At 41.3% G+C, this 284,952-nt stretch overlaps 17 protein-coding genes and 4 pseudogenes across 20 annotated transcripts; 12 read left to right on the top strand and 9 right to left on the bottom strand.

The window, feature by feature from the left end:
- Nucleotides 1-15,520: 15,520 nt before the first annotated feature.
- adnpb (activity-dependent neuroprotector homeobox b) lies at nt 15,521-23,272 on the bottom strand. Its single transcript, XM_030769720.1, has 4 exons — nt 22,951-23,272; nt 20,556-20,672; nt 19,305-19,397; nt 15,521-19,164 (listed from the first exon to the last, which is right to left on the bottom strand). Exons 2-4 carry the CDS (start codon nt 20,661-20,663, stop codon nt 16,231-16,233), a joined length of 3,135 nt encoding a protein of 1,044 aa, XP_030625580.1. The 5' UTR covers nt 20,664-20,672; nt 22,951-23,272; the 3' UTR covers nt 15,521-16,230.
- Nucleotides 23,273-24,555: 1,283 nt separating this feature from the next.
- dpm1 (dolichyl-phosphate mannosyltransferase subunit 1, catalytic) lies at nt 24,556-27,845 on the bottom strand. Of its 3 annotated transcripts, none has more exons than XM_030769057.1 (9): nt 27,709-27,845; nt 27,288-27,387; nt 27,160-27,193; nt 26,966-27,042; nt 26,776-26,801; nt 26,497-26,670; nt 26,287-26,379; nt 25,608-25,722; nt 24,556-25,393 (listed from the first exon to the last, which is right to left on the bottom strand). In XM_030769057.1, exons 1-9 carry the CDS (start codon nt 27,837-27,839, stop codon nt 25,289-25,291), a joined length of 855 nt encoding a protein of 284 aa, XP_030624917.1. In that variant the 5' UTR covers nt 27,840-27,845; the 3' UTR covers nt 24,556-25,288. The 3 variants fall into 3 exon arrangements, with proteins under 3 accessions (XP_030624917.1, XP_030624916.1, XP_030624918.1); XM_030769056.1 differs by having other exon boundaries at nt 26,287-26,413; nt 26,504-26,670; XM_030769058.1 differs by having other exon boundaries at nt 26,287-26,355; nt 26,575-26,670.
- Nucleotides 27,846-29,410: 1,565 nt separating this feature from the next.
- LOC115806907 (collagen alpha-1(XIV) chain) lies at nt 29,411-49,364 on the bottom strand. The gene is made up of 41 exons (XM_030767763.1): nt 49,271-49,364; nt 46,877-46,981; nt 45,100-45,243; nt 42,853-43,008; nt 42,050-42,229; nt 40,761-40,928; nt 40,436-40,555; nt 40,144-40,308; nt 39,792-39,950; nt 39,378-39,547; nt 38,999-39,128; nt 38,660-38,805; nt 38,439-38,568; nt 38,121-38,260; nt 37,871-37,997; nt 37,632-37,771; nt 37,390-37,522; nt 37,021-37,163; nt 36,530-36,659; nt 36,261-36,377; nt 35,934-36,080; nt 35,711-35,767; nt 35,372-35,410; nt 35,075-35,213; nt 34,681-34,823; nt 34,288-34,397; nt 33,954-34,112; nt 33,122-33,199; nt 32,909-32,995; nt 32,701-32,754; nt 32,387-32,482; nt 32,237-32,290; nt 32,045-32,098; nt 31,788-31,841; nt 31,573-31,644; nt 30,797-30,832; nt 30,580-30,646; nt 30,140-30,328; nt 29,879-29,956; nt 29,545-29,703; nt 29,411-29,439 (listed from the first exon to the last, which is right to left on the bottom strand). Exons 1-41 carry the CDS (start codon nt 49,362-49,364, stop codon nt 29,411-29,413), a joined length of 4,698 nt encoding a protein of 1,565 aa, XP_030623623.1.
- Nucleotides 49,365-51,011: 1,647 nt separating this feature from the next.
- On the bottom strand, nt 51,012-58,111 carry slc35h1 (solute carrier family 35 member H1). 2 transcript variants are annotated; one of them, XM_030768659.1, is made up of 10 exons: nt 57,916-58,111; nt 57,235-57,398; nt 56,978-57,128; nt 56,158-56,221; nt 55,895-55,967; nt 54,676-54,844; nt 54,328-54,411; nt 53,985-54,160; nt 53,105-53,234; nt 51,012-52,658 (listed from the first exon to the last, which is right to left on the bottom strand). In XM_030768659.1, the coding sequence occupies exons 2-10, from the start codon at nt 57,343-57,345 to the stop codon at nt 52,528-52,530; spliced, it is 1,089 nt and encodes a 362-aa protein (XP_030624519.1). In that variant the 5' UTR covers nt 57,346-57,398; nt 57,916-58,111; the 3' UTR covers nt 51,012-52,527. The 2 variants fall into 2 exon arrangements, with proteins under 2 accessions (XP_030624519.1, XP_030624518.1); XM_030768658.1 differs by having other exon boundaries at nt 57,937-58,111.
- A 324-nt stretch (nt 58,112-58,435) lies between these two features.
- Nucleotides 58,436-59,889, top strand: taf13 (TATA-box binding protein associated factor 13). Its single transcript, XM_030768549.1, has one exon. It carries the CDS (start codon nt 58,590-58,592, stop codon nt 58,962-58,964), a length of 375 nt encoding a protein of 124 aa, XP_030624409.1. The 5' UTR covers nt 58,436-58,589; the 3' UTR covers nt 58,965-59,889.
- Nucleotides 59,890-60,857: 968 nt separating this feature from the next.
- Nucleotides 60,858-62,347, bottom strand: LOC115806906 (troponin C, skeletal muscle-like). The gene is made up of 6 exons (XM_030767762.1): nt 62,267-62,347; nt 61,871-61,922; nt 61,617-61,760; nt 61,318-61,432; nt 61,085-61,221; nt 60,858-60,889 (listed from the first exon to the last, which is right to left on the bottom strand). The coding sequence occupies exons 1-6, from the start codon at nt 62,345-62,347 to the stop codon at nt 60,858-60,860; spliced, it is 561 nt and encodes a 186-aa protein (XP_030623622.1).
- A 2,822-nt stretch (nt 62,348-65,169) lies between these two features.
- Nucleotides 65,170-68,345, bottom strand: LOC115806905 (troponin C, skeletal muscle). The gene is made up of 6 exons (XM_030767761.1): nt 68,295-68,345; nt 67,910-67,964; nt 67,657-67,800; nt 67,326-67,440; nt 65,670-65,806; nt 65,170-65,201 (listed from the first exon to the last, which is right to left on the bottom strand). Exons 1-6 carry the CDS (start codon nt 68,343-68,345, stop codon nt 65,170-65,172), a joined length of 534 nt encoding a protein of 177 aa, XP_030623621.1.
- A 7,569-nt stretch (nt 68,346-75,914) lies between these two features.
- LOC115806904 (olfactory receptor 6C3) lies at nt 75,915-77,033 on the top strand. Its single transcript, XM_030767760.1, has one exon. It carries the CDS (start codon nt 75,915-75,917, stop codon nt 77,031-77,033), a length of 1,119 nt encoding a protein of 372 aa, XP_030623620.1.
- A 4,104-nt stretch (nt 77,034-81,137) lies between these two features.
- LOC115806903 (phosphatidylinositol 4,5-bisphosphate 3-kinase catalytic subunit gamma isoform) lies at nt 81,138-88,016 on the top strand. Its single transcript, XM_030767759.1, has 10 exons — nt 81,138-83,135; nt 83,501-83,566; nt 83,739-83,964; nt 84,498-84,592; nt 84,803-84,949; nt 85,218-85,308; nt 85,977-86,107; nt 86,521-86,632; nt 87,401-87,558; nt 87,742-88,016. Exons 1-10 carry the CDS (start codon nt 81,138-81,140, stop codon nt 87,997-87,999), a joined length of 3,282 nt encoding a protein of 1,093 aa, XP_030623619.1. The 3' UTR covers nt 88,000-88,016.
- A 19,264-nt stretch (nt 88,017-107,280) lies between these two features.
- Nucleotides 107,281-133,068, top strand: lamb2l (laminin, beta 2-like). The gene is made up of 34 exons (XM_030768453.1): nt 107,281-107,311; nt 115,277-115,446; nt 117,862-117,997; nt 118,123-118,196; nt 118,371-118,559; nt 118,700-118,763; nt 118,896-119,098; nt 119,338-119,458; nt 119,550-119,738; nt 119,970-120,149; nt 120,420-120,532; nt 120,667-120,746; nt 120,904-121,060; nt 123,230-123,370; nt 123,567-123,725; nt 123,969-124,090; nt 125,854-125,974; nt 126,380-126,572; nt 126,863-127,006; nt 127,154-127,385; nt 127,590-127,753; nt 128,038-128,262; nt 128,936-129,150; nt 129,379-129,475; nt 129,648-130,020; nt 130,307-130,491; nt 130,584-130,831; nt 131,004-131,219; nt 131,334-131,478; nt 131,598-131,805; nt 131,942-132,083; nt 132,265-132,441; nt 132,581-132,740; nt 132,932-133,068. The coding sequence occupies exons 1-34, from the start codon at nt 107,281-107,283 to the stop codon at nt 133,066-133,068; spliced, it is 5,511 nt and encodes a 1,836-aa protein (XP_030624313.1).
- A 2,035-nt stretch (nt 133,069-135,103) lies between these two features.
- Nucleotides 135,104-164,525, top strand: lamb2 (laminin, beta 2 (laminin S)). Its single transcript, XM_030768649.1, has 34 exons — nt 135,104-135,147; nt 135,378-135,445; nt 145,549-145,718; nt 145,881-146,016; nt 148,467-148,540; nt 148,689-148,877; nt 149,222-149,285; nt 151,886-152,088; nt 152,458-152,578; nt 152,688-152,876; nt 153,009-153,188; nt 153,432-153,541; nt 154,027-154,106; nt 154,228-154,363; nt 154,560-154,718; nt 154,884-155,011; nt 155,458-155,590; nt 155,931-156,123; nt 156,303-156,446; nt 156,578-156,809; nt 157,055-157,218; nt 159,484-159,708; nt 159,840-160,057; nt 160,297-160,393; nt 160,518-160,890; nt 161,002-161,186; nt 161,386-161,627; nt 161,835-162,038; nt 162,169-162,313; nt 162,474-162,681; nt 162,781-162,922; nt 163,014-163,190; nt 163,287-163,446; nt 163,954-164,525. The coding sequence occupies exons 2-34, from the start codon at nt 135,415-135,417 to the stop codon at nt 164,088-164,090; spliced, it is 5,349 nt and encodes a 1,782-aa protein (XP_030624509.1). The 5' UTR covers nt 135,104-135,147; nt 135,378-135,414; the 3' UTR covers nt 164,091-164,525.
- Nucleotides 164,526-165,543: 1,018 nt separating this feature from the next.
- Nucleotides 165,544-186,298, top strand: usp19 (ubiquitin specific peptidase 19). The gene is made up of 26 exons (XM_030768518.1): nt 165,544-165,878; nt 166,923-167,251; nt 170,856-170,984; nt 171,299-171,435; nt 171,705-172,232; nt 172,405-172,780; nt 173,001-173,157; nt 173,633-173,704; nt 173,909-174,024; nt 174,784-175,022; nt 175,311-175,503; nt 175,799-175,932; nt 176,179-176,337; nt 176,528-176,638; nt 176,811-176,921; nt 177,022-177,123; nt 177,452-177,592; nt 177,729-177,847; nt 178,058-178,201; nt 178,443-178,789; nt 178,886-178,996; nt 179,154-179,370; nt 179,609-179,761; nt 180,036-180,202; nt 180,300-180,475; nt 185,148-186,298. Exons 2-26 carry the CDS (start codon nt 167,086-167,088, stop codon nt 185,286-185,288), a joined length of 4,446 nt encoding a protein of 1,481 aa, XP_030624378.1. The 5' UTR covers nt 165,544-165,878; nt 166,923-167,085; the 3' UTR covers nt 185,289-186,298.
- Nucleotides 186,299-191,360: 5,062 nt separating this feature from the next.
- Nucleotides 191,361-199,701, top strand: emc1 (ER membrane protein complex subunit 1). Its single transcript, XM_030769103.1, has 22 exons — nt 191,361-191,452; nt 191,835-191,974; nt 192,102-192,167; nt 192,274-192,367; nt 192,483-192,611; nt 192,731-192,857; nt 192,982-193,137; nt 193,229-193,396; nt 193,494-193,565; nt 193,705-193,803; nt 193,915-194,011; nt 194,105-194,221; nt 195,464-195,666; nt 195,921-196,070; nt 196,192-196,353; nt 196,446-196,565; nt 196,708-196,845; nt 196,969-197,142; nt 197,254-197,464; nt 197,767-197,851; nt 198,073-198,202; nt 198,329-199,701. The coding sequence occupies exons 1-22, from the start codon at nt 191,361-191,363 to the stop codon at nt 198,506-198,508; spliced, it is 2,910 nt and encodes a 969-aa protein (XP_030624963.1). The 3' UTR covers nt 198,509-199,701.
- A 436-nt stretch (nt 199,702-200,137) lies between these two features.
- ubr4 (ubiquitin protein ligase E3 component n-recognin 4) lies at nt 200,138-239,284 on the top strand. The gene is made up of 106 exons (XM_030769639.1): nt 200,138-200,262; nt 202,145-202,242; nt 202,746-202,849; nt 202,966-203,095; nt 204,388-204,527; nt 204,757-204,859; nt 204,988-205,129; nt 205,308-205,432; nt 205,528-205,652; nt 205,761-205,820; nt 205,924-206,114; nt 206,271-206,370; nt 206,464-206,601; nt 206,730-206,847; nt 207,370-207,432; nt 207,612-207,799; nt 207,947-208,103; nt 208,719-208,819; nt 208,921-209,090; nt 209,318-209,597; nt 209,713-209,851; nt 209,987-210,066; nt 210,174-210,302; nt 210,414-210,596; nt 210,762-210,884; nt 210,981-211,210; nt 211,404-211,522; nt 211,739-211,836; nt 211,937-212,094; nt 212,388-212,594; nt 212,814-212,915; nt 213,007-213,107; nt 213,219-213,606; nt 213,741-213,804; nt 213,886-214,077; nt 214,319-214,389; nt 214,488-214,680; nt 215,188-215,421; nt 215,609-215,779; nt 215,870-216,052; nt 216,237-216,395; nt 216,769-216,921; nt 217,054-217,281; nt 217,487-217,644; nt 217,901-218,072; nt 218,308-218,509; nt 218,639-218,802; nt 218,914-219,130; nt 219,383-219,599; nt 220,044-220,076; nt 220,395-220,458; nt 220,605-220,739; nt 220,897-221,071; nt 221,207-221,347; nt 221,437-221,558; nt 221,697-221,808; nt 221,944-222,074; nt 222,193-222,370; nt 222,607-222,711; nt 222,913-223,068; nt 223,266-223,467; nt 223,769-223,973; nt 224,152-224,265; nt 224,515-224,724; nt 225,014-225,163; nt 225,294-225,521; nt 225,619-225,697; nt 225,863-226,075; nt 226,226-226,394; nt 226,539-226,683; nt 226,959-227,044; nt 227,145-227,232; nt 227,334-227,527; nt 227,662-227,901; nt 228,025-228,163; nt 228,277-228,402; nt 228,677-228,805; nt 228,924-229,267; nt 229,498-229,588; nt 229,802-229,886; nt 230,059-230,186; nt 230,276-230,409; nt 230,506-230,689; nt 230,852-230,961; nt 231,159-231,300; nt 231,513-231,594; nt 231,766-231,939; nt 232,033-232,154; nt 232,280-232,477; nt 232,594-232,674; nt 232,859-232,946; nt 233,059-233,186; nt 233,329-233,436; nt 233,576-233,695; nt 233,932-234,122; nt 234,360-234,533; nt 234,640-234,739; nt 235,204-235,422; nt 235,619-235,732; nt 235,858-236,000; nt 236,096-236,221; nt 236,414-236,608; nt 236,902-237,126; nt 237,620-237,710; nt 238,023-238,185; nt 238,391-239,284. The coding sequence occupies exons 1-106, from the start codon at nt 200,138-200,140 to the stop codon at nt 238,453-238,455; spliced, it is 15,687 nt and encodes a 5,228-aa protein (XP_030625499.1). The 3' UTR covers nt 238,456-239,284.
- Nucleotides 239,285-240,753: 1,469 nt separating this feature from the next.
- Nucleotides 240,754-259,167, top strand: iffo2a (intermediate filament family orphan 2a). Its single transcript, XM_030767758.1, has 10 exons — nt 240,754-241,316; nt 250,977-251,037; nt 252,943-253,038; nt 254,487-254,663; nt 255,388-255,545; nt 255,966-256,071; nt 256,415-256,513; nt 257,619-257,755; nt 258,065-258,151; nt 259,149-259,167. The coding sequence occupies exons 1-10, from the start codon at nt 240,754-240,756 to the stop codon at nt 259,165-259,167; spliced, it is 1,503 nt and encodes a 500-aa protein (XP_030623618.1).
- A 2,789-nt stretch (nt 259,168-261,956) lies between these two features.
- tas1r1 (taste receptor, type 1, member 1) lies at nt 261,957-265,724 on the top strand. Its single transcript, XM_030767756.1, has 6 exons — nt 261,957-262,132; nt 262,319-262,607; nt 262,811-263,569; nt 263,696-263,917; nt 264,042-264,162; nt 264,799-265,724. Exons 1-6 carry the CDS (start codon nt 261,957-261,959, stop codon nt 265,722-265,724), a joined length of 2,493 nt encoding a protein of 830 aa, XP_030623616.1.
- A 3,215-nt stretch (nt 265,725-268,939) lies between these two features.
- Nucleotides 268,940-269,541, bottom strand: her12 (hairy-related 12). The gene is made up of 2 exons (XM_030767755.1): nt 269,473-269,541; nt 268,940-269,347 (listed from the first exon to the last, which is right to left on the bottom strand). Exons 1-2 carry the CDS (start codon nt 269,539-269,541, stop codon nt 268,940-268,942), a joined length of 477 nt encoding a protein of 158 aa, XP_030623615.1.
- Nucleotides 269,542-273,802: 4,261 nt separating this feature from the next.
- LOC115808183 (transcription factor HES-5-like) lies at nt 273,803-274,573 on the top strand (annotated as a pseudogene).
- A 2,289-nt stretch (nt 274,574-276,862) lies between these two features.
- Nucleotides 276,863-277,508, bottom strand: LOC115806899 (transcription factor HES-5-like; annotated as a pseudogene).
- A 574-nt stretch (nt 277,509-278,082) lies between these two features.
- LOC115806897 (transcription factor HES-5-like) lies at nt 278,083-280,157 on the top strand (annotated as a pseudogene).
- A 2,326-nt stretch (nt 280,158-282,483) lies between these two features.
- LOC115806896 (transcription factor HES-5-like) lies at nt 282,484-283,129 on the bottom strand (annotated as a pseudogene).
- Between the last annotated feature and the right edge of the window lie 1,823 nt (nt 283,130-284,952).

The following is a 284,952-nucleotide window of genomic DNA, read 5'->3' as shown; positions in this document are numbered from 1 at the left end:
TGAGAGCCGACTGGAAACACTTTTTCTCACAGAATTTAATTCAGATTGGGAGATTAGCGCCATGGCACTGTACAGTGCTTTGGCTTTACGGTAGCCCACAGAGAGCAGCATACCAATTACAATACAGCCAAATATAGGGTTTTGCAGCGATGTCTCTCCATCTTAAGTAGGTGGATTATCTAAAACCAGGTCAGGAGAAGACATTGTGGGCTCAATTTTTCTCTTGACTTCACATTCTTTCTTTCGACTCTGCAATAATCTGTTGCGTAACACCACCCCTATTCGTCTTGGCAGTGTTTCATAGTGATTCCTGTGTGTCATCTCTACCTGGCTCCTGTCTACGGTATCACCTTGGACAAGAAATGTCTGGTTATTTACAGAGAGCTCAGAGAGGGACAATTTGTGAATGCTGGAGTTCGAGAGGCCTGTCATTCTCTCTCTCTTTCTCTTTCTTTCTTTCTTTCTTTCTTTCTTTCTTTCTTTCTTTCTTTCTTTCTTTCTTTTTCTCCCTCTTTCTCTCTCTCTCTCTCTCTCTCTCTATGAGTATGTGTGTGTGCATGTGTGTGTGTATGTATGTATGTCTGCCAAAACACATTACATGTCCCAATAACTGGCTGACTGGGTTAATGCTTATGTCCCACAGATACTATTGAGCAAAGGTTTTAGTTATTAAAACCAATAAAAGAGGGTGATGAGAAAGAAAAAAACAACTGAAAAAAGAAATATAAACAAGAGCCTGGGGGGTAGGGAGTGAAGGGCAATAGAGTGGAGAGGTAAAACATAAGTCCGATACAGAGAATACTTCTGCAATGAGAGACAGTTTAGTCCAAACACCACCATATTAAAACCATCAATCGTTTCCATCCTCAAACTTTAAGAAAGAAGGAGAAAAGAAGAGAAAACAACAAGAGCAACAAAAATCTGGTCTGTGCTGTCGGAGCACCGTGGTCATTTGCCTTGAAAATATTTTTTCTAGTCTTCATCACTCAATAAAGAGTTTTAAATAGTGTGGTGTAAGACAGAAAATCGATCAACAAAAATCATTGAGATAGCACCAGCAAACATCAGCGGGTTTTCTCCGTCACTATAACTCCTGACACCCTCAGCATGAATCCAGTCTCAGTCCAGGGAGTAACATGTCATATTTAACTGACAATGCCAAAACAAACAATGACATGTTTATACATGATGAATTTGAAATACCAAGACTTGTCATTTTTTCAGTTTCCCTTCCTCATATGGCTGAGGAGAAAAAAAATGCTAGATGGGTGAAAGCTGAGGATAAAACATGACTGTGGTATTGAATGCATGAATGATGGAGGCTTTTCACCCCAGCTTGTGTGTCACTGTTTAGGTGTGTGGAATCTAAAGTCAAATGACACACTTTCCTAGCATCGTGTCACTCTTCATTTTTAAATTTGCTCCTTTTATACCACCACCACCCTCTCCTTCTCTCTCTCTCTCTCTCTCTCTCTCTCTCCCTCGCCCGCTCTTCCCTCCCGCCTTGCTCTCTAACTCTTCTCAGCTCCTTACTCCCGTGCACACACACACACACACACACACACACACACACACACACGCACAAAGGCATGCCACAGGCAGAACAGTTCTCATTACTAATTCATGCTCTCTCCTCTTGCACATGTATTTACCATACATTGTATCAATAGCAAACTCAAACCAATCATTAAACACACTAAAGAGTGCCAACCTCTATTACGACATCAAAAAAGCTCTGATCTACACGTTGCGCTTACAAAGCATCTCTCTCTCTCTCTCTCTCTCTCTCTGTCTCCCTCTATCTATCTCTCCTTCTCTCCCTCTGTCCACTAGTTTCTATTTGGCAGTAAGACAAGATGTAGTGACAGGTCTTTGTTTTCTGTTTTCCAACACGATCAGAAATAAAATTTAAAAACACATCAGAGAGGATAAGAGAAGATAGTTGAATCCTGTGGTTCCCACAGAATGTTAATATTATTGCTATTATTTCATTTATTTTTGTAACTGCCTGCATGTGCAGTCTGTGCAAGTGTGCTTGAGTTTGTGTGCGTGTGCGTGTGCGTGTGCATGTGTGTGTGCGCATGTACATGTGTGTGTGTGTGTGAGTGTGTGTGTGTGCCCCCGCGTGCGCGTGCGTGTGTGTGGGTGGGTGGATAGGTGGGTGTGGGTGCGTGTGTGTGTTTGCCTGTGTGAAATGGTAGACTGAGGGTCCATGCTCTCTATAATGGCTGAAGTGTTCATGTGTTCTCAATTACAAAGTAATTGCTTCCCAGACCCTGTTAGTTTCTGCTGAAGTGCCAGTCTTCACAGTATCACTCTCACACTGTGTTCCTCTTTGGGGCTATATTTCTACCCCACAGAATCTAGGCTGTATATTTGTTTGTTTAATTGTAATATCTCTATCGTACCAATCATTGCTCAAGATTGGGACATCAAGCTTTATGTTTGTTCCTTTTTATGGGAATTTCAGCTGATATAATATTTTTGCAACAGTCTTATGACATCTCAGCAGTGCTGGATTGAGCAGTGCTGCTCAATGACTATGCACCAGATGTAAACTCTGTCTCCATCCCATCAAGGGGGTTGTTGAGCAATAAGGCACAGGGCTCAGCTGGCAGAGTTGGAGGACAGTTGAGAGGGGAGTGGGGTCTCTGGAAATACAGAGTAACATTACAGTCTCAGAAGATATCAGGACACACTCTACTTCCCACTAGTGTCTTGCTCTTGTTCTCTTTTTCTAACACTTCATCCCCCCCCTTCTCTATCTATCTCTCTCTCTCTATCTATCTATCTCTCTATCTGTCTATCTATCTATCTATCTATCTATCTATCTATCTATCTATCTATCTATCTATCTATCTATCTATCTATCTATCTATCTATCTATCTATCTATCTATCTATCTATCACTGAATCATTCACTGAACAAACCACATAGACATACACCTACACCTACACCTCACTACACATACACCTACATACACATACAAGAATTACAGCTTTTTAAGCAGTGATAATGCTTTATTTCACAGACACATAGATGCTGACACTGGCACATGCCTACACACAAACACACACACAAACACAAATGCACAAACACACACACACACACACACACACATTTTGAAGATATTAGGATAGCAGACATGTGACCATGGACACATCGTTACATAACTCAGGTAGGCAGGTGCAAGATGTGCGCTCTATCCCAGCTTCTTTTCCCTCTAATGGCTTCTATGGAAATGCCCGCAGGCAGATTTTAAAATTGTCATTAAGTTTTATTACAACACTCACAAGGTGTAGAACTCCAGTATATTGCCTTGGGACAGCAGTACACCTTTTATGAGCATTATCAACGCAATTTCATTTCTCATGATAAGGAACTACTATACTGAGATAAGACAGATCTAATAACGTTTACTGTTCATTTGGTGGAGGATCAGGAACTGAGGTCAGGAACTGAATATTGAACTGGAGGGCCAGAAATAATGCACTGGAATATCTACAATTTCCTACTGTGTGTGAATAGGTTGAGTGCTGTGCATGGCCAGGTTAAATTACTGGTTTATCAGGGTGAATGGTGATGCAAATCAACAGATATGCTTTGATTATACTAGGCCTGAGTGATCAAGTAAAGTATGTAATATCAGTGAATGTCCATATGTCAACGAGATCTGTACCCTCATTACTGGATACTCATCTCAGGTATGAAACATTTGAATGTCCTCATGAGCTCTTTGTGTAACTGTCATGCTAGAGTGCCGCCAAAAAAAAACCCCAAAAAAGAAAGAAAAGAAAGAAAAGAAAGCTGTTACTGACACTTCCACAAAGGTGAAAACAAAGTTCTCTGTGAAAGTGCTAATAGGAACCAATGTGTTTATAAATATACTGTCACATCGGAAAAGTGACTAATGCATTCTTATTCATTCCTCAAAAAAACCCCCAAAAAAACTACATCATAATAAAATTATTCCACAATTTTTAGTGGGAATAATAGGTCTATCAATAAAGTATTTCAAGTCTAAGTGCAAAAATTAGGCATGATGTGTTATTTTGCTTCGTTCGGTTTGGTTTTGCCTGACGTGGTTTAGATTGATTTGATTCGGTTGTATTCAGCCCTAAATCTGACTTTATGCAATTTCATTTGACAAGTCTATTATAGCTATAAAAGCATAGATCTATGAATTTAAATATGTATAACTTATCATCTGATCCCAAGTTTTGACATATGATTCATTCCACAAATAGCCTCATTTACAGAGATTAGCCACCCGCAACTCTGATCTCAACCACATTTTCATCAGCATGGGTACACATAGCGAATACATTTCCATTCCACATCAGTCCTTGTCCTCCTCTTCACTCCTTCATAAAAAAGACTTCTCGTAATATGATTGCACTGCAAGAGCCCTAATCCAACATCCTAAGCTCTTTGACTTTTTTTGTTGTTTGTTTTCCACTAATCCGGAGTATCCCACGTGCCTCTTTATACATTCTTGTGTTTGATATGTAGATTCTACGACGCATTGACTGCATGCATTGGTTCCTCTTAAGACTGAACGTCTGTGAATCCTGTCAGTGGAACTTGACTGGGAAATCCTGGCAATGCTGTGAAGTGCTGTTAGGGTGTGAGAGATTTCAGAAGACTTCACAGCTCACCTGTGAGAGAGTCTCTCACCCTCAGAGACACCTCTTTGCCTGCGAAAACTCAAGTCTGCAAGTGTGGGAAAGAGTCATATTTACACTGAGGTAAACCCCCCCTCTCAGAAAACTGGATTTGGCCCTGTCTGCTGTGCAGACAAAAAACTGTGGATACTGAGCTTGGAAGATTTAGTGAAACTTTTGATACATCACAGGGGAAGGCTCTGTACACAACTGCTGTAGGAGTAAATGTCCCTCACGGCCTGATAAAGAATCCCTTACACACTGCTATACAGAAATGCTGAATGTAGCTACCACTTCACTGTGGAAGTATTAAAGCAAAGCAGTGGTTTGCTATTCCAGATAAAGAGTAAAGATTTTACCCTCTGGATTACTCTGGGCATGTGTGTGTGTGTGTGTGTTTATACTGTTTATACTGTTTATACAATACAGTGCTTAAGATAAATGCATGTGATTCTTTTGTTCAGCAGTGTCAGATTGTTATCAGTATATTTTTATTATCCCAATGACTGGATAAATATAGATGCACTTATTGTGCTACTGAGGGCAAATGCCGCTCCCTGGAGCAGTATGTAATCACTACCATGTCCATTATGAGTGGAGAAACAAAATAGAGACTAAGAGTAAGAGCATAATTAGTCACTTTCAGTTAGCAAGATGCTTGCCGTTTCAGCCCAATAATGATGAAATAAGAACCAACCCATGCCAATGTTTTTCTGCCTTTAAAAAAATGCCTGAAGCAAATATCTCAAAAAGTCTACTCATCATACCATATGGCCCCAGGGGCAGGAAGGGGGTCAAATTAAAAACCCAAACGCCTTACAACATAAAAATGTCTAAAAACGTTAAATGTCTACAAATGTTCCAGCTTTAGACTGGACCCATCCTCTCCTGTTCAGCTAAGACAGGACAAAATACTCACAGCAGACCTGGCAAGGAGCAGATCTCAAATGGATAACTTTGCGTTATTAAGCACCCACGGCTCCATAGCTTCGCTGATCATGAGAATCACAGGACAGAGACCACCGGAGACGTATGACACATAATGGATTTCATGAATTTAATTATTTGCATTGATGTATGTGAACGCCTGTAAGAACTCTGACGATCACAGCAAACGTGATTAACTGACTGATTCAAGAAAGTAAAGGAATGACGTGAAGGGCAAGGAAAAAAATTAAAAGGTTTTTTTTTATGTCGTGTACCTTCGCCTTCCGGTATATCTGAGATGATTAAAGAATTTGGTGTAAGTGCTTATATTATCCACATTGGTATTGTGTGACGCAAGTCTAATTTATGAAAACTTTCTCCCAAGCAAATTATAACGTAAAATCATGCGAGGTATTGCTTAGGTGGATATAAAGTACGTGTCCTATTAGTATATTAAACAACGACGACACAAAAATGTTATCGATATGTTAAAGATCAAGGTGTATTGAACCAAAAGATTACTGCGGGCAAAAAACGAAGATGGGCGCACGCGAGTCATATGCAGTTGCCACGCCACACGCCTCACAGCAAGATACAGGTAACCGGTGCCAAGACGTAATGTACAAATTTGGTTTTGTGAGCGTAACCTACAGCAAACCAGAATTTTTTTCTTTTCCAGAAAACATCCTGAACTACTACTAGAACATTAGAAACAACTGAAACACGCGAAACAATTCGTATCCTAACATTAGTCCATAAATGCGACTTATTTTGTTCTACATATATTCACAGTTTAAGTACGCAAACGACAAACGAAGGGAGAGACAGAAACATCCATAACCTAAGACTTAAAGAGGGTCGTATTAAAAGATTTCAGTAAATGCAAATACATGGTTAAAACTTAATTTACCTGGTTTGATCACAGATACAGGTTGGTCACCTAGTGTGCTCTTTCTGTACAGGGAAATCCAAACTTTGATGATGAGCTTTATCTCCCCGAAAATTGGTATTTCGTTCAGTTTTAGATCTGGAGTGGCGTAACACTAAAGCTCTGGTTAATGCTTGCGCTTCGACACGACCGTATCAGCGCGCAATTCCACCGTCCCTCCCACTCGCCCCACGCGAAATAAATAATCTCTGCTTTCATCTGGATCACAGAATCTGCCTCTTTTCTCTCTCTTTCCTTTCTGTCATCCTCCTTTCCCCCATCTCTCTCTCTCTCTCTCTCTCTCTCTCTCCCTGTGTCACACTTTTAACTTTTATGACATTATTAATACACCATAACTGCAATATCAGGTGACCAGAACAGCATAATGTATTGAAATGGATTGCTCCTGGTGATAATCCGGTAGTTTGTGCAAACACCACTAATGTCATAGGGAATGAATGATATCTTAAGTAATATCTCACGGCAGACCTGTGTAAATGTACTGAAGCAATGGGTGGTATGCTCCAGCTGCCAAGTATTATAAAGCAGTGATGGTGCTGAATGGCTGTGACCAGCAGATTGTGAGAGGACGGGATTACTACGTTGGATTAAACTTCACCAAACATCATTTCATTATCTGTGCATCAGAAGAAAAACCCTGGTGCTGCCATTAACTTGACCCACTCACACTCTCACTCTGGTGGTATAGGACCCATAGAGTTTGCAGAATATTGAGCTGTAAGAAGATAAAAATCCGTTTATGCTGAAAAAGCTCATGCTTAGAACTATCCAAATAGTTAGATTTGTTCATTTGGTTGTACTCTTCCTGCAGACTAGAACTGAGCGAATGTGACTTACAAGTTATCGAGCACCATTGTATGCTGTGAATTTTTTTTTAACCCCAAATGGTTAAATTCAGTGTTTTTGGTAAATGCTTGTGATACCCAGTCTTTCTTTGTGAGCGGATGGACCACTGCACTACACTGTGATCAGGATGTCAGAACTAGAACCAGTGCCAGTGGGCTACAAACAGATGGCTGTATAATTATGCAGGAACTAACCCTCTGTGTGTGTGTGTGTGTGTGTGTGTGTGTGTGTGTGTGTGTGTGTGTGTGAATGCCTCCTCAATTATTCCTCTCAAATCAAAGAGCCAAACATTAAAATGCCCACCCCAGTGAAGTTGAAAGAAGCGAACCTCCTCTGGGTTCGTGACATATAACCCAGTCTTAAATAAGAACTGAGCATAAAGTAATTTATTATGAGTTAAATGAAAATGAACTTATTAAAGAGTTTATTTTAGCAAAATTAAAACTTAACACAGCCAGGATCTCAGATAGGATGGAAACACTCATAATTGATATAAACTGACAAAAACAAAGGACAAAAGGATGACTGTGAGAACACTCATATGAAGAGACTGACTCTCCTTTCACTCATTCTGTACGATATGCTTCCCCTGTAAAACTTGAGCACATTAATTTCAGTCATATTGCCCTTGAACAATCTTAAAAAATGAGAGATTTTGTTGAATTAGTCGTGCGCTGTACAAGCAGAGGCTGAGAATGGTAGTAGCAGCAAAATATGCAAAAATCTGTAATTGGTGCTGTTGCCCTCCATTTCAGCATGCTATGCAATGTCCATACATTATTGTCTCATTGCTATAATTGCTCATACAAAGCTCTGCATTTATTTGTATTCACACGCCCAAAGCATGGTGTTATTTAACTCCATTAACAGGATAGACTATGAAAAGACATGTATTGTATATTGTATTCATTTCATTTTTTTGCAGGTAAATTATTTGCTAGAAATTTACTTCAAATACTCACAGACAAGAGTGTAATCTTACATATTTCTAATGATTTTAAAATAATATTTCTAGTAACTTTCTTACTGTCTAATTACTTTATTGTGTTTTGTTTTTCTTCTCCCTGTGTTTTTCACACAGAAACACACACACACACACACACACACACACATACATACACACACACACACACACACACACACACACACACACACACACACACACACACAAGTTTTCATATTGTCATTTGGTCCCAAAGCCAACTGCAGTATTTGCCCACACACATTCATGCCGCGGCCTTGAATCTGGAAGTGCTATTCTCCTTGCATGAAATACCATCCAACCATCCATTTAAAGGGATCTACAGTAACTCAAGGGTTTGTCTGTCTGAGAGAGAGAGAGAGAGAGAGAGAGAGAGAGAGAATTCAAAGAACTAGTGTAGATGGATAGATGGATTGGGAGGGGGGGCAGATGGCAGCTGATACTAAATTCCATGCTATTAGCTGTTTTTGTTGTTGTCTTTCAATCAAATGCCTAAAGACAGGGTGTTGAAAATCAGACCAGAGAGCCAACAGACTTTCTCTTACCAAGAGCTTGCAAGAGACACAACAGAGGACAAACATCACTTGTGAGCATGACTTTTGAGCCCTGATCCATAGGGCTAGATAAAATGTCAGTGTCTTTCTACATGCTGGTGAGTATAGCTACACAATATTTAAAAGGAGTAATTCCCCTCACTAACGCTTCACAAGTCACGTGTGCAGTGGCCTTAATTATAAAGCTATATTTATATGAGGATGTAGGACAGGGATTATGCTGACACTAACTGAGTTTAGAGGTAAAGGACTACAGACATGGGGAAACTATAACATGTATGTTCTCACCTGTCCTTTGACTAGATACTACAAATACACTAGATATATATCTGTGAATGAGGTGTGTGACTCAAACTTGAAACTTATAATAGGTTGGCTTCTTTAAGTCATTTTGATGCTAGGAAGGAAGTGATCAGAAGTCAAAGAAAAGGTAGACTCAGTGAAATTAGGAATCACATTGGCTTGGGGTTCATGGAAATGCGAATTATGGTTTGATGGCTGATATTTAGGAAAAGGTGAAATGCTTATACAGAAGGCCGTGCGTTTACACATTTATTGCTTTTCTTATCTATTTCTGTAACCATTCAACCTTTTTTTCCTCTCAACTGTCTTAGTCTTCAGACAGAGGTCTCCAATTAGTCTGCTCTTTTGTCTCATGGTCTTTAGTTAGCGACAGTGTCAGACCGTTGCTTTCTGGCAGGTAGGCCTGAATATATGCACTCACAGAGATACACAAACACACACACACACACACACACACACACACACACGCACACACTCATGTGTGACTGGGTCCTTTCATTCTTCAGGCACATTCTTGTTGGTAAAGTCTAACTGTGGTGACAAGAAAAGGACATTAGTCACTAATTATGTTCTTGTCTGAGTTAAAACACATGTATGCGTTTGTGTGTGTGTCTGTGAGTGATGGAAAGTGGGATGTAAGGTGCCAATCAAACATTAATCTGATCTGGGATGATAATTTTAATATCCACCAGTCTAAATTTCTACTAGCTCATGATGAATGGGGCCAACTCATAGATTCTCTCAGAGAGATTTTATATTTAAATGTAGGCTTGAACTGTATCTTACCATGTTCATCAGCACATATGACATATATCTGTGGATTGGTTAATTTATTAAGGTCTGTGGTTTGTCTGTACCGAGTGTGTGTGTGCTGACACAGAGAACTGAAGGAGACTGGTGGCCCAGAGCTGTGTCTCCCCCAGATTTCAGAGGTTATTAATAAAAAGGAAAGTTACTATATGGAGAAAAAGCTTGAACTGGGTCAGGGCAGAGAATCCTCCTGTTTTCAGGTACATTTGAAAATGTTCTTTACACATTATGTGCTTAATCCATACAACATTGAACAATTCAGCAGTGCAGATCAAAAGTCTTAGGGGAAGTTTAATATAGATTAATTGAATGGACACCTATTAAAAACACATAAAAAGACCCAGGCAGTATTATCATGCACTTCGTATTACCATGATGTTTTTGTCATGTGTCAGTAACCGACAGGCACTGGAGCACCGTTGTTACCTCACTTTGCACTCTGTTCATTACAATTCAATGTGCTAATCCTTATCCCTTTTTCTCCCACTCACACACACACACTCACACACACATCCATGCACACATATTTGTACACATGCAGCTGCATACACACACATTAAAGCCAAAGATTTCAGCGTCTCCCAGCAGTTTGCACTGAGGCTTATTTTTTCTTTTGTATGACTTCTGTCTCCTACCAATCCTCCGACCTTGGGTTCTTATTATGTGTGGAATAAAGTGTTAGCGCCACTACAAAACCCATAAGACTTGGTTAGGCTTTACGTGTGTGTGTGTGTGTGTGTGTGTTTGTGTGTGTGTGTGTTGGCATGCCTGTAGAAAAGAAAGACAGACAGAAAGACAGGAAGAGGGAGACAGGGAGAGAGAGAGAGAGAGAGAGAGACAAGAGAAACAGAGAGACTTAATTAAAAGGTGTTGTGGAGATGTAATCTCTACAGTGAAGTCAAGCATGTGCTGTTTTGAAAGGAAAATTGACAAAAGCATCAACCTTACTGTTGTATTATTGAGGAGATTGGCTGGAGTAACAAGGCCTAACAGTTAAGATTGAGATTATCTGTGAAGTAAAAAGCAGGCAATCATGGATGATTTACAATAATGATTTCCCCATTGAAAATCGAAAAGATTCTCTTCAGTACGAACCACTCTCTGAATAAATATTGTAAAATGGCAAAGCAAGTCCTTGAACATCAGACACACAGACTGACTTATCATGGAGTACATCACCAAAAGAATTTCTCTCTCTCTCTCTCTCTCTCTCTCTCCCCCTCTCTCTATCTCTCTCTATCTCTCTCTTGCTCTCTCTCTATCTCTCTCTCGCTCTCTCTCTCTCTCTCTCTCTCTCTCTCTCTCATTATTCTTCTTTGTGAATATGATTGTGAGTAGATTTAAGATGCTAGCTGAGCACTTATAATCAACCAAGACTTATAATCAAGTTCCATCTATAAACAGAATAAGTATAAAAGATTGAAAATGATGAGAAATTATATTTTTAAGTGCTCTTCATAAATATTTTAATTTGATTGATAAGATGTGTATTTCTAAAAGAAAACAAAAAAGAAAAAGAAAACAAAGAAAGACAAAATGTATAAAATGTATCTGCAAAGAATCTAAACAAATATGCCATGTTTACAAATCTGATCTATTTAGACATAGAGAACCAAAGTAGCTGAACATGCCCACGATTCAAGCAGAAAGAGGAGGGCACAGATTGCTCTTGTGGCCAAGTACCAGAACCGGAACTGAATGAACTGACGTCCAGCAGTGCTTTTGACTGTTCCACTGAGATTTCCCTTACATAATCACACCATTCTAAAGCCAGTGCCAACTGGACATGTGGTACATTACTGTCCATATAATCACAGCCATTTTACCTCTGTTATTCAGTTCAGTTTGATTTACAGTATTAGAGACTGTATAAATGGTGTATCCACCAAAAGGAGCACTCTGGTTGTCAAAACCTGTGACATTCTGTCGCATATGGGAAGCAGTCGTTTTTAAGTTCGTTTGTTCGATCTTGATGCAACACTGCCGCCTAGTGTATAAAATGGGAACTTTGTAATCATAAATCAAATGGTCCATTCCTCAGTCAGAAGCAGGTTAATTTTTAAATGACAAGAATAGTCCGTTTATGAAGGTGTGAAAAGCTCTGTACCCTGCTATGTCTGCGATAAAACAATTTGTCTGCCATACGGTCAACTCTTCCTAACCTGCTAAGCCTGGTCTTTTTAACCGAGTGAATAAGAAAACATCAGTTTGATCTGGTCAATTACAGGTTCAGCCCAGTGGAAATTGAGTGCATTTGGCCAATTCTCTGAAACTATTCTGTACTGGAGATTTGTTGGCTTTGTTCATTGGAGATAACAGGTAACAGTGACTGATATATCCATGTGTTTTATGGGTACAGACCTAACAGCAAACTGTTAAGCTTTTGTTAAAGTAAATCAAGTATGATCTGCATGCACAAAATAAAATAATACGTGCATTTCAGAGTAAATGGAACAAAGAAAGATAAATAATCAATCAGTAAATCAATTTCTGAAGGAACACTTGGGATAACTTGTCTCTGAAAACCATGTACTTCCATGATTTAGCATTGTCAAGGAAATGCTGGCTTCATCAAAATAAGTGTTTCACAGAAATCAAGTGATTTGTCTGTGCATTACCTTCACTGATACATCAGTGCATCTAGCCTATTCCTGTAAAAGCAATATCAGCTTCTCAGTTCTGTGGCTCTGGACCCTGTAAAACTGCTTTGTGAAAATAATTGAAATGAATTGAATTGAATAGAATTACCACTGTCACCAAATGAGTTTTTCTTTGTCACTAAACAACATATGAGAGGAATGTCAGGCAATATCCTTGAAAATAAGTCTACCATTATTACACACAGACCTCTGCTACAAATCTATAAAATTTCCTTAATGTCAGTCTCTTTGTTCTCCCATGCAATTAAACAAACAAACAAACATAAAAAAACATTTCTGCCACTAAAATGTTTGGCATATTTCACTACAAATAAATTGAGAGACTAAATGAAAACATATGATTTAGTCAACATAAATAACAAGATGTCTGTATTTCAAAATACTGAAGTTATATATTGTGAATTTGACTTGGGGAAAAATGTTTGAACTACTCTGAATATTGTTCATGTTCAAGTATTCAAATATTTGAATGCATTGTTTGAATACCTAGAGTGTCCCATCCAGCATGACTGAAGCTGTCCAAAGGTGGGAATAGGGTCCTGAAGCCACAATATGGTTGAGGAGCTTCTGACTGTCCCTTGGATTCTGTGGCTTGATCGGCTTTTCTTTGCAATAGAGCCATGATACAACACAGTTGTCCCATTTTGCTCATATTGATCCCAAATGCTCAACAATGGCATTACCCTCACTCCATGAAATAGTGTTAACTCAAATTTGGCAGAGCAGTAAAAGACACTGACTGTCAGAAGCTGAATATCATTGTATTTTGCTCTTTGGTTCACAGTTCATCCACAGTTCCTCAACTCCATAACTGGCAAGAATACGGCTTCAAGTGGCATTTATTGTACCTCCAGGGGGCACTATGGAGCAGCAAGTGCAACCCTCTCTCTCTCTCTCTCTCCTCCCCCTCCCCCACTCAACTTCAGTCTCCCACTCCCCTCCCCCCTCTCCATGTTAGCAGCTCTGTGGACAAGGCTTCTAAGGCCCCCCTCAGCCAGCCAGCTAGGCCTCCTCTAAGCTTCCCTCCTACCACTCCCTTTCTCTCTCTTTTAACCCCCCCACCTACTTTCTCTCTCCCTCTCCCTCTCTCTCCTCACACTAGCACAACGAGGCAGAACCATCAGTGAGGGGGAGGGTGTTCTCATGAAGAGGGCCAGTTTCCCTCCATTTTGAAAATGAGAGACGAGGGACCTCGTATCTTCTCAGATCACACACTCAGTGTAACACGTTACATGCATTGTACATTTAACACACATGCCAGCGCTAATGAGCAAGCAAACACACACACACACACACCACCTAAGATCAGTGAGGGAGCTTGAACACACACTCTGCTTGGCTTCATCACTATACATATGTTCCAGTAGAAGGACATTTATGATACAGGCTCTGGAAGCACAAGAACTGATATCAATGTATTCACTGTCTTTTCTATATTAACTACTTTTTTCTGTCAAATCTATTTTAGGTCTTTATTTGTTGTAACCATTATCAAAACCAATTCTTGTAATATTCAAGGTCAGATTATGTAATTTGCCTATTTGTGAACTGTGTTTATTGTATCACTTTCAAAACACCATTACAATATGAAGTAGAAGCTTTGTTTGGTTAGAAAAGCAAAACTGCTTTTGCATTGCAGAATGGAAGATAACATTCCACATAACTGTTAAATCAGCGAATGTGTCCTGCAGAGAAGAATGTAAGCAGAAGCATTGTATATTTGGCGCACTTTCTTGAGGCACCTAGAATGCAATGAATAAAACAGAATAGAACAGAAAACGTTAAAGCAATTGTAACAACCCTGTCTAGACTTACCCTTCACATAGGACTGATGTTATGAACAAACATCACTGATAAAATGGGTATAACTCTTCTGCTATGATCTATTAAGGTTAATGAAAATGTGGTTACCATAGCAGCAGGACAGCCTGCATTCCAGAGAGGTGTCTCCATGCAGGGATACAAAAAAATATCAAACCTTCTGTTTTATGATGGATTCCATGATGCGTTAAGACCACCATAGCCAACACAGAATATATGCCCATTTTTTAGACTAAGCATAAAAAGTATCAAACCTTTAAGCAGGCATTTTCTGAAATATTTTCTGCAAAAATGTAAAAACGACACAACAACATATTTCAGGTATTTTTACTTAACAAACCCAACTCAAGAGCAATGAACAACAGGTTTCCTCCCAAACTGTGTAATCATGTGATATTACATTTTTTCATAAAATAATGCAAAAAAAATTGCCCTCTTAAAGATTTGGCAAGTATTTTCAATGCTAGGTATAAATTATGGACAGTAAAGGTCATCAAACCACTTCTGAAAAGATCCAAAGGAAGTCAAAGAGGGATCAGTGAAGAGCAATAAACTCAAAGACACAAAGCACAGTACAGCACTTTATTGTTCAGAAAAGCTTGTAGTGACAAAAAGAAAAAAAGAAGATACAAACAAAAATTTGCAGGTCACAAAATTAAACATGTACACACAGCAAAGTCAGGTAATAGCCAATGATCTCTCTGCACCACAGGTAACAGCAAGAGTCCATTCTTGGAAAGAAATAAGGTCAATTATTGAAAGTAAAGACAGTAAGCGAGTACTGCTCAGCAGAAGCTGAACTGGACACATTCTAGACTACAGAGCACAACGCTACAGCAATCAACATACCCGTCCCTAATCTGAAAACAGGGGCAGATATGGGCATAAGGGAAGTGGAAAACACTCTTACAGTAGAACCAAAGTTATCATTCTGGCAAATACAAAAAGAATATTTGAATTACAAACATCAAAAACAAAAGCTGAAGATTATGTTTATTTTAATTTGCATCTCATATATAGATATATTAATTAGCAAAAAATGCTATAGTTTTGTTAAAAAAATAAAGAAAAATAAAGGTGAGAACAGCCACCAAAGCCACATCCATTGTCTAAGTGAACCAATGAAGAACATAAGACAGTCTAGCATGTGCACAAAAAGAATAGCATTTTTTTCCATGAATACAACTTCACCATCTCCTCAGACATATCTAAAAGACTGTACAAATGTACACTAGCCAATGAGTTTAACATGAAATTCAATACCTGTTATTAAAGTTTAATAACCACTCACTTTTGCAAAAGCACAGTGGCACAACAAGCGTTTATAAGTACTTATCTGAATATTTTAAAGAAACTTAAATTGAAGGCAAAACATATTCTATTGTTTGGTGCATTTTCAGTGTGTTCTTTCCCTGTCCTGAGGAAAAGATGCTTCTTAGCCCCTATCAGTTTTTGAATGAGTTCCCATTCAACGTAAATATAAAAATTGTTAATTTCACTTTAACGTTTTTTTTTTCTCGTCTCAATGAATGGCTTCTGGAAGTGTAAGAAAAGCTTGTCATTACTGCTCCTCTTCTTTTTTTTTTTTGACGTTCCTTCTGCCACCATTGACTGCAAAATGTCTATCAGTTCAGGTGAGGCAGGTTCGTTGGCATGTGTCAAATGTAACAAATATAATGTTAACATGTCTTTTTGTGTAACCGTGTCAATATGTCAGACCTGTTGTTTGCCAAGCTGGGCTCCTGACCCTGATTGTCCACGCTTGGCCACAACGTCTGGCGTGCTGCCCAAGCTCCTCCCACCTCTTCTCTTTAATTTGTCCGTGGGCCCGTAACCATTCTCCCCGCGTGAAGCCTCCTCAGACCAGGATTCTACCTGTGCGTCAGAATCGCTTTCTCCTTTATCATCTCCCTTCTTCTCTCCTCCTTTGCTGCCTCCCACCTGGTCATTGACCCTTGAATTCTCTTTTTGTTGCACATCCCTGACGTTTTCCTCTCCTTCACTGTCTGTATCCAAGGAAATGGGCTCTGCATTGACAAGTCCTGGCTTTAAGACGCCTTTGATTGTCTGTTTTTGTTCTTTTCCCAGAACTGCCTTTGCTCCATTTGGCTGAGGCAAAGCTTTAGAGGCTGATCTTCTCGATGGCCCATGCTTTACCGTGGTACCATTAGAAGCAGCAGTATCTCCCTTACCGCTGCTAACCGAACCTACAGATCTCCCTAGTAAGTCACTAGATGTCCGTCTCTCTCTGTTCTGCTCATGAGCTTGAAAATACCATTCGGGACTAAAGTCCATTGGGTGCTGTAGCCGCGTAACGTCTCGCATTTTAAACCCTAGGAGAACTCGCATTTTACGGGTCTCACAATTACGTACACACGCCCTCCTTTGGTTGGCGAAGTGGCTTGCAATGTCTGACTTCCACAACCAGAGGCTGGCAGCCAGTTTCTCTACCTCTCGCTGGGTTGGGTAAGGTTGTTTATTGAAGTACTGTGTGAGGAAGGCTTTGCGTGCCTCATATGACTCATCCTCGTGGCCTTTTGGGTCCAAAGCAAAGACCACATTCTCGTCTTTCTTTTCAGCTGATGCCAAGGGACTTGGCCCAGCCTGGTCCCCTGACCCCAATTTCCGTCTCTTTGGATCAGCCGGGTCAAACTTGTCAAATCCAGCCCGTTTGAGAGAGGCTCCCTGTGCCTGGACTACTTTGGGAGATGGAGCGGGTTTGCTGTCCTGGCCATTCTGAGTTTTCCCAACACCACGGCAGTGCACCAAGTGTAATGTGATTGTAGAGGCTGTCATGTTGCTGGTATAGACACCGAGGCAGTGAATGCACTTATAGGTGAGCTTCTTCTCCACAGGATGAACCGTCTGGATCACCTGATGCCTCTCCCGCAAATGGTGTGCCAGGGCATCCGAAATGGGACCCTTTAGGATGGAGAAGCACAGTGGGCAAAGAGTCTTACCCACATCCTGCTTGTATGGCACCGCTGCCTCTGGAGCATTCTTGACAGGTGTTGGATCGGGGGCCTCTGCAGGTATTTTTGGAGGGTGTGTGGTCCCCTGGTTTTTAGTCTGCGCAGATGTTAACGCGTGGAATGCGTTAATGTTCTGGGCACTGAATGCTACAGATTCCTCAGGAGCATCTCGCATGTTGTAGGTAGTGACTATCAGCTGCACGTTCTTAGGATTTCCTTGTTGAAGGGTGAGATCGAAAGTCAGAGGCGAATCAGTGCGCGGTCCAACCGACTCTCCTGGATGCGCCATCCGCATATGCGCAACCATCTTCTCCACATCGTTGAAAGTGGACCGACAGTGCGGACAAGAGAGACCGTGAATCAGCATGTGGTTGAGCAGCGTATCGCTGGGCAGGTAGCGGTTGCAATACAAGCACTTACTGGTGAAGTTATGAATCTTCATGATGTAAATGGCCACAGCAGGAACCTTCTCAGCTTTGTGCTCCTTTTCAAAGTGGGAGCTATATACATTTTCAGGGAAGAGCTCGTTGCAGATGGTACAGATCTTCCATTTCTGTGTGTAAGATGTGCCCAGCAGAGAGGAATTTGATTTCTTTGCAGTAACAGATGTCACAGAGGCTGCAGCTGCCTGAACGCGTGTGGTCAGGGGTGGGATCTTAATCATAGAGGAAGAGGAGGAAGTTGCCGGGCTTCGCAGGCTGCTGGCAGAAAGCTGAGGTTTGGCTGTGTGAGACTGCTGGGCAACAGAAACATGTGCACTGCCCGGTAAAGTGATACGCACCTGCTGTCCCCCAGTGGCCAAGGCCTGCGTCGTGGCGGCCTTCAGCCCAGAAGCACCCTGTTTTACCTGAACACCTGATAAGAGACTGGCGGAGTTCAGACTCCCCTTCGGAATGACCATCCTACTAACCTGCTGCGTGCTTAATGGTCGAACCCCAGCAGTTACCAGAGTGCCCTTGGGCGTGACCCCAATGATGCTCCTGTCTCCTGCAGATTTTGGGGAGACCATGATTAGGGGCTTTGCACGAGGTACCACCACGTTGGTATGTCCAATCATGGCGGTAACTTGGTAACCGATGCGTTCATGGTCCTCAATAACGTGCTGCACAAGTGCCTCGTAGGTACGTGGCACAAAGAGGCAACGTTTGCAATGAATGGCTGATATATTACAATTGCTTCCAGCAGTGCTTGAATCTGCTGCGTTTCCAGCTCCTGTTCCAGCACTAGCTGTTGCTCCATTAGGGGTCGTCTTCTCATTGGGCTTGGCCATGTAGGGTGCAGCTACATGTTGAAAATGTTCTCGATAGATGTGCTTGCGCACCACGTTGTACAGTGGGTCCCTGTAGGTACATTTCTTACAGTAATACACTGCCTGTTCCACACTGTCACGTCCACTTTTGTCCAATCGAATACCTTCTTTCAAGGCTAAACCTGGCCCAGGCCCTGCTCCCTTTAAGCCTGCGGGACTCTGGCGTGCCATGCTGGGCATGTGGAACAGCTTAATGTGTGTCTCCAGGGTTTTTTTGTTCCCATTGTAAGTGCAGTAAGGACAGTTTAGGAGGATGCGGTTTTCAAAGTCCTCGCTGTGGACGTTGCGGAAGTGGCTCTTGTAGGCAGAAAAGTACTTAGAGGAAAAAGGACAGCCGGAGCAACAGAATGGCTTTGACCTGTAGTCCTACAAAATCAAGTGGAAACAAAGGAAGATTAAGAGACAGAAAAGAAACGTATGGCTTTAGCTACAGTTGAACTCATTGGAAAAAGTTAACAAAACTGACACTGTCACTCAAGGAAAGGGAATATCAGAGTGCTACCAACTTGTGATTTGGTCATTGATGGATCCCATGTGCACACATCATCCCACGAGGTGTTCTTGATGTAAAAGTCATTCGGCACAAAATCTTTAAAGTCCTGAGAGGAGACATTAGAGAAGTACAAGATTAAAGAATAAAATGTCAACAATACTTTTAGCAGTAATAATACTGTCCTGTTCTGATATGTATGTTACAGTCAGGTTTGGGAAATTTTAACACTGTGCGCTTAAATTAATCTCTAATTTTTCATTTCATGTGGGTACACAGGCTTTCCACAAATTCACTATTACAAAATTTCAGCCCTTTTCAGACTTCTCTCTGAATTCTATAGTCTATGAGGCTGCCCCCCCCATGCCAACATTCCTAATTACAGCAGTAGGTGTACTCCCTGAAGCATGGGAAACACAACTGACTATTCCAACACAATCAAAAATGTAGTACTGCTTCACAGTCACCAAACTAGTATTGCAAATTCTTGGAAAAACAACCCTTAATAATGCAGTACATTAGAGGCAATAAGCTGGAAACAAAGTCTGTCTTGCTTTGTTTTCCTCATGCTAATCTATAGAAATAACCAAAATCAGATTTCAAATTTTGTCAGCAAGCCATTAATTATCAACAGATCAAGAATCATTATTTCACTGTGAAATATCTGTACAGTTATTTTGACACACAGTTAGGCTGCGAAATAAATTTAAGTATAGGAATGCTGTAAGCAAAGATTAAATAACAAACGTCTTCAAAAAAAAAGAACACAACATGGTGGAAGACCATATAACAAAACACTGCACTTGCAGTCACTAATTCACAAATAAGATTTCCAAGACAAGCTCGTGATAGTAAACTGAGAGATCATAATCCGTATATCTGGTGAATTACACTATTGGTAAACTACATAATGTCTGAAGAAATCAAGAACTGCACAAGCCTGACATGGTGTCCTTCCATTACATTTATTCTGACACATGGTAAGCTTAAAGTGAAAGTAAATTTGTTCTTTTGTTAAATGGCTAATATCCAAACTTTTGTAAAGTTTAAGTGGCAAACAGCAGGTGGCCATTATGACGTGGTGACAATGGAGACTCCAAATGTAGCTCAGTTGATTTCAAAAAGCTGAACTATTCTGGTAAACACTGTTCTTATTCCAAGTTGTTATGGCAACTTAACATCGACATCTTTGAGGTCAGACGAGGATCTCGTAAACTGATGCCATGTTTAAACCCATGGACAAAAAGAACAGCAGTTGAGCACTCACATCAATATGGTCCTTGCAATACTCCAAGCCAATGTCACCTAGCACCTTCTTAACATTTTTCCTGGCTTTCCTTAGACTGCCAAGGTTGTTCACCGGAAGCTGGAACATGCTGTCCTCCTGAGCATGGGGAAAAAACATCAAAGACAAATTCATCACTGAGCATCTCAATCTGAAACAATTAAGACAATTAACGAAAGTTACACCTCAAAAGATTTCCATTTGCAATTCCCACTACGTTGCCTATCTAATAACTAATAATGTAAACAACAGCCATCAGTTACACCTGAGAAGAAAGTGAGCTGCAATTCCCTGAAAACGAAGACTAGAACAGAGACTTCATTCAACTGAACGATTATCAGGACATGTTTGGTGGCACTCTCTAGAGTACTTATCTCCACATTGACCCACCACTACTACTGTAAAGCTTTCAGATACCTGGACGTGTGCTAAGAGAACGTCTTTCAAAAATGGGGTCAAATGTCTCGAGGGAGGTGAAAGGTCATGTCATGCGCCTTATTCACTCTTATACTCTACTGACAATCACCCCCCTCAGCTGACTGCAGTGGGAGCAGCATTTATGTTTCAGTGCTGTGCTGACACTTCACTGACTCCCTCACAGGCTGGTGCAGCTTCCTTTTCTCAGAAGCTTTCTCCCATCCTTCATGGATGGCGCTAGAGAACACCTCCGTCTCCCGGTTATATAAGCTTTTCTGTGCACTGCCTGCCCCTTTTTCCTTTCCTCCTCTCGCAACCGTGTTCAATAAACGCGGAATGGCGCCTCCTATTGAGCCAGCAGCAAAGCCCAGCATACAACATGTCTGCTTTTTTTTTTTTTTTTTTTTTGGGTGGGGGCTGAATTTGGCCTGCCTGGCTTAGAATAGCCAGGGGTAAATACATGCGCTCACAGAAAATAAGAAGGAAGTATGAAATTAAAAAAAAAAAAAGTTTCCTTAAGCTTTGTAAAGTTTTCTTTAACAATCAGTTCATAATCTTATAGTCCTTGTAGAATTGGAAATATAATTTTTGGACAAAGTCAACATTCTGCTTTGACTCTGGACCCCAAAACCTTAAGCCTTTCCTAGAAATTACATTAATAAACACACACACACACACACCATATTCACGTCTGTAGATAAATATTTCTATATGCTTTTCATGCAGCCAAAACAAGAGACGGTTACAAATGCGCTGTTATAAGCTTGTGTCTACATATTAACAACAAACGATTTCACACAGGTTACCTTGAAAAGTGTATCACGACTAGCAGAGAGAAAAGAAAGTCGAATGAAACTCAACAAATCGTGTCAACTGTCTTAGATCGTGACACTGTGTTTGATGAACGAGTGAAATTTAACAAGTCGAGTAAAAGATCTGGGTACACGCGTCCATTATAAGTTAAGGATGCTGCAATCTGGTCCTACTGGCTAACGATAACAGCGAAAAGGGTCCTCACACTGGCTGCTGAGAATGTACCATTGTTTGACGTTTACTATGCAGAAACTCAATCAATTTCCTTTCAGTGGTGATGAACAGCCTCCTAAATAAAAGAACAGAACGGTGGAGACCAGAGTGAAAGACACCAGTTCACCATTTGTTTGTGTTGTCGGTTGAAGTATTCCCGAAGACAACGGTATCACTACACGTTAGACTCGTCTGACACCTGGCCTGGTACCATGCCCATGCTGAACGGGGCAAAACGCACAATAAACAGCAAGCTAATCAACACTGACCATTTTAATCTGACATATGATAATGACAGTCGATCACCGTTAGCTAACCGTAACTTACTTCTGACACGCTGTTTAGTTACTCGTTGAACCTTGGTGTTAGTTAATGTAACGAGGAATTTGTTGTTGACATGAGGTCATTACGCTAGGTCTTCATAGCAAGCTCATTCCTAATAGCGAGTCAAGTTGGTACGTCCAAGTTAACTGGAACGAGTTTTCCAAGCACCACATCCTGAGCGGCACCACACGACATGTTAAAGGGTGACAACCATGCCAGGTTTGGAGGCTAGCTGGGGGGACTAGTTAGCGTGCCAAAATCTATCCTTAATGTATTTAACGTTTAACGCTAGTAGTTGTACTATAGCCAACAAGCAAACACACTAATTGTTCATGAACACATAGCAAGCAACTTGTGATGGCAGAATGATCCTGAACCGTAAACGTTTCATCGATTCGCGTCTGACTGGCAAACATTTTTCTCTGACCTCGCAAGGAGGAGGAATGGGGCAGTTAGCGATAGCTCTGTGGCTGGCTTGAGCTAGCTAAATTTCCTGTTGTTACTTGCTAGCATAAGCTAAGCTGGCTCAGTTTCATTACTGATTCTTATACAGCTAGCTCGCTTAGCTGTTTGGCACTGGTTTCCAATAGATATAAACGATAGACTTTACCTGGCTTGAAATTTGGTATTCCGGTTGAGGTAGAAAACCTTATCACTGCACACCTGCAAAGAAAAAGCACAGCCGGTACTCTCACTTTCCCTCCTCTTCCTCAGACCGGGCAGCCTGGACTAACCGCCTCGCTGTGGACTCTCGGGGCGGACACACCACACCGAAAGAGGGAGCTCGACTCCTATCTCCAACCGACCCAGAACTATCTGTCTCCCTCTGTTCGGCTACCGGGGATGAGGTGCTGTTGCAACTCATCTAGCTAGATAATCGTATGAAATTGCAATAAAGGAGAATGACAGAGAGTTGAACACTAACAGTGGGACGCTCCTTTCACTAAATGGAATCCTTCCAAATATTCATTAACATAATAATAGTAAGCAATTAAAGGATTCTCCCTTCCTCACTCAGACAATACACTCCAATGTAGACAAGTCTTGTGCAAAATGGCGTGTGTCGAGGGGCGGAAGTGACATATGTGTTTGATTAGCATAACGAAAAAACTCATTGTGCCGACAGAGAGAGCCGTTGAGTCTGGAAATCCACAGAGAGAGGAGCCAGATGGTCATCAGTCATATGCTTACCTGTTCTCCTCATTTACCTGAAAGATCCTCGATTTCTGTATTGCTCGGAGTCTTGCGTCTCGTCCGTATTAATGCCTCGGGAACTAGGGTAAACAACCCCCTTATGCAGTGGCCAGCAATGAACCTGTAGGGGGCGCCCTTCGAGGAAAGTTGATTGGATGAAAACGCATGCGTCAATTTTACATCTGGCGACAACCCCCGCAGAGAGTCGGATGTATACACTGCCTCACTACTTACCCTGCGTCGGAGTACTATCAGTTCAGGTGGTGGCGCTGTGCTGCTTTTGTGCGCAACTAACCGGGACTACTTCTAAATCTGAAGTGCTGGGGCAGCAGCTCCCCAGGAGGCATATAGCACTTTCTCCTGCCCCTATCCCTGGCTGGACCAAGTGTTCATCCAGCCAACAGCAACAGATACTTTTTCCCCCATAACACTGGACTTTGTGTAACAAAAAAAAAATCCCATAACCAAAAGATTCTTCTTCCATCCATTATTTGTACATAGTGAACAGGTACAGCCTATAAGTTATGATGTATTCATCAGCTAATTTACTGGAGGTCAACTGCACAGCTGAAGCTTGAACTGTGGTTGTACATATATCCCATATTGTCACTGAATACAACCAGCCAGTGTGTGTATTTTAGTGGGCACTTCTGCGGCTGGAGCTTTTTGCAGACTGCATACTTCATGCAGCCCAGGGCCACGTGGATATCAGACCAATAAAACCAATATTTTATGTTGGAAATAAGATTTAATAGAACACATTGGGTAAGCTGTCATTCTTGATGTGCAATAAAGTTTTTATTACACTTTATTACATTGGGGTAAAGTTCAATATGAGACAGATGAAAATCAGAGCCAGTTCAGGATAATGCTTTTTTTGTGTTGGTATTCATGTTAATCTTGAACATGCGGCCTGCTTGCTCAAACTAAAGCAAAAGCAAAAACTGGGGTACTGAGTTAGAGTGAACTGAAACATAAATCGCAGCAACAAATGGAAAAAAAACTGTTGAAAACCACTGAGGCAATGGTCACAATAAAACTTTAATAACAATGAAAGTAAATTATTGATTCAAACGTTAATAACTATTACCCAAAAATAATCAAGTTTGAGATAGGATGGTAAATGTCTTGGAAAAAAAAACAATCAGTGTGGTTTAATCACATGTAATTTCAAATTTCTGAAAATAGAATTGAATTAGTTCCATTGATAGGTCAATGGATAGCACATTTGTTACATTCCAGACCTTTTCCCCAAAAAGAGATGTTATAATCAGCTCTTAAGTCATTGATCACTTTGCATTAACTTGCGAGTTAAACTATTTAATCATGGTAATTAAGCGTTCATATATTATTCATTGAGATTTGGTCCCGATAATTAATATTTCAAAAACTAATTTTAGGTTCAAACCCATACTAAGTCAATGCATAGATAAGAGAGGGAAGAATACACTAATGTACATATGCAATGAGATTATGAAGAAAGTTTTTCACAAAATGTTCAGCGCCAATCTGTGGTGCATAGTGGGCCCTAAGGTAATGGTTAAGGTAAGGTAACTGTTCAATTCCAGTCTGAGATCCAAAATTAATCTTGCCAAAGGACAGATAATTTGAAACCATTCATTCTTTCCTTAGATAAGATCTGCAATTCAGCAAGATTCCAAATACACTTGTCTACTGCACAGAACCACTGAGGACTACAGCAGTATACCTTTAGGTCATTTAATCGACTAGTATGTGAAACCAATGTACAAAAATTATGTAGTCGCAAAAAGAGTAAGCAGTCCTTTCAGGAATGAGACAATTTCATTTCCTCCGAGTTTGGACTCTCCATAAACACGGTCCACAAAAGAGATAGGAACCTGCAGGAACACAGAAAGTGAATGTGAAATTCATCAAATCTTGCTTATCTTGAAAAAAGTAGCAATCAGAATACAAACAGATGAGGACACAGCCAATGTAACTGTACTGTAAATATTGCATGCAAAGCTGACATTCAATTTTACACTGGAAATCACTAAAACAGAAAGACAGGGAGACAGAAATGGACCTCGGTACAATCAAGGTGTGTCTCACCTCTCCAATTGTATAGCCCAGCTGCCTTGCACGCACAATCATCTCCATCTGAAAGACGTAGCCTTTAGACACACATTTCTCCACCAAACGTTCAAGGACCTCCTTCTTGTACAGCCTGCCAATGCACACAAAATATAGTGAGAAGTATACCATAAAAATAATTACACTATTATAATATAATTAGGCCAACTAAACTGAGTACTGGTACCGGGTGCTCTCTGAACCATTGATCAGTATAGCGAACCAATCTGAAGATTTACTGTTTGGAGACAGACTAAAATGCTCCTTTGAAAAAAATCAAATCCTCAAAGCAAACAGCCTTTTGACAAGACAATAACTGTCTCCACATTGAACCAAATGAGAGCTGATGACACACTCTTACATACTATTTGACAAGGTGCAGACCGGCCGCTGTCATTCTTTACAAATGAAGTTGAAAACAGGACAAACAGTATTCCCCTGAGAAGACTACTTCATGTCCAGCAGAGAAACACTGGTGTAGTGTAAATAACTGTTTGTGAGACAATATTTACTGTGTAACACAACTTATCAGAGTGAAAAACAAAAATGAAATAATCATGTCTGAGGTTTTTTTCCCCCAAGCAGAGGACAAACAGCCATGGACAATTTTTGTTCCACGAGAGGTGTTCAAACTCTTAGATCAGGCATATACACATACCTGAAGCTGCCGGTCAGATCAGACGCCCCAGGTCTCAGTAGAACCTGTGTGATGAAATTCGCTCCTCGGCTGTGAGAAAAAGGCAGGGTCAGACTGTCAGAAATGATGTGTAATAATGTGTCATTAACTCAAAGAGGCATGAATACAGCTTAGTTGATTAAAACTGGCTATGAACTAGCATTTCAATTGTGCACAGAAAATGGTGCAAACTGAACACCTGAGTTCCACAGTGAAGATAGGCCACAGAGGGAGAATAATAAAGGGAAATAAACATCTTCTCTCAGGTACCTAATAAGCTTCCGTCGCAGATCCCACCCATAGACACCTCCATCTCCTTTGTATCTTGTGCCAGACACTAGGTCATACCCACCTTCCTTTTGTTTCCTAGAAATACAGATACCAAGTTTAGATCAGAACTGTCTTTCTCATCTCATTTTATTTTCCAGATTTGATGAATACCCAGAGATGCCATAAGGATAAATTACTTACTTAATAAATTCAGGAATAAACTTAGGCTGCGAGTAGAGAAACAAAAGTCATTCTGCTGTAGTGAACATGATCAGAGCTCAACATTCTGAAATCTTATACTATTAACTAGGGATATGTGGTGCAAATCAGCCATGTATGAGGGATAAAAGCAGTACAATTAGGTGGACAATCTGGGCATTCTTTTACTTACATGGTGTGAGAGATCTGCATCCATTATGATGATAAAGTTCCCTTTTGCATGCTTAATGCCGTGGATGTAGGCCGTTCCTAGTTGTGAAATGAGAAGAAAAACAGTCCTCAATAAACTCTTTTCCAAACAAATCCACCAGAAAACTGTGTACCACACGAATGAGGAAATGTTACGAGGGGTTGAAAATGCTTTACCTAAACCTAATTTCTGTGCCCTTGGCCTCAGGACCTGAAAAAGACGTAGTGTAGAACAAATATGAGGAGTGCTCTCGGAATGTTTCGTAAATGTGCATTCTTTAACATGCTGATGAATATTCACTCACGATCTTATCCTCTCCATAGATCTTTTGCAACTGCTCGGCAACCTGCAACGTTCCATCAGGACTTCCGTCGTCTATAACAATTATCTCATAGTCGTAACCACTGCATGGAATGATATGGTCGTGTTAAGATATTTCAGACATACTGAGGACAGTATGATTGCTATATTGCCATACTGACAGATTAATTGCTAGTGCTCTGACTTCTTGGATGACAAACATAACCCGTGCTTAAAATGCTTTGTATAAATGGTCATTATAATATCAAGTCTCATCAGGCTTCGTCTACATCATTTTATCGAGAAAAGTAGAGAAAATGTGTTAAACTGATTCTCTCAGCAACTCATCACTGTCACAATACTGCCAGTAATACTAAATCTGCTATGGCTGACAGCCGATCAAACAGAGGGATCTGACAGTTCACCTTTCTCCAAAGTATTTCACCAACAGCCACACGATCAACGGCAGATTCTCTCGCTCGTTGTATGTCGGCAGCAACACTGAATATTTATCACCATCGCCTCGGCGTTTTGTATCGCTTCTACGACTTGCCATGTTGGAACGCCGATATTGTTGTACGGTGATGTCCTTTGAAATCCATGACCGTCAATATCCTTACCGCCAACTTTGGTTCCGGCCGTATTCTAAGCAGAAGTTCATCGTCGTCACCTACCGAGTGAGACATACACGCATGTCTTTGCATAAAACTGTTCTTAACGTTAGTCTCCCGACGTTAAGCTTTAGCACACAAATCGGGACTGCTTAAATACTCTTAACATCATGTGAACGACCCCGGCGAGCAAATGTAGTATTTCAAGGTAGAGGACGTGCTTCACACACCTCTCGGGATTCTCGCACCTCCAGATTGGAAACGGGGCAACACCCTAAATCCTGTGGCCGGACTATGTGCACATTTGCGAATGCTATAGAATTTATATTACACTTCAGGCCATAGAGGCTTATTTATTAAGGTCATGTAATTTATCCGCTAGTTTTCTAGTTTAATGCAAAAGTACGATAAGTTATTCATGTTAATTAACATTTTCTTTGGGAATCAGTTGATTTTAATTAGTAATTGCTGTGATATGTCATGTGATGTCAAGGACAATTTCTTGTAGTTCAGGTCACTAACACTCATTCGCTACTCGCTCACTCACTCACTCACACATGCATCGATACCCACCATATATGGATTGAAAGCAGTCACACATACAATAGTGGGACTAAAAAAAATTCTTAAACAAAATACAAATATACTTATCAATGAATATCAGTAAAGTATTTCATTAAAAAGGCAGCCCACAATGTGGATGTATTGACACAAAATGTACAGCGTTATTCATGACAGGAAAGCTGATAATGTAGGATAAAATGCATTACCAGTAGATGTCCACATATGTCTCTGTATAGTGATAATAAAATACAGCTATGATATCACAGTATAGCTTGTTTTAAAACAAACACAATGCCATTTTATATGACAGTCTCCCAAATTGTAATTCAACATGAGGCAGTCAAAGTCAAAAGACATACAATGGGAACTATACAGTATTGGTAACAGAATGCCTTCAATAACATATTTAAAACAAATACATTTTAGGTCATAAATACACAAATATATACTAAAGAATGAGTAATATATGAAAAACATTCTCAGTGCAAAACTTGTAATATTAAAAGTTTTCTTATTTCTTATATAGCTCTGGATATTCCCACTTCTTGTGGAACTCTCATTTAAATGCGCTTAAGGTGAAAATGTTAATATATTTTCAGCTGCTAAGAGACATGAAAGGACAAATAATTCCTCAGCTGATATTATGCTATTTTAAAACAGAACTGTGCAGACGCTGGCCAAAACACAACAGGTGTAAAGGAGCAAAACAGTAAAATGCCTAGTTTTAGGCTCTCTTATGAAGAGGAAGTACATGAACCTCGGAACAGGGAGATTTTGAACTTCTGGACCCCTAGCAGATTTTGTGTCATGTAAAACTGGTTCAGAATGGACATTGGCTAATAAACATGCTAATAACTGGCACTGTTGAGGTCCATCTCTTTGGCAGCTTCATTTGATCTGTTAGGTCCAGTGTCTTTCCACAAAGGCCTGGAAAAAAACAGCTTCTCCCAATTCAAGGTCCATATCCAAAGTATGGATCTTCTGAAGGATTTAAAAAACAAATAGGTAATTGTATGTTAACTGTTCCAAAGAAAGAGGACAACTGTTATGGACAGAACGCATGTAGATCACACAACGTGAGTGTACCTGGTGGTAAGGCTCCTCGTCGGCAGCCACTGCTATCACACAGCCCCGGAGGCCCTATCTCACCTGGCTGACCCACAGCTCCAGGAATACCTGGTGGACCTGGTTTACCATCCTCCCCTCTGGGACCTGGATCCCCTAACTTAGCTTCCCCCTGAGGTCCTGTGTCATAAAAAGCAACTCAATAATGGCCACTGTCACAGACAATGAAAAAGTATGACACAAGGAAGGCGCACGGGGCAGTAATCAAGAAAATCAGTTGGATTTGGTTAATGATATTATGCATGTCATTTTGTATGGATACTCGGTGTTCAGTAGACATTGCTGCCTTGGATACCTGCAAATCCTTTAATCCCTTGTGGCCCCTGGACGTTGACACCTGGGGAGCCCTTCTCACCAGGCATGCCCCTGCGGCCTGAAAGATAGTGGCAGAATTGAAAAAAAGAAGGATAAACACAAGCAGTGAACTGCCTCTGTAATAAATATTTATTTACATATAATGTCTGGATGCACTGTAATGTACTATTGACTATCTATATTTACATCATATTTCTCCACAGCACAAAGGCAAATAATGAATGAGAGCCCAGAGTCTCACCCTGTTCCCCTGGGTACCCTGGTTTCCCAGGCTCTCCTCTAACACCCTGTCGTCCCTGTGGGCCTCTTGGCCCAGGTGGACCTTTACCACCTGGAATACCAGGTTCGCCTGGTTGTCCAACTGGTTCCTGGATAGGTACAGGCTTCCGACTAATCTCGTTCAGGAATGAGTCCAGTTTAAGCACTTCATCTGGGACACAAGAGCTTTATATTCACATACTAGCATACAATGAATGAAGTAAAATAAACAGAGGCCAAAGCAACTAAAACCAACCAAAAAAAAAAAGGTGTCCATGATTCAGTAAAAGAATTCAGAAAAGAAGGTCAGACAACTTGGCAGATTTCTAAAAAAAAAACCCAAAAAACTCTTATTTGTGAAACTGGAGTGCTTCTTAAGAAAGACTGACTGAGAAAGCGAGAGAGAGAGAGAATAGTACATACTGTGCACAAGTTTCTCACAGGCCTGAGTAACAAGCTGGTAGATCATGGCAAGAGACTGTGGTTCCCCCTATTAAACAATGTGTTAAACATAGATTTTTACAAAATTGGTGGTTCAGAAATATGCAAGTGTTGGTGGACATTTCTAGATAAGCCAATAAGATATATTCAAGATCAGTTAGCAACTTGAAAATTAAGTCCTGGAAACAAATAAACTGACCTTCTCTCCTCTCTCACCCTTACTCCCAGGAAGGCCCTGTTGATGGCAGCAGAGACAGTAGTCAAAAAGAGGCATGTTTACCAAGGATTTTATGGTAACGTCATAGTACTGTGCATTATGAGCCAAAGGATCTATTTTAGTTTGTACCAACTGAGTACACATCATTGAGTAAAATCTAATGAAGACATCTGTACTGTGTAGCTACCAAAGGTTTATTTCTGTACATGGCATTTCACTTACAATGATGAAATGGTTTTGTATGGGTTCCTGGAGATCTAAATACTGTATTTTTTTTTTTGCTCTGGTATCTTACTTAGAGGTATTTTTTAACCTGGGAAACAGGTGTGTCTGTTCCTTTTAGAATGCTGCATTCTTCAGCGAATCAAATACACCGTTGTCTGGCAGATATAAAAATCAGTAGGAATACAGATCTCCTGGACTGGATATGGGAACTTTTGCTATTATAGAATTTATGCCTGTAGGTTTTATGTCTTTGAGAAAATGTGCCCTCTCTAGCTGATATCTGTGATTACTTCCTCATAATCACGTGATTTCCATTGTCAACTGGGAAACTGGCACCACTGCCAAGGTAGTTTGGTTTAGTTGTTTAGTTTAAGTTAGAGTTAGAAGTCAGAAGAACTGCCATTTCATCCTACATATATCCTTATTTCAGAGACTGTGTATTCCTGCTACGCAGTCAGCACCACATACAGTGTGGAGGAAACTATTCTCCATCAGTAGTTTGGGTTAATATATTGAGGAACATGTTCATGTACCGTAGGCCCAACTGGTCCAAGGGGCCCTCTTTCTCCTACCGGCCCTGGGTGACCTGGCATACCTTGGAAACCCTAGGAAAAACAAGTGTGTAAGCATGTGACAGGGAATCAGGTACACTAAGAAGTACACGTACCAAAAGAAGATGGAGACCCATTCAAATTGAACAGTTTTACATTCAGATGAAGTGAGCCTGAAAGAACTGACTGAATCTTACCCTTGGTCCAGTAATCCCTGGACTACCCATGTTTCCCTCCACACCTCTAACTCCCTGTGGAAGAGTTATAACAAGACTGACTTGATTTGAGACAGGGAAGGGATGACAAGAAGATTAATACAGGTGGCAGACACTATTAGTGAATGAAAGGGTTCTCTCCACAAAAAATTCAGTCAAGTGATCCTTCATAAGGCCACTCAACATGTATACGAAAAATTTACAGGACTGACTGACCGGGTCAGACGAAGTGAGCTTACCTTTGGCCCTGGACTGCCTTCTTCACCTTTTGGACCTGGAGGACCCGGTAAACCCTTGGAGCACAAAGGAAGGTAAAGTTGGGAGGGTCATAGGATATGAGATTGTACTGTACTCCATTCATTTGTGGGGGATCTGACTGTTTGATGAGGAAGACTAAGAGTAATAATGTTTATTGGACTATTCTGACTCACTTGGCTGCCAGGCCTTCCACTATCTCCTTTCTCCCCTCTTGCCCCTGGTGGCCCCTTTGCAAACGAATGACACAACACACAAGTCAGCTTTGTTTTTGTGGTAGATGATGACTGTTCTCATAGAACTAAGTATGAATTGACAGAGCTTACAATTTTTCCCTGTACAGTCATGCCTCGAGGACCAACAGAACCTGAAGGTCCGAATGCACCCTCTGGGCCAGTCTTTCCTGGTGGGCCCATTTCACCCTGAAGGCAGATGAGGAGAGTAAAAAGAAGAGATGAAAAGAGTTACAAATAATCAGTCAAGCTGGTCTCGTTCATTTGCCCTCTGTGTAAGAGCTGAATACCTATGGACTGTGTAAAGTGTGTAGAAAGGCTGTGGGTTCACAAATGAGCTCTTGCTCTTTGCTGTAAAAGGCAAGGCAAACATACATAAATAAAGCATGTAGCACAAGAGGTGGTACCTTCTGGCCTTCTTCTCCTTTTTCACCCTTCTCCCCACGAGGTCCAGGTTTTCCCTGAGAAAGACACAGAAATGGTAGTTAATAACTGTGGAAGTCCATACTTTATCCTTTCAGTTAATGACTTATGTACGTTGGAATTTAAACCTAATTTGTTTTTTTACAAGTTATCAAGTCATTCCAGTGACAGTGGCTGATCAGGTGAACTCACAGGTGGGCCAGTGTCTCCAGGGGCACCTGGGATATTGGAGGTGCACGTGCAGGCGTATCCTGGGGCAGGGCAACTCTCCTCATCCCTCTACAGAGTGTAAAAGAGTCAATAGCAGTAAATTTCTTTCCTTTCATGTTTGACCAGAATAAGAGCTAGGCCATAATTATTATCTGTTTAATTACTGAGTATCTCTCTGTGTGTCATTTTCCTCACCTGTGCAGGTAGGTCACAGCAAGTGTCCTCTGAAGCCCAGGTGGTGTTACATACAATCTCAAAAGACTGTAGCTGAAACTGAACAACCCCACAACATACAGTTACAGAATGTTAATTGAAACCAGCAAAGACCAGTACAGTACTAATATAGTACAGGGCTACATTAGTATTGGGAAAAAGTTGCTTTCATTTGCCACTAAAATGGCTGGGTATTTCTTAAGGAACTTCCTTTTCACTTTCATCTTCACTTACAATATTTAAAACTTGTTTTAAGATTGCTTAACCAGGGAATAATAACCTGTTCTTTAATGTGTTCAGAATTCATTTTTAGCCATGAAATTTCCAAATTGCTCATTGGTTTGATATGGCTAGTGACATGACCAGATCAGATAAGAAAATCTGTGATTTGTGAGAGACTTAAAAGATATGAGATTTTGGTAAAAAGAGAGAAGAAATGAACTGTTAAAGAAGAGCTTGTGCTGCAAGTTGAATAAATCCTTGCTTAAACTATCATTGTGTTTTAAATTTCTAAGGAGTATAAGCCAGTTCTTCTACTGCCTCAGCTGTGTTATTCTGAATAATGAAAGTCAAGGGTTTTTATCTACTGTCTGTAAGAACCTGAATCCTGCTGGTTTTCCCTCTTGCCTTGATAGATTCCGATCTGAGAAACAGCCATGTGCTCTCTTCAGTCAGTGATAAAACAGTGATATATAGTAGTTGGTGCAAACAGAGAGCCTCTGGACTCAAGGCCAGATCACTCCATTTATTGATCACTCAATTTATACCTGAGCAGTTTTTTAATGTATGTTTATAAGAGCATGAGGAGACGTACTGGAGCAGAACCACTGTTGGGCCCACGGGTCTTCACTAGTTTGCCCAACATCTCAAAGCCATCAGTGGGCAAGGCTCCCAGTGGACGGGCAGGTCTCTCTCCAATGTGCTGACAGTCCACTGAGAGAGACACGCTCACTTGACTGACCGACAAGTGGACCTGCCAGTTATACACAAGAGCTCTTACAAAAGGTAAAGCTCTACATTGTCAAAGTGTTAGTCATCGTGAACATTTGTGTCTATACCATCATCGTGATCAATATCATCATCATCCTTTTCTCAAAGATTTTTTATTTTCTATTACTCTCTCTTTTTTCTATATAATTCTCACTCACCTTATGGAAACTACCATAGAACAGAGTGTGGACCTGGGACTGGTCAAATGTCAGCTCTTGTACTTCTCCTCTGTAGTCCAAACTGAAGTAGATAAGCACTTTTTGCTCAGCTGAGAAACGAAGAGAATTTAAGTTTACTCCCGAGCTGAACTAGCACCGAATGGACCTGCCCACACCAGAATCCAACCTACATTTACATCTGCCTAAGCAGGAATAAAATGTACACTGCTTTTCCAGACAAAATCTAAACAAAATATGAAAAACTGGGGAGTCATATCATGTCAGGTATGTAAGAAACTGTAACCCTAGAATCCCTCTACAACATCATCACTGGCTCCCTTTCCCCCGTATCCTTTCTACTGCCCACTCCTCTTCCCCTCTGCCTTAACTTACGGTCTAGCACAACACCCATCTTGGGCTGAAAGTCATCGTCTGTGAGTTGCCAGAGGGCAAAGGGTTCCCGTGGTGTGTCCTGGAGCAGCCTGAAGGTTATACTTATAGTGTGCTCTGGAGCAAATCCAACCGGATGGATGAATCTGTGAGGCAAACAGATGGGACAGAAAATTATACTCGGCATAAAATACATACTTACTTTGTAAGTTACCTTCAGCGCTTTCAGTGCTCAAGTTACTTTGAGACGTGTGCACATTAGGTATGAAGACCGGGGATCTAGTGTGTTTATACGGATGTCTATGTGCGTGCACGTGTGTGTGTGTGTGTGTGTCTGTGTGTCCTCTTTATAAGATATAAATCTTTGTAGAGGGTGTGGCTGGAGTGGGTCTCTCACCGTGTACTCTGGGTCAGTTGTACGTTTCTGTAGACTGTGTAAATGGGCTGCATGCTGAAGATGAAAGGCTCTGCTGCCACTCCCTCAACAGTAGAATGAGCTCTTGGAGTCAGACCAAACGCCTCCATCATGTTAAAGCCTAATGCGTGCACACACACACACACATACACACACACACACACACACAACAACAACAAACATTTAACTTAATATGTAGAGCATGGGGTGTAAAATGGGCATTAAACACATTGTGCTCTGTAAACTTAAAAATTTGTCTGGTAGGTGTGTTGGGCTTACCTTTGACCAGACTGTTTCTGATGTTCACCTCAGGACAAACTAAGACAAATACAAAATGAATGCGCGTTAGGGTGAAAAAGCAACCACACACACACACACACACACACACACACACACACACAATTTATCCACCAGGGTTTACTCCAAAAGTATGATCAGTTATTTATGTTTTAACATTTTGTGAGAATCAATGGATTTTAATTAGTAACTGCTGTAATATATCATGTGATATCAAAGTCAATTTCTTGTAGTTCAGGTCACTAATACTCACTCACACACAAAGACATAGAGACACATTAACTGCAGTTTGTCAATTTGTACGAGTTTTAAGCAGCTTACCTTCATTGTGTGTGGGATGCATTCTGGGAGGAATTGGGATTCTAGCTGGGGCTGCAGCTTTGATGTAATCACAACATATCATATTCATAATTAGAATAAATACATATTAATTTCTGCTACATAAATGTGAACATTTTTAGCACCTAGCAGAGCCATCTCCTCATGATACAGCTGTAAGAACACTAAACCAGTGGAGCAATTCAGAAGTACTCTGCAATCTAACCTGTAGAGTGCAAAATGGTGACAGCAGTGCCCTCTACTGCTTGTAGGCGGGAGTGCACACTGATGCGGTACACTGTCTCAGGCTGCAACTCAGTGAAGCAGTGGCTGGTGCTGGAGGAATCTACAATCTCCTCCTTCATCTGCTTATCTGAGCCCAGACAAACACACACAACAGAGCGCTGTCAGACACAGGAAATACAATACAAAAAAGGAATACTGCTGGAGGTTGGAAGGCAGAGAATGGTCTTTTACGGGATTTAGGAAATAAAATGGAAGTCCGTTGAGACACATCAGGGTGCCTGATAGGAGAGATGACCTGCCTACGTACCTCTGAGGGCCTGGACGATGAGACGGTACCCAGTGACCGCTGCCACAGGCCTCCAGGACACACAGATACTGGAGTGATCAGAACGCACCACACTCACACTGCTCACACGCAAACTAGCTGGAGAAAGAAGGAAAGAAGGAAGGAAGGAAAGAGAGAGGAAAAGTAGAGAGACAGATAAAGAAAGAGAAAGAGGAGTTAGGTGTAAACTTATGTCGCTGTTGTATAATTGTGCTCATTTGAATATATGTGTTTATGGGTGTGAGACTCACTGGTCTTGCCCTGGGCAGAGGCACTGCCTCCCTCTCGGCTGCGGTACTCGGCAGTGACCAGGACACTGTAGCGAGTGTCAGGCAGCAGGGGCTGCAGCAGGACTCTCGCCTCATTGCCTGGCAACCACACCTATGACACCGAACAAAGTACCAGAAAACATTACCCACAATTCAACTCGGACTCCTCACTCACTCACGCAGTAGAGCAAACAATGTTTTATTAATGACATCACACATCACTTGAATCCTGAATCAGACTATGCTGGACCCAGATTTTGTTGTTGCTGGGTTTTTTTTTATTTCCGACCATGTCAGGTGCTGTCAAGTGCACTGTTTGTTTGTAAAAGCATTGTTCTCCTGATCAGGGTTCTTCTGCATATAAATAGTAAGCAGACTCTACTGCGGTTTTTCTTCACAGTAGAGTGCAGGGGCTTGTTTCACAGATACAGTGTTTTGCTGTAAACAAGTCTGCTGCTCAATGAAGGTCTAACCGTGTTCTCGCGAGTATCTCCCGTCAGCGCAGTATAAGACACACGATACTGCTGCACATGGGCATTAGGAGGAACCCAGCTGACCAGCATACTGACGGGCGTCTCCTCAGATATGGTCACACTGCTAGGACCACCGCCAGATACTGAAACATTAACAGAGCATAAACACAAACAGTCACACTACACAGTATGAGCCCAACGTGGTTATTTATATGCAAATGTTTAAATAAGTGGGCATGCGTGCGCGTGTGTGTGTGTGTGTGCCTGTGTGTGTATATGTGCATGTACTCACATGTGCTATATCTGATGGCCACAGCATGTGTGTGTGTGTGTGTGTGTGTGTGTGTGTGCGCGCGTGCCTGCACTCACATGTGCTATATCTAATGGCCACAGCCTCACTCTGTGCTCCGTCTGCGTAGAGGGCGGATAAGGATATCTGATACTCCTTATCATCCTCAACTTCCTCAAGTATGGCTCCCTCACTGTCCCCATCCACATTCAGCTGAGACCCAAACAAGGAGAGTGAAGCACGGATGACACAATGATTAGTCATGTGCACATTAAGATGATTCAAAATAATGGCTAAGAGAGGTGAAACCTGACCCACTGACCTGTCTAAGATCCCCTCCACTGAGAGAGATCCATTTGATTAGGTAGGAAACAACATCATCTGCAGCTGCCTTCCACCGAACTGTGATGTCACTTCCTGAGAAGTTGGTAACTCTGAGTTCAGATGGAGCAGGTACCTTCACTAAGAAATAGATGGATGGATGAAAGGGCGGAGGTAGTCACAAAAGTACAGTCAAGCTATTGTAAATGCGTGTGAATGCAAACACAATGCATGACTTACACGTAGTGATATTGGCTGTGAGTGGAGTAGACAATCCCTGATCATAACGTGATTGCACAGACACAAGATACCTAGACAAAGATGACAGGTTCTGCAGCAATACTGAGCTCACCCCCTTTACCTCCACCTGAGAGAAAGAGAATGAAATAGCCTTCATCGAATGTATATACATGCATATATAATCTAAAAAAACAACTGCAACCAAAAACTCCGACGAATAAGCTCATGAGTTTTTTTTCAGCTTTGCCACCTGTTTGACGTCACTCCCGTGATTGGTGCTGTAGATAATGCGGTGGGCGGGGACATCCACAGCACCTGGCACCCATGTGACTTTCAAACTGCTGTGACTAACCATGGGAAACTGCAGACTGACAGGGGATGGCAATGGGACTACAGAGACAGACAGACAGACACAGACAGCGAGAGAGAGAGAGAGAGAGAGAGAGAGAGTGTCAGGGAAAAACAAGAGTGAAACCACAGAGTAAATCAAGGTTTAAACTGAAATTGATTTCTTTTGCATGTGACCCAGTTGTGTATTGGCTGTGTTAATGAATGAGGGACTGTTTACATGTAGTGGCAATGGCAGTGATAGGGTCACTGGGGTCATCGTCATACAGAGCATACAGTGTCACTGAATAATCAGTAGAGGGCAGAAGATCCTTCAGCTGCACATCAGTTTGATCAGCTGCAAACTTCACCTGTGGGAAACACCACACAGAGAACATTAAACTATTTATGCCAAAAAAAGCAGGGTAAAAAAAAAAAAGCCATACTTTGACTTTCTCTCACCTCTTTTGCATCATCAGGCTCTCCATCAGTGAGAGCAGAGTAAAGGGCCATGTACTGTGTGGCCCCTAGAGCTGGCCCCCAGCGTACCCTAAGGCTGGTGGGGGACGAGGGAGTGACCTCCAGGTCCTCTGGCATGGCTAGTGGTACTATGATCCAAAGGAGGAGAACAGAACAGAACAGAACAGAACAGAACAGAACAGAAAAGAAAAGAACAGAATAGAACATCAAGTACTGGGTGTGGGTGGGGATGTTAACTGTACAGATTATTACATGGACTTGAATTTCCAAAGACCCACACACACACAAAAAAAATATGACACCGTAACAAAGGATTCTCACGTGTAGTGAAGGTTCCTCTTAGTGCAGGGCCCACATTTTCCTCATAAACAGGAAAAATCGACAAGTGATACTGTGTCTGCGATGACAGTCCAGTCAATAGCACAGTTGAGTCTGACCCATTTACAACCACCTGCACATGCAAAGGTTACACATCATTATTAGAGTCAAATACAACTTAACCCTGTTAATACATCACAGATGGAGTAACATGACATCAAACACGAGTCACATCTCCTCCACAGCACATTTCACATTAAAATAGATTGCAATTTATTATGGATGGGATTTGAGTCAAGACTATGGGATGACAGAACATGTCATTTCCTTATGGTCATCGCTGGGTCTCCAAACGGACAGACTGAACTCTGTCAGGACTCACCTCTTGTGGGGTCTGGCTCTCCGTGCCGTGGAACACTACTCTGTACTGCATGGCCGCACGGCTGGGGGCCGACCACCTGAGCCGTACCTCTCTGGGACCCAGCTCAGAAAACCGCAGGTCAGTGGGGCTGGGGTAAGACACAGCAGGCTGCTCTGTCGGCTGCTCCATTCCTACTCAAACACATAGCAGAAACACAGCTCTCAGCACAACACAGGGAGCACATATCGAACCTTCAGTCTTGGTTTTTTAATGACAATAGAATGTGTCAGTGATACTGTATTCACAGAGTGTGTTTATGTGTGTGTGTGTGTGTGTGTGTGTGTGGTCAGTGACCAAATTAATCAATTCCATGATTTTGATATGTGTCGTATACTTATAAAAGGTGTTGATACCTGTCGTATGAGTTAAACTCACTCTTTGCTTTACTGCGATCCTCTATTTTTCCACACAGGATGCGAGCCAGCCGAGCCACGAGTTTACTGAGCAGTGGGAAATCATTAACGTGATAAACATTCAGCTCCAGCGGTTCTGACGCCACCTGCCTCAGCTCAGCCTCATCTGCGTTCTTCACACCTGTCGGCATAAGGAGAGGAAGAGAGAGAGTGAAGCCTGTACATGTGATTGGACATTACATTTGTGGTCAAGAAATTTAGCGGTGCTTATGTGAATGTGTGTACGTATTGCTGTTTCTGCACAAATGTTGTCATGTATGGATCTCTTTTGGCCATTGGAGAAATTTACCAGCATCTTGCTGCAAGTGTCTCACCTACTGCAATGATCTCAACTCCAATGCTTTTTAGCTTGTTGGCGGCTGCAATAGCGTCATCTTGAGACTTCCCATCAGTCAACAACACCACAAAATGTGGCACATGTAATCGTGCCCCAACCTCCTCCTTCAGATTCTCTTCCAGGACATGAATCAGAGCCTGGCCTGAGACACACACACACACACACACACAAACTACTTACAAGTGTTTTGTTGTTTGGTGCGGGTTATTTAGAAACTATTCCAGTTACAGTTCTAGTTATATTTTGCATTTTATCACAGCAGCACACACCTGTAAAAGTGTTTCCTCCCTTATATCTGAAGTTGCGGACAGCCTCAAGTAACTGGTCTTTGGAGGTGAAATTGTTCAGCTGCCATTCTGTACGAGGATCTCCACTGTACTGGGACAGGGCTGTAAAAGACCAGTGAAGCATGGTGTGACCTCATAAGTCAATTGTGTAATTGTCATTTACCACTATTCATGCACAGTTGCAGACATTAAACATGCAGAAAAAAATCCAAAAGAATTTCTAAATAACAATTAAATTCTTCAAATAATTGCTTAAGTTGAATAACTGTCAATGAAAATGTCCTTTGTAAAGCAATAGAAGAGTTACCTATCTGCACCCCATTTGGGCCAATGTGGAAGGGGACGACTAGGCCTTCCAGGAAGTCCCGGACCTTTCTGAAGTTCGTCCGGCCGATGCTCCAGGAACCATCCACCAGCAGGACCAGGTCAGCCTGGGCCCCGGCTCCACACTCAAAGGCCTTCCGAGTGGACACAGCTGGAGAGTCAGCACAGAGAGCGACTGAGAATGACTATTCAAGGGTTTTGGATTGAGGAAGGGCATTACAGCTTCCCTTAGGAATGAGTACAGATATTACTGTTGTGAGAGAAAAGTGAATATTGCAATTCGTATAAGAAATGAAAGGAAATGAACCGAGTTTAAACCTGCATATGAACTAGTTGTGGTGCAGCTAAAAGTAACCAAAAATATGTGCAAAACAGTCAACCTCTCAATGAACCAATTACTTATCAAACACTAAAAAGAACTACAACAACTGTACAAACAAACCGAGAAGAAATTCACAAAGGCTTACAGAATATTCTGTGTCTATTAGTGTAATCAAACAAATGTGGACTTCAGATTAAACATCATCAAAACTGAACCATATCATTTACAAGTAATCTAGGGTACACTAAAACTGTGCGAATGTGAATACTTCTGAGAAAACGGACACGTGTATATAACCGCAAATATTAAAGATGTACAATAAACTATTGTATAAACAGAGAGCTAATGAAACTATTCTATATTCCTGTGAAAGTATGAGTAAAATTCAGTATTACATAAGTGCAAATGTGAATGCGTTGGCTGATTTCACCCTCTGGCAACATGCTAGTGTGTGAGTTCATATGTAAGAGTGTGATTGTGTGATGCTATACTGGAAGTTCCTGTGTTATTGTGTGTTTTGGGGAAATAGAAGCCAGAGAACAAGCACATTTCTGCCCCCAGGCCATTAGGAGGCGAGGCCTCTGAAAGCCCCTCACTCACTCTGTCATTAATCCCCCCCCCCACATAAACCCCCCCTGCATTCCCACCCATCAACCCCCCTATCTGTTCTCTCCTTCTCAACAAACCAAGTCCACAGATCTATGATTATAGTCAAGTCAAGACACACACACACACACACACACATCAAGCAGGTGGAAATGTAGACTACTAGCAAATGTTTAAAAAGACAAGAGATTAAAAAAAAAAAACACACATGGCACTGAACTATTTTATTAATTTTATTTTTTATTAATGTTAACATTTAGTTGATATTTTCAAAAGAGTGGAGCTGAGGCAAGACATCAGAGGTATTGCCAACTCTGATCAGTACGGTCTCTGAGAAGTCTTACCTGTTACTGGCTGTGTGGGAACAGCCTTCCTCACTTTCTCTTCCTCTGCAAGCACCTTGCTGGTAGTGTCCTGATCAGCTTTGTCCTCTGCCTTCGAGCGGTTCTTGTCTTTCTTTTTCTTCTTCTTCTCTCTTGGGATTTTCTCAGTCGTTAGTTCATTTTCAGTTACTGCAGAAGGCTCTGTGAAAGCATGTGAGAAGAGAGAGTGAGAGAGAGAGAGAGAGAGAGAGAGAGAGAGAGAGCGTTTTAACATGCCAAGCACATTCTACATTAGCACCAAGGTCTCTGCAAGTAAATCTCTGCATCAGGAGACTGAATCACAATTGTACTATGTGCATTCAGCTTTCCGAGGCATTTTCTTCGCTGACAATGAAAGGAGAGTTAGGGGTTTGTTCAGAAAAGGGAGTGGAGAGGACAGCATTCCCTGATGCATCCATGCACTGTCCCCTTCCCCAGCAGGCCTGATTACAGGTGCAGCAGGGTGGAGCAGGGCTCTTATTAGTGGGTTAGAGACAGACCTGGCGCCGCTCTAGCCAGCTGCACCCGCCCCATTAAAACTCACATAATGACAGTGCAAACAGGGGCCTGAGATCACTGTTAAAAGCACTGAGCTCTGTTAAAAAGTGATAGCCAGGCAGTTACAAGAGAAAGATCTTTAAATTTCTATGCAAGTGTACTCAGGCGAGATGTTTAAGCATTTGAAATACTCCAGATCATCTGTAAAAAAAAAGCCCTAATGAGAGGTTTAGTCATGTGTGTTACACGAGTCAGTCCTCAGTGTGCAGCGTTTGAGCACCCTCTACCCGTGGTGGTAGGCTCCTGGTATAGCACAGTGGGCAGGGACAACAGGGTCTCTGACACGTCGTCCATTTCACCAGAGCCGGAGCCGCCAGCCAGTGCTTTTCTCCGCTGCTCTCTGTTCCCAGAACGGATCAGCTCTTCTTCACGTAGGCCATTAACTGAGAAAGGAGGATGAGAGAGGAGAATAAGAGAGGGAGAAGAAAAAGGGAGAAACATGCACAAAATTTTATACATACATATATATACATAGATAGATAGATAGTTAGATAGATAGATGCAACTTCATACTTTTTATGGTTTTTACACACACACACACACACACACACGTATGTATGTATATGTACGCGCGTGTGTGTGTGTGTGTGTGTGTATATATATATTATATATATATATATATATATATATATATATATATATATTTTATATACACCATAAAATCTTAAGTTCTCTTTTTGTGTTCTTGTAGCCAGAAGCCAATTTAAAGACTTCCTTTTCAGTCACAAACTCTTACATGTTACAGATAAACCAAAAATAAGATTCACTTGGGAAAACAGAATGATCCCATACAGCTATGTAAGAAATGAGACAGATACTTTTTTTTCCTCACTGGCACAATAGAATAATCCTTCTGAGACTGTCAGGGGTGGCAACACCAAACTTGCCCAGACACGTAGCCCTCGACACAGTAACCTACTCTCTCCACAACTCCCACAAAACATCACAACCCTATGTGTCAGTACAGTCTCACTGATAGCTGGAATCTGCTACAACTGTCAACAGTGTTCTGACTACACTCAGATTACACTAAGAGTCAGAAGAATGAACATGTCTCTTTGTAGGCGACTTATTCTGTCTGGTTTGCTAATTGAGGGCTGATAATAACTCTGAGATTAAAAAAAGAAACTTGTTGTTGAGTGCAAGAAGGCCCTGCCATCCAAAAGAAATCTGAATACACACCACAGCATGTGGTCAAAACACTCCTTCAGCCTCTTTTTGGTAATTGCACAGACTTATCATGTGTGTGTTTTTGAATTGCACAAGCTTGTCATGTATGTTTTTTGGGTAACTTGGTTTTTGCAATTTCACATCCAAGAGTAGTTGTTTGGGCGAGAGTTTACAATGTTCCCAAAAAAAATTCCTTTGGGATTGCTGAGCTTGTGAGGACACAAGCATAGTTCCCAAATGCCTCTTTCCTGAAAGAATTCCAGCCTGTAATCCAAGAGGAAGCCATGGTTTTAACACTGTCAATTAGAGCCTGCTCCTCAAGTGGGAAAGTGGATCTGAGCGTCTTATCATGTATACAAGTGTTTTGGGTTATCAACATGTATGTAGTATTTTAAAAAGTGAGTGAGATGACTGACAGCAATTTTGGTCGTGTGTGTGTGTGTATGGGTGTGTGTGCTGACATTATGAGGATAATTGTTATGTTTCTCTATAAAAGCATCAGTGCTCCTTTGATGATCAAAAAGCTAAATAGGTTGACAGAAATTCCCTGGCTTTAGAAAACAAATAAAAGCAACACTTAATGCTAACAAGGCGTACAACACATACACATACACATACACACACACACACACACACACACACACACACACATATAGTATTCAAAAAGCTGCAGTTTGTTTGCTGTCAGATTAATCGTCATTCAAAGCTGCTGTGCATACTAAATTATCTATACTCTACAACAATGGCAGGACTTAACTATAGGGTGTTTTACACTTCTAATAGGGACACAATATAGTTTAATATAACTGACCTGAGGACACTGATTCAAGTGTCAGAGTATAAGCTGTCAGGGTGCTAAGATGAGGACAACACAAAATAAATATCAGATGAAGAATCTTTAAAGCAGGGTATTTCAAAGAACTGCCAGATTATGAGAAGATTCTAGATAAGAATTCTGGTACTGGCTTCTCAGCTCACACATACAGAAGTGAAAACATGAGGGTGTCAGCTGATGTCAGTCCTTCCTGTCCTGACTGTATCTTATCAGAATCCTCATTTCGATCCCTCTGTCATCCACAGGCATTTCTTACTGCTTCTTTCCTCCCACTTCATTCCTTCAACTCTCCGCCTCTGCTGCATTCATCATTTTACTTCCAAGCGGCTCCTTCCTCTCTCTCTCTTCTCTCTCTCTAGTAATTATGCCCAAAGTCTTCCGTTCCTACTCTATTTCTCCTTTCTTAACCATGTAAGCTAAATCTCCTCCCTTGTCCCTTTAGCTTCTCTCTCATTCACAAGTCTCTTACTGGTGAATCGTCTCTTGGCGACGAGTTTCTCCAGGGTTCCGTTGAGCACTAGGACCTGTAGGAGGTACTCCTGTTTGGAGTCCAGGCCTGCCACTGTGGCTCGGCCTCGCGTGGTAGTCAGCATCAGCTCTGGCTGGGGCACCTCTGGAGGACAAGTATAAACATAAACAAACTATCACTACATGGAAGTTGAGCAGTTCACCAAATACATCAACAAATATTACACAAAAGAGCATTGGTACTGCATATGATTATTCAGGTAGTGAGACTGTTCCTAAAGTCTCAAAGCTGTGAACTGAGAGTGTCGAACAATCCTTATGACCTCATGCCCCATTAATTTTCCTTCCTTTTTCATCTGTTTAATCCTCTTCACCTCTACTCGCTTCAGTTTAAAACTCAGTTCTCAGTTGCCTCTCTCTAATCCCTCACACCTCCCCTCTTCTCCCCATCCCCCGTTCCTGTCTCTCAGACTAAGGCTGAGAGGAAGGCATGCTCTATGCTTGTTTTCTTGTCATTTCTCAAGACTCCAAAAGACCTGTCTGGACTTAGCTCAGTGAGGGACATGAAAAGCAAAAAAGAGCTAGATATACTGAAAAGCGGGAGATAAGATAGAGACAAGGGCTATAGAAAAATCCAGTCATTCACAGCGGAAAGACTGAGGCTCCAAAGTAAAACAAACTGCATAAAGAGATGACAGAGAGATAAGAGATCGCTGAAATATATGACAGGGAGAAGCGGCAGCAGGTTACATACCTATGTTCATTCCATTACTGTGAGAATGTAACACTACCAATACCCTTCACCCGTACAGTGAACACTGACTCAACAATACTACAATCCTTATGGCTCCATTATATATAGATCTCTCTCTCTCTCTCTCTCTCTCTCTCTCTCTCTCTCTCTCTCTCTCTCTCTCTCTCTCTCTCTCTCTCTCTCTCTCTCTCTCTCTCTATATATATATATATATATATATATATATATATATATATAGAGGACTGAAAACATTGTCTGTGAGCAAAACAGAAAGAGAGAGAGAGACTAGATAGACAGTGAGAAGGAAAGAACGAAAGAAAGAAAGACAAGAGATGGGACTAAATACATGCAATGACGTTTGATCTGTGATCGACAGGTTAATTTCATTTTACACTTGTCTGTTGTCCAGCATCTGTTTAAAAAAAAAAATAGCATATTTCTTTCCACTAAGCTCTCTATACAAGTGGAGGGGGTGGAGAGGGTGGAGCAAGAAGAAAATCCTAACCAAAAGCAAATCAAATGCATGGAGTTGCAGATTTCTGTAAAAGTTGGAAAACCTCAGGCATAATGGAAAAAGATACAACAACATCACTTAATTAAATACTTTGGTGGTCTCCACCAAATGCAGGTGCCAGTTGTGCCTTGTTCTGACAGACATTTATGAATGACTCATTAACCCTCAGGACCTGACCGTGCAAAACTCATCTTACAAAAATGACTCACTCACTCAGTTCATTTGGTTAAACCATAAAAATTCCATGATGATGGATAGTGACCTAGAAGGCCCCATGAACCCTGAACTCACAATTCCTGAGTATGTGCAGACTGCTCTATACCTAAAGGTAAAGCATTTCAACTGGACAATGTTCTGATTTCTCTTACTCAGATCATAACTACTGTCTAAGAGATTAAGAAATTTGAGACAGATGTGAGAAGTCCTTGCTATTTAAATGAATCAGTCAGAGGCTGAGATTGCTAGAGGCTGTGTTGCTGCGAAGCTCCAAAGTAGGTAACGCGGTCTCACCTGATATAGGTCGCACCCGCACCTTATAGCCTTGAACTGGTCCCTCTGCTTCCTTCCATTTCATCTGCAGCCTATCCTCAGATAGAACGGTCAGTTTTAACCGGCCTACAGAGAGAGAGAGAGAGAGAGAGAGGGAGAGAGAGAGAGGCACTTAAGTTTATGCCAAATCTGTGTTAGTCTGTTTTTGTTTTGATAGGCCTTGTTTCAACAAAGATCATTATTTACAAAGATCACTAAAACATTTCAAAGAATGTTTATCAAACTGTTGTCACCAGCTGACGTGAAAAGCAGTTAAACAAAGTTGAACAGCCATTTAAACATATTAGCAGGTGTTAATAGAAATTAACAGTAGGACAGATGCACATTGTGCTCAGTGAACAATCCACCTTCTTGCCCAGATGGGGGACAATGTGTGTGTATGTGCGTATGAATGAGCTTTGTGTCAAAAAACATAGGCTTCTGGGAGATGACAACAAATCTGCACCAAATAAAGAGATGCGAGTGACATGAGGTCAGGTGGTAGAGTCTGGGGGGTGAGAGAGAGGGCAAAAGCCTCTCAAGATCAAAGCCAGCCAGCAAAAAACATCTGAATGTCTTCTTTTCCTCTTTACAGCAGTTGCAGAATATTTCTAGCTTCTGATTGGGCAGTTGCACCTAACCCTCCCCTCCATTTTCAAATTCAGCTCTGCTCTTGTATTCAGTCAATCTACATAATTTCCACATGGCAATAGGCAACAATCATTCTCTTTCATTCTCCTCTCTCTGTCTCTCTCTCTCTTGTCTCCAGCTGTCTCAAGACACTCAAAGCAGGCCTTTTACTGTCCTGAGGGGTTAAGGAGGGATGAGGGACAGGAAATCCGTTGAAGGTTGAAGGTTAGTTTGAAGGCACTGAGCTCTGATCTCTTGGTCCAAACACAGTGGACTGATGGGCTGGCAGAGAGCTCACGCTGAACACGCTAAAGCCATCTTTGTCTCATCAATTTTGCTCTGTCTGTCTTTATATAGTAGGGGTGCAAAGGAAGAGGGTAGTGTTGAAGAGCTGTGTTTCCCTAGCAACCCAGAATTGTCCCAGCTTCTCAACTGCTGGCAGAGGATCAGAGACAAATCTAAGGTTTTCTGGCAAAACTTCCCACATTCCCAACAACATAACCACTGACCAGCAGACCAGCCAGAAAACTTCTATGAAATACACACAGCATGAAGCTCATACATAGGATATAGCTCAAAGAGAAATTTAAGTCAAAACTCTGCTACTATTTTTACCTCTCACAAACCCTGCCATTACAGTAAAAAAAAAAAAATGGGATAAATCTGGCCGTGCCCATTTTTCCAAATTCATTTTGTCTAAAATTGCTTAAATATTTCCGTCTTTGCTCAAAACATTTTGAGTAGATGATAGAGCAGAAAGTATGGGTTTGAATGTTGTGAAATAACTCTGTTTTGCTGCTACTTCCATTCATCCTTAGGGCATCTGTCTCTCTGCTCATGCAGTCTGTTGACAACTTGGATTGCTCTGTTTGTTCAAATCAGTGGTTTCTATCCCTCGAGTAATAAAATTACAAGAATGCAGATAACATTGTTTTAGGGAAGTCAGTGTTTGTGTTTCTCCAGGCAATATCCTAGATGTTCTATCACTCCAACACACACAGAACATTTAAAATTCAGGGAGGTATTTCAGAGAGCAGGTTTTGTGAAAACTCAGAGTTAGTTAACTGAGAGATAGTAGCAAACCTCCTAACAAAAGAGCCCTATGGCTTTGTTTTGCTAGGAGAGTGAAGCCACAGGGCTCCTCTATTAGGAGGTTTACTACTTTCTCTCAGTTAACTAACTCTGAGTTTTCACGAAACCTGCTTTCTGAAATACCCCCTGAACATATTTAAAGCTGCAAATAGCGAGTTATTATGTATGCATGCAAAAGTACATGAGAGAGATAAATTAAGTTGAGAAAAAGATCCCTAATGTATAGGAGAAAAAGTAAAGTTACTTTGTGTATTATATGAGACTACTCTAAGACACTTAGAGTCGGTGTACATGTGTGTTTTTGCGCATGCACATGATAATTGACGTGAGTCTACATGTCAGACTGACTGTCTAGATACTGTCAATAGTGTCTAGCGCTGGCGGCTACATGAAAGAAGGGAAACCAAAAGGAAGCCAATTACATGGCGCATTCTGACTTGTCAAAAGGGAAAAAAGAAATCTGTGACAAGGTCAATTATACAAGGAGACTAAATGGTTACCTGCAACACCATCATGAATCTTCAGTTGCACAGTGTTGTAGATGTAGATTACATCATTTAGCATTTCAGTGCAATGAGACCATATTTTCTTATTGAGGGGAAACAGCATGTGTATCTTATGGTGAAATAAACGGTAGCAACATCAGCAGTGTACCTTGAGTGTGAACTTCAGAGGCCAGCATCAATAAAATGCCCAGGATTGGTATGATAGACCTCGGGCAGAGATGGAATAAGCTGTGAGGATGCATGAAGAGGACTGGAGCTCCTGAAGACCTGCAGTAACAACAGAGGTCAATGATTAGTGAATTAGTTCAATTTAACATGACAGTCAATAACAGCAAATATGATTAATGTTTATTGGGGAAAAAAAAGAAAGAAAAAGCACCCTGTCGTGTAACATGTACATCGCTGTGATTCTCAACCATCTGATTTTTTTGTGCACCTGAGCTGTAACAACACCTAACGTTTACTACTGTGATTTAAATACCGTCTTTTTCCAAGTTGGTAACCTGGTGACATAATTGCTAAATGAGAACTATTTAAGTGAAGTTCGGTTCAGAGAAGGTGGAACAAAGTTATATTCATAGTGTTCACCAATAAAACAGCAGACAAGACACCCAAAAGCAACAACAGTAGTCATTAGCGCAGTCATTGAAGTTAATAACAAGGCAAGGCGTGGGAAATCTTTGAACAGGTGTTATATGTAACTAAACTATCGTATGTGAGCAGTCTCACATGGCAAACCTCAGTGTTCATGGTCATCGCAGGATAAAACAAACCAAAGTTGTTTTATCAAAATGAAGGGAGGGCAAGGAGCAAGCCACTCACATGGTGGATTGCCCCAAAGGGTAACATCAGGTAACGTTAGGTAACAAATTAACAAAAAGAGAGAAAATGTCAGCGGACACACATAAAATCTTAAACCTTACAGACCTCTAATGCCCTAAATCCCAGCCTAAAAACTCGGATATGACTCTTACTTGTAGCTGCGTGTAGTACAAAGCGCCCTAGGCTCGGAGATTCTGGTTTTACATGTCGGTCATTCCCTCAAAGCGATACCGTATACCCGTTATGATTCTCCTAACTTAATAGATTTACCTTCGCTACCGCAAGGAGGTAACGGCGTTGGATGAAAGGGCAAAAACAAAACGTTGCTGAGCACAAATTTATCGATCATGACCCTAACTTTTTTTTTAATTGTCCATCCCTCTCGCTTTATTGGAGTTTTTCGATGAGTACTAGCGTTAACGAGCCAACGAAACTGGTGAACGCTTATAGTATCAGCAGTGTCTTCCCATAGCTGGTTAAAATCAATCAAACAAACAAACGAAAATCGTAATAAGGATCTTGCGCCTCGGATTACTGCTTTAGCCTGAAGCAACATGCATAGCTCTGTGATGATTTAAGAAACTATGTACTTTGGAGGAAAATGGTTTACCTGAAGAGCCGAGCCGTAGTCCAATACTCTGAGGTGAAGCGCACATTCCACAGGTAAAGATGTCAACACGCACAAGCTCCTTCACTTCTTCGATCTGATCCCTTATCAAGTGCCTAGATTGGTGGAGCAAGGTGTGAAATTTGATACTAGTCCTCTGCCTTCCTACTCACCAACATGGGCGGGGGAATATCTTGGAAACATATAAATCCTCCTGGGACGGGCACAGATGTCACAACATGCCTTCGGAGGGCAAGGTGAACCATGCCCAGTAACTATAACAATGGCTTTAAATGTGATGATAAAGAATCTGGTGTCATCTCCAGTGTGACGCTTCGTTTAGGGATATAGTCTAATGAGGCTATTTCTCAGAAACATACCTTTAAAACGACTGTTTGGAACAAAATTTTTTATTTGCTTGTTTGTTTACCATAATGACAGTATTTTCAGCATTTCACATCTGTTTTGTATGATTCAGTCCTAAATTCTTAAACAGTAGACAAAACCGCACCTCTTAATCCAAAAAGTAGTTAGAGTGCACCTCAGTTAAATCTGCTCAGTTAACATTTTTTAGCAATGGTCAGTTAAAAGCTCAAAAAATTAAAACTGGTTCCATGTACACAAGAGGATCTAAATTAAATAGAGAGTTTTTTCAGTGTAATTATCACAATAAGTGTAAAATATCAGATCTGTCATCAATAAGCTGTTTGTCCTGTCCATTAAGATCCACAAGATGGAGCCATTTCTACAACCTTTACAACACCGACTTCATATCTGGCCATCTCTCAGTTTTTAAATCTCGACGTGTCATCCTGCCAAGTGGCGACTGTGTATCCATCTAGAAAATGATAATGTAGTAAAAAGATCCTTCCATCCCAATTCATTAAAAATGACTTTGCATTTGCTCGTCCACGGTTTTCCTCACTTTTGAATTCGTGTTTGATTCCCCGAGGGCGGGCTAATATCTTGAACAAACTCAAATAAACCCAATCAGGTTCACGAACTCATAAATTATCCCATGTCTTCCGTCCAAACTCATCCACTCTATGCGCGTAACAACCTTAATGAGAAAATTCAATTTTATATGGTGCTCTGCAGAGGTAGTTTTCAAAAACATGAAATTTGATTTAAAGGAGACCAGCAGGTCAAGCACTTGAACACACACAGAAAGGGTTATGTGGATTGCTAACAAAGGCTGTGTGTGTTTGAAGCATGTATGGTTTTTCACTGTGGGCCTTAGCCTTTCGCCACACTCACATCAGCAAAACTTGTCGCAAACAGGATGTTTTGGTGCAATAACACACTAGTAAAGGGGATCTGAACATTAAAAATACACCTACTGCGGCAATAATCAGTTTCTGCCCTACACAACTTTAAAATTCTCTCTGAAGGAATCATTTTTTCCCATTACTCTTTTATGAAACATAAGTCAAAGACAAGACAAAAATAAAATCACCTCCTTAAATTTACTTCAAATTTAATGCTGTCATTTAGTTGAGCAGTTCAGTACAACTGAGCAAACCATGTTAAAGTCACGTTAAGAAAAAAAAAAGAAGCATTCATTACTAAAATCAGTTGATGTCTTTGTTTAAATTAACATGAAATACTAAATTAAGGCCACTTGGAGCTTGGTCCTGAGTCCTGAAAGAGGAATGGGATCCTAAGACATGATCAGCTTTTAAAATGTTTTTCCTCACACAAGTCAAGGGAGAGGAAACTTCTGTACCTCAAGAAGGTCACAAAAATTACTAAAGAACATGTGATGCCCCATCACCACATGTCATGTGGTTTAATAAGTCATTGTCAGATGCTTCTTCCTCGAAAAGATCCTAAAACTGACTGTTCCTCAGTGTCAGCAGCAGCCAGTGGGAACAAGCCATGAGATTGTGAAAGAGGGTAAGCAATGACATTCCCAGATCTGCCTCTGCTGTCCAGTTACTGGGAATCTTCTATGGGACCATCATCCGCTTTCTAATTCAGTGACAGATCTCATGTTCCTCGTCTTTATCGCCATCTTCTTCTTCCTCATCGTACTCGTGTTGAGCGATAAGTGGAAGTTCAAGGTCTGAACTGTCTTTGCCAGGTTGTTGTCTCAAAGAGGTGTTACCTGGAGACAAATGTTGTAATAAAGGTTTCAAACATGATACAGAAACATGAGAATGTTGTTTAAATGTTCTCAGTTAAAGCGATGTCTTTGACTTTTCTCTGAGGATGACAGCAACATCTCTTCAGAACACTGTCAAGTACTCTTTTAGCTAATTTATCCTTCAGTGACAGTAGGGAAAGACCATATTAGGACGTTAATACACTGTCAAGATTAAGTATTTAATTCAATATACAAAATAAAACATCCAAATTACACCAGTAATATTCTGAAAATGTCCTTAATAATTAGCCCTAGCCCTACAGTAATTCATCTACAACACGTATGTGTTGTCTGGTGAGTACCCAAATCATGAATTCAGAAACAATGCCAGTCAATCTGATGTGTTGATTCAGTGCAGGCAATAGGGTTTAATATTAAGAAAAGTCTGCAGTGAATGAGGCACATACCTTTGTTGTAGTACGTCTTTAAACCCACGTGCAGTGAGATACCGGACAGGCAGACAACAAAGCCAAGCCAGTTTACTGCACTCATTTTGTCTTTCATAAACTCTACCGCTAGCAACAGAGTACACACCTCCTACAGAGAACAGGAGAATGTTAGGGACAATTTAAAGAAAAACATACATTTCTTAAATAAAAGTTTAAGAAAGGGAACTGTGTAGGCCAACACAGAGCATCAATGAGCTGAAATGTCATATTATAAAGAAAAAAGAAAAAAAAACAGAGCTAGTACCAAAGGAGGAAAGAGCTGAATGTTAAACAGAGAGATAGATGGTGTTTGGAACTGGAGAGGTGAAAAAAGACCCAAAAAACAAAGAAGAACAAAGAATTTCATAAAGGCTATGAAAAAGAATACACAGGTGGAAAAAAAAGAGAGAAATAGGGAATGAGATGTTTACCAAAATACTCGCATCAGTAGAGACAAATTTAGAGAGTGAGGCACAATTTCTCAGCTCTAGTGTTCCGGATCCACAGAGCGACATGTTTTTGCCCTTGCTTTGGCTCGGAGTGAGCACACTAGAATCAGCAAATCCAGGTGTGCCCCAGTCCTGGGGGGCTGAAATCCTATGAGCTTTCATATTAACCTACCACTTGTCATCTTCAGTTGGCTGAAGAGTGTGCACACCTGTTTCCCAGGTAAAAATCAGCCTCTAATTAAGATCTAAGATGAAGAGTAAGTATTAGGACACCGGCCCCCTTGGACTGGACTTAGTCATTCCTTGAACTGATCAAAAGCTTGTTGAGTAGTGAACAATTTTAAAGCATGCTGTACAAAAGGCCAGTTGAACTGTTGTCCTTAGGAAAGGAAGTGAGAAACAATTCTCACCTTAAAGATCCCTGCGATAGAGAGCGTAAGGCTGGATGTACGGGAGACCAGAAGGAACTCCGAAAAACCCAGGCCAAAGGCCAGTAAGCCACCCCCAGCAAGACTCAATAGGATGGGCACCAGAGTGGAATACTCCTTCGGATGGAACAGCTCATCTGATTTAGTCAAATTTAGTCCTGTGAAAAAAAGTGGGGATGTGCAAATGAAAAACAAAAAAGGATATGTAAGTAAAATGTGAGGAAATTAGATACTTGTCTTTGGTATGAGTGTTTGATTCAGAGGGTTTAGATTTTTCTCTTAGCTTGTTTTTACTTTTTACAGATATTTTCCTTATTTAACTCACCCTCATTGTAAATGAACAAAGGAAGAAGGCCCAGGAACATGATGGGCTGAAGATGATACATAGTGTCAACTGGGTTTTGGAGACCTGAATGGAGAGCAGAAATGAGTGAACAAGGCAGATGAACATGAGGACTAAAAAAAAAAGAGGGGTTTGTCAGCAATATTGCTTTGCCAATCTGAAGCCTGCATAGATGCATAATTGATGGGAGCATTCCTGACTACCATGGGTAAATATGCTGAGGGAATTTGTGGCTGCTGCCACAGTCCAATTAAAAGATGTAAAGAATTCCTCAACCTTTGGCTCTAGTATCTTAGTAACAGTTTCTTTTGGAAGGTTTCATAGACTGACCAAGCTCTGCTTTCTGCATGAGGAGCTGTGTGAGGGTCCAGCGGATCCCACCGATGAAAGACGCCAGTAGAACCATGATGAAGCCCTCCAGGTTGAACTGGGTCGATTTCAGAGTGAACATGAATAACCCAACCGATATGAGTAGCACCACTAGAATAAGGAACGGGTTCTGTAAGAGAGACAGCCTCAGCATGTTACTGATGTGCAACTGACACGCAACACTGCAAAACACAGTGAACTCACAGCAACACAGAGACACTCCAACATGCAGTTCTGACTATTTTGTTGTTCTTACACACACACATACACAAAGCCAATGCAACACCGACCAATTGCTTCAAGGAAAAATCTGTGGCATATCACAGAAAGAGAAAAAAAAGAATTTAAAATAAGAAAAGCACCTGGTTAGCCATTCATCCATCATGAGATCTTAATGATTTTCATCTACTTTTAAAAGGTAAAGTGCAATTATACCAATTAGCACTAAAATGTTCTTTTACATAATTTGCATTAAAAGCCGTAATGATTCCTTTTATAGTGAGTGGCAAAAGAACACTAAGCTCAAGGGGCACATTCATTATTACCTTCCTTTGTAACTTTCAGACCTGCTGACTTGCATTGCTATATGTGACTTTCTGAATTCTATAATGACACCCTGAGAATTCAAATGACCTCAGCTGGAAATTTGGATGTAATACTGGAGGGAGATTAAGGCAGGGACACAATGTTCAGAATACAAAATCACACACAAGACCAGTTGCCCATTCTATAATATTATATGTTTCTGTCTTGAGACTTCTCAGGCATATTTCCATATCATTTCTGCAGAACAAGCCTGACACGCTACATTATAACAATTTTAAAATTCTACATTTTGAAAATGCCATTTTATTGGATCTACATGAGAGTATTTTCTGTTTTTTTTTTTTTAAATCCTTTCTATTTTACCCAATCCTTTTTTCCCATGTATTATATTACTTGCATTACACTTTTTGATTCATTTATTTGTCTACCATTTGAATATTTAATACACACAACATTACAGGGTTAACATCTTTGTTAGTGTGATACTATCTCATAATGAAGATATAAGAGCGCCACTGAACAATGAGTCCTTCCTCTGACTACGACATTGGTGACTGATTCCCTTCTGATATGATCTGATTTGATTTGATTTGACAAACCTTAAAAACACAATGCCACAAGTTGCGTAACTCACCGGCTCCTCCAGTTTGAAGATCAGAGAGAAGAAAAGGATGAAGAGCACTGCTGAGGACTTGGTCATAGTGTATCTGAAACAGGAACGACGCCGGGATAATGAACTAGCTCGAATGTTCTTTTTATCTTTTTAAACAATGGCAGTTTCTTCCAGATTTTAACATCATTCATCAGCAACTCAGCAACACCATAATGATGCCTTGAGTGTTTACGCAGTGATTTGCTTTCTCCCTCTGTTTTATCTGATGCATTACACATACTTACAGGCTGATAGTGATGAAAAGGAAGCTCCAGTTGGATAGTCCAATGTCCAGTGCGGATGCCAAAGCTGAAAAACAGACAGATTCAGTGAAACGTAAATACATCAACTCATGTCCTTACAAAAAAGGCAAATTAGCCTTGATTTTCTGGCTGAAAGGTTTGCTAGGGCCTTTAGTGTTGAGCATGTTTCTTATACAACTTTTGCCTAAAGTGTCAAATTTGTTAACATTTTTCAGTCTGTCTCCTACCTCAAAACATCTTACTGGAATTAACTAAACAATAAGCTATAATGTACTACAATCGTGGAGTGCCACTTAAAACTCACTCTACACGTTATACCTATCCTAGAGTGAAGTTTTGTTTCAAGATCATCTACCTACATTAAACTGAGCCTGAAGCTAATATAGTCCTGCTCTGAAGGTGGGCTAAACACAGCCTTGAAGGGCCAGGCTTAATGTTCTATGTAAAATTTTGATGTCAGGACAGGCGCATCGGTGCCTGGGAGCCTATATAAATTTCAGGCTGGAGATAGCATTGAGTAAAGGCTAACAAATTCCACTGTAAAATAGTTTCCATACATAATACAGTCAATTAGACCTTTCAAAGGAATGGCTTTATTATCATGTGAATTGTCCCTCAAGCAGCACAACAAGCAGAAGCCACAATTTCCACAATCTATGTGGACTTCAGTCTGACACATGTCTCAGTTCCTCTATGTGATAACAAACAGCTCTACCGGCTTTTAACCTTCCTATACTTACGTTAGATGTTTCGTTTTTTGAATGCATGTTGTGAAACCAAAATCATAGATGTGCACAGTTACCTGTTGGGGCCACTTTGTAGAAGTAGTCTTTCCAGCCAATAGTGACCCGTGGCTTTCCTGTCCATAGTTGCATGGCACAGCGCGTGATGGTGGATAGACAGAATATTACAACAAGGTGGACCAGTGTCATGAACAAGGGAAAGTGGAAGTCCTTGAACAAAGAGATAAAAAAGCAAAAATCTGTTATAAGAGAGAGAGAGGGAGAGAGAAAGAGAGAGAACGACAGAGTAGATTACAGGGATGTCAGTGAGCCAAACCTGCGTTAGCCACTTGTTGTAGAAGGTTATGCCTATGGAAAACACGTAGTAAAAAAGCACCAAGCCCACGGTTCGGAGTGCTCGCCAAATAAACTGGACCGGGCATGCCATCCTGACGCTCCAGATCGCTCTCCGTACTCCCCAGTTACTAGTTAAATCATATCCTGCCACACAAAACAACGGTCACTTTAAGCCATGTGGAACAACAGTGTGGTAACAGCTGGACATTTAAAGTGGCACAGATCGGTAATGTATCCTGAACGTGTTTGTTTAGTGTGATAAGAACACAAGTATCCCATGGTTCGATGCGCGTTGGCCCAACTGTGTGATTGGCCCGATTTAACTATACATATGATCAGTTCTTGTATTGTACATTAATGTTGAGTTAATTCGTTGGATTAGAATGAATTTCCAAGTACGAAGCGCCAGTTAATTGTTGCTGAACTAACTAATTTACTAGTATCTAACTTAAAAGACTGAAGTTAAGAGCAATTCAGCAAGCGAACTTTCTTGCGTTAAGTCGAGGGAGTCTAATTACTAGTGACAGGCGAGACAGGTTGACAGCACGGTCACTGGTTCCGAATGTTGTTTTCTTTGGCTAATTATGTTGTTTCCTGTGCTGTATCAATCAGCACAAGACTGTTCAGAATACAGCTGGCTAGCAACACGCAGTTTACTCACAGGACTATAGGCGTGCCTCACCTCTTGGTTGTTCACGAATTAGACATTGTTAACCGTGAAGTGAATTAAGGCTATGTTATCATTTTGACCAATCTACAAATGCTACGAGTCACAAGAAAGCGTTCCCATAACAAGTCTGGTTCATACGCGCCACAACTTCACTTCTCAGCAACAAGCCAGGTTTGAGGTCTGTCTGTTGCTGGCAGACACACTTCCCTGACGTGTAACACATACACACATGCAATGCATCCCGGGAAAACTTCAGAGAATAAATTTGGAAAAGAGGCAGTTATGAGGCAAGAGGGACATTTTATTGGCTTTTACAGCAACATTACTTAGTGTCTTTATTTGCCCATAAACAATAACGTGTATTTTGTGAAATAACGTAGCCCAGGCTGTCCATTAATGCTGAGAAAATCATACATCGAGGCGTACTCCAAAACTCTAGAGGGCAACACATATGATTCATGCACCCCGCTAAAGCTTAAAACGTCACAGGCGGAAGCGTGATTTGATCGGACCCTCGAGAAAATACTCGCTGTTAAAAGTCAGTCGCCTGTAATTTTTCACAGAACTCTGAAAGGTTTTGACGGGTTCAAGAAACTAAATTTAAAACTACAGGCGGTGAAAGAAGCTCTGTATCTAAAAGCCCTCTATATTTACTGGAGCCGAGAATGGCAGATGACGAAGAGGATCAAGGATTTGATGATGACTTGGATGAGAGCGGTAACGGAGCTGATGTTGGCCATGGCAAAAGAAAGAGGCTGTTCTCCAAAGAACTCCGCTGCATGATGTACGGATTTGGAGATGATCAAAACCCGTACACTGAATCAGTGGACATACTGGAGGACCTAGTGATCGAATTCATCACCGAAATGACACACAAGGCGATGTCCATTGGACGTCAAGGCCGTGTTCAGGTGGAGGACATCGTGTTTCTCATCCGTAAAGATCCAAGGAAGTTTGCAAGAGTCAAAGACCTTCTGACCATGAACGAAGAATTGAAGAGAGCACGCAAAGCCTTCGATGAAGCGAATTATGGATCCTAGTCTGCGCAATGACTGTCCACAGAGTTTCCTGTCACCTACTTTTAATTGGAGTGCATTAACATTTACGGGTTTAATGTTTCTGTCCTTGGGGGAGGGCTAATCAGCTGTTGAATTGTCCTTTTTATTTAGTTTTGACCTGATATTGCATTCTAAGATGTGTCTTCTACGAGTAGCTTCGACTGATACCTCTGATATGACAATGACAATAAAATTGTATGCTAAGTTTTTTGAGAACACAGCAGGAGCATTTTCTTGTTATTCATAAGTAACGATCATTCAAGCACTGTTTACAAGACTAGACATCAATGAAAGCAGTTACGTGAAGCAATTTCAGCAAGATGCTACAGATGTTACACATAAATCACGACTGGCAGCAGTTTAAAAAGTGTCAATTTAATGTGATTTTTTTGGGGGCGGGGGGGTCATTTTCAAGTAGCAGAGTGATTTCAGTCAAATTGAGGGTGAAATTGGACGAACTGAGAGAAGGTACAATTTACTGATAGCAGCCTCTTCTAAAAGTTATTACAGCCTCATAAAAGAATTCCAGAAAAGGCGGACCTAGTGTGTTCTTTGCAAAGAACATGCTCAGGTCAATTCATCACAAAGTCATCCTCTTTGACCCTTGGTGAAACTGTAAAATCCTGTTTTTGTGAAAATGATACGAAACAAACTTTACTCAGGCTAGTATGAAGAGGACTGTCAAACATGCTTGAAAACTCATGATTCTGCTTAATTATAACTACAAATATTGGCCAATTATTACTGAGTACATAATGCAGCTCTTACTAAATGTTTCAATGCTGTGATATCTTTTTATTTTATTTCTATTTTTTTGGTAAGGCCCTGAAAACACTGCTTTTTCACTTATGGAACTGAAGTGATTGTTCACAACTTGTGGAATAAAGTCCAGAGTGAAATGGCAGCAGATATGACTCGTACATGTCCCTTGCCACATTTAGACCCAGCCTCAACTGCTTAATAATCAAATTCAGTTGTATCATAAAAAGACATTCATTCTGGTTGGAGCAATGCGTCGAATCTTTGAAGTAATCTACAGAAACATTTTTTATCAAGTGATGGAAGAGCAAAAGCAGTATTTGTATACTGGCTCCACAAATTGATACACTTAAACAGAATGCAAAATCCAGTAAAGACAGAGGACAACATCCATTGAGGTCCTTAAAATAATGGTTACAAAATAAATTTGTCTTTAATTGGGGCATTTACAATAATTTGAGAGTTTGAAAACTTCTTTCTTGAAACTCACAATTAGGAGAAGACAGAATATGGCCATCAAAAGTTGGGCAGGAAAAAAAGAAAAAAAGGTATTTTATTGCAATATACCTCAAAATAAAACCTTACAGACCATCAAAGCTTCAGACAAATTAAGCAGAAGTGTGTGTTTTATTAATTTATTCTGTTGTTTCAAGCATTTGATCTTAAATACAATGAGATGGTAGTGATTCTGGCATTGGTCTAAGCAGCGATAACAAGCTGCTGATCTAGACTATATCTAGAGACTACTGTACTGTGTGGGGATCCACAAATGTATGTGTCTTTAGGTGCAGTGAGTACTTTCACATGGCAGTGCGCAGAACCACACACACCCCACAGTTGGGCTCCTCTGGTCTTACAGGAACCTTTGGGTAATTGCCAAAGCTTGGGCACAATGTGACCCCAGCGTCAAGGGCAACATTTCTTGAGGATCCTTGGCAACCGCCAACCCAGGTGTGTATACATCTGTCTGTCTGAAGAGGCAAAGCTGTGTCAGGATGAACAGTTAGAGGCAATGGATCAGGGGGTGGGTAAACAGGGAGAGAGAGCATAATTGGAGAGGATGGAGTTCAGTCGGCAGGTGGGTCAAAGGGAGAGGAATGTCCATGAGTCTCTGTTTTACTGCACGTTCTCCATCATCTTGAGGAACTCTATAAAGATAAACAAAAGTACAAAAAAAAGAAAAAAGAAAAATCAAATTGTGCTCAAAAACATAACATTGTGATTTCTTTGGTCTGTCTGTACATTTGAAACACCTCATACCAAAAATACAGAGGAAATATTACTGATTTATAGATAAGTTTATAATAAGGGTGCTCAAGCAGTATTGATAAAGACCCTCATACCGTCAAAGTCCAGCATGCCATCAGCGTTCTTGTCTCCGTCTTTCAGCAGTTCATCGATCTCATCCTCTGTGATGCTCTCGCCGGTGCTACGGATGATCTCGGCAAACTCTTCTCTGTCGATGTATCCGTCAGCATTCCTACAGAGCACACGGTGGTTAGGCTACCTTGATATACTTAAGGAACGCGGATGTTATCTCTCAACATAAGAGAAAACATGTTTATAGGCAACGTACTTGTCAAACACACGGAAGCATTCTGCCAACTCCTCCTCGCTCTTGCCGGCCTGATCTTCCTTTAGGAGCCTCACCATCATGACCAAGAACTCCTCGAAGTCGATGGTTCCGCTGCCTGTGACGCGCGCACACATATTAGAGGAGAATAGAATTGATCCTAAAAATCTGTTCTTTGTCTCAGGCGTTTCTCCGACATGTAAACCAAATTAGATGTATTTGGTGTAAAAAGCATGCTTTTCAGTACATGAATTGGCTATCGAATGCCATGCTTCTTTTCCTGATTTTCGTATTTTCCTTACCGTCCTCATCGACCTCCTCAATGATTTCATCCAACTCCTCTCTGGTTGGATTTTGACCCAACATTCTCATAACGGTACCCAACTCCTTGGTGCTAATATCACCGCCACCATCGGTATCGAACATGTCGAAGGCAGCCTTGAACTCTGTGATAGAGATGATGACATCAATACGATGACTGTATAATACTGGCAATTGTAGTTTACAGTTAATATGGTCATTTACTGTTGCCAAGGGAATAAGTATGTGCACTCACCGGCAAGCATCTCCTCGCTCAAATAGGAGCGGGCCTCCTGTTGCGCGTCAGTCTACAGAAGGACATTAATAACATTATCAGGCGATTTGTATATCAGCTAAATGAGGATGCGTGTTGCTAAAATAATATCATAAAAACTGTTACTTCAAGAACTGCTTAAACTTAACAGATCTGTCAATGATATTGCCATATCCCTAATGATTTGAATCATGCTTTAGCACGGATTGACACGATTAGGCCTATTCACAATAATAAGCACACCGCTTGGTTTCGGTCACTGCTGTAACTATTTTTAGGCTCAACAAGTTAGCTCCCCGGTCAGTGACTGTACATGGCAATTCCGATATATAATCCTTGGAATGTGTCGCCTAAGCAAGTAATCCACTCGCACCAAACCTTTCTTGTCAAGTCCTTCTCAAATAACAGACCACACGTCTCTGGACTACTTCCAGCCGTCTCTAACCGAAGATCTACCATTTCCAACGCATTAGGGAACATCAAGTTTAAAAATGCTTTGCTTCTTGGGATTCGCACATTTTGTACTTCTGAATAATGTTTTATGATCCTGTGACTGTAGAAGCAAGTGTAACTGTTTAAATTGCCTTACTAAAACCATGTTAAGATCTCTTAAGATTGTCTGAGACTCCTTTTATCTTTAGGCTATTAGGCTATTTACATTAACTTATATCATTCAACTCTCTTTGCGACATATTCTAAAAAAAAAGCCACATAACTTTAATTTCTGCATCCTGAAGACCTTCCGGTCTCATAAACTCTCAGTCATTTAACAAGCTGCCAAGTATGCAATGCTGATTGTTTGGTTTATTGTATTCTTACCATTGTTGTGGATTAGTTTTCCCCACTAATATCCACGAATAAGCCCAAAAGGAGTGGTCAATCCGCGTGCACCTCAACAGAAAGACTAGACGTCAACTGACAGTTCAGACACACTTTAAACCGGTCACCTAAGACACGCCCCTCAGCGTTCACAGGCCTCCAGAATTAGAATCTTGAACTTTTAGGGTTCTGAGGCGCCTGTAAGCCAATCGAAATCTGAAGTGTGGAGAGTGGTGGTCCTCAAGACTAGGAATTTAATTATCAACAAAAGTAAATAAACTGTGTCAGTGTATTGTATTTTATGTCTGAAGTTTGAGATGGGGAAAGGAATGGAAGTTCAGATTTGAGAGAAAATGGTTCTTAGACTGAGAAATGATTGAATGAAATTGTCTGTCACATGCAAACATTTTTTTTGCTTTATGTGTATTTGTCACACCAATTAAATCATAGCCATTGATTGGCTTTGCCTATAACTCTGTGTTATAATAATAAGCAACACATTGCGTAAATTGCGCATTGCTCTCCGTTCAGCCGCTTTTGTTTTAAAAATGGTGCAGGCAGAACATTGTCCCCAGTACTGTCAAAATGGAGGAGGTTTTGTGCTGCCACTTTGCATATGTGGTGCGAAACCTTAAACCTCCGTGGAAAAGTGCTGTGGTGCAAAATGTTGGCATGCCCTGAATAGCAGATGATTTAGAGCTATCTGGGGAAGTCTCAGACCAATCCCCAACCTTCCAAAAATGCCAGGCAGGTATCTCCCAAGTCAAAAGGCCCAGACATGGCTCTCCTTGTATGGTGGCTGTTTCCTGAGTGGGAGAGTATAAGGACTGGGATTGGAGAAAGAGAAGGAGGTATGGAAGGATGTGGGTGTGTGTGGGGGATTCAGGAGGCTCTATGGTATAGATTGCAAAGGGTAACAGGGTGGAGAGATAGGGAGGGGGTTATGGTCTAAGTGCACTGACAGCAGAGGTACAGTGTTTTAAAAGCAGACTCTGGGTGAAGCAGTGTAGCACAAGAGGGATGACATCCAGTAATACAACTTTTCACTCAGATAGTTTCAGATTTTCATTGGGGGATGTTCCAGGGAAGCGCATTTGGCTTGTGAAGTGCTGGGAAGGCTTTTACACCACTGGTATTGGTGATGGTCCTTATTTGAACATCAATTGAAGATAGAGCAAGGTTTTGAAATCAGTAAGAGAAGAAATTTCTAGAAGAATAGACTCGAGATGATCTCTTCCCCTCCCCTTTCCACTATGAATGACAATTTTGTGGCAACGCAGAAGCGCTGAGGGAGGGAACAGGGGATCAAGTATGAAAGCAAGTATTTCTCCATCCTCTTGGCTTAAATCTCTTTTCTTGGCAGTGATTTTGCTATGTGAAGATGACAGAATATCTCATGTCTCTCTTGTGACTGGGTAGGTAAACAGAGGTAAGTATCAACTGGAAAACAGAGAAAAGCCTTTTTGTTGAGACCCTTCGAAGAGAGATCAGAAAACAGAACCAAAGAGAAAACAAAGGAAAAAAAAGAAAAGAGAAAAAGAACTAAATGTCCTTTGTAATTTCTCCCATTGGACTTTCAAGTAGATTCCTTTTGGGGGGAAGGAGTGGTATGGATAGAGGGGGTGAGTGTGTGATAAATTAAGACGGTGTATGTATTTGGAAGGGGGTTGGGCCACCACTTAAATTACATGATGCTAGGTAATGCAGATGGAGTGTGGAATATTTGGTCTGGGTTGATGAATATTACAACTGTTACTCTGTTTTATGTAATCTGTTTTGATCAGAGGAACAGAAAATTACATGGGATATAAGAAATAGTTTAAATATAGCACAATGATGACCACAGCACCAGAACAGTTCTCATCCTAGAACATAAATATCATCGGCTGAAAACGCAATGAGAAAGGAAAATAAAATCCGTCAGGTTTAGAAGGAGAGTGGCAGAAGAAATCCTAAGAGAAGAATCCTACACCTTCTCCTTCATTATGACAACAACACACGAAGACGGCTATGTCTCTGGCAAAGGTTCAAACCGATTTATTTTGAAACATTTTGCACAGGAGGGTGGGGAGAGAGGCTTTAGGGAAAGCAGGCAAACGGGACGGGAGGGAGGATGGGATGTCAAATGACGTCTTAAGACGAAGCAGGTGTGCAGGGTGACAGCCAGGGGTAAAAGGGTTGGATTGGACAGGGGTAGATGTCGGCCACATCTTAAAAGGGGTGGATGGATATTTTTAGACTGTCCAACAGTTCTAGATCAAGAAAGGCACGGTTAGGAGTTTATATTTCCGTTTTCTGTGTTGTGTCTTCCAAGAGTTTATTATCTAGTACTGATAATAGCAATGGAATTCTTGTGAGAAAATATTTGTTGAAATGCAATTATTCAGTTTCTCCTCTTCTTAAAGTTGCAGGTTGGGTCTTTTGGGGCCACAAACTTAAGGATGGAATGTAGTTTTTTCCCTCTACTGTATGTTCTCCATCATTTTAAGAAATTCTGCAAGAAAAAAAGATGATAATAAATGAACAACGGACATGTTCAATCAATAAATGTATACTTCTTTAAATGTGAGAGTCAGATACAGTTATAAGAAAGAGTTATAAGTCCATGATGTCCAGTCCACAACATTCAGCAACCTACATTACGTAGGATTCTGGTGATGCCTAATAATCATAATGAAATATTAAAACATGGGGATGAAATGCACATCAGAGCCATGTCCTAAAAATGTGAAGAAATTAATTGTTCATATCTTTTACATTTGTGTTAATAGATTTTAGAAAAAGTACAATTGTGATCCTGAATAATTTGACATGTTAAATCCTCACTTGATAATAAGGAGAAATTAGAGAGCAGAGACATGAGTTTGAATTTGAGTTCGTTTGAAGGAGAAAATTGTGTCAGTACATGGACAGAATGTGAATTTATCAAGGAGAGAGAATTTCAGTGAGTGATGTATTTTACCGTCAAAGTCGATCTTGCCATCCTTGTTTGTGTCAGCATCTGCCATTAGCTCATCCATCTCTTCCTCCGAAACGGGTTCCCCGGTGGAGCGAAGGATGTCCCCAAACTCCTCGCGGTCAATGAAACCATCACCATTCCTGTTTTCCAAGGATGACAAAGGAGATTTGAAATTTCAAAGAAACAGGGCACCCTTCTCACAAACCACCATTAAATTGTCCTTTTAATGAATGTATAAGTACTGCAGTATGGAAATATAACAAATTGATTTTCTGTTCAACTAGACGTACAAAAAAAAAAAAAGATTTTCCAGATTGTGCCCAGTATTATTAAAATGGAACATCAGACAATCACCTCAATTTGTATCAATGATCAATTTTCATCCATTTTCATGAGTATTCTATAAATAATTATTTATACACAAACAAAACATATCCTGAACCAAGTCTAAGGAATGAAGGAGGCATGATACATTTTCATCTGGTATGAATAAAAGCTGTGCTCACAACATTTATTTGGAACTGACTGTTGGCTATAGTCCCATCTCAGAGCCTTTTCCACGTGGACATGCATACAAACAGAATAGTGTGAATGTTCCTATCACCATGACAACTGCAATACACTTCAGTCTCATTAACCTCTACTAGCCTGTGCTGCTGTATATGCTGCAGTTCAGAATGTAACTGAAGGTATTTGCTTATATTGTTTTTTCCTTGCAGTACCATTTTAGGTCTGACAACTGATATATGTGTTCTTAAAAGCAGACTGCTACATGCGTGAAAAGGCAACCTAAGACATAATGTGAACCTGATTCTGTGGTTATAGTCCATAGTGCGTATGTGAAAACGGCTTAAGACAGAGAGAAAAAGCTCATGATCACATACTGGTGATGCTTGGGAGGAAAAGACTTTAACCCACCAATGCAGAGACCTGGGTGTGAACCCTGGCAGTGTCACTTCCTGCTCAGCAGGGTGTTCACACAAACACAATTAGCAGTGTTCACATTTATTTTTCTCAGAAAGTGATTTTCCTGTATTCCTTGAACATCTTAAAGCCAAGTGGCTTTAAGAAACTGAACACACAATCTCGCCCTCTACCCTCCATGAAGTATAAGTGACAGTCCTCAGTGCATGAATCTACTTTTGGAAGATAACTACTTCACTTGTCCTTAGCTTGTCAAATAATTGGCTTTGCCAGAAATGGAAATCAACAAGTAAAAAAGCAGGTCAACACTGCAAATCATCAGGATTTGAAATCTCCATACATTGCTTTACATGTTTTATAGACTACACTTCTAACACACACTATGTAAATTCAGTCCTTAACATTTCTGTGGAAATTTCCCAGGTTCTATGATGATTTTTTACATCACCCTTGGTGGGAGCATATTGGACGTTTCATCTGTTTACCCCACCAAAACCGCTGGAGAAAATTACTAAAATAAAGTGCACTTTTTTCAGACCTCCGAGAGCAAACCTTAGCCCAGCACACTGGAAAACAGAAACAATGTCCTTTTCAGAAAGGCACTAACAACACTGAGGCACACAAACAACACAGAAGGATATTCTAATGACAAAGAGGCAGAATGAAAAACTCTCAGGAAAAAAAAAAGATTTCTATAACTGCTTCAATCCACTGTTCCTGTCTCAGATGACATACTTATCGAACACTCGGAAACACTCAGACAGCTCCTCTTCACTCTTGCCAGCCTGGTCCTCCTTTAACTGTTGTACCATCATGACCAAGAACTCCTCAAAGTCAATGGTGCCGCTGCCTTAGGAGAAAAAAAAGGAGGGGAACCATTAAAATGATGTTTAAACTAAGCATCCTTGGTGGTGGTTGGACTGTGTACATACAGAGCACGAGACAGGATTAACACATGGATAAAACTGTTAGTAATGCAACAACAGCATAACTTCTCTGTGGCCTTTTCATTGTGAATGAATGATTCATTGATCTGTATTGGTTTTCACACTTCTGAACAGCTTACCGTCCTCATCGACCTCCTCAATGATGGCATCCAACTCCTCTCTGGTTGGATTCTGACCCAACATCCTCATCACAGTGCCCAACTCTTTGGTGCTGATGTCACCACCACCATCGGTATCGAACATGTCGAAGGCGGCCTTGAATTCTTAAATGAGTAAAGTTGGCACAAATGTCTCTTAACATGATACAGACTTAGCGATTAAATTTAGGAAAATGACTTTGGTACACACACACACACACACACGTAGACTCACCAGCAATCATTTCCTCACTCAGGAAAGAGCGAGCATCAGTCTGAGCATCAGTAGGCTAAAGACAGAAACAAAAATAAGAGACAGAGAAAAATTAATAAACAACCATTTAACCCTGCTTGAAGATATCACTATGCCTACAGCTATCAACAAAACAAAAGCTGTGCTAAACGTTTTATTTATTTAGACCAGCTTGGGCTTAACATACAGTTTGAGAATGCCTGTGCTGTGAGCTTGTCTCTAAACAACACAGAGAGATGTATGGTCTAATTACAGGTGCGACAGTACATGCTGCAGGTACATGAAAAGGACAGGTACATGAATGGCGCAGCTGAGACAAGTTAAGTTAGAGATTGGCAGTGCTGGAGTCACAAGAGGTTTATCGCACCTCTACACTGAAAGCAACTGCTTTAATCAGAATGCAGCCTTGACCAAACATGTCACTTATTAGGAGCATGAAATGTTGCATTGTAATAATTTTATATTGATACGACGTCATTCCTCATGAGGTATATTACAGTGTAGCCCTACAACTTATGTCTATTTGTGTCTGTTGGCTTAAAATCTCATTTGGTCTTTTGTAAACTATGGGGACATAAGGTCAGTGTTATGAGAGCCTTATGAAGGTGTCAGCAGGCTAACGTAGAAAAGAAAACAACAACACTTGGCCAGAAACTCAGTGAGTGAAATTAGAATCACAAATTTAGCAGTTATGAATGCCTCCAGCAACTGTGAAGTGTCACAAAAGTAGAGTGGCATTAAGATAATACTCCTTCGCCTTATATGTGATCCACTCAATCACTAGTGTAATTTAGTCCCTCCATTAATCACACACACACAGGTCCACACACACACACACACACACACACACACACACACAACACACACACACACACACACACACACTAAAAGCCTTCATTCCAAAGATCATATTAAAAAAAGCCTGTAATTGTAAGTGCTGCACCTGCCCCTTACTCACTTTTCTCTCCCTGCCTGCACAGACATTGAACACGGATGCTAAATCAATCGGGCATTAGACCAGTCTTTGAAAAAAAAAAACATTGAACATTGCAAATCTCTGATAAAATGCAGCCTGTGTTGGCTGGTTTGACTTTCTTTATGTTCATATACAGTAACCATGTCACGTATAAGAATCTAACTGAAATAGTTCAGGGAGAGTGTCAGAAAGCTGACAATACCTCCTACTCTCTGGACAAAAGAAAGCCTTATTGTCAAAGGCACAGCGCTACTTCTAAAAAAGAGGGTGGAAAACACTTTAGAGAACCTCACACTGAAGCAGGACCACAACAGCTCAACTGATAACAAATCAAGCTTGGCTCCCAGCACACCAACTACTCTTTTGAATACCAAGCCATCTTTCCGCATAAGCGTTACTCTTCCAGAGAAAGACTTGTTTGTTGTCATGTTATGTGAGGATTTTCTCCCTTATTTTCCCCCTCCCTTGGTCAGACATAGCATATGTGAGAAGAAGTAGAGCATCCTTACAATACAGGGCTACACAGACATACAAACAATGCAACATACATATAAATAAAATTATGCGTAACTACTTTGCATATTCATATCATCATGATTGTACAATTCACATGGCAGCTCTGCATATGTCAGATCAATTGAAGGAAATTCTGTACTCTCTTGCCCTTTCTCACTCTGTCTTGCTCTCTCTCTCACTTTCTCTCTCTATCTTTCTCCATCTCTTTTTCACTCTGTCTCTCTTCCCATCTCTCTCAGTCTCTTCCTCTGCTCCACATTGCTTTTCCCCAAACACATGCAACAACAAAACAATGCTACACAGGGCAAACAGCTGTTGATAGTAAGAGAAGCAATTTGAGCACAGTATGGAAATATTCTACATCAACACTGATCTTCTTGTTAATGGCAGCATTGCACACAAAGCTGAACAAAACGGTCAAACATCCACGAAAATAAAGAGCAGGAGCTAGGAAATTTTCCACTCACTATCAACAGTTACTGTATTCACACATCTGTGTCTCATTCCTGTAACACACCCATGTCCTTTAAATAATGAGTGTACCAGTATGCGTGTGTGTGTGTGTGTATGTTCATGACTGTCTGAATAGGTGTCTCTATTCAGCAAAACAAAACCTTCCTCCTCAATCCAGAGTGATTCTCCAAGTTCTTCATCAAAGCCTCTGTTTTCATCCTTTGATTTCAGATATCCTACAGGCTGTTTAAATGGAAAAGTTTCTCTTCTTTCAAGTGACCTTATTCTATTCCAGCGTGCTTACCATGGTGATGGGTTGTTAGCAGGACCACAAAGCGTGTGAGAGAGAGAAAGAGTGAGTAGTGGTAACAGAAATGAAGAGTGCCGTGTCTCACAGGCTTCCTTAAAAAAGCGTTCTGATATACACTGGGCTATATGCTTTCTCATTAAGTACCCTCTCTCCAAGTACCCCTCGTTACTTTGATTGAAAATGATCAGGATTGGGCAATGGAATGAGAACAGGGCTTGTGTTAACCAATGTCTGGTCTCTGCACACTCAAACCCCTCCCTTCTTATTTATCCTCTGTGACTTTACCTCCCTTAAGCTGCCTCCATTCCCCCATATTTAGCTTAAGGACAAGGCTCACTGTCTCAATGACATTTATCAAAGAAAAAAAAAAAGAAGAGGCGTGCAAGTGAAGGCACTGAGAGGTAATTTTGGCAGTGGACAAAGTGAGAATCCACTGCCAAATGGACACTCTAAACAGACACACACACACACACATAGTGTAACCAGGCAATACAACTGGAGAGCGGATGAATTTTAACCATCTCACACATGCTTGCACTTCATCACATTATCTGTCAATCACTCCATCCATCCAGTTCACTGGCCGTTGGCCTTGCTGACTGCAGATATCCATAAAATAACCCTCAAACAAGAAGTGCATAAAGACAACATTCAATATTAATGAACATGAAGAATAGTCAGGTGTTATAAAATGCGTCTTAGACCTTAACAGTTGTTCATTCAGCTACTATGCAGAGGAATGCTTTAAGGAGAGGCAGTCAAACATCCCATAACCATTTCTTTATGAAAGGACGTATACTACTGTCAAGGTTATGTCAGTTAGAGAACAACAAGTACATTCAAACCTATGCCTGGGCCTAAATTTTCTGGGCAATCAACAAAGAGACAAAGTAAGTGATACATGTACAAATAAATTGTCTATTCACAATCTTCTGTCCTTTTACATATCCCAACCTCCCTCCCTCCCTCCCTCCCTCTCGCTCTCTCTCTCTCTCTCTCTCTCTCTCTCTCTCTCTGCGTGTGTGTGTGTGTGTGTATGTGTGTGTGTTCCTTGGTTCCTTTCACTGTCACAGCAGGAGTGACCTTGTCAGCCTCTAATCGCTGTCTGCACAACATTACTTCGCTGGGCCTTATCAAGTTTCTTCTTGTAATCCTTAGACTACTAGAGTTTCGTTGGCTTTGCAAATATATATACTCCCCAGACAATCTCTGAAATATGTGCATGGTTGTCCAGACTCTCTCTCTCACACACACACATGCACACACACTCCCTCCCAGACATCCCCACATATATACACACACATCACACACATACATGTCATCACCTCTGTTTACAATTTAATATTAAATATAGTCCACTCTAAAATGTCTGATGTTTGACATTTGACTGAACAAGGCAAAAAGGCTGCATATAACAACATGTCAAGCAATTCGGACCTAAACAATCTTACAAATTCATGAATAGTAGAAAGAAAGAATGAAGCATACAAGAAGCATTCCAACAGCACTCAGGAGTGTTGCCACAGTGATAACGCCATGAAGGCATTATAATATTAAGAGACAGAACATTTAAACACACTTAAAGGGACAACAAGAGTGTGCTAATGATGTTCTTCAAGCAGGTTTTGAAAAGGAGTGAGACATAACCCAGGAGCTTATACAGTCTGACCACAACCTAACACATATTAAATTCAGTCGTAAAACTAGAAGATTTCTTTGGCCTGAAACTAATCCTAATTTATAATTTGTTCTCTGTATTCATACAACTGAAACTTGTACATAAATGGAACTCGATGAATTTGAATGTCACATTATCTCTTTGGCCAACACACTCTGTTTATAATAGGTGGTTTTTTGGAAAGGTATCACTCACTCAGCAGAGACTGAGGAGCCTGTCAACACCTTCTCTGATCCTCATCCTCTCTACTCATCCTTGCTCCCTTGCCACCCCACAAAGCATGCCAGTGGGACTGTGGAACACTCAGGCCATCCCTGTGTCTCAGCTTGTAAGCATCTCTTCTCCTTGGACTGCTGATGTCACCCCAGCTGCTCCTAGTCTCTAAGCCTGGTTTGACAGACAGGACCAACTGTCTCTCTCTCCTTCTCTCTCTCACCATTCTCGCACTTTCTTTTGCTCTCTCTCTCTCTCCTACCCATCACCACTCCCCTTTTTTCTCACTCTATTCTTGGACATTCTCAAGGAAACCAGCTGGAGCCCAGACCCTGACCTGAGATGTTCCAAACTAAATAAGGAGTAAGGAGGCAAGTGTCCACCCTCTCGTCCCCTCCCAACACTCTTCTATCCATTCCTGAGCTAGCACGTCCTACAGACACTGCCTACTGCAGTAAACAAAATAACAAGAACCAGAGAAGAGGACACTACTTAAACAAGATTCATGGAGCAACTTGTATGAATATGACAAAATAATCTTTGCATCTGAACATTACAAAAGTCTGTGGATTATGTGATTACACGCTTCTTCTCAGATTCATTTTTTTTCATCCGAGATAAACACAACTGCATAAATAACCTATTTCAAAATTCTAATTATATTAAGTTGGACTGTATATGTAACATGGAATATTAACTGAACCATATGCTAAATTTTACGACTCAGAAGCCAAATGTAGAATAATGACTACATGACCAAAATCTCTGCTTTTTACATCACAGAGACAGTGTAAATGAGCTATTTGAAAATTCTGGTCAAATACTATGTAACAACCAAGAGTCATTCCCTATCACTTTAAAAAAAAATGTAGTTTAGAGTTGAAGGCTTCCAGATTCAAGTTCATGTTACCAGTTAAAAGTCACTTTGGCTATTCTAATATGTGGCATCTGTATTAGGAAATGACATTAGAAATATATATAGGTCGCAATAATCATGATATAGCCTTTTGCGATAACCTATGACACATACTAACACAGTATGCATAACGTAACCACAGGACATATAAGGAAACAGCTGAACCAATTTCTTACATTACGAGAAACCTAATGGATACCGTTATTTTACTTTAATCAATTTAGATTTGAGCTTTTGGAGGTGGTCAAAATCTCATTTTCTTTTGAACTTTTCTAATCAACGACAAATGAATGTCCATCTTCAAATAAAATAAGTGGCCATTGTAATTTGCTCTTCTGCTCACGCGCGCTTATGTGTTCAGTATATCGTGGTCTTCTTACCTCCTGATGCTAACATGAAGGGTTGTTTTCTTTTTTTTTCTTTTTTTTTAAACACGAAACTCTTTTTCTCGCGTGAATGTTTGGACACAACAGCAACGAATGGAAGACAGGAAACTACATGGGAACTGGTTTGCATCTGCGTTTTTCTCTTCTCATTGCGACTAATTTTCTTGTCTGCCATAGTATGTAAAATATGCCAGTTTTTAGGAATATTACACTGGAAATGAAACAAACAGTCGTTTTGTCGTCACTGTCTTCGCTACTTGGCCGCGTTGATGCGCAAGCTTGTCTGTATCCACGTTCAGTTGATCTTACGTCCTTGTCATTGGTTAATCAGAAGACGTCAGGTGTTTCTGTCTGTTTTCTAACAGTGTGGTTTCACGAATACCCCAATACCTCAATTCACAAATACTGCAGTTTTAAAATAAGTTGAGGGAGGAAGTGGGCCACTCCAACAAACGAGCTTTTGTAAAAGAAGGACGCAAATGTTCCACTTACTCCTGTCTCTATACTATTTGAGAAGCAGAGGGCGAATTACACGATGACAATCGAGGGGGGTCAACTTTTTCTCCAGGGCTATATAGTATCAGATATATAAACGTCCCACCCCCACCCCTAATTCCAACCTTGTTGAGAAGGTTATGATAATGTTGTGTGTGTGTGTGTGTGTGTGTGTGTGTGAGAGAGAGAGAGAGAGAGAGAGTATGGAAGCGGTAAATAAAATGAAATATACAAGAGATTTGACAGCATTGTGTGTGTGGAGACAAAGCAAGTATAATTCGTATGGGACTGAAACTCAGAATGCTGTGTTTTTAGATGGCCTCTGATCCTGAGCTGCTCATGCTCTGAACTCTAATGAAACTACCGCATTTTTCCGCTTATCAAGAGGTTCATCAACAGAGCATTGTGAGGTCATTGGTCAACTCGTATTTGCATAAAATAGGTTGGAGGATGGGGAAAACGACCAAACAATTGAGGTTAACAAATACACGCTATTACATGATTTTATCTCACTGCGCTTAAAAAAATAATGCAACTGATACTGATCAAAACTCCAACAAGTATCATTCTGACATTTCCCCGTTCCGTCTTAAACTATTAAGAGAAGACAAACGAAATACATTTTATCTCCAACATCACTGTGTAATACCTCATTTGTGGAGGGTACGAATGGCAGGTTGATGTCCAGTCTGTTTTATTTTTCCTGTAACCTCGGTCGTAAGTTTCAGTTACATGATTTGGCTTAAGTCTGGTTCAGAAAATCATGTTAGCCAAAAAAAAGCACGAATATCAACAAAATGTAAGTCCTCAAAATCCAGATATATGAGTTGTGGTGCTTAAATTCCGGTTATTGCATGAGATTGTGGACCATTGCTCAAAAGCTGTCAAATTCAAAGCAATAATTAGTTACAGAGGGAAAACCAAGCAATTTTATTATTCAGAACGAGAAATATCCAGTAATTGATTACATGTATTATGGGGACTACTGAAATATGTGGGAGTCTGCATAACAAATTGACATCGCATATGGCCGAAGACCGGGCTTCGGTGGACCCCACTTCTTGTTGCTGCTGTCGGTGTTTTTGACAATTAAAACAGCTTTCTTTGAAATCCAGCACGCATTGGCAACAACCCTTTTAAACACATATTGACGTATTGTTAACCAAAATAGATAAATGTTCTCCGCCCAGCCAACTTTGTTTATTTTTTCAAGGCGCGTGGTTAAAAAATGATAAAAACTCAAATATAATTTTTTTCTGAGAAAAAAAAACCCTCATATTTTACGGCACGGATTTGACAAGCGTCGCTTTACAAAAAAAGCGGTATCTCTGTGATACATAATGTACTCTTTCAACGACAAAAGGGTTTGACTTGAAACGAAGGATTCTACATGATTTGAATAACATGAAACTAAGTAGTCGCCACAACCTGCACATGGTCGCAAACCTTCCACCAACAAGTAAATGCACTTGAACTTAATTAGCGTAATATCTCTAAAAACGAGTCGTTATCACAGCATTGTTAAAAGGGCAAATTAATTGCTGCAGCGAATTGGAAATGAGATCTATACTTCGAAGAATATGGAAGAAAACAAAGCATTGCCGACATATGCAATAGGTATTGGTGGTATGTTGAAGTGCATTAATGTTTTACACACCATAGTTGAGCATTAGTTATGCTATAATCCGAAAAGTTTCAATTTACAAATCCAAGATAGGGAATGGCACTGTTCACATGTTAAAACACGATCGATCAAATCAAATATAGACTGGGTTGTATGACAAAGTAACTATGTACATTTACATTTGGAAGGTAAGCTCCACCTCTTTATCTGTGGTCTCGGGCAGCTGTGGACAGACGTGGATGTATCTCTGCATCTGTAGTGAGGCAATTCAAGAAAAGGCAAGAGGTGCAAGGATCAAACCATGAATATGTGAGGCTGCAAAGCAAGCAGGTTGTGTTCAGCAACTAAACATCATCATCAGCACACGAAACAGAAGCATCAGAATTTTCCCAGAATACTTACTGTAGAAGGAGTGTTGCCATGGATCATACTAAAGACATGAATCGTACTGGTGAGTGCCCTGCGTTGTTATCGTTGCCAGAGATTGTTAACAGTACAGCTTTAATACCCAAATATGAATTTGACCTGGGAAGCTGTCTCTTTAAGTCCATGCTGCCCTCAGACTCAACAGTGAAGGTGTTGGTGTGCATATTTGTGCTGCTCACCATCCTCTCTTTGGCAGTTAATGGATGCACACTGCTGGGACTTGGTCGTTCAGAGGATCTGTCCTGGGAACCACGTTTTGCTTTGTTGAAGAATCTCATTTTGAGTGACCTCATGCTTACCATCACGCAGGGGCCCACGGTGACATACTGCCTTGTGCAGAGAAGGACACTCCCATATGGACCCTGGTGTTTGACTCAGTTCTTTGTTGACAGCGTATGCATCTTTTGCACCCTGTTTACCATCACCTGCATGGCTTTAGAGCGCTACCTGTATGTGTGTCAGGCCATCTACTATCTCAGCATTCTCACCTCACAGCGCTTGTGCTTCATTATGGGTCTCACCTGGCTACTCTCTCTGTGCATCACTGTTGTGATTATGATCCTGCTTCAACAAAGTCATGCAAGTTCGCTGGTCGGGCAGCCCATCGCTGGTCTCTTGTGTGAGCCTGATACAGTGGAGAGCGTGCTGGGTTTCCCGCGTGCCTCAGCCATCTTTCGGAAGCTTGTTGGAATTATTGTGACGTTCCTCTGCATTCTGAGCTATTCTTTTTCCTACCTTCGCATGTACCAGGAAGCACGGAACGCAGTGCAACCATTTCAGCAGGTAAACAGACGTGCAGGCAACACAATCCTCTTCTACTGCTCCATGCTGCTGCTCCAGCTGATGCCTGTACTCTTGAAGATCATCTCAGATGCATTGTGGGAAGTCATTTCCCCACTGACAGCCCCCTCAGGTTGGAAGACTGCTGGGACCCTTCACATCATGCTTCTGGTCATGCTACAGGTACCTCCCTGCATCAACCCACTTATCTACGGGCTCCATAACAAAGAGGTGCGACAAGCTTTGCCCAACCTCCTGCGCTGGAGAAAAGACTGCTTGAACCTGAATGTGGAGGAGGGCTCATTGAGGACTCAGGAAACAGGCCGTGAGTGAGCCAGAGCAGGGGCCTTGATGTACTGGAATTGTGGTTTTGACAATCACCATAAGAACAAAGGAAAAATGGGATGGTCTCTCTCCCTTTTCCTCCCTGTATTGTAGAACTAATGCATTGACCTAATTAATAATATAGCATTATTGTGATCTGAAATGTAGGCATAACAAAATGACAAGTGACAGCAGATGACCTTCATCAACAACAAAAAATCTTTAAAAAAAAAAAGATTATATATATATATATATATATATATATATGTATGTATGTATCTATGTATGTGTGTGTGTGTGTGTATATATATATATTTCTGAAAATGTTTATTGTGAAACACTGGGAGAGCTTTAAATAAGTCTTGTAGCATCAGTCTCTGAACAAATGTAAGAATGCAACAGTTTTTTACACCTTAGGAATTGTATGTTTGTTACACAATTCAGGTTTAAGTCAGTTTTAAGTACGTGTTTTTCTGCACTGTTAAGACAAATTAGTTAGTCCAGGGGTTTCTTTTCGATTAAATACAAGACACCGCATTATGCTGGACCAAACATTTGTCTAGGGATATGTACAACACAAAAAGGTGTATATTGAACCATTTGAAACAGAAAAATGATATGCTTATTAACACTCAGATGGGCTGACTTCTTTGTTAATTTATTGTACTTTACAGTTTCTGTACTGCTGATGGTAACTACCAAACTCCTACAAATATTTGACATCACTTAATTATATGTTGAGCCAGGCATTCTGTTGTACCAGTCTCCCACTAGGATGGCATTATAATGATAAAAAAAAAAAAAATCAAGCATATGAAAAAAATTCTCAATTTTAATATTCATTGTTGTCAGTGTTGTGATGCAAGCTGCAAACCTTCATATTAAGTATATGTTTATGTAACAGCCACAATCAGTTGTTCCAATTCCGAGATATATGAACTGCTTCTGTTTGTGCACTGTTGGAACAGAAGTGATGATTACATGAAGTGATAAAAGAAAATTTCCTTAATGTTAGCAGCACCATGTACCAGTACCATATGCACCAATGCATATTATACATCGTTAAAACCATCAAATGATTGGGGGGGGTGGCTGCTGGCAGCTGTCCACATTAGTTTGAAATGGAAAAAGGGCAAATAATTTGTTCTCTTCTGACCAGATTCATTCACAAACCAGCCCCCTTGTCTCATTGCAGAATGCTGTGCAAAATTTCCTAGCCATCAGTAACAGTTAAATTTAGAATTGTCCTTGTACAGATTTCTAAAACATGTGCATTGTTCATCAGAAGTTTTTACAAATGTTTATTGAATTTATAAACTTATTTAAAAATTAAAATAGGCATTACAAATCTATGTACAATCAGTTAATAAACTGAGCTTTCTTTTTTAAATCTGAGATGTGGAAGACCGATCTGAAAATGGAGATTTGGGCACCGTGAGTGGAACCCTGCTCGGAGTAATTTCCAGTGGTCTGTAACGTCGGACTGGGTGAGCTCTGAACCTAGAGAACTTGGGGGTAAATCAGAATTGTTATGAGAAGAAGACATCCTCATTAGAGCTGAAAGACATTTCTCGACCCATTTCCTCTCCTCGCAGTCGTAAAAATCAACATTTTTGTGCAAACCTCTGCAAGCCCTTCTTGGGCCCGTCTCAATTCTTCCAGTCTCTGTTCTCTGAGAGCTTTTCTCTGTCGATCACGCTCCTCAAAAGAGAACGGGCATATTCGAGACCGCTGTCGTCCATTATCCACGGTGGATCTGTGCACATAAAGAGAGCGAACGACGGTAATATAAATGACCAGTGACGCCAAACCAGAGCAATATGAACAGCGATTTTAGAAGTGATGTGAAATGTGTGAAAATTAGAGTAGTTGCGAAAACAATGATTGTAATGAGACCCAGTTTTAGATACAGCAATTTCCTGTAGCACGTCAATACGGCTTACCTGCGGTATTCTTCACGGTCAGGTGTGCCATCAGACCGGGTGTCTGACGGAGAAGGTGGTCTCAGCTCTTCTTCCGATAGCTGCTCTGTAGTCGTTAGTTTTGACAAAAAGCGGATCGACACGTTTCAATGAGCACACAAACAAGCACATGTACGTGCGAGACAAAGTAGGAAAAATGGATTTAATAACCAGGTTTGAACTTGCTTCTCACAGCAGGCGTGACGACGCATACTAGAGTTTTCTGATCTACATTCCACTGAATTGGACGTCGGGTTCTGGATGACCCAAGTGCGGCGTTTGATCTTTGATCTGTGGAAAAAATACAAAGGCGCACGATTTCTGGTCAATGACCGGTTGCAACGGAGTTGATTAAATAGAGAAAACATCTGCATCACAAACCATTGTCCTGATCCATGACAAAAAAGAAAACAGGACAAGTCTTTTACAATTTGCTTGGACGAGCAATGTGTTTCGCTTAGCAGTAACGGATCTTGATTCCTGATCACCAAGTTTCAATGAGCATTCCTCTTAAGACACAAATAAAAAAAAAGGCAGGACAGTTTTTCAAGAGTGTCTAGAACATCACTGTCTTCCACACATTTATTTATTTATTTATTTTCAAATCGCAACTTAACCAAAGTAGCATTGTGGACTATGTTAACTCTGCAACCATCTAATTAGCCAAATAATCAGCAACACACTTGTTAGCCCTTATAATTGGCCATCCAGCACACGTCAAGAAACTGGCCACGTCCCTGCTGCTTCAATCATGTTTCCGCCCCTTACTGGTCCGCCTGCCACACTGAGGAAACCACCGATGCTCTGGACGAGATTAGCTCCCTCTGATGGTTCATTCTGATCAGTTCAACGTTGCTATGTTCACCATGGTCTTTTTCCCCCTTATTTAGCTACCATCGGCAATTGAAACATCAGTGAGTAGTACGTACACATCACGGCATGTAGTGCCTTTCCACTAGAAACCGCAGATTATTTTTAATAATGTGAGGGACTGATTTTATGTGATTTAATGTAATGTAGCACATGCATGCAAACGGCAGTGTTTTTTGTACAGTTTGTCCGGCTCAAAGTACAGTGTTCAGAGCTGTAAGAGTAAAGTGTTTACATATATTTTTGTGCCTTCCTCACAGGTGACAAGAAACAAAAGAATGGGGAAGTTCAGGGCCGTAAATATTTTCCTCTACCAGGAACAATACAAACACTGTGCGGGGAATAAAGCACCTCAGTGTGCTCTTGTTACAGTTCACACTGAAACACTCAGGTAAGAGGACTGAGCTCTTTTTCTTACAATGCTTAACTGGCGCATAGAAACATATTGTGCTTTCATTTAAAAGGTTGTCTTCAAGACCATAAAAAGATATTCACTGCAAATATGTCATCACTATGTCGTTAGTAGCACAATTTAACCTATAAGCGTACACACGCTGATTTCTTTGATGTGTAAACTACCCTACAAGTCGCAGCGCTTTTTCAGTCGGTGATCTTCATAAACTTAGAGATCTTTCTGATACAGCTACGTTGAATTTAATTCTGAAATTTTCCTCACGAAACCAGGCTGTAGAAATATGACACAGCTGTTCTGATTGCTGAAAGAAGTCAGATTCTTGATTTTACCTGTGTGTGCTCTTGTTTATAAGAATATAGGAACTCCAAACCAATCAGATGCTTGAATGTTTTTATTGGAAGAGTTTGCAAAACCGGTTTTTTAATATTTGCTGCTAGAGGAGCTGTATTAATCTGAAAACTTCTAATATTAGCCATGTTACTGATCAGTGGCATGACTATTCTCTCCAATGTGCTTACTTGATAGTTAGAAGGAGGAAATGTTTCTGTAAAATACCAAGTTTTTAAGACTTATATTTATTGACTCATATACTGTAAGAAAAGTGTTGGGTTCTGAATAGTCACTCTCATTTTATTCCAAACAAAGACACAGCACTCTAGCCAATTTCAGTTTTTACAGTGCAAAAAGGTCTTGGAAGTCAGCTTATTCTCAACCACAGACACAGTAATACATGTTTTCATTTAGATTTGATTAACATGTAATTCAATTAAAATATATTTATATCTTAATTGACATCTTGAATTATCTTGAGTAAGAAAAATGAAAATAAGGCTGGCAACTGATTACGATACCTTTATTTCAGTCATCATGGAGGCTAAATTGGGTTTAGATCATCAAAATAATCAGGTCAGTAGAAAGACTTCTAGACCCTTAGTCTTCCCTGACCACAGCCTGGTGTTTATCTGTGAGCTCCCATCAAAGGAAGATCAAACTGCAGAAGAAGGCCAAGAATCGATTAAAGTCAAACTTCCAGCACAATGTAATGTGTACCAGTTGCGTCTGCGCCTCTGCATGCTTGCTCAAGTAACCAGTCAAATGTCAGACCCACTGGAGCTGCTAGACCCTGAGAAATATAGATTACTCTATACTAAGGAAGGTAATCAATATGAGATTTATGATGACAGTCAGATAGTCAGAACCTTGGACCTTCCATGGGTTCTGAACGCTGCAGGTCACAGGACAGCTTTGGTAAAAGTCTCACCACAGCCAGAGGTTTCTGAAGAAGAGAAGAGCTACCATCATGTTCTGGCTGAACTAATTGGCTTTGATTTAGATTCTACACATGCCAATCGATTGGATGAGCTGAACTTCACCCGCAGGAAGTTTGCCTCACCACGCCAAGAAGAAATAAGAAAGCGTGATCTTAGAGCCTATGCCACCGAGCCATGGACAACCTCTGCACCCTTACCCAAAGATCAGCAAGTTCTGCTTGCGCGCAAGCTGTCGGTGACTCTATATTATGGTAGTAGAAACCTCAGAATTCAGGTGGTTGTGCAAGAGACACCAGATGGTCTCAAAAAGATCATGTGGGAATCAATGTCAAAGCATACTAAGTATTTTAAGAGCTGGTCTGCAGACCATGTTCTCAAGGTGTGTGGTAGAGAGGAGTTCCTTTGCGGAGATTTCCCACTTTGGCATTTTGTGTGGGTCAGGCACTGTATGAAGAATACGCAGGATCTTCACCTGTCAGTAGTTGCAATGGGTTCACTTCCAGATGACACAGTTAAAATCAAAGACTGGCCCATGGTGGACAGTCTCACAGGTCTTTCTAGCTCCCATGAGGAGCTTTCCCTGGAAGGGAAGGAAGTGGATGAGATCCTAATGATTTCACTGTGGGACTGTGATAGGAAGTTTAGGGTGAAGCTTTTAGGGTTTGACATTCCTGACCTGCCAGGCAAAATCCCTCAACTTGTCCATGTAGAAGCCAGCATCATCTATGGGAGTAAAGTAGTGTCATCTGTCTCCTCTTCACCAAAGGCCATAGCAGATGAGGTGCTTTGGAACTCTTGGCTGGAGTTTGATATTCTTTTGAGAGATCTCCCACGTGGAGCAAAGCTGGGCTTCACCATTAATGAAAGCACCCAGCATGGTTCCACAAAGGAGTCCAAGTCCCCCACAAAGGAGTTAAAGTCCCTCTCTTCAGGTAAAGCAGCAGACATCCCGAAGGGAAAACAGAAGGTCCTGTACTTTGCAAACCTCCAGCTAATTGACCACAGGTCTGTCCTTAGCCAGGGCCCCCACACATTACACATGTGGCCTTTTTCTGAACAAGAGGGAGAGGGATGTACTTATGAAGCTGATAAGCTTTCCACTGCAACCAACCCAGATGTGGCCAAATCAATGGCAATCACTTTTCTGTTGGATCGCTACAACTTCCCAGTGGTCCTTCCACACAGTACGACCTATAATGATACCCCTTCTCCTCCAAGCACATTGTCCCCCACATCTAGTCCCAGTTCTCCACTCCCCATGTTTGGCTCCAGTCCATCATCTCCAGTTAGCATGGGTTCACCTACCACATCCCTACTGTCCACAGATAAATCCCGTTTAAGGAATATCAGACAACAGAGCTATACCTCCAATCTTCCTCAGTTCCTCCGTACTGTGGACTGGCTTAAGCCCAGTGTAGTTCAGGATGTTCATTGGCTACTGAGTCACTGGGAGCCTCAGGATTTGGAGTTGCCTGTTGCTCTGGAGCTTCTGAGTGTGGATTATGCTGATGAGAAAGTCAGAGAATTGGCTGTTCAGAGACTGGAGACACTCACTAATGAAGAGGTGCTAAGGTATCTGCTTCAACTAGTTCAGGTAAGGAGGAGGCAAGCAGAAGTGTGTTCAATACAACGTATATTTATTTTCTCTTTCGCCCCAGGTTAGTAAACTATTAGCCCTGTCTAAACAAAGTTTCACTGATCAACATCGCCCTTCTCTGAAGTTACATTAGTATTAACTCTTTGGAACAGAACTTAAAATTGCGTTCAAATGTTTCTAGATTTTGACCTTATCCTTGCCTTAAGAGACACCACTTTGATAGCCCTTGAATTCATAAAATAGCAAATTAGGTAAATTAAGTATTGATTGTTTTTTCAGCCATGCTAAGGTACGGATTAACTGAAGTAAAGTGAGTTTTTGTCTGTGAATGATTAATATTGAAATGTTTTTCATCATTTTAGACCTTGAAAGTAGAGCCATATCATGATAGTTCCTTGGCGAGGTTTCTCATTCGACGAGCCTTAAGGGTAAGTAAACTGAAATCCCGATTCAGTGTTTTAGGTATCACACTGTGAATAAAAATGGATTTGAACTGTGCGGAGATGGGATCCTTCACTGCATACCGAGCTGTACTCTGGATCAATGTCATTTACTATAAAAAATAAAATAGTTATTTAAACTTCAAACATCTTTGCACAGAGCAAGAGAATTGGGCACTATTTTTTCTGGTACCTGCGGAGTGAGGTGGCTGCATGCCCATTTTTCCGTCAGCGTATGGCAGTAATACTGGAGTCTTATTTGCTGGGCTGCGGCCAGGCAATGCTGTCAGAGTTCCAGCGACAGGTACACGTTGTCACAAGCCTGAGTGATGTGGCCATTAGAATGAAACAGTTCTTTCCAGAGAAGAATGACCTCACACCGGCAGGTTTGTATGGAGTAATAATCAATGGTAAATTGTTCTGTCTTTGCAGATGATAATGTCTTAGTAAATGCAATTGCTCAGTGATCTTGAGAGAATGAACTATGTCTTTTTGTATAAGACACATTCATTTTTTTTTTTTTTTTTTTGAGAATCGTGATAATTACATTTTGTCTGATTCAGTGTGCCATATTGTAATGCAGGGGTGGGCAATTCCAGTCCTGGAGGGCCGGTGTCCTGCCGGCTTTTGTTTTCACCTCTTAGCTACCTGTTGATTTTCACTTTGAAAACAGGTGTGCATGCTCTTCAGCCAATCAGAGACTATATTTAGTTGGTTGACAAGAAAAACAGCAGGACCATGGCCCTCCAGGACCGGATTTGCCCACCCCTGTTGTAATGGCTTAAGTTAAACCTGCTTTTAATTGTTTCAGATTTTACAGTCGAATTGATTCTCTAGACTGAAAACTAGACTGAAAACAAATCACAAAATACATTTTCCCAGATGCATATGGACCATGATATAATCTTTTTCTATCCAGCTCCTCAGCTGCTACAGGAATTTCTGCAGGAGTACAATTTACCATCTGATTTTCAGGTGCCTTTTGATCCTCGCATCAGAGCTGGCAGCATCCTGGTGGGTTTTCTCTCAAACATTTTCACTCTTATGCATAAGCAACATCATTACATAACAGGGTATATCAAAATTCATCTTCACAATCATTAGTCAGTATACTCTTCGAGTTTTTGATTTAAAACCCCCAACATACCAAAAGACATTAACAGAATTTAGAATTGTTTTTGCTTATAACTGCATTTGCTTTGTCCAAACCATCACATTCACCAGCTGGATAGATGCAAAGTGATGGCCTCCAAGAAAAAACCTCTCTGGCTGGAATTTTCCTGTGTGGCCTCACAGGCTCCTCCTACACCACCTGTGGGAATCATCTTTAAGCATGGGGATGACCTTCGCCAGGACATGTTGGTTATCCAGGTAAGTGGACTCATGTGGAATGAGTACTGGAATAAATGGTATGGTTTTGCCTGTAATTCTTTTGTAATTCACTAAAATGAGCTACATTTAGCTGAGAAATACTGTGCTGGGACTTGGTGGAAATATGGGGTTTTACTGGCAGAAGTGAGTGACATGTTACTTTCACCATTATTTACTATTAATTTTAATCAAGACCATGGCATTGAGTATCCATCAGTCAGGATTAAACAATTTGCATATGTTTTTATTAACTTTGATTTAATTTCAGACACTGATGTTGATGGACTCAATTTGGCAGGAGAAATCAATGGATCTGAACTTGGTGCCTTATGGTTGTATATCCACAGGATATAACATCGGTACTTGAGCACTTGTTTCCTCTTTCTTACTTACAAATACTCCCATGCAAATACAACCTTGCAAAAGCAGCAGAAGCAGTTTAACAATAACCATGTCAGCTAAATTCTGTTAAGGTACTGAAGAGACTTAATGTCAGGCATAACCCAAAGTAATCTCAGATGGCTTCAAGCAATAGCATATGGCTATTTTATGAGGTAGTATATATTTGGTACAGATATTATAATCTCACCTCTGGTGCAGAATCCATAGAATTCAACAGAGTAATAGCTTCTGATGTATCAAACCGGTATCTTTTCCCTTCTTCCTGTCCTTGACCATCAGCACTACAGAATCATGGGGAAATCTGTGTTCCATTATGCACTGGCACCAATTTAGTTATACTCCTATTTACTCTGCAAAAATGACTTGATAAATTGAACTGATCAGGTTATATTTTACTTATATTTTACTTAGTTATATTCCATTAGCAGGTGTTCACTGGCCACACAATATATCTGTGTTTGAAATAATAAATAGATTTTACTATTTAATACAGTTTAAATGATTTTAAAAAGGCATTATTAAAATATTAAAGACCTACTCGAAAGTGTTATGTCAGGCAAATTTGTGTACAGGTAGGAAGTCACACTCTCCTTGCCATAGTATATTTGAGCTTTGTGTCTTGCAGGTATGATAGAGATTGTGAGAGATGCTTTCACAATCGCTGGAGTTCAGAAGAGTCAGGGTGGCACCGTGGCAGCGTTTAAAAACGATGCCCTCTATAAGTGGATCGAGAGTCGATGTCCTTTAGACGAAAAGGTAAACAGAGTGTTCCTCTCATTAACATCCTCTTTCTCTCATTCTTTATGGCTCTTGTTTTATGTTCTCACCTGTCTCTGTCAAACAACGGGGATGCACATCAACCTGCTAGGATATCTCAAAGATACTGGCAGAAATTCTTTGTTCCCTTTAAAGTGCTTCTTTACTAGGCATTGTTAAATCTTTAATACAGAATTTACCTTTTTTCATTGCACTGCCATGTTCCCTGAACTGTACAGTCAATAATAACTGTAATCCCTATCAAAAAAGACTGATACACTGAATATGATAGTCACATTTTAGCATGTTCAGTTCAGTGCATTTATATGTATGCAGATGTGTACATATAGTTCCGCATAACAAGCCAGACTTGCTTGGATTTGTCTCTTCTTCTTCCTGTCCTTCACCTCTAGCACTATCATGCCATGGAGAAGTTTGTTACTTCTTGTGCTGGTTATTGTGTGGCCACATATGTGCTAGGCATAGGGGACCGTCACAATGACAACATCATGATCACTGACCAAGGTAAGAATAAAAGTGAAAAGGAAAACAATTTGAATTTTCAAAAGAACTGTAAAATTTAGTTATACCATGATATCAGATAATAATTCCAGCCCTCTCTTCCAGAGTTCTACTGATCATTTTGATAACTGGGCACATTAAATCAAAATCATCTTCAACTTTATTAATTTTGTCAAGTGCAAATATATTTTTAAAAATATCTTTATATTTTTAAAATATCACTCATAGGGGAGTCCTGTCAGTTCACTTTTGTTGAAAATCTGCCAGTATTTTTCAGATTATTCGTACTGAAATCCCAGGACTGTTTGTGTACATAATTGCTATGGTAAAAAACATTTTAGGTATAAGAATGCCTTCTGAATTAGGTCAGTGCACTCACTCTAACAATGTCAGGCATATCGGTTACTGGTATGATGTCAGACATCGTGTTGGTGCATGTGGTGAAAGACTCTAAAAAGTACAGACCTCTGTTTGCTCACCTGCTCAGGTCTAGGTAGTGTAAAGGCAGGCCACTGCAGTAAATCACCCTCAGTAAAGGTCTCAAGGTGTTTTAAATAGTATCCATTATAAATCTATTGTTAAACTCTTTTCTTCAACAATGATCTCAGTTTGCAGCTTCCCGACACATTCTTGTTTGAGACAGTGTCCCACAGGTTGTACAGTACCCTGTAATTACTTTAAAAATATGAACAAGACATTCAGTTTCTATGCACCTCAACGCATGACATAAGCAATGCTTGCTTTAGTCATACCCTGTCTAATTCTCCTCAGGAAATCTGTTCCACATTGATTTTGGACACATCCTGGGCAACACCAAGAGCTTCCTAGGTGTGAGCCGGGAGCGAGTTCCCTTTGTCCTCACTCCTGACTTCCTTTATGTCATGGGAAAGGTCAAAGGGCAAACTAGCCTCTGCTTCCAGAGATTCAAGGTAAAAACCTTAACTGAATCTTTCTTCCCAAGGGAGAGAATAACATCTCTCGCTCTTTTGCAGAGTTTTGTGTGTGTGTGTGTGTGTGTGTGTGTGTGCGCGCGCATGTGTATGTATAAGACTGTGACTCTATCCTCTATTCCATGAATTCTGCTCAGCCTGACTCCTCCCTTCCCTTTTTAGGAAATCTGTATCCAGGCCTACTTGTCCCTGCGCTCCCAGTCCCGCCTTCTGCTCACTCTGTTCTCCCTAATGCTACCGACAGGCATCCCTGAGCTCAGTACAGCACAGGATATGCGCTACCTCCGTATGGCTCTGCAGGAGGACTGCTCAGAGGTTGAGGCACGTCAGCACTTCCTGCAGCAAATTAATGAGTGTGAGAAGTTGGGCTGGACAGTACAGGCTAACTGGTGGATTCATTTGCTGGTTGGTATGAAGTAAACAACAGAGACAGGTGCATGCCCTTCAGTAGAGCCATCTTTTTGCTGTTACAACGTAGTACATTAACAGATGAGATTTATTTTAAAAAACAAGTTTGTTCTTTCCAAAACTTCCAAACTGACCAATATCTAGTTTTTGGGGATGTGAGTGCTTTAAGTCTCGCTGTGCCCCTGCAATGGTTATGAGCAGCTCATGCTGCATGGGTGATATGGATACACCCCAGCCTCTTTTCAGCCCTGCTCAGTATTGGTATCTTCTTTAGAGTACTGTATTAGCTAATACGGTTGGTATATTTGGCAAAGTTGTAGTTATTTTGCCCATACTTGAGTGACCTTAATAGGACTTAATTACGTGTTCATGTAAAGACACTTAAGTCTTATAAAAAGAAGAAAAAAAAATCAGCCACCAACATAATTCCTGTGACAGGCACAAAGAAGATTTCAGAATGGATTTTTCTTTTTTGTCAACAGTTTGTGAGAATTTTTTTTGACCATGTATAAAACAACAAGGAGAAGTTCTAACACTTTTTCATTATCGGTGTCATTTACTTTTGATATTTGAGAACATTTATCAGATACTTTAAATCTGCTTGAACAATTTTCTCATGGGTTTCTTTTAACTTGTGTCATTTTCCAGAGAGGTATCTTTACCTTTATTCAAGTATGGCTATTGGGTACTGTGTTGATGTATATTGCAAAAAACCCTCTAATAACAACGCACCATAACAAAATGATAAAATTACTCTTTAGAGAAATGAAAAGGTGCTCTTGTGCCTTCTTTATCTTTGCATTTTCCACATCCTCATGTTTTCTGTGTTTTGCTTGAAATATATCTAGACTTACTTGAAACTTCTCCACCAGGCTGTTTTTGGTTGAGTCTCACTATGCCAGCTAACCTAATGTATGGAGCACTGTGGAGAGACAGTATCTGAGAAAGATTGGGGATACTGTATATACAGGGACTGTCAAATAAATGTTAATGGCACCACATCAGCTGTGATGTGCGAGACTCATTCCAGAGTCATAAAAGAAAATATTGAAACATTCTATAGTGAAGAAACCTGTCGGAGGAGCATTACTTACACTTGTGTGAGGGGTGAGAACAGTAAGACGATCCGTTAAATTTAATTTGTTATTTAGACAAAGTACCAAGGAGGACATGACTGTGTTTAATTATTCATTCCTTTAGAGGGCGCTATGTTTAATGTTTGTCTGTATTCAACAGTCTTAAAGAAGTAGATTTGAAGACATTTTGTCACTTTATTTCTTTACAAATGAAGTTTTATGAAAAATGTTATGCGAGACATAAAACAACTGCCCTCACACACATACACCTACACAAACATACATACATACATACATACACATACACAAAGTCAGCTGCTATGTACAGTCATGTTTGCAGTTTCTTACATTGTTATTTGGTTCAGTTCTGAATTGATGCTTTGGAACAAGGGATTGCTTTGCCTTTGTACTGTGCTCTCTTCTACAAAAAAAGGAAATGGACAGATGGATGCTAGACCAACTTTACAACTGAAGCTTCATCAATAATGCATCAATAATGTTTCCTTTTTTGTCCTCCATTTTAGATTAAAGCACATACTCGGAGTAAAGCTCCAAGGTTAATTAGTTATTGGCTGCATGAAATGAGCATAGCGCTGCGAATGTTTGTGTTTCCTGATGATGTTATGGATGTTAGTGAAGGTGTATTTAAAATAATGGAGTGTTCTGATATGAGAGCGGTGACGGGAGGCATGTATTCACTGGGAGGGCTCAGTACAAACCAGCACAGAAGAGAGAAGAGGAGGGGACTGAGGGGGTATTTTGAGGGGTGCAGTGTGTGGGGGGCATGGGTGGGGGCTGTCTTACAGTCAAGTCTGTCTGAGTTACTGCTGCCAGACAGTCTAGCTTTCACCACGCCTGAGCCAGCCCCTGGTACTGCGTCCCTACCCTACTCCTCTTTTGTGTACTTATTCTGTGTATCCATTCTTTTTCTTTTCATTCATCTGTCTTTTTTTATTTATCCACATCATTTGTTTTTTCATATCTCAGCCTCAATGCTTTTTTTTTTTAAAAGCATGTTTCCTCAGACGAAACCCCTATTTGTCTCAGTTCATTTGCAAGTCTCTTTCCCTGTCATCTTATCCACACATTCATACACACACCAACACTGAGCCTGTGCCACCACATCACTAATTTGGTAAGCACATGGTAAGCAATCATCTTATCTTTTGGGACGGTTAGTTTCTTCACTATGAAGAGAAGCATTTGGAAGTCCTCAAGCTCCTCCATCAAGAGGTAAGTTAGTGCCTTCAAGCTGTAAATCAGGGAATCTTTTATGTAAATATTTAGTCTTTGAACAGTACCAGCACTAGACTGTGCCTTTGACCTAGACTAGTATACCTGCAGAGAGGCAGAGACAGAAGAAAGGATGCTTACTGCAGGAACTGCTGCCAAGAGTATTACGCTGTACAACAAGGGGTTCATATCTAAGCTAGCCATAATTCCCCCAAATTTCTAAAGATTTCTCAGGTTTAAAATGGTTTGGAATTTCATGTCACAATTAATATTTGACTTTTGGTTAAAAGAATCTGAAACAGGCTGGAGTCTTGGTATAGCATTAGAATGTCACATTTACTGGAACTAACAAAAGTCTCCTCTTCCTCATTCATTCTCTTGTTCCAAACGTGTAAAAAAAAATGCAATATGTCTCTTGCATTTACATTGCATTTCCCCCCTTTTTTGTCAGAGTACAAATAAAGAAAAGTATAATTCAAAGAACATAATAAACAGACCACAAACAGAAAAAAAGAACTGGGCCAAGTACAAGTGGTTTTTGGTGCATAAAGAAAAAGTGGTACAATTTAAAGCCTGTCATTCTGATCCTTTCCACAGCACTGCAGGTACCTTTCCACATAATTACCCTCCATTTTGCTCTCTCAGAGTATTTGTATATTAAGTACAGAGCGTACTCTATTTTACTTTCACCCTCAAATATGCTGTAATTGTACGCACGCAATATGCAGTTATCTATAAAACAGGATGGTAGATCTACACTCCACTGGTCACATGGGAGTGGGACTGGATATCTCCTATGAAACAAATTTGTGGGAACTAGACAAACAAATACTAATGAATTTGATTCTACTTTTTGATGTCCTTCCATCAGTAGTGTTTATTTCAGTGACAGTAATGAGTGGAAGAGAACTTATAGATATATGATTTAAATGGTTTAAGAATTCTTGTTTGTCAAAAAAATATTTCCAACCAATGTTTAACAGTTCAGTTATCAGGTGTATTTAAATACTTGTAAATATGCAGTAGGCTAATAAACTGCTAGATGCCATGCAGCAGCTAAATCACTTCTAAATATCTACTTATTGGGGAGCAGTTTTTTTGCTAACCTACTTTTGGGCTCTTAAGTGTCTAAAGAAGTCACCTTTACGGGTGCTAAAATTATTTAAAAGACATTCAGAATACATAAAGGAGCTGTCTCCTGAAGTGATTTCACACTATTTTGTATTAACAAGGGAAGATGGAAACAAATGATTATAGGAAAATGAAGATTAAGGTCATATGTCTTTAAAGCCTACACTATGGATAAGTCTATCCATATCTTAAGAGTGTCTCTGAGAGGATTTTTTCTTCTTTTGGTCTTTTGATTTTTGGAAACCCTGTGGATTCTAGATTTCTCCTTCTTTAAATCAGAGATTGTCATGTCTAATGACTCCATAATGAATTACATTTAATATAGACTCCTCAGGTCAAACTTAAATTACGCTGTGATTTTCCAATCACAACGTTTTAAAGTGTGACAAGAAAATGAACACCCTTTTCCATATTTGCAAAAATTTGTCACCTTGCCCCCCATCAGAGTTACATCATATATCTTAGTAGTCACACATTAGTCATGTTGCATCAAGTAAAGCAGTACAACAGCTTTTCCTTCAGTGACACATCCAGAAATAAGAACGATGGCCTATGTTGTTGAGGTCCTGACCTAATTTATGTCAAACCAACCACACACTGTGCTCTGTGTGCAAACATCCATTTATGAGATTTGACCTCAAAAACGCTTACATTTTGACATTTTTTGGTCCATACTACAAAAGAAAACATTTTACATTTATCAACATACTACAAAATGATTTTATGATTCAAAATGATCCATTTAGTCACACACAGAGCACTTTTAGACTGGTTTGTTAGTCTAAATGAAAATCAACTTTAGTTTTTTTTTTTTGGGGGGGGGGGGGGGGGGGGTCTTGTGGAAATAAAGAAGAATTAAAATTAATGTAATTTCTGCCGTAGTATATGGTATAATTAGGCTATTTCTGATTATACTTTTTATGATACTACGTGGAGTGGTGCTTGATTTGGTATCACACAATTACCTTTTAATCACAGTCAGCAAGAACTCTTGAGTCTTATACTTTCAGCATTTGGGGCTTTAAATGAAAACCTGCATGCAAATGTTGGAAAAATGAAAACTCTTAATGAGAAAGCTAATTTATTTTCACAATTACCCTAGTCCATTGCATCAGCCATCCTTTAAGAAACTTTCTAACCATAAAAAAAAAAAGTCTGGTATTTCTTGAATTTAGATTTCTCCAAACAATGTTTCTCCATAGCAACCCTGCTGCTGGAATTCGGTGGTGTGCATTTAAATATTATTAATATATTTTTTTTACAATTGGACATTTTTTCCAATGATCCAAATGGATCATTTTTGATAGCAAACTGAATAAAAAGGCTGGTAGCAGAGATATTTTGTATTTTGCGACCCATATCATCTGTTAATAACTGATTAACAACAACAAAAGATGGGTCAATTGATAAATAAGGCCCTAATGAGCATTTGTTGTGTGTAGAGTCAACACTCTAAATCTGTATCCTGTAAAATCAGAGAATCTATGCCTTCAGAAGTCATAATCCAGTGCTGGTATGGCATTGCTTCAGGAATGGGGCAAAGTGTTACTATGTATTAAAATGGAGGGCAGAATGCATTCCTTACTAAGTCATGAATATCGTAGCATGTCTGTCTATTGCTTCACATGTTTGTAACAGTGCAAATGTGTCCAGTATTCATTTTTAATGTATCTTGATTTACGTTTGTAGGTGTTTTTTTAATGTTCCTGCATTACGTTGTGTTTAAATGAAATGTTGGTTAATGTGTTCTCTGTATGTTTATGGATGGAAGTCTAGAATCCCTACCAGCTTATGCTTGTTTTGTCCAATTGACCGTGTTCATTTGTGTACATCCCATTATCACTGTGTCTACATGTGCTTTTTTGCGCAGTGCGTTTGTATGTCTGTGTGTGAGTATTCCCTTGTTGTTTTTTCTCCTCTCTCACAAACCTGCTGCCATGCTGACACTGGGAGGTCCCATCTTTTCAGCACCAGTGGCCCATGGCTAAGCTGGTATGACACACTGCAGCGTCCCTTAACCCCCCTCCTGAGGACTTGGCATGACACAGGGGCATGGGAGGCCCTCCAATTCTCCTACACAGTTTCAGAGGAAACCATCACCCACCAGAAATCAGGCTGGAGACACAAATTGCATGGAAAAGTCCTCAAAAGGTAACCCTGTACACAGTTTGCCATGCTTTTCATTCTAATGGCTATATTACTATGAAATGACATTTAACCTTTTTGAATAACACACATGACCATACAGTTTAATTTCCCCTTGTTGCGTATCAACAGGCTCTGTATTTCTACTCTTTCTACCCCTATTTTATGTTAAGACATGTTGTCTGCTCCCTACCCCCCTCTTTAACTGTATTCTAATATATTCTTCCTCTGTGTTTTTTTTTCTGGGTTGCTGCACAAATGGCCTGGAATTCGTGTCCTATGCCCTTTCCCAGCGTGACTGATTTCCTCTGGTGTTCAGAGTGGACAAGAGCTTTCTAGCACCATTTGAAATCAGTTGGGCTGAGAGAAACAGTGCACCTTACAGATAAACATTCGGCACAGATTGTGAACAATGCCTGACTGGCTTATTCAATGCAGGAATACAGCTTATGCAACTAGAAGAAAAATATGAATCTAATAATATGATTTAGAATCTAATGTGTGAAAAAACTCCAAAAAAAATTCTCTTCAATTCTGAATTGTTTTAGGATGCATAAGTGTAAATGAGAACCTCTAATGCCATGGTTCTATCACATAACGTTTGCCAATAAATGTCAAAACTCATTTTTGTACTTAAAATTTACTCCCATCCATCTTTGTCCTCCACTTCGCTGCTTACCACTGACCATGAGTCTGGTTTAGAATTAACAGGGCAGGTTTGGGCTCGCAGTTTGACAATCATTAAACATTGTGAAAATACACACACATTCACAAAGTCACTCACATACATGTACACAAACATATTTCTCTTGTTTCCCTTCCCTTGTACACTCCACCTCACAGACTGCAAAAATTCACAGACAACACACAGCACATCACCACATATGCACACATTCACTGATATTTTTACACTCTCCTTGAGAGCACATACCATTCCCCCCACTCCTCACCCACACACACACTTATGGTGCAGGAGGGGAAAGAAGAGGGAGAGATGGGACAGAGGTTGGCTTCCCACTGGGGAAATCAGGTGCTCTCAGTCCCCCTGGAAACTGGGCGTCTTGACAACCTGTCCACCAGCCAAGTGATTCCACTGCAAAAACAAATCTATGACAAATCTATGATCTTGACCCAGTCAACCTGACCTCAGGAGGAGAGAGAGAGAGAGAGAGAGAGAGAGAAATAAACCCCAGAGGAATCTGAAATACCACTAAGCACATGTCCATCGCGACAGGTAAGATTAGAACTCCAGTTCTCCTGAAACATTGTGCTATGAGACAAGGCTAAATTGTGGCTTAGAGTGTGTCATCTGTTCACATAGATACTTTCGGTTTTTCTAAAACAGCAGGTTTAGACAACCAAGATTTGAAATATTTGTGGGCTTTTTTAAAACGCGTAAAACTTGTTGATTTTGCGTGAATACTCATTAATATGCAATTTTTGGGCGTTTCCGTGGGAGTGTTACTTGCAGTGAAGTGATAAGTAGTGTTGGGTTCGAAAATAGTTTGGTATCATAGCAATAAACTGATTTCAGCGTTGATATAAAAAGCTTGACCACTATTATTACAGGCTTAATTGCTTGGACTGTTTGATGCTAAAAGAGGCACAGTATTATTAGCATTAATACAAGTATTACTATTAGAGTTATTACATCGAGAGTACACATCACTGTAATTAAAGAGCATGACAAAAAGTCGAGAGAATGCTCACCATGTGGGAGACAAAATTAATATTACAGCGATCTTCAGTATCGGTCAGTATCGAAGGATTTCTATGTGGGCGAGATGGGCTGCTCTCTAGTTTTTTGTGTGTGAATGGAAGACTTGTCTAAGCTGTGGACCTGTGTTAAAATATGGAATATAAACATGTGTTTTGAAAGGCTGAGCAAATATTGAAATGATATGTTAACTGCTGCGTTGTTGTTATTATGCTGTCACGTCATCCTTGGTAGGTCACACGCAGCAGGGAAAGTGCCGTTATTAGCGTCTTATGAAAATTCGGCCTAAATCACAGATGTACATACACAGCCCACAACACCTTAAAATAATCTCCAGTTATGTCCAGATAAGGGAAAATTGTTAATTCGGAATTCTGAATCCTTTTACAAACATTTGCAGTTCTCTCTGTTTGTCCGAGTGAGATAAAAGCTATTGCTGATGACATCTTGCCGTTCAGACCCAAGGACCAGTAAGAAGAACAAATTCTAAGTGTTCAGGAAACATGTCCACGTGGTCTGGGACAAAGACTGGCACCAAACAGACCCACCAAGAACACCTGCAGAGGTGATCTGTCCAAACTGGCTCTGTGTGTGTGTGCGTGTGTGCGTCCATGCATGTGTGTGGTGTGGTGTGGTTTGAGTTTGTGTTCATCTGTGTAAGCGTGGGCAGGTTATAGCTTCAAATGACCTGAATGATGACTGTGTGAATTGCTGAATTGCTTTCACTGACTGATGTACTGGAGGGATTTTCACTATTTGACAGCCTTGATCTCTTTTCAGTTTGTCTAAGGAATCGAGAGCAGAGGACTTTCTCAGCACCTCCTCTCAGTCAAAGGCAAAACCCTCCATGTGCAGAAAGCATATGGATCAAACAGGAGGTATTTTATCACAAATCCCTATGTTAACAGGCATGTCTTACATACACAGGCCTGGATCATACCAGCGCTGTTTCTATCACTAAAGCATTGACCTGTGTGTTGCTTGAGAGTTTCTTACTCTAATGTATTCTAGCTAGGAGAAGAATGATCTCATTTGGTATGTTTGTATGTGGATGTTAGGTGTGCTGTAGTAATGCCATGGTTGGATATAAGACAATGCATTTCATGGCTGCTACGCTCAGCTTTGTATTCGCCTAGAAATATGTAACAATCTTTATACTATAAGTGGTTTGTAAACTGTTTTTCAGGATATGTGAGAGAACACTCCACGGCTGAAACCTCTACGGTGAGTTAAATTATGTATTTCCCCAAAAAGCACTCACACCAACTATATGTATGGCTAAAAGCATCATCTTGTTTATATGGGCGTGTTATGTAAACATCGGGACCCGACTCCCATTAGACATTAGGAAATGTCATTTAACATTTGCTCAAACAGGCTGGGAAAATAGAAACAGACAAGATTGAGCTGATTGGATGTCGCCATTGGTTGCGCCTAGCGAAAATCAGGTGCATGTTTCGCTCTGCGCAGCAGAACCAAGCTCTTGCTGCCCTGCTCCTGCAAGAGAACCCTCCAGATGTCTTCTCTGGTTCAGATCAGGGTCCTAGTTGTTTTTTTCCGCCAGTTAAAGTGGAAGATATTGTACCGTCACATCACAGAGCAGAGGACTCACCTAAGCACACTGTAGACTAGAACCACTCTTGAAGGACCATTTTACCAACCTGCAATCCTGTGTCAACATATGACTTTAAAAAGCTTGCCAATAAAAGACTCATGAAAAAAGTCAACAAGTCTGGTTTAGGTGTGTTTGCTGAATGACAAATACTCATACAAATCAATTTTTTGCTCTATTTTCTTACTCTTAAGGGTCACCTTGTACTATGGCAACCTCTTGCCACAAGGAGGCAGTAGATAGTCATTCTACACATGTCCAGTCCACACCTCTCATTCAAACAGAGGCAATGTTTCTGCAAAAGTCATATTCGGGACACCTATATCCCTTTTCAGCATTTTTAAACAAAATTAATTGTTATTTGGTGTATATGTAAGCTGGAGTACACTTGTCATGTTACTTTGACTTTCTTAGAAAATGCATGAACGTAAAGAAATAATGACATAACAGTAAATGAAAAACTCATGTCAACTGTCAGTCTTGTATAAGAGCAGACATGTATGTATTTTTGATTTTGTGTGTGTGTGAGAGAGAGAGAGAGAGAGAATATGGAAGCTATAAATTAAATGAAATACAAAAGTGTTTTTACTACATTGTGTGTGTGCAGACAAAGCAAAAATAATCCTTATGGGACTGAAACTCAAAAAAATGAATGAATTGAAAATGAATGAAAAATTAATTCTGTGCTTTCAGATGGCCTCTGATTCTGTGCTGTTCATGCTCTGAGCTCTGATGCATCTTCTGTCACTTTTGACTTAAAAACTTTGCCTAAACGTTTTAAGTGAAGTAAGAGTGCTCTAAAAAATCCAAACAAATGCATGTTTTTCATATGCCTTATCAAAGTTCTCATTATGTCCCTTTCCATACTGACATGAAGTACAAACAACCTTCCTATTTATAACTCCTCTCTATGAGATGACCAGTAGAAAGCTAGTCATTAGTTTCAGGCATCAGAATTTCAGTGTTGGGGCAAAGTGAGCACGTGTGTATATGTGTGGGTTTGCAAGAGACGAAAAAGGGGAAGGCTCTTCCTCCTCATAGCAACAGAAGTTCTGATTGGACAAACCCTTTTTTTTTTTTAACAAAATCTATTTCCCAATCTGTCTAATGCTTTAGTGCCTGAGCCTATGGGTGGTTTAAAATTACAGGTTTCCAGCCTTTCTTTTTAACACCCTCCGCCTTCATTTCAGCAACCCCTCTAAGGCATCTGAAATTTACAGACATATCTTTCTTCATATTCTTCATCCATTTCTAATTTCGTTGAAAATTTCACAATGGACACTCAAAAGATCTCACTCTTTTCCAGTGGGTAGCACATCATGAACTGACAAAAAAATCCCAAACGTGCAGACTATAAGGGTGTACTTCATGAAGCAAGATTACTCAGCTATCTGGATAAGATTAAATTTATGATTCATGTAATGTAATTTAGATGGAAATTCTGCACGTCTGTATAAATATGTGTGAGTATGAACTGATCATGTATTATGTAGTGCGATCTCAGAACATAAATAAGAGAACGATAAATTCTCTCACATAAATATACTCTGATCTTATATCATATCTCTAGACATAATCCTTTCCCCTCTCGCTCTCTCCCTCTCTCTCTCACCATCTCTGACACACACACACACATTTCCATCAACTGTGCAGAGAGCCAGGATCACAGAGTTTATCTGAGAGACATTACTGGCACCAGATAATATGCTTGTTGATGGCTTTTGTCATCATGATTCTATAAAGACCATTTTCATGCTAAAAATGAGCACAGAGAACAACATGTTAATTAACATATTAACATATTAATTACTCGTACAGAATATGTTAAAATCCGTGTATTAAATAAAAGTAATCGCTCACTTCTAAAATATGTCTGCCGAATGAGCGCAGATATTCCCTGTGAGTCATGGTATCTTGAAAGGAGCAAGTAAAAAAAGAGATTAAAGAGGGAAGAATAATATAGTCTCAAACGTAATGGAAGATAATTAAGGGTGGGGAAACTACATTTCCTTAAGGTATATTATATCCATGACCGGGCAGCTGCTGCACGTGTTCCTGCGACTTATGGTGCGTCACGTATCTCCTTGAAAGAAAAAGTCGACTTGGGCATGAGCGATTAATTTAGGGCGTTTCTCTTACCTGATGAAAAACTCTTACCTACATGGAGTACATAGAGCTTGGACTATTTTGTTCGAGCTCCTCCCTCCTCTGTACAGACAAGTGCCATACTCAACAGGTGAATGCGCGAAACAGGACGACAGAAACACTGCTAATACAGCATCGCGTTAACAGGTGAGAACGCTTATTTTCGCTGCTGTTGATTATCATACAATGTCATATTGCAGTTTTAAAATTGTGCACAGGTTTACAGAAAGCTATGAAGGTGCACGGCAAAGTTTTTACTATTACAAACTCATTCAACTGCCGTTCGACATGGAACAGTTTTCTGAAGTATGGACACGTTCTAGATGTATATATAGTCCATGAAGTCAGAGCATCGTTTCAGTTGGCTGACATTTTATAGTGGTGCAGCAGTTGCAGTTTTGACATTATTTCCCACATAAAGATAAAGAAGACAGTTCTGGCAGATGTTGATTATCAAACTCTGACTGATCTAACCTTTTTTCTCAGTGACCAGGTCACTCAAATTATTGTTAGATGTCTTGAATCCAATACCATTTTCTGCTGTCTCTGCTTAATTTCTATCAGAAGACAAAAGTGACAGATCCAAGTTGTGTATTTTACAGTTGTTCATTTTGTACAGCCTGCATTCTTTCACACATAAATAGAAATCAAAGAGTTTGCATTAGATTGCTGTGACTTAATCCTGTATGTTAAATTAGTTTTTAGCCTTTGTTTTGCACATATACCAGAGTACACCATGCTACATGCTGTACATGTCTATGGCAGATCTTACTCATCCATTCGTTTTTATATCATATTATCATATACTTGTAACCTCATAGGCATTGTGCAGTGAGGAGTTCCCCATCCTGCTTTCAGATTCTTCCGTTTCAGAGAGACTGTGTAGAGGGGGGAAAGCAATGGATGACAGGGATTAGAATAGCATCATGTAGAATTGATTAATACAAATCAGCAGTCGTGTTAAACAGAGCTCATCCCAGTAAATACATCGTTGGAGTAGATTACCTCATCATTTATGAATCTAGACAGAATCAGGAAAGGAAAGCCAGGAAGAGAGAGAGAGTGTGTGTTTTTGCATTTGTTTGTTTATTTGTTTGTGTTTGACAGAGCTAGAGAAAGAGATAGAGAGAGATAGAAAGATATAATGTTTTCAGCAAATGTGAAAACTTCTCCTTTTTGAGGCATGTCTGTGTGTGGCTTAATCCACAAATGGAGAAGAAAGAAGATTTAACAGCCATTATTTGTCATATTTTCTCAGCCTCTTCTTGCCCCGCCCCTTTACCATATAACTCTTTGGTCCTCCATAGCCCTCCACAGCCAGTGCCCTCTTTCAGTTTCTGACTCACAGCTGAAGGGCAGAGTGACTAGAGTGGGCAATTTGATGGCACATATCAAGGAGGAGAACTGTAAACTATGTAATGCATGCAATTCATAACACATTTGTTTTATTTGCTTTGGCAACCGTGAAAGCCCCTTTATCATGGCATCTGAATAAGGTTCAAACAAAAGTTTACAAACTTCTTTTTTTGATGGCTGATGTTTTTTTTTTTTTTACTGTCAAAAAAGCATGATCACAAGAGGTTTAATTCTCACATAACATTTTTTTTTTCACGAGCTGTAGTGGCAGGGTTACCATAGCTAGACTAATGTAATCTGACAGGAATGCTAATTCACCAAAGACGGAATCTTTGCCTAGAGGCTAGGTTTTCTGTTTTATCCAAATACAGTTTGTGTGGGGTTACTCAGTGCCGCTGGAACATGTAATCTTCTGTCATCCGAAAACTTGACCTTGCGTCTGTGTTCTTTTTTTTCTTTATTTACCCTTATTACTATTAAATGTCTTTTGGTTACTCCAGTTCTGCTACATCCCTGCAACCACATTTCATTCCCAGTATTTGGCTTCACGAATCTTAACGTGACATGTCTTTATGTTCTGTGATAGTAATGACCTTGTTCTTTGTCTGTCTTGTTTGTTAGTTTTATATATCAGTCTATCAGTGAATTGTTAGCTGCATGTCATATCTGTAGTTTGTACTTCATGAACGGATCTGTTGTTCTGATTTGGCCTTGAGTGTTTGGTGCTGTCCTGGTGCTGTTCTGATTTGGACTCTAGTGTTTGGTGCTGTCCTTGATCATTAGTAGGCCACAGGGTCACAGCAAGGAGATTAATGCCAGTTTTTCTAAAATTCCTCAGGGTTAAACCTCACACAGATTTGGAAAAGCATAGAAAAGAGGAACTGAGACTCACTAACTGATTTAAAGACACCAAGATTTTAAGCAATTCTATACTTTTTGTATAACTGTAAAAAAATGATGCAGTTAGTTTTGTGTACAACCAGTAATCAAGGACTGATCTGCAGTCAGTTTAGCTGGTGATTGGATGATTAAATGAAAGGCAAACCACTAGGGAACTGGTGTCTGTGACAATCATAGGATAATCTTGGCTTACCTTCAGGTCATAGCAGGAGTTGAAAAGCACGAGAAAATGTCACATGTTCACTGAGTATTACTTTAATCGGCTCTCTTTTGACCTTCAGCCCTGCTGGAGTTAGCGATTGTGAAGGTTAAAGAGTTCCAGGAGTTGTAGTCCAGAACTCTGTAAAGGGTTTCAGGTACACAGCTTTAACCTGTTAACACTCACTGGGCAATTATGATCCTCAGCCCACACTGAACACCGCACTGTATTCACCGCATTTAACAAGGAATACTGTCTCTTTCTCCATACACACTCACACCCACATGAGTGCACCCATGCAAACATGTATGCATACCCTCACACCCCACACACCCTTTGGCCCGTTTAAGATGAGCTAATGCTTATGTTTTTGGAAATGCTTGATTGTCTATGAATCGAATCTTTCTAATAGCAGGAAATCATCACATCCCCTTTGAGGATAAGCTGTCAAAATATCCTGTCTGTGTCTCGCATAAGCCTTTCTGTTTTTTCCTCTTGAGAATGTGAGACACGATACAGAATAGCACATTAGTCTCTATAGCAATGTTTTCTCACAGCACCTGTCTGTCTTTTCACCAGAGAAATTCACTAGAGTGAGTCTGTTGCACCTGTAGGTGTATTTTACATGTATTTACACTTTGACTAAAAGAAATCTAATCTGTGGTTAACAGTCTTCTCTGTTGCTCATATAGTAGGTGTAACTGTCTGGATTTCTTTGACAGACTGACCAATCTCTTCCTGTTTCATTCCATACCCCTTCCTGGCATCCTGAGAGGGACGCCGAGAATTAGAGAGTTCCGCAACATCACTCAACACTTCCCTAAAAAAATTCCAAAGAACGGCCCTCCCACATGGGCTTGGAAATGTGGCAGGGTTTTCATTCATGATTATTACATTACAGGCCCCACAGAACACAAAAGACTCAATCAGAAGGTCAAAAGCACATGCTAGACATATGGATTTGATGACAGTTTTCATACCTCTGTGTTTGATCGTATGTTTCACTGGACAATGGCTGAGGTCAAAGAGGTCAGATCAGTTTGCTGTCAGGGACTTCTTGAATCAGGTTATAGATACTGAGATTGTGTTGACAGAAGCCCTACTTCTGTTCTCCTTCTAGGTGAGTTGGTGTGTAATGATTTGCAGTTCCTGGGCTAGGTAAAATGTTGAGTTAATGGTGTAATGTTTCTGTCTGGCTGATGTTTGGTCTTGCCCTCTGGAAGGGCAGTAGGCAGTGAGCTCACTGTATATAGTTCAGGCATGTTAGTGTGTTTGGTTAAAGATTAATGTCTGTGTTTCTGGATCAAGCTGTAAACAGCACTGCTGGGGCCAGACCCTGCAGGACTCTATAGTCCTATGAGATCCAGGAGAACTAGAGGACAAAATTACTGTACATACCACACACTCTTTTCTTTCATCTTTCTCTCTCTCTCTCTCTCTCTCTCTCTTTTTATCTGTTACTGACGGACTATATGTGACATAGATTTGCTGTTCTCCCGTATGTCACTGAGAATAAAGTCAGATAACGTGGTCTTCAGCCAAAGCAGAAGAAGCAGACAAAACACTGTTAAGCCTCTGTGTACCTTGAAAACAAAATTCTCTCAGATACACGCCCTCCCCTTTATGCCACACCATTGCTGTGTTTCAGAAAAAGAGTAGTGAGATTTAAGCGACCAGTAAAATTTATTCTGTGGTGTAATTTCCCTCACTCAAAAAAGGACTCACTTTAAATTGTTGCCAAGCTTTTATAAATAAAAAACAATAGAGACTACAGACTTTTTTTGTCGTCTTAAACTATGGTGTACATTGTTAGAGGTGGCAGTTTAGCTGTAAAAACAAATGTTTAATTAAGAAAGTAAAATTTTGGGGTCTTCGTATGTTCTGGTTGATTATAGAATATGATATGTGAAATATTCATACAGTTGTTTTTTTGTGATGATATTAAACATTATTAGCTTTCAACAACGCACAAGCCACCTTACCATGTAAAAAGATATATTAATAGTGTAGCATTGAGGAGCACTATTTTAACAACTTGTATAAGCCTCGCTACATATTATGGGTTAATGGTTTGCAGATTATGAGACATAGCCTAAAAGGCTTCCAATCAGTGGAATGTGGATGGTGTTGAATATTGTTTGACACTGGAATTCTTTACTATGTGCTTTACTGTACCAGTACCACCCATCTATAGGCACAGTATACTGCTGGTGTTACAGCTCTCAGCATTCTCCAAGATAGGTGATCTCAGGGATCAAGAACTGTCTGTTATAGCTTGTTATTTATTTCTCTCTTCAGTCATACATCTCATTTTGTTTGTAAGATGGCATGTAACTTCAAAAAAATTCAGCTGAAGAGAGAATGTAAGTGATGATAATAACAGAAAATTGAAGCTCTGCTAGAGAATTTTATGACTCTTGGATGTAGAACTGAAATCAAATCTGTGTAATTGTTCCTGTAGTTATGGGCTATTTCAACTCTTCCCATTGATGGACATTCAGCTACCATGTTGTGTGAAGGATCTCGCATTTTGAGGGGTTAGTTCTGGAGTACTTTTCCCAGGGAAAAATACCTCTATCTAAATCACATTAGAAATAATATTAAGTCTGAGAGACAGATTTTTGGTAATGCCTCCGCTCAACTGTGAGCAGCTGGCATGAAGACAGCTCACACAGGGATCGAAATGCTCACGGCATATTCCTATGAACCACAGGACAAATGTCTGTCATTGGTAGATGAAGAGATATGCCTGGTATAGACTCTTAAGGGCTTCATGTCACTACTGCTGGGGAGTTAAACCAGTTAGGTTCAGTGAATTAGCCAGTTAGACCATTTTCAAAATGCAATGTAAACCACATTTCAGTACACTCTAATATGGTGTATCCATTATTGTAATGAAAAGTACAGTAACACTTTCTCTACAAAGTGCCACCACAACATATTTATTACTAGAAGTTCTGTTGTGGTCAGTTTACAGCCTAGACTCTGACATTGCCCCTTTATAGGCTTGGTTAATGGCTCACACGACCACAGGGCAGTGAATCTGAACACTACTGTGTTGCAGACTATGTTTTTGTGGTCTGGCTGACATTTAGTCATTCATTGCGGTCACATTCATTGATGAGATGTCAGCTTCTCATGGATGAGCGGGACGTATAATTTCAGTCAGTCACTTAAACAGATCATTTTAACTCACAAGCTGTGGGAGAAATTGTCTCTGAAAATGTATATGTGTATGTACATATTCATATACATGTACGTATTCTGACGTCATTTCTGCCTTGTTTAGTGCTAAAATGTCCATCCCTCTTTTAGTTGTTTGTTGTTGTTCTGTAGTTTTATCTGAACTTTCAGTAAGGATTGTTACTTTCCTAGTCTATCATGACGGTGAATAGGAGATCAGGGGGCATTTTTTAGGGGTGGTGATGGAGTGTGGGGGGTGGCGGAGAAAACCAAGGCAGTGCTGGCCTCCCCACTTCACCCCAACCCGATCTCACCCCTCCCTAATGAATGGGGCAGTGCATTCCGCCTGCCTAGAGACCAGTTCACCCTTTCACGCTGTGGCTTTTTAGTGTGACAGCTGCATTTGAATAAGAATCGCTGTCCATTCACCCCATTGCTCTTGTGACATGAGGAAAGGGGGGGGGAAAGACTGAGGTTCAGCCCCTCTGATTGGCCAACAGTATTCTATCTGTTTTTGCACTCCCACAGCCAGTTGTGCTTCGCTTTTTTTTTTTTTTTGTATTTTTTAATGTGTTCACAGACACACACATACACACGCATGTGCACACACGTGCCCACGTGCACTCACGCAGGTTCTGTCAACCCACTTTCTCTGTCTCTCACACACATCTATTCTCACACACTCTGGATGTTAAATTTCTTGTGAGAGATTCTGTTCAGCTCAGAAGCACTTAGTCTACCTGTGTGGTTCCGTGAGTATCATAACTTTTTAATCTAATCCTGTTGATAAAGAGTCTTTGTCCTATTTATGTTAGACTGTACAGACACAGATGGTTAGCTCTGTCATGCAGGTTTTGTCTCCCTCTCCTACATACAGTTATGTCTGTGTTCACTTGTTTTATTTTCATTTCCTTGTATTCAGTCTTATCTGCTTTGTAGCTTTTCTACAGTGATACAGTTATCTGAAAGCAAAGTCTTTTTCCATGACCTTACCCAGAACACATACAGTGGCCTTCTTTAAAATGCATGTTTTAGGTGGAAAATATTGCTCATCTTTTTGAACTCTTTGGCTGATTTGATGAATTCTGTATTTCCAAGATTATACATTTTTAAACTATGAAAGATGGTGTGCGTAATGCAACTCTGCAGCACTTGCTGGAGGTGTATTGAACAATCTTAAACAGGCTTAGTTATGCTGGTTTCATTTTTTTTTGTTTGTTTATTTCTTTGTTTTTTCAATAAGGCAGAGTATCATTTTTAAAGTTTTTTTTTTCTTCTTTGATATCCTGAAGTTTAACAAATGTAAACTAAGTTGTCATTTAGAATTTCCTGAAATATGAGCCTCATTTCATAGAAATACTCTCAACACTGTGTGAGAATTTCTGGGTATCTAAATGAATGACTATGTCTCTGGCTGGGCTGGGCTGTGTTGTCGTGTTGGGAGTGAAGTTGTGTGGGAAACTGTGGCAGTTGTATTGTGCTGCAGTGCTGACCTGTCTCTCTCATAGCCTCTCTTGTGCAGGATGAAGTGCCTGTTGCCAGGGGCCCAGTGCTTCTCTCATGAGTTCAACCAAACAGCATTCGTCCCCTAAACTAACTCTCATCACACTAGACTGTAAAATGTAAAAGTTATCTCTGCTTGAAAAGATTATACATAGTCATTTAGAATTCAATTTAGTAAATAATGCTAATTTAACTTTAGTTCCCTTTTGTACATTCAAACTTGAGTTAAATTAGTAACATTTACTCGATTCAGTAAAAACAAGCAGCTTATGTAAAGTTTTCAATTAAACATGGGGGGAAATAACATATTTCTATATTACAGTAATTATTAAGTATGCCTGAAATCCTTTTGGGAAGTCAAGGTTGCTGACTCCTTGTCAAAAGTTGATGATAATGGGACAAGGACAAATCTGTGTTCCCACAAGAAAATACCCCCCACCTCTGTTCTCTGAGAACAAGCACTGATGTGTACATAAGCTGTGTATTTTGGCAGTCTTTTGTCCTAACTCTGTGAGCATATGCTCATAGAGGCACTCATGACCCCTGAAGCACCTTGTGTTCTATACATTAGCACAGTGGAACCAACTATAGTCATTCAATAGTGCCTATGTAAAGCATTTTAATGTATTGTGAATGCCAAATAAGGGACTGTAGGTGCACTTAAGAAACATTGTGCTGTAATGCTCTCAGCCCCCCTAAACGTACTGTCAGACAGATGGACTCACATTTGTTTTTAAGTATCAGCTGCACAGGATACGGTTTGGATCATGTCAGATCAGTTCAGATAGCTTTGGGTTCTAAGGCTGAGTCAGTGACTTGAGCTCAGTAGTACATTTTACATATTTCAGAACTGTATGCCATTTTGTGTGTTTATATAAACCCTGTGCTCATCATCATAACCTCCATAGCTTGTATAGGAGCAATATGTCTGAGTTTATAACAAAAGCTCAAAAAAAATAAAATAAATAAATAAATAAAATGCAATATTTCTGATGGAAAGAATAATGTACAGATGTTTATTCTCCTCTATCTTTCTGTCCTCATTTCAGCCCAGTGAGCGTGGATGTCCTCCTGTTACCATCAGGTGTCCATCATGGCCCAATATTTGGGTGCTCTCATATTAGGTAAGTTTGGATTTTTTTCAAGTTAATAAGGGCAAAATAAAGCTTTTTTTCTATCTCTCAGCCTTTTGCTGACTTTTGAGCCCAAACAACAAGTTCATGATGACAGATCAACAGATTGTCTTGATTATCAGAAAAGAAAGGACAAATACTGTTAAGCACTTACGAAATGTCTCCACCTGTCTTTTTTTTTTTCCATATCCCACCTTTCCTCTTTTTATCCAAAGAAAAAAAAACTTCAATTCAACAGATGAACAAATGCAGACAAGGCTGTTATCTAGCGCCCTTGTTCCTTTTAATATCGACTATAGTGCTTTCCTGGCTCCCTTTTAACTGTTGACACACATGGCTGCATGCTGTCGAAAGGCTTGCAATTAGGAGTATTGTGTGTGACTGCTTTCAGTCTTTGTGTCACTTGATGAGAGGTACACTCAAAACACGCTGGGAAACTGTACACCTTGAAGCAGAGAAGATTGCTCTGTGCTCTTCCCAGGGGGCAAATGGAACATTCTCACAACAATATTCTAATCGATGTTCATGACAACCTCAAAATAGTTTCCCAAAGAAATGCCATACGTTTAAGGCCATTTCTTTTTAGATTTTTGGTTATAATTTTTTTGTTGGTTCTGCTTTCTCTGCCAAATTATTTCACTTTTTGTTTTGTGGCTGGTCATTTTAAATGAGAATTGATCCATTCTCTCAGAATTAAATCCTCTTTTCACTCTGGCTGATTGCAGTGGTTCTCCCTTTCTGCTAAATTTTGCATTCTATCTTATTCTATCTAATATTAAAATGCTAATCTTCCCCAAAACACTGCGAGCATTTGTCGTTCCTGTTCACCAGGGGTGGCTCAGATTGGATACTGATCAAACAATCCCACTCTTGCAGTGAAAGACAATACTGCTGCAATTTAAAGAGTAGAGTTTCATAGCTTTAAACTAACTCGTGTTTGTCAAGAGAAAGCAGGTATGAGAGTTAGCAAGAGTTGGCAGAGAAATGAAAATGATACAGATGTTCTTTAAGCATTTAGAAAGAGCAAGATAGATGAGAGAGAAAGCAGAAAGGTGTAAAGGTACATTAGCATCTATGCATGAAAGGGTGATAAAGGGGCAGAGATCACGACGAACTGAATTTTGTGAACGTGAATGGTTCATAAAAGATGGAATGTAAACAGAGTGAAAGACATTCTGTCAGCAGCTGCATATGAGAAAGAACACAAACTGTGCTGGGTGCTTGAGTCGTTGTGCTTTATAATTACCTGTAACCACACACTCAGTGAACAGGTAGTTTTGGAAGTAACACAGAGACTATAATTAAATATCACAGACAGGTTGTGTCCTCACATCTTTATGGGACCTCAAGAATTGCAGAGATAACATTTTTGCAACTGATTTGACATGAGATGCCATTTAAATCCCAATATCCACTATTAAACAGGACCAATTCTGTGTTATTTTCGCTCTTCTGGTGAGAAAACTACCCCAGGTAAATCCAAAGTGTGTCACTGCATTTATTTTTATTGTGACTAAATGACTAATGAAAAAGGTAAATTTAGTTACCACTTTTTATTTTCAATATCAGTGTTATCAAACACTGACACATAGTATGACATTTTTCTGACAATATGATGTCATTAACATCACTGTGCTACAGCATAGGGTAAAGAAATGATGTCATGTCATGAATGACTTGTTAAGAATAAGTTGCAGGAAAAGAATTCCTTTTGCTGCTGCAGTAAACTAATCTTTCACTTCCCTGGACGCACCCATGTTTTTGTTGTTATTTTTATGGTGTGGTTGTTTTCTTCAGTGGTTTTACGACAGCACATCAAGTAATGGAAATGAAAGCTAATTCATGCCTTTGTGCTCCCTCTTTAACTTTCTCGTCATCTCGATGTCCTTCACATTGAGTCCACGATTACATGATCATGTAATTACATGATATGTTTAATTCACCATTTTTCAAACTATAATCAGTGTTTATTCTCTTGGAAACTACCAGTCTGGACTGTAATGTTTCATGCATGTTTAGGATGAAGTGCCTCAGTAGATGTACCATAGAATGTTCTTTCCAAGGCTTCAGAGACAATTCAGGACATGAAAGAGAGACTCAGTGTTTTTGATACCTTGTGTTATTGTATCAGTTGAGTAATCAAATTACGGAAGCCCAAGCGTTAACTCTTGAGGTTCTCTCACACACAGTCAACAGGGTCATTGCAAGTTAATCTTTCAACGAAAGTTACTGAATTAAAAATAGTCCTTCCATTTTTAACCCCATTAACTTCCCTTTGGGTCAACTGATCACAGCAATTATTGGAGGAACACGGTCACTAATCAGTAACCTGGCAACTGTGTTGGCCTTTATATCCCATGGGGGTTCCCTGCACCAGTATAAATCCTGCTTGTAGGAAATTATATGACAGCATGAATTCACCAAAAATCACCTAGTGTTAGGGGTGTGAAATTGTGATTTATGGACAAGTCAAATGTCCCTTTGATGAAAGTGTTTTGGCTTTGAGTCTAAAATAAAGGCTCTTATGAACTGTGTTCACAGTCAGTTTATGTGCAGCCTCCAAGGGTCTGCTTTGTGAGCTAGAGAAGAGATATTTGTTTTGGATAAGTGTGTCAGTTCATTGGATCATTATATGTGTGCTGTCATAGTAAGTCATTTGTTGTAATTTACTCTAAAATTTGCCAGACATCGCTGTTTCTGAAATTCCCAGTCTCTTTGCATTCCCTGAACATATGGAGAGCTTGTTTTCAGGTCTTTGCGGATGGTGGATGTAAGAACTGGTATTGAACATATGGAGAGCTTGTTTTCAGGTCTTTGCGGATAGTGGATGTGAGAACTGGTATTGAACATATGGAGAGCTTGTTTTCAGGTCTTTGCGGATGGTGGATGTGAGAACTGGTATTGAACATATGGAGAGCTTGTTTTCAGGTCTTTGCAGATAGTGGATGTGAGATCTGGTATTGAACATATGGAGAGCTTGTTTTCAGGTCTTTGCGGATGGTGGATGTGAGAACTGGTATTGAACATATGGAAAGCTTGTTTTCAGGTCTTTGTAAATGGAGGATGTGAGTGGTGGATGTGAGAACTGGTATTGAACATATGGAGAGCTTGTTTTCAGGTCTTTGCAGATGGTGGATGTGAGAACTAGTATTTAAATCAGGCAGAATCTTGGGTATGACTGGAATGTCGTGTAAATAACTGTTTTCTCCGTTGTATGTTTTTTGTGACTGTCTTTCGTGAGGAAGCTTCAGAGGTGCCTCACCATTCAGAGGTTGTTTAATGGAGGTGTTCTTCATGCTGTGCGCAGATGGTGCAGCTGGGGTGATGTTGTGGGCCTCTCTTCTCTCATGGATGATCTCCCTCCTCTTCTTGTTTGTCACGAACATACTTCTAACTCTGGGTCTTATGGTTATTCACGACTTAGCCCTCTCCTTAGCAGGACCTGCATATATATGTATATTTATATCCCCACTCCTGCTCATTTACAATGTCCACTCAGGGGTTATTATTAACACATAATGGGTTAGTGGTTGCTACGAGAAGGTGAGCCAGGAAAGTGAACTGTGTTTTTTTTTTGTTTTCTTGGTGAATATCCACAAACTGTGTGTAGACTGTGAGAGATGAGGTATGTGGGACCCCACTGAAACTTGCTGTGAAAGTTGAATATTCCTTTTCTCTCACAGTGCTCCATTGTATGCTTATCATCCCAGGATCTCTGTAGTACTGGAATGCTCCAGTGCTCCATTAAGCATAAGATTTGTGTTTAAAACAACTCAATCCCATGCAGGGAGAGGGTCCCCCTCATCCTGATGCTTGTACCTGCTGCTGTGGTATCTGACTGATTTTATCCCGCATTCCATAGATAAACGTGACTGTGAGTAAGGATAGTTGCTATCTTTAGGTCATTAGAGACAGAGGCCCTACCTGAAACACTCAATGCCTTATTGTAGTGTTTTAGGCAGTGGAATTAGAAAGAGGAGAAGGGATGGGAAGCATTATATTGTTGGATAATATAACAGTGACACAGTTTCTGATGGTAGTTAAGTTGAGAACTTTAAATCACTTGCTGTAGAGACCATAACATTCCAATCATATTTAATTATTGCTTTTTGCTACGGGAGTGCAAAGTCCAATGTAGAAACAGACCAAATCACTTGCAGGCAATCAGTGGAGGTTTTCTGTGGGCAGATATAATGAATGACTGTAGACATTTAGAGGTGTTAAGATCCAAAGTGACCAAAGAAGCTCTCAGTAGATCAAAGTAGGCCTGTGTTTGGAGATGATTGACTTAGACTCTCACTTTGAGGTCAGGGTGTCAGAGCACAGGGTCGTTATTGGTGCAAAACCCTGAGGACTCATGATAATGACCCCTATGCCACTGTTTGGAGAATGTACATGTGAGGGCCAGTCCTTCGCATGCCCAAAATGGCATTCTGCTGATGAAGAGGTGCATTCTGGGAGGAGACTAGCTGTTTATAGTGATTTGTGTCAGAGACAGTCACACCTGGAATTTTTCTTAATGAATAACACTTCAACTTGTTTTCTTTCCCTTCCTGCAATATGAAGAAACAAAGCTATAAAGAGAGGTCTGAGAGAAGGGTGGGAGAGCGTGGTCTTTAAAAACTTAAAAACTCATCCAAAAATTCTCTGTGTCATCCTATGTAAACATTCATCACAAGTTAGTATGTACATGTATGTGTGTAGTAAGCAACATTTTACCCTTGCACATCTGATGCTGAAAAGTGGATTCAGAGGGTGCCTGGGCATGTGTGTGTGTGTGTGTGTGTGTGTGTGACCTACAATGCTTCATTGCATTTGTGTGTGCATCAGGTGTGTTGGTCTGTAAGATGTTACATATCCCGGTGGCATTCAGCCAAATGCAAACCCAAATGTATTAACTTTGCTTTGGACAAACTCCTGTTTATCGGCACAGGTTTAACAGCATGGGAGCCCTGTGTTGAGCCACATGTCAGCTTGTCTCTGAGACCAGAGCCCTTCATTTAGCACTGGTGTTTTTAGCCTACCTGCTTATCAGAGCTTAAATGACCGAGGAGCGCCTCTGTGATCAGCTTTACAAACATGAATGAAAGTAACACATTACTTCTCTACAGAAAAATGATCACTGAGAGTAAGCAAGGGGTTTTCACTCAGTAAGTTATTGTTTAATACTCTTTCATAATGTCATGAATGTTTATATTTTAATATACATGTTAAGTGTTACACAGAGGTAATTAGGCATAAATCTGTCATTGTTCAATATCAATAGAAAATATATCTTAGACATATTCACCATATCCACAATTCATGTCTCTTGTGTTTGTTTTGGTATTCACTTCTGACAAGGAACTTTCACATTGTTTATACAAAAATGAATCTGATTTTTCCATTGTAAATATTGCATATCATATATCTTCCACTGTCATTTGTTGCTTACACATACTTGACATTTTTTTAAGCAAAAGAAATGAATGGAGGTGTGGTAACAGAGAATGTGACAACATGCCCCAAGGATGTTTTACAAACCCTCATATACCTCCTAGTAAACACACCAACTAACACACACACAGGTACACACAGATACACACACACACACGTTCTTGCCTTTGCCAGTCACAGCATGAGAAATTATAGAGTGAGGGATTGTTTGACACATTAGTGTCAAGTCTCAGAACCCAAAACTGTCTTTGGAAAAAATGTGTTGATTTTAGTAGGTGTGGCCTGCAAAAGACAGCACAGCAACCCTCTATGGTTATCAAAGTCCTCCACTCTTCTCTGCCCTGTCATTAACAGCCTGAAACCCAAAGCAGATCTTTCTCAAATACTACATACACAGCAGCCATAAAATAGTGATTCAGTCAGAGAACACTTCTGATGGGTGATTTTATACGTACATGGGATCCCCCCCTCACACACACACACACACTCACACACACAGACGCACATTCATATACAGTTGTTGTATCCGCAGATCAAAAGCAGTAATTAGCTGTGCAAAGATGAGTCTATAATAATACACAATGAACTGCTTTGCTGACAATTGTACAGTAAATTTTCATCTCACTCCTCCTCTCTGAATCTGTCTCTCTCCCATTCCAGCTATATTTCATTCTCTATAGCTCTACAGTTCTTTCTCTTTCACATGCACATGCACACACATGCACATGCACACGCACACACACGCACACACACACACACTAGCTCGTGACAGTGTTTGTATAGGATGACACAGAGAAGTTTTCCTGGCAGGATGAGTGCGTTTTAGAGAGACCAGGCTCTCCCATCCTTCATTCTCTCATGCCTGTCTTTTAAGCCCCACTGCACTGCGGGTATTTTTTCTGTACTTTCTGAGATACTGCATTTTCCATAACATGAGTGTTTGCTGAGGGAGAGACGGATGTGTACCAGTCCATGTTCCAAAGGTCAGGCCTTTTATTGTCTCATTCGTTTTTTTCTTTACTGTACGTGAGACAAGAAACGTGCCCTCGCACACAGTTTCCCAGCTCCTCCTTTTGCCCTGTGAAGTGGAATGTGTGGAATCCAGTTTGGTTAAAGTTTTATATTTCAGAATGATCAAGTCACAAGACATAATCTTTACAGGTTTATCTGTAACACACAGACTCACTTCTTGCAGGAGTGGTAGGGTTACTGAATTATTTACCACTCCATGTACTAAGTGATACAGGGTCAGGGACTGGGATCCTGACTGACCGGTATGGATTTTTTAAAAAATATACTGGTTACCAGCGTGCTCTCTCCTTTCCAGACAGCTTTCTGAAGTCTCCGCTGTTTGGTTACTGGTACACATTGTTTAGGGTCACACCACTTTAGAATATGAAAACACTTCCACAAGTCCAATCCAAACTCTCTGGAGATGTCCTTTGAAATAATCAAGTATTTTGAGTACGATTTTGGTATGATATTGCAACTCCAGTACCACTCAAGTCTGAACATGTTGAAGTTTTGTAATGCTTTGCTCACCATGATGGTGGTGAGGGCCTTCTTCTGTCTGCTTTCTTTTGTATTTCTAAATTTCTTCTCTGATCATCTTTCCTTTCCCTTATCCACTTTTCTCTCTCTTTCCTGTACCCTCTTTCTCCCTCTCCCTCCTTCTCTCTCACTCTCTCCCCAAGTTTTATCTTCTCCAACAACTCTCTTGTACTCTCTCTCTCTCTCTCTCTCTCTCTCTCATCACTCTCCTCTGTGATAATGGCATTGTTATTCAAAGCCAGTGATGTGTGGTGAACATTTGTGTGGAGTGGGGGGAGCATTAAATAGCATGGCCCTTTAAGGGCACTGACCCTGTCTGCGGTCTCACTTCTCTCTACTCTGCACATTAACAGCTTGTCTATATCTGAGTACAGTGTGAGAGGTCACACCAGACAGCACATTGTCAAAGAGAAAACGCGCGGTGAAACTCTGATATGCAAGGTCATAGCAGATCCATAAATATTTATCATTACTGCTCCACGTGTGTGGATCAGCGAGTCCTACAACAGGAATTCAGCTTTATAGAATGAATTAGGAAGTTCCACTGACCTCCATTACACAGGTCAAGGTGTGAACAAGCAAATTGCTCAGCATAGTCGCAACAGAGAGATTTTCTTGTAACTTTGTTCACCTGTTTTTGTTTTAATTGAGTCAAGGTAAGGGTTTATAGGGGAATATTGCAAGCTAATGCTAATGCTTTCATTAACGTGTGTGTCAGAACATACCATTGCTGAATTGAGATGCAAGTCCTCAAAGATGTCAGAGACCATGTGATCACTAGCAGGGAAGTCTTTGTAACACCTTTGTGGAGGTAGCAATGTGGAACAAAGTCTATTACTTCCCAGTGGAGTGAGAAATGAAAAGGTTTCCTTCTTATTTCACTACCTGGGTGGCACTCGGTGGGAATGAGTGTAGTCCTCTTCCCTTCCTCTCTCTCATCTTTCCTTTTATTCTCCCTTTTTTACCCAGCTGCCTTGACTGTAGCCCAGGATGTTCCGTCTGGCCCGCATGGCTGCACAGAGGGCAGCTGTTACCCGGCAACAGGAAACCTCCTGATTGGCAGAGGAGCCAATCTGTCAGCCACCTCTACCTGTGGACTGTTCGGTCCAGAGCAATACTGCATTGTTAGCCACCTGCAGGTAAGACATAAAGGAGTTAACTGGACTAAGAGTGTGCACACCTGTTTAGAAACCCACTCCCCATTATAAAGGAGCAATAATCACTTGGATATCCGTGCATGAATACAGGGATGGGAAGGTCATTAGTTCTGTTTAATTCTTCACCATATTTTGCATTTCTTTTTCTTTGCTCTGTCTTTAAAACACGTGCCTCTGTCTGACATGTGGAAAAGCTGTGATCTTACACTGTGTAAACAGTGTGTTATTCTTCCCTCACCCTCCTCTTTTTTCTACTGCGTGTATGGTCGCGCCCAGTACTTTTAGATGACATGTTATTGTAGAATAGAAACATATATCTGTCGTAACTCTGCGTTCTATATGTCACTTCGAAGGTATTTTGAAAGCATGAAACACACACATACACACACATGTATGTTCACATACACATGCACCTGCACCCACCCACCAACCTGCAAAAATACATATGCACCCCCCCTCCACACACACACACACACACACACACACACTCACAAACACATACACTCTCACACACACACACACACACACACACATACGTGCACACACATGCGCACGCACACACGCACACACACACACACACACACACACGGACAACAGCTTTATTTAAAAATGAAACGCTGTTACAACTTCTAAGGTTCATATAAGCTCCTACTTGCCTCATTTAATACCAGGACTCCACCCCTCTCTGTCTCTGAACTCTGTCCTTTTTAACACATGCTGTAGTTATCACGACTATGATTCAGGCTCTGTCCTGTTTGCTGTATGTGTCTCTGTCTGCGTTAATTGACCTTGGAACCAACTGCATGCCTGCCTCTGTTTGCTTTTTCTCTTTTTAATCCTGTCACTGACCCCACCTCTACCTAACTTACAGCTCCAGGTGTTTGTAACACCTGTCTTTTCATGCCTCTTTCCTCTTGTGTATCATTGCTGTGTTATTGTTCTGCATATATGTTATGGTTACTCTTTCAGTTGTGTGTCTTTTTTTTTGTAAAATAATACTACAACCTAGCATGGGATGAAATTACTTACAAAATTTGATATAGATATAAATGTACATCAAATGAGCAGCAAAGGTGCTACTTGGCCTAAATAAACAGACGTAGTGACGTGACCAGATGTGGTTAGTTAGCAAAGTCAGATCCTCTGTGAATTTTCTCTCATCTTTCAGTGATCTGGACTTTTTTTAAATTATTATTCCTGATGTGTGTCTAATGGTTCATTTATCCAGTAGCTGCTTTCACTGGATCAAGGAGGCCGCTTGGTTTATTTTCACAAGTTTATTTTTTTAAGTAAAATTTCAGAGATTACCTTGGCAGGCTTGTGCTGATAAATGTCATCTTTGATAGGTGCCGTTTTATCTGAGAACATTAAAGTACCGCAGCATAAAAGGAACACGCCTTGTCCTCCTTTTGCTTTGGTTTTAATGCTGTCTATACATAGCTATTTGATGTGCTGATAGACTTGTCAGAGATGTCAGTAATGGTGTGTGTGTGTGTGTATATATGTGTGTGTTTTTGTGTATGAGGCCCCTGTGTAGCATTCCAATGGCCATTAATCTCTTAATTGATGTGATCAGTCGTAATCCTTCTGTTGGCTGCTCACTCCCGCACTCCTTTTGTGTATGTGTTTATGTGTTTCTTCATCTGTGTGTGTGTGTGTGTGTGTGTGTGTGTGAGTTTCTACGCTGAGGACCTGTTTGAGTTCATTTAGTGTAGGACTTTAATGGTTTTCTTTTCTTGAAGGGTTTGATAGATTAATCTAAAGACTCATACACTGATGAAATAAACTCCATGTTACTTAAAGGTATACTGAGGGAAACCATTGGCATTTCTTGGTTTGATAAAAAAGGGAAAGAAATGAAGAAAGTACAGACATACACATAACACAACAAGCTTGTTCTCGGTTTCTCAAAGTCTTGATCTCTTCTGAGCCAGATCACTGTTGGAGATTTAGTTACCCTTGACAACAACCCAGTTAAGACAAACTGCATTGGCTTTTTTCCCTGCTAATTCCTCTTGGTCTGATGTAGGGCTGGAATCCAAGAGGCCCACTCTCCTCTGACTGGCCCTGGTCCTGCTCCTGCTCTGGTCCCTGTTCACACACTTTCAGATAAAGTGTGCCTGGCCCATATTTTTGGTATCCATTGGCAACTGACAGAGTCACCTTCTTTCTAGTGGACTTAAAGTCAGAAAAATCATATAATTCAATGAATCATATAAGACTTTACTGAATATTTGTTGCTTAAACACCTAATTTTACTCCCTTCTCTCCAGTGGGAATGTGCTCCCGTAATTTCAGTCTATGAACTGGTGAAACTACATGAATATGAGGATTTCGTGAGAGAAAGGAAACTTCAGTCTTTTTCATGTCGTAACAGTGGATTCTTTTTCTTCACAGGAGTCAGATAAGTGCTTTATGTGTGACTCACGGAGGCCGTATGATCACTACTACCATAGGAACAGCCATCGTGTGGAAAATGTCATCTACCTCAGGGACAGCAGAGGAGAGCTCACCTGGTGGCAGGCTGTCAATGGTGTGTGTGTGTGTGTGTGTGTGTGTGTGTGTATTTTCTGCAGGTGTGTTTGTCTGTCATAATGTTTGTTTGCTAACATTATCTCGGCTCTTTTAACTTATGTTTTTGATCAAATCCATCTGCAGGAAAAGAAAGTGTTAGTATCAGACTCGATCTGGAAGCAGAATTCCATTTTACTCACCTTATCATGAAATTCAAGGTGCGTATGTTTATTTTCTGGAGTAAAGATTGAGTAACTCTACTGGGATGACTCTTTTCTAACAAAAAAAACCAAACTAACTCCTCCTATGCTTTTACGTTCCTTTCTTTTCTCTCTGTCTTTCTCTCTCTCTCTCTCTCTCTCTCTCTCTCGCTATCTCTCTGTCTCTCACAGACATTCAGACCTGCAGCTATGCTTATTGAGCGTTCTGCAGATTTTGGTCGCACATGGCGACCGTATCGTTACTTTGCCTACAACTGTACGAGGACTTTCCCTGGCATTCCAGCCAATGGCCTGCAACTGATCGATGATGTCATATGTGAGGAACGGTACTCCGATATAGAGCCGTCCACAGAAGGAGAGGTGAGTCAGTTGACATGAAAGAGAGAGAGAGATGACTTGTGTACACTTGTTCTTTTCTTGTTGAGGTTTTCATGAATTTGCACACGTTGCTTTCTTTCACACCCCCACATTTCCTTTTCTTTTCTTATTTCTTTTCCAAGGTCATTTATAAAGTGTTAGATCCAGCCATCCATGTAAAAGACCCTTACAGCCTTGAAATTCAAGGTTAGTGTAATAACACCACGCTATAACAGCAAAACAACACAAATACCATGCAGACAGACTACGACATTAAACACATTTGTCCTTCACTTGAAAGTATCTTACGGTATAAGTGCTGTCCACTTGCACTTCCAGAGCTTCTGCGCATTACTAACCTGAGGATAAACTTCACTAAGCTCCATACCCTTGGGGATGATCAGCTGGACCGCAGGCCTGATGTGCTGCAGAAATATTACTACTCTCTGTATGAACTTGTGGTGCGTGGGAGTTGCTTCTGCTATGGCCACGCCTCAGAGTGTGCCCCAGTGCCCGGAGTGGATGCCAGGGAAGCTAGCATGGTTGGTAGAGGTGACTTATGTCAGCTTAATGTGATGAGACTTTTTTTTTTTTTTTTGCTCCTTTGAAACAATAATTCAGTTGATTTCACTTAATCTTCGTACTTCATTTTTGTGTTCAAACTTGTAATAATTTTTGTTAAATATGTTGTATGATCATGTAAGCCTTATTTCTTTTATTGATGAGATTCACAGAATATGTCTCACCTGTCTCTTATATGTCTTGTCTTCTGACTGGTAAGATCCATGGTCGCTGTGTTTGCAAGCACAATACTGAGGGGCTGAACTGTGAACGTTGCAGACATTTCCACAACGACCTTCCTTGGAGACCAGCTGAGGTAGATAACCCACACACATGCAGAGGTAAGATAACTACACGGATTAGCCTGCATACTCATCTAACCTTTGTTTTCACGCTTACAGTGTAAGTAACTCTCTCTGACTCTTCACCCAGAATGCAACTGCAATGGTCACTCCGACCAGTGTCACTTTGACATGGCTGTGTATCTGGCCACGGGCAACATTAGTGGAGGTGTGTGTGACAACTGTCTCCACAACACCATGGGCCGTAACTGTGAGATGTGTAAACCGTTCTACTATCAGGACCCAGCTAGAGACATCAGAGATCCGGCTGCGTGTGTCCGTGAGTCAACACTCTGCTCTGCTCTCTGCTCTTTGAGCAGCCGTCATTTTGGCTACTGATTTACTGATACGAGTTTTGTTTTCTGTTTCTTGTTTACTACCTTCATGACCCACCCTCTGACTTGTTCGTCTCTGTCTCCTTCTCTTTTCTCTATCTATCTGCTCTGTTTCCTTTCTTGGCTCTATTTGTATGTGTGTGTGTGTGTGTGTGTGTGTGTGTGTGTGTGTTCAGCCTGTGACTGTGATCCAGTGGGCTCTTTGGAGGGAGGTGTGTGTGACAGTCACACAGATTTGGATCTGGGGATGATAGCAGGACAGTGCCGCTGCAAACAGAATGTGAAGGGTCAGCGCTGTGACTACTGTAAGGACGGTCACTACGGACTCAGTCAGAACGACCCACTGGGCTGCCAGCGTAAGGCTGTCTTTTTATGTTTCATGGGTGTATTTGGATAGTTCTGGATACTAGTTTTGGATAGTCTGGATAGTTTGTATACTTTCTAATTCTCTCGTATTTAATGTTTTTTCTTTCAGTCACCTTTTCATGGCTCATTTCTTGTTTGTGTGTGTGTTTGTGTGTGTGTGTGTGAGAGAGAGAGAGAGAGAGAGAGAGAGAAGGGGTGGGACGATGTTTGTGACAGTATTTTATGATAATTATAAGCAATGTGTATTTTTCCCCTAACAGCATGTAACTGTGATCCTCGTGGGATCAGTATGTTAGGAGCTCCATGTGATCAGATCAGTGGAGATTGCTCCTGTAAGAGATATGTCACAGGCCGCTACTGCAACCAGTGCCTGGTATGACTTCACTGACATCATTTGTACTTATGTGAAACTGTTGATGCAATCACTCTATAGCAACATATGAGGTGGACAAGAGGTATCTTGCTCTGGCATTGTTAACATTCTCCACGCATTGTCCATCTGTGCAGCCTGAATACTGGGGACTCAGCTATGACCTGGCTGGCTGCAGAGCCTGTGACTGTGATTTTGGAGGGGCGTACAACAACAAGTATGTCAGTTTAGTTTACGTGAAGATCTGTATGTATGTGTGTGTCTTCCTACAGCGCTTTTATTTCGTGTTTATTTTAGACTTCCTTCCTAGACTAGTCTTCCTGGTCGTTTCACTGCATTTTCTGTACATCCGTCTTGTTTCTGTCTGTTTGCAGGTGCATGATGGACAATGGTCAGTGTGACTGTCGACCTCACCTGATTGGTCGACAGTGCTCTGAGGTGCAGCCTGGGTATTTCTGCGCTGCCCTAGATTTCTATAAATATGAGGCAGAGGGAGCCGTGGGCCACTCTCCCGATGACCCCGCCCTTCCAGTGAGTTCTCAGCTGAACGCGTAGATAAATGTTACACATATACACTAACCTGATGAAATGATGCATTTATCAGTTATCAGTTGCAGTATCACTTAGATAAAACCATTCCAGTTGTTGAAATTTCTGGGGTTGCTATACCAAACCTGCCGTACTAGATCCACACAGCAGTGAAAGTTCTGCCCCCAAAATCTCTGTGTCACAGCTGATATGATGTTTGGTTTTGTCTTGGTTTGACATGCTTGTTGTGTGGTTGAGGCTAAGACTGGTATTTCTCAAACCCATTCTCAGTGTGTCAGTGTCAAATCTGTTCTCTCTTTCTTTCTTTCTTTCTTTCTTTCTTTCTTTCTTTCTTTCTTTCTTTCTTTCTTTCTTTCTTTCTTTCTATGTGATTCAGTATCAGGTGTAATCAAATGAGGTCATGATGGTGTGTGTTGGTGCACTGTCCAGAGGCATGCACCGGCATGTTTAGAAGCGGTAGAAAGGGAGAGAGAGAGAGAGAGAGAGATTTGTATCACTGTCGGACAGTACAATGCTGCACAGGGTGTACTGCTTATCATTAAGCAACTCCTGCCAGACAGTAGTGTTAAGCAAGGGGGTTTTCACATCATATCCCACCCTCTCAACTCACCTATCTAAAATTTTCCAGATTACTCTGTCCAACCCCAGCACGTGAATCCTTATCTGTGTGTGAATATCTCTCTGTCTCTCTGTCTCATTCCTGCGCTGGCCCTCCTTCCCCTCACTTTCCCCTCACTTAACTCCCTTTCTCACTCACAACAAGCTGCTGCTGGGTACAAGACAAAACAACAGCAGCAGCCCTGTTCTGTCTGATACTCATCAGGTCACCTGTCTCTCCCTCTTGCCCCCCAGGGCAAGCCTAGACACACTCAGCCACAGTGAAATCAGCACAGGAATTCACCCTCACACACAGCATCCAAGTGAACCATCCAGCGATGAAGCAATGTGGAAGAGAGAGAGAGAGAGAGAGAGAGACAGAGAGTGTGTGTGTCTGTCTGTCCATCTGTGTGTGTGTGTGTGTGTGTGTGTGTGTGCGTGTGTGCGTGTCTGTGTGTGTGTCTGTGTTCATGTGTGTGTCTGTGTGTGTGCGTTAGTTTGGGTGTGGTGGTTAGGATTTTGGGTGTTCAGACAGGTGGATGTAATATATCATAACATCTTCTTTATGATCAGTGGAAATGAGTTCATCATTGTGGACGTACTGAACTCTTAGTCTGATTGGTTATTTTGTAATGCAGTGTTTAGTTCCATGACCCAGCAGCTTATTATTAAGAGCTGTTTGCAGTTTTAGACAGGAGACAGTGTACAGCCGGTTTTTGCATTTTTCAGCAGCTCTGTATGGGCTTTGCACAGCTTTACTGTATATTCTGCATGCTGGTGAATCTGGAGCTCTCTTCTGACTTTGAGTTCTGTGTAAACTATTTGATGAAGAACTGTTCTCTATGCAGTGTTTGGGTTGCGTTATATGTAGTGTAAAATATGTGGTGCACTTGCTGGGACTATCACACAGTGGTTGCCCTGCTGAAGAGGCAATACAAATAAATGCACAAACACACACACACACACACACACACCATTGGCTTTGGTGGCACAAACCAAAAGCTGAAGTGACCCGGAATACAATTAGAGAGCACAGAAGATGCCAGGCTGTCAGGAGGAGTTAGTGCTGCCTGATACACACATGCAAAACTTACACACACACTCATATCCACATGCACACTCACTCACTCACACACACACACATACACACACACACACACACATACGCACACTGTCTCAGGCACACATTGTTTTTCATCTCTGTCTCTGTCTATGTCTCTGTCTGTCTGTTTCTGTTCGTTAGTCTGTCTGTCTTTCTGTCTCTCTCTCTTTCCATTCATTGTTGTATTTTGTCTCCCTTTCACACAACTGCCTGATCTATACATTTCTTTCCTTTCTCTCTCCTTGTGTCTCTACAACATAAACACAGACACTGAAAAGCTGGTGCTCATGTGGTTGCCAAACACCAAGTTTGCAAAGCTCTTTTGGTTATTCTGCAGCTATGTAAATTTATTAATAAAAAGCAAAGACATTGTTTGAATGGGATGAATAGATCTACAGATTAATCATGAGCAGCATTGAGTCAACTGTGTTATCTGTCTCTGTGCTGCACAGGGGAAGCCACGCCCGCAGGCTGAGACTGACTGTGTGGAGCATCTCAACAACCAACTGAGGAGACATCGCCGTCATCGCCGCATTGCCACCGCCCAGCAACAGAGGGCGGCACTGAGACGCATACGCCAGCTGCAGCAAACTGTACGTCCAATACTTTACTCTCTCTTGTTATTTTTTTCTGTCTCAGCTGAAATTGTACAAAAAGAAAATGTAAGGAGAAATACTGATTCCGGTGCCAGTTTACCACCAGTTATATGACTTTCAGCATCATTGTTTGCCTGTGTGTATTTACCTCTTATTTTTCTTGTGGATATGTGTGTGTTTGCTGCTTTTACAGCCGGATGTAAGAAAAGTTCACAGAGAGAGAGACGGTCAAATGGTCACCTGGACTGGGCCAGGATTTGCTCGGGTTAAAGATGGCGCCGGACTTGTGTTCACCATTGACAACATTCCATTTGCTATGGAATACGATATCATGATCCGCTACGAACCAGAGGTATGCTTTTGTTACAGCGTTTATACTCAAACATGGTAATCAAGTAAGTCACCATATCAGCTAAAGCAGACACTTTAAGAATCCTGGCAAACACAGGAAAAAATGTGCAGTATTACTATGGTGTGCCACATTCTGGTTATTACACAAATTTAGTGTTTAGTGTAAGTTTGAGCTTTGTTAATATGGGCGGAGTTTAAATTTACGAAGCAGTTTTTGACATGTCCCGTCATGCCTGTTTCACAGTCTACAGAAGACTGGGAGGCTATTGTGAGCATCACCTCCCTCCAGCTGCCCACCAGCTCCCGCTGTGGAAACCTGCTGCCAACGGAACAGATGTACACAGTCACCCTGCCACACCACAGGAGGTATCAGCAGAAACAGAGAGAGGCAAAGAATATGTGTGTGTGTGTGTGTACATGTGTGAGCAGAGTCCTTTCCACATAATTCTAGTATTATAGTAATTAAAGTAGCCCATTGAGCACAGTGATGTGTCTAACCTTATACAGAGTTGAGCATTCCATTGCAGTTTTTTTTTTTTAAACTTTTTCTGGAGAGCAGAGTATGTCTGTGTCATTGTAATAAGAGCCTAATCTCCTGGTATTGGCACAGCCCTAGTGCCTTGGGAGCACATGCTTCTCAGCAAATTAAACTCAGCGAGAGGCTGTAAATCCTCTTCAGCAAACATGGAGTGAATTAAATAGAAAAAAAAACGTTTTTTTCAGATGGTTCACTGGGTTCAACCAGGATTAATTATCTGTGTTATTCTCTATATTTGTAAAGATAAGCACCTGCAATCAGATAACACTGCATTTACAAGAGCATAGGATTGAGCGTTACAGGAAAAGAAAATGCTCTGTGATTGGCTGTCAGTGACTGAGAGCTGTGAAGCGTTTCAACCTTGAGTATAACACATTTTCATTTAAAAGAGCCACTTTGTATGATGAGACCACTAACAAGATTCACTGATTCATTTGCATAGCTTTTAAACAACATACTGCAGTTTTTACTTTGTATTTAACATTTCTCGGTGTTTAAGACCCTGAGTGTTATTAGTGAAGTACAAAACAAAAGGATGATTGTGGCTTGTTGAAAACCTTTGAGCAGTACTTTCAAACTTTTTTTTTTGACCTGTGACACAGTTTGCAAAAATTGTGAAATTACTTGGCATGCTTCTTTTACTTGAAGACTTTGGTTAATTTTTAATTTTGTGAATATGGTCTGTTGCTTTTTTTCTCAGAGAAAACACAGCAAGCTTAAGAACAGGCTTCCTCTCCTATTTTTTTTTTTTTTTTTTAGTTTAGAAGATTTAGAGAGAGGCTCCATGTGAAATCACAGAAGATTCATTCAGCAAAAAAGAGAAAAAAATAGTGATTGTAATAGACTGTGTGCACAGTTGTAATGCTATACTTAAGAACTGACAGACAAAAAATCTGTTCGTAATCAGCTTTACAGTTAATCACTGATCTGAGAGTATCTGTTTGTCTTTTTCACTTCATTTGTGTTTGGGAAATTTGGGCTACAGTAAAGCAAAAGAGCAAAAGAGGTTCAGCTTAGTCATGTGTCGGATCTTATTGCTTCATTGGGCCGTGACTCTTTAGACTCCGGATCTGATTGGCTCAGTGGACCATGATTCTGCCTGCTGCTGTGTTCTGTTGGTGTGGGCTCAGGCAGAACCAATTACCAAGCTGAGCTGAAACTGAGACACATAGCTCAAAACCAAACTGGAGCAAAAGAAGAGCTCCAGTTCCCTGTGTATGTGTTTTGGGATGATAGGATGATAAATATAAACCTTTTTCAAATGCTCTGACATAATCATCAAGTATCAGCTACATTATCAACGTTAATCAATGTATATTATTTGTTTCAAATGAAGAGTCACATATTATCAGCTGTAGCCTACTCCTAAGACACTCAACCCATTATTGTCCTCCTGTGTGGTCTGAAGAACTTCCTGACTGGAATGGCAGGAGTGTGTGTATGTGTGTGTGTGTCTGTCTGAGAGAGAGAGGGAGAGAGAGTTCTACAGTGCAAATTTTCCAGGTTGTTAAAATGGCCAAATGACATCTTAGTGTTATCAAAAGCAAACTGTAGTCTTGACTCAGCAGTGACTCTGTGTAACTCTTGGCAGGTTCGTGCACATGCCTCGCCCCTTCTGCTTTGAGCCCAGTAATCGTTATGTGGTAGCCATCCGCTTCCAGCGACATGCGGTCTCCCACAGACATCTCACTGCTTTCATCCTCGTTGATTCGGTGAGTCACAGCCATAATCATAACAATCACTTCAATATCACTTAATTCTATGGAGAGGAGTGACATACCAGTGTGTGGTGGTAGAAAGAAGAAATGATGAATGATTTTTCTCAGTGAAGTACTCTTGTGATTATCCATATGTAGAGCCATATGTGGGTATGTATGCTCTATATGTAGCTATATATTCAAATGAAAAATTTTATAACAAATGGTTTTCATGACTGGGTGTAAAACACTGTATGATATGTATGAACGTAAGCATGACTTGAGAAGGAGTCAAAGCACACACAATACTGCCACCTTGTGACCACCTGTAGAACAGGCAGCTTTCTTAAATTTTCAGTCATATCTGTGCAGCGTTTTAATTCACTATGGTTTTCTATTATTCTTTTCTTTTCCTTATAGCTTGTATTGGTGCCCAAGTATGAGGAGCTGCCAGGTTTCCAGGGTAACAGTCCCTTGGCAGAGCGACGACGTGAGGAGATGCAGCTCTACATGTGTGTGGACTCCTTCATGGTCACGCCCATGCCCACTCTGGCAGAGATGTGCACCAAACTCATCTGCAGTATCTCTGCCTACATGCATGATGGAGCACTGTGTGAGTAGAGAGAACTGTGAGAACGCAGAAAGTGCAGGGGACACTCAGGGTCTGAGGTGAACCAAACCCATCAGTAAGAGAACAGGCCTGAACGGTGTTGCCAGATTGGTTGTTTTTGGTATTTCGTAACATTAGATTACATCATGAAATATCAATTTATCCTCTGTTCCTTTGATTTGAATCCTATTATCTTAGTGTCTAGAGCTTGGGAAATATCTATCAGAGGCCATACACAGCCAGGTTTTTGTTTTATACCACCCTCATTGTGCCATGATGTCCTTTTCCCATAGCCTGTCAGTGTGACCCACAAGGATCGCTGAGTGCAGAGTGTGAGAAGGTCGGAGGTCAGTGTCGGTGTAAACCCAATGTGATTGGCAGACGTTGTGACCAGTGTGCACCAGGCACATACGGCTTTGGCCCTTATGGCTGCACTGGTGAGAACATTAACCACTCTCTGATAACACTATGACATTACGCCCCAGGTTTACTCAAGAAAGCGTATTCCAAAGGAACAATGATGTGATACTGCACTGAATGTTTTTGACTGTCTGCAATTTCCCTTTCACCTTTCTGTCCCTCAGCCTGCGACTGTCACTCTCAAGGTTCTTTGAGTCATCAGTGTGACCCGGTCACTGGGCAGTGCCCGTGCAGACACGGCGCCAGCGGACGGCAGTGCTCAGACTGCCAGCCTGGTCAGTGGGCTTTCCCTAACTGCAGGCCATGCCAGTGTAATGGGCATGCAGACAGCTGTGACCCACAGACTGGTACTTGCTATGAGTGCAGAGACTACACTGCTGGGCACCAGTGTGAAAGGTGAGACTGATGAGAAATTAGCATTAGAATGCTGTCTCATCGCCAGAGATTTGTATGAGAAGGGTAAACTTTGGGCAGTGCGAAACAGATTAAAACTTGTTGTTGTGGATAACGAACAATGAATTCAACTGTAGAGACAATGCCAATACATTGTAACAATTTGTTTGATAGATTGATTAATTAATTGTCCCTCTCTATCTGTAGGTGCATGAACGGTTTCTATGGGAACCCTGTGCTGGGGTCAGGAGACCATTGTCGTCCCTGTGCATGTCCTGGCAACCCAGGCAGTGGCCACTCCAATGGAGACTCCTGCCATGAGGATCAGGCCTCCAACCAGATCCTCTGCAACTGCAGACAAGGCTATACCGGTGAGGTCATCAATCAATGAATCTATCAATCCATCAGTCAGTCAAACAATCGATGATTGATCAGTTGATCAATCAATCCATATTACAGTCAGTCAGTATATGTGCGTGTGTGTGTGTGTTTCAGTGTGTGTGTGTGTGTGTGTGTGTGTGTGTGTGTGTGTGTGTGTGCGCGCCTCATTGTAGCTTTGCAGTATTCCAGCAGCTTTCTCTTTCTCATTAGTTGATCAGATAGTCAGTAAGAGGTAATGGTAATAAGGATATCATAAATTTATTTGTACTCTCAGGCCCCCGTTGTGACCGTTGTGCTCCCGGTTACTACGGTGAGCCTGAGCGCCTAGGTGGAGGATGCAGCCCATGCCAGTGTAATGGGAACATCGACACCCAGCACCCAGAGTCATGTGACTCTCGAACCGGCCAGTGCCTGAAGTGCCTGTACAACACGGACGGCCCCACCTGCTCAGAGTGCAAAAACGGTTACTATGGCAATGCTCTGGCTCACGACTGCAGGCGTAAGTAACAGTTGATTGCCCCCCACCCCGTGCTGTCTGTTATGTGTTCTGTTAAACAGTCTCTTCTGACATATCCCTGTGTTCCTGTGCTCTGACATATCCCTGTGTTCCTGTGCTCTGACATATCCCTGTGTTCCTGTGCTCTGACATATCCCTGTGTTCCTGTGCTCTGACGTATCCCTGTGTTCCTGTGCTCTGACATATCCCTGTGTTCCTGTGCTCTGACATATCCCTGTGTTCCTGTGCTCTGACGTATCCCTGTGTTCCTGTGCTCTGACATATCCCTGTGTTCATGTGCTCTGACATATCCCTGTGTTCCTGTGCTCTGACATATCCCTGTGTTCCTGTGCTCTGACATATCCCTGTGTTCCTGTGCTCTGACGTATCCCTGTGTTCCTGTGCTCTGACATATCCCTGTGTTCCTCAGCTCTGACATATCCCTGTGTTCCTGTGCTCTGACATATCCCTGTGTTCCTGTGCTCTGACATATCCCTGTGTTCCTGTGCTCTTACATATCCCTGTGTTCCTGTGCTCTGACATATCCCTGTGTTCCTGTGCTCTGACATATCCCTGTGTTCCTGTGCTCTGACATATCCCTGTGTTCCTGTGCGCTGACATATCCCTGTGTTCCTGTGCTCTGACATATCCCTGTGTTCCTGTGCTCTGCTTGCAGGCTGCACGTGTGTCACAGCAGGCACGCGGCAGGAGTACTGCACTAACGGTGACTGCTACTGTGACAGACAGACCGGGGCATGTCCGTGCAGACAGAACGTGGTCGGGCACAACTGTGATCAGTGTGCCCCTAACCACTGGAACTTTGGCATGGCTCAGGGCTGTGAGCCATGCCAGTGCCACCCACAGCATGCCCTGGGCACCCACTGCAACATGGTATGTCACCCATTTACAAATGACATTTATGGCATTTGAAGACTTCTGCGGATCCAGACACATGATGTGTGGTAGAGATTATTGTGTGGTTGTGTGATTTAGTCGGTAATTTAGTTTTCTGTGGAGTTCTCTATCAAAAATATAAAAGCTTCTCTCTTCTCTGTATTATTCTTTCCTCCTCTCTCCATCTTTCTTTCTCTACCTCTTTGTATACCTCTCCCTCCACAGTTCACTGGTCAGTGTCATTGTCGGCCAGGCTTTGGGGGAAGGCAGTGTACAGAATGCGAACAGTTACATTGGGGAGATCCCAGAGTACAATGCGAAGGTACAACTTAGATGTCTTTTATCTTTAAAACTCAGAACTCTTCTTTGAAGTCCTTGACGTTTTGTCTGTTATTCAGATACTCTCTAGCAAGGAACTCTTTCTCGTTCTCGTTCTCGTTCTCGTTCTCATTCTCTTTCTCTAACACATTTCATCTCTCTCTCTCCTGTCTTAGAGTGTAACTGCCACCCTTTGGGTTCTGAGTCTGCTCAGTGTGATCCTGTGACAGGACAGTGTGAATGTAGGGATGGGGCATCTGGGCGCCGTTGTGATGAGTGTGCCCGCGGTTTTACTGGTAGTTTCCCCAAATGTGTGCAATGCCACCCCTGTTTCGAGCTGTGGGATGACGCTGTGTGCCAGCTGGAACGAGACCTCGACCACATAAGGAACATCACTGAGACCATCCGGGAGACTGGCATAGCACCTGGAGTTAGCGACGCTCGTATCAAAGAGCTAGAGAGGAAACTGTCCCTCATCCGTGATTTGATCAAAGATGGAGACCATGAGAGAGTTTATCAACTGATTGGCCAATCCATTGATGACCTGAGGTATGTATGATTTACTGATCAGCCACTAGAGGGCACATGTGAACATAGCAGGTCTAATCTAACCACGTTTCCTGTTCAATGAGTGAAGGCCTTGATTGTCTAAGAGAGAGCTGCTACGTAGGTAGACTTTTTGGTCTAGATCAACACAGTCTGACCTGATTAAGCTAATCAACATTCTAAGGACATTCTGAAAGTATAGTTTGGTGTGTTAAGCAGCGTGTGATTGAATGTGCTGGCATAACTGATTGAGGTACATTAGGATGAATTTGACTCTTCTGTGTTACAGGGCTGAAATAGCTATGACAGATGGACGAATGATGAGCGTGTTTAAGGAACTGAATACCACAGCAGAACTTGATCATACACTGCGACTGAATTTAAATACATTGGAGCAGGACCTCAGTCAGCTGAACTCCACATTGGCCCAACGTCATCGAGAGTTAGAAAATTTCCTTAGTGCAGGATTCGCAGGTACACATCCATGCCAACACATTTTTTTTTTAGTTCTAGTTTTCTTGCATAATTATACTGAAGTTTTTTGTTTCTCTCTCTCCATCTCTCAGAGCAGTTTGAGAATGTGCGTAAGTACTACAGGGAGTCTGTGGATGCAGAGAAACGCTGTAATGCCTCTGTGTATGGACCAGAGAGTCCCGTGACACAGTCTCGCCACACCCGTGATCGCACTGAGGCTATACTGAACGAACAGAAGAACCTTTTTCAGCGCAATATAACTGCCCATAAAAAGTCTCTGTCTGAACTGGAGAAAAAAGCCCAGGAAGTGGATGACAAAGTGGAACACCTCAGCCACAAGGTATGGGAGAGGTCTACATAGCCCACAGACTCTCAGCATCACATAACTTAAAGATCATTTCAGATTTCACAGTTTTGTTTTTGTTTTTTTTTGTTTTTTTTTTTAAATTAAGTTATGATGCCATGTACCTGTTCCCATGTGTGTCACTGCATTGTTCCTGCTTGCCACACAGGTGTGTGGTGGTTATAGTCACATCACCTCTAATGGCAGCTGTCCAGACAGTCAGTGTGGGGGTGCTGGTTGTCGTGACGAGGAGGGTCAACGGTTATGCGGAGGGGCGGGGTGTAACGGGACAGTTAGTGCCTCACTCGATGCATTAAGGCACGCCAAAGATGTTAAAGACAGCTTATCGACAGCTAGCATAGAGCTGCAGAGTGTGGCTAAGAAGGTATGTCTGTGTATGTGTGTATGTCCGTATGTTCTAGGAGCATGAGTGGTGTAAGCGTCATGGTGGTCACGTTAGTCATGTTGGTCACTTTTCTGGTTCTTGTTCATGTCTCAGCTCCAGGACATTGCAATGCTGACTGACAGTGTCAAGGACAATGCTGTACAAACGCTCAACAAAGCCCAACAGAAGAAGGAATTCTTTGAAAACGCTAACAAAAAACTGAAGGACTTCATTCAGAAGATTAGAGACTTTCTGAATGGTTTGTTTTTTAATTCTCTAACCAAAAATATCACCACTAAAGAAAAAAGAAAAATATACAGATGAAATATCTGACAGGAAAGAAAAGTCATGTGGATATTTTGGTCCTGTTGTGTCTAGAGGAGGGAGCTGATCCAGACAGTATTGAAACGATAGCCCAGCAGGTTCTTGCCATCAAAATGCCAGTCAACAGAACCCTGGTGGACAGTGTGGTCCAGAACATTAGAGACAGCCTCACCAATCTGACAAATGTGGATGGAATTTTCATTCAAACGGCAGAAGAACTCGCAAAGGCTACTGACCTTCTCAACCGGGCAAAAGACGCCAAGTGAGACACACATACACACACACACACACACAAGTAAAGAAAGAGAGAAGATGGCTTTGTGGTATTTTAATTTGTAGATTCTGATCAGATTTTTTGTTTACTGAACTGGATACCTGATACTTTTGTGTTCATGTAGGAAACGTGCAGAGGGGGTAAAGGACAACATCAGTGAGACTAATGAGGCACTGAACTCATCTGCAAAAGCCATAGCAAAAGCAAAGAAGGAAATGGAGACCGCCATAAAGAACTTGAATGACACACGAGATGCAACTGCCATGGTACTACTCCTGTGTGTGTGTGTGTGTGTGTGTGTGTGTGTGTGGGTGTGTGTGTGTGTGAGTGTCTGTTTATGTGAGTGTGTGAGAAGACATGGATATACAGGCCTTGGTGATGTAGAAACATTGTAATGTAGAAGGCATTTTTTTTCCCTCAACTTTCCTTTTGATTTTCAATAACTAGGTAGAGGACAAACTCCAAGGTTTAGAAACCAACCTGATGGATGTCATGATGAGATTGGCTAACCTCTCCCATGGAGTGGACTTACTGAAGAACAAGACAAACCAAAACAGGATTATGGCCCAAGATGCCAAAGCCCAGTCAGAGGATGCCACTCAAGCTGCTAACGGATTGCAGCAGGTATATGTCTGTGTGTGTGGGTGTGTGTGTGTGAGTGTGTAGTGTATGCATTTGCCTGTATGTATATTTGTGTGAATCTTTTTATGGGTTGGATTTGTATTTGTGTGTGTTTTATTAGTTTGTTTTTCTGTTGCTTCAGGATATGACAAAGGCAGAGGCTCTGTATAAGACACTGAATGAGAAGGTGGACTCTCTCGGAGGGGCAGCAGGAGGTAACATCAGTCAGAGAGCTGAGAACATGAAGAGGGAAGCAGAGGACCTTCAGAAAAAGGCCAGTCAGGGCATTGACACACTGAAGAGTACGTATCCCAAAAAAGTGAACAGCTGAACCAAATACCATGTTATATGTATAAATGAGAGTGTGTGGATGGCAAAATGTGTAGCATAACTGCTTTGGTTTGTATAGTTGTTTTTTTTTTTTTTTGCTTCCCTGTTTGTTAATTTTTACATTTCTCTCTTTCTCTGTGTGTTTTGTCCTCTATGTGAGAAGAGCTGGAAAAAAAGTTTAAGAAGAATGAAAAGAAAATGGATGCACAGAAAATTGAGTTGGAAGAGTTACAGAAAAATGTGACAGAAGTGAGAGAGTTCATCCGAAGAAAGGTCAATGGATACAACAACTGTCAATAATATAATATTGGAAAGTTTCATGGGCCTGGTCAACTCATGAGAACACAGTGGGTGACACATATAGCACCAGTGTGGTTCAATGATCCTGTCAAGTCCAATATTGCTATGTCACTCTGAAACATAGATTGTTTGTGATACTATGCATTGTCAGTCCCATTTAAGTTGTCTGCTGTACATTTAAAAAAAAAAAAACAGATATTTGTCATGATAGACGCAGACAGCTGTCTAATTCATGCAGATGAACTCGGAGATGTCAGAAAGTGTCATTTATTAAAAGTTTTTTGTCTGTTTTTTTGTCCATACAAGAGATAACACAACAATGAGGAACAATTAGGTCATAGCAAAGTGGTACCACTGGAAATGTCTGCATATAAAATATGAATATGCAAATACACACACACACACACACACACACTACACACACTTTGTAATAACTCCTGTTTTGTTATTTTATAAGAAATTAAGAATAAACATTTATTTGGTATCATTTTACAGGTACTTTGACTTATTTTAGTGTTGTGTCTGGTTTACTCACATTGGGGGAACAATGACACGTCTTGTTTTGCATATAAGTATGAAGCACTCAAAAATGATCTGTCTGTCATCTGTTCATAGAATAGTTCAAAAGTGAAACCACATGCAGAGTTTGGCACCACTAGAGGGCAGCATAGAACGTTTACTGGAGCCGCCTGTTAATGCCTGTTCTCTCTCATCCACACATTCCTCTCTCTTACTGTGGCCCAGTCAAGCAGTAGAAACTCATCTTGTTGAAGTAATCCTTTGTGTGTTAAAGTATTTGGGTTTGGGTCATTGGTTTTAGCTGAACACGAGGGGTATGTTAAATCATATGATCAGATCACTCAATTTTTACCTTGTAGGCAAAAAAGATAACATGTCATTTGCAGTTCTTTAGCTTCTCAAATAGTCCTTTTTAGTATGTTTCTTTAAAAAAAAAAATAGTGTGATTTGTTACTTGTGGAGAGGTCTAAGATGTAGCAACGGGTGGCGATTTTTTTCTTGGAGGGGGGGGTTGTCATTTTGTTTAATATGGAATCAAAGCAAATTATATGCTTTTTTTTTTCCTTTGCGCCTTTGCGTGTAAAGGGTCTTTCTTTAATAGCAGGAACGTTGTTCAATACGTGAATCACTTTTTAGGGTCTACATGCATTACTGCATGTCACTGTTACTCAGGTTTCTTTCTACTTAACAAAGGAACAGTGTCTGCTGTCTTCTGGAGAGAGAGAGAGAGAGAGAGAGAGAGAGAGAGAGAAAGAGAGAGAGAGAGAGAGAGAGTTATGTGTTCCCTTTGGTGACGTCTTCACAGCATTTTTGGGATGTGAGTAGCTACCAGTGATCAGTTGTGAGCATGGTAATAAGTGCAATTAGAGATAAGCGATTAGAGTTTAAGATATCAGTGGCGCGTTCTAGACGTGTTCAATGCCACCTGTTGTTAAAGCGACGGTTGTTTGTGTGTATTAAGTAATAAAAGGACGTCCTCTGAAGCCGAGCATAATTTTGGGAGCGTGCATTCCTGTCTCAAATGCAGGTTCGTCTCCGCCTGATTAACAGTCTCCCAGAAAATCTTTTTAGGGAGCAACGCAATGAAATGACATCCATGGAGTTTCATTTTCATGTTTGATTTAACGACGCATTATTCCGCTTAATTCTCAGTTGCTTATACCTCTGTTGTCACTGTTCAGAATTTTCACAATTACTCACTTGAACTAATATTTTGTCGGGGTTTACGTTAACAACAAATACTGATCCAAATTATTATAACAGGGAAGAGAGCGAGACTTATAGTTTCACTGAGTTTTCACATCGAGAAGCACAGCTGTTTGCTTTCTTTCGGCACATTTAGACCGTTAAAGATAGGAAGGTAGGCGGAGGGAAGGTTCATTCCTTGCTCACTACGCTCCACTGCGTAGTTTCCATTATACGCCCGCTGAGCTAGTGAGCATCAAAAGTCCGGCGGACTTCAGATAACTTTCAACTAAGATCTTCGCTTCATCAGTTCACGAGACCCAATGGTCTCTCAACTGCAAAGGAGGAACAAACAGATAAACAAGAATTTTGGCTGTGAGTATTTACTGAGGGAAATCTTTTTCTGTGGGTTCCACTTACACTATTGAGCGGAACACAGTTCAGCGTACATAGCGAACATCCTATGACCACTGTAAGGTGTATGGTCACATTTTAACTGTAGCCTACGCCTACAAGTGTCTGACAGTTTATTTTGTGACTTATTACGTTGGTTACTTTGTAAATATAATTCGTATCTCATGATCAACTTTAATCTCAATTTACAGTGGTGGGAGACTCAAAAGATTTAATGATCGTAAAGCCATGCAGGGTCTCCTCGTAGTGCTCGTTTGTGGTAAGTCAGAATTTTTTTACTATGAGCGTGAAAGCCATGCTTTATGTATCGTTACATTGGCGAAGTTTGCCTATTTATTCTAAACAACTAGAAATGTTTTATATAAATTCACTATTTAATGGTATTCAATTAATTTTGTTTACAACAATGCATTTATTTTATTGTGTGTGTATATGTCGCTGATACTGACAGCCTGTTAAGGGAAGAATTGGGCGAGTTGTGCAAAAATAATTCTTTTTTCCGTGGAAAGTTTCATCTATGAGTATTGATTCAAGATGAAACAGGTATCGACTGATAAATGCAGCCTACACAGTGAGAGTGTAGGGGACTGGGACCAGCAACCAGTTGCTGTCTCTGCCTCTGGGAGCCATAGAGTTGCTTTTTTGAGTACTTAGTCAAACCTCTCAAACCTTTCTCTTTAAATGGCCACTCTTCACTCATCCATCATGGATGTCAGATTCCTTTTCTCTGCCACCCAGGATGGGGCTGCTTGGGTGGTACCCTACATGCTGTGTTTGTGTGCGTGTGTGTGCGCGTGCGTATGCGTGTGTGCGTGTGTGCGTGCGTGCGCGCCTTGGGGTACAGAGACCCCATGGAACTCAGCAATTTGCTCATTGGATCAGGAGTGCATCCTTTATTGCACACACATAGACAGCTGTTGTGTAGTGTCTGTCTACTTGTCTTAGTGTTTATGTTCATTTTATTCATTCTCATCAGGTGTGGAGAGTCCTCTCCCTCTGTTTATAGCTCTGCCTGTTCACTCAAGGTCTTTTTAAGCAGCTTAAATTTAGGGCAGGATAATAGCCCACAATAAAACTTAAAGTCCAGCCTCTTTATGTACAGACAGTACGTCATTGGCCCCCTTGTGCAGTCAATTAGTTTGTTTTCTTTCCTCTTCAGCCTCCTCTATTCAGTGCTGAGATTCAGTTATTTTGGTGTTAAAAGGAAAACAGTAGGTCAGAAGGTCATCATTAGGGCACCTGATAAGAATTATGTGTACTTGGGTGGTGTAATACACTGTTTCAGTGTTGGATTTAGGCAATAAGTTTAACCACTTTGATGTTTGATAGTCTTTTAGCAATTACATGCATGAAAGATAGATTCAGACTGTGAGTAACATGAGCAGGTAAAGAGTAAGTGGAAGTTAAGGTGTATAGCATCCATGTCAGATACACATTGATTGAATGTAAATGTTCTAGATTGAAGGATCAAACATAATTTAGACATTCATGATACCATTTCATCTGTCTCGTGTCTCATTCTCACTTCTATTTCTCACATTCTCCACTTTCTCTGCTTTCTTTTGATCTTTTCACAATGCTATTCACTTGAAGGACTTTTTTCACTCTGCAGTGGTGTGGGGGTGGATAAGTCTGGAAGGCTCTCACTAAGTGGTGGGGGAGGTTTTTTTTTAGAGCTGGAGGGAGTTATGGCATGGTGTGAGGGGACGCCATATATAGCATAATCTGAACAAGTGACATTCTCAGTTTCTCAGTCATCTTGTCTTAATATGTCCAGTTTTTTATTTGGTTTCTCCTTATTGTCTTTCCCAGTCCCCTGCTCTCTTTTGTGCTCTCTCTCTCTCTCTCTCTCTCTCTCTCTCTCTCTCTCTGTGTTTGGACTGCAGAACATGGGACATTAGTGGCCTTTCTCTCAAACCGGGGACCATGCATAAGGTTAATTGGCAAAGGTAGAAGTATGGGGAGGTGTAAGAGGAGGGGGGGAGGAGAGGAGAGGAGGGGAGAGGCGAGGAGAGCATTAGTGATGGCAGGATTTTTTTTGTTCCTGGTCTAATGAAAGTTGTGGGAAGTTAGTACATAGGAGACAGGAGACAGAGAGACATGTCTATTTTGCCCCGGTCACATTAATTATTGTCTGTCTGGATTTTGTAATTCAATCTTTGAAGTAGTCAGTTGTTTGACTGGTGTGACCTGCACAAATCTGCTGGCAGAGGTGATGGCGTGTTGTATAGTAAAGTTAATTTTGAGTTAATGTGACCCTCGGTGAGTTGCCTTTCAGTTCAAAGCACAGTTAATTTCATCAAAGGTTTGCAAGTGCCCTGCTTCAACTTTGTTTTTTTGGAAACTGTCTTGAACAAGGTTAAAAGGCATCCTGTATGTGAGAGCCCCATTCGCCTTCATCTGTGCTAGTATTTTTGGCAGGGTAATAAATGAAAAAAAAATGAAGTAGCTAATGGTAAAAAAAAAAAGTCTTTTGTTCAAGCTTCCAAAAACTATCCTCTATGAGCTTGATTGAGAGACAGGAAATGCGTACTCTATACAGAAACAGCCCTTCTTGTTTCCTTAGTTTTTATTTTCTTTGTGTCTCTATTTACCCACTCTTAATGCTGTGAGTTTTTTTTTTTTTTTGCTCTGATGTGTTATAATGAGATCACAGAGCTCAAAATCCCCTGCTCTGTGGTGGGAAAGCAGGTGAGGAGCTGGCACGAGCTGGTGCCCGGGAGGCAGTAACCATGATCCAGAAACCCTGCACTAAGAAAATTCCGGAACTGTGGATTCCAGAAGAATAGGGCGGTAAAGTCCTTTGATAACACACAGAGGTAGAGAAGGAGTGAAAAATAGAAAAGTGTTGTGTGTGTGTGTGTGTGCGTGTGTGTGTGTGTGTTTGGGGGGGGGGGGGGCGGTTAAATGAGGAGTTCAGAGCGGAGGGACAGGTTTTGTTTATATGAGAGGGAAGCATTGAATTATGTTTTTCTCCCTGGGGGGGGCAGGGATATCTCAGAGTAGAAAGACAGAAAGAGAGAAGAGGTGACTCAGAGGGAATCAAACTGTTTTTTTTTTATTTTGGAAAGTTAATTTATGTTATTATTTTTCTTTAGCATTCCTCGAAAATAATGGTCTTTCCAGTTTTAGCTGATATACACTGTCTTTTTGCAAATTGTTGTAATAGATACCTCTGTGCTTGGTATATTATTAAATCTGAATAGCCCATCCTCTGTCCTCTTTCCCAGATTGTGTCTGGCTTCTTGAACAGTGTGCCACTGTTAATAATGACTGGTTGTCAGAGTTAAGATGAGTTTGTATATTACTGAAGTGCACTTAAGGTTCAGTATAAACATGAAGCCCATCTGCTGATGAATCACTGCCATGCAGGAGGCCAACAGAGCGTTAAACTTCAGCCTGAATGATATGTAAATGTTTTACCAATGAAAATGGTTTAAGAATACTTCTTTATTTGCCTCTTCTGTCTTTAAATCTCCCACATTTCTCTCTCTCTCTCTCTCTCTCTCTCTCTCTCTCTCTCTGTCTCTCTATATATATCTCTCTCTTTCTCTCTCTCCCTCCCTCCTTCTCTCTCCCTCTCTCTCTGTCTCTTTCTGGCCCCTTCCCTAAATTGGCCCCTTTCCTGCATATGTCCTTGCTGTGTTTTCGACAGATGTTGTCATGTGTGTTTCACAGCTGCTGAGACTCACGCTTCCCCGTCGCACAGCTCCTTAATAGAGTGGCAGGAGGCTGGAGTGTTCACAGCACTTTAACATGTACAAGCTGCTACGCTCCTACACAGACATGGCCTCGGGCTCTGAGGAGTGATCTCATCTCTACCGTGCTTCAAGGGCACACTACTGTGTTACTAGACTACATGTTCTACAGACATTGTACTCATGCATTATATGTAAAAACTACTTCTGAAATGCTGTCAGATATGGTCACTGCCAGTGCTACTGGACATCAAGAAAATGGGCCGACATTCATCATGTAATTATCCAGAAGTTTTTCAAGTAAAAGCACTTTGTAGCAATTTGTGGCACACTCTCCCTCCTCTTCTCCTTGTCCACTAGTGAGGGATGTAATGACAGAGCAGGTCATGTGCCTCATAAAAAAACGTGGTCTAAAACACAGGACAAGCTATAAAGTCGCTATAAAGCAGAGCAGCTGACGAGAGGATGAGACAGGTACATGAGGAGAGTAGACAGGGCTGTTTGTGTATGATTTGTCACATACAAAATGATAATTTCACGTAAAAATGTCAAGTATTCATTTAGAGTTTTAATGCAGTGTGGTTATTTGGAAGCATGGCTGTTCTGATTTGAAAGTCTGGTTTGGGTGATGTGACTATGATTTAAAGATTTTACTAGTCCTCTAACTTCATTTTTCTCATCACAATTTGTGTTCTGGAAGATGGTTATTGAGAGGAAATTTTTGTTGGTGTAATAAGGTTGATGTATTTTGTTGGTGTAGTAAGATTAGGAGTGAGACGGTATCATGGTGGTTGAGCTGCAAGACTGCCCTGCTGATGCTCTTAGCTCTCAGCCTACATGTGATGTCTGTATTAGTCATCTGGTTGTGTATGTTTTTGTTTTTTTCTCATTTTCCCTTCCCCTCTGTTGTCTTCTTTTCCTTTTTCTTTTTTTTTTGCTCCCTCACATTTTCAGAAGATACCAGTGGGGAATGATTAGGAAAGTTTAGAAATTTCACAACACTCTCCGACTTTGACTCTGCACCCCCCCCAGTACCCCCATATGAGAAGGGATACAGGGCAAGGGTTCACCTAGGAAAATAAAAGGGCATAGATATACACACTTGTACATTCATTCATCTGTCATTTTCACACACACACACACACAAAAACACACAAAGATGGTGGACAGTGCTCAGTGAGGCATGGCAGAGGTTGTGTGGCCCAGTTGAAACAAATATCTTGAAACAATCTGCGACTGTTTGCTTGTAAACACAAGTGGTTAGTTTTTATTGGCTTTGGTTCCACATTGATGTGTGTATGCGTGTGTGTGTGTGTGTGTGTGTGTGTGTGTGTGTGTGTAGACACATTGCCATGTGTTTCTTTTCCAGCAGACTGCTGGCACATTTTGAGACTACTGCATTGTGTTTTTTTAAAGACCACAACCCAGTTAAAAGCAGTGAAATTATCACTTTACCCAGAAGACAGCTCGGAAATGAACTTAATCGCTTGAATAACAGGAAAGGTCGTCCATTACTGTGGCCTTTGTTTAAATCACTGTCCAAGTCCCATGATTAGAACATGGGGTACAGTAATGGGTCATGTGTGTTTTGCTGTAAAAAGTTTCGTGTTCTGGAGTACTTCAACATGTCTGAATGCACTTGATGCTTCATATCTTATAATTTCCAAATGTTTTTATCTTAATTATGATTTCATTTCTACACCCTAGGGAAAGACATAATCCTTGGAGTGCAGTATGCAGTCAGTAAATGAAACCCACAGTGACACTAAAGTGCCCAACATCTGTTCTCCATGTGTGCTTCATGTCCTGAACAGCCTGCCTTGGGGTTTGGGGTAAAGCAAAGTTTTGGGTCAGGGCAGAGCTTGGGGACAGATGAATTATCAAAAGATTCTGAGAATGTTTAGCAGTTTAGACAAAAGTGAAAACTGGACTAATTCTGCAGCTAACACTTTTCCAGTCTCATACACTCACAGCCATTGGTGTGTATTGGAGAGTGCTCTGGATGTGGACCACATTTCTGAGAGGAGTGAGATTTGAGTCAACAGAGTTGGAAGATCCAGGAGCAGACTGTTTGAATGTGACCGTAGAGGTGGTCGAGGTTTCGGCTGGTGGGCAAATTGTAGGGAATGGGGAAATTGGCATATAGCCTCGGCAATGTTTAGAATACAAAGGTGCAGTAGGACGACAAAAAAAAAAAAATGGCTACAGTTTTTGCGAGAACTGCAGAGACAGCTGGAAATAGCACCAGGGTTAGATTACAGAACCGACAGTGAGACTGGAACCAGGGCTGGGAATAGCAATGGTGTCATGTCAAACAAATAAGTCTGCCAAAATAAATATCAGCACCCTGGAAATGACATAATAACATAACCGTCATAACCCGGCTGTTTGCTCATCTCCTCTGACCCCTTTTTCACACGTACCTCCCAGAGTGCCTGCACTGCATCATCAGCACTGCCGTGTTTTGCCAAGGTTTGGCCAACAAGAGATAAGCCAGAGACTGGGCTGGGATTAGAGTCTGACAGTATCAGACCCGCTGGGCTGTCTGTTGTTGATATGCAGCAGACTCTCCCTCTTTCCCAGCAGGTTCTGCGCCCTCAGCCCATAATGCACAGCTGGGCCAGGTGGTTCTGTTTCTGCAGGCTGTTTGATTTTAGCAGCAGTTTTACAGGATGGGTCAAAGGTCCTTAGTGCCAGTACTGATGCTCAGCACGCAATCAGGAATCCTGGCTTCCATCCATCCTCCATCCAGAACTCCACCCTTCCTCCAGCAGACTCACAATCTGTGAAGAAATTCCGGGAATACCATCCACAAATGGACAAGAGAGAAGCAGGAAAAGTGTCTTGATTCTGTTTGAGTAGACAATACATCAAATGAGAATATTGTGTGGGAGAAAAGGGAGGATGCTGAAGAAGAACAGAAACCAATTAGGAAAAAGGTTTCAAAATAAAAAAAAAAAAAGATGTTGATATTTTATACAAGCAGAAGAATTTTGCATAGTCGCAGGTCTTCTCATCTCAGATTGTAAAAAAATCCTCTCGTTGAAGTCACAGTTGAGTGTTTGTGAGAAACTTTAGTGACTTCTCTGATGAACTGTTTGAGAAGTCCCAGACAGAGTAGACCCATCCTTTGCTTGCTGCAACTAAGCTGGTTGAGAATGTGTTGTGGTCGTGTCACGTTTCCCGCTCCTGTATGCAACCACAGCATAGTGACATCTGAGAAAGATTGGCTTTTTCTATCGGAAACAAAAGACAGTGATTTCCATAGTTTTCTGTCAAATCCAAATACTTGGTGGTTAATGGCAGAGTGGTTAATTCCTGAAAACTGAGATGAGACAAACAGTAGAGAAATGGAAAGAGTCTGGCATCTAACAAAGCAGACAGCAGTGATAATCCTGAACTCTGCCAGGCAAAAAACAGCAGGAATTGAGAAAAGAAGAGAGCAAAACACATACCAGAGCATGAGGAGAGAGAGAGAAAGAGAGAGGGAGAGAGAGAGAGAGAGAGAGAGAGAAACCCTCTCTTTGTCTCGTCCTGTGGCTCATGACAGGGAGATTAGCTCTGACTGAGCAGATAGGACGCAAAGGAGGATGATGGGAAATATCTAGTCCAAACTCATTACTCGTGTTTGTCAAAGAGACATTTACAGACACTCTGCCTCAACCCTGTGATCCACAGTTGTTGTTAGCTACAGTATTTGTCAAAGAAGATTTTGTGAGTTTTGTTTTTTGAATCAATGTTTCAAACTAATTGATGTCTGACCTTTTTACAAGCCCTGGTTATATTCTTTCCCTTTAGCATTTTTTAGGTTTGCTGCACCTGAAAGACATGGGTGTGCCACATTTTTCCAGCTTAATAGGAGTTCTTTGTCTTCGTTTTTAAAAAGGGGTTACTTTTTCATGTTTCAGATTGTAATTGCTACAGATATAGGTGAAATAATTGTTTGTGGTCAGAAAAGGAAAAGTTCTTGCTTTTTCACATATTGTAACTTACCCTGGTATTTGTCAGGGCCTCAGTGAATTTCTTGACCAGTTACCTGTTGTTGTTGTTGTTTTTGTTGTTGTTGTTTTTAGTCAAATGTCATTTTTCCATGATGTCCTAGAACACCACCAAAATGACTTAGATTTACCATGCCATGACCCAGCTCTTCCATGTCACTTGTAATGTGGTGATTACTCTCCTTATTCATTCTCACAGGAACAGGGATGAAGCAGTGTCTCATACAACAAGTATTTGCTGCAATATGTAAAACTATTTATGAATAGTGAGCCCGTGATTTATGCACACGTTGATGTAACTAGTGGATTGTAAATGTAAGCAAAACACAGGTAAATAAACTAAGGTAAACATTGTTTCACTTAAATAACATGTTTGAAGATTCATTCTGAGGATTTCATTACAAGGGGAAGCAGTGTTACAATGAGCCAGTATGTTTGGATTAGAACAGAACCAACAGATTTAAACTAGACTGGAAATGGGCAGAGACAGAAGCAATAGTTTCTCTTATTCTCTGATCCTGCTGCCAAGCCAAGCAATGGCTTTTACTTTTCAGTGGTCACGTCCTTAAGCATTATCCTACGTTCAGTGTTACGGCTAATGTTACCACAGGTCATGAGTAACAGAACACAAAGGCAGTAGATAAGTATGGTTCAGTATATCTAGCTGGTTTAACTGTGAGGTTTGAGCTGTTTTTTGTTGTTAGTATCTCACGGTGGCTACAGTAACCCAACAGCAGGGCTTTGTTAGTTCAGAGGTATGCCTGCCTTGCCAGCTGTCCTCCCACATTCTTGATTGTTTGCCCATGGCGGGGGGGGGGGGGGGGGGGGGGGGGGGCGGGGTGGACTGGGATTGGGGGGTGGGGGGCAGTAAAGGGCCTGAGAGATAGTCATTGCCCTGCTCATTCAACCAAGCTACTCGACCACTGATGGTAACAGCCTGTTCACAACCAGGATGGGCAAAAACCTTATGAAACCTGCTAACCATGTTCTATATTATATGTGTGGTTTACTAAAATAATAACAGAAGAGTTCTTCTCTAGGTGAACATTTAAATTTGAGTAGATTATGAAATAAAGGTCATATTGATAGGGTAAAAGACAGGATTTTAGGTGCGCTATAATGTCTTGCACCGTGACAGCATTGTTGTGGATAGACTTGCCTGGATGAACACAACACATACAAACAGCCGTCCTCTGTAATTTTCTCTCCTTTTCTTTAACCTTCACTCTCCACATCACTATCTCTCTCTGATCTCATTTCCGTGTGTTTAGAAGACTGTTTTAACAGATGAAGGAAAAAGCTTAACTGTGTGTCACACTTCATTGACATCATTACTTCCTTCCCCTCTCAATCTCTGTCTTTTTTCTCTCACTTTTCTGAGATGTTCTGCTCTTAGCCTGAATAGATCTTGCCTCTAAAATCAGATTAGTCGATTACTGGGTAACTGCTTTGGTCTCACTAGACTTATCTGTGGGAGTTTTTCTAGCGGCAGGAAAAGGCACTAGAGATAGTGTGTCCCTTGTATTAAGATTGTGTCACCTTAAGGTTTATGTCTGTTTATCTTCTCAGAGAAGTGAGGCATCCTTGCCACTTCTCTCACCACTGTCAGCTCGTGTGTGTGTGTGTGTGTGTGTGTGTGTGTGCGTGTGCGTGCATGTCTGTGTGTGTGCAGTTGTTAAATGTATATTGGTTAAGTTGTGTACAGTATACACTGTACAGTACCTGGGGGGCACTGTGAGACACAGTGTGTTGCCAGGCAAACACAGCTGCTGTGTGTGAAGGAACAGATCTCTGTGAATTGTAAATCTCAGCTTTTCCCATGGGACCCAGGCATGCTTACTCAACTTTTCTCTCATCACATAGAATATTGTTTGTGTTTGTGTATATGTGTGTGTGTGTGTGCGTGTGTGCGTGTGTGTGTGTGTGTATGTATATATGTATATATATGTATATATATAATAAAGCTGATGGCACCTGTTCCAGACAGTCAGTCAGAGTTCCCTCCCACCCCCTGCTGAGCAGTTGGCTCTCTGTAACACACTGCCACTTCATGAGGAATTTATTTCAGGATGTTGCCTAGAGTGTTTGACAGCTGGTGAGTGCCAGACATGGTTGAGCACTGTTAACTGTTCAGTCACCTTGAAATTGCACATATAAACACACAGATGAATTCACATAGACACACACACACACACACACACACACACACACACACACTAAGAGTCAAATGCAGTTTGACTAGATTTAGCCCAGATTTAGCTGTAATGGGGGCCTGAGGCATGTGGACCATTTTGGGTCCCTACAGCGGAAAGGCCTGATAAATCAAAACATTCAACAATATCCTGTCCTCATGCTGTAATGATATTGTTTCTTAATTGAAGCTGTAGTACAAATGAGGAAGGAAATGATGGGAAAGTTAGCCCCTAAAGACCATTAATGTAAATGGAATATGGCCTCATAGTTAGTTTAGCTGGCAGGGAACTAAACTGTGAGTTCTTCTTCTTCTGAAACATCAAGGATTAAATGTTCTGTCAGAAACATGGGAAAGCAGTACTGAGATGGTGGCTCTCACGTCTCTAAACTTTGGAGAAAGTTCTTGAGGCATACACATAGCATTATAAATGATTATTTATCTATATCAATGATTTTTCCCCTCTCTTCCTCAGCTCTGGCTATCACCACTGCCCAGGAGCCTGACCATGCCCACGGCTGCACCCATGGCAGCTGTTACCCAGCCACCGGTGATCTTCTGGTGGGTCGTGAGAAGAATCTGAAGGCCTCATCCACCTGCGGCCTGCGGTGGAGAGAGCCCTACTGTATAGTCAGCCACCTGCAGGTGAAGACCTCTTCCATTCTCATCTAAATTAGATTACTGGAGATCCCATCGATGGCTAAGTCCTACTAATATTCAAGCCATCATTAAATTTATGTGGAACAAGATGGCCACTGATGTTGTGCTATTTAACCTTTAACAGAGATATTTAACCTTCTCTAATAGGAGGAGAAGAAGTGTTTCCACTGTGATTCGCGACAGCCCTATGATCCAGTTCATAATCCCATGAGTCATCGCATCGAAAACGTCATCACCACCTTTAAACCCTATCGCAAGAAGTCGTGGTGGCAGTCTGAGAACGGTGAGGCCCACGGTTCCTCTGAAACCAATCCAAGTCTAATTGCCATTCACAGTTAGTCTCATATGGAGCTTCCCATCTGTGTCAAGGTCAATAATATTCAGCAGAGTCCTTTCATTTATATATATATATATATATATAGATCAGTTTGGGTTCATTCTTATATATTCACAGATGAGTGTATTACTGCACATTACTGCATATATTACTGCACATCCATGGTGATATGTTAGAGGACAAGTCATTATATTTGTTCTTTTTTAAGAGACAGTATACCTCACAGATTTATACCCAGTCTTCACACTGAAAAATACCTCCTAAAATCTCTAAAGCCAGCTGTTGGCATGAACTCATACAGAAAGCACTCACAATGTATTTATAGCTAGCTAATGCTTTGGGCTGACCTATTAATAACGCGGTCTGTTTAGATTCAGATGGAGTCAGAAAAGAGAGGGCATGGAGGCTGTTTTAAAGTTGAGCAAGCTGGGAGGGTGTGTTTAAAAGAATAATGAAAAGATAAACTGCAAAGAATTAAATAAATGTTAGAAGTATTTGCAGAAAAGTTTAAGAGCGTGATAACATGGAAGATATGAAGAGAGGCATGGTGTAAGGTATGAAATGTAGCAGTAGGGAAATAAGAGAGAGCAGAGTAGAGATCGGCAAATAACAATTTGGATGTTCTTCAAAGCATTTAGGTTCACCACATCACCAAGACATCATACCACTCAAACCAAGCAGAGCTACTACAGATGTTGATAATTACAATTTAGGTTTCATGCTGGGCTAGCTACAGAGAGAGCAAGAGAGATGAGAGAGAGAGAGAGAGAGAGAGAGAGAGAGAGAGAGAGAGAGAGAATGTGAGTGCCAAAAAACTATGAAGAAATACAGAGAGAAAAGAAATGAAGGAAGACTCCCAAAAAATGAGGCACAACAAAATATCTCCAGAGGATTTCTGGGCAACTGAGAACATGCAAATTCTTCTGTTTTATTTCATAGTCCTTCAACAGAGTCCCATTTAAGAATCCATCTTCTTAACAAAAAAAGGCTTTCTGTCCTATCTAGTCAGTGCATCCTCACTGTATTTGTTGAGGAACATCAGTTAGGGGAGTTGACAGGAAATGGTCACTATTTTTGCTCGTGGTTGTCATGAATGATTCTCAGTGAACAGTGGGCTGCTTGTCCCAAATGTGTGAGCACTATGTTCCTTATGTCCCGCTATCATGAACCGGTCCCAGTAAACACCCCCTAGTGCACCCCCCCAGGCTAGGGGCGACCGGGCAGAAGCAGGATTAGGTGATTTTTGGTAATTGGCTCTTGTCTGGTTGTCTGGGGGAGCAGCTTATGTAACTTTTTGACAGGGAGAAGGGCAGGTGCTTTGGAGTGAGTGGGTGTTTTGTAGATATTTGGCTCTTTCCTTGCTTTAAGATCTCACAGCTTTTAATGACTCACTCCTTCAGCCTAACTGCATGTAACGGAAAAACAGAGGGCCTTTTGGTCAATTCTCCTCCTCTCTTTTATACTTTCACCCTCCTTCCCTCACGCCCTTCCCCTTTGTCTTTTCCTCAAGTACACCCTGCCTCTCTTTTCCTCCACTCCCGTTTCCTTCCTGTTTAGCTGCTGGTTAGAAGGTGCAGGTTAAATAAAGTTCAGGCCTCTCATTGAGTCCCTTGGCTTACGCCGCATACAGTGCTTGGATTGGTATTGTTACAGGAGTGGTATGTGAGGTGCTGAATGAGTTTTATTTGCTTTTGGGTGTCTGCAGACTGCCTCTCCCTATCTGTAACCACCTCAGTTGTAGAACTGACAAGTGTGTTTTAGAATGGGCCCAAGTTCAGAGATGTGCTTTGTAGCTGTTCTCCAACAATTTATCACATTTACACAGACCCTGAAGCTTGTTTCAGTGCTACTTTATTGAATCTCTAATGAGTGTGAAATGCTCTTCTATGGTGGGGAAGGGAAATCTGAGAGCTGACTTGCAAAGTCTGTTATTATTTCACCTGCATCTCATATCTTTCTGTATTCCTTTTGAAACCTCATTCCTGCTCTCAGATTTCACACAGAATTCTGTAGCATGTTGAACATCAGAGGTGATTTATTCTATAAAATAAGTCTCTTGATCCTTTGAACCATACGGTGACTTGTAAGGATTCTGCATTTTAAAGTCTTTTATGTGATGAGATTTTTAAGTGTGTTCTTCCTTAAGCTGTGCCAATGAAATGTTATAAAGTATGGGGAATTTCCTTTAGGTCTAATTGCATGGAAGAAGATGACATAAAACATACAGACAGAGCACAAGCACCTTCCTGTATACCCATAGTTAAAGTGAACAAAGTAAAGACGCATATAAATAGTTCAAATTCAAATCTTTTTCCAAATAGCCCAAGACAGAGTACTGTTTCTGAAACTCATGAAATACAGATGATGAAAACTTTCATCTCCCCCTTTTTCTTTAGGAAAATCTGATGTGTACATTCAGCTGGATCTTGAAGCCGAGTTTCATTTCACTCATCTGATTATGACCTTTAAGGTAAATGCCATTACACTGAGCTAGACTTTCCTCTCAGAAATGAGCTGTAGGTAGAAGATATATCTCACAGGACAGAAAATCCTTTATTACTTCCACTATGAAAAAAGCATATCTTTTTACTCTTTTTCTTCTTTGTTGCCTTATGCAGACCTTCCGTCCAGCGGCCTTGCTGATTGAGCGATCAGCAGATTTCGGGCGCACCTGGCAGGTGTACAGGTACTTTGCCTACGACTGTGCTTCTGTCTTTCCAGGAATTTCCCAGGGTCCCCTCCGCAAAGTTGATGATGTCATCTGTGAGTCACGTTACTCGGACATTGAGCCCTCCACGGAAGGAGAGGTGAGATGAGCACAGAGGAAGAGTTCATTCATATGATTAAAAGACTTTTGAAATTGAGTTAGTTTCCTCCATACAGCCAAAAATGCATAAACAATGCAGTGATAAACACTTTTCTAGAGTCTAGGTTGATCTTCCAACCTAAAATTTCATTTGCAAAGTACAGAAAATCGTACTCTTGCTTCAGCATGTTATGAAACAAGGTTCACTTCCTTCAGTCAGTTACATTTGTGTCATGGCACAAACACTTACACACTTACATTACAAATTCATTCCAAGAGAACTTCAAACACGGTTTTGTGTCTTTGTCCATGAGATGCAGTAATATCTTGTCTTTGATTGCACAGGTAATCTACAGAGTTCTGGAGCCTGCCATCCACATTGAAGACCCTTATAGTCCCAACATTCAGAGTAGGTGAACTCAAACACTGGTGTGTATTTAGAATCTCCAACCCCCAGTAGTGCACGGCCGGTTGACTGCTTCTTCTAAGGTTTTGTAGGCCCGGTGAAACATAAATGATGATGATCACAATTTTACCCTTCAGTTTCTGCGCATAAAAATGTTTCTTAACAAACATTTTGTTTTTAGAACACAAGCACATTCTGCGCTATACTGTACACCAATTATAAAAGTTCAAAATTCATGCTCTCTGTGACAAAGTCAGGCACAGTCAGGTCATATAAGGAAATCTTTCTTAAGGATTTCATGGTGTCTTCCTCCCTTTCTGTCTCACTGATTCTGATGTATTCATACTTACCATTCATAGTTGCAGTTGCTTAAACAAACAAACACACACACACACACACACACACACTACTCACATTGCAAACCCATATTCTGCAAGAAGCTACAGTTCATTACTGTTCACTTGCCTGTGTTATTGAATGTACAATGAAGGGAAATGAAATAGAAGTGGAAAAAGCAGCTGCTACCCTCCCACTCAATTGATCCCGTTTACTGGTATGACAGCACTGTTTTCTCGGGAACAGCATGCATAACCCTTTCCCTTGCTTTTTTCTATGGCATTTTCCATTGACTTTTCTGACCTGAGACGTGCTCACAGGCTCAACAAAAGCAGGATACATGTCGACCCAGATAACAACCAATTCATCTCTCCCAGAAATATAATTTTTACTGAGGGAAAATGGAGAGGGAATAGACATGGAGTGTGAGAATGAGTAAAACAGTAAACCACGTGTGAGGGTAGTGGCAACTTCAATTCACTGCGCCCAGATGTAACACACAACATTCCCACCTGATTTAAAACCTCTAGGTTTGCTGACTGTGCGGAATGAAAAAATGCAGAGTATTTTTGATAGAGAACATTTGGCATAGAGAATTCAAATCAAGGGAGACAGATGCAGAGGAATTCAGTCAGATACTGTCTGCATCACATTAAGATAATTTATAATTGGATTCAGAATCCATGCTTAGCTGTGCTGGCTGTGTATCTGATACGAGAGCAAGATGTTTCTCTCTTGAAAAATAAGGGACTTAAAGAGGCAGGAATTTAGGAACAGAGAGCGCTTGTTGGTGTTTAGGTAACTCAACACATAAATGTCCTTCACTACTGTCGGAGAGAGGGCGTCTTGTTTTTATCAGTTAATCTCCAACCATCAGACATCTATGGTGTTACTGAAGGTGTACACTCAGGTAACGAAACTATACAGCCTCCACCCCCAGCCTCCATCCTCTGGGTTCCATTTCTTGTCTTAGATTCCTACATCTTATATATTTGACTTATTTTCTCATTACACCCCCCCCCTTTGTGTTCTTCTGCCCACATGTTCAGTCCCACGGCTTACGTCTTACGACATAAATACATTCAAGTGGAATGTACAAGTGCTAAATTCATGTTTCTTTCTATAACACAATGGATGTAGAAAACAAAGGCTGTTTGTCTCAGCAGCAGGTTGTGGCTATGGAGGTGTTCTAGCCATGGTTCAATAATGTATTATTCCCATACTACTGTGTACCACTGAAAGTGAGGATGAACGGGGTATGTGGAGACTGATACCACATCCTGTCTCTCACACTCATTCTGTAACACCAAACAGCTGGATCATGACTGTGAGGAACATTGTGTGCACAGTAGCAGCAGTGAAAATCTTTCAGCTGGCCTTTATCACCTCTTCCATTTCCCTCTGCACCAATCCTCCACCCTCACACACAAACATGCCCACACACACATACACACACACATGCACACACACACACACACACAAACACACACACACGAACATGTGCTTATGCCTACACACACTCACACACACCCACGCATTCATATACTGACACACACACACACACACATGCTCTCTCTCTCTCTCTCTCTCTCTCACACACACACACACACACACACACACACATACTTATGCTCACACACACTCACACATGTACACATGTATATGCTCACACACACACACACACACACACACACACACACACACACACAGATTTGGTCCTCTCTCATCCCTTTGGTGTCTCTGACCCATTCACACAGTCCCACTTCATTAACTCTCTGTGATCTGGAACGATCTTTTGCTCAGGGTCCTCATGCTTGGCTGACCATGACTTCCTCCCTTTGGGGTTGCTCCTAGGTCAACACCAGGTCCAGGCTGGAGTGTAGACCAGGGTCAGTGGCCAGCAGGAGTAAAGGGAGGATTTACAAGTCAGCTTGAATTTAAATTTGCTGTATGTGCAGAAGATTGAAGAGCAAGAGTAAAATAAATATTTTCAAAGTGTAGACAATGCTTAAGCGTATGCCAGTGTCTTCAGGCATTTACTTAGATTGACATTTACCCCAGATTGTTAATTTATTCTTTGCATTTGTTCAAGTCCAACTATTGATAGAGAGATAAACTTAATATAACCATGCCCATTTTTATCTGGCTAAGCCTTCGCCACAGGAAACCCAAATATGATGTTTCCCCCAGGCAAGTGTGCTCCTCTGTCCTCAACTATCCCTGTGTCTCTCCACACACTCTCTTCTGTTCTCTTCTTCTCCCCACAGACCAACTGAAGATCACTAACCTGCGAGTAAACTTCACCAAGCTGCACACTCTGGGCGATAACCTGTTGGACTCTCGACTGGAAATCAAAGAGAAGTACTACTACGCCATGTATGAGCTGGTCGTCCGCGGCAACTGTTTCTGCTATGGTCACGCTTCAGAGTGTGCCCCTATTGATGGGATAAAAGATGACATCGTGGGAATGGTGAGTGTGGTCAGGAATGTAATAAAAATCAGCAATGTCGTCGTACAGACCAACGGATGATAACTGCTGGAGAGTAAAGGAGGAAAAATAACAGGGTGAAAATAAAAACCACAACTGGAATTCCGTTTTTAGGACATGGTTCGGGAAAATAGCATTAAGCAGGCAGCACCAAATTAGTCTCATCAAATAAGAAATAAGTTAGAACCAAATAAGGAAATCTCAAGGTCTGAGAAAAAACATCCACTTTCTGTTTTATGTTGTGATCAAACAAAGTCCTTTAGCTCTATCAGGTCACTACTTTCACATACAATTTCTTTTGAAAACTGATGTATAATCTGAAGCACTTTAGATGATCTATGTTTTGCTCAGGTGCATGGAAGGTGTGTCTGCAAGCACAACACTAAGGGACTGAACTGTGAACAGTGTGACGATTTCCATAACGATCAGCCATGGAGACCAGCAAAAGGACGCAACACTAATGCCTGCAAGAGTGAGCCATAAAAACAGTTACTTAACCTATCCATTTATTGGCAAAATTCAAAATAATTTTGAAAATAAAACAATTTAACTTTTCCATGTCCCGTTATCTATTCTCCCAGAGTGCAACTGCAATGGTCACTCTAATAAATGTCACTTTGATATGGCGGTGTACTTGGCCACTGGGAATGTTAGTGGAGGTGTGTGTGATGACTGTCTCCACAACACCATGGGCCGTAACTGTGAGACTTGTAAACCCTTCTACTACCAGGACCCAACTAGAGACATCAGGGACCCCAGGGTGTGCGTGGGTGAGTGTGACAGATGCATTTTTCCAGCATATGGAATAAGTCTGTTAAGCGCACGTGTAGTTAATGTCTTCACATTAAGTGTGTGTGTTTGTGTGTGTATTAAATGTTTTCCTTTGTGATCTTCTTTTCCAGCCTGTGACTGTGATCCTGATGGTTCTCTGAATGGAGGGATCTGTGATGGGCATGACGATCCCTCCCTGGGCATGATTGCTGGCCAGTGTCGCTGTAAGGACAATGTGGAGGGGCCACGCTGTGACAAATGCAAGCCTGGCTTTTTTGGCCTGAGCGCAGACAACCCCCAAGGCTGCAGTCGTAAGTGTTGCGAAGCAGAGTTTATTACTCCTTCTTAATGATAATGCGTTATCCATCACAATCAAACACGCACTATACGACGTGTTTTCTAATTATGAGAGTGGTACTCTGTAATCTACGTCCTATCCCTGACTTCAGGTGACTCTTAGATCAGCTAAGCCCTGAATGTGCTCGGGTCAAATATTTTATCTCTTTTGCCCCTCTCCCCTCTTCCCCTCACTAATGGACTCCTTTTCCCCCCAGCCTGTCAGTGTGACCCTAGGGGGACAGTGTCAGGTGCCCAGTGTGACCCTGTCAGTGGAGACTGCTTCTGTAAGCGTCTGGTGACTGGTCGCAGCTGCAACCAGTGCCTGGTAAGAAGGCTGAGGTCACAGGGACTAACATATTTCAGTGTACTTTCTACTTCAAAGTATACTTTGAAGAAATATTGATGAGTTTCATGCACTGCTGGTGTAGTCCCTCATTACTAGCTCGGTAATAGAATCTGGGAATGTTCAGAGTAGAGTGGGACTTCCTCTACATTTAGCCTGTGGATTCAAGACCCCTCCGGTTGGTGTTGTTTTACACTGGGCTTAAAATGGATTGTGGGGAAAGAACAGCTTCCTGAAATAAGTCAAGTATCAGTATGCTTGTGGTGCCTTATAAATATATTAGGCCAGTCATAATCTCCATGGCTCCTTAACCTAAACATAGCTAAGAAATGTAAGGATGTTATATTTGTAGTTGGTAATGGCAATGAGTGATGCCTTATTTGTACACGTCCTCCACAAGTTACTGAGATGTATATGTTCACCATTTGTCTTATACCTGTCTGTCATTTGCTTTGTTCCTCCCTCAGCCAGAACACTGGGCACTGAGCCATGATGTAAGTGGCTGTAGAGGATGTGACTGTGACGTGGGTGGAGCTACAGACAACCAGTGAGTTCTTTTTGTCTGACAATGACATGCTTAGTACTAGAAATAATAATTTGTGCTTCATTTTGAAACCCAATATGTGCCTAACTATTCTATGGACAATCCCTCCCTCTTTTGTTGACAGCTGTTCGATGGAAACAGGGCAGTGTCGCTGTCGCAGTCACATGACTGGGCGTCAGTGTAATCAGGTGGAGTCTGGGTATTTTTTTATGGCCTTGGACCATTACATTTATGAGGCTGAACTGGCTAAACTTGGTCAGGTAAGCACAGAACCAAGATCTGACAGCGTAAATACTCACATGTTTATCCAATCATACTGAAAGAATCTAATATCCAACCCTCGTAAGTTCATCCTTACACTGAAGTAATTCTCCATTCCAAGTATTTCTTGGCGCCAAGGATTTCTTGGAGTGATTACACTGTTTGACTGTATGTGTGTTGTGTATGTGTCACCAGGGGTGCACTGTTGAGGAGAGGGAGCACCAGCCTGGTCGTCCCGCCTCCTGGACGGGGACTGGTTTTGCACGTGTTCCTGAGGGAAGCACTTTGGAGTTCTCCATCAACAACATTCCCTATTCCATGGAATATGATGTTCTTATACGTTATGAGCTTCAGGTAATGGTTCCACCAATAGCTCTTCACTACTGCTGAATTAGATGTAGGTGTGCAAGTGTGTGAGTTGTAAGTATATGGACTGGTTAGTCTTGATTCTTAGGTGTTTGCCGTTTTGTGATTGCGTGAAATTATGTTTTGTCTTCTGTGTGTTGTCAATCCCTCCAGATGCCAAGGGACTGGGATGAGGTCCGTTTGCAAGTGATCCGGCCCGGACCAATCCCAACTAGCAGCCCCTGTGGAAACACCATCCCAGCTGATGACATCCTGACTGTGTCTCTTCCCTCTGGCACTAGGTCTGTATGATGCACTTCTAGATCTCACCACCCGCCAGGAGTCCAGGCAACTAGAGTTTCATGGGAATAAGACTTCAGAAACTGAAATCTGTCCTCAGTTCTTTGCAGGGATAACTATTACTAATCCACTATAACTTTCACGTTGTAGAACTGCTAAGTCATGGATGTTTTGTCCATCTCTCAGTGTGTTCTGTGTGAGGTTTCCATTTTGAGGTGTTAATGTTGGCTTTGTGTTTGTCTGTTTGTGTGTTCTGTGTGAGGTTTCCATTTTGAGGTGTTAATGTTGGCTTTGTGTTTGTCTGTTTGTGTGTCTGTGTGAGGTTTCCATTTTGAGGTGTTAATGTTGGCTTTGTGTTTGTCTGTTTGTGTGTCTGTGTGAGGTTTCCATTTTGAGGTGTTAATGTTGGCTTTGTGTTTGTCTGTTTGTGTGTTCTTGTGCCCTGCAGCAGGTTTGTGGTCCTGCCACATCCTGTGTGTCTGGAGAGGGGAGTAAGTTACACTCTGCGATTTGAGTTCATCAGATATGCAGACAAGAACAGCATACCCACAGTCACCAGTACTTATGTTTTGGTGGATTCTGTAAGTCAGACGTTCTTCATACCTCTTTGTTTCTGACTTCAATTATATATCATATATTAACATATTACGCGTTGTCCATTTCTGTGACTGTCTTAGCACTTTATACTGAAGAATAAATACATATGTATCTTGATCAATAGAGAAATCATGCTTTGCCAGTAGGAAAATAATAAAATTATGTTCTTCCATAAAATCATGTTCTTCGCTTCGATCTTAAAGTCCTACAGTGCCCTATGGAAATCCGGTTTCCTCCTTCACTGTTTTTGTCTGTCTTTCATGATGGTATTCAGTCTTTTTTAGCCACATCTGTCCTTCTTATCCTTCTTTTTTTTAACCTCAGATTGCACTACTCCCTCGCTACTCCTCTCTGGAGATGTTCATTGCTGGTGATCCTGCTTCCATTGCCAGGAAGCAGAGCTATGAACGCTATCGTTGCCACGAGAGTGCCAGGAGTGTGTCCCGACCTCAGATCAGTGATGTCTGTGCAAAACTCATCACCAGCATGTCTGCCATCATCAATGATGGGGCACTGCGTGAGTCCCTGCACACACACACACACACACACGCACACACACAGGAAAAAACACACAAACATGTGCGCTTAATGCACAGCAACAAACATATGGTGAATGGAAAGAAAGAGAGATAGTAAAACCCTTTTAAACACATCTAAATGTGTTTGTGTGTGTGTGTGTGTGTGTTTTCCCCCAAGCTTGCCAGTGTGATCCTCAGGGTTCAGTCAGTTCTGAGTGTGACCCCCGTGGTGGTCAGTGCCGTTGTCGCCCCAACGTCACTGGCCGCCGCTGTGACAAATGTGCTCCAGGGACCTATGGATTTGGACCTTCAGGATGCAAACGTGAGGCATACATTGACAAAGATTTTTTAAACATTTTTTCTTCAAGAAAATATATCTTGTTTTAACATTTTTCAACCTCACTCTATTTTTCTCTGTTTCTGTTCCACTGCTCTCTCTCTCTCTGCCTCTAGTTTGTGAGTGCAGTCTGGAGGGTTCTCAGAGTCGATTCTGTGATCAGTACACAGGGCAGTGTTCCTGCCGCCCAGGTGCGTTTGGCCAGCACTGTGACCGTTGCCAGCATGGGCACTGGGGCTTTCCCAACTGTAGGCCATGCCAGTGCAATGGGCATGCTGACGAATGCCACCAGAGGACTGGTGCCTGTGTGAACTGTAGGGCCAATACAGCAGGAGACAAATGTGAAAAGTGAGTCTTTATTGGGAATTATGGAGCAAGCATACGCTTTTTTATTCATACTCTATCTCTGAGTAAGACATCTTCGATGGAGTAGTTACTCTAATAAAAAGAAACAGTACAGTTTTACAAGACTAGCATGACCAGATGAACACAGAGAAAGGCAAAGAGACTGAGCATATGGCGAAAGCTCTTTTTGAAGGAGCTGTTTGGCTAAAGGTAGGATGTGATGAGCTCTCTCAACATTACGTGCTCAGGTGTGCCAATGGCTATTATGGAAATCCAGTCCTGGGTTCTGGAAACCAGTGTCGGCCATGCCCGTGTCCAGAGGGACCAAATAGCGGACGTCATTTTGCAGCCTCCTGTCACCAAGACCCGCGAAACAGTCAGGTGGTTTGCAATTGCAACCAGGGCTACACAGGTGAGTCCGACTTAACACTCATTCTCATTCGGTGATGTAGATGATGACAATGAGTTTGATCCTCATTGAGAGGGAGGCATCTAATGCGCTGAGGTTAAACGTGCAGTTAACTGGATTGGTTGAAACTCACAATATGAATAGCCGTGGTCTGACATCCCAAATTGCTGGATCCTGCTTGATTTGTAACCCAGAACCTTCCCTGCGTCCAACTGCATTGAATGTAAGAATGCAGTGAGTGTTAAAGAAAAAGTGAAGAGGGGCTAGCCTCTGAGTTTTTCAAACAGACAGTGACCATGTGTGTTGTTTCCCTGCCCTCCCCCAACTGGACACAGGGATGGTTAAGCGCTCTGAAGAGACCGTTCTCAAGCGTGAGTAAACATGGAGAGCACTCCACCCCACCCCCACCACCCCCCCATCCCACCTATCTCCTCCACCCAACCCCCACCACTGCCTTTCCCCTGCGCATGGCTTCAGCACCCCTCCCCCTCTTTTACGGTGCTGTGCCACCATACATTCCGTACACCTTGCAGAATGCAGAGCCTGTCCAAAGACCTACCCTGTCTGGGACCCCACATGACTTAATAGATCTGTATTATGTTAATGGAATGGTGATCAGTGACTCTTGATGAATTCTGATCTCAGATCAGTGTTTGGACTTGTCTACTATGAGCACTGGCTGCAGCACAGATATCATCAGTGCACAGTGTCAGAGCGGGTAGAATGGATTGGTCTGTCAGTATGATTCTGATTTTATGTTTGTTTTCTTTTTTCAACAGAATTAAGCATTTTAAAAAATAATACAGTTTACAGTCCACTGTTTTTATGAACAGTCCACTGTGTTTGTGAAGTTAGATTAATGTGAAACATTATTTTCACTCATTAGAAATTCCTGTGCAAGTGAGTGTGCAAGAAAAGACTCCTATTCACTCTAATTCTGTGCACCAATCTTAGCCTGGCAACTTGGCTACTCTTCAGGAGAGGTATCGGCTCTCAGCTTCAGCTGAACGGGGGCCAGATCTTGGCATGACATTGATGATAGCTAAAGACGATTCCTCCTGCAGAGTAACCCTTTAAGATCTGGAATAGTCTCAGTGGTTTGCATATCTGTTGTCCATTGTCTTATGCTCTTGTTGAGATCTTCTGTTGTGCCCTTCACGTAGCTTATGTATTCTTTCAATTATTTATTAATCATTTTGAGAACTGACAAGTATCGTCATGAATGTGTTTTCCTTTTCAATAAGTCAGTTCTTGTGTTAATGTGTTTTGAAAAAAATCAAAAAGGTGCAACCAGTATATAGGTTATTCTGTATATTGGCCTATTATGGACATTAGAAGAATTATCTCCCTCTGATGCTTTCCTCCTCCTACTGTGTTGAGGAAGTGTTACAGAGAGTATCCACAAGGTACAGGCAGCAGCTGCAACATCTCTGTCAAACCCACATCTCAGTGGTAACACCTATATCCCCAACTGCAGACATCACTAGTTCGACAAAAGCCAAGAACGATTCAGCCAGCCCCCCCCCCCCCCCCCCCCCCCCCCCCCTTTATGTCTGTGGGAGAAGGCAGTTTCATGAGAAAACCAGGAGTGTGCTGTGTCAGCCCAAAAAAAAAAAACCAAAAACACACACACACACAGTCCAGTCTGGACAGTGTTTCATTAATGTATACTGAGATTCCAGCTTTTAATAAACTGCTCCTCTGTTTAACTTAACACATACCTCCCATTTTGTAACCACCTCAAATAACCAAACCTATCTGCAAATTTCTGAAGTATGGATCCAGAATTATTTGGTATTTCATGCTTGCATTAACTCCATTAACATGGAGCAATATTCATAGTGGTACATTGTAGTTCAAGTTTGGTATTTGATGTCTTTTATGCACTTACTGAAGATTTGTATCTATTTATGTTGACTGGCTGATAGAGCTTACATTCACCAATGTTCATAGAAAATAGTAACCAATGTCTCACAGCTTTTAGTTGGACAGAAACATTTTTGTTTTGTAGAGAATGCCAGTAACATTCACAGAGTTTATAACTGGAGAATCTATCACTGTTCAAGACTTCATGCTTGAGCCCTCTGGGGAGTGACTTTACTGATTTTTTTCCTGGCACTGTTCAGCTCATGAAACACAAATTTTCTACAAGCCCTGTTCAGTAATAGAGACTTTCCATGCTTTCAGATCTCGCTCTAGCGCTATTTTCTTTTTATCTGTTTCCTTCCTCTCCCTTTGACCAACTCCTGTTCGTTCTCAATCATTCAGGTTCCAGCTGTGAGGAATGTGCCCCTGGTTACTATGGTAATCCCTCTCAGCCTGGCGGGCGATGCCAGGCGTGTCGCTGCAACAACAACATTGACTTGTCAGACCCCGATGCGTGTGACAGGCGGACTGGAGAGTGCCGGAAGTGTTTGTACAATACAGAGGGGCCTGACTGTGGCATGTGTAGGAGTGGTTACTATGGTGATGCCTCACGTCGCAACTGCAGGAGTAAGTCCCTTCATATGTGGGCCCATCCACTAATTTACAGTAGAGCAAAATCAATCACAAAATAGTTATTGTTTTTGGCTCTAAAATCTCTGTACCATAATCTGCCATGCCTGCTTTTTTTTTGTACCCAGAATGCACCTGTAATTTCCTGGGCACAGAGCGGAGTCAGTGCTTATCACGTAACGAGTGTGTTTGCCAGCGTGGCACAGGGCAATGCCAGTGCCTGCCTCATGTCATTGGGTTGGCCTGTGACCACTGTGCTCCAAACTACTGGAACTTGGCCAGTGGCCGGGGCTGTCAGCCCTGTGGCTGTGATCCCAACAACGCTTACACCCCTGCCTGCAACGAGGTACGTTACTCACAACGAGACCACGCAGAGTGAGTGAGTCACGCCATGCCACAGTGACCAACTATTTGATGGAAAGAGGAGAACTAGGCATTTATTTGCATTCTCGTCATTCTATACATGCATATGTTGAATGGCATAGCATTATTATAAACCATCTCATTTGAATGAATCTCTTTCCTTATCGAAATTATAGTATGGCAGTCTCTTTTACATTAGCTCTTGACCACTTGTCCCTTCAGTTCACGGGCCAGTGCCAATGTCGCGCTGGATTTGGAGGTAAAACCTGCCAGGACTGCCAGGAGAACCACTGGGGTGACCCTAGAATCCAGTGCAGAGGTATGGCTAAGAAATGCATATGAAACATTTGCTCAGAACAATTTGTCTTATCATCTTGTATGACCAACTATTCTGGAGCTTATCAAAACGCTTCTCATTTGACTGCATCTTCTCCATCTTGCAGCTTGTGACTGTGACCCACGGGGTATCGAGACGTCACAGTGTAACCGTGTGACAGGCCACTGCGTGTGTCGACAGGGCGTGTCAGGTGTTCGATGTGATCAGTGCGCTCGCGGTTTCTCTGGCACCTTCCCAGACTGCCAGCCTTGCCACCAGTGCTTCGGAGACTGGGACCGTATAGTCCAGGATCTGGCTGCCAGAACTAGATCTCTGACCGATAGGGCTCGAGAGATACAGACCACAGGCTTGACTGGGCCGTATGAGAGGAGGTTCCAGGAGCTGGAGAGGAAACTGGCCCAGGCACGAGACATCGTGAATGCCCGCAACGCCACAGCTGAAGCTGTCACCACTCTGATGGGAATGATAGAGGATCTCAGGTATAGGCCATAGAGAGATCACAGACTGGCATTCTGTCAGTGGTAATATACAAACCAAAAAATGGACACATACAGACACATAAAATGCTACTATGTTTTCTTCTCTCTCAGAGCTCAAATTGGGGAGGCGACAGACACGCTGAATCGTCTGGAGGGAGATCTGACCACTGTACAGGACAGTAATTATGAGGCCAGTAATCAGCTGAGTACATTGGAGAGAGAGGCCAGAGAGCTCAACCTGACCTCTGAGCAGCTCAATCGCCAACTCGACATCCTCAAGAACTCCAATTTCCTGGGTGAGCCTAAATGCCACGTCACTCTAAATCTCACAGCTGTACTTGCACCAAGTTTTTGATATAAAAAGCAATATTCATTAATGTAAATATATATAACACCAGCGACTCGATAGGATATAAAAAAGACCTTAAATCTTAACTGTCTTTCTGGCAACCTAAAGATAAATCATGACCTCTGAGCCCCGACAATTTTCCCCAGGTGCATACGATAGCATCCGCGCCTCCTATAACAAGTCACGTGATGCAGAACATCGTGCCAACCAATCCACAACGGACATCCCTAGTACTGTAAGCCAGTCAGCCGACACACGCAGAAGGACAGAGCGGCTCATCGCTCAAAATAAAGATGATTTCAACCGAAAGAATGCTGCAAACAAGCGAGCTCTCACAGACCTCAATGCAAAGGCACAGCTTCTGGACATGAAGAAGCTCAATGAGAAAGTAAGCTCCCAGTGTGTGCCCAGCATGGGGTAAACCTGTTTCTGGTAGGGTTTCTTTTTTAGCATGCTTTTCCAGCTGAAATATAATCCGTTCTATAAGCTATTGTCCACTTCCGCAAAACCAAGGCACAATGCTTTTTGAACATGCCAAAAATTTTACTCTTTTGTACTGCACATTGATGTCTATGCTGTTTGTCCATCTACCCAGGTGTGTGGAGCTCCTGGTGATGCCCCGTGTGCGGAAAGCCCTTGTGGTGGTGCCGGTTGTCGTGATGATGAGGGTAACAGACACTGTGGTGGACTAAACTGTAACGGAGCTGTGGCAATGGCTGATAACGCCCTGGAGAGATCTAAGCATGCAGAGAGAGAGCTGAACAAAGCCATGGGAGAAGTGGAAGAACTTTTCCACAAGGTGAATGAGAGAGCATTTCACACACCAAATTTATCCCTGATGACACCAAATCTATTCAAAGCAGCCATACTGTAGATGTTTTATTTTTCTGACTTAAACCTTCTATCCCTTTCTGCTTGATGTGTCTCAGGTGGCAGATGCCAAAACAAAAGCACAGGAGGCAAAGGATAAGGCCAAGGCTGCCCTGGAGAAAGCCAATAACACTAAGAACAAAGTGGATCGTTCTAACAATGACCTCCGTGACCTGATTAAACAGATTCGGGAATTCCTAATGCGTGAGTCTATGTTTGTTTGATCTTTCTCCAACTTAGAACTGTCAAAATAAAACTGTCAGCAATATTTAAAGTAACAGGATCACTATGGGGTCTATAGATTGTTTCCCGGTCGCTGTTTCGTCGTTGCTTAAACTGTTGTTGAAACTGTTGACTACTGCAGAGGAGGGTGCTGACCCTGAGAGTATAGAAGCAGTGGCCAGTCGCGTTTTGGAACTGTCCATTCCAGCCTCACCTCAACAGATCAGACACCTGGCTGATGAGATTAAGGACCGTGTCAGGAGTCTGTCCAATGTGGATGCCATCTTGGATCAGACACAGGATGATGTCCGCAAAGCTGAGCGGCTGTTGATGGATGCCAGAAAAGCCAGGTAAGTGCACGACTGTGTGTGTGTGTGCAGCAAAGGCACATTAAATACAATCTTAGGCTCATATGTCCATATTTTCATCATTGTGGTTGTTTCCTATAGGAATCGTGCTGAGGGAGTGAAGAATACTGCAGAAAAGGTGGAACAAGCTTTGGGTGATGCTCGTAAGGCCCAGGCAGCTGCAGAGAAGGCCATTCAAAGAGCTAGGGATGATATTGGCATGACAGAAAACAGACTGGCACAGGTAAAAAGATGTGGCAGATATAAGCTGTTTTCATTGCTGAACTCTTGAGTTTGACCTAAAGGATCCTGTTAAACATTCTGTGTATGCACAGATCCAGTCAGAGACTTCTGCCAGTGAGAAGAACCTGAATGATGCTATGGATAGGTTGGGAGACATCGGACGCCAGATAGAAGATCTGAAGACTAAACGTGCTAGCAACAGTCTCGCAGCAGCGCGAGCAGAGGAAACAGCCACCATGGCACGTGACAAAGCAAATGAAGCAAAGCAGGTGTGTATGTGTGTGACTGTGTACATCGACATGTCAGATCTTGTCCTCTTTGTTCTTTTCATTTCATTTTGGTCTCTCTCTCTCTCTTTGTGACAGATGCTGGATGGTGAGCTGTCAGATAAATACCGCACTGTCCAGTCCCTGGTGGACAGGAAGGCAAAAACAGTGCAGGATGCTAAGAAGAAGGCAGAGAAACTGAGAGATGAGGCTAAGGAATTGCTGAAGGATGCCCAGAACAAACTCCAGAGACTGGCAGGTGAGTGGAAGGCTGGAGGAGAGTGGAGGACAAATTCAGGAGATCAAAGTAAATGACTGAGGGCTTTTCTTTCTTTAACGAGGACCTATGCTTTATGTAGAAACATTTACCAAGACCTGAAGTTCAATCTGATGATTTTTTGACTGGTGTGCAACAGACTCAGCACACTTAAATAATATAAAACATGCATAATATATAATAATCTGTGTGAATTCATAATTGTTTCTATTACTGGATCTAACCTGAGGTAAATATTGTAAGGTAACTAGAACAATGACACCCTCATGTGGTGAGACTTTTTTACATGACAGTGAAAGCAGCTCACCTAGTCTAGTACATGTGGACATCGTTAAATAGAGCAAGGCGCAACCGACCATTCACCGTGAATGTATGGCTCATTCATATTACACATATTTTGATAATTCTTTAATAAGTCGATGACTTTGACTGGAGTTCGTGACATGCTGCTTAACTCTGAAGCTTGTGACCATTCTCATTTACCCTCAGAACTTGAGAAAGACTATGAGAAAAACCAGAAAACCTTGGAGGGAAAAGCCAGTCAGCTGGATGGGCTGGAGGATAAAATGAAGACCATTCTGGATGCCATCAACAAGCAGATCCAAATCTACAACACTTGCCAGTAACGTGTAAACACTAGGCTTCATGCCAGATACTTCTCTCACTTACAGTCCACCGCTGCCCTAGAAGATATGCATCACTATCCTGTTCTCCTCTGTATGCTACCAGAAAATGAAAGCTGGATGCTGCAATGTAACTGAATGCCAAATAGCAAAGTGTATAGATAACAGGACCCTTTGTTTGAGTTGTTCTACCCAACAGTGTAACTCTCTGGCACCTTGGTTCTACTGTACTGTACATGATTTGTCACTGAAGGACCACAGTGCCTTAAGACTTTTTAAATTTCACCAGGACTAAAATGTTAAGTTTATCTTTGCACAATGAATTGTTCAATTCTTTGCACATATTTTCATGACTATAAATAAATTTCATGCTACAGATTCACCCAAGAAATATGATACAAGAGAAGTCACTGAATCAGCTCTCAGTGCAAATGTATGTGGATTGTACAGAATAACTCATGATACAGTATACAATAAAAGAGAACGTGATAAGTTTTGTTCATTTTTCAATTTTGTTGGGAAAATAAATAAGATTGAAAAATATTGTGTTATACACAAGAAAAGATTTACCCAAGAGAGCACAACCATAAATTGTGTTTCTCACTCCACTTGAGAGAACTGGAAGTTGTTCTGAAATATAAAATGATGAATACTATAGCTTTTTTCTATCACAACAGTCTAAGTGAATACATTTTGGACACAGATATAGAATGTACAGGTTACGTGTGTAAAAAACCATAGAGTCTGGCGGCAGTGCCATGGCATCCATCCTAAAGTGTAATGTCATGAGTGGTGGTCTAGGATAAAGGTGACCCAAATTTAGTTACATGGCTTGCTCCATCTTTCAAATTTGCTACAGTACACTGTTTGACCAAAATGTGTGTAATGGAATTTTAGGACATCAGCATAATAAACCAGATGTGTACCAAAGGAATACGTCTAATTGTCTATAATGGTAAAGGTTTCAAGAGGAAATATGAATTAGAAACAAAATTAGTCTAACGTTACTTCTTAACGTGGGAAGTGGTCATTAAATTCACGTGCTAAGAGCTGTTCATATAAAATCGTTAATTTATACTGGCAGCCAAAAAGATCTGATAAACATTGGATTAAGGGAATACACCAATCTCCCTGCATATAAAACGTAAAATCATGAAAACAAATCGAACCGCGGCGGAACGAAGGCTGCTCCCCATCTGCTGTTTAAGAACGGCCCCAGGCCTCGCATGTATGTCAGAAGCCCCAAATGTGTACAAACACCTTTACATGACGTTGTATAGTTTCTTCGCAAGCTTTGGGCCTCTGGTTTTGTTTTGAGGGCAGAAATTGAATGACTGAAGAAGTATAAGAGTTAGGACTTTTATTGTGACGACTTTCTGTATTTCTTTCTTTTTTTTCAGAAAACCTCATACCGGAAATATCTTGGTATATGTGCTAGCGTGACACGGTTCAGACATCTGCCTACAGTGTTTTTGTTCCCAACCAAAGTCCCTGTCTCAGTGCCGGTTGTCTTGGCGCAGGTTGCGGGACGACAGCATTTTCGTTTTATTTAGATTCATTTCGTTTTATGGTTCTGGTTTCATATGACAAAATGGGGCCTGGTTAGAATGTTCTAGAACTAACAGTTTAGGAAGGTTGAAAGAAAGCCGATGCGGGTTGGGGCGAACAGCGGCCCGCTGCCCTGTTCGAATCCTCGGGCTGAATTTACTTGGACTTGCCGGCTTTTTCCTTGCTGGCAAACCAGGAAGGGAAGGACAGGACACCAACATCTTGTACGGCAAGCAAAGCAATGTGAGTTCACCTCTCACAAGAACATTTATGTCGCTGTTATTGTCGAACGTAGCTACTTTTGAAAGAAACGCGACTGTCTTAAACAGCAGGTTAACTATTATTAATTTAGCTTCCTCATACGTAAGGCAGCTAGCTAGCTAGCTTATGATACCCAATGAAATCCAATACCACGCAACTGTGCGGTAGCTAATGTTAGCTATAATGCCTGGGATTAACGTTCGGTCGTGAATTAGCAACCCATAGACCGTAAACAACATGTAATTTTCGTTAACCGCCTTTTAATTTGATTAACAAAGAAATGTAACGCTGTTGTTGGTTTCTTACTGTGTTAGGCAGTTAATTTTGTGCAACGTTAGTTGTTCAGCCATTGTCTTCAAGGTGGCAAGTAAGCAGCTTGCTGGTCTGTAATCGTATTTCATTTCTTGGTTTAGATCCAGTTACCTATCCGACATGTAGAAAGACATTCGTGTTGAGATTAATTAGGAATATGTCAAAACTAAATCAACCAGCTCCCACAAAGGGACATACTCGCTGGTCATTAAAATACCTCTATAATTGCGTTATAGTGCGATATGAGTTTTAAAATAGAGTTTGGTCAGATATTTATTCCCTTACTTACGTGAACTAGGACAGCAGTCGTATTTTCAGTTGTCGCTAGCTAATAATGATTAACTAGCTGTTCAGTTTAAATTAGTACCAATAAAAACGTCCATCATAGATCACCGGATAAACTGCACTTTACTGGCCTGACATTCGGGAAAATCCTCAAACATAAACAGCATTGCCCCATACTACATTTTGCTGAAGAAGCGGCTTGTAATTGTAAACTCTGAAACAATTTATGTATAACATGTAGCTAGTATGCTGGCTGACTTATTCGCTAGTGGTAGCTGTATCCTTGTCAATATTTGAGGCTAGATGGCTAACGTTATTTAAGGCACTTGTCAAATGTCATGTCAACAAACAGCTGTCAGCTGACTTTAAAGTCTTTCCTCAGAAAAGCCTATTAATGCTATTTTCTTCAATTCCTTCCTCCTACTGCAGCTCTCCTTGATTCTGTTCTGGGAGTGTTTTAACCCGAAACGCCGCCAAGATAGCTGGGCCGGGTAGGAAGCGGCACAGCTCAGAACCAGACCCCAGTGGAAGCGGCTCCGGGAGTGGGAGTGAAGTGGGTGACGGGCAGCCTGTGAGTGGAAAGTGGCTAAAGATGGCCAGCAGTAGCACTGGCTCCAGTGAGCCCGCCCGCAGGAGACCCCAAAGAGGAACTGATGACCCAGTCAGCACCAGCAAGAAGAAACAGAAGGATCGGGCCAACCAAGAGAGCAGGGAGGCCAAACGAGCTGCAGCAGTTGCCAGCGCGGAGACTAAGAAAGGTTAGGAAAAGCAATGTCACCTCAATTAGAGGAGTGCAGAGGTGATGAGCTAGAGGATTAGGGCTAACGGGGACAAATAAGAATCTGCGCAGTAAATGAACTGTTGGATGTAGTCTGAGTTGAGTGTGGCTGTTAATGCGGTTGATGGCGAGCTAGAGATGTTCTTTGTCCAAACGTTGTCTTTGTCCCTGTACAGTGTGTTCCAGCTTGTAGAGGCAAAAAAGAAGTTTTAGTAGACATGGAAGACATCTCTTGATTGCATGTGAAAACATGGTTTGTCAGAGGCAGTAAGTTTGGAGAGAACCCTGTTAGATCTTGGCCGTTTATGCTGAGGAAATACTTCTTCACCACTACCCGCCTCAGTCATAGTCTTGCACATCTTTCCTTTCTGCACTCCAGGCACTGTGAAGACCTAATGATCGCCTGCTCCCTCCATCAGTGCCCAGAAATCAATACTGAAGCCACATAGCCAGTTTCAGAAATGGATAATGTCCATCAGACTTAGCAGTTCCCTCATGGCTATGGTGTGACTCAATCTTTTTTGGTGTGGTAACAGTTCAGATGTGTAGGTTAGGGCTGACAATTACTGAAAAATTCTGCAAGAAGTGATCAGTCAAAATAATGGCACAGTGATTTAGCTCTGGTAAATGAAGTGTGAAATAGAAAATGTGCTACTATATTCATAGGCTAGTAATAATCCAGAGGCAGTGGAGGAGTCATTCTAGCTTAGTTTTCTTTAATGGTATTCATTTCATTTATAGTGACCGCTCATGCTTCAGCTCCTCATCACTGGTCACAGTAAACAGTCAGTTACTTTGCAGCACTTGTATCATAATATTGTTGCTACAATGATTGTCATGCATTGCAGCATAGGTAGCTTAGCATAGTTTTGCATAGCAGAACCAATCAGCTTAATGCTACTGTGGCGAGGGAGTTGACTCCAGTGGGCCGTGTCAGTGAGTGGGAGGGATCGTACCTTCCTGTGATGGGAATGGTGGGAACACAATGTGCGTCTGTTGAGCTGAAGTTGTGTGCGCTGAACGAGAGAGCAACCTTTGAAAGTCTGCTTGTCTCATGTGTGGAATAAGCTGTTTTTTTTCTTTCTTTCTGTGGAATTTCATTTGGTATATGTTCTGTCCAAGATGATATTGCCTGTTTAACAAACATCTGTTTGGACGAGGCAAGGATTTTATCTTGATGACTTGATGATTTATATTTGATGGACTTTGTTTGCAGTTATAGTTTCTTTCCTACCTAAAGGCATACAGTGTTGTTTGGTTTATGTACATGACTGTTTTGAAAATACCAATGAAACATACATGAAAGGCATGCATTACAAACTGCATGTAATATCAGTGTAGTGTGCTAGTGATCCCTGTTATCAGATCAAGTGAAAAATGAAAGTGAAACAGTCTGGTGCAAAGAAGACTAAAATGATCTTGTGTTACACAATTTATGACGGGCTTCAAACACATCCTCTTTTTGACTACATGAACTTGTATATATTTTATTTGATTTACTTCGTACTTTTAAATATTGAAATTTTTAAGCTTCTGTGGTTTTGGTAAAGTGTTAACTTTCTTGTTCAGTAAATGCCTTACACTTTGTGGGCTTTGTAATGTAGCACGCCTGCACAGGGACGGTGTCCTGTATTTCTCAGGTTTGATTTGTTTTATTCTCTTTGATGATATCACTGACCTGGTAAAATGTCAGCCACTCTTTATGTGCTTGACCAGAAGCACCTGCACTCAACAGATGCAAGGTTGACTCCACAGAATTACTGTATGTGAGCCACTGTGGTCTGGGCTGGTGAACTGGCACAACTTATACTGTCTTTAAGATGCTCTTTATATTTATGTCAGGTCTCGTGCCATAGCTGGCTGATTTTTAGAGGACACAACTGACTCATATATATATATACACACATACATATATATATACACACATACATATATATATATATATATATATATATATATATATATATAATTATTGCGCTACAAAAATCATCCTCACAAATCTAAACCTGTCCTTAGCTTTTTTTTTTTTTTTTCAAATAGCCAGCTCTGTAACTACAGTACCAGATATACTGTCTCAGACCTGCTGTACACATGTAATTTGTGGAAACCCCAAGGTAACAAACCTGTGTTTCTATGTGTTACAGTGATTTTGGTTTCAGTAAGTGGTGTGTAAATACAACACTGTATTTAATAATGAAAAGGCTTTGGGGGGTTGAGAGTGTGTCTGCTATTTGTTCTGTGTAAGTTGGTCTTCTCTGACCAGTAAGTCCTCAGACCCTTGTGACATAGAGGCATTGTGAAATCTGTTATCTTACTTTGTTTAGTCTGCGCACCTGATGTACCTTCATGATTTAGGCTTGCTGTCTATCCTTTGAGGGGTTTGTTTTAACAGTAGTTTTGTTTGCTTTCATCTCCTTTACATGAAGCGTGAGGCTTTTGTGTTAGTCTGGTTTGTGCCTGTTCCGTGTCTGTCAGATATGTATTTGAAAATCCAGTGGCTGGTTTGCAGCACCTCTCGACTAAATGCTGAAGTGTTGTAATACTACCCTCTGTGAAGCTGGGCCAGTGAAGCAGGACTTTTTCAAGGTCAATAGAGCTGTGCTGTTGTTCTCTGCACCAGCACTCTCCCATATCAGCCCAAACAATACACAGGAGCACTGCATGTTGTCCAGTGCTATCCTAAATGTACCTAATACCTCTCTAGCCTCCAGTCTATACAGTGCTGTTCCCAACTTTCACCAGTATAACATTTACCTCTAAGGCTGCATTTTTTTTTTCACATCTGGTTTATTCATCCAATTCATTGTCCCCCTTACTTTATCATGTGCTGCTGCCTTAAAGACAATACTTAGGCATATGTACCATGTTATGGCCATGTGTGGGAAGCCTAGCTGCTAAGGTTGAAGCTCCTGATTTGCTAGGAGTTTTCAGGAGTGTCTTGGCATGTGCACTAGAGTGCATCTGCAGAGGTTAACGGGATCGTAGTTTGAGCCGGACTGTGAAGCCTGATCCCCCCCTCTCTCTATCTGTCTCTCTCTCCTCCCCACTTCATGCACACACGCACACTCTTATATGCACATATGCAGAACTCCACTTCACGATTGTAGGACCTGTTTGGTTCTTGTGATAGCATTTTAGAAAATTTTTGGAGCTGAGTTTTCTGCTATGCTGAACAAGCCACATTTCTACTTTTGCTATGAGACCAGGTATAGTGAACTTGTCGGTTTTTGTTGTGAAAGAGTTTGTTGTAGCAGTCCTCTACTTAGAGGAGTTATTTAGGCTGTTGAAGCTATATTTTTGGGTGCAATCCTGGCTCAGTGCAATGCATGTGTTGTCTATATGTTCTTTTGCCCTGAAGTAGTTACTGTCAGTGTTACAATGTGTAACACTTCTAATAGAGCAGCGAGGAAGTAGTTTTCGGCTTAATTGCATTTTGTATGGTGTATTACTTAAAAATTTAATGCTAATGAAATTCATTTGACAACTTCAGCACTTCTGCACTGTTTGATGATCAAGCAGTCATGGGTTTAAGTTACTAACTGCCTGCTTGTGTGTGTGTGTGTGTGTGTGTGTTTGTGTTACAGATCTGTTTCTGGACTGGAAGCAGAATACGCAAGAGGTGATAGTCAGGTTGCGCTGTGGTGATGAAGTACTGAGAGTGGAGGATATAGCTGCTGTCTTTACCGACACTGCCTGTCAAGTCCGTCTACCAGGTAAGTGGGAGGGGGGGCTCTGTGTAGCTATTTCCATGTGTTTCCACATATTTCCTTTCAGCAATACTATTTATATTTTATATTTAAAATGGTAATGATTCTTTTCTACTTGATTTTTTTTAAGGATGATTTTTTTTTCTACACAGCCTCTTTCACTGTTTGTCTTTAAAAATAGTTTTTAGTGCTGGACAAGGTTTAATCTCTGTCTAGGAAACGAGCCCCTTGCGTTTTGAGTGTAATGTGTGGACATAAGATGTGAGAGAGTGTAAAATTGCAGATGGGCATGTGTTAACATGTTTATGGTCCCTCACCAGATGGCCGTGAATGGAGCTGTCACCTACATGCAGAGATCGAGAGCTCATGCAGTAAACTTCAGTATAAGGAGAAAGGTAGCATCCTGCTGCTCATTATGCAAAAGAAGATTCCACTCAACACCTGGCCCTCTCTCATGGTAAGAGTTTCTGTGGCTGTAAGCTTGTTTTTTCTCTGAATTTAATGTAGTGTTAAATGTACTGTCAATCTCACACACTCAGGATTGTTCACCAGTTTCTGTTTTATAACAGCTCACACACACTCCAAACACCTTACCTTTATCATAATCAGTGCCACTGACACACACACACACACACACACATACACACGCACACAAACGCGCGCACACTCTCAGTCATACAAGCGATTGTCAACTGATCTGAGTTTGAATCTTTCTTTTTACCCAAGCAAATCAAGAAGAAGCATGAGCCAGTGAACATCCCGTCTGAAAATGGCAACAACCAGCAGTTATCTGTAGCAAATCAGGAAAAATCTGGTGCAACCACAGAAACGCTCAAAACTCCCGCACAACCATCAACAGCGCCATCAGGCACCGAGCATAAACGCACCGGCAAACCCGACAGGGGGCTGAAACGCGGGATGAAGAACAAACAAACAGAGAAAACAGAGTGTGCAGGGACGACAGTATCCGAACCCTCTAAGCTGGTGAGCAAAGGAGAGCTGACTCCAGAGCCCAGTGCTAAACGCACGGTTCGTACCACGGCCAGGAGCCTAAAGGAGCCAAGCTCGGGAGCCAGCCCTGTTAGGGATGTGCCATCCAAACCCTCTGTGAATGGCAAAGCACATACGCCTGCCAGCCACAGCTCCACCACCCCTTCACTGAGCCTTAAGGACAGCTGTGGGGAACAGCCAGGCAAGGGGATGCAACAGACTGCACAGACGGAGAAGATAGCAGAGAGGGAACCAGATAATCAGGTCAGACTCTTCCACATGTCCTTACCTTTGCCACTGGATGATTTTGACAATTTTGTGTTTTGTGTGTGTGTGTACAGCTCATTTAGAGGAGAGTGTTAAAGAGAACTGAAGAGATAGTTTATCACTGCTTGTGTACCATAACCTAACCTGAACTTTTGTGTTGTTTTTCCAGGTTGACACAGATGAGAAGAATAAAGCCCATGTGCCTACCTGTAAGCTGAGGTTGGGGCACCAGGAGGCCCCTGTGTCCCAGGTAAAAACCCCGACCCCTGGGGACACCCACAGGGCTGAGCAGATGGACAGTGGAACTGGAGCCGTGGAAGGGAGAGAGAGGGACAGGGGAGAGCAGAGGACCGAGTCCGACGCGGAAATTAAGGCTTATCCCGAGGTCACCAAGGTCCAGCCATCTCACCCTTTGGGATCTGGAGAGCCTTTCCCAACAGCTGTTCCCAAAGAGCAAGGTTCACTCATAAAGAGCAGGACGGAGGAAGAGAAGAGAGACAAATCTAAAGAGGAGCCTCAAGGGAAGAGCCAGGAGGAGGAAGAAGGTCTGTAGTGCCCAAGTCTCTCACTCTGTGAGAATACCCTCAAGAACTGATCAATGAGGACCCCGTAGCACAGTTCTTTATCAAAGCTCTAGTGTCCGTCGGTTTTCAGTTTTGTCAGAACAAAACCATACAGAATTCACGAACAAAATTTATTCTTGCTAATTGAATTGAGTTATCTCTGCTCAGTTGTGTGTAACGATTATGTGTCGTGTTTCTGCAGGCCCAGAGCCCATGGTGAACTTGAAGTTTGTGAAGAATGATTCCTATGAGAAAGGGACAGACCTGATGGTGGTTAACGTCTATGTTAAGGGCATCTGTCGAGAGACGGCCAGAGTGCTCTTCAGGGAGCAAGACTTCACTCTCATCTTCCAGACCTGGTGAGTCTTCCAGTCTGGATCCCAACCCAGGCATGAAAAAAAAACCCACACATGCGTAAAGAAACAGTTATGCCACACATTGTGTCCCACGCCAAGCATACAAGTTGAATTCTAAAAAAAATTAGCGGAACCTTTTATGTGGTGAGTTTTGAGTAATGAGAGTAGTCTAAATGTGTTTTTTTTGTGTGTGCATGTTTATGGTAATTTTGAAACATTTCAAAGAAAATATTTCAGTGTTAACTGCCTTTAGGCCACTCTGTACACATTTCAGTTTGTTTTTCTGCTTGTCCTGGAGTGTTGTCAACCGAATCATTCATAGATTATAAATATCCTAATTTGTTCCATATCCAGTCTGCCTGAATCCTGGTCAAACTTCATGGCTTTTATAAATCCAAAAATCTACGGATATGCATCTCTGGCTGGATTAAACAACAGAAGAACTTTGTAAAAATTTCTCTCTACTTGCTCTTTCCAGTGATGCCAATTTCCTGCGCCTTCATCCAGATTGTGGACCAAACACTGTCTTTAAGTGGCAGGTCAAACTCAGGTAAGAGAAGTGTGTAAACCACACCTCAGTGGGTTGTCTGTCCTGGATATCCCAATTTACAATTTACAATTTAGTTATTTGGCAGAGGCTTTTTACCAAAGCGACTTACAATCAGTCCCTGTCTCATAACGGTTATAATGGAGTATTGTCTAGAGAGAAGGCTCTTATGTTGGGTTAATCCACTTTTTGTCTATTTTCTTTTAGGAACCTAATCCAGCCAGAGCAGTCAAGCTATGCCTTCACCCCGTCCCGCATCGATATCACCCTGAAGAAGAGACACAGCCAGCGTTGGGGGGGCTTGGAGGCCCCCGCCTCACAAGGTCTGCTGCCAGGCTTCTACTTGCCACTACAGTCTCTTTAAAAAATCGTACACATCATTCATTCCTGTTTATTTCACTGAATACCATCCCTGGTAATGTACCATACACATCAGCATAGAATCTCTTTTCAAGGATTTCCTCTGATAACCTCTTGCCGTTCCATAGCCATCCTATTCTTAAAATTGCTTTGTTCTCCAAAGTGACTGATTTTAACTACTGATTGTAACTGCTGATCTCTCTGGATCTGTCCCAACTTTCAGGACACTAGGTTCTGCACCCTTTGTTAGCATGCAGCCTCTGTGTGTAAGGGGCATATAACCATTGTTAAATAGAGCACCAGGCTTTGCTGTGGATAAGATAAGACAGCATTGGATGTCTGCAGTGGAAGAGCTGTAGCTTGTTTGTGTTTACGTGGAGAAATTAGGGCAGCTCTCATAAAAGGAATGTGTGTGCTGAGAGTCATCCAGTAATTCAATACAAACATAGCCTGTCTAGCAACCCTGTATGGGTGTGTATCCTTGTCCAATTGCCAGGTTCTTGACCTTAAAGGAACTGCAGAACCCATGAGGTTGAATATGCAGATCTTCATTTTCATGAACACTCAGTCATAATTTTGTACTATTATAGTAATAATTAATATTTAGAATTTGCTAATGGATGCCTGCTTCTGAATGGAAGAAAGTGTACTTTTCCTCCTTGTGACTCAGTTTTATCTTTCAAGCTTAGCTTCTAACCACAAGCTCTGTCGTCCTGTTTAAGGTGCAGTGGGGGGCGCCAAAGTCGCTGTGCCCTCTGGTCCTTCCCCGCTCGATAAGAGCCAGCCAGGGAGCAGCCAGCACGCCCTGCCTGCAAAGGAAGAGCCTCGTGCAGGGGAGGAGAAGCCAAAGCCTCCGCGGGCTTCAGAGGAAGCTAGCCTGGATTCTGTGGCTCCCCGCACTGTCTCTGAGCATGTTCCCATCAAACAGGAACCCGCCGTGGCCACAGTGAGAGAACAGCAGGTATTCCTGATCAGTAGCAGAGGCCCGGCCTCACTGAAACTAACTGCCAGCTAACTTAGGTAGAAGGTTAAAGAATGGCAAAAACGGTACAGAGGGAAGAGAAGATTATTGTGACAGAGAGGTAGAATAAAACAGTATAAGAGAAATATTGAGAACCTGAAAAATATTGCACCATAAAGTACATAAAGTACTAAAGCAATTATTTAATTATTTCCTTTGTTCTTATGCAGAAATGTTGGTTCTGATATGATTATCTGAGTACTAATAATGGTTTTCTCAACCCCACAGCCAAAACCCACATGCATGGTACAGCCGATGACTCACGCTCCTCCTGCAGGCAGTGAGCGAGCTGAGGAAGAGGAGGAAAAGAAGGTTTGCCTCCCTGGCTTCACAGGACTGGTCAACCTGGGCAACACCTGCTTTATGAACAGTGTGATCCAGTCTTTGTCCAACACGCGAGAGCTGCGAGATTACTTCCATGGTTAGTGGCTCTGTTCCAAACAAAAGTTAACCTGTGCTCTTCCTGTTCTCCCTGTATAGTTATTAGTGTTTCTGAAACACCTTGTATTTCCCTCACACCCTTTCCCTAATTTGATTTCTGTTTTGTAATAATTTCTCTTCTCTTCTGCCCTAGTATTGTTATCATGTCTTGCTGTTAGTCTTATTGGTTGGTTTTAAATCAGTACCTGTGGAGTGAAGAAAGTGTTTCAGTGGTTGTTGGTTGTCTACCTTTCAGGACTGGTTTGTGAATTTATGTCTCTGCCCCTGTCTTTCAGACCGGGCATTTGAAACAGAGATTAACTGTAATAACCCGCTGGGCACGGGTGGAAGGCTGGCCATCGGGTTTGCCGTGTTGCTTCGGGCTCTGTGGAAGGGTACTCACCACGCCTTTCAGCCCTCAAAGCTAAAGGTACTGCTCAGATCTCAGTTCTCAGCTACAGCTCTTTAAATAATCAGTACATTAAAGATGAGTGTGTCGCCATATCCAAGACTTTACGGTTGACCCCCCCACACTGTCCAAATTGCCCCTCTGTTATTACAGACATCCTCAGACATCTCACTCCTTTCACTTCCACAGAATTCAATGGTCATCAGTAATTCTCACAGCCATAGTTTCCCCCCCATGTCTAATTTTAAACCTTGCGTTTCCCTCTAGGCTATAGTGGCCAGTAAAGCCAGCCAGTTCACTGGCTACGCTCAGCATGATGCCCAGGAGTTCATGGCTTTCCTGCTGGATGGGCTGCATGAGGACCTGAACCGTATCCAGAACAAACCCTACACAGAAACTGTGGACTCGGACGGCCGCCAGGACGAGGTGGGACAGTAGGCATGAATGTTTATTTGCATATACAATACTGTGTCCTAAATCTGGGCTACTTTTTTTTTTTTTCCAATATGTAGCGTTACAAGCACTGACATGTTTTCAGCAACAGTTTTAAGAGTTCTGTTCTTGACAGACTTTATAACAGAGCAGTTGTTTATGTGTGTGTGTGTTTGTGTTACAGGTTGTGGCAGAAGAAGCGTGGCAGAGGCACAAGATGAGAAATGATTCCTTCATTGTTGACCTCTTCCAGGGCCAGTACAAGTCCAAGTTGGTCTGTCCCATGTGCTCCAAGGTAACACATTTGTTCAGTCTTTTATCTGAGAATGGAGTCAATTTATCAATGAAATAAGTAATAGTAATAAAATTTTTTTTTTTTTTTTCAAAAGCCTAGTTTTGAATAGGTGGGCAGCCCTACTGTCTAAAGAGTGGTAAACTGTAATGTCCTCTGTTTGACTGTTTTGCAGGTTTCGATAACTTTTGACCCATTTCTCTACCTACCTGTACCCCTACCTCAAAAACAGAAGGTGCTGACTGTTTTTTATTTTGCTAAAGAGCCTCACAAGAAACCAATCAAGGTAAATTCAACTATTTCATCTTACAAAATGAATCTTCTGCACAGGTCTTCAGCCTTTCATTCTGTATGTCTGATTGTTTCAATCAAAATGTTGGTTCTAGTTTCTGGTGAGTGTCAGTAAAGAAAACTCAAGCACGGCAGAAGTTTTGGAGTCAATATCCCGCAGTGTCAGGATCAAGGCGGAGAACCTGAGACTTGCAGAGGTATGGTGCTCTTATAATCCTCACTCTGACCCTTGTACTCCGTCCACCTACATATATGGATTTTTAAAACCATTTTTTCTCTCTGTGATGTCAAATGCTTGTTAGAGAGGAAATAGCCAGTAGACTTAGGTCAGTATGAAGAGGTCTTTCAAGCATAATGCTTGTCATTTAGAAATCAAGAATTTGATTTTGGAACACCAAAACACAGAAGAAAGTCCTTTTGGAATTTAGCTCAAAACCGGTGAGACAGAATCAAAAGTGCAAGCTTAGCAGCAGTTAGTAATTGCAGTCAGGTGTTTGAATCTCAGTTTTTGCCTTCTATTTGTAGGTTACTAAAGGTATATTCCAACGGATCTTCTTGCCATCTCATTCGCTGGACACCGTGTCGTCCTCAGACACGCTGCTCTGCTTTGAGGTTTTGTCGAAAGAGCTTGCTAAGGAGAGAGTGGTGCTTCTGAGGGTCCAGCAGGTACATTGTAGTCTGTCTAATTTATGTTCTTCTGTGGTTTGATAGTAGGGGTGATTTCTGTCTGAGGTGTGAGTTTTACCCGTGATCCGCTTTCATTTTAAGTTTCTGTTTCGTCGACTTTTGTTGTGCTCTGCAGAGGCTCCAGGTTCCCATCATTCCTATAGCGAAGTGTGCTGCGTGTCAGAAGCCTCCACTGTCTGATGATGAGAAACTGAAACGCTGTACACGCTGTTACCGCGTGGGATACTGCAACCAGTGAGTCACTATTCACACGTCGTAACCGGCGGGGGGTGATATTACCAGTTGTTCTCTGCTGATTACGCGTGGACTAAACATTAGAGTATGCTGAAATAGATAAGGGATCATTGTTATTATTTCATTGCTTATTATTCATACAATCAATATATTTGCTGTATTGTTCCTTTAATGCATCTTTCCCTCCTCATTTTTGTTTGTTCTCGCCAGGGCATGCCAGAAGAGTCACTGGCCTAACCACAAGGCTTTGTGCAGGCCAAATAATGAGAATGTGGGGCTGCCTTTTCTGATTAGTGTACCGGAGTCTCGGCTTACCTATGCCCGCCTCACCCAGCTTCTTGAAGGCTACTCAAGGTATGAATGCCAGGGTCTGGATTTTTAATGAAGGGGTTATGACTGATAAGCATATTTGGCTACTCTGGTTTGCATGTCAGTGGATTATTAATGCTTCTGACCCTCACAGTGGTCAACAAAACCACTGGTTCAGAAGCCCAGCGTGATATCAGATTACCTTGAAAAGACTTCAGGAGTAAGTCTTGTCAGCCTGTCTGATTTGTTCTTATGTGTATGACTCACACCAGTGTGTTTTTGGCAGGTATTCTGTCAACGTGTTTCAGCCTCCTTTCCAGTCTGGCCGGAGTTCCCCAGAGGCTGGCCAGTCTCGCGCTGACCTGCCTGCCATGTCGGGAGGTGTGCCAGAGGGTTTGGGCCCAGAGGAGGAACCTGTGGCTGGAGATATGGGGGATGTAGTAGGCCAGGACAACACGGTCTCTGTGCCCGAAAGCTCCACAGAGACGGGACAGGCATCTGCTCACTCCTCAGGAGACTCTGACAGCCTCTCCACACGCACCACAGACTCAGGCTTCTCTGAGCTCGCATCCAGCTCCCATGATCCTCTAGGGGAGAAGGAGACATCATGTGAGAAAGCTGTGAAGCCTGAAGGTATTTTTTTAGTTTTAGGGTTCTTCTATATGATTGTTCTCATATTTTTTTGGCCTGCGTTAGTTTATTTTGGTTTGTGTGTTTCATTCTCTTTAGCTGCAGTGACCGGATACCAACAGTCCTCAGAGTCTGGGTTAGGGAGTGCCTCTCTGTTCTACATCTCATTCTCAGATTCCAACAACAAAGAGCAGAAACTAGAGGACAAAGGTAGGAGTTCTGAGCTTTGGGAGCACATGCCTGGACTCATTCATAAGCTGTATAATGCCTCACTACATGCCAAGTTTCCCTCATTTATGCTTTGTAGAGAGCAATTCACCTGATGTGTGCTTGTTTAAAAAGTCTTTTTGAATTGCGCTCTGTGCAGGTGAGGCCACACTAGAGATCCCAGAGGACTGCACAGTAGAGCTGGTGTGGAAGAATAATGAGCGTCTGAAGGAGTATGTGCTGGTGCGTTCCAAAGAACTAGAATTTGAGGAGGACCCAGGATCTGCCAGTGAGACAGCCAGAGCTGGGCATTTCACTCTGGAGCAGTGTCTGAATCTCTTCACCAAGCCAGAGGTGCTTGCCCCTGAGGAAGCATGGTATGATCTTTATAAACACAGCGCAGTACAGCTTTTAGAAGACAGTCATTTGGCAAGTTCATATGAGTGAAATACACAGTCTGCCTTATATGTCGTGGCTTCCAAATAATAATGACTTCAGCATGCTTTAGTATGTTTTTAATATAATTGGTGAATAATTTGAAGTCATACTGAATAATGACTGATTGTGTGTGTGTGTGTGTGTGTGTGTGTGTGTGTGTGTGTGTGTGGTGCATAGGTACTGTCCTAAGTGTCAGCAGCACAGAGAGGCCTCCAAACAGCTCCTGCTGTGGCGACTTCCCAACGTGCTCATCATCCAGCTCAAGCGTTTCTCATTCAGGAATTTCATCTGGAGGGATAAGATCAACGACATGGTCGACTTCCCCGTCAGGTACACACACACACACACACACACACACACACACACACAAAATCAACTCCAATGTCAATTCTAATGTTGGTTTTTCTCTCATTTTCTCTCTGCCTTTCTCTTTCAAATTCACATGTGTGCTCACATGTACACTTTTTGCTGATAAAGTTTGAAAAGAAAATGTCAGTTTAAGAACAGTTCTTGTGAATACCAAGTTTTTGGTTTGTATGGTACTAAGCTCAATGTACTGAATGCTGATATTGAATGGCCCTGTGACTTATTGTGTTTCTCTCAGGAACCTGGACCTTAGTAAGTTCTGTATTGGTCAGAAAGATGATGTTCAGCAACCTCCTATTTATGACCTCTATGCTGTTATAAACCACTATGGGGGAATGATCGGAGGCCACTACACAGCGTACGCTCGTCTGCCCAACGACAAGAACAGCCAACGGAGTGATGTCGGTGAGTGTGACTCCTGCCCTCGCGACCCCCTCCATCAGACCAGATTACATCTCATATCTGAAGTGTCCTAATAAATTCTTATCCCTCCCTCCCCCAGGCTGGCGTTTGTTTGATGACAGCACGGTGACCACAGTGGAGGAGAGCCAGGTGGTGACCCGTTATGCTTACGTGCTGTTCTACCGTCGTCGGAACTCTCCAGTGGAGCGACCTCCTCGTTTACTCAGCACCCTGGGAGCAGAGTCCACCGCCGCAGCAGAAGCCGCTGCCAGTCAGGTGAGCTCTCCACTCTGTCTTGTTTCCTCTGACATGTGATCCAGAACCAGTGTTGTCTGTATAAGTGACTGTAAAGGATTTGAGACTAGTGTGCTGGTCCTGGGCGTTGTCATTTGCCAGTGAATAATAGAGTAGGATCCTTCTCTGGTCAGTCAAGTACTTTGGCTATATCAGGCACCTACAGAGTTAGGGGGAGAGAGAGGAGAAAATCCCATTCACTTCAGCAAGTATGTTATGTTGCCTGATGAAACTGTATAACCTTTACTCTGGGCTAGATTCAACATCCAAGATTGAAATCTTTACATATTTTAACAAGGAGAATTACGAACTAGAGTGACTTATAATTTAAGAGAGTGGGAGTCAAAATTCAATTGTGAAACAAACAAAAGACAACAATGCAGAGGACCTGTTATCACTTTCCAGCTTTTTTCTGATCAAAAATGAGGGGAAAAGTTGATCCAAACGATATTCTGGCATGTTGAACTTGCTTGTAGAAATGACCCATGTGACTGCTCTGGCAAGACTGTGTAGTCCTAAAGGCGTATGGCAATATTCATTTGGCTGAATGACCTTTCTTCAGACATTCTTTAGAGAAAAAGCAATTACCGTTTGCTTTGCCTATGAGAGATGCTGGTATGTCGTGTAGACGACAGTCATTTTCAGTGATTACAATGTTCTGTGGCTTGGCATTGCATGTTTGGATTCCTCTTCATAATGAGAGACAGCAGAACAGCAATATTCCAGTAGACCTTTTTCAGTCCCTGACAGAGGAACTGAAAAAAGGTAGCAACTAAATATTGTATTTTATTTTGTGTGAAAACGACAAAGCTATGCATTTAAGTACATAAAAAAGTCAATATTGTTTGCTGACTTTGAGGAAAAGCTGTTTGTGTTATTTGTGTGTGTGTGTGTATGTTTCTATCAGTTCCTCAAATGTATGCTGCTGTTTTAGTGTTGGTTCCTCATGTTTCATTTTTGATTTTTTTGGGCTTGTGATATTTTCATTAATTGTTATGGCGTTCCCTCTTGGTTGAGTTTGAGTCACAATGCACATGGATTTCTTTGCTTTGTGTGATTTCATATGTCAGAGTGTTGCGTTAACCAGAGTCACAACACCAAATAAAACCACATATAGTGTGTAGTAGATCTGCCACCATTGAGTTGCACTGCTCTGCTGTTGTTATATTGTCTGGATAAAATATCTGTTGAGTTTGAATTTGTACAGTTAAACTATGGCCATACATGCATATGATGCTAATTGACATTGATAAGATCAGTACATGCAATACATGCATTTGAGGTGATGCTAATGTCTGGACACCCTGAACTGAGAGGCTTTTGTTGTTTTTCGTCAGAATACCTGTGATTACTCTTTGATATATGACTTGGTTTGGAAATTTTCATTTTTAAAAATGTGAGATTTTAACTCTTTTCTCAAGCTGTCAACAGTTTTTTTCTGCTCCTATTTCTGATGAGATTCATGCTGATGAGAAAAATGAATCTGTGATTAATGAGAGCAGATAAAATACATCTATACGTTGTCATCGCCATGCGTATGAAACAGAAAACAGGTTTTCTGAGCAGATCTATGTGTCATATGTGTTCCAGTGACTTGCGCCACATAGAGATGCATGAGCCCACGTAATGATTTTCCTTTCTTGTTCTGTACACATTTGAAAGAGAACTGTCCACTCATCAGACACAGTAGTGTTAGGGTGTGGGTGCTCTTGCTCTGACTGTGTTAATGGTACGTTAAGAGCCTGGCTTTCCCAGAAGCTGACACAGGTTTCCGCCAATCGCAGGCGTCTCTGATATGGCAGGAACTGGAGGAGGAAGAGGAGGATGAGGAAGAGGCACCGCGGGGCTTGTTCTACCCTAGACTCCGCAGAAGAAGACTAAGGAAAAGAGAGGAAGAAGAGGAGGGCAGGGGAGCGCAAGCACGACGAAGACGAGATCGTATCTCAGATTACTCAGACGATGACTGCGTCAGATATTTCATTGTGGGCACGTTGGCGGCTTTACTCGCACTGGCCCTCAACCTCATTTATCCACTACTGTACAGGTCCAATTGGGGTTAGGTTGAAATATTTAAATTCCCCTGTGCCCTGAAACACTCACAGATAAAAATGTCAATGAAAATGCAGATTACAGGAAACATACCCATACACATAATTAGAAAGATTCATTTGAGACTGATTTCCAGTGTAAGTGAATTCTCTAGATAGGTTTTTAGAACAGCAGGTTTGCCTTTGCTCTCATAAGACCTTTTTAACTTGCTCCTGAACTCTTATGTGAGAGTGCCATAGTCTTTACCAGGGTTGGGTTTAACTCCCAGTCAAGTGCTCAGTATGCTGGGCACCTCAGTGTTGGGTCCATAAAACCAGCAAACAAAAATTCTTAAATAATTTAGTCTCTTACTTACTAATAAGTGCTGTAAGATTTAAAAAAAGACAAAAAAAAAGAAGCTAATAGCAAAAGGACATAAGCCATCCTCTCTTCAATCTTCCTTTGCCCTGACAAGTTTTTTTCTTTTTTTCTCAGTCCATATATTCTACTCACATTCTGCATAGCAGAGAATCAGTTACATCAGATATATGTTCATAGTACTAAAGGCTAAGAGTATAGGCAGTTCTAAGGATCCTTCATTAGTATTTTCCTTATCTGTGATAAATACCATAATACCACAAGCCGCCTTAACCTAAGAGCTCACTGAGAAACTAAATAATTTTCACACTGAAGGACCATTTCCCTGTAAACTGAAGGGGAATATATATCAGCCTCATTTTCTTCACAGAAAAATTATGTATCCGCTTTTAATGAGCAAAGAGAACACATGTGAATTACATATCAGGGGAGGAACGTCTAGATGAGTAGATTTTTTTTTGTCTCATTATCTTTAATGCATTGATTATTTATGAATGGTTTCTATAGTGAAGTCTGAAAAGACATTGCTCAGAGTTCAAACGTATGTTGACTGTGAAGAGACACTGGTTGTAGCAGCACTGTGTATCTCATAGTGGCATTATTTATTTTCCAGTCAAGACTTTCAGAAGCAACCTCTCCATAATAATGTTCTGTATAGTACTGTTACTGCTCTCTCGAGGGGAAAAGGCAGCTAAAATGTCTTACTTTGACTGTTAAACATACAGAACATCTATGTTATTTTATTTTCAGAGAGATGGGATGTTTTTATGTCTTTAGAATGCTCTGATGCCCTTGGAAAATGGCCTGTGTGTGTGAGTGTGTTTTTACACATTTGGTGTGAATTTTAGTTAATGTTTATGGAAAACCACAACCTGCTCTATCATGTGACCTGTAATATTTGTTTTCAGTATCTTTGTAAGATGATTAGAATGGTTGCTCTGCTCTCACTTTCACCTTTGAGTCTATTTCCCCCAATGTCTCACTGTACATGTGCTAAGTGAGTAGGTATTTCTCACTGGAGACAGACACTTGTAATAACTATGTCGATAAAATGCTAATTTCAGTCCTACTTAGTTTCTGTCTCTTTAGAGACATTAACAACATACCTTGTTTCTCAGTGGTTTTTGCCCTTTGCTCTGTTTTTTGATGGCCCCCCACTCCAGGGACACTGAAGTGATTTGAGTTGCACTAAGATGTTCTTAGAAGGCATCAGGCATTGGTTGGCAGTTTTCTGACCCTGTACGTGGGTGTACACGTATTTGGATACCACTCTATGTGTTGTGTGTATGAATGTCTTTTAAACCAGGATGAGATTATATCTTCAGGGTTAAGAGTAAATCTGCAAATGTTGCACTGACTGAAACAAAAAAAGCAGTTCTCAGGGACACCAGAGTTCTGTCCTTTTTTCCCTTTTTCAGTATGATAGCCGTCCATAAATGACTCAGCAGGTTGCAGACAACTAAAGAACCTCTTGCTCTATGAAAAATAACAGACAAGCCGTCCTCTGTGCACTTGCACACAGACAATGTAGACAAGTACGTCCAGACTTGAATGCAGTAGTTAAAATGTAAAAAAACAAAAAGAAAAAAAAAAACAGTATTTGTAATGAACCTTAAGGTTTGTTTTTGGGAGAGTGATTGCTTCTGAACATGAGAATGGACTTTTCCATAATTACTCTGTGGTCTCATGTTTATTTGATTTTAAGGCACTAACACAGTTTTACTGACATAAAATGCAGATATGATAAAATGTTATATACATGTAATAAAAATGTTATTTGTTCAGACCATGTAAAATTTATGGTTGAAGACATTTTAAAATACTAATTTAACTTTAAGATCAAACTTGGAATGTAATCCAAAAATTACCTGGTGAAATGTATAATAGCTGTAAAACTGCACAGTGGGGGAAACAATCAGATACCCCAACAAAAAGTTGTACAGTTACTATGGAAGACAAGCTACTCCAATGTACATTAACAAAATGCTTTTTAAAATAAAATGAAAATTCCACTTAATGTGACTTGATGGTCTTTTGCTAATCTTTTTGTGCTGTGTATGTCACTGTCTGTCATTGCTGCTGTTTTTGTTACTGGATTGACTGAATTCAGAGGTGCCTGAGATCAGACATTTATTGAGATGCTTTCATGTATTTATTTTCTTTTTAACTTTAGTGCCATATATAAACTCTAAACTTTGTTGGAGAGGATGCGTAAACACCCCTCTTGTAACCATGGTTTATTTTACAGGCCTCTAGCCAGGCTCTCTTTGGGACAGATCTGGACCCTGAAGGACCACCACAGTTGACCCCAGAAGTGACATCTGACCTGTTTGCGCACTCTGGAGATTGTGCCGCCCCATCATACAACAACATGGAGGAAGTGGACTAGAGTAACCAGGGCAACAGTCACCGATGGCAGCATTCACCTCAGCGAAATCTACATCCCTAATAAAGACGTTTCAGTGCTGTTGAGTACTTTGGCACGGTCCGTGTGCTTCTGCTGCACTTGTTGGACTGTAGAGGTGTGTGTGTGAGAGTCACTGTTGAGAAGGGTGGATGTTAAGAGAGCTTCAGATACACTTTTCAATTTATCCAATACACAGCCATCTGCAAGCAGTTACAGGGCACACATGGAAAAACACGGGCACTTACACTTGCTAATCTTAGAATTTTGGGTTAGGTCTTCAAAGTGCGTCATTTTAACAAGCACTTGTCCTATGATGCAAGTGTTTGAGTGTCTCGCTGCTGCTCAGTGTCTGCACAGTCCTTTGCCGTGCAGCCTGTTGATAAACATGGCAGCATTTTGTACCGTGTGTTTTAATGATGAGATGTATGTTGATCTCAGTAGGGTTAACTTAAATACCCTTCATACTCATCAGCGCAATCACACGAGATATAGTCTCATCAACACCCATGTAGTTGAAGGAATTAGAATGGCGGGGATATAGTATGTTTGTGTGTGCATGTTGGTTTGTTTGAGATTTCTCAGTGTCTAACTGAAGTCTTGCTTGGCCAGGTGTGTGTATTTCTAAGATTTCTGTAAACAGAGCTCAGTGTTGAAACTGATGGAAAGTGTCGTAAATAATAATATGAGTGTGGAAAGTGATTTCTCCTTATACAGGGCAAAAAATTTGAAGTGAACCCCACCAGTTGCCACCAGTTGATTTTTGTTTTTCTTGTCTTTTCAGTCCCTGATACCTTGGTTGTTTTTAAGTCTAAAACCCTGTGGGAATATAAAAAGTTAAGACTTGATTCACACAGATGTGTGCATGTTGACTCATCCAGTAGAGCATCATTACTACATTTTCTCTTTTTTTATTTCATTTTGAGTGGATTGTCTTGTTCCCCTTTTTTCTTTTGTATTGGACTGCATATATAAACTGGGAGCAGGAAGTATAATGTAAGAATGCTGCTGTGAATAAAATATAAATGGTTAATATAAATAAAAGCCTTTTTGAGAAACTAAAGACAAGGTTCTGTTTGTGTGTTCAAGTTCAGAAATAAGAACCTAACCTTTTTCTTCATTGAGATTTTGCAACACAGAGGCGATAAATATTGTTTCCACTGCTAAATGTGATAAGTAAACCACGTCTGAATGTGAACAGAGACACAGTATCAAATCCAATTCAATTAAATGATCATTTTACTCAGAAGTTTGTGAAAATGCTTCATGTCTTGGTCATGAAATTGTAGGGATTGAAAAACTTTTGACTAAAATTGTTTTTAACTTCAGACTCTGTGGAAGGTTGGTTTGTACTTGTGTGAACCCTGAATGTGGAGTATTTGGGGCAAACTGATTTGTAACTGTATGAACTCGAGTTCACGTGCATGGTATAATACAAGCAAAATTCAGTTATTTTTGTGTAAACCTCCAATATGAACCATTCCTCTAGAGAGCGCTATTCGAGTAATTACCAACCGGTTTCCCAAACATCTGTCCCCGAGGAAGTGTCATCTGGCGAAACGAGGAAATGAAATGAATCCAGTAATGAATGGAGGAAACTGTACCTGTAGTTCGAACGACCGTTTGAAAAAAACAACGTTATTTTCTTATAAATTAAGTAAACTCCCCAGGTAGAATTTTGGCTGCTAATTTGACTAGACTACGATGTGTGAGTATAATAATGTAACCAGTCAATAACCAAAATGTTAAAGATGGCTAACTTAACTAGCAGAACCTGATTTTCGACTAACCGAATCAGATCTACCCCGGAGTTGAGTACCTCGATTGTTCAGCTAGGTTTAACTAGACATAGCTAAGGAGAGCCTTGCCATGACTCGTCAGCCTAGAACCACCTAAACAGTTAGCCAGGTGTAAGCAAGTACACTTGTCAACCACCAAGGATTAGTTAGTTTATGAACGTATGGTAGCATTATGCTACTAATAGCCCAAATATGATACTTGAAAAGTGTGGCGAGAGATTTACAGCCATTGATAGTTTCTTTGCTTCAGCAGTTATCGACTGTGGCCAGTAATAGATTTTCGAAACACTAGTTTTTTTTTCCACTGGCTTTTCTGGAAAAGTTCGAACAATGTCGAGCAGAGACGAAGCTTACGAAACACAACTGACTAATAATGACGGATCCCAAAGTAATGGGTACAGTTCAAATCAGACATCCAATATGCGGTCTGAGTCTGAATTTCAAAATGAGGATACATCTGTGCCCACCCCAATGTCGCTGCTGGTTCAAAAGAAAAAAGTGGTCTTACACATCGATCTGAATAACACCATTCTTGTGTCTGATGCTGCAACAAATCAGGGATCGGTTGCTGCTCTCGAGTACTTTCTGTCCACCGTGACATGGGGACGCATGACAAAAGGTATAGAACTATCACCGCCAATATTGAGGCTTGTAAACATATTTATGTATGTTTTCTCGTGCTCTGTGTAATCGTTATTTAACATTGTGAAAATCTGGACCAGTCCAGACTATTTTTTAATTGTCACTAAGATGCGTCAAAGATGCAAATATTTGCTATGGTACATTCTTTTCATTGAAAGACTATAGAAACAGTATGTTGCCCTCATAGCACTGTTTTTTATAACTCTGTAGGTAAATGGGAATGGATGTGTGAAGTGCCATCCCTTCACCCCCCTTGTGAGGGTACTGTCAATTATTACTCCCAGTTTGGCCGAGTACCAGGCTTCACTCGCACTGGACATGGGCGTCGGTTCCGAAAGATTCTAGATGAGCACCTAGCACAGCTCCAGTGGCCCTCCCACCTGCCAGAGGACAAGGAACTCACTGTAAGGGGTGAGGATGGGAAGCTCTACCACTGGATCCTTCCCTCTTTCTTCCAGCTGCTGCAAGACCTGGCTTCTCAGGGCACTGAATTTGCTATCCTGTTCCGCACCTTTGGCACGGACCTGCCTCGAGTGTTGACTGCAGTCCAACGAGCCCTCATCCAAGGTTCCCATCCACTCTTCCCTGACCTACCTGTTTTAAAGGTGGGTAGTTTTGTAGAAAACACATGATTCTCTGCTAACAGTCCTGTAAAGTAAGTCTTGTACTTCAACCCAAGTGACATGTGTGGTGCGTGCAGTTTAAAAAGCAAATTACATTACTACAAAATTGTCCTCCCGGGGAATGCCTCTCCTCCACAGCTGAACATAAATATGACTGCGGGCCGGATCCGGTGCAGTGCTAAAGGAGCAGTCCTTACACGTGGAGAAGAGCGCGTATCCACACGGGATGGGGAACGAGGACTGTATGATTACTTCAGCTCTGTAGAAGGCCTGGGGGGCTTTCAGGACCATTTTGACTGGTAAGAGGAGAATCAGATTTCTATGAGAGGGAGGTTCAAAGTTGAAGAGTTCATATTTTTTAATCAGAGGCTAAGTTTCTTTGTATTACTGTTGTGTTATTTTGTATTCAAAAGGTTTTTTATTCATTGCTAACACCAAATTCTTTTTAGGTGGGCTCGAAATACTTACTCCATATTGGGAGGTAAACCACTTTGGATCAACCCTTTTGACACCAGTGTTCAGCACATCTTTATCGATGACAACATCCGCCAAAATGATGATGACACCATTGTCCATCCTAGGGTGGGACCATACTACCTATAATTATTTTCCTCAGCTGAAATCTATGTTTCGGTAACCTTACAGTAAATAAGGTATTGTGCATTCATTGCTCGCTCATACATGTCTTCGGCTTTGTAGGTGTTTTTGGACCTAGAGGGTACACAGACTCGCACAGCTTCCACCGCTGAGCTATATGACCTCTGCTTGGTACAGAATGACCTCCTGAAGGCCATCTCGGACCCAAGCTACTTCACCAAGCGCATCCAAATCTGCCTGGACAACTATGAAAAGAACCTGCAGCAGGGAATTGACTAGGGTCGTCTGATCTATTCCACTGCATCCAGAGCAGGGGGTGAGAGAAGTGTATGTGTGTGTATGTTACAAACTAATGAACGGCAACAAATTTATACTGAGTAGTTGGTATTTGCCAAGTTTCAGTATGGGTTCCCTGTTGTCATTCTGTATTTTTACATAGACACAGCAGTGGAATTTGATAATCCAATCAGTGTTCACATGTTACTTGCATAAACAGACTGGGAAAGGGTGCAGTCTTTGTCAAGATGTGTATCACTTTATACTGCGTTGACATCTACTCAAACCAAGGGTTAAGGCTGTGAGTAGGTGATCTAGCGTGAATATTCTCAGGGTTTCTCACATACAGAGTTGCACTGTCAACGGAGTCTGATTTGATTGTGTTGTTGTTGCTATTTTGATAATATTTTTGTGAAAAGAAAACATGCTGATGCATTTTAGAATCCATAGAGAATACAAACCATATTTGAATGTTGTTCAAACTTGAAAAGAAACCATGGTTTCTTTGTAGTGTATGTAGGTTGCTTGATGATTTCCTGTAAATGATTCTTTTAGCTTATACCTAATATATTTTTCAAACATTGCGTTTTACAAGAGTACATCTATTTATAGATATAACCATACTGTTTTCTTTGTTTTTCTTTTTTTTTTTTTTTTGAGAATGAGATCTGTACTGTTTCATACCATAATGCACTTTCAGTATTTACGCTAAATACGTAGTTTACCAGTTTCTGGTAAATTAGAGGGCGTGGACTGCTTTAAATACACTGTTCTTATTGGAAATGTCTTAGGCAGGCAAATTAAGGTCATTTCATACAGAATTAACCATGTATTAATGATGAAGAACTTAACGATGATGAAGAACTGCAAAAAAAAAAAAAATATCACTGTATGAGAAGGTGGAACTTGTTTATGATACTCCTTTTCTATAACTGACATTCAAGAAGATAAGGTTTTAGACAACTCTCTTCTGTGAGAATCTGTTACTGAAAAAGGCACGACTGAAGTCCCTCTGATGTCAGGCCTTTTGGTGGTTTTCCCTGTGTTACTGTGCATCTTACATGGCTCTCATTAGACATTACATCCAAAGGAAAGATTTATTTGGTAATTCGTGTGAATGGATTGGTTTGAGTTTGTAAACTGACATGCAAAACCTAGGATAAACCTCAATTAAAAAAAAACCTGTTGCTTGTGAAACGCTAAATAACACAATATAGCTGAGGCTTCTTCAAGGAGTCAGAGACATATTATGTTCCCTACTTGCAACCAACCCTGGATGACAGGTGTCTACCAGGATAATGTCAATCCTGTAAACAACAAAAATAAAAGTCTAAGAACATTAAGTGTGAATGTCCTCGTGGCCTTCTTCCATTGAAGGGTGTGGCTGAATAAAGTTAACCAAGGAGAAAAACAAAATTTCACCGTTGCATACTGGCTATTTGAATAGGTTTTGTATGTGAACACTGTTAACTGACCATTACTTTTCTGTAGGATGTCGTATGACTTCTAAGGCTGTTTTTAAAGATTCAGTCTGGCAGGTAAGCCTATTTTCCATCGGTTAAATCATAAAAGTTTAAAACAAATCAGCACAGCTTCAATTTCAAAACCAAAGTCTTAACTGAAAATAATGGTGACATAGTTAGCATGAAGTAGAGTCTCAAGGTAGCAGTGGTAATTGCCTGAGTTAGTTGTAGTAAAATTACAGTACATTTTACCGATCTATTACTGTTCACTAAAGTGTATGTGTTCAGAAATTAACGTGAAATTTCAAGTGAAATCTGACTTATTCCTCTTCTTTTGTATTGCATGACTGCGTCAGCAAATTGTCTGATTTGTAAGTCATAAGAGCAGGATTTCCTTAACGAAAACCACTTAAGCATCACATATGCGAAACGAGTCTATCCTGTCTCTCTGTGGAAAACGTCTGTTAACGTATATTCACTTTTATGAATAGATACTAAACCTCAGAACTTCCACGTTTTAAATATATATATATATATATATATATATATATATGTGTGTGTGTGTGTATTTCTGAGTGTTGCTCATTTCATCTCCGGAGATAGGGTCCTTCCCCGCAATGTATTATGGGAGTGAAGCACCGCACGACTTCAGCAGCAATGGCTTCGTTACTGTATCCATTAACTATATGTTTATACTTACTTAATCTTTCTGCTGCGGTTTTTGAGGACCAGGTTGGAAAATTTGATTGGTGTGTATCCGTAGTTCATAAATGTGATTTGTAGTGGTTATTCGGTTAAACTGACGTGTGACTGTCAAACGTTCAGTGAATGAAAGCTAGCTACACAGCTAATCAGGTTGAATCATGTAGTCGCCGTCAGGTCATAATGCTAACTTGGTTGCTAACAAGAGATCAGTCTTTTGACAATTGCTCCCAGCACATATCACAAGACGAAAAGACTTCACTCTTAACGCACAGTAGCAAACATTATATAGATCTACATTTTCTTGTTGTGGTGATAGAATTATAGCTCCCGAGTTGTCTTACACCTAAGAGACAAAGATTTGAAGTTAGGCTTTGGTTTATACGTACTATGTTCATTGATTCTAATTGATTCGTGTTCAAATTTCAGGAGACAACAGTATGTTGGAAATGTGCGCTTTGCATATTTTGAAACCCAACCACAGTCACCTAATGTAAACGTTAAAAAACTCCTTGTGGCTACTGAGAACAACATATTCGCCTCCCTTAATTCAAGGACGGGAGATATCTGTAAGTAATATGATGTGATTTTTCTTTTGTAAAATGTATTACAGTGTTCCTCTGCGGTTAGGAATTTTCATTTGTAGCCAGCTCTTTATTGTGACCACTGAGATCCTTTTTGTCTTTTCCTTGATAGTCTGGAGGCATGTGGATAAGACAGGTCCAGAGGGACACATTGATACCCTTTTAGTGCATGGACAAGGTAAAGACTGCTTAACTGTTTTTTTTTGTTTTTTACAAGATTTTGAATAAAGTGAGATGCTTATAAGTTTTTTTCTGATCGTGCACATTGTGTTTTGGTGCATCAGATGCCATTGTGGTTGTTGGCAATGGCCGTCTTCTTCGCTCCTGGGAGACCAACATAGGAGGACTGAACTGGGAAACTGTGCTTGACACAGGAAGGTTGTAATTGTGTCAGATCATTGCATATATAATGTAAATGAACAGAATATTGACAGTTCCTTCACAGTTTGATTGATGAGTGTGAAAAGGTTAACATTTTTAAAAATGTACTCAGTTTTCAGTCGGCTGCTCTTATTGGAGTGCAGGATCTTGTGAAGTATGTGGCCGTGCTGAAGAAATCTGCCATTTCTCTCCACTACCTCTCAAATGGCCATCAGAAATGGGTGGAAAATCTACCTGACAGGTAACAGTGTAGATATGCATTGTGAGAGACTCCTGTCGGAGCTACTCGCTGTTTGGTCAATATCTCTGAAAATGAACTTGCTTTGCTAATGTTATACTTTCGTGCTCTGTTCCCTGCAGTGACACTGTTCAATATCAGACTGTATATTCTGGAGGAAATGGAGAGGTATTTGTTTTGGGAGTGGTCCCTCACTCCCACATTGTTGTTGTGGCCTACAGCATTGAAGATGGAGAGATTCTGAAGCAGGTACAGCAGGCTCAGTTTTTCTCTGACATAGCCAATGTGTTTGGTATGCCTCAGTTAGTATATACCTGAGAATAATGCTAGGTGTAAATGCTCATCATTAAGTCTGAAATAAATCTGTTCATAGACATCAGTTGAAGCACCGTGGATGTCCAGTTTAGAGAGCAGCTGCGTTGTGGTTGGCCCAGGAGTCCTGTTATGTGTGGACCCAGTCACTCTTTCTCTGTACACACTACCACTGCAATCTGAAGAATCAACAGAGATGAATCAAATCCTGCTGCAGGTACCTACCAATTTAAACTGATCACAAAAACCATTTTCCCACAAAAAACCGTAGTTAGTTACACTTTCATGGTTATCCCGTCATTTTACAGACTCTGGATCTGGAAGTGGCCTCAGGGTTTCAACCAGTTCTGACCTCCACCCAGCCCAACCCAGCACGACCTCCCCTCTCCACCTTCTTTCTGCAGCTCGGCCCAGACCACCACATTCTTCTCCAACTCAGCGACGGCCTCATAGCTCCTCTCAGGGACTTCTCCCCTGTATGTTAAATTAACTATGCTCTTCCATCTGTGTGTAAAGGAAACACTGCATACTCACAGACAGTCTTATAACCCATTTTAATATTTGCTTTTCTAGTCTGTCCTGGTCACTTTTGCAACGACTGGTGATAGGACTGTGGCTGCTGTCATGACACCAAAAAATGACACCGTGAGTCTGTGTTTTCTACGCTGTCATGGCATATGTTTCACAGGCAATGACCAAGCTTTCTCTGTTTTTCATTTATTTATGAACGGCTGATATTGTGTGTGTTGTTTTAATGGACTGTAACCGCTGTGTTAAATTCAAGGCATGCAGTGTCAATCTGTTTACTGTTGACTCTGGACGGAGGCTTCTTGACACCACAGTCATCTATCACATGGACCCAAATGGTGGAAATCCAATCAGAGTGAGTAGGGTGATACAGAGTGCCATTTTTAACTTAACCTCTCGAGAGCGATTACAGTATGATCATCAGTTTAAGTGAGCTGACTTGTGCCCATGTGTGTGTTTTCATTAGTTGTATGTCCATGCCTTCCTGAAGAAAGATGACTCAGTGGGCTACAGGGTTATGGTACAAACTGAGGACCTCACACTGACCTTCCTGCACCAACCAGGTAGGAATGATATCTCGAGTATGCGCTGAATCTTTGCCACAGTTTATGATATTACCAGTGATCTGATTAAGAATTTAAAATGTTTTTTTACAGGCAGAGTGGTCTGGACAAGAGAGGAGGCCCTTGCTGATGTGGTGACTATGGAGATGGTAGACCTGCCGCTCACTGGGACACAGGCCGAGCTGGAGGGAGAATTTGGGAAGAAAGCAGGTAATGTATAATGTGAAGGGTCATAAAGTTATGCCCTTTAACCTTCTTTTATCTGTCACATGTTCATTGTCAGAAAATCTGGCAGCTAAATTAGGGCATATTTCTAAAATATTTACAGGAAATTTCTGCTTACATTCTTTTCATTTATCAACCAGATATTCAGAACAAAAACATTTCTATGAAATGTCTTTTTGCTTAATAAGAATATTTTTCCCAAATAATTGTTGACTAGCACAAGTGGAAATATAGAATAATATTGCATGCTCTGTGCATGGCTTGGACAGAACAGTGGAAACACAAACTGAAAGGGCTAATATTCTGAGGTAATTAAATTGCAGGTGTTAAAGTGTTTTACATGTATTTCATATTAATTTTTATTTTTAATCACCAATGTGTTTCAAATGCTTAAAAATACAACTTACTGAAGTAACAACAAAGCTCTTAAAAGTTTTAAAAGTAGTTGGTGCCCAAAATGCAGATGGCTGAGTAATAGAAGTATTACACTTATATGTTGTCAAAGGAACGGTGTGGAAAATCATGATTAAACAATAAAAAAAAATCACACGACAAACGGTTTAACAATATTCCAAGTTGGATTGATGCTGAGCAGGAAAAGATGACCCAAACTCTCAGTGGTTATTAAGTATTAATATTGCCTTTTATTGTCTATGTCATTTAACTTCACACCACGTCTTTTGCTTTGCTTTGTTTTGGCCATGGTGTTTTATTTGTAGCACACAGCGTGTGCTGCCATGGTAATACAGCAGCTTGCAGTTGCGGATAATGCACTTGCCTCGAGAATCTTGCCCTCCTTTCGTTTTGTCAGTCCACTTCTCCTTGGCTTTTCTCTGTCTCTGTATTTATTTTCTTATGTGTTTTCCTTTGCTTTTTCTTATTGCTGCTCTCGGATCCAGCCATTCAAGGTAAAGTGAAGAGCTTATTTTATTCATTTTACTTTTCTCTTTCGATAGACAATGCCTTTTGATGTGACCATTGAGCTTGATATGTCCATTCTGTCTGGTTGGTGCCTAGTGTGTTATTCATGTAACCTTGTTACTCTTGTCATTGTTTTGTGCAGTGTATGTGTTCCCTGGTGTTTTTCACTCTTCTGGTCTAATCTGATATATACAACAGTGCAGTGCTGTCCCTGTACTAGAGGACTGTTGACCCATGTGTGGCCATTAAACACAATGGCAGTCCGATTGCTCAGAATCTGAAACCCCTCTTCTTTTTGCTTCACAGATGGGCTCTTACCCATGGTTCTCAAGCGTCTTTCCTCACAGTTCATCCTTCTGCAAGCCTGGATAGCCCACCTCTGGAAGCTTTTCTATGATGCCCGAAAGCCCCGGAGTCAGATCAATAAAAACGAGGTCACCATTGAGACACTGTCACGTGATGAGTTCAACCTGCAGAAGATGATGGTGATGGTGACAGCCTCTGGGAAGGTATAATTGTTGGGGTTTTCTAGACGACGCAGCCATCCAGTTCAGAATTATTATCTTTTCATTGCAGAGTTGAAAAAACCCCCAAAATTTTGAACTTATTCTCAATTGATTGACCTACTGGTTGGTAGTTTAGATCATATTTTCATTACTGTATTGTACAACCCGTTGATGTGTGGAATTTGTTGATCTTAAGTTTCTCTCTGTACCTTCTGAACCCCTCCCTTTATTTATTTCTTTATTTTTTACTCTGTCAGCTCTTTGGTATTGACAGCAAGTCAGGAACTATCTTATGGAAGCACTATCTAAAGGACGTTCAACCCAATGCAGCTTTTAAACTGGTGATACAGAGGACCACAGCACACTTTCCCCATCCTCCTCAGTGTACTTTGCTAATTAAGGATAAGGTATGATTAAGGAGTCAGTATCTCTAAAACCTTTCATGATTTTATTGTATTAAAACCTTGCGTAATTTGGTTTTGTAATTCAAATTTATACTCGGATGTATAATTGTTCTTGTTTCTGTAGGACACAGGACTAGCAAGCCTCCATGTGTTTAATCCTATCTTTGGCAAGAAAAGCCATATTGGTGTGCCTGCTCTACCAAGGCCCATCCTCCAGACCCTGCTCTTGCCCCTCATTGACCAGGACTACGCCAAAGTTCTCCTCCTTATCGATGACCAGTATAAGGTAGTCTTTACTATGGAAGTAGTAGAGGAATGCCTTTTCCTTTGATATGAAAGAAACTGAGTATCTAAATAGATTCCCTGTTTTATCCTCAGGTAACAGCCTTTCCATCAACTAAGAATGTCCTTCAGCAGCTTCAAGAGATGGCCTCTTCTATATTCTTCTACCTGGTGGACTCTAGTCAAGGCAGACTCTCTGGTTTCCGGCTCCGCAAGGCAAGAATGCTTTTTTCCCCCCCTTTTGTTAATTCTGCGAGTTACATAATTCACTACTGGAAAATCTTACTTGTCTGTTGTGACTGACTATATGTTTGAGGTGATAAGTTTAGGCCACTTTGAGTTTGTTGTCTCTTCTCAGGATCTGTCTACAGAGCTGATCTGGGAGGTTGTAGTCCCAGCAGAAGTTCAGAAAATTGTAGCAGTGAAGGGGAAAAGAGCCAATGAGCATGTCCACTCCCAGGGACGTGTCATGGGGGACAGAAGTGTGCTGTACAAGGTGACAGTTATTCATCATTAGTCTTTTTTCCTCCCCATGGCTCCGTCAACATTAAGTAGTCTTTTGGGTGTGATGTTTAAATATGTTTAAATCATCTGACTTTGAATGAATGTATGTCTTCAGTACCTGAATCCCAACCTGCTGGCTGTGGTGACAGAAAGCACAGACACTCATCAGGAGCGTAGCTTTGTTGGAATCTTCCTGATTGATGGTGTGACAGGTCGTATCATCCATGAGGCAGTCCAGAGGAAGGCTAGAGGCCCTGTTCACTTTGTGCATTCTGAGAACTGGGTGGTGGTAAGTGTACCCAATATAAAAACCATTACATCAAATACTATGTACTGAGTTATTTAAGTGTTGTTGTAAGTGTCATCTTTTGATATTTTTTTCTCTTTTTCCCCTCATTAGTATGAGTACTGGAACACGAAATCGCGAAGGAATGAATTTTCAGTTTTGGAGCTCTATGAGGGAACAGAGCTGTACAACAGCACAGTATTCAGTTCTTTGGACAGACCTCATCCGCCTCAGGTTCTTCAGCAGTCTTATATCTTTCCCTCCTCCATAAGCACCTTAGAGGCCACGCTCACTGAGAAAGGCATCACTAGCCGACACCTCCTTGGTTAGTACCTGTCACCTTGCTAAAGTTTTCATACCATGTTATCCAAAATGAGTCAATTTGACACCTTGGTGATTGTGTTACTACTGCTTGTTCATTTCAAAATTTTTGAATGTTTGTTTACTCAAATGTATTTGTGTTTGAATGTGTCTCTGTTAATCAATTTAACACTTTTAGAACATCTCTCTTACCAGTTTTTATATAAACATTGTTATTCGTCCACAGGATTTGAAGAGAACATTTGCAAAAAACTTTTTGATTGCTGGTGTACTTAAAATAATTTTGATATGTGCTGGTTTGTTCAGTGGGTCTGCCATCAGGAGCCATTCTTTCATTACCAAAGATGTTCCTTGATCCTCGGCGACCAGAGATGGTCTCTGAACAGAGCCGGTGAGTTTTAGATCTGACATCACTCTTTTTTGAAGGAAAATATGATAATACAGCACCACTGCTCTTTTGATCTTAACACACATACTATACATGTAAATGACTGTTTTAGATGAAAGCACAGTATCTGTCAGACCTCTAGAGCACTGATGCATCGTTTCTCAGTTTGGCACAGAAATAAGCAAAGACATGAGATGAATGTTTAAAGTTCCTGTCTCTTATAGGGAGGAGAATCTAATCCCATACGCACCTGAAATGCCTATTCGCACTGAGTGGTTCATCAACTACAACCAGACTGTGTCAAGAGTGAGGGGAATTTATACTGCTCCATCTGGCTTGGAGTCTACATGTCTGGTAAGACTCTACCTAATTTCTAAGCTGTAATTTGTTTTGTACTGTAGATCAATATTTTTCAGCCCAGTCGACCAGTACCTCCTGCTATTAATGACCTCATTTTTTATGGCTTTTTTGTTTTTGCAGGTGGTGGCATATGGTCTTGACATCTACCAAACGAGGGTGTACCCCTCCAAACAGTTTGATGTGCTCAAGGATGACTATGACTACATGCTGATTAGCAGTGTGCTTCTTGGCCTATTCTTTGCTACTATGATCAGCAAGCGATTGGCACAAGTAAAACTGCTCAACCGTGCATGGCGATAAAGAACATCCCTATGGCTGGGTGACTGCTCCGAACCCTAATGCTGCGTGGATGATTGCCACGTTGATGGCAGGGAACCAGGTGATACCAGTCTCAACATGCAAGGTCATCAAATGTATCTCCTGGACGATGGAAACCCAGGCAACTGGGAGAGCGTAATAACAAGGATGGTTGCTATTGATTACCCGGTTTCAACAAGAACAAGCTATCCTATTTTCTGTTGTTTTCCAATGTTCTGTAATTTGTTTGTTTAATTTGTTTTTTTTGTTTTTTTTTTAATTTATTGTGCCTCTCAGGGCAATCTGGCTCACGTGTTGGAGAGAACAGAGTGAAAGGCCTACTCTTAGAAAATGTGTAGAAAAACAAAAAGTGGAGCTCACTTTCAGAAATCAGAATCTCATATTGTTCAACTGTGAATATGAAACATGTGAAAGGGGTGTGTTTGCCCAGATAATTAATTGAATAATTACTAATGGTCTAATTACATGGTAGGAATAGAATGTGTTTGGTGAAAAAGCTAAGTGGTGAAGACTTTTTGAAGGCTTGTAAGAAGTGTTTTGATCAACTCGCTTCAGGATCTGCTTTTGCTAGTGCTAATTCAATATTTGAATCATCGTTACAAGAAATTTCTTTTCTAGAAATTAGATTTTTTCCCCCATCTTCTACTGATTTTAGATGTTGAAATTTGAACAAATTGTATGGGATCATCTTTATCATTTTTGTCCATTTAATGTCAAAAGCACTGAATTTGTCTGGTAGCAAAATTCTGGCAAGAGGTACAATTTCCCAAACAAATCCTTCACTGACTGCAATTGTTAGCATTTTACTTGAACCTCAGTTTGTATCTCTTGTCTGAATATGAACCCATGTTTATCTGTTTTGAATTGGTCTGTTAATAGTTTTTGACTTGTACATAGTATTTATATACTTTGGTTATCATTTGGATGTATCCCAACAGCCACCAAAACTTCAGTTCAGGTAACAAAAATGAGTGTGTCTATCAAAGGAATTATAAATAATTTTACTATTATAATGTGTGATTAAATGGATGGAAGTATATTTGATCAGTTTCATAACATGCCCAAACTTTTTAATGTGCACTGGTAACTTACAGAGCATGTAACACTGTTTTCTTTTTTCTTCAATTTATCAAACAATAAAACATATGTCACTTACCCTGTTCTGTTATTTGCCTATTCATAGAAGATCATATAATTGGGTAAACAAAACTGTAAGTAATGTTGTACCTGTACCAATTTTCTTTCAAAGGAAAATTTGGAATAAAGAAAGGACCTGGTGACATGAGTTGAGTATGTCATTGTATGGACCACATTGTGTGGAGAAGAGGAGACAATGCTGGTGGTTGTTATTCAAGTGGGTAACCTGATCTGATTGCTTAAAAAAAGCGAATCTTTACTACTGCGACTAATATCAGGATCAGTCTGACTTCAGATCATTCACTCATTGACTCATCCTCAGACTTTCAGTTTTATGATGAATTTGATCTTGTGACGACATTTCCTGTTGTTTTGCGTCTGGTGATTAACCTCATTTCCTCCTTCAGATTCTCTATGGTAGTACGGGTTCTGGGATCTAGACACAAGCTACCTTCTCTAATACAGGATCTCAAGATGGCGTCGAGTGGAGGAGATGGAGAACCTGAGTGGACCGCAGCTGTACGACCGCTTTTATCAGCATCGTACACGGCTTTCGAAACGAAAGAGCTACCTCAGCTTGTAGGATCCATCATAAACAGGTCAGAAAAAGACCTGTCTTTGGATTTTATTCGTGCAACGTCAAAACAAAAGGGTGTATCAGTGCTCTGGCTATGTGTTAGCTGGTTAGCAATGCTAGGATAGCAAAGACAGCACTGTGACGCTAGGTACACTAGCATAGCTTAGCTTAGGTTGACACTTCAAATAGTTGACTGTAGCCTAGCGCGCTAACAAGCTATTTCCTAGCATAGCTAGGTTAGAGAATCTGCTTTATCATCAGGCCGAAAGCGAGAGGGGAATATTTATTCTGTTTTATTTAAATATATAAAACATGTCTCTGCCGCATAACAACTGAGCGAAGTGATCACAAATGAAGCTTCAATGGTTAAAACTTCCAGTAACAGTATTTTATATGATAACTAGGTGACAAATTTGCTGTCGAATTTGCAAGTTAGCAAACCACCCCATGATAGTAATTGCTATCTAGCAAGGACCAGATAGCAAACATACTAACTTAAAAAAATGTTGGCTTATGGCCCTCTTAAAAGACCGTGAACTGAAAATAGATAGGTAACACCATGGCTCTCCATCTATGGAATAATTGTGTTTTCAGTTTTTGTTTAAAAGAAGTGCTCCTCGTGAACTTACTAGGTAGATTAGTTTAGTAACGTAGAAACTTACTTCACCCTGATGCTAGCTTAGTTAGCATAGGTGGGTTGGGCATAGGGAAATAGTTAACGTGTTCCTGTATTGTATTAACAATGATATTATCCATAAAATTTTCTATTTACGCTAGCTGCTCTTACATGTGTCTACCAATGTCAGCTAGCTACATTATTCACTATGGCATGGCATTTGTTTAGTAGTCTGTCAGACAACGTAGGTTGATGGAAAGCCAGCTGTTTGACGTTCGCAAACATTGGCAAGCAGCCTGATAGTTCTCTTGTTAATTATGTTATTATTGTAATGCTATATAGGTTAGAGGAAGGAAGCTTATGTTGATTCGAATCAAAGAAATCGTTCGTCTTGTTGATTTGTTGCATTTCTTGTCCAAGTCTTGTCTGCTTGTTGGGTTATTGCGGCTTGATGTGACGTGTATTCTCTATATGTGTAGGATTGTATTGTGTTGCCAAGGTGTTTACGAACGTATAAATGTTAATATTTAAAGTTGATAATTGCTGATCTGCTGTAATTTTCACGGTGAAATGTCCAGTCGCACTATTCACAATAATAAAGCAGGCAATCTATAACCACCTTATGGACACAGTCAAGTCGGCCTTACAGTGTAATTGTTATGAAGGAAAGGGTATAGTTGAATGTATTCACGACATATAACCATTGTGTACTTAGTGTAATGTAGGTTCGTGTGCTGCTGCGCCCCACATGTTGTTTTGTTGTTTTAGTTGCTCAGTTTTGTTATTTGTCACAATGAAATGTCTTGTGTTAAGGTGTGATGCTATATTGTTAATATGGTTAGCCATAGATGAACCTTTTTATGCTGTGCAGGTAAGCAACAACAAGTTGAGATTTAGTAATTGTGATGTTCAGTGGGCCTTTCCACATGACACACTTTTGTTTTCTGTTCTCTTCTGTGGCAGTGACTTGCCTCAGTTCAGAAATGTTTTAGTGTGCAAGAATAAGATCTCTCCCTGTGTGTCACTAGACTGTTAAGATTACTTTGAACAGGTCTTAAATGTAATTTGGTCATTTTAACTGGCATTTGTGTGAGGAGTATTTCACCTACTTTGTAATTTAATTAAGGTATTGCAGATAATGTTGTTGGGTCACATGCTAAAGTACAATAATGTCAAAGTAGTAATGGAACAAAAATGTCTTATGAGTTGGCTGGAATTTTAATTGCCATTGACAGATATTCTCTGTTTGATATTGAAATAGCAATGTTCTGCCTTTTCTTTATTGCAGTGAATCTGAGATTCTGCACCATGATAAACAGTATGAGCCATTCTACTCGTCTTTTGTGGCTCTCTCTGCACATTACATCACCACAGTATGTGGACAAAGTATGTACAGTTTCATCTCTTTTTGTGTGGAAATGTCTCTTATGATTTGAGTTTTCCAAATCAACTTTGTCAAACTGGCTTTGTCCTTTTCAGTTACATTGACTGATGCATTGATAGCATGGCCAGCACTGATAACATCACATGTATCTCTCTCAGAAATAACAAGAGTTTTCACAGTTCTGCAGCTTGATCAACAGAAGCCCAATCATGAAATATGAAATATGTCATTTTTGTGTATAAAGAATCGTGTCAGAGATTCCAAAGAAATCCATACATTTACCATGAACAATAAACTTTTGGGCCAGAATATAAGAGCGATTTAGCCTAAGTGTCTGATGTGCTCTGAGGATTTGATGAGACTCTCAAAGTGTTATACATCAAAAGCTTTTGACCTATGTTTTGTCAAATTTGATGGTTGCCAGAAATATGATGTTCCTAATTTTATGTGCTCCTCAGAATACAAATTTGAATCAGGGATGTTTTTTCACGTGTCTTTTCTCTAGTCCCCAGAAATCAGTTGCTGTCCGTAGCTGCAGCTTGTAAAGTATTGATTGAATTCTCATTGCTGCGGCTGGAGAACCCAGATGAAGCATGTGCTGTCTCACAGGTGTGCCTTGCCTTGGAATGTGTTCTTTAAAAGCGGAACAGAACAAAATTGCACCATGCGTATTTGATTTAATATTACCTTCCCTCGTCATGCCCTTCTTCTGTTCCATCTCTCAGAAGCACCTGATCCTCTTGATAAAAGGCCTTTGCACTGGCTGCAGTCGACTGGACCGGACAGAAATCATCACCTTCACAGCGATGATGAAATCTGCCAAACTCCCGCAAACTGTCAAAACTCTCTCTGATGGTAAAGGCTTACTTTTATTTTCAGCAAAAGCATACAGGTTTTGGATTGAGAAGTTATGTGTCCCCTAGAGGTTTCATAACACTGTCTGTCAGCAGATGTGATTGGATTAAACTTGCTCTGAACTTCTCACAGTTCCCTTTGATTTCGTCAAGCAGTGGTCATTTTGCCGTGTCTTTGAGAACTCCTCTTGTAAGGGGTTATTAAAAGCATGTTTGTTAGTTGTTTGTTTGCTGAATGGTTGTAAGCTTTGGGGTGCGTCACTGATTTGAAGCTACCTCACCATGCAGTTCTTTATGGTCAACAACTGCTGTGCATGCAGACATGCATGGCCCAGTATGGAGTGTCTGTTTCTGCAATCGCTGGATGCTTCTCATCTTGCTTTCTCTGTTAATTTGTCACTGGTTATCAAAATTAAACAGTCTGTTAGCCTTTGTGCTTGGTCGTTGGCAAAACTTCAAATTACAGGTTTGACATGAAATCTTAATCGTTCAGCCTCAGGAACCCTCACCAAGAATTTCACCAAGACAGTGTTTTGTAATTATCTTTTTGTCCATTAGACAGCATCTAAATTTAAATTTAATTTTAAGCCAAAAGCCTTTATAATAAGGTCTTTAGGGCGTTTCTGTCAAAGGGACACTGGCATTTAACATCTGAGTCTCACTTGGCATTTTGACCTAGTTTTTAAACTCTCTCGTACTGTGCATGAAAGAGCGCTGTGACAGTATTTTCAGTGTCTCTTTAGTTTGATGTATACATTCTGCATGTGCCTCCTTTCAGCTTCACTTTTTAGCACCATATTGTCATACAGAATATGAGCAGGCACTCTCCTAATGGTCGTTTATTTTTAATGTAGCGCATTTATTTTGCTCAGAAAATGTTTTTTTCTTTTGGTCCATCTTTCATAAAAGGCCGGTCTCTGTTTGCTGTTCATTTCGTTTGTTTTGGAATAGTCGTCCATGGCGCCTGTTTTGGGGTCAGCTGATAAGTGACTAATTCAGAAACTCTAGGCAAAACTAGCAGAGTCTAAAATCTTGTTTTTCATTGTTAAACATTTTGCTTTGCTTTTCAAAACACAGGTCTCGTAACCAGTTTGGTGCATTCTAAATGGCACAGTTGTCTTGACAGTGTCTCGTCTCGTCAGACTCTATTAACTTTGTATGCTGGTGCCAGCCTGCCGGAAAGAGAGCTTTGTTCTTTTGGAGAGCATGTGTGAGCTCACTTTTTTTTTATGTGAGTGCCTTCAGTGGTTGGATTTTGTCTTGATATCCAGCACTCCTATATTTACTTTTCAGTGGAGGATCAGAAAGAGTTGCCCTCTCCGGTTAACCCAGAGCTACGACAAAAAGAAGTGCAAATGAATTTTTTCAATCAACTGACCTCAGTGTTTAACCCTGACATCACCATTCTGGCCTCTCCAACCGCACACATGCAGGTCAGTGACTTGAAACATGAAGCTCTCGAGGAATTGGATGGGACCTTTCTCTTGATTTTTAAATTGGCTTAATTGTTGTGACCACTTGATGTCAGATTAAGTACTATGTATGTGTGAGTAACCAGTGGAGTATTTAGGGGTTTTTTTTTGTTTGGTTTTTTTATTTTACTAATTTTTGTTTTATTTCACTTTTGTTGTGTCACACTGTGGTGCGTGGTGATGTAAACAGGCCGAGAGTGAGTGTGATGATCAGAGCACGACAGATCAGGCCACACAGGCCAAAATGAAGAATGCCTTCATCTCCCAGAACGTCTCCAGTTTACAGGAATTGGGTGGGTTCCTCAAACTCAGCACAGACCCTTCACTCTCTGGTCACACCATGGTTTCCGTCTAAATTCTCTGAACTGTCTTGAACTCAGTCATCACTGTTTGTATGTCTGGCTGTATGTGGCCTTCACAGGGGGCTCAAAGAAGTTGCTGCGTGTTTGCCTCAACTTGCCCTACTTCTTACGCTACATTAACCGGTTCCAAGATGCCGTATCAGCAAACTCCTTCTTCATCATGCCAGCGACTGTAGCAGATGCCACTGCTGTCCGCAACGGGTACGCCATGTCACAGTATATCGTAATGGTTTCGTACTAAGACAGTCATTTATATACAGATGGCCGCTCTCGACTGTAATTCAGGTCTTACCCATAAGGGCAAACTTTTATTGAATGTATTGACTCTGTTGACACTAGGGCTAAATAGGGATGTGCTCACGCTTGTTGTTATCTTCAGATTTCACTCACTGGTGATTGATGTGACTATGGCCTTGGATACACTCTCCCTGCCTGTGCTGGAGCCTTTGACTCCTGGGAGACTACTTGACGTGACTGTGTTAGCTTTGAGCTGCCTGTATGCAGGTGGGTTAAGTCTAAGAACATAGTGCTTGTTGAACAGATTAAATGGGATATCCAGAAGAGGAGGTGATGTGTACTTCTGCTCTTCTCCCCCACAGGTGTGAGTGTGGCCACTTGCATGGCCATTCTGCAGGTCGGCAGTGGCTTGCAGCTCCGCACGGCCTCCACGGGCTCAAAGGAGGAAGACTATGAAAACGACGCTGCTACTATTGTGCAGAAATGTGTAAGTTTAGAAGTACATTTTGATACATTTAACAACACTCTTAAGTGGTTTACATGGTGGCACTGTTTTGGTTTTTGTGGCTAATTGTCCTCTGTCATCAAAAAACAGCTGGAAATTTATGACATGATTGGCCAGGCGATCAGTAACTCGCGCAGAGCTGGAGGACAGGTAGGTTCTCCACGGTTCATCAGCAGTGGGTAGCAGATTGTATGGTCAGCTTTGCTATCTGAGAAGTCTTAACGTTCTTATTGTGTATGCCTGGCTCCCACAGCATTATCAGAATTTCCAGCTGCTGGGTGCATGGTGCCTGTTGAACAGCCTGTATCTGATTTTGAATCTGAGCCCCACTGCTCTGGCTGATAAGGGAAAGGAGAAGGATCCCCTGGCAGCATTGCGGGTCAGGGACATTGCCTCTCGCACCAAAGATGGAGCAGGGTCTCCTAAACTTGGCCCTGGGAAAGGGTAGGTACAGTTTTACTCTGAAGCTGTTTTGTTGGACGTGAGCTTCTTTATATAGATACTGTTGCAAGGGTATCTCTTAATGTGATTAATTTTTCATTGCTGTGAATTTTATTGCATAAAGTATAATGATTGCACTGATGTTTGTCCATTTTAAAGGCACCAAGGCTTTGGGGTTTTGTCAGTCATTCTAGCAAACCACGCAATCAAACTGCTCACCTCGCTCTTCCAGGACTTACAAGTGGAAGCACTACATAGGGTGAGTGCCAGCTGTGAAATGCATGTGTACTTAAAAGCACTCAGACTATTGATCTGTAAGAGCAGTTGAATGAAGCCTGTGTCTGTCATTCAGGGTTGTGCCAGTGATGGTCCTCCTGCAGAGTTGAACATCCTGGCTCAGAGCACATCCATCCAAAGGGTGCAGAGACTCATCGACTCTGTACCACTCACTAACCTGCTCTTCACGCTGCTCTCCACCTCTTACAAAAAGGTATGTGACTGCCTCAGTCTTGCTATGAGGAAACGGCGAAGGTGTATGAGTGTGTGAGAGAGAGAGCGAGGGAGAGGCTGTTTTGTCGCTATGTATAAATGTGGCTTTTCTGGTTACCCCTGTGTCAGGCCTGTGTGCTTCAGCGTCAGAGAAAAGGCTCGGTGAGCAGTGATGCCAGCGCCTCCACTGACTCTAATACCTACTATGAGGATGACTTCAGCAGTACAGAGGAAGATAGCAGCCAAGGTAAACACCACGCTCAGGCCAGCTCGCTCAAGAACCTCCGTAGGACAGGCCAGATTAGAACTAAGAGACAAAATTTTTTATGTGATTTGCTTTACTTTGCTCTTGTTTTAAAAGAATCGATGGACTTTTCGATTTGCTAAAATATTTCCTGCAGCCACGACTTCCAGTCTTATCTTTATGTGTTACCTAGAACAGAACCCATCTCCTTTCTTACTTTTGAATAAACATATAGAAGCTATGTTGCTGTTACTCAGTGGTGGCTGCAAGGCTAGTGAGCAGTGCAGCGTAAAGCAAGGCTGTGTTTTTCTTTGAGTAAGTGTCACGGCTGAGACGGCTGAGAAATATTTTGAGACAGTTCCTGAATGTCGCAGCCTGTAGTAGCCGGAGCAGACTCAGGAGGTTAGGCAGCATAGAGCCAGGTCAGTTTATGATCCATGTTAGAACACTGCAGGACGCCAAGCATGCTCTGCTTACTGAATCAACCTGGCAGCCGCAGTCTAGTGACAGTGTTTGCTATTTCAGCAGAGAGAAGACAGGAGAGGACAAGAGCAGCTTGTGTCTCAGGTCAGCAGCTCTCTGTCTTAGGTCAGACCTGTAGTGTTTTACCATGTTACTCACCTCATTGTGTTTGAAACAGTAACATTTTAAGTAGTCTTTTTTTTTTTTTTTTTACCCAGGCCTGTAGAAGCAGCAGCTTTGTTTGTTATAGAGCACTCTCACTTCATGGTGAAGTGGTGGTGAAACTGGTTTTCTGCATGTTACAGATGATGACAGTGAACCCATTCTGGGTCTTTGGTTTGAGGAGACCATTTCTCCCAGTAAAGAGAAGGTGGCACCCCCACCTCCTCCTCCTCCTCCACCTCTGGAAACTTCACCCCGCCTCAAAAGCCCCAGCAAGCAGACCACGGGAGAGAACGGCAACATCCTGGCCAGCCGCAAGGACCCAGAGCTGGTAAAGTCCAAACTACTGAATATTGGCCGGAAGTAGCTGTCCAGAAGCCACATGTTGTTTGTAAACTGTAACCAATTAAAGAAAAAACACAATTTCTTTGTTGTGTATTTGAGAGTTTTATGGGTTTATCTCCATGTTTATTTTCAGTTCCTGAGTCTGGCCTCTAGTATTCTAAACTTCATCACCACCTCTATGCTGAAATCCAGAAACAATTTCATCAGGAACTACCTGAGTGTTTCTCTGACCGAGCAGCACATGGCCACACTGGCCAGCATCATCAAAGACGTCGACAAGGATGTCAAAGGTCAGAAGAAAATCTACTCTGACACTTTTTCGATCTGTGGTTTTCTGTCCGCTGCTCAGGGTCCCCTGCCCCGCTGATTTTCCTTTCAGCCTAGTACTGCCACATGTTATTCTACTGATCAGTTTATCAACAGACTGTAGAGTGGAGTAGAGTAAACCTTTAATATCCCCGAGGGGCAATTTGTTTTACAGACAGTAGTCCAACATATGATACATCACACACAAATACAGTATAAGATCCGTATCTCTCACATGTTCACCGTGAATCATGGGAAAAAGAAGGACAGGGTTACAGTTTGTTTAAAAAAACCAATAACAGATGGAACAAAGGACAGTCTATATCTATTAGTGCTATCTATCGGGAGACTAAACCTCCACCCTGATGGAAGCACCTGGAACTCAACATGTAAAGGGTGTTATAATGTCATCTGTGATAATGTGCATAATCAGTAGAAACAGCTGTGCTGAAACAAAAATGAGTAGGAGGAATGGACTGAGAATCAAATTTTTAGATTAAACATTCACCGTCTCATGTAAAACGTCAATGATTTGCTAATGATTTGCTGGCAAAGGTATTGATTCATGCCTTTATTGTTCTAAACTTTGTTCTCTGAAGGTTCCTCTGATGAAGAATTTTCTTCAGCTCTGTATCACTTTAACCATTCTCTGGTAACGTCAGACCTGCCCTCTCCAGCTCTACAGGTGAGGAGCGGGCCTGTGTTTACTCACCAGACTAAACACCATACCACAGCCTTAGACTCTAAACAGTGTTTTTCTGACACTGTGGTTTTCTCCCTCTGGTTTATGTGTTTTGGCAGAACACTCTGCTGCAGCAGCTGGGTGTGGCTCCCTTCTCTGAGGGTCCCTGGCCCATGTACATCCATCCCCAGTCACTGTCAGTGCTCTCCAGACTGTTGCTCATCTGGCAGCACAAAGCCTGCCTGCAGGGAGACCCTGATGTTCCTGAGTGTATGAAGGTCTGGGAGAGGTGAGATTACTTTGATGCGTTCAAAAATACCAGAAGGGTTCATATTTACACTCCAGAGATTGTGAATGTAGTTTGACTATTCAAGACATGTAAAGACAGTTTTTAATGAGTTTTCCTGCTTGCATTCAGATGTGTAAAGGTTTTTTTGTTTTATGTTTTTTGCCATGGCGTTGGTGGTTGTTTTCCTCAGTGCTGTTTTTCATGTGATCATCTGCATATTGCTGTAGGTTTGTGGGCACTCTGAAACAGCAAACATTGCATGGCACAGTACCAAGTGAGGAGGATCTGAACGTGGAGCACCTCCAGCTTCTGCTGCTCATCTTCCACAACCTATCAGAGAAGGGCCGGAGAAATGTTCTCACCCTCTGCACACAGGCCATCGCTGAAGTGGCCACCCACGTAGACTCACAGCTGCAGGCCGTTCCCCTGAATCTCGCCCGCATTCTTCTAGTGTTTGATTACTTGCTGCATCAGTACTCCAAAGCTCCCATGTACCTGTTTGAGCAGGTAGGATATGAATTTAATTTCTGCAGTTAGATACACCACATCTTCTCAGGAAATGCATTCATTTTGCTGAGCAAGCAGGTTTTAAATGAACGAATTGCTCATGTGTTTGACTCAGGTACAGTACAACTTGCTAACCCCCCCTGCGTCTGGGACCAGCTCTGGTCAGGAAGGGGGAAAACGAGGCACTCTCCCACTTTACTATGGCTTCAAAGAGGTAGAGGAGAACTGGGCCAAACACTGCTCGACAGGTAGGAGTAAGTCATGCCTCTTTGTCTCCTGTCTCCCACTAATAACCTATTCATTGTCAACTTAGAAATCAACACTACTTCATATGTTCACCCTTGGATGACCAGTATATTGATATTGATAGCCGTTGTCTCTTCATTTAGATTCCACAGTGCAACCCAAATTCTACTGCGTTCTGTCCCCTGAGGCATCAGAGGATGACAGAAGTCGACTTGACAGCAAGGTGAAGCATGGAATCGCACACTTTGTGTAAAGCATAATATATGGTGTGAAAATATCTGTAATCTGGAGTGAAAATTGACTGCGTCCTTATTTATTGCTTCTCTGCAGGTGTTCCAAGTGCTGTTCAGCGGAGCAGTTAAGTATGACGACTTGTACTCGTCACTCATCTCCCTGCTGTCGGCAGGCTCTCACTTTGACACAGCCAGGAGACAGGAAAACAAGCCCATCGCTCCTGTCGTAAGTGCTGTCTCCTCAGCCTTTTGACAAATAATTCCCATACTCAAGTATGAATATATGTATGTTTTCTGTTGTAAGTGCACTGAATGTCCTTTTTGGTTGTTGTTTCAGGAGGCATGCTCCTTGCAGTACTACTTTCTGATTCTCTGGAGGATCCTGGGAGTTCTACCCCCATCCAGAGCTTACATTGAACAGCTGAAGAATGGCAACAGTGACCCAAGTGAAAGTGATATTCTACACACCCTCCGCTGGTCATCACGACTACGCGTCAGCACTTATGTGAACTGGATCAAGGTATGTTTAGTAAATCGACCCATTGCCTGTTTCGGTTCAAAAGAAACAGATAAGCAACGTTTATACCACACCTTTTTTCCTGGAAGTTGTATGTCTCTTCATGTGTTCAGAATTGTGGGAAACCTGTTTCTTGCCATAGTCAACTTAAGTACCGCTTTCTGACAGGAACACTTGGTGAAGCAGGGAATGAAAGCGGACCACGCGACGTCTTTGATCGAAATGGCATCATCTAAGTGCAGCACAGTGAAGTATGATGTGGAACTTGCTGAGGAATACATTGCTAGACAGGTAGGTGTGTCTAATCAATGTGGGGAAAAATATGTGTTTTGTGTCCATAAGTCTCTTCGATTATTATGAACAAAATCTTCTTCTCTTCTTCTCTAGATATCATCTTTTTGTAGCATAGACCCCAACACCATTCTGCCTCTTCACCACGTCCCATCCCTGCAAACCATCTACACCCTGGACGCTGTCATTTCCAAAGTGCAAGTCTCTCTGGATGAGCATTTCTCGAAGGTGGCAGCCGAAAGTGACCCCCAGAAATCATCAGAGATTACCAAAAACCTTCTGCCTGCCACACTTCAGCTCATTGATGTCTACACAGCTTTCACCAGGTCAGAAAACCACAGACTGACAAACTGATATAGGGGAAATACTGACCATTTGTATGGTTTCAACCTACTGTTTGTACATCACTGATCAGAATTTTAGTATTTGCACATACAGGTTTTTTCTCTGTTACCCCTGTCCCAGAGAGTCTTGTTTGACATTGATGGAAATGTTTTTTGTGTGTGTGTGGCTGAACAGGTCCTACCTGCTGATGAGCCTCCCAGAGGAAGGAGAGAACAAACCCACTGAGGCCAAGCTTCAGGGCTACGCAGCCGTGCTGTCGATTGGCTCCACACGCTGCAAAGCCAATGTGCTTGGTAAGGCTTAGTTCACTCAGTGGGATTCTTTTTTCATTTTTCTTTTTCTGTTTTTTGGACAGGAGAGTCTGTTATTTTCTTTTTTTTGTTAACTTTTTTGATTTATTCTTTTAAAGCTGTGTCTTGGTCATTCCCGTATGCTTAACTGTGTAGATGGATGCATTGTAAATGGTGAATATGGTGGAAATGACTATTTCTTTGTCATCCACGCTCAAGGTCAGACAGTGATGCAGAATCTGCCGTCAGCTGTTCAGACCCTGTGTGAGACATGGAACAATATCCACACTAACGAGTTTCCAAACATTGGCTCATGGGTAGGTCCATGGCCTCATATTCCACTGTAGGGCTCAATTAGCCAAACCATCATTTGCCAACAGACCACTGATTTTAGCCTCTCTCTCTCTCTCTTTGCAGCGAAATGCTTTTGCCAATGACACAATCCCGTCAGAGAGCTACATCAGTGCCATCCAGGCAGCCCACTTAGGCACCCTCAGCAGCCAGTCCCTGCCTTTAGCCTCTTCCCTCAAACACATCCTGCTTTCGCTAGTGCGTCTCACAGGAGACCTCATTGTGTAAGTATTCACTTCCCTCACATTCTTAGCAAAATCAGCAGAATCTCAGTTTACTTAAAACTTTCTTAGCAAATCAGCAGAATCTTGACTTACTTACTACTTCAAAGTAAAAGTGGTATAATGAGTATTTGTATCTGAGTTTTATACATAACAGAATCGTCAGCAGGGGACAACACATCCTATAATTAGTGACCTGAGTTAATACAGTCATAGTGGAGGAATCGTGTGTGTGTGTGAGTTTGTGTGGACTGGGGAGAGATATACGGGCAGCCCTTAGATGTGGTTCTTTCCAGCACAGAGGAGCTGAACCCTCCCCAGGTGATCGGCACATTGCTGCCACTGCTTTTGGAGAGCAGCACAGAGAGTGTGGCTGAGATCTGCAGCACGTCGCTGGAGAGGATCCTGGGTCCCGCCGAGTCCGACGCCTTCCTCGCTCGTGTCTATGAGCGCCTCATCACCGGCTGCTACAACATCATCGCCAATCACTCCGATCCTAACAGGTGAGCCGTTAGCTAATGTAAGAGTCTATGTTTCTGACCTTGAGAATATAGTATTGCAACATATCCATGCAACTTCCTTATCATGAAAAGGCATCGAAACGAATGCTATAATCTTGAATGATATAGGTTTTGTTCTGTGGAAGGCTGCTTATATGTAGTTAATGAAGAGTATGGGTGAGTATTCTCTCACTTTTCCTCCTCTCTCATGCTTTTTCTCAGTGGTCTGGATGAATCTGTGCTGGAGGAATGTCTGCAGTATCTGGAGAAGCAGCTGGAGAGCAGTCAAGTCCGTAAAGCTATGGAGGAATTCTTCTCCTACAGGTAAACTCCAGGTCAAAGCTCTAGTCTTGTCATTCAAAATCTTAGAGAAGAATGCTCATGTTTGATCAAACCTTGTTCTTTTCTCTCTTAGCGGTGAACTAGTACAGATCATGATGGCAACAGCCAACGAAAATCTATCAGCAAAGTTCTGCAACAGAGTTCTGAAGTTCTTCACCAAGCTCTTTCAACTCAGTAAGTGTCATATATATCACTGTTAAATGTTGTAATAAGAGACTTTTAATCAGAATGTACTGACCCAGAAAAAACGTTCTCACACCTTTTTCTGTGTTTTTATCCCTCTAGCGGAGAAGAGCCCTAACCCCAGCCTGCTGTGTCTTTGTGGCTCTCTGGCCCAACTTGCTTGCGTGGAGCCAACAAGACTGCAAGCCTGGCTCACACGGATGACTGCCTCTCCCCCCAAAGACTCCGACCAGCTCGACACAGTACAGGAGAACCGACAGCTGCTGCAGCTGCTCACTACCTACATTGTACGTGACAACAGCCAAGTGGGAGAAGGGGTTAGCACAGTGCTGCTCAGCACACTCATCCCTATGGCAACAGAGATGCTGGCCAATGGGGATGGAGCAGGCTTCCCTGAGCTTATGGTTATCATGGCAACTCTGGCCAGTGCAGGACAAGGGGCAGGACACTTGCAGCTACACAGGGCTGCCATCGACTGGCTAACAAGATGGTGAGTGAGTGACCTGCATGTATGGGCTACAGTCAGTAATTGTAGGTGAATTTTTTTTGTCATCATATCAGGGGTAATGTTTTCCTATTAAAACCCAGGTGATGCTGTTAACCCGAAATTGCTCTGTCTTTCAGTAAAAAATATTTGACCCAGAAGAATGTTGTGGAGAAAGTGAGCGCAAATGTGTCACAAGGCAAAGTAAGTAATAACAATCATCTTTGCTGGTCTGTTGGAACAGCATTAGACACAGGCTGAATTTTTTTTTGCGTTCTGTTTCAGCATGCCACCATGCTGGAGTGTGCCTGTCACATCATCTCTTACCTGGCTGATGTGATGAATGCTCTGAGACAGAGCAGTGGCCAAGGCTCGTCTCAGCTCCTGATGGAAGGAGAGGAGAAGGCCATTGAGGTGGACTCAGACTGGGTGGAGGAACTGGCCGTGGAGGAGGAAGACTCCCAGGCAGAAGACTCGGTTAGCTCACTGGCTTGAATGTGTCTCCTGCAAAAAACTAGATTGCTTATCTTACAAGAAGTTCGGCCTTAATGAGACTTGGGTTAAATTGTCACAATGTGCTCAGCTGTTTGTGTTGGTCCTGTTCTTTATTTAGGATGAGAGGAGTTCATATCATTTTTAATTTTTAATTTTGCTTGTTTCATATCCTCTTATTGATCAGTATTGACTAGTGTAATGAATCTGGCTTTTCTTCTTCAAGGATGAGGATTCCCTTTGCAATAAGCTATGCACCTTCACAATTACTCAGAAGGAATTCATGAACCAGCATTGGTAATAGAGACACTGACCATTCCTGCCATTAATACTATAGCACGTCTAAAACATCCACTGCGTGTACCCGGTGTGACCCCACCTCCTTTCCCACACAGGTATCACTGTCACACCTGTAAGATGGTTGATGGGGTAGGTGTGTGCACAGTGTGTGCCAAGGTCTGTCACAAAGACCACGAGATCTCCTATGCCAAATACGGCTCTTTCTTCTGTGACTGCGGGGCCAAGGAGGATGGCAGCTGCCAGGTGAGACCGAATACTTCAGGTCATCATGGGAAAAGAACAACTGCGGTAACTTTGGCTTGCAAATCACTTATCATTGGTCATCATGAACTCATTTCAGCTCTCCCCCAGTCCATCAGGGTTTGCAAATTTTTTTTTTTGGTTCTTTTTGTTTTTGTTATATTTTAAGTGCAAAGATGTCATACCTGCATTTGCTCTGTCACATTAATGCTCTGTGACAATAATTAAATTGGCAGACTGTCATGCAATGGCCAGATTGATTTTGTAAATATTGTTGATTGGCCCTGATAATCCCTACAATACAGTGGCCTTATTGATTGATCTTAATAGCATCTTCTTATCAGCATTTCAGAATCAAGCCATGACATCGCATGCATGCCCCTTGAACTGGAAGTAATTCTACTCAACACTCAAATTAACTAATTTTGGAGCTTTGTTCCGTGACCCTCACCCTCCTGCCATGACGTCATTGTCTTCCCTCGTTTTCGACATGTACTCCTAACCGACGTGGAGCCTATGTGTTTGAACCTGGTTTTGAATGTGTGTGGTGCGCAGGCTCTGGTCAAAAGAAGCCCCAGCAGTGGTATGAGCTCCACCATGAAGGAGTCATCAGCCTTCCAGAGCGAGCTGCGTATGCCAGAGAGCGCCATCCGCCATCAGAGCTCCTCTCCGGCCGACAAAGGCAAAGTCACCATCTGTGACGGCAAGAGCACAGACGAGGAGAAACCCAAGAAAAGCAGCGTCTGCAAGAACATCGAGGGCTGCCGAGAGGACCTGTTGGCCCAAGTGGTAAGCGTTAATACTGTTGCTTTTTTCTTTGCTTGTTTGTTTGGATTTTTGTCCGTGATGAAACTTGATAAAAAAAAACTATTTGAAACGTTAGAAATGTCAAGTAATATTTACAGATTTATTTTGGTGTGTTAAATTGAGTGTCTCCTTTCTAACCGGCTACATCTTGATGTGTTTTCTGTCACAGTCTGGTTCCTCCACTGCTGCTGTGATACTGGAGATGCTGATCTTTTTGATGGATGCCATTCAGACCAATTTCCAGCAGGCGTCTGCGGTGGGCAGCAGCAGTCGAGCTCAGCATGCCCTGAATGAGCTGCACACTCAGGACAAGATCGTGGAGATGACCGACCAGCTAATGGTATGAAGAGAAACATTAACACAGAAAAAGATGTAAACTACATAAGATTGCTTGAGAATGTGGGGGTGAAATGAATGTTATTGTTCTCAGGTTCCCACCCTGGGCTCTCAGGAGGGAGCCTTTGAGAATGTGAGGATGAACTACAGTGGAGACCAGGGCCAGACCATCCGACAACTCATCAGTGCCCATGTGCTGCGGCGTGTGGCCATGTGTGTTCTATCCTCTCCACATGGCCGCAGACAACATCTGGCTGTCAGCCACGAGAAGGGCAAGGTGAGTCTGCTGTTTATATTCATTACCTGATTGCTGTTAACAGTATTTGCTGAAATCAAATAGACAGAATTCTATTGATGATTAATAATGGTGTCTGACAGTTGAAATGGATCTCATCAACATCACTAATGGATTACTATGTTGTGATATGTGTGTGTTTGTCTGCGTGTGTGTGTGTTTGCAGATCACAGTGCTGCAGTTGTCTGCGCTGCTGAAGCAGGCTGACTCCAGTAAGAGGAAGCTGACCCTGACTCGCCTTGCCTCAGCTCCTGTGCCCTTCACTGTGCTCAGCCTGACTGGAAACCCCTGTAATGAGGACTACCTGGCAGTATGTGGACTCAAGGTACACAGCTCTCAGACCTGGAGCATTCCTCACCATTTACTAAAATCATGCACTGTACTTAACAAGCCTTTAAACTGATTTACTGATGAAAACATTTGAAAATAAACATAGAAGTAAAGCTGGCAGGGACAGTTTTATCAGACAAAGATTAAACCCATTGCTCAGAATCTGAACGGTGGCTTCAGAGTGCAGTTTAACTCTGTCCACAAGACCCATCTTGTAGTAATTACTTTGATTATTTAATTTTACTTATTACTTTTACTTACTTTACTTTACTTTACTTTACTTTTACTTTTACTAATTTACTTATTTTGCCAGTGTTCATTCTCATTCAGTCCAGTCAGAGTTCTCTCTTTCTTCCCACCTCTTGCAGGACTGCCATGTTCTGACATTCAGCAGTACAGGATCAGTGTCAGATCACCTGGTCTTGCACCCTCAGCTGGCCACTGGAAACTTCATTATCAAAGCCATCTGGCTGCCTGGATCTCAGACAGAACTAGCCATCATCACAGCCGATTTTGTTAAGGTAAGGTATTGCACTGTATGGCATTGTCATTTGTGTTTCATTCATATTTTGCGTTGCACACCTCAGTCAGTTTGGTTATTACAGTGCAAAGACAACATATTTAAGTTTCTCTTCCGCTGGTTTACCATTTAGATCTATGACCTGTCTGTGGATGCCTTGAGCCCCATGTATTACTTTTTGCTGCCGAGCTCCAAGATCAGGGATGCCACCTTCCTATTCAACGAGGAAGGCAAGAACATCATCGTCATCATGTCCTCTGCCGGCTACATGTACACTCAGGTGATGGATGAGTCCAGCAGTGCCCAGCATGGACCTTTCTATGTCACCAACGTGCTGGAGATCAACCATGAGGACCTAAAGGTAACTATAGCCTACCAGCTCCCCCGTCTGACAGAAAAGCAATAGCGTAACATTTAATTGTGTTTGAGTAACAGTCACAAGGAAGCGAATGGAAATAAAGTGACTTTACTGAGGACAAGAGAGCTTGCATTGTGTGTCTTTCCTCACAGTCAGGAGTGTCTTGTGTGTGTGTGTGTGTGTGTGTGTGTGTGTGTGTGTGTTACAGGACAGTAACGGGCAGGTGGCCGGAGGAGGAGTGTCTGTGTACTACTCTCATGTGCTGCAGATGCTTTTCTTCAGCTACAGCCAGGGCAAATCTTTTGCTGCCACTGTCAACCGCAGCAACATGGAAACACAGAGACTGTTCACCATAAACGTGAAAGGGTAAGCCACCCTCCTCAAAGAGAGCATGTCAGGTCAATCGGTCGTTAATTTGTTTTTGCATTATTGTTATTTACTAATAGGCACAGAGCATAATTTTAAACATAACTGACGCCAGCCTGGTTTGTTGGAACATAGAAATGCTGTACCATTGGACATTTGACTTATTGTGGGAAATGTGAAGTCCATGGTAAAGGTGTGAAACTAAGTGCAGAATGTTTTGAGCAGGTTCACTAATGACCTCTCTGTGTATGTTCAGCTCTAACGGAGGAAGTAAAACATCTCCGGCTCTTTGCCAGTGGTCTGAGGTGATGAACCACCCAGGCCTGGTGTGCTGTGTGCAACAGACCACAGGAATCCCACTGGTCATCATGGTCAAACCAGACACGTTCCTCATCCAGGAGATCAAAACCCTTCCTGCAAAGGCCAAGGTCAGTCTGTCTGCAATGTGGGTGTCCCCATTAGGCTACAGAAATAAATGAGAATGTTTACTTGTCCCCACATGGCAAAACAATGTTTTCATCTTTAACTGTCAAAATGTACCGAAGTATTTGGTTAAGTAAGAGTTAGGTTATTCACCTTTGGTTGCAATATAATGGAAGTCAATGGAAAATGTCTGTGTATGAATGAATCTTGAACCTGTGTGTGTGTGTGTGTGTTCCTCAGATTCAGGACATGGTTGCCATCCGGCACACTGCTAGTAATGAGCAGCAGCGCACCACTATGATCCTGCTGTGTGAGGACGGGAGCCTGCGGATCTACATGGCTAATGTGGAAAACACATCCTATTGGCTCCAGCCCTCTCTACAGCCCAGCAGTGTCATCAGCATCATGAAACCTGTTCGCAAACGGAAGGCAGCTGCTGCCAGTGAGTTACCCCAACAATCACAATAAATAATGGACGTAAAGAATTAACCTACTGGGTGTTGTTGCTCAGGTATTATGTGGGCTGTATTTTGTGAGTTATTTTTAACCGTTCTGTTGTACTGATCTCCAGCTACACGAACTTCCAGCCAGGTGACCTTCCCCGTCGACTTCTTTGAACACAATCAGCAGCTGACTGAAATTGAGTTTGGAGGCAATGACCTGCTTCAGGTCTACAACGGACAGCAGATCAAACATCGCCTAAACTCCTCAGGGATGTATGTGGCCAACACTAAGGTATAGAATCACTTCACTGAGTAGTAACTGAGAGTTAACATCGTATTCATTGTGTGATTGATTAATCTGTAATACATTCATCTTATTTTTGTTCCATTATCTGTCCCTCAGCCTGGAGGTTTCACAATAGAGGCTGTAAACAACAACAGTTCTATGGTGATGACTGGGATGCGGGTACAGGTGGGCACTCAGGCCATCGAGCGAGCGCCATCATATATCGAGATCTTTGGGCGAACCATGCAGATGAATTTGACCCGTTCTCGCTGGTTTGACTTCCCCTTCACCCGAGAGGAGGCTCTGCAGGCAGACAAGAAACTCTCCATTTTCAGTAAGGACTTAAATTAGACCCCTGCTGCTTTCCACTTACGCACCCTTACCACACAGCTCAGCAGAAATGACATGTATAAAAGAGCATTTTCTTGGTTGGAAGGAGAGGGAAAGGAAACAAAAAAGTACTGAATTCAGTCAGAAAAACTCAGAAAAAAATGTTAAGAAATATGGACATAATGATTTTAAATGGCATAGGAGCTGAGTGGCTGACTTTCTGCGTGTTGTTTTTCTCTCTTCCCCAACTTTGTAGTCGGTGCTTCCGTTGACCCCGCTGGAGTCACCATGTTGGACTCCATTAAGATCTATGGAAAAACCAAAGAGCAGTTTGGCTGGCCTGACGAGCCTCCGGAAGACTTCCCATCCGCCTCCGTCAACAACGTGGGCAGCCCCAACCTCAACCAGGGCAACGGCACAGGAGATAGCGACATAACCACCCCCACTTCCACCAGTGGCACTGTGCTGGAAAGGTAAGGCTAAATCACACAGCATGTATGTGTGTGTGTGTGTGTGTGTGCTCTGATCACTCTGTATTGAAAATAGCACAGAGTAAACAGTCTAATCTTTCATATCATATTTCATTTTGCACAGTATCACTACCTTTGAAATTAATTTCTGAGATTTTGCTTTTCATTCCACTATTCTCACAATACGACTTTGACCTGATTTCTGCAGTACCGAGTGTATTAAGTAGGATTGTATAGGGGTGTAGGTGTTTGTGCAGGAGAGCAGAGAGGTGTGAAGGTGATGGGTGCTGTTGGAGTGTGTGGTGTGTTCAGTGCATGGCTGCCTTCATAATGACCTGTGCTTGCATGCTTATGTGTCCTCTGTTACATAAAATCATTATTTACTTGTTTCTTTCTGTGATCCTCACACATTTTTCTTTTTCTTTGCTCCCAAAAACAATAAAAAAGTTGTGAAACTGAGTCCTTATCAACCTTGGACCGGTTAGTAACCGCCCTTTCTCTGCTTGTTTGCATGATGTTTGCGTGTGCGTGTGGATGCGTGCGTGTGTGCATACAAGCCAAAGGAAAAGCAGTAAGACACAAAATGCTCTGGAGAAAGATGAAAATAGCTTTGCACTGCTTAAATAACCTCCTTAGGGCTTTTTCCCCCTTTACTCATGAATGATGCAAGGCTTTACTAGCTTAATTTTCAGTTTCTCAGAACTTTGTAGTTAGCTGCTGTGTTTACTGGTTAATGTAATGTGAATGAATTTCATTTCTGAGTCAGTGTCCCATTGTAAAAGTTGTCCTTTTTCCCAGGTTGGTTGTCAGCTCACTGGAAGCTCTAGAGAGCTGCTTTGCTGTGGGCTCTACTGCCGAGAAGGTAAGGAGAATGTATCAAAAGCTCTGAAACACGAGTGGTTTTAAAGGTGTTCTTTGTATAATAACATACTGATGTGGGTGTAATCAGTAATTTACAGTAGTAATACATAGATCTTGTCATTTCTCTTTGTTTACATGATCTGTTAGGAGAAAAATAAAGCAGCAGCTCTGGAGTTAGCTACCCTTCTGTTATCCATGCCAACCCCTGCTGGAGTTCAGCAGCAGACTAAGGGTCTCCTGGCCAGCCTGCACACGAGCCGGACTGCTTACCACAACCACAAGGTAAAAAAAACAAAACACTCGCTTCTCACAGACATCCTCTTTGATCTTTGTGTGCTCTTCTGTATGATTAGACCATGATGAACTTTTAATATCACTTGGGTGCTCTGAGAGGAAGTAAAGTGTTGAGATGATTAATTGAAGTTGAATGTGTGTTCAGGACCAGTCTTTGCTGAGCAATGCAGTGCAGTGTCTGAACAGCTGTAGTAAGGATGGCAAAGACCTGGACCCAGACGTGTTCCAAAGACTGGTCATCACGGCCCGATCCATTGCCATTATGAGACCCAACAACCTGGTGCATTTCACAGAATCGAAAATGCTTCATGGAGACATTGGTAAGACAGCTTGGATAGCTAAAAAATTCTTATCTTGGTGGAATATATGATCCGCTGACAACTTGTTTGTGTTTTATTATGGAAAAAAAAACTCCACTCCAATGCTAATTGTTCTGTCTCTTCCTGTTTCTGTAGACATAAGTGAGGACAGTAAGGATGGACTGAAACAGGCAGATGCTGAAGGATGTAACTTTATCATGCAGTTAGTCAATAACTTTTGGAAGCTTCATGCCCTCAAACCCAAGAATGCCTTCCTGGCCCCCGCCTGCCTCCCAGGTACATAGACTTCTGTTATGTAGATTCCACTATACTGCTCTGAGGTTGTGTTAGGAAATCAGGTATTTTAATGTTGTTTTCCCTTTTAGGTCTGACTCACATTGAAGCTACAGTGAACGCTCTGGTGGACATTATTCATGGATACTGCACCTGTGAATTAGACTACATCAATGTTGCCTCCAAAATCTACATGCAGATGCTCCTGTGTCCTGTAAGCTTATGAAATAACACTGGCTCAGAAAATCAGCTCTAGACATATGTTCATGTCGGCTTGTGTCACTTGCATTAGCTGCCTGGTTATTTTTTGTTTGTTTGAGTTGGCGGTCACACTACTCTTTGATCATTGCAGGACACCTCTGTAAGCTTTGCCTGCAAACAGGCGCTGATTCGTGTCCTTCGACCGAGGAATAAACGCAGACACGTCACCTTGCCATCTCCTCCCCGCTCCAACACACCCATGGGTAAGAATGTCCCTTTGACTTACGTTTGGTGCTGTGTCTTTGTCACCTCAGAGCTGGAGAACTTAAACCATATTAGATGTTTTAAAAACACTGCCGACATCACCCCAGAAGATTTCCCCGGTCTCGCCTTTGCAGGTGATAAAGACGACGATGATGACGATGACGCTGATGACAAGATGCAACCCTCAGTCATGACTGGAGGGGAGAGTGGGAGGCAAGAGAGCCAGGAGCAAAATGAGGTGGACCACGGGGATTTTGAGATGGTGGTGAGTTTTGTCAAATGCTCAGTGTTTTGCTCATTTTCATGTTCGGCGTTTTTTTTGTGGAGCAGGCGGTTGTTACGTAATCCCCTTCTTTTTCTTTCTCTCTATGTCTGTGCTGCAGTCAGAGTCCATGGTCCTGGAGACTGCGGAGAACGCAAACAACGGCAACCCCTCCCCTCTGGAGGCCCTCCTGGCCGGAGCTGAGGGCTTCCCTCCCATGCTCGACATCCCTCCAGATGCAGACGATGAGACCATGGTAGAGCTTGCCATTGCTCTGAGTCTACAGCAAGATCAGCAAGGTCACTACCCCCTCTCTTTCACTTTCTCCTCTCATTCAAAATGAAACTTACCTAAACACAGCCTAAAAAAACTACAGCACTATTGTTCTGATATATAATAGTAACAAGCACATGTGTTATTTACATATGCAATTTACAACAGATCTGTAGTTCCCCAACACACAAGAAATGATGTTTAAGGAAGTGACGTGGTTCAGCAGGACACGTTTCAGTGGAATTGTGGTTTGGTGTTGCAGGTAGCAGCAGCAGTGCATTGGGCCTACAGAGTCTAGGACTGTCTGGGCAGGCACCCAGCTCCTCCTCCCTGGACGCAGGAACCCTGTCAGACACCACAGCATCGGGTAACCAAGCCCACCTCTCCTCTGGAAGCCTCTACACCATCACCTTTCTTTGACCTTTCCTAAACCTACTATGTGTATTTCATCACTGATCTAGTGGGTTGTCTGTGCTGTTCCCAAAGTGTTGACGTCATGACTGTGTGCGTGTGTGTGTGTGCCAGTAGAGAACCCGTTGCAAAGCCTACTGTCTTTTTCCTGTAACAGCTCTGGTTATGCTTTCAGCCCCAGCCTCGGATGACGAGGGGAGCACAGCAGCCACAGACGGCTCCACGCTACGCACCTCTCCCGCCGAGCACGGGGGCAGCGTGGGCTCTGAGAGTGGGGGAAGTGCCATCGACTCCGTCGCCGGAGACCACAATGGTAAGCAAAAGATAAAGTGGTCATTTTTCATTTTCTGAAGTTGAGTTGTTTTTTTGGTTTTTTTTCCCTGTTATTTAGCTAGATTGAAAACGTGGTACAACCTTAATTTATTTAAAAATTAAGGGATGATATAGAAAGTCACTCTAAACATTTGAAATTGATCTAACGCCCATATGTTTGAAGCTGCTCTTTATAAGGACTGGGTTTGATGGAGGCTTTGCGTGTTTCAGTGTCTGGGCGCAGTAGTGCGTACGGGGACACTGCAGTTGAAGGCCACCCTGCGGGGCCCGGCAGCGTGAGCTCCAGCACGGGCGCCATCAGCACCACCACGGCCCAGCACGAAGGGGAGGGCTCAGAGGGAGAGGGCGAGAACGAGGGAGACATTCACACCAGCAACAGGTTTGTCCCTCGACTCACTGCCACCAAATAACACTGGGTAGAACATGACGGAAAGTGTAGCGTGGAGATTAACATATGACGTAGAGAAACACGTGTCTTACACATGAGATGAGCTGGATCAACACAGCAAAATGTACATGTGTTATTCTAATCTAAATGCAGGCAAAGTTTGACAGAATGATTGAGATTGCCCTGTCCCTCTCAGACACATTTTCATAACAGAATTCAGTGATTATGTCACAGGGTCTATGGCATTGATAGTTTGTATGTGTGTATTTATATATACCTCTGCTTTGTTCAGACTGCACATGGTACGTCTCATGCTGTTGGAGAGACTCCTACAGCACCTCTCTCAGCTCCACAGTGTGGGTGGAGTACGCGCCATCCCCTACATGCAGGTGATCCTCATGCTGACTGCAGACCTGGACGGTGAGGATGAGAAGGACAAGGGTGCACTGGATGACCTGCTGGCCCAGCTTATCGCTGAGCTGGGCATGCACAAAAAGGTCAGAGGGCATTCATAAATTTTCTTTCTTCTTCTTTTCCTCTCCTCAGAGCACTCAAATTATTTAGGTGTAATTTGTGTTCTTGAAATTTCAGCCATGAGGCTTTTGTTTGGGGTTAATCAGGATTGGATTATTTAAAGGTCATAGGCTGTTTTCTGATGTTGCATTTGTCATACAGGATGTGTCTAAGAAGAATGAACGCAGTCCCGTTAATGAAGTCCACCTGGTCATCATGAGACTGCTCAGTGTGTTTATGTCCCGCACCAAGTCTGGATCCAAGTCCTCCTCTGAGGTACCACACCAGTCTCTCTGAATACTGCTCTGAGTTGCCTTCAGAACACCAGCTAACACCAGCACACACAGTTCATATCTCTACGATTATTAGAACTCTGGATTTGTTCAGAATGTTGTTATAATTAACGTGTGTGTGCCACTGTTAGCAATACTTTAATGTTTTGTTTTTTTGTTTGTTTTTGATTTGGGTTTTTTGTCAGTATACTGAACAGCAGATGGTTGTCTTGTCCTCTCTACCTCTCCACAGTCTTCATCCCTCATCTCTAACGCTACAGCCACAGCCTTGTTGAGTCTGGGTGCTATAGACTATTGCCTGCATGTACTCAAGTCTCTGCTTGAGTTCTGGAAGACCCAACAGGGTGAAGAGGAGCCAGCAGTTGCCAGTCAGCTTCTCAAACCACACACCTCCTCCTCTCCCCCTGATATGAGCCCCTTCTTCCTGCGTCAGTATGTCAAGGTATGAGCCTGAGGAACCTACCAACAGTGCACTGATAAACTAATGATTCAGACTTAGACTGCCAAAGTGGGGTTTTGACATTCAATTTTTGGATGTCCTGTTTTTTGCAGTGACCTTCAAAGCTGTTCAGGATACTCAAGATGAATGTGTTGCTGTTCCCTGATTTCAACTCTCTCTCTCTCTCTCTCTCTCCCCCCCCCCTCTCTTTCTCTCTCTCTCTCCCCCCCGCCCCTTTCTCTCTTTCTCTCTCTCTCTCTCTCCCCCCTCTCTCTCTCTGGCTCTCTTGCAGGGTCACGCTGCTGATGTGTTTGAGGCATATTCTCAGCTGCTCACTGAGATGGTTTTGAGACTACCCTATCAGATTAAGAAAATTGCCGATGCCAACCCCCGTATTCCACCCCCTATCTTCGATCACTCTTGGTTCTATTTCCTGTCTGAGGTAATGGGCACACACACACACACACACACACCTCTCAGCAGATATTATCGTTACTAAAAGAAAATTTTGTTCTATTGTTCATTTATCGACCAAAACATATAACCAGTTCTCCTTTCCCATCCCTCCTCAGTACCTGATGATCCAGCAGACGCCTTTTGTGAGGAGGCAGGTGAGAAAGCTGTTACTCTTCATCTGCGGCTCGAAGGAGAAGTACAGACAGCTGCGTGACCTTCACACTCTGGACTCTCATGTGCGCAGCATCAAAAAACTCCTCGAAGAGCAAGGCATCTTCCTCAGAGGGGGTGTTGTCACGGCAACGTCCGGCTCTGCTTTACAGTATGACACACTTATCAGTCTGGTGAGTGGAACAAGCCAAAAAGGGCTTTCTTGAAAGATTTTCACTTGGTTTTCTTCTCAATATAAATGTTTTTTTTGTTTTGTTTTGTTTTCTACAGATGGAGCACCTGAAAGCATGTGCTGAAATAGCCACCCAGAGAACAATCAACTGGCAGAAATTCTGCATGAAGGACGATTGTAAGTTTCTAAGTTATATTAGATACAGTCATCAAGAAACAGCTTCAATCTTCTCATGTTCTGTCCCTTTACATGTCAGTTCATACTGTCAGGTATTGGTGTTGTGCAGACTGTATCTGACTCCTCTAACGTCCTCTCAATCTCTCTTGCCTTCCCACCCTGCAGCGGTGCTGTACTTCTTGCTCCAGGTTAGTTTCCTGGTGGATGAGGGAGTGTCCCCAGTCCTCCTACAGCTGCTGTCCTGTGCTCTGTGTGGAAGTAAAGTTATGGCTGCCTCCTCTGGAGGCACAGGCGGAGGCTCTGGAGCCTCCCAGTCCTCCCAGAGCAAGTCCTCCAGCAAGAAGAGCAAGAAAGAGGACAAGGAGAAAGAGAAAGAGGGTGAGCACACTTACTCCAGATGTAGAAACGGTAGTTTTAGTTTGTACTGGCATACATTCTCTATTTAGATTTGAATGAAAGTGAATATGTGGGCACTGAGCCGTGTGATGGTTTGTGTTGGAGCCCTAAAGTGTTGAACTCTTTCAGCAGGAGAGAGCACTGGCAGTCAGGAGGATCAACTCTGCACTGCTCTGGTCAGTCAGCTCAACAAGTTTGCAGACAAAGAAACCCTGATTCAGTTCCTGCGCTGCTTCCTTCTGGAGTCCAACTCTTCAGCTGTGCGTTGGCAAGCTCACTGCTTGGCCCTGCACATCTACAGGTATTCAACTGATAACACAGCGCACGGCTCTGCTCAACTCAACGTCATTCGTCCAACACTTCACTAAGAAACAAAACGCTCACTTAATTCTGACATTCAGTTGAGACCTATTTTTAACGTCTTAATAAACTATTCCTCTCCCAGAAATTCGAGCAAGTCCCAGCAGGAGTTGCTGTTGGATCTGACCTGGGCGATCTGGCCTGAACTCCCTGCCTACGGCCGAAAGGCGGCTCAGTTTGTGGACCTGCTCGGTTACTTCTCACTGAAGACACCTCAGACAGAGAAAAAGGTGCCAAAAATGAATAGATGTTTACTGTAGTAATTACCTCAAATTCAAAAATCAGAGTGAAAACTTAACTGAGTTTAAAGTGTGAATAGGTTACAGTTTCCATGCAATATTTTTTTTATCACTTGAATACAAGCTTGCATTTAGTACCAAACATAGCTGTATTTTCCCCTGAGGTTACCATTGGTTAATAAAGTTAACTTTTATTGTATGCTTTCTGTATTTGATGTTTATGGGCATTCTTTCGTTTTTTTTTTTTCCACATCTTATTTTCACAGTTGAAGGAATATTCTCAAAAGGCTGTAGAGATTCTTAGAGCCCAGAACCACATCCTGACCAATCACCCCAATTCCAACATTTACAAGTAAGAGTGCAGTATTTTACCCTCACAGAAGACGTGACAGTAATGAAAAAAAGACGTCGTTAAACGTTCATTTGTTTCTCCCTGTTTGATTTCTCTGTAGCACACTCTCAGGGCTGGTGGAGTTTGATGGCTTTTATCTGGAGAGTGATCCCTGTCTAGTGTGCAACAACCCTGAAGTGCCCTTCTCTGTGAGTGAAATAGCATGTACTTTCAATACGTGTTATTTTACATACATAATGATTTTGTTACCACACGATGCTTTGGTTAATCTGCATTTCTGTGCTTTCAGAACATCAAGCTTTCGTCGATCAAAGTGGACACCCGCTACACCACCACCCAGCAGGTGGTCAAACTGATTGGCAGCCACACCATCAGCAAAGTCACTGTGAAGATTGGAGATCTGAAGCGAACAAAGATGGTGCGCACCATCAACCTCTACTATAACAACAGGACAGTGCAGGCCATAGTGGAGCTGAAGAATAAGTAAGTGGTCTTACCCACGTAGAGAAATTCTCCGTGTGATTTGTGGTAGATTCAGTCTCAATAGTAGTAGCTTGCTGAAACAGTAAAAATGTGGAATATTAATTTTTTTTTTTTCTTCCCCCCACCTTTCTCAGACCTGCTCGCTGGCACAAAGCCAAGAAGGTGCAGCTGACCCCAGGGCAAACAGAGGTGAAGATTGACCTTCCTCTACCCATTGTGGCCTCTAACTTGATGATCGAGTTCTCTGACTTCTATGAGAACTACCAGGCGTCCACTGAGACACTGCAGTGCCCACGCTGCAGCGCGTCGGTCCCGGCCAACCCAGGAGTCTGTGGCAACTGCGGAGAGAACGTTTACCAGTGCCACAAGTGCAGGTGGGTCAGGACGTAAACACTTAAAGGTGGGGGTTGTATTTCCTGGTTTCTTGAAACGAACGTAGGGTTGGACTGTCTGAATGAATGAGTGAATGAATGAATGACTGTCGGTTTTGTTCCCAGATCTATAAATTATGACGAGAAGGACCCTTTCCTATGCAATGCCTGTGGTTTCTGTAAATACGCCCGCTTTGACTTCATGTTGTACGCCAAGCCCTGCTGTGCTGTGGATCCCATAGAGAATGAGGAGGACAGGAAAAAGGTCTTTTTCTAACCATATGTACATTTGTACAGAGTTTGTCAGTTTTTCAAGCTTTTTTAATCTCTGTGCTGATTGTATGCTGACTGGGGTTTTCTTTTGGTTGTTGTTTTTAGGCTGTGACCAATATTAACACTCTGCTGGATAAAGCAGACCGTGTGTACCACCAGCTCATGGGCCACCGGCCCCAGTTAGAGAGTCTCTTGTCCAAAGTGAATGAGGCAGCACCAGAGAAACCACAGGTGAGTCACAGCCGCTTAAAGCCCCAGAATTTTTTCAGCTCCAGGAGAAAAAAAAGGGGATTGTTTACCAGAGGATAAGGTTACCTTTGAAATTTGTGTAGTATGTTGGGACACAGCGAGTTCTGCCAAGAAAAATATATTCCACCCATGCATAAAACTTTTCACTGAAGCAGCATTGGAAGCTGTCTTAACTGTGACTGTGCCTTAAATCTCAACAAAATGAACATTTTCCCCATCCATAATCTCTGTTCTTTGATCATGTTGCCTCCCTCAGGATGATACTGGTGCAGGAGGTGGGTTGGGCACCTCCTCTGCCAGTGTGAACAGATACATCCAGCAGTTGGCCCAGGAGTACAGTGGAGACTGCAAGACCTCCTTCGATGAGCTCTCCAAAATTATACAGGTAAGAGACTCCATACAGTTATCCCATCAAACTACTCATGCGTCATCTTCTCCTCTGAAAGATGTTTTTATTTCTTATAAAAGTACAGAACAGTAGGTGTGTGGTTTCTCCCTTGTAGAAAGTTCTGGCGTCTCGTAAGGAGCTGCTTGAGTATGACCTGCAGCAGCGTGAAGCGGCCACCAAGTCTTCCCGCTCTACCACCCAGCCCACCTTCACGGCCAGTCAGTACCGTGCCCTCTCTGTGCTGGGCTGCGGACACACATCCTCTACAAAATGTTACGGCTGTGCGTCTGCGGTCACGGGCCACTGCATCACACTGCTCCGCGCCCTGGCCACCAACACGGCCATCAGACAGATCCTGGTGCTGCAGGGACTTATCCGAGAGCTCTTTGAGTACAACCTTCGCCGCGGCACTGGGGCCATGAGAGAGGAGGTCCGCCAGCTAGTCTGTCTGCTCACCAGGTATATACAGACACATCACTCTCGTTTTGCCTCTGCCGAAGGCAGAGGCAAACATCTGCCTTCGGCAAAGCGCTCTGTAGAACTTGTGTAGATGTGTGACGGCTGAATGGTCAGACTGTCAGTTGTATTTACAGCCTCCTCTCACAGTTGCACTTGGTTGACTGGTTAATATCTGGAACATTAATGAGGAGTGTTTGTAGACTAACATTAATGTTTTTATTGCCTTTCAGAGATAACCCTGAAGCCACTCAGCAGATGAATGACCTCATCATTGCCAAGGTGTCTGCAGCACTGAAGGGCCACTGGGCCAACCCTGATCTGGTAGGTATCTTGCTGTTTATATTTGGACAGTTCTATCAATATGTCCAGTCAGCCAGGATATATGCAAGAATGTACAAGATGAAATGTCCAAAATGAATACCTTGGTACAGTGGTACTTTCATGTGAATTTCTTTCATGTTTTGGAGTGTGGGGTAAAAATTGTTCAGGCGAATATTCAGTGTGTGTGTGTGTGTGTGTGTGTGTGGTTTTCAGGTCAGTAGTCTGCAGTATGAGATGTTGCTCCTCACTGACTCCATCGCTAAGGAGGGAGGATGCTGGGAGCTGAGGCTGCGCTGTGGTGAGACATCCTGTTTTTATTACTGACATTACATTATCTCTCAGCTAAGAGATGTACAGGCCCTGGTTGGATTACTGCCACGCAGGCGCTTCTTCCTTACGCTTCGGTTTTTCCTTTTTTTTTTTCTTTTTATGTTTTATGGATTTTTCAGTAAATAAATTTTTTTTTGCAGCCCTCAGTCTGTTCTTAATGGCAGTGAACATAAAGACTCCTGTGGTGGTGGAGAATATTACTCTCATGTGCCTGAGAATCTTACAGAAACTCATTAAACCCCCAGCACCCACCAGCAAGAAAAACAAGGTACTGAAACATACAGACTGCACTGATGTTCATTTAAAAAAAGAAAAGCGTCCTTTTTCTACTTGCTGACATGCTTATTACTTTGTTAGGATGCTGCTGTTGAATCCCTGACCACAGTGAAGCCATACAGCAATGAGATTCATGCCCAGGCTCAACTCTGGCTCAAAAAGGATCCCAAAGCATCTTATGAGGCCTGGAAAAAGTGCCTTCCAGCTAGGTGTAAGTGTTCCAATGTCAACTGTGATTGAATAAATTTCGTTATTGAGCTGAGGGTTTTTTTTTTACTCTTGTTACATATGGCTACTTTTTGCTTGCAAAGTAAATTGTTGTCTTGGTCTGTTTCAGGTCAAGAGACAGTGTCAAAGCCTTTAAACAAGGCTGAGATAAGGAGACAGTATTTGATGGAAAAGTATGTTTGGAAATGGAAGCAGTTCATGAGATCCAGATCTGAGGGCTTGTTCCCTCGTCTGCTCAAACTGGGCCACAACAACTGGCTGCGTCAGGTAAATATGCCTGGTCTTCTCTCTCTCTCTCTCTCTCTCTTTCTCTCTCTCTCTCTCTCTCTCTCTCTCCCTCTCGCTTTCTCTCTGTACATGGTCTTTTTCTCTGCCAGTATGGTTCTGTGAGAGCTTTGCTTGGCTTAAATGATCTGACACCCCTCCCAGGTCCTCTTCACGCCGGCCACCCAGGCGGCAAGGCAGGCTGCCTGCACCATCGTGGAGGCCCTCACCACCATACCCAGCCGCAAACAGCAAGTGCTGGATCTCCTAACTAGGTATGTGTGACCTAAAGGAGTCTTTACATCATCTTTTAAGAGTCAGTTAAGCACAGAATCAGCAGTCGGAGTTACTTAAACAGGAGTTAAGGAAGAAAAAACAAACCCAGCTGCTCTATCAATTTCAGTTAGAAGAATCTTGCATTAATCTTTTGTCTTTTTTGAATGTGCTGATTGTGTGGACTTTTCTCATTCAGTTACCTGGACGAGCTTAGCATTGCAGGAGAGTGTGCTGCAGAGTATTTGGCACTGTACCAGAAGCTTATTAAACCTGCTCACTGGAAGGTGTACCTGGCCGCCAGGGGTGTACTTCCATACATTGGAAACCTCATTACCAAGGTTGGGGCGCATCCACATGATCAACAGTACTGTGTTTTGGAGCTTGACAATAGATACTTGAAATGAAGCTGAACAAATTGGATGAGTTTGCTGCTATTCATTATTTTGTGTATTCCAGTTATGTTGTGTGATTTTTATAAAGCATTAAAATAACATATTATATTTTATTATGTAACATATTATTAGAAAATAATGATATTGTTTTCTCCCAGGAAATTGCACACCTATTGGCTCTGGAGGAGGCAACCCTGAGCACAGACCTGCAACAAGGGTATGCTCTGAAGAGTCTGACTGGTGAGTACACATTCAGTATGTTTTTAATAGATTACTTATGTTTCGCAGTCTTGGATGATCAGTAATAATGAGGAATTGTTTAGTTTATCTAGCACTATAGATTGCTGTGTTGAAGTGATAGATGTGTGTATGTATAGGGGCTCAAATGGACCTGTTGTGCGTTTTCCCCAGGCCTCCTGTCCTCCTTTGTGGAGGTAGAGTCCATTAAGCGTCACTTTAAGAGCCGGTTGGTGGGTACAGTGCTGAACGGCTACCTGTGTCTGAGAAAGCTGGTGGTACAGAGGACCAAACTAATCGACGAGACTCAGGACATGTTACTGGAGATGCTGGAAGATATGACAACTGGTACTAATTAGCACTCCCAGCTCCTCTCGTTACCTGCCAAATACAGGTTCCTCCAAAAACGTTATACTCATTTTATGGTCCTTCTCTTTAAAGGTACGGAGTCAGAGACTAAGGCATTCATGGCGGTGTGCATCGAGACGGCAAAACGATACAACCTGGACGATTACCGCACACCTGTGTTCATCTTTGAGAGGCTGTGCAGCATCATCTACCCTGTGAGTGACCCCTTCCCACCCTTTTATATTAACCATAACTCTCATAAATCAGACAGCATTAGAAACGTGATCTGTTCATGCAGAGAGCTTATCTCAACATCACATCTCCTTTTCCCTCCCTGCAGGAGGAGAATGAGGTTACTGAGTTCTTTGTGACGTTGGAGAAGGATCCTCAGCAGGAAGACTTCCTACAGGGCCGAATGCCAGGGAACCCATACAGCAGTAATGAGCCTGGCATTGGTCCACTCATGAGAGACATCAAAAACAAGATCTGTCAAGACTGTGACCTGGTGGCGCTGCTGGAAGACGACAGCGGCATGGAGGTACAAACTGTACAGCGTTACTGTCTTCATGGACAGAAGTCAATAGAAGAACATAAGAGAATATAAGAATAAGAATTCTTTCTGATACTAATCTTTTTTCTTAACTTTTCTTTCAGCTTCTCGTGAATAACAAAATCATCAGTCTGGATCTCTCCGTGGCTGAGGTTTATAAGAAAGTCTGGTGTCCCACTAATGAGGTGCGCTGCTGTAAAAATGAAACTGAGGGAAATATAGAGCCAGCTTTTTTTTTTTTTTATTTGTTTTGTTCTGAAATTAAGTTAATCGCGCAGCCAATTGCATTAGCTTAATCTCAATTTGTAAAGTGCAGTGTCAGGCGCAGTCATGATGAGTCTGATGTAGTATTGCTCATGTCTTTGACAGGGTGAGCCAATGAGGATCATTTACCGAATGAGAGGCCTGCTGGGCGATGCCACTGAGGAGTTTATCGAGTCACTGGACTCCACCACAGGTCTGTCACAGCGCTATAGAATTACAGTCACAGTATGTTTACTTTGACAGAGCTTTAAACCACATAGCTATTCATCAGGAGTAAATGAGGTTTTTTTTTCCCCCTGATGTAGATGAAGAGGAAGATGATGAAGAGGTATATAAAATGGCTGGAGTGATGGCTCAGTGTGGTGGACTGGAATGTATGCTCAACAGACTGTCTGGAATCAAGGACTTCAAACAGGGCAGACACCTTCTCACCGTGAGTACAGATCCCAAACTCATATTTTCTGTCTTCAGAAATGATAAAAACTATGATTTTTCTACTGTAGGCGTTCAGTTGATATTTGATGTTTTGAATGAAAAAGTATCTTTTACAACACTTCCCTGCCCTCTCTGTCCAGGTTCTCCTGAAGCTTTTTAGTTACTGTGTTAAAGTGAAGATCAACAGACAGCAGTTGGTCAAACCAGAGATGAACACGCTCAACGTTATGCTCGGCACTTTGAACCTGGTGAGTATATCACGAGTGAACTTGATAATGGAGAGCATTTGTTTTTGTGTTAACACTCACACATGTTCATTGTGTCTAAGCTTTTGGCCGTTTCATATACAGTCAGTAGAGCTGACCTTCATATCAACTCTGTTTCTAGGCTCTAGTGGCTGAGCAGGAGAGCAAAGACAGCGGAGGAGCCTCGATAGCAGAACAGGTGCTTAGCATTATGGAGATCATTCTGGATGAAGCAAACGCTGAGACAGTATCTGAAGACAAGGTGAGGAACTAATAACACTCACAGCGTGGATTTCTCAATAACATTGTACATTTTTACTGCTGTATAGTTTCAACACTGCTCTCACCCGGTACAATACTAACCCTTCTGTTTCATCTCACTGTCTCTGTCTGCACACTGATGGGAATGGAAAAGTGGACATGTCTATTTTTATTTCTGTCAGAAAATGAAACCGTTCACATTTGTCTCTAAGCCTCTCCCTTATTTTCCTCGTCCAGGGCAACCTGTTGTTAACAGGGGACAAAGACCAGCTGGTAATGCTGTTGGATCAGATCAACACGCCATTTGTGCGCTCCAACCCCAGCGTCCTCCAGGGCCTGTTACGCATTATCCCTTATCTGTCCTTCGGAGAGCTGGAGAAAATGCACATCCTGGTGGAACGCTTTAAACCCTGCTGCAACTTTGACAAGTAATGACTGAAACGACTCACTTCACATCATCCACACAAACATATCAGTTATCAGTTCCTCCTGCCCAGCTTGCACTTGTGGTCTCTATCATTCAGTCAGGTGGTGTGGTTTGTGTTTAAACCCTGTATAACTCTTCATTTACAGGTAATGATATGGCTGTTGTGCTTGTCTTGTGTCATGTAAACTAAACTACCCCTTGTATAAGAGTCTACCCCTTGTCTGTTTTCTTTGTGAAGGTATGATGAAGAGCACAGTGCAGATGATAAGGTCTTCCTGGACTGCTTCTGTAAAATTGCAGCAGGGATCAAGAATAATAGCAATGGTCATCAACTCAAAGACCTGATTCTACAGAAGGGCATCACTCAGAGTGCCCTGGACTACATGAAAAAACATATCCCCAGCGCCAAAAAGTAAGGAAATCCTCACTTTACTGCTGATTATTCAAGAGCTGCTCACGTTCACCACAAGCATGAGTTAAATGACTGTCTCCTCAATGGACTTTTTTTTCCTTTTCAGTCTGGATGCAGATGTTTGGAAAAAGTTCCTGTCCCGACCAGCTCTTCCCTTTATCCTTAGACTGCTGCGCGGTCTTGCCGTGCAACATCCCCCCACACAGGTAGCACACTAAATAACACCACTCCACTTCCAACACACACACACACACACACACAGAGGTACCACACTAAATAACACCACTTCACTTCCAACACACACACAGAGGTACCACACTAAATAACACCACTCCACTTCCAACACGCACACACACACACACACACACACATACACACACAGGTACCACTCTTGATAACACCACCCCACTTCCAGCACACACACACCACACTAAATAATACCCCCCACCTACAGCACAGACACGCGCACACACATACACCCCTCGCTAAGTAATACACTCCACACACACAAACAGGTGCCACACTTATCAACGTCCTTCACACTGGTACAACACAAGTAAGGTCCTAGAATGTTCCCCTAGAATTTGCCATTCCAGATTTATACATTTTTTTCCACTGCACTTCATCTTAAACAGAAAGCTAAACAGTATTTCTTTATTGTCTCCTACAGATGCTGATTGGAACAGACTCCATAACCAATTTGCACAAGCTGGAACAGGTGTCCAGTGATGAGGGCATCGGCACTCTGGCTGAGAACCTTCTAGAAGCGCTGCGGGAGCATGCTGAGGTGAACCTGAAGATCGATGCCGCTCGCAGGGAAACGCGGGCAGAAAAGAAACGCATGGCCATGGCGATGAGGCAGAAAGCGCTGGGCACCCTCGGCATGACGGTATGTCTCTCACATATCATACGTCTCTACCGTTTAGAAGGCCACTAAAATGCACAACAAAAGAGTACAAATAAGAACTTTGGTAGATGTGCAAACCTTTGTCACATTTTTAAGATAAATGGATATTGTAATATTCATTTGGCATATTATAATGTGTTTGAATTTGTACTAGTAACGGTGTTTTTCTGCATTTCAGACCAATGAGAAGGGTCAGGTGGTGACGAAGACCTCCCTGCTGAAACAGATGGAGGAGCTGATAGAGGAGCCCGGGTTAACCTGCTGTATCTGCAGAGAAGGCTATAAGTTTCAGGTAAGCACACAATCATCATCTTTTTCTTTTTTTTTTTTTTCCCTGCTAATTGTATAATGCCTCATTTCATTTGTCCCTCTTCCCTGTCCTTGTCATCTTTCACATAACTGTGTTTTCCCCTGCAGCCGACAAAGGTCCTGGGCATCTACACATTCACAAAGCGTGTGGCGCTGGAGGAATTTGAGAACAAACCCCGCAAGCAGCAGGGCTATAGCACTGTGTCGCACTTTAACATAGTCCACTATGACTGTCACCTTGCTGCTGTCAGGTACTCATAGTCAGTCAGCAACCCCACATATGCCTGTAGTGTGAAAAACTTCCCAGCATTAATACGCTCTAATCAATAATTGGTCTTTCTGACAGGCTGGCGCGTGGGCGTGAGGAATGGGAGAGTGCCGCCCTACAGAATGCCAACACCAAGTGCAATGGGCTCCTACCTGTGTGGGGACCACATGTACCTGAATCTGCTTTTGCCACATGCTTGGCAAGGTATGCCACAGATCTCATGTAACTCAGTTGTGTGGACAGTTCATAGAATCATTTTGCAAGCCCCACTTTCACAGAATAACTAGTAGTATTTATTTATGGGTGAACAGAAGCTACAGTATGGTCTTATTCTCTGCATTGTGTTTTTTTAATCAGACATTTGGACTCATTTCTACTCTTTGTGTTGTCTGGCAGGCATAACACATATCTGCAGGAATGCACTGGACAGAGGGAACCCACGTACCAGCTCAACATTCACGACACAAAACTGCTGTTCCTTCGCTTTGCTATGGAACAGTCCTTCAGCGTGGACACAGGTGGAGGAGGACGCGAGAGCAACATTCACCTCATCCCCTACATCATCCACACTGTCCTCTACGTCTTAAACACGTACGTGTTTATCCTGTCACATCCTGTAATTAACCAGCCCTCAGAGGCAGCTTCTGTACACACATCAGTGATGTAGAAATTGCATGCCTCCCATGTCCTCATGAAATGAAATGAGTCTCTGAAGTATTCCAACCGTGTTTGTTTATTTTTTTTGGTTGTTTTTGTTTTTGCATTGCTTATATAAGTTGTGAATGTTGTATGAGTCTGATGTTGTGATGTAACATTCTGGAATAATGAGATCCTGTGGTCCTCCCTGCGATCTTTCTGTCTTTTTTTTTTTTCCTAAACATAAGCACGAGGGCTACGTCTAGGGAGGAGAAGAATCTGCAGAGTTTCTTGGAGCAGCCATGTGAGAAATGGGTGGAGAGTTCCTATGAGGTAGAGGGACCACACTATTTCACAGTGCTAGCCTTGCACATCCTGCCCCCGGAGCGCTGGAGGGCCACGCGCGTCGACATCCTGCGCAGACTGCTCATCACTGCACACGCACGCAAAGTCTCACCTGGAGGCGCCAACAAGTAAGAGACCAACTCTGGACGCCCTGTCAGGTCTTATTAGAAACTTGTAAAAAATTTGTTCCAACTTTAAATGTAATTTTTAATTTTTTAACACTTGATGGAGCTGGAGACTCTCCAAATACTGGAGAGTGGAGACCTAATCATATCCTTATTTTGCAAAGTAGAGCCGTGATTAAGCTCTGATTTAATTAATGGATGACTAAGCTGGGTTGTGTGAGATTGCATAAGCATTTGTTGCTGCTGTGAGAGAGTTCATAGTGTAATTGGTTGTTGTACAGTCTGTTGACAGATGAAGCTTACAGTGCTCGTGATCATTTTTTATCTTTAACCAAATCAGGCTTCCTATAATTTGTCTTCTGACATGTTGGATACTTCCATCTTTTATCATTTTATTTCATTGGTTTTTCTTACTTTTATAAGGCCTTTGTGTGTGTTACGTTTTTCATACTGTCTAAATTTGGCCCAGATTGTAATTTGGTTTTTGTTTTGTCAGACTTACAGACAAATCAGTGAAGGAATATGCAGTTTACCGCTCCCCACTTCTCTTCTGGGGCCTGGTGGACCTCATCTATGACATGTTCAGGGTAGGAATAACTCCGTAACTCTCCTTTTTATATGTCTTCAGAAATGTAAAAAATGGACGTGTGTCAGTCACCTAAAAAAATGCAATGATTTTTTTTTTTTCCCAAAATAAGTTTTTTGTCTTGTTTACAACTGCCAGAAATGTCACCTGTCATCTTGTGTTCTTCTAATTATCGGATGTTAACCTGTTGTTGGTGCCTGGAGAACATAATGTTTATGTATTTATTTACCTCTGGAGGTCACACGTCTGTCATACAGCCTGACTGACCTAGACGTTTGATTCTGATCTTCCACTGGCTTTTTGCCCTCTACAGAAAGTGCCCACCAGTAACACAGAGGGAGGCTGGTCCTTCTCGCTGGCAGAGTATGTACGGCACAATGATATGCCCATCTATGAAGCCTCAGAAAGGGTACTGCGGGCTTTCCAGGACGAGCTCATGCCTGCTGAATCCTTCTCAGAGTTCCTGGATGTCGTAGGTCAGTAGAAAATTGCAAACCATCACTTGCTGACAATTCTTAAACAGCTTCTGTTATCTTCCTTATGTATGTTCCTACAAAAGGCACTCAGAAAACAATCAACAACATTGATTTGAAATCCATCGTAACAGTTTGCATAATATTATCATATCATAACAAGTTTAGCAGCGTTAGCTAATTGCCAAATCTGCCTGTGTTTCACCAGGACTTCTCTCAGACATTCCGGACCCTGACGGCTTCTTGCAGGACCTGTTGAACTCTGTGCCCTGATCGTATTAAGTACTGCAGTTCACTGGACTTTGATTGCTCTGCTCAGTGCAGGTGTCCCTAAACATGCAGGCTGTCCACTGGACAAAGCTACATGCTACTTCAAGGACACCTTTCAATCGGGGCTTGGGCTCCCAAAATTCTGTCAACTCACCCACACTCATACTCACAAGTTCTGCTTCTAATCTGCACCTGGGTTTGTTCTTCTACCGTGTCTTCAACTATAACTCTCTTAAAACAGAAATAATATGTGTAGTCTGACGAGTTAATGCATCTCTTACAAACGTTTCTGTAACATCTAATACACTGAAACACCCATTCTGTGTCGTTTGGATATGTGGCAGGTGATTAAAAAAAAAACACAGTTGAAGTTAAAAAATGTATATGGGAATTTGACTATGTAAGAGCTTTTATGACTTTTTGTGTTTTCCCTTTTTTTTTTTTTTTGTTTGATTTTGAGTTAACTTCCAGAATGACCGAGAGTTACTTCACAGGAGTGTGAACTAACCTCTTCATGTCATGCACTATGTTTCTGGGCTTTTGCAGTGCTGTTTAACAATCTGATTGTATTTTGTGAGAAAGGCAAGGCCTGATGCTGGTTGAAGAAACAACGCGCATTCGTATAAGGATACTTTTTCCTCTTATTATTATTATTGTTATTATTATTATCAAAAACAAAATTATTCAAAAAGAAAGAAAAAAAAGCTAATTAACATGTCTGGTTTGTCCCATACAAATGAAATGCATTCTGACCTGTAAAGAGTTTTACCTGCATAAACAGTGAATACTGAACAACTGTCAAGATAAACGAATAAAAGGGCCTGCATCTTTACTTTTGGGAATCATTTTTATTCTGTCACTGTGTAACACCTTGTTGGGTTTTATTTCTGGTCGTCATCTCTCAGCATTTCGCTGTGTTGTTTCCGTTTGATTATTTGTCTTCCACATGACCGTACAAGAAGACCGATAACAAAAACATCCTGCAGACACGACTGTTTTCCCCCAGAGACATTTCAGTGTGGTAAGGAAGGTGCTGCTGGGTTTATTCTCAGTGATGAGTTGTGGTTCTTCATATTAATTCATATATTAACACCTGTCAAAAGGTGTCCTTATGCTCAGAGCTGAATGCATGGTATGGAGTTTGTTTTAGGAAACAAAACGAAAAAAACAAAAAAACAGCTAGTGTTTATTCGCCTATTCCCGCTGCTATAATGTTCAACTGTCGCTGAATGTCTGCTATTTGGATTAACTAAGAAAGAATAAAGCTGTAATTATTCCATATTTGACTCATTGTGATATATGGGTTTTAAGTACAAAATCAAGATTTACACGTCTTCATTCTATTTATCATAGATACCTTAATGCACAGAGGTTCAGGTTCTTAATTACATTACAAGGAGCGGGATATAAGTGTTTCTGTCAGTATCATAGGAGTCGATAAAATCATAGGCTTGTCAATACCAAGTACAACACGCGGTGGGTTTGTCCACGCTTTATGTTGCCATATTCACACAACGATTAAATTAGATTTATGTACCTTTAACTTGTACCTTTAACTTTTGTAGGGTTAAAAAAAAATCTTGATCCTCAGAAACACCTGTTAAAATGTTCCGAAAGTTGTGGGTGACATGTTTGAATAATTTCTATGCATTATGGGAAATATGTTTAAAACGTAAATATAATGTGGTTTATTTTGTGTTGCCTGGTGCTTGCCGAGACTGTGCGGTGGTTGCCCGGTATGATGTTGTCATCGAGAAGGCGGGGCAAAGTCTCGGTTGATCTCCCTAACGTTTTTCGTTAGAAGTGTTTTTAAGAGACGGTAACACGATCGTTGCGCACTGAATGAACAGGGGGATGCAAGTCTGACCTGCTTTTCTCGCGAAATGGCTCTTCTCGGTCACGGATGAACAGTCGAGAAATGATCCAAGAGATGATTATCAGTTGTCCTCGGCGAATTACCGTCAAATATACGGGCATGTAGCCTATGTCTACCTCTGTGATAGGCTACCTATAAGATAAACATTCCAGATGGATTATATATTTCACCTCCGACTAGGCTCCAAGAAGATTAAGTTTGTAACCAACAAGTAGATAAAACAGTCTTTGTTTTCTTCTATACACTAAAATGATCTCTTTTTGTAGCAGTAGGTTTTTAAAATGAAATGTAAAATTGGCATTGAGAGAACATTCACCGCCTTGATGCCTTACCGGGGGGTCTGTGGAGTGGGCTACTGGCCTTAAGGGGCGGTGGACGGAAATACAGTTGCACATTGTGAAATCACTGGGAAATCGGAGGCTGCGATGGATTTGTCTCGTCGTTTTTCAGACCAAATTATGAACCCGTTACTACCCACGGAGGCATCGGCATCGGCATCCCTTGCTTTGCCAATGGGTCCAAACAGTGGAGCTCTTGCTACCGGGTCTGGGACAACGGTCTCGAGTGCATTGAGAAATGATTTGGGATCGAACATTCATGTGCTGAAAACACTGAATCTTCGCTTTCGCTGCTTTCTTGCTAAAGTTCATGAGTTAGAACGAAGAAACAAACTGCTGGAAACTCAGTTGCAACATGCTTTGGAACAGTCCCGTTACCGTGCCCTTTTTAATCGTGAACAAGGAGTGCAAACCGATGTGGAGCTACCAGTTGCCGGGTCGTTGGTCCAGTCGCGTTACCCTGGTAAAATCTGGAGTTTCTCCCACATCCGAAGATATGGGGGACAATATGAGGCTCTTCTAGGGCCGGGGGTGTCCTGGACGCATCCGGACGGTGTTGGCGTTCAAATCGACACCGTCACTCCAGAGTTAAGGGCCCTTTATAATGTTTTGGCCAAAGTTAAGCGAGAACGAGACGAATACAGGAGAAAGTGAGTTTTGTTTTGACGTTTCCATTGTCCATCTTGTCTTTTGCGGCGAGCAGTTTCATACTATATAGTTAATTTTCGCTTAAGAGAAGGCTATTTAAGGCTTCTCTGTCAAGGGGCACTACAAGCCCTTCAGAGATCCGCTGTGGTGATTAGGAAACTCCTGTACGTTTGCTTGCGTTTCAGCTCATATGAAAACACAACGAAGGTTTAACTCAAGAAATCATACGTCGTTTATATTAGGGGCTGTTCATACAGTTCGTTCAGTTGCGCACAGAGTGTGAATTATACAATGACAATCCGGGGTGGGGGTGGGGGGGTCAACTTCTTCTCCAGGGCTATATAGCATAGGATATATAAATGTTTCGACCCCCCTGAACTGTTGTGTTTTACCTTCATTTTTTTTTGGGGGGGGGGGGGGGGGAGAGAGGGGTCCAAGTCTTAATTAAATCCCCCAGTAATTCGCACACTGATTGCACATGTGATTTACGTGGATATCCTCGCTATCATGACGTCACTTGGGAATCAGAATATTCACATTAAGATATCGTTTCAGATTTCAGCTGTGGAGAATTGAAATACTCAAAAGATTTGTTGTTTAGTTCTGTACGTTTCCGTTCGCGGTGTAAAATTATCTGCAAATGAATATTTCCACTTCATGTTACATACCCAGTTCTCTACTTTAGTTCATAAATCGGAATACTTTACAGATCCTGTTGCCGCATATTTGTTTGAATAGGGAAGCGTGAAAGCCAAGTGTGGTATTTTACAGCGCATTTCCATTAAAGAGACAGAAATGAAGAAAAAACATTGCAAAATAGCTGTCCTTTTTTATTAACGATCTTGCTGCAGGCAACACCACAATACTTCTTGATTCATAAATGAACACGATCTTTAAGCATCAAGAACAAAAGTTCCACACAGTGTATCATTTCTAAATTATGTCTGTATGCAGTTCAGAGAGGCAAGAACAAAACTTTTGTTCCAAACTTTTTTTTATCTCCTTCGCGTGAACTGGATCTCAGGCAAGACAGGGAAAAGTATACACGCACGCAATCCTTGATTGTATCTTGAAAATATTTCCTATTCTCTTGAGACCACACACACCAAAGAGGTTGATGTATGAATTGTCCATATTGTAACTCGAGATGAATGGTTAAATGAGGTGGTCTCATCTGAACTACCACGTAATCTCATAGGCATCCTAATATCCTTCTGAATATCTGGCGAGTCATTCAGTACTTACATTTTTGGTATGGGAAATTCTGTGATGGCGGGAATTTAATTGGTACCACAATGGATAAGGATTGTCTGTGTTTCTGGCATCTACAGATAACTTTTTCCTTTTCTCAGCATTAGGGAAAACTGCATTTGACTGATTTGTGAATTGCACAGAAGTTCTCTTACAGACATTTGTCTCGCGCAGTGGGTTTAATCTAGAAAAAAACAGAATCCATCTAATTTCCTGAAGGCTTAGATTTCTTTTTTAAGAGTCATATCCTTTGATTCTTTAGTCCTCACAATAACAGTATTCACAGTGGGAATGAGAACAGGTTCGAATTCTTACATTTTCCTGAGAAAGCTGTTATAATCCATTGTTAAGGAGAGCTCCTAATAATAGAGCAGGTGAACAGACTGAGCTAGCTAGTCCAGAGGAAGTATGTGGCAGCAGTTGGTGAGGTGAGTGTAGACAGTGTCTCTGGGAGAGTGGGAAGGCTGTTTCTGTGTCAGCTGGCACAGGGATTGGAAAAGATCATGTCCTCAGCTGTTTGCAAGGAGCCAGCAGGACATGGTATGATGCTTTGAGACACACTCAACATCTAATGCCGTGCCAGCCATTTCCATTAATCTTAGATGGAGGCCGGAGAGCACTTAGTGTGAAGTGAAAGTGATTTGTTAAACAACAAAACAATGCACAATGTTTGGACCATTTATTAAGCAGACAAATTGCAGGGTAGCAAGCTACAGAATGCAAAAAGGATTTCTGTGGAAACACTTAGGTTATAACAGTTACCTTACAGGTCTGTCTAATCTCACATTTGTGTGTAGGTATGTTGCACATATGTTTATAGCTGTCCTCGTCTGATCTATTTAAAGACCCTTTCACACAGAAAGCTTGAGAGACCACACCCATGAGAGTTGAGTAGCAGGGTCCATCTGTGTGTGCGTGTGTGCGCGCATGTGTGTGTGTGTGTTTGTGTGTGTGTGTGTGCATCTGGGAATGAGTATGCTTCATTCCTTCAGCTTCCTCAGCCCTGAGGAATGCTTTGTCAGGTCTTTTTGGGAGTTTCAGGCCATGGTATGCACTCTGCTTTACTAAAGCATTCAGTTATGCTTGTGATGTATGAGTTGCTCTCATATAAGGTATTGTCTTAAAAATTTACATGTGAAGCCCAGAATTGTTTGTCTTATTTAAGCTGAGCACAGCCTTGCTTTTCAGTAATTAATTTAGCAAAGCACTACTTAGTAAATACAATCTTGGTGAAACTTAATAGATTGATATATATATATATATATATATATATATATACTGAAATATGGAATCTATGTACATATTTCAACTATATATCGATGGAGTGTTCTCCTGGGGAAAATATTCATGTCTTTGGTTTGACATGTTGATTTAAATCAGGACTGGATGTGATCCTATGAGTGAGGACCAAACCATAAACATCATTGACCACTCCTGCTTTGCATTGTAAAAGCGACATCATTGTCTCTGAAGCCAGGACACATGCTCTTGGGATCTGATCTTCTCACCCTTCCAGACTCTGTTCACTGACCCAGATAAACCAGGCTTAAAAGCCCATGGTGCTGGAGGTCTAGCTAGGATGGGCAGAGAGGTTTCAGAGGGTTGCCTCTTTTAGAGCTCAGATCTTTTTGTATGGGGCTGAGTAGTGAGTGCAGCAGGATGAGGTCATCTCTCCAGAGCCCTCTCAGCAGTGGTGCCTCAGTGGTCAAGAACTGAGAAGAAGCCACATGGCTTTGGGAAGTTCCCCAGCTCCCAGAAATCAGACACGATTTGGCTGAGGTGCAGCTGGCTTCTCTAGGTCACTGTCCATTCACATGTATGTTGTGGCTTTTATTCAGAGATTTATTTTCAGATTTTTCATTGCTTGAGTCCACAGACAGTTGAAATCACTCATTTAGCTGTTGACATGGGGATGATTTTTGTTTGTTTTTTGCTATGTAGATTATTTACTGAAACATGCCTAAGCTGATGGTGTTTGGTGATAACAGGTTATGATGTTGTGGTCTTGTCAGGGCTGGTTAGGAAGCTGTTTGCCATTCCTTGGAATAAGTGGGAAGGACCTCTGTCCATCAGCCCATATTTTTCAGGGAAATTTAATGGAATTTCACACACTCATTTCCTTGATTGGTCCCTCAGCTAGTCAGCCAAAGTCATGCCAGTTTTTAATCAAAGATGTTATTTAGTTTGTTCCTCTTTATGATCTGAACAATACTTAATTACTCCATAATAGCTAATATGGTTGACTTCCCTGAAAGAAATCCCACCATGCATAGATTCACCGGACCAAAAATGCTCATTTGGTCATGATAATTGTTTAGATGATGCATACAGGCCTCCAGAATGACTGAGCCAATTGTTTGGCTTAACAAATTTCCACTGAGTGACGTGCCGACTGAGATGTAGGCAAATCCTGTGTGATGCACAATGTTGTCCTTTCATGTGCAGTTATGGTGTGGTAGACATGCAAATTCCATCAACAGGCTGATTCGCATTTCTATACCTCATTAAAAGGAGCGCTTTGACCTGCACTGTTCTCACTGCTTTCACCTAACAGGGTTTATTTGCACCTATGTCAGGTCATAAAAGTTCAGGTTTGTATTGGGGGGCTGCCTTCCTATTTAAATGGCCTTTATCTGAGTTGACATTCAAGGAGACATGATGCAGACTGATTGAAACCAAATACTTAAATGAGGACAACCTTTGACAAAAATAAAGTTTGTGTTCCAATAACTAAGATGGATTCCTGCTTCTGCAAAATGTAAGTACTTGGAATTTTCCAAGTTGCACACAAGAGCAAGGTTGTGTGACTGTATGGCCTGAAAATGGCCTTTTTTTCAGTGGGAGTCCTTGTCTGATTAAATGTTTTCTCTTAAGGATTTTTCCAGTGTGTGTTCTCTGTGTGTGTGTGTATGTGTGTGTGAGAGAGAGAGGAGAGAGATCTCATGTCACGCATCAGTGGGTGTAGTGTGTCTAAATATTGATCAGATATCCAGTCCAGGCATTCCCTGATTTTCCAGACGGAAACAGACGGGCATGACAGAAGCTTCCCTAATGGATTACACATACACATCTGTTTATGTGTGTATGTATTGTTGATGTCGATAAAGAGTGCTACTCTCCTATCCCAAGATGTCAAAACTTTCTATAGTTTTCACTGAAATTTTTTTCTCAAGGTTTGTTCTTTGTCAGTGCTATTAAAAACACTGCCTTTTGTTAACAAGGACAATGTTAGTTTTTCCATTGTGGTACAGATGTTAAATTGATAAAGGAATAGATATTTTGAGGTGTTTTTGAAGAAAGCCTGTCATTGTCATCCTGAGATTTATACACACTCAAGTGGTGGCTAAGATTAGACAGAGGGTATGAGGTCAGTTCTGATTTTTCACCTTCATGCAGGGTCCTGCTTTAATGACTGTAAGAGACCTGTAATGAACCAGCTGTATGAGGGTAGCCCATATGAAACTCAGACATTACCAAGTCCATTCCTTTGATTAATCTCAGTAGTTGTGCGTGTCAACAAAGTCATGGTCAGGAATAAAAATTGTAGCTTACTGTTGTAGCTACTCTGAAAACACTAGTGAAATACACAGGGTTTTTTTGTGTTTTACTTCTTTCAAAAACATTCACTATATGATAGCAGCACTCAGAGCTAATTGCCATGGTTGTCAGAGAAATGGATTTCATATCGTTTGTGAAGGAATGGGAGATCTAGCTGGTGCTGGTGTCTTGGCAGAACAAACAGTCCCCTAATGTAATTGCTGTCTCTCTGTGGCTTCATTCACTTTGATGCCAGTACCATCAGAGAGACAGTCCCTTAACCCTGCCTATTCTTGAGTTTAGACATGGTGCAAGTTCTTCTCTAAATTTTCACAGTCTGCGTGTGTGTGTTTCTGAGGGTATGAATATCTCATGAGCTCTTGTCTCTTGGAAGGCTTTGCTAGCATAGTACTTTCATTCAGTTGCACGCTATGCCACATCCCCTTCAGACTGAGTTTCTGTCTGCTCCTTAAAATAATTTTTTTTTTTGAGTTTTCAGAGCTTAACGTGGTTTAGCGGGAACAAACACTATCACTGACATACTCCCTTTCAGTTCAACTTTATTGTGAAAGTACTCCGGGTTTTCGTTTCTCTCACCATGTCTCTGTGAATCAGTAGCTTGGAGTCAGACGTGCCAGGAATGTATGTAGCCACCATATATCTCGTGCTGATGGAAAACCCATTTCCCTCTCACTTGGTAGAGTGAGTGTGTTTCCCAGCATAAAGCAGTGGTCCTGTCGCACTGCCCCAGAATCTCTTCATAAATCAGAGCGCAGTAGGATGTGCCAGGGCTCAAAATGTATATTCAACTTGAATATCTAATAACATAATTCGTTTCCCTGGAAGAGAGAACATTTGAAAAATTGTCCCCTAAAGGCCAGTGTAACTTTATTGCTTGGTATGGGTTGTGTGTTATTTCTGCTGGTGTTTAGTCCTGATCGACTGGTTCAGGCTGTAAAGGTTCAACTTATGTGATTAATGTTATTTTAGTCCAATGTTAGCCAGCTATGCATTGTTATTAATTCTTTTATTCCCCCCGACATAAAGAAATCACGTTTCTGTATAGTGGTACGCTGTATCGATTCAACAATGCAGGAAATACAGTATTCAAGGTAAAATGATGTTTTTTATGTTCATTATTACGATCAGCATAGCAGGATTAGAGCAGACAAATTACTGTGACCAATCTCCAATCGGTCCAGTAGACTCAGTCATCCAGTATAATCATGGGGCCTTAATTGTCGCTTTATTTAAATTGATCATTTATCTTTTCTGTCTGTTTGTAGAAGTAGGCTTAAGGGCTTGTTGACGAGCTTAGCCATAAGCATCAGTTTCGGTGCAACAATAGCTGTCAGTTCAGGCACTCAATGCATAAGCCCTAATAAATAGTTGTGTCAGTGGCTCTCATAATCATGAATAACAAATTTGGCTGTCATGGTTATGTCATAATGAAGATGCTTTATGCACTGTAGTAACTGAGATGTGTTGGGCACTGTGTGTTGCTCCTGCTAAAAGCTGAAAGTTCCATGAATCTTCCATTTCCGAACATTCATGTCCTCGACCTTGAAATGACTTTGACTTGTGTGCTTTGTCTGATAAAGTAGCTTACTGCATACTTTACTGGGGTTGGTTGTCAGTAAACCATGCATCAAGATGATATTAATCTAAAGCTCTTATTTCCTAAGCAGTTTTATGTGCATTTAAATATGTTTCATTTTACAATATAGATATTCCAAAATCATGGTTTGTCCCAGTCTCAGACTTGAAGAAGATACACACTGGGATTGTAGTCCAGTCTAGCCCAAGGCTATTGTGAGAGAGGTATGCTGTCTATTGTTCCCCTCCCCATGCATGCAATGGGAGCCTATTGAGCAGGAAGGATATGAGTGCATTGAGGTGGTCTTGTCTTGCCCAGGTTCAGATGCATTTGAATACCTTTTCATACTATAGTAAACCTCCCCATAGTCATCATGCTTTTGTACTCACCCTCTCTCTCTCTCTCTCTCTCGCTCTCTCATCTGAAGAACATTTTGCCCTCAATTGGAAGAGACAGTTCTGATTGAAACACTGGGGAAGGGTATGTCTGTCCTCTCGGGGGATTTGGTTTTTAAAACTGCATCCTCTATCAGAACAATGGGGCAGAAATGTAATTTGACCTCTCTCATGAACAGAGTGAGGCCATACCTTATAAACCTATTTAATCCTCCATTTACAGTCACACCGTATGGCTTACACAGTTATGAAAAGCAGTGTACACAATACACATATCTACACACATGTTAAATAATGGCCTTGTGTGGACCAAATAGTAAGAAAAGGACATTACGTAGTGATTCTACACAAGCTGAAGTAACAGAAGGCATAACGCGCAGTCTGGACCCTGTGGAGAGAGATGGAGCTCAGCAGAGGAAACGAATGGAGTCGGGTTTCAGGAGTGAGCTGCTGTCTAGTCAGTTTCATTAGAGGCTCTCACACACTGAGGGACTCTCAGCTTGTCCTCTGCACCGTCTGCCCAGACAGATCTAGGCACAAGCTCCATTTACTATGGACCTTTATGTCAGTTATGCTTCTAAAATTGCATCTGTCCCAGTGCCTGACACTGCACCGTTTATAGCATTTGTTTTTGAGCCCAGTCCTACTCAGCGTTTCTTATACTGCTTTCACTCTAGAGGTTCATCTTATTGGAGCAATCCAGAACTGTGCTTTGGCTACAGTGCTGATATCAGAAGAAGCACCACACAGAAGACACTAGAAATCACTTTTCCACAGAGTCACTCTCTTATTTTCCAAAACATTGAGGGCTAAACTAAACTAACGAATTGGTAGTCATTCGCTTTGCTGTTGATCAAATCAACGGACTGTTCTCAAAGAATTAGGAGATCAGGAGAAAGCCCTCATTGACTGTCTGCTCCAGCATAATCCATGAAATATGCAAGAGATTGGAAAACAGGACTCTGAATAGGTCATTTAAGTACAGTGCAGAATGAAAAAAGAAGATTTGGCTCGTCTGTGTACCACAGGAGGAAATGCCTGAGAGTTATACAGGAACGTCTGGATCCAACACTGGTCTTTATGAGCAAATTTGCCATTTACTAGCAAGATTTCCAAGCAAAGACCACTAAACATTGATGCTACAGCATTGCATTCTTTAACTTCTGTTTGATGTTTCTGTTCTCTTTGCAGGCATAATCCCTTTCTTTCTAACATTTAATTTTCCACTCTATTGTCATTCTCTGAAAGCACTATTCAAACAACTATTCTTTTCCTTACTGAGCCTTCGCTCAGAACTTTTTTTTTGTGACTAGCCAGTAAGTCAGTAGACTTAGTGGAACTCTTTGGGTCTTTGATGTGTTTGCCACATGACCTGTCTGCTTCTTAATCAGCCCTTGTTCCTACAGCAACTTGGCAGGTGTGTTAGACTAAACCTCAGACTACTTCAACAATGCATTACAAAACACACTCGACTGCCTCGAGACAAATCAAAACAGTCTGAAAACCCTGGACCGTGGGAGAGATGGAAAGCATGCCGTGCATAGTGAACTGACTGTGTGTGTGTGTGTGTGTGTGTGTGGAGATGTGTATTTGTTTGTATGTTATCCAGCTGCTGCAAACTGTAGAAGAAAGACTTCATTTGGAGAAGAGCCCAGACACACCAAACTCTCAAATGAAGCTGCCAAAGAAATCTATATATTTTTTTTTTTGGAAATTAATTATGTTGAGTTTAAATTGAAATGCCTCCTATCGAAGGGACTGTGCATGTAATTGCAAAGGCAGTGGTATTTATTAAAATGCAGTCAGTTGAAATACGGTTTTGCTGATTGTTGTAGGCACAGACAACCACAGCAATGAGGTGAGCGAATCACTGTGATCAATGAGGAGTATCAAGTGGTTTTCTGGTGGTGAGAGCTGCAGATATCTGTGCTTATCATCTGCGCTGGAAATTGAGTTCGGCCTGGAAAGACTGTGAGGCACCTTTTGTCTCGTCGGTGGGAAGGATTAGAGAGGAAGTCATGTCGGGTTGTGTCCAGGCAGTGATGTCATTGTGACTCAGTGTTCTTACATGACTGTAAGGAAAAGATCTATACAGGACATATTCTGGCACACTGTGACTACACTGGAAACCCTGCAGTCAAGGAAACGTTCCACCTATTACACATTAAGGGATGCGGTGTGAATCACTGAGGCTACAAAGCAGGTGACAGTGAAAGAATCCTCTGCCACCATAAACATTTAGGGAAAGATTCTCAGTGTGACAACACAGAACAAAGACAATGGCTTAATGAGTCTGTGCACTCTCTTCAGGTTTTATTAGTTTGCTTGCGTAGTCTGTTGTGCACTCTTGCTACCATGGTGATTGTTAGGAGGTTTGCTAGTATTTTCGTGCATCTGTTTGTACGGCTAGCGTGTGCTATCTTATTAATTGAACAGAGCTAAAAAGAACAGAGCGCTATGCTCTTCACTCTTAATTGTATGATGCTACTGTCCAAGGGAAAAACAACCAACTGCAACTTTTTTTGAAACAATCTTTAAATTATAATGGTTTAGTTTAAACCTATATTGAAGGTGTCTTTAAGTTCTTATACAAAATTAAAGAGCCATTAGTGGTCCTCTGGGTTTCATGAAAGAATTTTGATATACACTATTAAAAATTCAAATTTATAAGAGAACAGGCTTATGACAGCTGGCAAGACAAACTATAAGCTGGTGATATACAGTTTTTGATCATATGCCCTGGTTTTCATTGAGAATTTCAATCTCAGCCTTTTCAACCCCCTCTTGCAAAATACTGCTCTTTGTAAAAGCCAGTGTGTTTAGGGTTACGTTTGCCTGACCTGCGGACTCTATTGACCAGTAGTGTGTGTGTTATGTTCCAGATGGGAGGAGGAGCTGTCCAGACGCCAGCAGATGGAGTCCACGGTGAAAACACTGCAGGAGGTGAGAGGGCTCATCAATGCCACAATGACATCTTAAATCACACTGCCCTTTACCCATCTCACAACACCTTCTGCTGGCTTCTACTTTCATTTCCTCATTCAAATGTGTTGGCTTATACCAGTTAGCTTGATTTTGGGGGGGTGGGGGGGTGTTCCCGATTTTAAATGGAAGAAGTTATGCAACGCAAACACTCAGATCATGTTTCATTCAAACTGACACAGGTGTGCCATAAGACCTAAGCGGTGGTACAAGGTGGTGTTTCCTCACTAAATGTTCATCCATATATGTTACATTCCCTAAAGTTAAAGCTCTTACTATGGAGAAGACACATTGACTTCCAGAACACAACCTTGACCTTTTCTGGCTTTTCACTGAACTGTGAATAAACATTGCTTAAGGATGTAGTGTGAGTAGGACTACGCCTCTGAATTAAATTTGAAATTCCCTACATGGTTAACAAGAATATGTTGAATCTGAGCGGATTTTTTTTTTAATTAAATTTTATGCATGATTAGTTCACCATTAAATGTGGCGTGGTGTAGTATATATCACACACCGTTAGCATTGTCTGCTCTCTGTGTCCAGTTATTATAAGGCGCTTTCGCACCGAACAGTTCTAGGGTCTAATTCGATAGGAACTACCCCCTGTGGAGCTTCCCCTAGAACTACATTCGTTCTAGGGCCTTTTTTCTGTTTGCTTTCGCACCGCCAGTAGGAACGCTGAAGTGACGTAAGCCGGCCGACGGTATAGCAGCTAAGAGCTGTTGTTTATGACTAACCAGGATAGCTGCACATTTTGAAGTACAAATTTAATTACTTTTTAAATACCTCCAAAAGGAAAAAAAGAACCATTACTGCGGCAAAAGAAATCGACAAACTAGACTACAGTATACGCAATGAGTTTTATTGAATTTGAATGACAGAAATATTGATTGCACATTAGATAACCTATAACTGCCTTCTCATTAACGAAAATAAAACTGTATGGCGATAGACCCAGTCCAATGGAGAAAATAATTTCCCAATGCATTTATGCATTTACCACCGCAGTAGCAGTGAATGACTTGATGGGCATAGTACTTTTCGGGTGCTAGCTTAGCGCTTGTGCCTGACCCTTGCTCGCGGCATCGTGTTTTTTCCCCCCCCTTTTTCCCCGCCGCAGCCCTAAAATCGTAAGCTGGATAAACACATTCTAATTTTAGGTTAAAATGCGGATCACAGCCACACAAGCGGACACACAAGCACCTACCGAAGCGGAGTGTACGGTACCTCTTCAATGTACAAATATATATTGGACGTTGCAAAATGGTCATTGTTGGGGGATATAAAATACCGGTAAAATAAAACATAAAAACCATGTGCCTCCTCCTACAATTCCAGACATTTTGAGACATGAATATCAAAAGCTAAATGAAATACGTTCTAAGACTTTATATTTTGCACGGATCTTTAAAAATGGCGGTTGCAATCATCGTATACCTGCGTCTGGACCAATGGCTGTACACCTACGTCACAAGGTTCCTATTGTGCTGCAAAAGTACCTACCCTGAAGTAGGGGCGAAAAAAGCCCCTCAAAACGGCGTTCTTAGAACTAAAATCGTTCTAAGTTCCTGCGGTGCGAACACGCCAAAAGGGGGTACTTTCTCCAACAGTTCTAAGAACTATGAAAAGTTCCTCCGGTGCGAAAGCGCCTATAGTTCCCGTAGCTGCCCAGACCCTGTGCCTTTTGTCTACATCCTGAGCTGTTCTGGAAGTCACCACAGGAAAATCTTTTTTTTGTTTGTTTGTTTCACTGTACATTTCTTTACATATTTAAACAGTGTGTCATAACAATGTAATATAAAACATGAATGATCATGTGCATTTTTAGATTTACTTCTGGATGTGTGATTCCTCCCCCCACAGAGTGCTCAGGAGTCAGAAATCATACAGGAGGAACTAACAGAGAAAGTGGAACGACTGAAAACAGAGCTGGTGGTGTTTAAAAGTCTCATGACTGATGTAAGTGTGTTCCATATATCTCACATATTCCAGTGAGTGAATATAGAAGTCTCTTTAAATGCTTATCCATCAACACAAGCAAGCACTGTGTCGTTCCTAAACAGTGATATATACTCAACTGGCACCGTCATCTTAACACTTTATGACTACACGTTTATACCAGAAGTTATGCAAACACAAAATATCCTGTCCCCAAGACCTTTCATCTTGCTGTCAATATGTTTGCCCCGAATATTTTCATATTCAAACATACATTTAAGGAACATGTATACCCTGGAAATGGGTGAGAGCAACATTTGCCTAATAACACACAGGAGCAATTCTGTATATTTGATCTCAGCATTAGAAAACAGTCAAATATTGGAACATTTAGGCAGTTTCAGCAGAACTCTTCAGGCAAATTCCTTTGGCTTCAGTAGAAGCCTACAGATTACCTCAGACAAACAAGCAGTAGATCAGACAAGCTTCTGGTCCGCACGCACAGATGCTTATTGTGCTCTTCGCTTTCGTCCGGTAATAAAGCACAGCTGTGAGCCGCTCCCTGCTTTATGTTCCGGAGGGAATTCGTTGACACTGTTCTAACGTATTTCCAAAGAGTCACACAGGCTCCCATTGAAAACGTTTCAACACTTCCCCCACCCATATGTACATGTGGTTAACTCCTCATTGCTAAATCTGTGTTAACGGTTTGCTTTTGAAAAGATGTTGTATGATATGTATGTTGTATGAGTACTGAACATCCTGTATGAAAAGAGTTCTCTTTAAATTTCCTCTGTTCTATCAATACCCTAAATAAAGCATGTTTGGGGATTACACTTCATAACTAGTGGCCCTTGTTTAAGATCAGTGGAGACCAGGGAGAAGAACCTGAAGTGGAAAGAAAGGCTAAAAAGTCACACACCTTCTCTCTCATTGTCTCATTCTCTCTCTCTCTCTCTCTCTCTCTCTCTCTCTCTCTCTCTCTCACTGTCTCTCTTTCTCTCTCTGTCTCTCGCTCTCTCTCTCTCCCTGGAAGTCCTTAAGCATAGTTTGATGACCATGAAGCCACAGTATCTTAGGGCTGTTTCACCTGAATCTGTTCCACATTACACTCCCAGCTTCAGAATAACCTGAGACTTGACCGTATAAAGTATAAAGAGAGTTATTTTCTCCTTTTTTTGAGGAGTGGTTCTGTAAACTACATTTTTAGGGTGAAGACATGTTGTTATCTTTAAACTTTTCCTTTCAGTCCATTCAGAGCATGGATGGATTAAAATACATATACTGAAACTCCCTATGTCCTCTGCTTTAAGTCAACATATATATCATAACTCTTATGGCATATCCCCATTGCTAAAATTCATACTTATTTTAAATAGATAAGGTAATATGGTCAGGATCTGAATGTGAACAAAATATCTTAACAGATCAGATGAATGGCATGTATACAGTGTATTTTCTTTTTACAGCAAATGTCAGACTTGGATACCAAAATCCAGGAGAAAGCCATGAAGGTGGATATGGACATCTGCAGGCGTATTGATATCACAGCCAAGTTATGTGATGTGGCCCAGCAGAGGAATTCAGAGGATATGACTAAGATGTTTCACACAAGCCCATCTAGAGCTGCTCCTGAACAGAACAGGGTACGTACAAGTCAGGCCACTCTGCTCCAGTTCTTTTCTCATCAGTGTTTTCTTCAGCCTCGTAATGTGTTTATTGATGGGTGAAATGAACCCCTCATGGTCCGTCTATGGTCTCTCTGAAGCACTGATTCATAAATATTACAATAGTTCTCAGAGTGTTTATTTAATCCACACCGTTCAGAGGATTACAGAACCTTTTTCTCTGTGTTAATATAAAACAATACTCTTGCATACTGTGCCCTCTCACAAGGACATACAGCGCTGTAATTGCCAGCTGAGCCAACTGATGTAAAATAACTCTGAAATTAACTGAAATTTTATATTGGACAGCAAAAGATGCATATTTGTCATGCCATATACACAGTGAGAGTTCTGTTGGCAAGGGAATATGTCAGCATTTTAGTCTGTACAAACCACCATTGAACCAAGTTAGATTTCAGGTTGTTATCTGTCAGCATTCTTTAAACTATTTACATGTGGTCTGTTTTGAAAGCCCATTCCTACAAGAATTCCCTCTCTCTGTTCTCTCTCTCTCTCTCTCTCTCTCTCTCTCTCTCTCTCTCACACACACACACACACACTCAGGCATAGTTCTTTAAGTGTGTGGCCAGTATTTATTGTTATTTGATGCAGAGGAGCCTGTGATGGTGCAGCCTGCCCTTGGGCCTGGCTGGATAGAGTTTAGATGGTAATGGAGCTGACAGTGTTCCTCTCTGTGTTGTAGGGTACAGTGGCTGTGGCATGCAGGAAGAAAGAGAATAAAGAAACATCAGAGGAGGAAAGTGGAGAGATGAAGGGAGACTCACAGACTGCAGAAGGAGAGGAGGAAGTGGCAGGATCTCTCAATATCACAGATGAGATGAAACGCATGCTCAACCAACTGTGAGCGTCTCATCCTCACTCGGAGGCTTTAATTTTGTCCCTCGCACTCTTAAAATCAAATCTGACCATAATGTCGTCTCTGTCCTGCTTTAAGGCACTCAGTGCACTCTTTTAATCTTCTAGTGCCACCAAGTGGCAATGTCTTGAACTGCACTGAGAGCATGTTAACGCATGACAAAACATTAGTTCCACTTGATATTTCTTATCGCTGTTCCTGTACACTTGTAATTTGCATTTGTGCTAGACCACCTTTCTTCCTACATAGATTACTCTGCACGCTTTTCTCTTTCTTGTCTTCTCCCTATTTTCCACGTAGATGTGGTAGCTGTTTTTGTTTTCCATGCCTCTTTTTTTTCTCCCTTCACTCTCCTTTTCTGTGTTGTGTGCAGAATATGCTCAGATGATTGTTGTCTTTGCCAGGAGGGAGACGTTTGACTTTGATGATGACTGTGACAGTTTGGCTTGGGAGGAAAATGAAGAGACACTGTTGCTATGGGAAGACTTCACCAACTATCACACACACACTGTTGGCGCTGCTGCCACCGCTGCTGCTGTCTCCACGGCATCTGAGAGCCACGGAGAAACTCAGGACCCTGTGAGTGTGCAGTCCTGCATGTCAAGATGCTTCTAATCACACACACTAAACACCTGAGATAATGAAAAACTACATGTTTAAGCTAAAACAAACCAAAAAAAAGAGAATTTTGTCAGTGCATTCAACAGTGTTATATGAATTCCTAATGTTGTGTTGATGCTTGTCATTAAAGGATTCGTATTTTGTTTGACATTTATGAATCTATCAATTGTGCAGAGGTTGCATAGGCTCCATATAACAGTGTTTGGTCTGAATATGCATGCTGTCTGTTCAGGTGTCAGGGGATGGAAGTCTGGGGAGCCTTATAGATGCTACTGAATCTCTCTTTAAAAGCAGAGAGCAGGAGTATCAGGCAACTATTGGACAAATTGAGGTAAGAAACAGACCATGCTTCAGATAATCAGTTATAAGGATTCAGGAGAATACGGTTTAGACCTGAAGATGAATTTATTGACAGTAGCGGCTGTATCAGAAAACATACTGCTCTACACAAAATGTACTTCTGCATCCAGTCTGAATGCTGGTGTTTTACAGAGAATAGTCTTTACACTGTTTTCATGACCTTTCATGACCAAACACATATAGAGCCCGAACGATATAAGCTTTTCAAACCGATACCGATTTCGATATTTGATGATTTAAAAACTCATTAATGATATATTGGCCAATATCCTTTTTTTTTTTTTCAGAAACACGTAACATAAACAAAGATTCTCACTAACATTTGTTATGTGTAGTTAAATAAGAATCCTCACCAAGATAACATGACATAATGTAGTTTAAAAATAAACATGTTTAGTTGTCATAAGTAGTATTTTCAACAAAGCTACAACAAAATATAGTAAAGTTTTGATAAATAATGCAGTAAACTGAAACAGTGAGCTAGAGTAAACGCTGCTGTTGAATGCATCTAATACTACATGACTGTAGTTGTGTCATATGGAGGACTTGGATTTCACAGTACACATTTGAAAGAGAAACTAGAGGGAGAAATGACAGGAACATTGTTTGTTTACTCGCTAGAATTACTATACTGTTTCATAAATGCACTTAATCAAGTTTGTCAACAGCGTAGTCTAATCCACTCAACTGCTGTAACATTAAACATAAATTTGATGTTTGACTGATTCTACCGGCTTTCATGTTACTGCAGCAAAACCAGACATGGCTGACATGAATGTCATAACATGGTTTAAGGATCTGTCGTCTGTCTCTTTTTTAATTGTCATTTATCGGCTGTTATAAATGCTGATACCGACTTATCTGCAATTAGCTCATATCGGCTGGTAACATCGGCATGGTGATTTATTGGTCAGGCTCTAATCCTGATTACACTGCTAGTCATGTCCTAGTCCCATTGACCCCAATCAGTGAGGGTTTAGACCTCGATCGATCAGACCAAAATACCTGAGCTCCGGCAAGACCTGTTTATTTAATTAGAGATGTTATGTTTTTCTTGGGGGGGGGTTGGCCTCTAGAGGGAGCTAGCTACTGCTAAGAATGACATGAACAGGCACCTGCATGAATACATGGAAATGTGCAGTATGAAACGGGGTCTGGATGTACAAATGGAGACCTGCAGAAGACTCATCAAGAGATCAGAGGCCACTGGAAGGTGGGTGTTTTCAGAGCCAAACATATAACAATTCACCATTCAGAGCTGAAATTGAAAATTCGTAAGTCAATAAGTCACTATAATGGATATTAAATGACAGGACATCATTGATTCAGCTGTTGCTTTGCTCTGTTAGGAGCTGAACATATTACTTTGCCTCTCTGACATAAATTAATATTCATTTTCATTGTTTTTTTCTAGTCCAAAAGGTGATGTATCATTAGAAAAAAAATGAGATGTTGTCTTGAGCTGCAGTGCTATTGTGAGACAGCTCTTCTGACTGTCTGGTCTGATTGTTCTTTGCCTCAGACACTCTCCGTCCTTCAGCTCTGTGGCCAGCAGCGACTCAGGGAACACTGACGACATGCAGGATGAGCTGGAGAGAGATGGAGAGAGGGAGAGAGAGAGAGATGGAGAGAGGGAGGGAGAGAGAGATGCAGAAGCAGAGGTCGAAATGAGTTGATGAACTGCCTTCTTTTGTCCTCCCCGGAGGATCTTTTTGTTCTTTTTTTTCTGACTTGACTTTTTTCAAAGTGCAAATATTGGTGCTTCAGATGCTATTCCAGAGGGAATGGCTGACCTCTCCTGCTTCACTAGCTTAAAGCAGAAATACAGATATCATCATACTGAAGCTGTGACCTCTTCATCAGCACTGCCATGGCATGTCTCTATCCTCTTACTCACTGCTTGCACAGAGCAGGATATTTACACAACAACCTCACGAAGGTGTGATTTTCACACTCCTTCACAGAGTGATAATTCCAAGGTAAACATGTGGTAAATATTTTTGAGAAAAAAAATGTATTTGGTGTTTTTGTGTTTTTGTACTTATATTACTAATCCCCTTCAGTAATTATTTCGTATTTGAAAAAATAGATTCATTACAACATCCAGACAGTTCATCAGCATCACCTGACAGCCTGCTTTAGAGGAAAAGCGTGCCTGAAACTCTGGATGTGGGATCAGTTTAGATATATTTGAATGAGTGATCATTTACATGGGCTATCAAGTGATGACTGATGATTCTGAGTGATGACTAATGTATAGACATATATTTGCCTGCTAACAGTAATGTCTCAAATATTAGTTTGAGGCTGTTTTAACAAAATTCTTTGTGTTCTATTCTGTATAGTTACGTGCAGGTTTCCCTTCCCTGCTCTGTTTAAGCCTGTGTAAAGTCAACCACTTGCAGCAATCCCTCAGAACTTGGCACAGCCATAACTGTACAAAACCAGTAGTAACACTGTGTATTAATCACTATGCAATAAGCTAGCCTTATTTTCAAACTAACTTGGAATGTGACAGACTGCTCTCCGTTTTGTAAAACAGTTGTTCCGTATTCATGAATTAAATATCTCTAGGTATCTGTGTAATTACTCCTCTTTTGTGACAGTGTGATGCAGGATGTCTAATAGCTTTTTCAGTGTTCTGAGGGTAGAGGATGTCCAAAAACTCTAACATAATAAAAATTCCAAACCTCGGAATGTGCCTACAAATATGCTGAACCCAGTATCTCTTTCTACTGCCTTATTACATTAGTTACCTTGTTACAAGTGTACAGCAGTCTTAAAACAGGATGAACATTTGCCTTAGCCATTTCTGTTCTTTCTGTTTTTCTTATCTTTTATCATTCATTATATGATAAATGTTGAAAATATTCAATGTTTTCAGGTGGCAATATGTGAATGGAAGTGCTGTTTGTGTTATTATTGCTTATATGTATCCCATGCATATTGCCTGTGTATTCTGGGAGCCAAAGTAAGCAAAAGGGATCTGATAGCTGTAGGCTTCTTTTGTTTTTAGTGTGTAGTATTAAAATCAGTAACTCACTTAAAGTCATATGGTCATTTCTGTGAAAAGGGCTTTGTTTACTAAATGTGATTTTAGAAAATCATTATGGGTGTGTAAAGTTAAAAAATGAACTATTCTTTATACTTTCTTTGCTGTTAAATGATCTTTGATTAATGATCATTGGACCAGCACTTACTTTATTTTTTGTAGTTTTGAACATTGACTCTGATTATATATACTTTTATTTTACATACCTTTGGGCTTTAAGATTGTATTACTCAGACAGCGATCATACACATGGAGTATTTAAAACAGAAGTATATTTACTTAAATCCAGAACTGATCTGGATGACACTGCATGATATTCTGGTATGTATATTTTGACACTTCATGGGTCTTTAATTTTATTTTTTTGTCAAGGTTTTAGTAAAATTCCTTTGCCTTTCCTCATGTTGAGTCTGATGTATTTATTTCCACATCTTCACTGGAAACCATTGTCTACGGTGATGTGTGTCTGTGTGGCAGGGTGGGGGATGGGTGACAGGACTCTAGTGGGGAGAACAGACATCCTGTGTGGTGAGGAGATGGTATACCAAGAGGAAACTTCTGCCAGTGCAGGTGGAACGAGGATGACTGGGTTCTGTCTGAATGCACTTACGAAAACGTCCCCATGAAAAAGTGAAAACATGCAAAACTATATTTTCACAGAGATGTTTTTCTGAAGGCACTACAGAATGGAAAACAAAGAAAATTTAACTACACTATTACCAATTACCTAATTCTGACCAAATAACCTCTTCAGTAATAAACTGATTTTGTCAAAATGTCAGAAAAGGTTTAGACAATCATTTATAACATACCTAAGGCTGTAACAAGCGAAATTCCCATTATAATTACTTCCATAATAGCTTTAATAACTGATAACAGGCAAACATAATTATCATAATGATGTATTTAAGCATGTCTAGCAGCTGCACAATGGTCACAGCTATATCTGATTTGTTATGCTATTGAATATATTTGAACAAAGATGAAAAGTTTATGTTGCAAAACACTTCAATTAGAGGATCATATTCTCAGTATTCAGTAGTTTAACTAAGTCTGAAAATCTGAACAAGCAAGCCACAAAGGGAACCATGTGATGCCTATTACACAGAGTCCTGTATGCTTTCAGATCAAATGAATCGGTATCATTTACCCCTAGATAGGTCACCTGGATGTCTCACATGGTTTTCGTGGGATTTGCTTTTGGTTTTTGTAGCTATTAGCCTGATGCATTACTAATGGTGAAACAAAGAACATTTGTGGTCATCTGTTTGCACTGAAGCATGGGAGCAACGTGTGAGTCAGGCAAATTGGCACTTAGAAGTGTAACATGTTACATCTGCTGCTGTGCTCCAGCTTAATCTCTGACTAAAACCCAGACCTCAACCATTAGCGTGTAGTTTACAGACACACAGGGCAAACATACATATGTTGATGAATATGGTGATTTGCTATACATCCTGTCCAAACCTCAAAATTTGGTTTGCAAATGGATAATTAAATAATTACATTAAACAACAACATAGTTGTGCATGTTAATAAAATTCCTAATTATATTAATGAAACCAGTTTAAAAGCCACTTGGTTTTATAAACTGGGTAATGAGGCTGGGGAAATGTAATTACACTAATTTTAATGCAACGAAAGATACTCCATTTACATAGCATTTTGAGTAAAATGTAAACATAGAATGTATGTCAACATGTTCAGGCAGAAAAGAGCATCACACATAGTAAAATTCAGGTTCAAATTATTTAACTAAAATCATGGTGCAAAATTCATTCAAGCATCTCATTAAAAAATCACAGAACAGTCATGAGTCATAACATAATTAAAGGAGCTGGTCAGTGAAAGTGTCTGTGAAGGATATAGTTAAAATAATCACCCTTGGTAATAAAAGAATTTCTTACTTAAATGAAATACTACACAAAAAAAAATACTAGGCGAAAACTTTTTTAATGTCTGTACTGAATTTCTAATTTGATCTAAATGGCTGGATAATTTGTCAGATGACGTATAACTCTTTGAACACTGGTGCATCCTTATCGTGAATTTTTACTGTGTTCTTACAGTAAACCGATTAGTCTTGTGTAACTGACAAATGGTCCCTGTCACTTCTCGGTGACTGATGCTGGTTATGGTTTTTTTATACATGGGCTATTAAATGCATCCAGTTCTGCTTTCAGTAAGGCAAATATGATGGTGAAAAAAAACAAATCTAAAGATGTAAATCATTCCTCACCACACATTAATCTTTGGAAGCATGCAAATGTCTCCATCGAATGGTGCATGAAAAAGGGAGAGGCCAGTATGTGAGGGCTGGGTGTTTATATAGTCATATCTGGTGTGGGGATCCAGCTGGAAGATGTTGTTGGGTGTTTGTTTGGCCTGGGTGGGGCTAGCCTTTAGCCACCTTACCTGGAGCAGCAGTGATGGCTGCGGGCTACAGCTACAAGGAGATTACTCCATTGCCGGCCTATTCCCCCTACATGACACAGACACCGCTGCTTCTCACACACCATATCTGGGTAACTGCAAAGAGTAAGCTTCTGTTTACTTTTAACTGCATATTTTGCTGTGTCTGTTGATTTGCTGCGCCTGCGTCCTTGTTTTTGTTCTCTGTTCTCATATTTTTTATCAGTTTCATTTACTATCTGCAACTATGCATTTATTGTTTAAAATACTCTCAGTGGTCATGTTTTCTATTTCCCTTTCCTTCCCTTCCAGAGGAAAATCTAATAAACATGGTTATCATTTGGTGCAAGCTTTGAGATATGCTGTGGAAGAAATCAACAATGGTTCCATAAGCAGGAATCTGTTACCTGGAATCACACTGGGTTACCAAACATATGATACCTGCTCCATGCCAGCCAGCATTCTGGCCACCCTTGACCTTTTAGCCCGACAGGAAAACAGCTCTGGTGTGGACCCTCAAGCGGTAGCTGTTATTGGTCCAGACAGTAGCAGTTATACCTTCACACCTGCCGCTGCCCTAGGGTCGTTCCTAGTGCCCCAGGTAAGCTCTGCCCACTGCAACTCCTGACTGCCAGTAATATGGTATTTCAGTTGTTATCCTGAAGAAATCTGTTTTCAATGTAACCCTTACGAAGTTTGTGTGATAATATCCTTTCATTGTGCGTGTTTATATTCTTCATTCATTTTTCTCTTTTTATTAACTTCTTTATTTATACCATGTTTTTTCTATATTGGATTTTCCAGATCTCCTACGAGGCTTCAAATGAAATGCTAAGTAATAAACGTTTGTACCCAGCTTTTCTCCGTACCATCCCTAGTGACAAGAACCAAGTGAATGCTATGATTCAGATCCTTGTGCGATTTAACTGGACATGGATAGCTCTGCTTGGCAGTGATAATGACTATGGTTTACAAGGTATGCAAAGCCTGTCAGAGCAGGCTTCGGATTATGACATATGCATTGCTTACAAAGGCGTAATTCCCAGGTATAGTGACGAGACTCGACAACGAATACAAAACATGGTTCAGAGTATCCTCCGAACAAAAGTGAACACTATAGTCGTGTTTTCCAGTAAGCGAATAGTCAGCGGCTTTTTCCCATTTGTGATCCCGCAGAACGTCAGTGGTAAGGTTTGGATTGGGACGGAGGACTGGTCAGTTGCATCACTAGTATCTTCGATCCCGGGGATCAGTACAATAGGAACTGTCATTGGTGCGTCAGTTAAGTACACACCTTTTTACGGTTTCCAAGATTTTGAAAACAAAGCTCTTTCGTTACCGCACTGCAATGAGAGTTCACAGCCTTCTGGCAATCTGGGTGTCGCATGTCTTCAAAACACAAATCTCTACACAATGGTATCTCAAAAGTTCCCTTTAGAGAACTATGATGTTACATCCTCCTTCAATGTGTACAAGGCCGTATATGCAGTAGCATATGCTCTTCGCCAGGTTCTTAACTGTGACTCTGGAAAATGCCAGAAGACTGAGGTTCAGCCATGGCAGGTTAGTGCTATCAAACCAGCCATCTACCTTCTGACAAATTTCGTTAACCAGTTCCTTTTCTTAAAGTTTGTGACCTATAGATTTGGGGCATATTAATGCTTTCTTTTCATTGTGTCTTCCATTAAGCTCCTGAAGCAGATTAAACAGGCAAGATTCTCTATCAGGAACACATCAGTTTATTTTGATGAGAATGGAGACCCACCTACAGGCTATGATATAGTAACATGGATTTGGGAAGAGGATCAGTGGTTACTTCGAGTGGTGGGAACGTACAAGCCAGATCCCCCTATGCTACAGGTGGACTCCTCTCAGATTCAGTGGAGTAGTGATGGTGTTACCAAAACAATTGTAAGTCCTCCTTAAGTCAGGTTTATATGGGTGACAGTGTTTGTTTTCCTCATGTTTTTCTTTTCTTCCTTATCTCCGTTATAACCACACACAATACACTGGGTAATCCTCTCACTCCATACAGGTGCCTGTTTCTCTGTGTTCCCCTGACTGCCCCTACGGTCACCAGCATCTCCTCACAGGGCAGCACAGATGCTGTTTTGACTGCATGGCATGTCCTGCCAATACTTTTCTCAACAAGTCAGGTAAACACAGATTCCTGAGACTCACTGTATAGCATACTAGTTTCTAAACATTGATAAAGAAAATCCACATAGTTTTTTTTTTCTGTATTAATTATCAAAATCAGTACCCTCAGCTTGCGTCTTGGCTTCCTCCTATGTTACATCTTATATTTATCGGATAAATAAACAAAAGTGTGACTACTTGACCGCCAGATGAGGGTGGGATCAGCAGAAATATCAGAGGAAATTACTAGCAATGCTACACAGTGATCACAATCCGTCCAGCAGGGGGCATGCTTTGCATATTCTTTATGCTGACTGGTAATCAACACTTAGAACTGGCACTTCACTTCACTTCATCTTAAATTGACTTGTTGTTCAGAAAGACATCAATGGATTTCATTAGCATGATGTTCAAAAATGTATTGAAGTCAAGTGATGAACTATGATGTATAGTTATTTGTATGAGTAGCGGGCATAAGAACAACAGAAGTTAACGAACTTATTTTTCATTATTTATTCTTAATTGCCTCCTCCTCTTGCTTTGATTAAACAAGTTGATAGTGCAAAATAAATAAAATTTCAGGCACTATAACTACCCAGTAACAAACTAAGTCCATGCTTCAGGGACTAACATCCACCTGTACCCCACTTTAGGCTCAACAAGATGCCAGCCATGTGAGCTTGATGAGTGGGCACCAGCAAAAAGTGAGTCCTGCCTGAACAGGACTCTGCTCTACCTGCCCTGGGAGGCTCCTCTCTCAGTGACTCTGCTCACGCTGCTGGCTCTGACTCTGCTGCTCACCGTAACCACGGCACTCATCTTCCTGCGTAACCTCGGTACACCTGTGGTGAAGTCAGCCGGAGGTAGAACCTGTCTGCTGATGCTGCTCTCTCTCACTATGGCCACATGTAGCCCTCTGTGTCACTTCGGAATGCCCACACACCTAAGCTGTGTCCTCAAACAGCCTTTGTTCATCTTTAGTGTTACTATCTGTCTGTCCTGTGTGACTGTTCGCTCTTTCCAGGTCGTGTGCATCTTTAAATGGTCCTCTAAGCTGCCCAGGGCGTATGAGACATGGGCTAAAAATAAGGGTCCAGAGATTTTTATCGCAGTCACCTCACTGTCCGAGTTCCTCATCTCTCTGCTGCGGATAGCCCTGGATCCACCCTATCCCTCTCTGGACCATGACTTCTACCATGACAGCACTGTAGTGGAGTGTAGTAAAACCATGTCCCTGGGAGCAGCTGTGGAGCTTATCTATGTGGTAGTACTCAGTGCCCTCTGTTTCTGCCTTAGTTACCTGGGTAAAGATCTGCCAGCAAACTACAATGAAGCTAAATGCATAACATTTAGTCTCATGATCTATATTGTCTCCTGGATTAGTTACTTCACATTTTACAGCATTGACAGAGGCACATATACTATGGCCTTGAATGTAGCTGCCATACTCTTTAGTGTGCTGGGGATGCTCGGTGGCTATTTTCTGCCTAAGGTGTATATTATTATTTTGAAACCCCAGATGAACACCACTGCCCATTTCCAAAATTGCATTCAGATGTACACGATGTCTAGACAATGAAAACACACATAGAAAATGTTCTTTGATTATACCTATAGCTTGTTTATAAGTAGGTTAATGTGTAATTTGGATAATGTTTTATTTTAGTGATCTCCCCCAAGACAGAGTGTAATCGAATCTGGAATCTATTCAGTACCGGGTGTTAATTCAAATTCAAATTCAGAGATCAAATTCAGAGATCGAATTCAAAGCTCAGTGCTTAAATCACTGTTAGCAGGCCCAGGGTGACAGTGGTGAGAAAAAAACTCCTTAAGAGGAAGCAAAAAAGGAGGACAAAATCTTGAGAAGAACAAAGACTCAGCAGGGGGAGCCCATCCTCTTCTGGCTGACAGTGGGAATAAAGATATTTACAGTATAAAAGAGTACCAGGTTTTCAGATTCTGTGGTATATAGATTATTTACAGTATATCACTAGGGATTTCAAGTATAAGATATTTTGAGCATGATAGATTCCTAGAGTTTTAGATTGCATGGGACAAAGTTTAATTTGATGTCTGAAGGGTTTTCTTATAGGTAAAGTATGTCGTCAGATACTAGTAGCTGTATGATGGTGAGCAATACCATAATTAACACTGGAATTAAGCAGTAGATACAGAGGACAGGTTGATTACAGTTCTGCAGACAAGGAGGACTATTTACGGTGCTTAATGTGGAGGGAGATCAGGTGGGTCAAGGTGTCAGCTACACATAAGTAATGCGATTGCCTTTTTGACTATGACCAGCATATGTTTGGTTTGTGTTCACAATGAAATAGACATCCATTGTATTTTCTGACATGATGAAGTTGGCATGAGTAACTGCCTGCTGTGTGGCTTTACTGTTGGGCATGTGTGCCCAGGGTGCCAATAAAGAGTCTTAGGAAAGGCCCTAATGGGGCACCTGATCTTAACCATGATCTTTGTTCCATGATCTGGTTGGAGTCAAAACAGATGGTCTTAAAACCTGTTATGCCTCCAGTGTGCTTGGATTAGGTTAAAATTCAAATATCTTGATCAATAGGATATATAGAATGAAATTTGTTTTCTCTGGTATGGCTCCAAATGTTGCCTTAAATATACAGTGGAGAACTAGGAATACTTCAAAAAATCATTAAAAAAATGACTTCTGTGAGGATTTTGTAGTGTAGCCACATAACAATTACTATCAGCTCTCCTCTTTTTCGTTGCTCCCTCTTGCTCTTTCCCTCCCCCTTTCCCACTTGTTCTCCATTGCTTAGCCCATGCACACACACACACACGCACATATGCTCTACACATAAAAGGCAGAGTACGTGATGAAAAGGACTTTGTTGCTGGGGAGGAGGGGTTAACTCCGTTGACTCTGGGTCGTGTGAGTAGAGTCCACGGGTGTGTTTCCCACACTGCCCTCCCATTCACTGCCTAATATTCTCAAGGGGGAAGAACAACAGAAGTGTGCCTGTCGAGGAGAGTGTGAATAATTGCATTTAATTGATGTTACCCAGAAGAACATTTGTGTGACTCATTAGAACTTATTTGGTCACTGACTGCATCGTTTTCTCGCTGGGTGTGGAACAAACATATGTACGAAAGGATTTGGGTTTTTTTTACAATGAGCAATTGCACAAGAAAATGTCCTTATTACTGCATGAAATATCATAATGTAATTGTAAATTAAAAGGAGTACAAAAAAAACAAAAGAAAACACAATCTTCTGTTGTTTGGTATCAATGTATAAATCAATATTATTCTGAAGTTTATTTTTAAACTTTTGTTTTACCTGTAACTCAAAACATCACATCACCTTTAGAAACATCTAAAGGCCATACATAAAGGTTTAATCAACTATAGATATACTAGTCTTTATACTTCACATAGTTCATCAATGGATAAGTGGTGAGGGGGGTGTTAGAATGGAGCACACTTACAACACTAAGTGAAAGTTATTGTAATATAGATTCCCCAAAAATGTAAGTGCAATATAAATGTAAGTGTAATGAAGTGTAATGATTACCTGGTATAATAATACCAGGCCTAACTGGGCCCGTGTTTTTTCATATAGGTTTAGGGCCAAACAAGTATGCAAAACAAACGAGATGAGTGAAGTTCTACTGGACATGTGTAAACCTTGACTGCTTGTTTCATTGATCATTTCTGGATGAAAATTAATTGGAAACACTTGTGAAGTTCATTCATTTAACCCATGCCTCTGTTTCATAGCTATAGACTAGAAAACAGCAGAGCTTTTTAAGTAATGTGAAAAGGCAAACTTAAATGTTACTGAAGAATTAAATGAAATGTTGCTTTAAAAAGTTATTTGAAGTGATAAACTTTATTGAGACAAGGAATTGTTGAACATAAGAGCTTATTTTTGGTAAACAAAACAGAACAAAACTATAACATTTCATTGAGTACAATATTCAAACTCAGAAACATACACAGGTTCCTTTATAAAAAGTACAGAGCATCCACAAACTCAAACATACAAAGAGAAATATTCTCTGACATAACTGCAAACACTACACCCATTCAAATATCTGACACTTACTTTTCTTACTTAATCTTTCTCACCACATTTAGGACATAATGATCTTACAGTCTTTTGGCATTTCACTCTGGTTTGGGTTGTTGGGATGTTTTGGGATGGCCTCTTTTTTTTTACAGAAGTTTATCTGTCATCTTGCTGATGGAATTCTCTGTCTTAGAGGTTCCATAAATTAGGAGGACATTCCCAAACCAAAGCTTTGGGTGTTTAAGCTCCAGGCCCCATGTCTAGGCTAACACCATGACCTGTCAAAGTGCCCGTGAGGAAGCAAGGGTGTCCTCGTGGTGTTGTTCTTTAGGTTGTTGCAGTCTCTGTAACATGATTGGTTGTTATGTTTTGGGGTTGTTGGCCCCATGCCTAGCCCCAAGCTTGAGGGCCAGGATATGAGATAAGTACACAAATAAACTCCACTGGAGTCAACTTCCATTCAATTTGTAGACATCACACAATACATCTGAAAAACGATAAGTGTGTTAACATCACATTAAGAGCTATTACTACACAACACTAACCAGCAGTCATAAAAATAAACAATTTCTCTCATTAAAAAAATAAAACAATTAAAAGTCTTTTCTTCAAGTCCTTTGTCAATCAATATGATGACAAAACACACATTAACTTACATTTTGGAAATGAATATCTCCTACATTTGTGAGGGAACAACAAATCCCTGTCCCTCAGGTTTGTTTTATGTATGAAAGTCAGCAGTGTCTTTACCAAGGTCTCCAGACAAGTCTCCTGCTCCCAAGATCTTGCTGGGCAGCCGGGCCCTTTTTGGAGGTAACAGGCCGTGTAGAGGAATAACCTGAGTTGGCTGTCTGGACGTGTTGGAAATGCTGAAGGTCCTGAATAGATGCTCCTCTTTTAGAGTGGATGGAGAGGAAATGGACAGATTCTCTCCAGCAATGAGAGTAACCTTCATTAAAATCCCTCTGGGTGAATGCTGTTTGCTGCTGCTGCTGTTGTCTCAGGAAGTTCACAGTCATCTCCAGAATGTCTGCTTTTTCCAGCTTAGTGTTGGGATCTTGACTGAGGAATTCCTTTTCTAGAAGTTTTTTGAGCTGATCAATACAGCCATTGATGCGGTCTCTGCGCATCTTTTCCACAATTGGTTTCCTCAACTGTAATCAAAATAAAAAACACAACCAGGTTAGTTAACTGTAAACTTAATTAAATTAAGTTTAAATACAGAAGAACAGTATCATTAAAAAACCACAACAAAAGACAAAATATGGACAAAACATACCTTGATTTTGTCCTTTTCGGTGAACCTCAGGTTGTCAGTAGTGGAGAAAGTAGTTGAGTAGGGTGCCATTTCTTCTGTGTAAGAGTCTGTTTCTCCTGGGCAGCAGAAATAGTAGTGCTGTCTCAGAGTGACCTCCTCTTTGTATTTATACCAGGGCATTTCCATTACAAAGCTATGTGCCCTGTGCTGGGTAGGGTTTCCCACACTCTGAACACACTGGGGCTGGTTCATCACAACAATAGAGGACATTCATTTTATGGTTAACTGGCTACATGGCGTTTATTGGGGGAAGGTTTCCCAAGGTATCACAGGCATGTCACTTCATCTGTTTGATATGTTTCTCAGAAGCATGCCAGTTTTATGACATGGTCTCAATTCCAATCACTTAAGTGTAGCTCAAATTCAGTTCAAGTGGGCAAAAGGTTATTTAAACTCACAGATCATAATTTGACCAACCCTGATAAATGAAACAAAGAAATAAACCAATATTCCATAGACTATAAATAGAGTCCTTTTTTTAGATTAGAATACTCTTTCAGGTTCTGTTTAATATTTTTGTAAGACTTTTCTTGTCCTTGATTCTCCTCTGTTTAAAGAGACTAAGCGCCCTTCTGAAATTACACCTCAGATTAAAAGTCATTATATCATTGCATCTCTGTGTTTGACACGTTTTAAATTACAAGAGATTCTGAAGAAAATACTGGATATCAGCTTAAAACTGCACAGTAGCGAAGTTTATTTTCTGTCTGACCTGTGGTACCAGGGTGTAATAATGGCACGTGGTGAAGCGTGAACTTCAAAGCCTTTCCCAGCACCTTCAAAGAAACGCTGGCGCCTTTTGGTCAACTTCTGTAAAGCCACGCTTTGATATTTTAATTGTTTTCTGGTCGACAGTCTGGCACAGGCTAAATCTCGGAGCAATTGGACGTGCCGCGTCCACGTGTCAAATTCCGGAACCGGTGGTTCGCGCAAACATGAGAATTGCAAGGTACGTGTCACTCTCGTGGCACTGGAATTGGTCCTAATTAGGCGGTCTTTGAAGGCTACTGCCACACTCGGCTCCATGAGTACAGTAGGCATTATCTTAGGACAGTGGATTTTGAACAAACTGTTGGCTGGGGAAACATGTCGTATTTAAACCGAATATCGTGAACTATAAGTTTAAGAAAAATCAAATTGAATGCAATCTGTAACTTATTATTAAGACCAAAACGAAAACCAAAGGGGTCCAAGATGTTACGTTTGTCACTTGGTGTAATTTTTGTTCTCACCTGCTGTTGCTCTTCAGTTTATAGGTTGTAAGAGTCGACTGAATAGTAAAATTTGTTTTATAACACTCCAACTCAGACTTAAAAGTGAGGGCTGCGTGACCAAAGGACACCAAATGAATATCTTCCGTGAATGTAACATTCATTTGTGCTGAATATTTAAGCCTTTGAACGTGATGCGCACACTCCGTTCACTGTTTCAGGCGCTCTATATACAGAGAGCAAAAACACGAATGATTAACACAGAGGGTTGGTGGGTTTAATGGTCTTGAACTTTTGGTCCCCCTGAGAATCAAAGTGACCTTATGATGTAACTATTTGTGCACACATAAAAAATTAACAGATAAAAATGAAACAACTTGTAGCTTATGAAGGTAAACATATAGATATTGAGATATGAAACGTCATACATGTTCAATATAGCCCTATGCCACATTTCTTTGTCTGTTTCACCATAAAGTGGATAGTTCTCCATGTCTCTTTTATTCAACAATAGTCATGAAAACATGTTAACTATTGACATTACATAAACACAGTGTTGTTTATTTAGTTTATTTTTGACAGCCAAGGCCACTAGTTCTCAAGGAGCAACAGGTGTGTGGGTTTTGGTCACCATGACTACACTATAGTGGAGTGCTGTTCCGAGGTTCCCTTCAGTCTGTGTGCTGTAAAACAATATGCATCAAAGCAGGTTAGTTCATCTGGAACAATAAAACAAACAGAATCTCAGTGTCACAAACCAGCAGAAAAATCAAGTTAGTTTGAAGAGGAAAGAATGAGAAACAATACATTCCCAGCATATCTCTCTGTGGCAAACTTCACATTTCTTGATAATATGGATTACATTTACACTTATATTTGGATTTATTCAGCTTTTTGAGGTTTATTGACACTGCAATGGACTGGAGACCTGTCCAGGGTGTTTCCCTGCCTTTCGCCCTATGAGCATTGGGATAGACCCCAGCACCCCCCATGACCCTGACGAGGATAAGCGGCTTAGATAATGAGTGAGTGAGAGAGGTTTACTGACAGTATGGATAATATAAATAAATGTGAGTGACCCACATTTTAGAATGCACTGAACTTTTTTTTCTTCTGTTCATACACAGTAGCAAACCTTCCAAGCTAATGTCTTGATTTTGAATTTTTAAATTTTAATAAGGGACTACATTTCAACATGTTATGTCTGTTTTACCAACCACCTGTAGCATGTAATGGTAAGTGCTTTGACAGACATTTTGGGGCTGGGGCTGGAGTGACATTCCCATGAGCTCCCTGTGAGAGAGCTAACTTCTCTTTCCCACAGCCCCTTCATTCACTGCCCTCAATAAGGGAACAAAAGAAGTGTGTCTTGTTACACATCACATTAGCCATGGTGTTTGATCCCCCATTGTTGGAGAGGGAGACCTTACACCCAGCAAGACCATCTGGACCTCAAATGATGAGACACTTCCCAGGATTTCCCAAGATTCCTCATGTTACACACAGACAGACACACTCACGTGCACGCATACACGCACACACACATACAGTGATCTCCTATCACAACTTTGAAAAACTCGGCAATGCCATGTGAATAATACATGCTAGCCATATAAAAAAATAGTTAACAAGTGCAGTGTTAGAGGTATTACAAACCAACTAAGCTATACAAACCCTTTATCTCATGCATATCACAAATCATGAAGAGATCACTGTATGGGAATAATGATATATCACTGTGGTAGGACATGCTATTCAACTGAATCTATACACTAAAATAAAAAAGCAAAAAGAAAAGGCTATGTACTGCACATAATCTTTTTCACAGCGATGTAATACTCATAGGACAATAGGAGTGTGCCTATCAGAGGACGTTCAGTCCTGAGATAAACAGTTTGACAATTACTTTCATGTATGTTTTGAATAAGTACTCCCTAATTGAGACTAGACTGACCAAAAACAAAAATCTAAACCATTATTATAGGTATTTCTCAGAATTGATCTGTTAGTTTAATACATGCTTATTAACATTTTAGGCACTGTCATTTTGATCTGACGAGAAAATCTTTACATATCTCTCAGCACTACCTTGCCACATCATTAAGAAAGTGAAAAGCATTCAAATTTCTGGCTGATTAAGAGCAAACTGCCAACTGAGCAAAAGAACTGATTCCCTTTTACAAATCCAAAAACTTAAATAAGGTGAAAAGATATAGTGTTTGATTTTTAACTTTTAATAGACAGTGAATTCCCACAGCCCATGTCAGTACTTGTTTATTAACTATTATCACCAATGTATTTACAGGGTTCTTCATTTTGTGTGGTTTTCTACTTATCTGGGTGGTCAAACTGGCTAAAAGGTGCAGTTTATGTGTTCTTCTCATCTTAAGGAGGGAGTACCCCCCCACCCCCCCAAACAAACACTTGGGAGGGAGCATTCTTTAGAGCATGTGCTGAACTGCATTTAATGAGGCGGACTTCTATTGTGTGGTTAATGTCTCGTCACCCTCTGTTTGAATGGAAAGAGTGTGGGAAAGCTGCTGAGAGAGTAGTCACAGTGATGTAGTCAATTGGATCAGGGCTGTATTCAGTCAGACCCCGTCAGAGCTACTGTCACATGCAAAATCTTTTGGTTCACCGTGCTCAGTCCTGCAGGGTTGCATCCCTCATTCAACATCACAGTACAGATAACTTAAGTGCTTACAATAAGCATTTACAGTGCCTTTCAAATTCTGTAAGTTGAAGTAATGTGATTTCATGTATTAAACTAAATATACAGAGTACAGACAATTTTGTTTAAAAAAATTGAATATTGCGGCTGAACACTACATAACATTTTAGTTTCAGGACAAACCTGAAACTGTGTGCTCATCACTTCTGAAACTCTATCTTAGAGCTTTCAGATATGTTCACTGAGGATGGCACGTGCTTCCTAACAGAATAATCCTAACATCAGGCAAAATAGCTGCTTTACAGGTTGGGTCTTTACTTTCTCAAGACACTGACACACTCTCACACCCCTCCACCTGCTCCTCTGAGACCAGCTCATTGTTTCCTGAGCAATAAGCCCTTCATTGAGCATGTGGCAGCCCTCCGTTCATTATTGTAGTCCAAGCTCACCCATTGGCTGCTGACTGTGGGAACCTCCAACAAACTCAAGACTCACACATTCATATGGAGATTTGGGAGTATAAATAGAGGAGACAGTGACAGTCAACTCAGCACAGCTCAAATCTTCTCCTCACAGAGACTCCAGCCATGGCTCCTACAATCACTACACAAATCATCTACTCTACAGAGCATCTGACACTGAATAACAAGGTAAATATAGCAAATATCAAATCTAACAACAGTTTCTGTTCATTTTTAATTCAGCTTGCTCATGTTTAATGCAAGATCCAGGTTATTAACGAATTGTTTGTCTTTCTCTCCAGCTGAGAAAACCAATGGTGGAGAAACTGCGCAGAGATCGCATCAACAGCAACATTGAGAAGCTCAAGTCTCTCCTGGGCAGAGAGTTCCTCAAGCAGCAGCCTGACTCCAGACAGGAGAAAGCTGACATCTTGGAGATGACCGTCCATTTCCTGAAGCAACAGCAGAAGCAGAATCCCTCCACCTGCTCCTCTGCAGTCAGTGATGGTTACTCCAGGTGTGTGCAGGAGGCTGTCAACTTCCTGTCTCAATGTCATGTCCAGAATGAGTCCCAGAGAAGACTGCTGAGTCACTTCCACAACATGGGATCTCCCACTGAGAAGAACAGAAGCGTCCCTCCACATCTGCACTCTTCAACTCATCAGATCTCTAAGAAAGAGGAAACTCCAGTCTGTAAAGTACTATGGAGGCCCTGGTAGAGTCACATGGACATTTTATCAATGAAGAAACAGAATTGTAGATTCCAGTCTAAGACTGGGATGGAAAGTAATTCTAAGTGTGTAGGAATCTATTTCCTCCTATTCTGCATTTAGCAGAGTTTTAAAACATTGCTTTCATGAAAGAGCATTTAAATCACGTTGTCAACCCAAGAGACTCTCTTGTCATATAAGAACATATAATGGTCCAGATTATTTTGAACGACATTTAATCTAGTCTTTTATTTAGACTTGTATCAGTTACCCATGTTGGGTGCATCTTTGTACTTCCCCTCTCTTACAATGTAAGAAATAATTTCACTGTTTATTTTTTTCAACCTGAATTTGGTGCAATTATAGCACTGTGACTTTAGAGATGCTGACAAATTTATTAGGCTTTGTTTGCCATATGAACTCTATTCTGAGTTGTCAGCTGCTTTGAATATTCAAAGCGTTGTATTCCACGTGGAACTTAAACTATATTTTGTTTCTCAAGAGCATCAAACATTTTATTGTTTAAAAAATAAATCAAACCAAAACTATGAATTGTCTCTATGATTCCTTTACAGTAATCAAAACCATTGCAAACAACATGTATTTGATGAGTAATTTATGAATGTTTAATAAATAAGAATGTTTGTGAATGAATAAGCAGATCAAGAGACAAGAATATGAGGACTAACTTCAAACATCAGTCATAACTATTCTAACTATTCGAACATAATTATACTATCTAGTGATCCATTTAGTCTGGAAAAAATATTTGCCTGTCAAAGACTTGATCATCTGAGGATCAAGTTTAGAGCCCACTACACAAGTCGAATCTAGTGCTTTTATTTAGACCAGTTAAAATCACATAGGAACATTCTAAGGATAGCTGTTTAAAAGACACAATGTAACCTCTTTCTGTGTACAGTAATGTTCTATTTAAAAAACTGTGATTGTTGAGGAAACTATGCATAAGCATGACTTTAGGAAACATGATAACATAAATAAAAACAAAGGATACAGGAGTTTTAGCGGTAGCCAACATATTACAGGGACAAATTTAAAAAGTCTAACAAACGCATTTTATGACAGCATGAAATGGACAAATGAGCAAAAGGGGGAGACGTCAGCTGTGCAGTGAGTTAAGTACATGCAAGGGAAAGTCATTGGTTCACTTCAAGAGTATCTCAGTGATATGGTTGAACATCTCAGCTGCCCACAGAACCACAAGGCAGAGATACTTTAATTTACAGTGTGAGATGTTCTCTTCAGCCTAACAGTTTAGTATCTTGATGGCCAGTATGTAGGAAGACTTACGTTGATAAAGACTGAGAAGTCTTTTATCTCACAAACACACAAAGAAATGAACAAACAGCAGATTTGTACTCTTCTATTTTCCTGTTCTTCCAGGGACTAGTGTAAATTTTCATTCAGGTAGACAACAGATGAAAATTTATCTTAAGTTACCCTCATTTAATACAGTCATAATAAACATGTTAATGCATGGTGTATGTAACAAAAAGAAATAATTAAAAGAATTCATCACACACATGATTTGAGTTTTTCTTTTATTATCAACTCAATGTAGTGTAATAGTTTCCTGTATTCAGGATATATATATATATATATATATATATATATCATATTATACCTTCAGTGAAGGCGGTGGTTTAAAGATTCCAAGTGGAATACATCACTTTCAGCTTGAAGAACATTCAAGATATTGTATTCAAAGCAAGTGTATTTGTTCTATTATCACATAGAGAATGAAACAACAGTTCATTTTATAAAACATGTAACATGCAACATGCATGACAAAAATGATTTGCGATAAGATGCAAACGAACCAAAATACCATCATTCATAACAGTCCCAAGTTTACTAATGCTCTAAAACGAGCTTAGATATTTGTTTTGTTAAGTTGAATACCTACTTTCACAGTTTTACACAAATAACAAATTCTCATATGATGAGAGATGAGACGATCATTCCACCTAACATGGGTGAGTATCAATCATTCTACTTAGAATCTTCAAATTTGCCTTGAGCCTTTTTGTTATTACTATAAGAATAAGAAATTGAACTGACCCTGCCATCTGTCGGTAAAAACAGAATGTAAACATCCTGTGAAAGACAGATATGAAGCACCCAACATAGGTGAGCTGAGGAAGTCAGTGTGCGTAGTCCACTGAAAATATACCAGAAACTGATCAAAATTCACAGTTCTTTAAAAAGGGTATCATATAATTCTTTCATAGTAAGAAATGACATAAATGTTATGAAATGTCCTTAAAAACTCTCACTCTACATTGTGGTTATGTAGATTAGGAGGAAATAAATTCCTTCAGTCTGACACACGTCAGACTCAGACTTGTATTTCAAATTCTGTCCTTTTAGTGATGAAGTGCCATTATAGGTCCACCAGGACCTCCAAAGAACTTCACAGAGTGGAGTTTCTTCTTTGCTAGAGGTCTGGCAGACTGGAGAGTGCAGATGTTGAAGGGCACTTCTGTTCTTCTCAGTAGAATGCTTGATGTCGTGGAAGTGACTCAGCAGTCTTCTCTGGGACTCACTCTGGACATGACATTGAGACAGGAAGTTGACAGCCTCCTGCACACACCTGGAGTAACCATCACTGGCTGCAGGTGGAGGGATTCTGCTTCTGCTGTTGCTTCAGGAAATGGACGGTCATCTCCAAGATGTCAGCTTTCTCCTGTCTGGAGTCAGGCTGCTGCTTGAGGAATATCTCTGAAGCATTTGCATCGTCGGTTTTCTCAGCTGAAGAGAGAATAAAAAATTGTTAATTGACCACAGTCTGAGATTAAGTTTGAACAAACTATATGAAAGTAAACAGATAACATCACTAGAATTGTTTCTTTATATTTACCTTGTTGGTCAGAAGTAGAAGTTCTGTAGAACAGATCATCAAAGTAGCTATTGTAGGTGCCATGGCTGAAGTCTCTGTGAGGAGAAGATTTGAGCTGTGCTGAGTTGACTGTCACTGTCTCCTCTACTTATACTCCCAAATCTCCATATGAATGTGTGAGTCTTGAGTTTGTTGGAGGTTCCCACAGTCAGCAACCAATGGGTGAGCTTGGACTACAATAATGAGCGGCGGGCAGCCACATGCTCAGTGAAGAATGTATGGCTCACAAAACAAAGAGTACATCTCAGAGGAGCAGATGGAGGGACATGTGAGTGTGTAAGTGTCTTGAGAAAGTGAAGACCCCGTGTTTAAAGCAGCTGTGTTGCCTGACGTTAGGGTTATTCTGTTAGGAAGCACGTGCCATGCTTAATAAGCCTATCTGAACATTAACCATCACCTAAAAACCCACAGACTCATAGCAAAAAACACAGTAGAGGGCATCCTTTATTTTAACATCAAAATATTAATGTCATGACTACTTAAAATGATCAACATTTCACTTTGTATATGCCTTGGATAAGGAATCAGCAGTTGAGATACACATAGTGACTGCACTCAGTGGACATTTACAGCGGCATTCCCATTCAGACCTCAGACCATGACTCGTCACCAGAGGTATGCCTGACCAGGCTGGTTTTACGTTCAGTCAGACGATTCAGTAAGGATCCCACGTACGACCTTTGGGATGCATGCCCATGCTGAGACAAAGCTGCCAAATATTAATAGCTGGTTGATTTAGATTGGGATGTTGAAATGAGGTAAATCCTAAAAAAAAAAAAAAAAAAGGAAACCAACCATTAATCATTCTGTAAATTATGAAAATGATTCAAATATTTTTTCTTCATCTTGTTTTGTGTAAATGTTAAATGTGTGCATCTCACGTCTTCTCGTTTACTCTTCTCTGTCTGTCTTGGTGTGTTTCATAATTGAATACTCTGCAATATGTTCTGCTTTATGGCACCGCTTGGAAAACTATATTTGATGCTTCCAAATAAACAGTGTATTAGAATCATAGTTTTGAATGTGTTGAAACCTTAATATGTAAGCCTTGGGGGTTTTTTGATATTCTGACATAGCATTGTGGATCTGATGTTCGGTGTCTTGAGAAAATGTCTCACCTGATAGATAATATGTAAAGAATAGACCAGCTGCCTGACAATGACCTCACACGTTCTGACGTAGTTGAGACGATCTTCCCATAGGCACCACTTGAGGATCTCCTTAGAGCTTCTTAGCCATATGCTGAGTTGTATTTACTGAGGCACACTTCTATTGTCCACTGAATGCCTCCTCACTCTGCTAATGGATGCACGGAGTGTGGGAAGGTCCTAAAGAGAGCAGTCACAGTTAGACAGATTGTAACCTGACAGATCAAGACTGTGTTTAGTCCACAGAATCTCAGAAAACACGTAAGCCCTGTCTAGTACTGTTTTTTAGATGAATACATGGAGCCAAATTTTAGATTAACTTTGTGTTGTGGTCACTTTGTATTCCACAGTACCTTCTACACAGTTCCTAGTAAGTATTATGTATTAGTGATCTTTTCTATTCTGGAAGTTCATAAATAAAACGTAATGAAATTCAGCAGGGACAAAAGTGAAACCATATTACAAATGTTATGTTTTTACAGTGCATCTTGTGATCTGAAGCTTTTTTAAGTACATGTGATTTCTCATAGTTATGCACAGCAAAAACTCCTGTCACTTGTTGCTCTTTTATAAAACTGTTTGTTCTCCGTGAATGGCACGTGCCTTCTAACAGAATGACTGTAACAACAGTCAATAGAGTTGCTTTAAATGTAGGGTCTTCACTTTCTCAGGACACTCACACGCTCTCACACCCCTCCACCTGCTCCTCTGAGACCGGCTTATTGTTTCCTGAGCAATAAGCCCTTCACTGAGCGTGTGGCTGCCCCCCGTTCATTATTGTAGTCCAAGCTCACCCATTGGCTGCTGACTGTGGGAACCTCCAACAAACTCAAGACTCACGCATTCATATGGAGATTTGGGAGTATAAATAGAGGAGACAGTGACAGTCAACTCAGCACAGCTCAAATCTTCTCCTCACAGAGACTCCAGCCATGGCTCCTACAATCACTACACAAATCATCTACTCTACAGAGCATCTGACACTGAATAACAAGGTAAATATAGCAAATATCAAATCTAACAACAGTTTCTGTTCATTTTTAATTCAGCTTGCTCATGTTTAATGCAAGATCCAGGTTGTTAACGAATTGTTTGTGTTTCTTTCCAGCTGAGAAAACCAATGGTGGAGAAACTGCGCAGAGATCGCATCAACAGCAACATTGAGAAGCTCAAGTCTCTCCTGGGCAGAGAGTTCCTCAAGCAGCAGCCTGACTCCAGACAGGAGAAAGCTGACATCTTGGAGATGACCGTCCATTTCCTGAAGCAACAGCAGAAGCAGAATCCCTCCACCTGCTCCTCTGCAGTCAGTGATGGTTACTCCAGGTGTGTGCAGGAGGCTGTCAACTTCCTGTCTCAATGTCATGTCCAGAATGAGTCCCAGAGAAGACTGCTGAGTCACTTCCACAACATGGGATCTCCCACTGAGAAGAACAGAAGCGTCCCTCCACATCTGCACTCTTCAACTCATCAGATCTCTAAGAAAGAGGAAACTCCAGTCTGTAAAGTACTATGGAGGCCCTGGTAGAGTCACATGGACATTTTATCAATGAAGAAACAGAATTGTAGATTCCAGTCTAAGACTGGGATGGAAAGTAATTCTAAGTGTGTAGGAATCTATTTCCTCCTATTCTGCATTTAGCAGAGTTTTAAAACATTGCTTTCATGAAAGAGCATTTAAATCACGTTGTCAACCCAAGAGACTCTCTTGTCATATAAGAACATATAATGGTCCAGATTATTTTGAACGACATTTAATCTAGTCTTTTATTTAGACTTGTATCAGTTACCCATGTTGGGTGCATCTTTGTACTTCCCCTCTCTTACAATGTAAGAAATAATTTCACTGTTTATTTTTTTCAACCTGAATTTGGTGCAATTATAGCACTGTGACTTTAGAGATGCTGACAAATTTATTAGGCTTTGTTTGCCATATGAACTCTATTCTGAGTTGTCAGCTGCTTTGAATATTCAAAGCGTTGTATTCCACGTGGAACTTAAACTATATTTTGTTTCTCAAGAGCATCAAACATTTTATTGTTTAAAAAATAAATCAAACCAAAACTATGAATTGTCTCTATGATTCCTTTACAGTAATCAAAACCATTGCAAACAACATGTATTTGATGAGTAATTTATGAATGTTTAATAAATAAGAATGTTTGTGAATGAATAAGCAGATCAAGAGACAAGAATATGAGGACTAACTTCAAACATCAGTCATAACTATTCTAACTATTCGAACATAATTATACTATCTAGTGATCCATTTAGTCTGGAAAAAATATTTGCCTGTCAAAGACTTGATCATCTGAGGATCAAGTTTAGAGCCCACTACACAAGTCGAATCTAGTGCTTTTATTTAGACCAGTTAAAATCACATAGGAACAGAGTAACATTCTAAGGATAGCTGTTTAAAAGACACAATGTAACCTCTTTCTGTGTACAGTAATGTTCTATTTAAAAAACTGTGATTGTTGAGGAAACTATGCATAAGCATGACTTTAGGAAACATGATAACATAAATAAAAACAAAGGATACAGGAGTTTTAGCGGTAGCCAACATATTACAGGGACAAATTTAAAAAGTCTAACAAACGCATTTTATGACAGCATGAAATGGACAAATGAGCAAAAGGGGGAGACGTCAGCTGTGCAGTGAGTTAAGTACATGCAAGGGAAAGTCATTGGTTCACTTCAAGAGTATCTCAGTGATATGGTTGAACATCTCAGCTGCCCACAGAACCACAAGGCAGAGATACTTTAATTTACAGTGTGAGATGTTCTCTTCAGCCTAACAGTTTAGTATCTTGATGGCCAGTATGTAGGAAGACTTACGTTGATAAAGACTGAGAAGTCTTTTATCTCACAAACACACAAAGAAATGAACAAACAGCAGATTTGTACTCTTCTATTTTCCTGTTCTTCCAGGGACTAGTGTAAATTTTCATTCAGGTAGACAACAGATGAAAATTTATCTTAAGTTACCCTCATTTAATACAGTCATAATAAACATGTTAATGCATGGTGTATGTAACAAAAAGAAATAATTAAAAGAATTCATCACACACATGATTTGAGTTTTTCTTTTATTATCAACTCAATGTAGTGTAATAGTTTCCTGTACTCAGGATACATATATATATATATATATATATATATATATATATATATATATATATATATATATATCATATTATACCTTCAGTGAAGGCGGTGATTTAAAGATTCCAATGGAATACATCACTTTCAGCTTGAAGAACATTCAAGATATTGTATTCAAAGCAAGTGTATTTGTTCTATTATCACATAGAGAATGAAACAACAGTTCATTTTATAAAACATGTCACATGCAACATGCATGACAAAAATGATTTGCGATAAGATGCAAACGAACCAAAATACCATCATTCATAACAGTCCCAAGTTTACTAATGCTCTAAAACGAGCTTAGATATTTGTTTTGTTAAGTTGAATACCTACTTTCACAGTTTTACACAAATAACAAATTCTCATATGATGAGAGATGAGACGATCATTCCACCTAACATGGGTGAGTATCAATCATTCTACTTAGAATCTTCAAATTTGCCTTGAGCCTTTTTGTTATTACTATAAGAATAAGAAATTGAACTGACCCTGCCATCTGTCGGTAAAAACAGAATGTAAACATCCTGTGAAAGACAGATATGAAGCACCCAACATGGGTGAGCTGAGGAAGTCAGTGTGCGTAGTCCACTGAAAATATACCAGAAACTGATCAAAATTCACAGTTCTTTAAAAAGGGTATCATATAATTCTTTCATAGTAAGAAATGACATAAATGTTATGAAATGTCCTTAAAAACTCTCACTCTACATTGTGGTTATGTAGATTAGGAGGAAATAAATTCCTTCAGTCTGACACACGTCAGACTCAGACTTGTATTTCAAATTCTGTCCTTTTAGTGATGAAGTGCCATTATAGGTCCACCAGGACCTCCAAAGAACTTCACAGAGTGGAGTTTCCTCTTTGCTAGAGGTCTGGCAGACTGGAGAGTGCAGATGTTGAAGGGCACTTCTGTTCTTCTCAGTAGAATGCTTGATGTCGTGGAAGTGACTCAGCAGTCTTCTCTGGGACTCACTCTGGACATGACATTGAGACAGGAAGTTGACAGCCTCCTGCACACACCTGGAGTAACCATCACTGGCTGCAGGTGGAGGGATTCTGCTTCTGCTGTTGCTTCAGGAAATGCACGGTCATCTCCAAGATGTCAGCTTTCTCCTGTCTGGAGTCAGGCTGCTGCTTGAGGAATATCTCTGAAGCATTTGCATCGTCGGTTTTCTCAGCTGAAGAGAGAATAAAAAATTGTTAATTGACCACAGTCTGAGATTAAGTTTGAACAAACTATATGAAAGTAAACAGATAACATCACTAGAATTGTTTCTTTATATTTACCTTGTTGGTCAGAAGTAGAAGTTCTGTAGAACAGATCATCAAAGTAGCTATTGTAGGTGCCATGGCTGAAGTCTCTGTGAGGAGAAGATTTGAGCTGTGCTGAGTTGACTGTCACTGTCTCCTCTACTTATACTCCCAAATCTCCATATGAATGTGTGAGTCTTGAGTTTGTTGGAGGTTCCCACAGTCAGCAACCAATGGGTGAGCTTGGACTACAATAATGAGCGGCGGGCAGCCACATGCTCAGTGAAGAATGTATGGCTCACAAAACAAAGAGTACATCTCAGAGGAGCAGATGGAGGGACATGTGAGTGTGTAAGTGTCTTGAGAAAGTGAAGACCCCGTGTTTAAAGCAGCTGTGTTGCCTGACGTTAGGGTTATTCTGTTAGGAAGCACGTGCCATGCTTAATAAGCCTATCTGAACATTAACCATCACCTAAAAACCCACAGACTCATAGCAAAAAACACAGTAGAGGGCATCCTTTATTTTAACATCAAAATATTAATGTCATGACTACTTAAAATGATCAACATTTCACTTTGTATATGCCTTGGATAAGGAATCAGCAGTTGAGATACACATAGTGACTGCACTCAGTGGACATTTACAGCGGCATTCCCATTCAGACCTCAGACCATGACTCGTCACCAGAGGTATGCCTGACCAGGCTGGTTTTACGTTCAGTCAGACAATTCAGTAAGGATCCCATGTACAACCTTTGGGATGCATGCCCATGCTGAGACAAAGCTGCCAAATATTAATAGCTGGTTGATTTAGATTGGGATGTTGAAATGAGGTAAATCCTAAAAAAAAAAAAAAAAAAGGAAACCAACCATTAATCATTCTGTAAATTATGAAAATGATTCAAATATTTTTTCTTCATCTTGTTTTGTGTAAATGTTGAATGTGTGCTTCTCACGTCTTCTCGTTTACTCTTCTCTGTCTTGGTGTGTTTCATAATTGAATACTCTGCAATATGCTGTGTCATGAATTTGGAAAACACTGCTTTATGGCACCACTTGGAAAACCATATCTGATGCTTCCAAATAAACACTTTATTGGAATCATAGTTTTGAATGTGTTGAAACCTTAATATGTAAGCCTTGGGTTTTTTTTGATATTCTGACATAGCATTGTGGATCTGATGTTTGGTGTCTTGAGAAAATGTCTCACCTGATAGATAATATGTAAAGAATAGACCAGCTGCCTGACAAAGACCTCACACGTTCTGTAGAAGTTCTGACGTAGTTGAGACAATCTTCCCATAGGCACCACTTGAGGATCTCCTTAGAGCTTCTTAGCCATATGCTGAGTTGTATTTACTGAGGCACACTTTTATTGTCCACTGAATGCCTCCTCACTCTGCTAATGGATGCACGGAGTGTGGGAAGGTCCTGAAGAGAGCAGTCACAGTTAGACAGATTGTAACCTGACAGATCAAGACTGTGTTTAGTCCACAGAATCTCAGAAAACACGTAAGCCCTGTCTAGTACTGTTTTTTAGATGAATACATGGAGCCAAATTTTAGATTAACTTTGTGTTGTGGTCACTTTGTATTCCACAGTACCTTCTACACAGTTCCTAGTAAGTATTATGTATTAGTGATCTTTTCTATTCTGGAAGTTCATAAATAAAACGTAATGAAATTCAGCAGGGGCAAAAGTGAAACCATATTACAAATGTTATGTTTTTACAGTGCATCTTGTGATCTGAAGCTTTTTTAAGTACATGTGATTTCTCATAGTTATGCACAGCAAAAACTCCTGTCACTTGTTGCTCTTTTGTAAAACTGTTTGTTCTCCGTGAATGGCACGTGCCTTCTAACAGAATGACTCCGACAACAGTCAGTAGAGTTGCTTTAAATGTAGGGTCTTCACTTTCTCAG

Source organism: Chanos chanos, chromosome 3, assembly GCF_902362185.1.
Source record: "Chanos chanos chromosome 3, fChaCha1.1, whole genome shotgun sequence".
Lineage (NCBI taxonomy): Eukaryota > Metazoa > Chordata > Actinopteri > Gonorynchiformes > Chanidae > Chanos > Chanos chanos.
The sequence above is the reverse complement of the archived record's forward strand: the minus strand, read 5'-3'. Positions and strand labels throughout refer to the sequence as shown.

Coding starts and splice junctions, on each gene's coding strand:
- adnpb (XM_030769720.1), bottom strand. CDS start 20,663: ATGTTCCAGCTTCCGGTGAACAACCTTGGCAGTCTAAGGAAAGCCAGG. Junction 19,398..20,555: donor ATTGCAAGGACCATATTGAT/GTGAGTGCTCAA, acceptor GTCTCCTCTCAG/GACTTTAAAGATTTTGTGCC. Junction 19,165..19,304: donor CATCAATGACCAAATCACAA/GTTGGTAGCACT, acceptor TTGATTTTGTAG/GACTACAGGTCAAAGCCATT.
- dpm1 (XM_030769056.1), bottom strand. CDS start 27,839: ATGGCAAGTCGTAGAAGCGATACAAAACGCCGAGGCGATGGTGATAAA. Junction 27,194..27,287: donor TCTATGGAGAGGATAAGATC/GTGAGTGAATAT, acceptor CGTCTTTTTCAG/GTCCTGAGGCCAAGGGCACA. Junction 25,723..26,286: donor GATCTGACCGGCAGCTTCAG/GTATGTGTATAT, acceptor GTGCATTGGCAG/GCTGTACAAGAAGGAGGTCC.
- LOC115806907 (XM_030767763.1), bottom strand. CDS start 49,364: ATGCATCCTCACAGCTTATTCCATCTCTGCCCGAGGTCTATCATACCA. Junction 40,929..42,049: donor TCCCACACAGCCAGTAACAG/GTAAGACTTCTC, acceptor CTGACTCTCCAG/CTGTGTCCACTCGGAAGGCC. Junction 30,647..30,796: donor AGGGTGAGAGAGGAGAGAAG/GTCAGTTTATTT, acceptor ATTGTTTAATAG/GGGGAACCACAGTCTCTTGC.
- slc35h1 (XM_030768659.1), bottom strand. CDS start 57,345: ATGGCATGCCCGGTCCAGTTTATTTGGCGAGCACTCCGAACCGTGGGC. Junction 54,845..55,894: donor TCTTCAAACTGGAGGAGCCG/GTGAGTTACGCA, acceptor TCTCTCTTACAG/AACCCGTTCCTTATTCTAGT. Junction 54,161..54,327: donor TTTGTTCATTTACAATGAGG/GTGAGTTAAATA, acceptor TTTTTTTCACAG/GACTAAATTTGACTAAATCA.
- taf13 (XM_030768549.1), top strand. CDS start 58,590: ATGGCAGATGACGAAGAGGATCAAGGATTTGATGATGACTTGGATGAG.
- LOC115806906 (XM_030767762.1), bottom strand. CDS start 62,347: ATGGTAGATCTTCGGTTAGAGACGGCTGGAAGTAGTCCAGAGACGTGT. Junction 61,761..61,870: donor GAGCGAGGAGATGCTTGCCG/GTGAGTGCACAT, acceptor TCTCTATCACAG/AGTTCAAGGCTGCCTTCGAC. Junction 61,433..61,616: donor TGAGGAGGTCGATGAGGACG/GTAAGGAAAATA, acceptor CGCGCGTCACAG/GCAGCGGAACCATCGACTTC.
- LOC115806905 (XM_030767761.1), bottom strand. CDS start 68,345: ATGTTTGGTCAAGGCTGCATTCTGATTAAAGCAGTTGCTTTCAGTGTA. Junction 67,965..68,294: donor CAGTTGCTTTCAGTGTAGAG/GTGCGATAAACC, acceptor TTCTGTCTTTAG/CCTACTGATGCTCAGACTGA. Junction 67,801..67,909: donor GAGTGAGGAAATGATTGCTG/GTGAGTCTACGT, acceptor TACTCATTTAAG/AATTCAAGGCCGCCTTCGAC.
- LOC115806904 (XM_030767760.1), top strand. CDS start 75,915: ATGGATCATACTAAAGACATGAATCGTACTGGTGAGTGCCCTGCGTTG.
- LOC115806903 (XM_030767759.1), top strand. CDS start 81,138: ATGGAGGCTAAATTGGGTTTAGATCATCAAAATAATCAGGTCAGTAGA. Junction 84,593..84,802: donor TCAGAGCTGGCAGCATCCTG/GTGGGTTTTCTC, acceptor CACATTCACCAG/CTGGATAGATGCAAAGTGAT. Junction 87,559..87,741: donor TCTGCTTCCAGAGATTCAAG/GTAAAAACCTTA, acceptor TTCCCTTTTTAG/GAAATCTGTATCCAGGCCTA.
- lamb2l (XM_030768453.1), top strand. CDS start 107,281: ATGGCCCAATATTTGGGTGCTCTCATATTAG. Junction 127,007..127,153: donor TGGCCCTTATGGCTGCACTG/GTGAGAACATTA, acceptor TCTGTCCCTCAG/CCTGCGACTGTCACTCTCAA. Junction 127,386..127,589: donor GCTGGGCACCAGTGTGAAAG/GTGAGACTGATG, acceptor CTCTATCTGTAG/GTGCATGAACGGTTTCTATG.
- lamb2 (XM_030768649.1), top strand. CDS start 135,415: ATGCAGGGTCTCCTCGTAGTGCTCGTTTGTG. Junction 152,877..153,008: donor GGACCCCAGGGTGTGCGTGG/GTGAGTGTGACA, acceptor CTTCTTTTCCAG/CCTGTGACTGTGATCCTGAT. Junction 156,124..156,302: donor CATCAATGATGGGGCACTGC/GTGAGTCCCTGC, acceptor TTTTCCCCCAAG/CTTGCCAGTGTGATCCTCAG.
- usp19 (XM_030768518.1), top strand. CDS start 167,086: ATGGCCAGCAGTAGCACTGGCTCCAGTGAGCCCGCCCGCAGGAGACCC. Junction 176,338..176,527: donor CGGACGGCCGCCAGGACGAG/GTGGGACAGTAG, acceptor TTTGTGTTACAG/GTTGTGGCAGAAGAAGCGTG. Junction 179,371..179,608: donor CTTGCCCCTGAGGAAGCATG/GTATGATCTTTA, acceptor TGTGGTGCATAG/GTACTGTCCTAAGTGTCAGC.
- emc1 (XM_030769103.1), top strand. CDS start 191,361: ATGGCTTCGTTACTGTATCCATTAACTATATGTTTATACTTACTTAAT. Junction 192,858..192,981: donor ATGGAGAGATTCTGAAGCAG/GTACAGCAGGCT, acceptor ATCTGTTCATAG/ACATCAGTTGAAGCACCGTG. Junction 194,012..194,104: donor GACCTTCCTGCACCAACCAG/GTAGGAATGATA, acceptor GTTTTTTTACAG/GCAGAGTGGTCTGGACAAGA.
- ubr4 (XM_030769639.1), top strand. CDS start 200,138: ATGGCGTCGAGTGGAGGAGATGGAGAACCTGAGTGGACCGCAGCTGTA. Junction 205,653..205,760: donor CTACTATTGTGCAGAAATGT/GTAAGTTTAGAA, acceptor ATCAAAAAACAG/CTGGAAATTTATGACATGAT. Junction 232,675..232,858: donor TCTGGTGTCCCACTAATGAG/GTGCGCTGCTGT, acceptor TGTCTTTGACAG/GGTGAGCCAATGAGGATCAT.
- iffo2a (XM_030767758.1), top strand. CDS start 240,754: ATGGATTTGTCTCGTCGTTTTTCAGACCAAATTATGAACCCGTTACTA. Junction 255,546..255,965: donor AAACGCATGCTCAACCAACT/GTGAGCGTCTCA, acceptor TGTCTTTGCCAG/GAGGGAGACGTTTGACTTTG. Junction 257,756..258,064: donor AGATCAGAGGCCACTGGAAG/GTGGGTGTTTTC, acceptor TCTTTGCCTCAG/ACACTCTCCGTCCTTCAGCT.
- tas1r1 (XM_030767756.1), top strand. CDS start 261,957: ATGTTGTTGGGTGTTTGTTTGGCCTGGGTGGGGCTAGCCTTTAGCCAC. Junction 262,608..262,810: donor GGTCGTTCCTAGTGCCCCAG/GTAAGCTCTGCC, acceptor TGGATTTTCCAG/ATCTCCTACGAGGCTTCAAA. Junction 263,570..263,695: donor CTGAGGTTCAGCCATGGCAG/GTTAGTGCTATC, acceptor TCTTCCATTAAG/CTCCTGAAGCAGATTAAACA.
- her12 (XM_030767755.1), bottom strand. CDS start 269,541: ATGGCACCCTACTCAACTACTTTCTCCACTACTGACAACCTGAGGTTC. Junction 269,348..269,472: donor CCGAAAAGGACAAAATCAAG/GTATGTTTTGTC, acceptor TTTTGATTACAG/TTGAGGAAACCAATTGTGGA.